The 239,819-nt window shown below is 57.7% G+C and overlaps 1 protein-coding gene across 5 annotated transcripts; it reads left to right on the top strand.

Annotated features, from left to right (window-relative positions):
- The first annotated feature begins 29,669 nt into the window (after window positions 1-29,669).
- On the top strand, window positions 29,670-239,028 carry ITPR1 (inositol 1,4,5-trisphosphate receptor type 1). Of its 5 annotated transcripts, XM_045199754.3 has the most exons (61): window positions 29,670-29,953; window positions 34,955-35,062; window positions 38,965-39,035; window positions 92,213-92,328; window positions 98,280-98,366; window positions 100,544-100,702; window positions 101,932-102,030; window positions 103,026-103,109; window positions 103,194-103,340; window positions 105,341-105,436; window positions 106,853-106,897; window positions 110,214-110,368; window positions 112,751-112,850; window positions 113,786-113,946; window positions 114,434-114,575; window positions 117,393-117,551; window positions 118,507-118,679; window positions 119,596-119,715; window positions 120,632-120,826; window positions 122,739-122,990; window positions 123,361-123,502; window positions 124,222-124,375; window positions 125,263-125,450; window positions 127,956-128,094; window positions 128,733-128,787; window positions 130,236-130,401; window positions 130,505-130,675; window positions 131,072-131,137; window positions 131,986-132,123; window positions 132,416-132,541; window positions 134,558-134,758; window positions 136,636-136,887; window positions 139,367-139,492; window positions 140,577-140,705; window positions 143,580-143,700; window positions 144,671-144,855; window positions 148,378-148,526; window positions 149,330-149,441; window positions 154,305-154,337; window positions 161,327-161,362; window positions 162,399-162,449; window positions 166,992-167,124; window positions 168,721-168,911; window positions 188,539-188,719; window positions 190,130-190,383; window positions 191,909-192,109; window positions 193,530-193,640; window positions 195,594-195,689; window positions 197,912-198,055; window positions 199,007-199,111; window positions 200,733-200,925; window positions 204,407-204,529; window positions 209,529-209,704; window positions 212,761-212,925; window positions 216,680-216,875; window positions 218,632-218,724; window positions 219,819-219,958; window positions 220,454-220,619; window positions 223,067-223,227; window positions 234,217-234,378; window positions 237,698-239,028. In XM_045199754.3, the coding sequence occupies exons 1-61, from the start codon at window positions 29,922-29,924 to the stop codon at window positions 237,782-237,784; spliced, it is 8,319 nt and encodes a 2,772-aa protein (XP_045055689.1). In that variant the 5' UTR covers window positions 29,670-29,921; the 3' UTR covers window positions 237,785-239,028. The 5 variants fall into 5 exon arrangements, with proteins under 5 accessions (XP_045055689.1, XP_053785749.1, XP_053785750.1 ...); XM_053929774.2 differs by lacking the exon at window positions 154,305-154,337 and having other exon boundaries at window positions 29,894-29,953; XM_053929775.2 differs by lacking the exon at window positions 154,305-154,337 and having other exon boundaries at window positions 29,895-29,953; window positions 162,402-162,449.
- Window positions 239,029-239,819: the final 791 nt, after the last annotated feature.

Raw genomic sequence — 239,819 nt, 5'->3', positions numbered from 1 at the left:
GAATCAGACACGTAGGTCAAGACCTGAAACGTAACCAACGCCCGGTGCATGGTGATTGAGTTAATGGATACATGAATGAATGGCAGTAATCATGATCTCTTTCTCATAAAAGGAAGCAAATTGTTGAGAAAATAATACAGAAAGAGCTGTGTTAAAATCCGGCCACATACAAGAGATATGACCCGGGCATATTACTTCACCTTCTGAGCCTCTATTTCTTCGTGTGTGAAACAGAGATAATGATAGCACCTTCCTAGAGATTTTATGAGGATTAAATGAGATGAAGTGTGTACAGGGCTGAGCATTCCACAATACCTCAAAAATGCCTGCCGTTATCAGCCATCGTTGTCAGTTCTCCAGGAAGCCTCCGCCTTCTCTCTCGGTCCGCTACATAGATTCTTATGGGTCACCAATCAGTGTGTACGTGGAAAAAATTGATGAGAAATTCCGAAGCGAGGAGGCCTGTGGTAGGAATTAAAGTTAAAGGTACAGCTCAGCACTCAACTCTACACAAATTAGGGCCCATTTAATGCAGAATTTTCCCCACCCTCCAGCTCCCATTTGAGGTCCCTGCACTGGTCTTCTTACCTCTCCTATCTAAGGAAAGCCAGAAGAAAGACCCTACGCCTGACGGTGACTTGTGTGTTCCCAAGACAACAGTGGCTACAGGAGAGTGAGCAGGGTGGGGAGAGAAAACGGAAGGAGGTGACACAGGGCCAGACAGTGACTTTCCTGTCACTGAAAGGCAGTGCCCTTACACCATTCTGAGAAGATGCCTCACACCTCACCCTTCTCCTGCTAATCAGGGTCAACTTCCCTGCCAAGGTGGAGGCTCCTCGTCTGCCTGCTGCACAACAGGAGTCCGAAGTGCCCTGGGGGCAGCCCTGGCTGGTAGTTCACGGGGACCCTTTCTGTGTCTGTAGAAAGAGTACCCTCCCTTGAGTCCAGGAAGGGGAAGAGCAAAGGCCCCAGCGGGCCATTAGGGGTGATAATAAGTGGGACACTTCTACCTCTGCCCCTTGATTCCTGAACCCATGTCTTCTTCCTTCGTGGGGACACAGTGCAGTATAGACATCTCTGCTTAGATAACGCTACCCCTGACCCAGTCCCCAGCCCCCATCTTGTCACAGGTTTGCTCAGACCACTTCCGGGACCCCTGTCAGGGTGGCTCCTCTCGGAGACGGAAGCCAGGTGTAATTAGAAATGAAAGAGTCCACAGTGGCAACACCTGTGAAAACTGCAGGGGCGGGGGACTGGGAGGCTATGGCAGCCGAAGCCTCCAGGCGGCCACGCAGGCCTGACGCCTGGGAAAGGAAGGTGCATCGGGCCGGAAATGCCTCGGAGACCAGTGCTTGTGATGGTTAATCTCACGGTCACTTGACAGGGCCATCAAGTGCCTGGGGACCTGGTTAAACATTTTGGGGGGAGGTGTAGGTGCTTTTAGAAGAGACTAGCATTCCTATTGTCGGACTGAGTAAAGCAGATGGCCCTCCCCCACGTGGCTGAGCCTCGTCCAGTTGTGGAGGGGCTGAATGGAATGGAAAGGTGGAGAAAGGCCTCCGGACCAGCCTAGACTCTACACCGCCAGCTTTGCTGGATCTCCAGCTTGCAGGTGGTGGGTAGGGCGCCATTTCAGACTCTGTAATCACAGGAGCCAGTGCCTTAGAACAAAGCTGCTTTATGTATTTACATATACCCGTCTGTCTGTAGGAATAGACACATAGATATACAGGTGTATAGATACACCTCCTACTATTGGTTCTGTCTCTCTGGAAAACCGATGCAGTGCTGTCTAGGCCAGTCCAATGGGGAGGCTCTACAGCAAAAATCACTCCTCAGCGGAGCTGTGCATTGAGCTGATTGGTCCAGCCTGAGCCTTCCCACCCTATTCAGTCATTGACTGGGGCTGCCTGGGAAGACAGTGTCCTCCCTTTGCACACTGGCTGATCCCCCCAGGAGCTCCTGCTAGAGGCCGTCCCCTAACCGTAGTTCTTATGGCAGGTTCACTTTTCAGGGGACATCTGGGCACACACCTCCTGGCTGCCACCATGACCGACAAGGCCCTCTGTGATCTAGCCCCTCACCTCTCATGTCGTCTCACATCATTGTCCTTGCTCCCCATGACCAGCCCCGGTATCCTTCTTGCTGTTCCTGGAACACAGAACGCACAGTCCCACCTCAGGACCTTGGCACTTGCTGCTCCTTTCACCTGCGACACTCCACCCTTCTCAGCACTGGCTTTCCTGTTGCTCAGGCCTTGGCACAAAGGTTACCCCCTCAGCCTCCCCTTCCCCCAAGCGTGAAGTGATGCACTTTCCCCCATTATGTTCTGTCACGTTGCCTCTGTTATAGTCTTCACGCACTTGTCTCTACCTGAAATGATGCTGTTTGTTTATCCCCCTCTGTGCGGGCAGGTACAGTATTTTTGCATTTGATTCTATATTCTCTGCGCCTAGAACAACGTGGCGTATCCTTCAGTGTTCAGTAAATATTTGTTGAATGAATGAATGACACATCATCAAAAGAATAAAAACCTTCAGACTGTGAGGAGAAGGTGCGATCTGAACTTCAACATTTCTCAAGTAACCGTGCTCCAAACATTTGTAGGACTACTACTGGAGGTCAAGGTCTTTGTCCCTGCAGAAGCTTGCCGCCTGACAGCGCGAGGCTCGAGAAGACATCAGGATGTGACGCCCCATCTCTGCCCCGGGAGGGCTGTGGGATGGATGGAATAGCACCTCCACACAAGGGCTTGTGAAGATCACTTGGATTCATCCATCCAGTATTGACTGAGTGCTGAGTAGTTGCCAAGCATGGTTCCCAGGTACAGCGGGGAACAGAGCAGCTGAAAATTCTAGCCCTTGTGGAACTGACATGAAATAATTTTTAAAATGTGAAATACTTTGAACACTGCTTGGGATATAGGAATAGCTCTAAATTATTAGTTATGATTATTACAATGATCACCTATTTAATACATAAAAAGAGCATTCCAAAGTTTGTTTGTTTGTTTGTTTTTTAATCACAGGATGCTTTCCCTTGTACATTTAGACAGGAGAAACGAGAAGTCCCAAGAGGCAGAACCATTTTGCTATGAGGTCCCCTGATTGGGAAGCCCAATAATTTAGGTATTTTAGTTTTGCTAATTTGTGCTGCAGCCAAGGAGGGAAACTTATAGAAAGAACTTTTCGTTTCATTTTCGTTCACCTTTTTCTTCTTTTCTTGTTCCAATGGTTTGGTCTTCTCTCCCTCCTTGAAAGTGCCAAGTAAAGGGACTGGAGGATCCTTGAAGGAAATGCAAAGAAGAGGCACGCATTAAGGACACACAGGCAGGCCGGGGGCTGCAGAAAAGGGACTGCTCCTGTTTCGGAAGGGACATGACCGCTGCCAAGAACAGGACAGCCTGAGAGTCTGCGGCAGCTCCGGGACCTCCGCAGCAGGTGCACTGGGCCTGCCCTGGGCTACGGGTTCGCCGCCACCTGCCACCTCCAGGGCCCTGCTGTTCTGCACGTGGTCCTTCCCTGCCCTCGGTTTCGCCCTCCCCTCGACGCCTTTTATTTTTTAGCTTCGCTTCACAGCTTCTGCGGAGTCACAGCCCGGCTCCTGTCGGCCGCCGCTCCTGACCCTTGGCGGCTCGCGCGCCACGCTGCCCAGCCTCCGTCCGCGCTGACTGTGCCGCGAATACTCAGATGCCACCGCGCCCCTTCCAAGTGTCCGGGAGAGGAAGCGCGGGTCTCACGCCCCGCCCCGCGGGGAGGCCGCGGGAAGGGCCCGCAGTCAGCTGGTGTCTCCCATCGCAACGGCTGTAACCAGAAGTTCAGGCCAGACTGTCGGTGCGGCTGCAATGATTGGTGGGCGCCCCCGCCAATCAGCGGGTGCGGGGCGGGCGGCTAATTTGCATTTCTGAGCGGCTCCCTGATGCTGCGCCTCTGGACCCTTTGTGAACGGCTGCGTTCAGACCTTTTGTAAACGGCTGCGTTCACAAAACAAGCGTCCTTGGGGGCGTTTGTCTCGCAGCAATGCTGGGGGCAAGACAGGCTCCCAGATCGACCCCTCCGGTCCAACCAATATTCTTCCTCCTCCCAGCTTTCCATCGGGTCTCTTCCTGGTGGCCCTGAACAGGGGCGCGGGGAGGGAAAGATGAGCAGAAGCAGCCAGAATGAATGAGAAACATAGAGCAAGTCAAAGACGCTCTGTGTGCCTCTGGAAAGCGAGGGGGGAACGCCACAGAAACTCGGTCGTGGTTCGCTAAGAATGATTCCCAACCTTTTCGAGAAGGAGCGCTCCATAGTGAAGGGGAGGATGTTATACCTACGCAACATACATTTCCCTCGCAGACGCTCATACAACCTAAGTTTTACTTTCAGCGCCCATGTATTTGGAAAATGAAACGTCAGGATGCCGCCTTAGAGGCGGTACAGGAGCAAAGGATTAAACACATCGGCACCTGGATGTATTTGAAAGGCACAAATATATATTACATTTTCAGGCTTAAAACAGTGCTTAGCATATAAATGGACTCCAGTAGATGTGTGATCCCTTGTTATGGCAGCAGTAGGGCTCCAGCACAAACACACACCTCAGTGCCAGCATCATCTCTAGATGCAGGCCGGAACCCACAGAGGCACGGGCTGCCTTTGGAGAGTCAGGCCGTGTGGTTTGGCTGGGACGCAGCTGGGCTCCAGTCTCTCACCCACGCTGCTCTCCCTCGTGGCCAGGAACGTGAGTGGCTTTGCACGGGGCAGGGGCAGGAATTGGAGGGTGAGCTCAGCTGCTCGCTGTTTAGAGGAACTCAGAGATATGCCAACTGCCAGCCCCTGGAGATCTTGAGGGCCTCCGGAAGCCTGGGACTTCTCAGCCCTCCTTCTGAGAGGCAGGAAGCCACAGGTCCCAGCCACGCAGCTCATAGTTTCTGGAGTCATTTCCCAGCTAGGCTTCCCAGTTCCCTAATCACAGCTAGGAAGACTTTGTGCCTACAAAGCCTATTCTCGAACTGCAGCACCCATCAGAACCTCCCAGAGCACAGGTGGCAAACACAAGGCCCGCGGGCCGAATCTGGCCCTATACCTAGTTTTATCCGGCCCAGCACCTTGTTTCTACCCAGTGGCAGTGCCAGGCTCTCACTTAACTGTTAAGGAGTAGTTATATTTATACAGTCCTAAAGTTACATTTGGCCCTTTGAAGGCAACTGCTTTGAAGGCTGATGTGGCCCCCGTGAAAATGAGTTTGACACCCCTGTCCCAGAGGGATGATTTAAAAAACAAAAACAAAAAGCACAAACTGCTGTGCTCCACTCCCTGACCTTCTGATTCTGGAGATCAGGGACAGCCCGAGAACTTGCCTTTCTAACAGTGTCCCAGACAATGCTGCTGCTGCTGGTGTGCGGACCACAGTGCGAGGAGCGTGGGCGCAGTGAGAGAGAGCTGAGGCTTCGGGCAGTCCCTGCTGTGCTTACAAGGTGAAAGATCTTGGGCAACTTAGTTAAATTTCAAATCCTTTACTTTCCTGATCTATCGCGTAGGGTTAATACGCGATAGATCAAGAAAGCCCTGTGTTCAGACCGTGATGAGGATTAAATAGAACGACCTACGTAAAGCCCTCAGCGCATCCTGAGATCTCCGTAAGCAATTTCTAGAATCACGTGTTTGCCACGATGAGGATGATGATCAAGGACATGTTACTAAGGGCAACATCCACAGAGAAGCCAATGGCCGGCAACAAATACCACCTCAGAAACCATCTCCCACAGCTGACAAAACTTCTTAGTCTCCCACCCGCAGACTATCACTTAACTTTGTAACTCAAGAGTCTCCCGGAGGAAAGAGTCTGAATAAATTGCTTCACCCACAAAGCAGAATACAAAGGAAGCAGAAAGTTTTTTAACCTTTTGAGAAAATTTGTCTAACAATAGAAAGAGGAAACTCATTTGGGTGTGAAGCCGTGGCTCCAGAAGTGAATAAGGGCGAACTGGGCCAGGAGCAAATTAATTGGAAGATAATTGCAGACAAGGAAAAGGAACTGTGCCGTGCTCACCCCTGTGGGAAATCTGACAAAAAAAAAGTCAGGGTTTTGAGGGGGTTTTTTCCCTCCCAGTTCTAGGGTAATTGGCCTTAACAATCATGTGAGAAAATGAAAGTCCCCCTGGAATGGCTGCATTGTCCTCTACGCGGAATGCTCTCTGGGGGTCACTGCAGAGGAAGAGTGGGCTGGGTCACTGGGAAACCGGGACATTCTTGTCGATTTCCCCATGAAAAAGTGTCTCGGGTGGAAGTTGGCCACATGGATGGAGGAGTGAAGAACGCAGTGGACTAACCCCACTGTCATCAATAGTGGATTTATTACCATTTATACGGTAACATGTCTACAATAAACTACGTCTAATACAGGACTTCAATGGTGCCTTCTGTTTTTAGAACAATCCCAATAATAGAGAGCTGGTGAAGAGAACAGCGAGAAAGCTGCTGGGTTCGTTTAGTGGCGTCAGTGCAGGCGACCAGAGGGGCCGTGATTGAGCACCAGCCAGAGGCGGGGAAGGCTGCCCCCGACCCGCAGAGCCTCCTGTGGCCATCAAAAGAAGGCACGCAGCAGATCCCTCGTTCCTGAAGTCTTCGCTCTGGATACCCTTTCCTCAATCTCCCTCTCAACGAAGGACTGCGTGTGGCAATGACTTCGTAGGGTCAGCTGCCGGAGGAAAGGAGTGCTACTGCCTGCAAGTAGTGCAGCTACATTAGCGATAAAAAGGCTGTAGCACTAGCCAGTGGCCTCTCACTGACTGAGCAGCTGCTTTGTGCTGAGCACTCGGATGCATTTTGTCGTGTCAACAACCCTGTGTGAGAAGCTCCGGTACCATCACCGAGTGGACACACACGGAGTTGCGGAGGGAGAGCTTGGGGAACTTAATGGATGGGACAAGGCCAGGAGGAGGTAGTGCCCCGCCAGTGCTCACAGGAATACTGGGCACCGGATTTGCTCCTCTGGGATGTGGTTGCATCACCGCTGTGGCTTAGCACTGGGTCACACTGACTCTCGGTGGTGGCGGCCCAGCGCGTGGTTACAAAAGGCTTAGGGTCAGACAGAGCAGTGTCAGGAATAGAGGCGGTTCTAGGTCCTGGCCCCCCTCCCCTTCACTCCTGGCATCTGTCCTTCTCCCCAGCATCTCTCCTGCACCCCCTCTGTCCCCTCGATGACGTCTGCTCCCTATCACTTTGAGTAGTGCAGGCTCACCCGACCCCTGTGACCTTGACATTTAGGCCGCACGGTCTGGTACCCTCATCTGTCTGTTTCAGAGCAGGGGTGGGACTGACCCAGGTCACCTCTTCCTGTGAGGCCGAGGCTGCAGGCTGCAGGGGTGGGGCCTGGGGTGCTCCCTAAATGGTACCAAATATAGCGGCTGGGGCTGTGGGTGGGCCACACCCTTTAATAATGAACAAGAGCCATCCCTTCTGTGCTTGTTGTGTTTGAAGCTTTCACCCAAATCTTCTCATTTGATCTTTATAGCAACAACCCCATTGGGTAGGCTAATTACATTGGTCCCTTTTCAGATAAGCAACTTACCTGAGCTAGTAAGTGACAGGTAACAGGATTCAAGTGCAGCACTTTTCCCCTTTAACAGCTTTACTGAGAAATAATTCATATAGCATAGAATTCACCCATTTCAAGGGTACAATCTCATGGATTTTTGCAATAATCAGAGATGTATGGTCATCACCAACTCAATTTGGGACATTTGCCTTACCTCAGCAGGAAACCCCAAACCCTTTAGTAGTTCCCCCCATTTCTCCCCAGCACCCCAGCCCCTGCTCGCCATAGGCCAACACCGATCGACTTTCTGTCTCCATAGCTGCGTCCATTCCAGACGTTTCATACAAATGGAATCATGAGTCAGTAGTTCAGGTCTTCTAATGGCCGGACAATATTCCATCGTGTGGGCAGTCCACATTTCGTTTACCTGCTCGCCAGTTGATGGACCTTTGGGTTTGGGTTGTTCCACTTCTGGCCTATCATGAAAAACGCTGCTACAAACATTTGTGCCCACGATTTTGTGTGGAGGCGTGTTTTTATTTCTCCTGAGCAGACGGACACCTCGGAGTGGAAACGTACGGGCATTCTGACTCCACGCCGTTTGCAGGCATGGCAGGCATCGAGGACTGGCCTGTCTAGGATACAGATCACTTACTAGTTAGCACTGGCTATATCTTGATTTAATAAAAGACTTTAATGAATACATTTCTCTTAATGTATAGAGTTCAGTGATAAATAATGAGGGCCATTTAGTTTGTATATAGGACATTAAGGGTCTCCATTATCTCCTTGACCCTTAGCGACCCGGCTATGCCATGTGTATGAAGATGCTAAGGAATATATTGACCACGGGGGTTGGGGGGGTCTAGGTCATACACCTGTAGTGAGTGCCCACCATGTGCCAGGCACTGTGGGAAGAGCTGGGGACCCACGGAATCAAAGAACACAGCACTGGAAGTTGTTCTGAAAGCTACCTGCAAATTCTAAGTTCTGACCGGCCAGCCCCCTGCTAACTGTGTGCCCCGCGGACGGCAACGTTGCCAAGCACTCGTCCTCAGCAGAACGCCCCACCCTCTGGGCAAAGTCTCCTTTGCTTCCTCAACGGGCTTCTTCTCTGCGGGGCAGTTATAGACATCCATCATGTCTTTTCCTCAAAAATAGACCTTGAAAGGCAAACTCTCCTGTTTTTCTCACTTCCCCAAGATTTTTCTGCTTCTACCACGTTTCCAATGAAACAGCGACACAAAATAAGATTCACAATTTAATGGCCGTGAGTATTCAAAATGTAAATTACCTGCTGGTTGAGTTATGCCATAAAACCCATGAAAGTGGTTTTCTCCTTCCTTTACTTTGTCTTATGGATTGACACGTCACCAACTGCCACACTGTTGCTTCAGGGCACTGTTCCAACGGAGATTAGCGTTACAAGAAGTCTTTTTTCCTGTTATTTTTAACATTGGTGCCTCTTCCCTTGTGATAATGCTCTGAAAATAAGTTAAGTGGGAGAGAAATGAAGGCTAATTTGATCTGAGAACCTACTTTCTCTTACCGATTTGGGGTCAGAATGTACATTTTTCTTCCTTTTTTTTCTCTTTAAAGCAAGGACAACAAACACAATATGAAGATTTTCTAATAGCAGCTTCCCACCCTACTTCCTGAACCAAGTGAACTTTTCCAAAACCAGATAAACAGTTTTGCTTGTCCTGAAGGCCGAATGATTATTCAATAATGCATAAGTTACAAATACTTAGCGAATACTTACCTGACCCATTTTGGGGGAAGATCAGACCTGCTTACCTCTCACTATATGGGAATCTTTTCGCCGAGCCTTGTTACAACATTTTCTCACTTGGGCACGAAACAGTATATTCAGAGACTTAGAATTACCTATGGGTGGGATTTTTTGGAAATAGTATTTCCCCTTTAAATATCCTTATTTATTTTTGATGGTAAGAGAACTACATGCTTGTTTAACTACTTTTTCCCCCTAAGGAACACTGATTTTTACAGAAGGGCTCGTTTGCTCCAGGGGGAGCCAATTTCATCTGTTCCTCAAGGTATTTCGGGTATTGAGTGAGGCTTAGACTGCCTAGAAAATGCTGGATACCTCGCCACCTCCTCCTTCTCCCCTAAGAGGTAACACAGTTACAGATGTAAATGCAAGGGCTTGCTTGAGGGAGACTCGAGGAGAGGAACTACTCAGAAGCAGCTATTTCCCTCCTTCACTTGCTTTATTATGTTCGGTTCACAAGTTTCAGTGACAAAGGAGCATCCCGGCAATGCAGGCCCTCGACAGGAAATAGTCCAGTGGGAAGTGTCAGGTGTCTGGAGGGTGGACAGAGACCTAAGGAAGACCAGAGGGCACCTAGCTGGTGACCTAGGTCACAGCTGCTAGGCCTGGAAACTATTACTGGGAAGAAGGGACCGTGAGGGGGGCGGGGTGGAAGACCAGCTGAGGACTACGACCCATGACTACAAAGCAGCCATCTTCCCCTTTGTTACCCTCCAAACCCCTCCACTGAAGTTCGCCTGGACGGGAGGTAACCACCAAGAAAGAGGCAGCAGCAAGAGCCTGCTGCATTCTGCACAGTCTTTGCCTCCCCCCACCCCCCATGCCCAGCACCTGGGACCGGGTGTAAATACCCAGTAGCCGTCAATTTGTACAACTAAGCCCTTAGGGGACCACTAACATGTTCCCCCATCATCCCTCTGCCCTGTCCCGCCCCCTCGTACCCCTCCTCCCGGAGGCTGACCCTACAAGTGTTCTGGTGAGTGAAGGATTGACCTCAAACTCTCCATCTGGGTTGGACTCACGATACAGGTTACCCATATCCTCAAACTACAGTTAAAGGGAAATATACTTTAAATCTGGAAACACAAGTACGTGGGAACAAAGGAAGCTGTTAAGTTGCTTGAGTCTGGACACGCTGATACGGCGCAGGAAGTGAAAAATCCACGCGTTCAGCTTCATTGCTCACTGAATTAAGTAGAAGTCGGTGCCTGCTTTAGTGACTAGGTCTAATGACCCTTAAATAACTTTCCCAGGAGAAGGGAAAATGAGGCCCGTGAAAATTCTCAAGTTCTCCACTTCCCTTTTCTCATGCATAATTCCCTCTGCTTTTCTGGTCCACCTGAAAAGACTCTCAGAAGGATATACTGCAACAATTAGATTTATTCATAACTTGGAGACCCTTGACACAAAAGTTGTCTAGTTATAGTAACTAGCTGGTTTTGCATTTCCCCTAAAAAGTTAAATTTAACCTGAGAAGCTAATTTCTCATACTGATTTGGGGTCAGAATGTACCCATTCTTTTTTTTTTTTTTTTTTGAAGTGAGAACAACAAACAGAATACAAAGATTTTCCAATAGCAGCTTCCCACCCTACTCCTCAAATTTTTCAGTTGCTGAAAAATGTCTTCCATCAATTTATTTTTTATTTCGTTGCGCCCAGGATCCAATAAAGGGCCACAAGTGGCATTTAGTAGTTATGCAGGTTTTAGTCTTTGTAAACCTACAGTCCTCCTGACTTCTTTTTTTATTTTGGTCATGACACCCTTTTATTGGAAGAGTCCAGGCCAATGATCTTGTGGTGTGCCCCCCACTCTGGGTGTCTTATGGTATCCTCCAACATTGCTGGCAAGAACACTTCCTGTGTGATGCCGTTACTTCTGATAGAATCACATCAGAGGGCAGACAGTGCCCGGCTGTTCCAGGATCCCTGGTGGCCAGCTTGGTCCCTTGGCGAACGTGGGAGGCTGCCATATTTCTTCATTGTAAAGGTCCATTTTCCACATCAGAACTAGCGGGTAGTGTGGGGGGGGGAAGCTTAGGATCACATGAGCATCCTGTTCGTATTAGCCTTTTGTCCAGGGAGTTTGGCATCTGCCGATATCTTTGTCTAAATCACTGCTTGCACTGGAAACTGCAAAATGGTGATTTTTTTACTATTCTTTCCACACCTATGAGCTAAATTCTTCTGTGAAGAAGAGCTTTCTGTTTTTCTTTTGATAAACGTATTTCTTTTCAGTTCAAACACTAAGACAAGAATAAGGCCTTTCCCAAGATTTTGGCTGCCAGACCAATTTAGGATGGTAGTCTTGCAGGCGTGAGGCTAGAGATGGGGGACATCTGAGTTGATGAAACCCCTGGCTCCTTGTGGCTAACGGGAAAAGAACGTGTACGAAAGTAATAGCGTCCTTTGTTTGCTCACGTGGTCCCAGAGCCAAAGTCGGCAGCAATCAGAGATGGAGTAGCTTTCCTTCCCTTATGGGATAAAGGGTTAGTAACTGCTTACTTTTTGTGTTCTTCTGTACCTATTATGCTGGCTTCCAGATCTTAAATCATTGACAACTTGTCCATGTCCCCTCCACGTGCAAAGTTACTAACCAGCAGTCTTTCCTAAACTCCAGGTGCAGGACAACAAATACTGGGCCTCTCCACGTGACTGCCTTCTCTCAGCCCCACAGGACACCTGGAGCCCAGACTCAGGGGAAGCATCGTACTTCCTTTGGTTCCACACCAAATTGGCCTCTTTCCTGCTCTTGTCCAAACGCACCAAAACCCTTCAGAATGGCTTGGGTTTAAGCCCTGGCTGGTGTGGCTCAGTGGATTGAGCGCAGGCCTGTAAACCAAAGGGTCTCCGGTTTGATTCCAGGTCAAGGCACATGCCTGGATTGCAGGCCAGGTTCCCAGTAGGGGGCTTGCGGGAGGCAACCACATATGGATGTTTCTCTCCCTCTTTCTGCTTCCCTCCCCCTCTCTCTAAAAATAAATAGAAGCTTTAAAAAAATAAAACGGGGAGGGGAAAGAGACGGCTTGTTTTCATGGGGGAAAGAAGAGACTGGACGAATGGGGAAGGCGTGAGCCCCTTTGTTGTGACCAGCTGGGGGAGTTTCTTGCTGCTGGGGGGGGGGTAGCTTGAGGCACGGGACAGAGGCTGCAGTGCCCAGTGACCAGGGCCAGTGCTGAAAGAGAGGAGGGGCGGAGTGAACCTAATAAACACGAACTTGTCGACTTCAGAGCTGTGCCCATTCCTGGACTGGTGTTGTATGTGCAGACACATACAAGGCAAATGTTTGCATCCGGGAGGCTGCGGAGGGCAGCAGTCGAGGTCCTGGATTTGGGAGTCAGACAGCCCACTGCCACCCGTGGGACTTGGGGGAAGTTATTTAACCTCTGCGTGCCTGTTTTCCCATAAATTAAAAAATGATTTGTTAATAGGATTTGATGAGATAATGTCCATAAAGAGCTCAGACTAATGCCTGGCACATGGCATGTACCTGAGAAAGGTAAGTTATCGTTATTAATGTTGGCATTATGTCTGTAACAGTTATTAGCTACAGCGCTCCCCTAATTTATTCCTAAAGTTTCACCAGATTGTCAACTCTACATCAAGCCAACCTGATAGAAAATAGGCAAATTCAAATGGTTTTCTCCTATGATGGCAAAACTGGGACAGAGAGATGAAAATGACTTGCCCAGGGGCTCAGAGGCGGCTCCTAAAAAGGGAGGCAGTGCTGCTGGAGTTCCCCAAAGACTAGGACTTAGTGCACATGGAGGCCAGAATTGGAATCCAGGCCGCCCTGCTTAGATCTCACGGTGTCACCTTGGGAAATTACCCGATTTCTCTGAGCCCCCCAGTGCGCGCCTACCGAATAGGGATAAAGAAGACGCCAAAGGTGGTTAAAACTCACTAACAGGGACGCATGAAAAGTGCATGTGGCCTGGGCTCAATAAAATCGGTCTCCCAATTATTATTATTATTATTGTTGTTGTTGTTATAGCAGATCCTGTGCGGCGCAGGCGGCGCCCGTCTGGGAGGCTGCGTTGTGTTTTGGCTCACCATCATGCCCCAGCGCCTGGCACACTGCCTGGCACCCAGTAGACACAAAGGAAACGTTTGTGGAATGAACGCACGTCGTCTGAGGAAGGGAGGGCAGCCGGCTGACTGTCTCCGAGCTTAGCCCTGTGCTTCCCGAAGGTGGAGCCTGAAGCGGCCCGCAGCTGGGGAGCCCAGGCCCTCCTCCACAGGGGTCGGAAAACCACCGCGTCCCTGACGCCGCAGACGGAGCTGCGCGAGGGCGCCCCGCCTGGACGCTCCCCTCTATGCCAACTGCTCTCTTCCAAACCCTATTTCGTTTGGTGTTTTTTTTTTTTTCTTGTTTGCGGTTTATTTATTTAAGCATTTACAGCTGCCGGGAGCAGGGGGGCTGCTGGAAAGCAGGGTCAGGACCGAGGTCGCGGTCTGTATTTGTTTTCTGCCTCCCCATCTCAGCGCTGGCGAGTCACAACACGGCTCCTCTTTTAGTGCACCAGAGGGGCAGGCTCGCGGTCCCCACCTCCTGCAGGGGGAGGAAGGGCGCACGCAGTTCGGTTCAGTAAAATGCCCTCCAGCCACTGGCGTGTCCCCGCTAGCGGGGACCATCGTTCCCGGGCTTAGTTTTCTGTGCAAACCCGAGCCGATTAAGTAAAGACAACCTCGCGCCTTCAATCCCTGACCGCAAACACTGGCGTTTCTCTGCCCTGGATTTCTGAAATTCTTGGCTCGCGACGCCAGGCGCGCGAAGGGAGGGAGGGAGGGAGGGTTCCAGCTGGTAAAAACTTCCCAAAGCAGAAATCCGAGCGGCTCCCTGTCCCCCGCTCCCGGCTACACCTGCATTCAAGGGAAAGAGGCCAGCCGGATGAGGAGGGTCCCCAAGGGTTGGGGGCGCCCTCCAGGGACGGTTCTGCGTGGCGGGCCCCCAAGCCTGGCCAGGTCCGAGCGGTGACCCAGGTTCAGAGTCAGGACACCCGGCAGGACGCCCCGCCCCACCCCGCCCGCGCATCTATTTAGAGCCCCGCCCACAACCCAGGGGATTCTGGGACTGGAAGTCCGTCCCGTCGCCCCGGGGCGGCTGCATCGCGGCCTCGGACTACATTGCCCAGGGAGCTCCCCGGCCTATATAAGGCTCCCAGAGCCGCTTCCAAGTGCAGTAACCATGTGGCTGTGCTGCTGAAGCGCTCCCTCAGGCTCGCAGGGGTGGGAGGAGGTGCAGGAGGCGGAGGAGGCAGAGGGTGGAGAGCGAAAGCCGCGCGGAGAGGCGGTGTGGGTGTTCCGCTTCCATCCTAACGGAACGAGCTCCCTCTTCGCGAGCATGGGATTACCCGGCGGCTGCTGACCCTTCTCCTCGCCCTGCACCCCCAAACCGGCGTGGCTCCCCGGGTACCAAGGTAGAGAGAGGCTGGGGACGGGCAGAGGGCGCGGGGAGTTGCACTGTCCCCGCGACGCACAAGTTTGTGCCCCGCTCTGTGGGAGTTCTTGGCGGATTTGAAAGCACTTGCGGGCGTTTGTGGTTCTTTTACTGCGGGCCTTTTTTTGAGGGGGGCAGTTCATTTGAGGTTAAAAAAAAATTCTCGACTAGGGGCTGGCTTTGAGGGCTCCCCATTCTGGAATGGAATGGCACTCCCCCAAGTTGGAAACTGTTGCAGCGGATGCAGAAAATAGGTGTTTTTTGTTTTTTGTTTTGCGGGGGTGGGGGGCAGGTGGTGGTTGTGGGGGTGTCCTGTGTGAGTCCGCCTAAGGAAACTATCTTTCTCAAAATGTAACCCTCGCTCGAGCTGCACGGTGCTGAGAATCGTGCATGTGTGGGGGCCCCAGTGGGGAGGGTTTTAAAAAACGGAAGAACACCCGGGGAGCGTTGAGGGCTGAAGTGTGGACGAAGCTCGCGCCCAATGGGGATGAGGGCTTCCGACGCTCGGCCTGCGCTGCGGGAAACAAGTGCTTTGGTAGCCGCCAAATACTTCCCGTAGTTCCCGTCCCGTCCCCCACAGCCCCCTCCCCACGGGCCAAGCCCGAGTGTGCTGGCAGTGAGTACCCGAGTTACCTGGACTCGATCCCCACGTGATTCCACCAACCTATCACGGGGGAGGGGGTGGGGGGGCGCGTAGGGGGGGAGCAGGGTATCTCTCCGGGAAGGAGGCTAAAGGAGGTGGAAGGTGGGAGTTTGGAACATGTCTGTTGGGGGCCCGTCTTCGTGGTCTCACACGCAGTCTTCTTTCTACACCCTTAGGAGCTGACTCCAGAGCTGCAGGGTTCGCGCCCCTGGCTGGGCCCGTTTTGGCAACAGAGTGCCCTAGAGGGTCAGGTGAGTGCACCCTCCTGAGGCTGGAGGCAATAATGAGTTTTTGTCCTAAGCTTGTTTGAAGTCCTCTCTAACTCGAGCCAGGGAGATGGGGAATGGAGACAAAAAGGAAACTGCGAGGCTCAGTGTCCCAAACTTGCCACTGCCTCTGGCGAGGACTCCAGGCACCAAGGGGCAAGTCCCCAGCTCTTCCGGGGACAGGAGTGGGAAAGGCCACTACCTGGAGCAGTAAAAGGGGTGCCCGTTGGTGGGCTGAGCGCTGAACTTGCCCAGCAGTGTGCCGACGACTTAAATTCTGAAGGACGCAGTGGGTTTCCTCTGCCAAGATGTGGAAGCAAATGTTAACTGCTCCTCTCTCTCAAAAATAGTCACTTTCTTTTTTCTCACTGTGAATGTGTGCTTAATCAGAGTATGTTGGACTGCAAGAAATGAAAGTGGCTGCTGGCAAGTGGGAAGAATTAGAACTTTGAAAAGGGAAGTGAGTGCTTGAACCCTGAGATAGTAGCATCCAGCCCTTGCCCTGAAGCCTTCTGTCTGAATGTCCAGGGCTGCGGTGGGCCCCTGGGGTTGGGTGCCTTCGTGGGATATGAGCTGAGGGTCCGTATGTATCTGAACACAAGTAGCTCCTGTTTTCCCTCCCCAAACGGTCAGACTGCCCTTCAAGAAAGGGAGGTGCACGTGCGTCTCTTGCTGCAGGTTCAGCCATCAAAAGTCTTTTTCTTTGCAAATGGTCAGGAGCAGAGTAAACAACAGGGTAATGGGGCATGTGCGGGGGGGGGGGGGGGGTCTTAGTAACTTCTTTAATGTTCCAAATATTTAGCTGTTCCCTGGGCTACAATCTTGGGGCTTTTCTAATTAGAAAAGAAAAGCCAGACACCTCGTTATAGTAGTCCAGTGCTTTTGCTTCCTGTTGATAAGATCCTCCGGCAAGCTGGTGGATTGGGAAGCATGTGGACGTGTGAGGTCTGGCTCCTTCTGGGAGTTCCAGGGACTCGCCTGGCCACGTGGGCTCTCCAAAGGCCGAGGACTGGGCTCAGTTCTCCTGAGCGAACCGCATGCCGGGAAAGACAACAGGTCCGAGAGTCTGCTCCGACTGGTTGCTAAAAATCCTAATATTGACACATCAAGTCCTTGTAAGCCAGGTCCAGGGCTGTCTGTCACAGACACCCCGGGAGTCAGGTCCAGATGGAGAAACTGAGGTGCAGTTAGTGAGATCACCTGCCCAGCAGCTCGAACACATGGAAGCTGGAGTAACTGCAGGCGGGGCTGTGCTGTGCCCGAAAACACGCCTAAGCTGGGGGCGTGGCGAGGGAGACACTAGGAAAAATGATAAACTTCTTGCTGTTGATGAAACACGGCTTGCTTGTGTCCTGCCAATGGGGAATGATGCACAGTCCCTACCCTGAGGAAAGAAGGAACCGATGTAGCCACAGGTGTGGGGACAGCAGACTGTGGCTGGGTGAGGCTGTGTTTGTTTTAGCAGGCTGCAGCTGAGAGCCTGATTGAGAGTGAGAGAAACCAAACACGAGGAGCCTCAGTTCAGCTTCAGGTGCTTCTCGCACCTGAAATCCATCTTGCTCATCCTCACTGAGGCACCAAAGCAGGTTAAAGGAATCCAGCCTGTACCCCTCTGAGTAAAAAGCGAACGTTTAAATCCCTGATAATCTGAACTGTGGAATGCTGAAACCTTTTCCTGTACCGGTCCGTTTGCTTTGTGGGCAGTTGTGCAAAAGCCTCTCTCTTCCCTTTCTTGCTTCTGCACGTGTATTGAAAGGATGACCTGCTCTTTGAATACATAAAATCAGAACAGAATAGCCTGTCCGGCAGGGAAAGTTTGTCACATGCTGAAGGAGTCTCTGCTGGCCTCCACCGTGAGCCCCAGGGAAGCTGCTGAGGGGGAACGGGGTGTTGCCCATTTCAGCCAAGCGGTGCCTTCTGGAGGGGATTGGCATCTTTCCTGTTGGAACAAGACGAGATGGTGGCTTCGAGGAGAAGTAGATGACATAAGCCACATCTGTTGCCTTTTTCCTCAAAGTATTTTCAACTGAGGAAGACCAGCGTATTAGAGAGAGAGAGGAAAGAAACGGCTAACCCAATGGTATACAACCAGCCGACTTCCAGAGGAAAAAAGCGCTTGGTCTTTTTTTGCCCATTTATAATGATCTCATGGAAACTCTGCCTGATTTCTTTACAGGCAGCTCTTAAAAAACAAACCAATGTGAAACAAAAAATGCCTAATAGGAACAAGAAGCAAAACAAACAAAAAAAATAAAAGTAGGCCTGGAGTTAGGTTTCTAGGTCAGGCTGTCCTTGGGTCCATGTGATTAAGGAGTCCGCACAGGCCAGTGTCCCATCTTATTTGCTGTTGGTTTGATCTTTTAAAACAAAACACATTGCATTCCCAGACTCTCTAGTAACGAAGCCCACGCGCTTTTCTTTGTAAGCTTGGGCTGTTCTACGTTTGTGCACGGCTCTAGCGATGATGTCCATTAAAGCTTGAAGTCAGTGACATGACCAACCTAATTTCTGTTACTCCTACCGATTGTCATAGTGTCTCTGGTTCTGAACTGGAGGAGGATGAGCTGAAAGATCCCGCCTGACCCCTCCCCCCCAATCACCCATGGGGATACGCCTCAGGGGGAGGCGTAAGCTGGGCGTGGTCTAAGGCATTCGGTGTGATAAGTCTATTCCGGAAGGTCTGATACCTGTTGAAGTTGTTACAGTCCCGATGTTTATTCCTTCCTTTCTTCAGACCGGCTGGGTTCTCAGCACTGGGGCTGCAGCTGGGCGGAGGCGCCCAGTGTAAAGAAGCGGGTGTTGTAGTGTAACAGGTGGTCAGTGCCGTGGAGAAGACACGGCAGAGGGAAAGGAGCAGAAGGTACGGGCTGGGGAGGACGGGGGGAACTCGGCACCCTGTGCTGTTGGTGGGGACGGAGAAGGGCGCAGCTGCTGTGGACACCAGTGTGGGGAGGACAGTTTCCTCCAAAGATTAGCCCTCGGGTCACCAGATGGTCCAGCACTTCCACTCCTGGGTGTCCACCCCAAAGAACCGACAGCAAGGATTTGCACGGATGTTTGCACACTCACATTCACAGCAGCATGCATTCATGGTAGCCAAGACATGGAAACAACCCACGTTACCACTGACGGGGGGGCGGGCAAAAGAAATGCAGCGTGCACACACGATGGGGTGTCACTCAGCCTTGAAAAGGAGGGAAGTTCTGACCCGTGCCACCACGCGGGTGAGTCTTGAGGACGTCGGCTAAACAAAATGAGCCAGTCACCGGAGGACAGGTAGCGTGTAATGTCCTGTGAGGTACTTAGCACAGCGAGGCCCACAGAGACAGTACAGTAGTGGGGGGGGGGGGGCAGGGAGGGGACGGGAAATTTGTTTCATGGGTAGAGAGTTTCATTTTGGGGCGATGAAAAGGTTCTGGAAACAGACGGAGTGATGGTCATACAGCAACATGCGTGGACTTAAGGCCCCTGAGTCGCAAACTTAAGGGTGGTTAAAATGGTAACTTTCGTGTGTACGTTACCACTAAAAGCAATGACACGCAACACAGAAGGGGGTAAAGCAGGTTCGAGTGGGGATTGGGGGCCAGGGGGGGCTTTTTATTGTTTTAAATTTTATTTTTAATCCTTGCCCGAGGAGACATGTGTGGATTTTTAGAGAGGAAGGGAGCGAGCAAGAGCTAGAGAGGAACATCGATGCCAGAGAAACCTCAATCGGTAGCCTCCTGTACACGCCCTGACTGGGAATCGAACCGGTGACCTTTGGGTGCACAGGACGGTGCTCCAGCCCATCAAGCCACCTGGGCCAGGAAAGGCTCTTAAACATGGTGTATTTAAGCAGAGAGCGGAAGGAGTGAGCAGTTAGTCCTGTAGATACCAGGTAAAGGGGCCTTCCAAAGGGAGCAGATGTGACCCCTTGGGGGGCGTCTAGGAGGCCAGGGTGGCTGCTGCTGAGGAAGAGTACTGTCATTCAGACAGGAGAGGGGTCAAGGTCAAACTGTGCAGGTTTCCCCAGGAAAGCAGTGATTTGTTTCCCCGAGGATTTCTAAACGCTCACGGGTTCTCAGTGTCGCCCGCACCACCACCGAGCTGCGTACGCCGTCCTTCCCGAAGAGACTGGTGAGGGTGTCAGCGTCACACTCCAGATTTCTAGACTCTCTGGGACTGCCTGGGATTGCGATGGCTGCCGCTGGAAGGGAGTCCTCTTTGGTAGAGAGGTTAGCCTACCGCTGGTTTGGACAACACGCAGTAAGCGCCTGGTGGTGTTCTCACGGCTTTACCCTCGCAGACCTTCTGCAGCCCGTCTAGTCTTCAAGGAGCTCCCGAAGGAGGACTCAGGTGGTGCTACCTGGCATCCCCCTTGAGGGCTTGAGGGGTGTGAAGTTCAAGTTAAGGGATTCTTTCTGATCCTCAAAGTGGACGCCCTCCTGTGTGCACACTTACAGCAGACACGCGCTCCGTTACTTACTGCGTGAGATGTACACGTTCAGTTACAGGAAAACATGAGGAAGTAAAGGTACACAACACAGCAGAACCGCCCCCCCAACCCCAGCACTCACCGCGAGGGCTTCAGACCTTCTCCCTCCGTGCGCACGTGGAAAAGCGCTGTGTGTGCGCGCAGTGCATAGAAAGGGACTCCTACGGCACTTCCTGTTTGGTGCCTTGCCTTTTACTCGACCACTTTTCTTGTTAATAAGTAGATCTCTGCATCTTCGTTTTTCCAAAGGGGGCGCTGTGCCTTTGATGGGGTTGCGTGTCTTTGCACGGCGACACGCATGGAGTCACGAGGGTTAAACAAGTATGTCAGGCCCAGCCTCCAGGCCGCCTCATTCCGTTTATACGTTCTTTGTTTTTTTAAAGAAAACTAAATGGAAGATAAAGCACTATTCAGATGTCAGCTATCTTATTACAGGGATAAGGCCTAGTAATCACTCCTTGAAATATAGAATTTCTCATTTGTTCTTCAGAGTAACCGAATGCCGTGTGGTGCGTTGGGTCAGGTCCACTGTCTGCTTGTTTTTGCACTTGAACAAGCAGACACACTAGTGCGTCTGTGTTTGAGTATGTATCTGTCATATTGGGATTCTTTTCTAAAAAACATAATACTATTATCCATCTCAAGAAAAAACCAAAACTTCAGTTGGAAAGGAGTCAAGTCTGTTCTCACTTCCTCGATATATGTATATTTAAAAATACGTGTAACATTTATACACATTAACAGTTTGAATTAGGATCCAAATAAGGTCGATGCATGACAAGTGATTAATGGCTTTTAGTGAATACATTTCCTGGTACACCTCTTTTTGCCCATGCGCTTTCTCGTTGCTGCTGTCTTGTTGAAGAAACTGGGTGATGTGTTTCCCCAGTTTGGGTTTTGCCGACTGCATCAGTGTGGTGTCGCTGAGCGTGGCCCCCTGGCCCTGTATTTACTGTAGTTTGCTACTTGGGTGTGGAGGTGGAGGCTTGATCAGGGTCTGGTTTCTTTTTGGTGGGGGTGGAGGGGGGCCAGGTCTGTTTTGTAACTTCACTGGGGGGGGAGTGATTCTTGATATGTCTGGGTGTGTCTTCTTGTGAATCTAGTAACCATTGGTCTCACGGCCTCAATCCATCAGTCCACTCGAACTTGTAAAACTTCTGTTTTTTCCTTCTTCATGTATTAGCTCACAGGTGGCAGAAACAAGGCCCGTGGGCCGAATCCGGCCTCCACCTTGTTTTATCTGGCCCAGCATCTTGTTTCTACCTGGTGGCAGCACCCAACTCCTTGCCCCTACTTAAGAAGTAGTTACATTTACACAGTCCTAAAGTTACATTCGGCCCTTTGAAGGCAGCCGCGAGGCTGATGTGGCCCCCGGTGACAATGAGTTTGACACCCCATGTATTAGTTGGAGTAGTTCATGTAAATACGTTTTCACCCCTTAGTTTTTAGTTCACTGGGATGTAGTTCATATGCGACAGACAGGGTCCGTACTCGAATTTCTCTCTGTACTTTACGATGTTTCAAAAACAAGGAGTCGATTCTCTACCATGAGCTCTGTCTGTGAAGGTTCTCAACTGGGGGCTATCGGGCAATATCTGGGGACATTTTTGGTTGTCACATCTGGAGACTGGGTGCTAATGGCATCCAGTGGTTAGAGGCCAGGTCTGCTGCTAACCAGCCAGCAGTTCACTGCACAGCCCACCCCCAGCCCCCAAATTATCCAAAATGCCATCATGCCAGTTGTTGAGGAACCCAATGGATACTTTTTTTTGTTAGTATCATCAGGAAGTCATGCATTTAAACATTTTATATACTTTGTATCCTTTGTGTAATGATCTCTATTGATGTTCCAATTGTCCATCTTTGTTCAACGAGAGAGACTAAGCTGGTTCAAAGGACACCACCCTAGTAGTCTGCAGTAGCTTCCTTGCTCTTGGTGTGACAAAACATTCTGGGTTCATCTGTACTTCGTGTCCCAGACCTGTAACCAGCCTCTTCTCCAGGACCCCTAGTTCTTTTCAGTGTGAACTGCTTGTTAGAGACCCCGCTCAGGGCCAGATGGTTCTCGTGTAGGTCAGAAGACAGAGATTAGAGTGAAGAACGCTTACCACCTGAACGTTTTTAATGAGAGCTTTTCCAAAAGGCAATCGGCACAGCCTTGCTCCTTGCAGAGGATTTCTGAATGCACCCTTGAACCCTTCAATGTGGTCTCAGTTTCAGCCACAGTTTGCTGGGGTGCAGACACAGCACTCCCAGGTCTGCAGGAAGCTACTCGAGTTCCACATCCAGGTTTTTCAAACTGTGTAGCAACCCAGTAAGAGGTTGTGACATCCGCTGAGTGGGCCTTGGTCAGTGGATTTGTTTAATGGGCTAGACTAGAATAGGCCGCGTTAAAGTATATTGCTCCCGTACTTAAAAAGAACTGTGTAGGTTGCAACAAACTTCCTCATTCATTCTCTGTGCTCTGGGCCCGCACACAGTGAACTTTGGGTTATACTTTTCTTCCTGGGGGGTTGCAGTCCAATGTTAAAGAAACATTGTCCTCCAGCTTTGTTACTCCGTCTGTGGTCACTAGACGAGCATCACTGATTGCAGCTGGGAGCCTGTTGGCTATGCAGATGGTCAGGCCCGCCCCAGACCCACTGTGTCAGAAGCCCCAGTTTTAGCGTGATCGCCGTCGGGGTGGGGGTGGGGAGATCATACACCTGTGGGCGTCTGAGAAGGCCTGTGCTGGAGGGTGCAGCCTCTGTGCCTTTTCACTGTTTATTTCTGTGGTTACTTTGTTTTCCGTGGCTGGCTCTCACCTGTGCAGCCTGACCTTTGGCTCCCCCAGCAGCCCTCTCATTTCCAGTTCAGTGCGAAGGTTCGATCACCAGCCTGGGGTGGCAGGGGGCGGGCGTGGCAGGATGCTCTCTGACGTGAATGCTTCAGAGACGATTTTACTGGCTGTTCAGGCAGAGGCAGAGAGGGACCGAAAGCTACAACACGTGGGGTTGTGAAGTCACAGGAGTAAACCTGCCGGCAGACACTGGGAGGAAGTTGCGTTTATACTGCCTCAGGACCTGCTGAGTCAGCGGAACTTCTGGGCTGCTTTGTAAGACATTCCTCGTCAGAAAGTAGTGAATGGGAGAAAAAAGTCCCACTGGCGTTTGTTTGCATTTCAGGAGGAGCTTTATCTGGGAAGTGATTGTGTTTTGCAAGAACAGCTTAAAAGCATCCTGTGCACATGTTTTCAGCAGAAAAAGCTGATCAACACCTAGACTTGAGGCCCTTCACGTACCTGCCTTGGAGGAGGCGTGTGCGTTTGCATTCTGCGTCTACGGCTTTCCACGGTTCTCCTTTCTGCCCGCTGTGCCGCTCCCACCCCCTCTCTACTCACTTTGCCCAATCCTTCCATCCCCAGCCCAAATGCGTCCTCTTCTGGGAAGCTTTTCCTGGTACTTGCAAATCTTTGGTCGTTTGAAACTCCATGGCACTTTGTATCTGTTTTCCTCGTGGGCCTTTTTGATCTTTAATTGGCAAGAGTGCCTGGCACGTTGTAAGTGCTCACAAAACATTTGTCAACTCAAGTTATTTATCTACATGTTTCATCGGCCTTCGAAGGCTGGAGGCTCTTCTTGGAAGAATCTAATCTTTTGTATCCATCCCCTGATTAGCCCCTTCTTGAATTGGCATTTTGCTTTGAAAAGCCCCTTTTGCTGGGGGGAGCCCCACGTAGACGTGCCTGAAACGGTCCCTTTTCAGAGCTTTCGAGATGTTGCCCTCTGAGGGCGATGGGCTCGGCAGACTGGGTGTTCACAGCGGGAGTGGGCATGGGAATTTGGTAGTGAAACGAGCTGCTCTCGGGTTGTCACTGTCCGGCCCGCCTGCCTGCAGGATGGTAGTTCGAGGACAGCGTCACCTGCCTCTTTGGTGCAGGCAAAGCTGGTGACATCTGCGTGTCTGCGTCCTCTTCTGTAGAGGGGGTGTCGAAATGCTGGCTTCGGGTCACCGCTGCCGAGTTGTACAGTAAGTGCTCGCAGAGGGTTAGCAAGGGAAACAGCCATATGCGGGTCTTGGGTTGGTGGTTCTCACCCTGTGGGGTGAGATGCTCCCCGGGGGGGGCACTCGGCTGTGTCTGGAGACATGTCTATTGTCACAAGTGAGGGGAGAGGGTGCTGCTGGCATCCCGTGGGTAGAGGCCAGGGGTGCTGCTACACCTCCTACAGCACCCAGGACGTGACCCCACAACCAAGGACGACGCACCCCAAAATGTCAATAGCCCTGGGGCTGAGAAACCCTGACCTAGAGGGATTTCTCCCGGGCTTAGTGAGACTTCCTCTCTCCCCGAGGATGTTAACCTGGCCTGCTTTGCTGCGGTCTGTTGTATTTTGTTAGTTTTTGTGGTTCGGGCTGTGGGCCGAGGGGGCATCTCCTCGGGCTGGGCTGACTTTCGCCTTTGAACGAACGCCCTGCCTGCCGCTGGGCCCTCCAGCACCGGCGCGGCGTCTGGAGCCCTGCAGCCTTACCCATGGCCATGGCCACTCATCGGGGGTGGGACCGCCAAGAAATCACTCAGCGTCTGTTTGTTTGCTTTTCTACCCATAAAATGGGGAATTCAGGCTCAGCGAGCCCGGCCCACGCAATGTCACGCTTCCTGGCTGCCGGCTCTGAGCTCTGGGCTAGCAGGCGCTCCCGTCGGCCTTGAGGGGCAGGGGACATGGGAGCGCACGGCAGTGCCGGCAGCTTTTCTGAGAAGCGACTGTGTGGATACGTGCGTGCTGCTTCGGGACAGCGTGTGTAGCGGTGGGTTTCTCTCTCTGTGTTTATTTCTGGGTCTCCAGCGAGCCACGGTGCAGCCAGAGAGCGGCACAGGGACAACCACTGTTTCTGAGGCTGTCTGCGAGGGCCCTGCTTCAGGTTGAGCCTTCTGCGTGGGTGACGTCCTTTGGGACTGGCTGAAAACGAAAGCAGAATGTGACTTTCTAGGCTCCAAGAGAAGTGCCTTTTGCCCTAGATAGAATAAATTAGCCCTCGATGGGGACATGCTGCATTTCTGAGGTCTGCGGGATTGACCAGCCCTTGAGGGGGCACGCAGGCTGGTGTGTGTGGTAGGGGTGCCGGGGGGGGGGAGGCAGCTCATAAAGGGGTGCTGCTTACCCCCCCTTTCACTGTGCAGATGACATCGTCAAGTCTTTGCTCAAGGGGAGTTCCAGAATTAACCGTGTGAGCGCCCGCAGCCGAAGCGGAGACCTTGGTGAAGGGAACTTCTCCCTTCTCTTGGGAAGCTCCGCCGGGAAGGCAGTGGGCTTTCTCTGCCGGATTTCCAGCCATGTTACCATATATGTACCTGGGCCAGGGCATCTTAGGGAGGCTTGTGCTTCTCTGGAGGGAGTGGCCTTGGCCTCCAGCCAGGACATCAATCCAGTGCCAGCAGCTCTTCCTTCTTCTGGGCATTCTCTTGTTTTCCCTCTGAAAGGCCTTCTGGTTTGCCGGGCTCTGCCTGCGGGGGGGCTGCTGGACCTCAAAGGGAAGTGGTGCCTTTGGTGTTGGCCAGGGCTCTGGCCCTCAAGGCCTTACTGGGTTTCTGGGGACCAGGGCCTCTTGGAGCTCCAGGTGCTTTTACATTTTTGCCCATTAGCCCTTCTCTTGCCTGCCTCACTTTAAAGGAAGCCTTTTGATTTTATTCTTTTAAAAATCCTTTTTAAGGCAAGCAACAGTACAACCAGCACTAAAAGGCTTGGGCAAAGGCCCTCCGTTTTTTTTAGGAGGTGGAGGTGATGTGGTCGTGCCAGGGAAGAACAGAGGAGGCCTGTGGGTTTCTGAGGGCAACATTTTCCAGAAGAATGACTTCCGGTGCTTTGGGGCCAAGCGGCGAAGCTTGGTGGCCGAAGGGTCCACACAGTGGGGGCTTTGTGGGGGTGAGGTGGTCAGCCCTCCTCACTGGGCAGTGCTTTGAGTTTGGCCAGGAGCAGTGGTGAGAGCGTTCTGCTGGGGTTGGCAGTGGCCTGTTCAGGTAGATGCATCCCACGAGGTGTCCCTCGTGTGCGTCCACTTGTCACATGGACCTGCGGGTCGGTGGCGCTGACCTTCCGTGGACTGGGAGAGGTTCGGGAGAGCAGCCGAGGAGAGGAGGAAATACAGCAGACTAGAGGAGTGGGGAGGGGGGAGGAGAATGCTTCCTGTCTGCTTCCCACGTGCTAAGTACGCCCATTATTTCCGTTTTCCCGTTTAATCCTCAGCGCAGTTTGATGAGGGCAGATGAGGAAACTGAAGCCCAGAAAGAGGACATGTCTTGGTCAAGGTTACGAACTTCCCATCCCACCTGGGCCACAGGCAGACTGCTGACCCTGGCTGCTCTCTTCCCCGACCTGATCCCATTCGCTCTTCTTTTCCCACTGCGGCTCCAGCCCAGGCCTGCTTTCCGTTTCCTGAACTCTCGGGGCTTTGCTGCCTGAGGGCCTTTGTACCAGCTGCCTGCACTGCCAAAGATGGTCTTCCACGTGACCGTTCTGCATGCCGCCCCTGTCTTGACTTTCAGGTCTTAGCTGGGATGTCCCAACTCGTCACCTCTGACCAGCCACCTTCCAGTCACTAACCCTGTTGCCCAGTTTTAATCCTCTTCATGGTGGTTATCACTCTCTGGTTCTTCCTGCCCCTTAGACCTTTCTGGTTTGGTTTCTGTCTCTCTGCCTTCACTAAGTTACAAGTACTGTGAGAATAGGAGCTTTCATTGTCTTCTGTGGACCCACAACCCCCCACTGGGCACCCGTGAGACCCAGTGGAGAGGCAAAGGTGCCTCGGCATCGCTGTGAAAATGGTTTCGACTTTGCAGACCCTCTGCAGGGGGCCCCCTTGAGAGCCAGGGGCTTATGGGTAATTTGAAAGCATGGGGGGCAGCTGCGACGTCTGAGCGAGGGGGACAAGCAGGAGGCTGATGTGGCAGAATGCAGCTGTATGTCTCCCAACCTGGGTGTTGTGTCAGACCTTTGTGCTCAGAAATATCTGCACGGGGGTTCATTTAAGCTGTTCTTGCAAAGAAGATTGCCTCCCAGCGAGAGCTCCTCCTCAATTGCAGAGGAACCCCAAGAACCTGGAAGCCATGGTGCTTGTCTTGCGTTCTTTTTTTCCTTTTTAATCTTTTTATCCTCCCCTGGGGACATTTTTTTTTCCATTGCTTCTAGAGACAGGGAGAGAGGAAGGAAAGGAGAGAGGGCAGGGGCTGCGGGGAGAGAGAGAGAACGAGAGAGAGAGAGAGAGAGAACATCAATTGGTTGCCTTATATGTGCTCCAACCAGGATCGAACTTGCAACCTGGTTCCGTGTGTGCCAAGACTAGGAATCAACCCTCAGCCTTTCGGTGTATGGGACGGCGCTCCGACCGAGCCAAGCCAGCCAGGGCACGTTCGTCCTGTTCAGACCAGCAGGGTTCCACCTAGCAGGCCAGACGTCCCGCGCTGGGAGGACCGCAGAAACCTAGAACGTGTGGGTTCCTCTCCGTGTCTGAGAACAGCAGCTTCAAGTACAAGTTCTTTTCTAGCTTTCACTCTGCAGCCCTTACTTGGTTCTCCTTGTAGCTTTTGGTCTCAGGTGGTGCCCTGCAGTAGAAACGGGCGGCCCCGAAGCTGTTGAAAGCAGATGAGTCCCCGGTAGCCTACTTACCCGTGTAAGAAAGGAGAACAGTTGCTGATCCAGGCCTCTGCGAGTATTTTGCGTGTGTCTTGGGTGATGTATACGAAACAGTCAAAGTTACGGTAATCAGACGCCAGCACAGGAGCGGGGCGGGGGAGCCCCCCCCTCGCCCCCGCCGCATGGCTGGGTGCTTGGCTCCCGGCCCCAGCGCTTGGCAATATTTGTGCCCCCCAGACCCCCCATTGCTGAAAGTCAGACTCTGTAGCGCCCCAGGGCCCGGCAGCTTCATCTGAATTAAAAAGGGAGGCTGGCTTGCGCGTGTCCTGTGCGGTTCCGGCCCACCGACTGGCGACTGGCAGCAAGTCGGACTCCTGGTGTCCTGCCTGCCCGCCACCCACCTTGAGGAGTGAGTGGTACCTCAGGTGACTTCGTGGTTAGTGAGGTGTTCTAATTTAGTATCACTTCAGGAGCTGCTAACTTTTAAATACCGAATTGTGTGTAGGCGAAAGTTGAGATTTTTCTCTTTTTTGAAAAATGAATATAATGCAATTAGTTAAGTGTGTGCGGGAGACAGAGATGGAAAAAATTACAAGTGAGTTTTCTGCCACAAAGCTTTTAGAACAGAAAAAAATATTCCAAGGCTTATCTTGAGCTGCTTAAAATGAAGTGAACATATTTCTTTTTTCAGTGAGGCTGTGCTTTCGCCTGTCTTAACACCAAAGTGGAAGAGGTTCTGAATATTGAATTACCATCCCTTTGAAGAGGCTCCCGCCCCCAGCAGGGGCCTGGCTTGATGGGGGAAGGGGGAGCGGAGCTGGCTGTGGGGTCTTGTGAGCCTGGGGGCTGACAGGCAGGAAGTAGCAGCCACCTCATCAGCTGGAGGAGGATGAAGCGTTTCTGGGACCTTGTGCGTTCGGGTGAGTCCCCACGGCACTAAGGAGATAGGACGCATGTGTCAGAGGAATCACAAGTTACGAGCAGAAGCGAAAGCACACTTTGAAAGGAGAAAAGTGAAATTTCACTTTCATTTGAAAATACAGAAACGGGCACTCCATAAGGGCCAGATGTGCTGCTGGTGAGCACCTTGGGTAGATTGTGTGGTTCACCCCCCCAAATGCCCCGATAGATAGGGAGGGTTGCCCCCCTTCGTAACCACTCGCCCCCCATTTTGAAGGGATGAGGGAGCTGAATGGAGTTCAGAGAGGTTATGCAGTTTGCTTCAGGACACACAGCTGAAGAACCCGGCATGGCCGACTTGGACACACAGAGGGGGTGGGGGTGTGGGGGACTTCCCAGGGACAGAAGTTAGGAATTGTTTTGGGGTCCAAAATTTCTCATAGAAATCTGTTTGAGAAGGGCCAACGGCTCTCTTCTCTGCCTTTCATCCAACAGGGAAGCTGGGCTTCACTTCCCTGTAGGAAAACAACCTCCCACAAAGCAGTTCAGGTTCAAGTTCTTTTAGGCAATAGAGGAGAGGGTGCTGTAGTCGCGCTGAACGCAGATGGGGCTGCTTGTCCAGACTAGGGGCTGGGGGCCCTGGAAGAGCTGTGCCGCCTGCCCTCAGGGGCTCACAGTCTTGGGGTGCAGACAGGTAACTGAGCAGCTTCAGGATGGGGCGGTGGGGCACTGTGGAGAGAAGTGCCCGGGACATGGCTGCCAGATCTGGGGAGTCCGGGAGGGCTCCCCCGAGGCTGTGTCATCAACACGGGGACTCTAGAGGTGTCTGGAGTTACCCCCAGTGGTGGTGGGGGGAGTGGAGCAGGGTCGGGCAGCTGGCACAGTGCGTGGAAGGCCCGTGGGACAGAGGCACACAGGCTGGTGGGGCATCAGGAGAAAGTTTGTTGAGGCGAGAGTGTGGAAGGTGGGAGAGAGGGAGGGGGCAGGGGCCAGATCATGGAGAGCCTCGGAAAGATTTGGGGAGCTCTTAAGAGGAGGGGCGCAGTCTGGCTCCCAGGAGGCCTTGCAGGCTGCCTGTGTGAACAGGCCGGGGGAGGGATGGAGGCGGCAGGGCAGCTCGGGAGGCTTGCTGCGGCCCAGCCGAGAGAGGGCGCTGGCCGAGATCCGGCTGGAGGCAGAGCAGTTAAAAGATTTGGAGGAGTCGAGTATAACCGAACATGGAATTTTACTGATTAGACTTCCTCATTTACGTCTCTCCTGAATGATTACCGAGCACCTACCATGGACCAGGCATTGGCGATGGGACTACAATGGTATGCGAGACAGATTCCACGACGGGCCGGCCTTAGGTCGGGGAGGGTGGGCCTGGGCTGGCAGGGCAACGGCGCTGTGGCTGGGGTGAAGGGAGTGGGGTGAGGGGAGTGAGGCCTAGAGGTGCCCCGGGGGCTGCGGGGGTACAGGGAGTGGGCATGGAGGAGCAGGCTGGGCAGGCAGGGGAGTTCTTTCTGGTGCGTGGAGGCGCCGTGGGCATCCAGGGGCTGCACCCCATCGGCTGTTGGCCACGAGATGCAGATTTGGGAATCTTTGTCGCATAGAAGGCTCTGGAGCCAGCAGAGAGGAGGTGGTGAGCGGGAGGGTGTAGCAAGGCACAGAGCATCACAGAATCTGAAACCGCAGAGTCGGGGCCGCCGCGTCTGGTTCCGTTCTGCCAGGAGATCTCGGAGTCTGTGTTTTTATTTCCGCCTTCCTTAAGAATAGAAGCACGTCTCTCGGGGAGCAGGGACAGAGACCTGCCGCTGAGCCAGCGGTGGCGCGAGGCTCAGCCAGGCCACCGCAGCCTATGCCCTGCCCACTTCTCTGTCCCGTCAAGCCACCTAGAGAATCCTGCTGTAAGAGGCACCTCAGCCCCGCAGAGCGGGCGGTGGCGGTGGCGGTGGCAGGGGCGGGTGGCAGGGGGCGGGTCTGGTAATGGCCTCTGTAGGTTGCACTCTCACTTTGGCAGGTACGTGGCTGCGTGCTTCATCAGCATAATGGGCGGAACCTCCTGCCCACCGCCTGAGCGGGCTCCTCGCATCCCCGCATTTGATGGGTGCAGCAGGTACGGCGTAGGGCCCTTACAGACCTGGCCTGCAGCCCTTCAGGGTCGAGGTGACCGGGCTGGCTTGTAGCCCTGGCGCTCTGGCCCCGGGGTGGGAGAGCTGGGGGGATGAGGCTCCCGAGGCCAGGCCGGGTCAGGAAAAGAGAAGGTGGTGATGCTTTGCAAACAAGCCACATCGTCTGGAGAAATCAGAGAGCCGTCCAGTGTTCGGAGGCGTTTGAGCACCAGAGAAGCAGAAATTCTGGGGAGCTGCGGTCCTTGTGGGGCAGGGGGTGTCCGGGGAGACCACAGTGTCCCCTCACCCAGCTCCCTGAACCCCGAGCAGGCCCCAGTGCCCGGGGCTCACCCTGAAGCTGAGACCAGCTGTAGGAGAAGGGGGGGTCCCCCTCACTGGGCGAGTGGTGTGGTTACACACAGTACCCGGCTCCAGCCCTCTGTGTGTGGCTGCAAGTTGGGAGAGGCCCGCGAGCCCTGCCGTTGGGGGTGTGGCTTCTCAATAGGTGAGGTAGGAAGGGTAATTACTCTCCCTGAAGCAAATGCGCCATCGCAGGTCACGGGGGTCCTTTATCCGTTATAGTGCTTAGCTGGTGTTTTACCAGGGGAGGCTTTGCTGTGCGGAGTTTAAATTGTGAAGCCCTAGAACCTTCTGGAATTCCACTTCAAGTCCTTAAAGACACACTAAAGAAATTAGCAGCACGGAGCAGGGAGCCTGCCAGCCCTGTCCCAGCCCCTTTCTCTGCGCGGCTCCACCTGTTTGTCACAGCAGCGCCTTGAAGAAGGGGGTTTGGTCCTCATCCTGCAGATGAGGAAGTGGAAGCGGAGAGGTTGGGGGGCTGGGGGCCATGGGGGCTCATGGTCATAGCTGTGCAGAGATGGGGGATGGGGCCTGCGAGCTGGCGGGCGGCGGCCAGCTTGGGGCGTTAGCAAAGAGGCCTGGGTGCCCTGTCCTGTGGTGTTTGCCGCCCAGGGCCATGCAGCTCCAGGGCAGGGTGGCCCCAGCTTTGCTTTTCTCTTAGATGTCCCCCTACCCCCCCCCCCCCCCGTTGTGTGAGCGACAGGGGGGCCCTGGGTACCGCTGGTCCCACCCCAGATCCAGAGGCAGGTTCTCCTGCCTGCCTTGCCCCGCAGGGGCTTCCGGACGCTGCTCTAGGCCCCGAACTCACCGCCATCCCTCCTCCTCTCCAGGCATCTGTGCACCTTCCTGGCCTTTGTCCTTCCTTCCAGGACAGCCCTGATGACCGCCCCAGGTCCCCCTCCCTCGGTCCTCCTCCGCCTCCCCCTCTGCCTCCCACTCCTCCCCTCCCCTTTCTCCTCTCCCCGCCCTCCTCCACTCACCACCAGTAGGTGGGGAGAGACCTCCAAGGTTTCCAGCCAGACCAGGAAGCCTTCTCCCTGGTCCTTTGTGAGGGGACTTGGGTTGAGACCCCCAGGGGAGCATCTGTGTCCCTTCACTGCCAGCCCCTGGCCCTCCCTCACAGTTTTTGTTGTGTTTTTAAATGACCCCTGCAGACTGCCCAGCTGAGGATCATTAACTGGTGGGAGGACTGGTCTGTTTTGGGAGGGGGTGGGGGGACGTAAAATCCAGCGAAAGGTTACTCGCTCAGTTGTCTAAGCTTGTTGGTCGGGAAGAAGTACTTACATAATTTCTTCTCGCTTACCAAAGTGCTGTGCCACGGTAGAAAAATTAAGAAATACTGAAGTAGACCAATTAAGAAATAGAGCTGTGGCCCTGGCTGGGCAGCCCAGTTGATGTGAGGGTCACCCTGATAGGCCAGGGTCACGGGTGCGATCCCTGGGTAGGGCGCAGACAAGAATCAACCAGCGAGTGCATCAGTAAGCAGAACGACACATCGACGTTTCTCTCTCTCTGCCCCTCCCTCCCTCCCTCTCAAATCAATAAAAAATACTAAAAGAAAAAAATCAGCCCTCCATAGTCTCACCCCCCCGCCCCCCCCCCCCCCGAGAAGGAGGGTGGACATTTTCCTCCAGGTCTGGGGGCTCCTCGCAGGTGCAGCGCTCTGCTGCAGGGCCTCGCGATGGCCGAGGTCATGCCCTGGCCTTCCTGCTTGCAGGTGCACACACCCCGGGCATCCTACCCCCTCTGTATCTGGGCTTCCCAACAGTGACCCAGGAGGGACGGCAGAGCCGGCCTCGTGCTGGGGTCGTGGGGGTTCAGTACGGGAGGGCTCACCTCCGCCTGATGGTGCGTGCCGCCCTGCTGGAGGAGTGCGACCCTTTCTCGTCAGGAACGGGAATAGCGCAGACTCAGACAGCTGGGGCCACGACCCACACCGAGAGCTCCCACCCTGTCCTCCAGGACACCGAATCCTGGCCACCTCTCTGCATTTGGGGCCTGGTGCCTCCCGGTCAGGTAGCCAGGAGGTGAGGGGAGTTCCGAGAGCGGGTCCCTCTGCTGTTTCCTGGCCTGGGCTCCGTGGGGGCAAAGGCTCCCTGGAGGGGCACGCCCAGAAGAAGAGAGGTGGGCACCCTGGACGAGGCCCGGGTGTGCAGACGGGAATTTCGTCAGCCTCCAAATTCACGCAGAACTGCTTCCCAACAGTCAGTGCCAGAAGCACGCCGGCTCCCTGGCCCGTTCTGATCCGGCTTTTAAATGTGCGCACACAGGAGGTAGGACTGCGCCTTCACACCTGCAGTCTGTGCGGCCTTTTGGATGCTGCTGTGGAACCATTGGTTTGACTTTGGGGATAAAATGTCCGGTTCGGAGGAAGTGGCCTGATGGTCAGCGGACTTGGATCTGGAGACGGGGACCGGGCAGTGGCCCCGTGCACATTGTGTGTGTCCATGTCCGAGTGTGTCCGTGTGTGTCCCCGCGGTCACGAGGGGCTGGCTCAGTGCTGCTGCTCTGCACGCAGGAGGGCACCTGCAGTGAAATGCTCTCTGTCCCTCTGGGGGTTGTTGCTGGGGATGAATTAGTCGTCCTTTGCCGCTTCTCAGATACGGGAAACTGTGGTTCTGGAACATTCGGCGTCCAGTCCCGGCGCTCCTGCTGAGGTAGGAGGGGCGCTTCCCGAGCCTTCCTGCTGCAGGATCCTTCCAGGGAGACAGCTTGGCCCCCACAAGGACCCGGAAGGCGCTGTCTGGAGAGAACACCTTTGTGCCATCCCAGCTCCTGCAGCTTTGCAGGGGACCTGGAGGGAAGACGTGGAAACACGGCTCTGGGGGTCTGGGTTTGCAGGAAAGGTCAGGGGAAGACCCGCTCACCTGTGTGTCTACCCGGCAGGTGCCTGCAGGGGCACTGGGGGGTCACTAGCAGTCCACACCAGCACACTGCCTTCCCACGCAAGGGACTCGGGTCTGCAGGTCAGCTTAGCTTTCCACCGTTGGCTCCCACTCCTCAGTGCTGATGGCCCTGGCGAGGGCTGTTTCCATGAGCCTGGTCAATGTTTTTACTGGGGGGGGCGGGGTGCGTGTGTGATGATTTGTGCACTGTGTAGAGATCTCCTGGGATTGATGAGCCGTTTCTCGGACTGCTCCTCACTAGCCACGTGCACTCCCAACCAGGGTTCCCAATGGACCTGGGCCGTCTTATCCTCACCTAGGCCAGGAAGGGTTTGGACGAGGGGCTGAGGCCCTTCCTCCCTGCACGCGTGTTTCTGGGGAAGGATGAGAAGGAAAGACGTTGTTGAAACAGCACTTGGGAGAAGCGCATCCCGTTTTGGCGTCCTGAGAAGGCTTCCTGGTGTTTGTTATGAGGTTTCCTTTTTTGAGGCTCCCTTTGCTGCTTCAGGACCTCAGCCCCGGGCACCTCCAGGCCTGAGTTTTCTTCCAGGTGCTTCCTTCTGACTTCACATTCCCCGAGGCCACTGGCCTATGCCAGTGTTTCCTGGGTCAGACGTGCCAGTGCCTTTCTTGCAGCCAAGTTCTTGGCCGACTTCCCTGCCGTCTGTATAGTCCCTGTTTTCATACCGAGGGCCCTCAACATGCCGCATCGGATTCTGGCGTGGTTGTGTTAGAAACAAGCGTCGCTGTGCTTGGAACATCCTGAAATCTGGTAATTTATGGGGGAGAACATGGCCACACACGTGCTTACTTGGCTCGCCTCGTGGCCTGCCTGTCGGGCTCTCGTTTCAATTTGATTGCAAGTAGGGCGCTTTGGAAGCCTGCGCCAGGCCCAGCCAACGCTCAGTGACATTCCCCCTCTTGCAAGTGTGTCTTTTGTTCTAACGGCGCTGCATGTTTGCTGTGCTTTCTCTAGGATTTTCGGGACAGACATGTCTGACAAGATGTCCAGTTTCCTGCACATCGGAGACATCTGCTCTCTGTACGCGGAGGGGTCCACAAATGGATTTATCAGCACCTTGGGGTAAGAGCGCTCACTTCTCGTGGGGCAGAACTTGTTTGACCTGATGACGTCGGCTTCAAAGCTGTGATCTTTCTAGGAAAAGAATGCTACCATTTTGACTCAGGCCTTTCCGGGGGAAGTTGGAATTGTGAATGAAAATCCCATGTTCATTCGGAACTTATTATCATTTCCCCTCCTTCCTGTGGAAGGGGGGGGCGTGCTAAGCATGGAATACACGGGATAAAATTTAAGGTTAATGGTACAGACCCAAAGAAGGGCTTTTCAGCCTCACAGAAGCTGTCCTGTCAGGTGGTGACTGTCTGTCACAGGAGCCAGGCCCTGGGCTGCTTGGAAGCCGACCTTCCCCCGCAGCAGAGCCTTCCCCACTCTGGGTCGCCGAATGTGCTCAAAAGTTACAAATTGCACCGTCCTGTAAATCAAAGTTTTGTCCTTTTGTGCTTTCTTCCATTTTTTTAAATATATTTTATTGATTATGTTTTTACCGTTGTCCCAGTTTTCCCCCTTTGTCCCCCCTCTGGGTGGTACCCCCCTTCCCTCCAGCAATCCCCTCTCTTTAGTTCATGTCCATGGGTCGTACATAAAAGTTCTTTGGCCTCTCCATTTCCCATGCTGTTCTTAACCTCCCCCTGTCTATTTTGTACCTACCATTTGTGCTTCTTATTCCCTGTACCTTTTCCCTCATTCTCCCCCTTCTCTCTCCCTGCTGATAATCTCCATATTGATGATTCGGTTCCTGTTCCGGTTGTTTGCTTAGTTTGTTTTTTTTTAGGTTCAGTTGATATTTGTGAGTTTATTGTCATTTTAATGTTCATCGTTTTGAACTTCTTCTTTTTCTTAGATAAGTCCCTTTACCATTTCATATAATAAGGGCTGGGTGATGATGAACTCCTTTAACTTGACCTTATCTGGGAAGCACTTCATCTGCCCTTCCATTCTAAGTGAGAGCTTTGCTGCACAGAGTGATCTGGGTTGTAGGTCCTTGCTTTTCATCACTTTGAATACTTCTTTCCCCAATCCCTTCTAGCCTGTGAGGTTTCTTTTGAGACGCCTTTCCCCAACTTTGAACAGGACAAACCTATTCCACAGCATCCTCATTTGTCTTGTCCCGCCCTCCTGTCATCTAGCAGAGGGAAGGGGAAGGGGAAGGGACACAGCCCCAGAGGCAGGGGAAGCAGGGCGGCCCACTCCAGAAGGGGCAGGGCGGGGCCATGTGGTCTTTGTGTAGGGAGGTTAGGGAGGGTCCTGGGGTGGCCGTGTTGAATCTGGCAAGAGCTCCCTTCAATTAGATGGGGGAGGAAGGCCAACGGCGCCCCCAGGAGCCTCGTTCTTACTGCAGCCAGAAACCGCACCTCCCTTTAAACCACGGCTGCGGGCTCACGTCGGGCCTCAGGGAGCACGATTTCTCAGATGCAGCCCTGAGGGACCCCCTGCACAAAAACTTCATCTCCCAAAGTCGTCGGATGAAGCGTTTTCTGTGGCTCTTGGCAGAGAGGCCTTTCTGTCGCCCGGGCCTCTCTGGTGGTCCCTTCCTCCTTGTCGGCCCAGTCCGTCCTTCTGTTCCTCATGGTGGAGTCCCGCACCCTCCTTACGGTCCAGCAATAACAGCGACGAGACCCGTCTGTGGGTCCTGCGGGTGTCCCTGCACTTCTGCACCTATGTCAGCCCTTCGGTCCCCAAGCACTCTGACAGTGAGCTCTGTGGCTACTGATGGGGGCGAGGCCTCCGAGGGACAGAGAGGCCTGGGGTTTCTGCTGCAAAGACTCGGCCTCCAAGGCCGCTCTCCCATCGGGGCCCTGGGCGGGGCCGGCCTTCCCTGCCTGGCTCTCCCAGCCGCCTCCCTCGCTGCCCACAGCTCTGACCCGGATGCCCTGTCCACCCTCAACCCTGTCTTTCCTCGGTGACCCCGATTTGTTCGGTGCCACCCCCTGCCAGTCACTTAGGCTCACTTTCCAGGGTGCTGCCTGGCCCCCAGCCTGCCCTGAAATCGGGGCCTCCTCTCCCCCGCCTCTTCTTCCACAGCATCTGCTCTTAGAATCCCGAGGCGGTACACATTCTGAGCTTGGGAGCGTTTTCCTCACACATTACAGACGAATGGATGAGGAGGGTCCTCTTTCCCCTCTGTGGCGAGGGCAGCCTGCCTCTTTCCGAGGAGTGTTTGCTTCCCTTCGACCCCCGCACATAAAGTTTGAGGATAACTGGTATAAAAATGGACTCAGAAAACTAAGTTGGGCCTTTTTTTCCTTTTGATACTTCTGACCCCCATGGAGCACCCGTGATGGATGACAGTGAGGGGCCGCCCCTTCTGTGGAGCTCGGTGGCCACGCTCCAGCCCGGTCCCATTTCTGTACATGGCGGTCACCGCCCTCCGAGCCACAGGACCGAGTACGTGCCCGTACGCATCGGAGATGGGCTGCTGAGTCCCCCGAGGCCCTCCCTAGAAATGCCGGCCCTTGGGTCATGTCCCCAACAGAACACAGCCGTGGTAGGCCTGGCCGCCAGGCGCCCGGGGTCGAGCTAGTTCCGACACGGAGTCCGGGAGCCTCTCCCTCCCCGGGGAACCTAGGGACCAGGACAGTAGAGTGCTGTCATCCCGTCTTACTGCTAGGAGGTGGCAGAGTGCCACTGACCATTCACTTGCCCTCTAGCCCCAGCGGGGCCTTGCGCCTGCCCTTCCCCCCTTGTTTGAGAGCTCGATGGGACGGGTGACTAGCCCAGTCCCGCATCACCCTTCACAGGGTATGTCAGGTCCGGTGGCCCTGCTGTATTGACATTCACAGGGACTCGGAGTGGCCTTTTGTGTGTCACATTGTGCTCCTGATGTTTGCGTACAAACTCAGGCCAGGGACTGCTCTGCCCAGATGCAGAGGCGGGATGCAGAGGCGGCTGTGTCTTGGAGCCGGAGGACGCAAACTGCTGCTGGGCTGCTCTGGACACTTGGGCTCCCCCACCCGTCGGTGCTGAGCCCCGGGCCTGGGTGGGAAACGGAGTTCGCCCTGGGCATCTTCTGGGCCACGGCACAGGCGCTCGCTGCCCTCATGGGCTTCAGCCCAGGGAGGCTGGGAGGATGGGGAGGAGGGCAGAGCGAGCTTGGGACAGGGAGGCTTGGGGGCCTCGTGGGGGGGATGGGCCTTGGGAGGCAGGCAGGGCTTCAGGAGGTGAGAGGGAATTTTGGAGGAAGCAGCCATCAGGGAGAGGCCGAGGTGTACCGGCAGTAGGGACTTGGACAAGTCCTTGACGCTCCTCCCAGCCTCGTACTCTCTCCCTGCTCAGCACAGATTCTTCAATTGGCTCTTCTAGAAGTGAGTTAGAGGGTCAGTCAGGACCTGGTTCCCTGGCCGGAAGTGCCCCCGTCTTCTCCTCCCACCTCTCTGAAACCCCCATAGTTCCTAGAGGGCGGAGGACCTCTCTCTTCTGCCCCTTCAGCCTAGGGTGCAGGGAGTTCCTAGGTGTATTTTCTCCCTCCTCTTGCAGCCCAAGGTTATATTCTCCTGGTCAGTTTGCTTTTGTGGCCCCTGCACTAACCTTGAGCTGCCTCATGGTGGGGACCGGCTCTTACTGGCCTCACATCCGGGGCCCAGCCAGCCTGCACAAAGCTGTCCCTCTGCGGCCTCTGGTCGCTGTGCCCCCCACCCTGGGTGTGATGGCTGCGGGCTCAGAGCCGTCCTGGAGGTGGTTAGGAGAAGGGAACCGCAGCGGGCAGCAGGAAACCCTGGATGTCGGGGTCAGGTTTGGGCACCTGAGGAGGGAAAAGCTCCAGTGTGAACCCCCTCCCCCGTGGGGGGGGGTAGGGAGGTCTAAGCTCGGCCCAGGAACAGCCTGGCCACTTGATTTCTGCATGGTGCTTAGGGTTTTATTTCCTTGAACTTGACTTGAGGTAGCGTTTGTCTTTGTCTGTTTTGCAGGCTGGTCGATGACCGCTGTGTCGTGCAGCCGGAGACCGGGGACCTCAACAATCCACCCAAGAAATTCCGAGGTGAGTCGCGACCATCTGCCGCGGGCAGCTTGCCTCACTTGAAATCTCATGAAGTGTGTGGCCGTGTGTGGGGTTTTTTTTTTGTTTTCTTTACTGATGTATTTTTTTTTGAAGTGTGATTTCAATTCAGAGCTTGATGACCTCTTGAAAATGCCTGAGTTCAGTGTCAGAGTTGGGACGGCTTTATGAGGGCCTCATTGGTCTGTTGCGTGCCCTTGGTTCCCGGCCGACTCGCTTTATTTTGGCGGATCTCCTGCCCCACGAGCTGCAGGCTCTGGCGCTCCGGGTTCCTCACCTGCAGCGGGAAGTTCTCCCAGGACAGGCGGGGCAGCCTTCCGCCAGCGCTGGCTTCCTTTCAGGCCTCTTGCCTTTGGTGTCTTCCTCGGAAGGTGCTTAGTTTATTCCAGGAGGTGTTTCACAGGTAGTCGGTGTCTTAAGATGATAGAAAACATTTTGTCTTCCCTGTTGTGATGGTTAGTGAGTCCCCACTTGAGCTGTGGAGTCCTGATCCTGGAGAGATTTTGCTGGTGACTGGGGGTGGGGTGGGTGGTGCCCAAGCACTGGCATTTTCAAGGCTCCCCAAGTGACTCAGAAGCCAGGGTTAGAGGTAAGTGCCTTGCTCAGGTGTTTGACTCCTGGCCTCAGCCCCCAAGGGCTCAAACTTTGTCATATGCAAATTATATCATTTGAGTTAGAAGTCCATATTGTTAGGCAGCTTAGAAATTGCTGTTTTGGATAATAGCTAAAGAAATTCTGATAAACTAGGAAGCAGACATTCCAGTGGAGAGAGGCTACCTGGCAGAGTTGGTGCTGAGCTGAGGCCATCAGAAAGGTTTTGGGGGTTGGGAGGGGCTGGTTAGGAAAACAACTGTTGGCCAGCCCTGTGGGTAGGGGGTGGCATCGAAACTGGGGGAGGAGCCTGGCAAAGAAGTAACTGCGCTGTGCAAAGTTGGACCGTTAAATGGGCTCACTGCTGGTGGAGCTGGGCGGTGGGTTTTGCTGGCCTTGGGGGCCGAGTGCCTGTTCGCAGGTGTGTGTCTGGTGGCTGATGTGAGGAGACCCTTTCGGGATAAAAGCCAGTCTGATTGAGGGCGTTTGGGAAGAGCCGAGCTCTGTGTGTGGCCTGGCGGGAGCTCCGTGTGTGGCCTGGCCGGGTCTGCAGGTGGTCAGGTGGCTGTCTTGGAGTGCTGAATGGCTTTCTCCTTAAAGTAACAACATAGCCTCCTTAGGCTGTGTGGCTGGTTCGGAATCGGCTTTGCTGTGAAGGTCAGGCAGCACGGCTACACCGGTGAAGGGCCAGCGCCCTGCCCTCTGAGGGCGGCTGCCCAGGCCCACAAGCCCCCCGCTGCCTCGGCGCCCGGGCAGCAAGGAGGATGTGGTCCTTCAGTTATGTAGCTTGCTTGAAACCTTTTTTTTCTAAAATGAAGAAAAAGATCTCTCTCGGAAGGGATTACTGCCTTTCCAAACAGAAGTGCATTCTGAAGCCCTTCCGGTGTTTAGCAATGGGGCTGGGGTGGCCGGGCGGCAAGGAGGCATTTCTGACCCACGTGCTCGCCTTGCGGGGAGGCGAACCACCACTGACACAAAAGCAGCTGGACGGGATGACGGCGTCTTTATCTGAGCGATTGGCAGAGCTGCGTTTAGCCGTTCGCGTTCGCTGTAGCTTCCTGGGCTTTCTTGCCAAGTTACTTCCTAAATGGCACTGAGGGCCATCAGTCATCACCTGTTATTAAGCAGCTGGAAACCAGAGGCCTGCGTCGTGTACGCAGTCCTCCCGTGGCCTCCGACTCCCCCGTGCAGCTGTGTGGGCTCCTCCCCAAACCTGCCCGCACGTGGTTAGTGATACAGGCCCGGGGAGCTGGGTGCCGGGTTCCAAGCGAAGGTCCCCTAGTCCTGAGCTGTGTGACATGTGACTAATTGCGTGACCTCCGCCGTGAACCTTGGTTTTCTCATCTGTGAGGTGGGAGCCGATAATAGCTCTACTTCGTACAGTTACTGTGAAGACTAAACGTGTTTGGAACTTAGCGCCGAGGAAGCCTGGTCCCCAGTTAAGGGCTCAGGGTGCCTCGTACTTTGTCAAGTGCAAAGTACAAAGTGCAAAGGCCTTGTCGCCTCCAGTCTCCACACAAGCATGGGCCCAGTTATCACTTCCTGTCCATGTTCTTCCTAGCTTTCATTTGGTCCCATTTACACGAGGAGGAAAGCCGCGTGGGAGGGTAGAAGCCCTGGATGCAGGGCTGACTTCTGACTTCGTGTGTGGGACACGCAGCGGGTCCCCGAGATGTGGCGTGGGCTGCGTGTGGTGCGGGCAAGGGTCTGGTCTGGTCTGGTCGCAGGCCCCCCAGCTGGCTCCAGCGTGAGTTGTTGGCTGAAGTTTCCTGGTTCCTCAGCATGTGTGTGGCTTCACACAATGACAGCCTGGAGCCATGGTCTCTCGGGATGACACTGGCTGTGACAGGCCACTCTCAGATCAAAGGCAGGGCCTGAATGGGAGGCTTGGGGCTTTTGTGTTTACTGGGGGCTCTTTCCCCAGCCCCAGGGCGCTTGTTCTGTGCCAGCCTATCTGTCCGGGAGCTCAGGGACTTAGGGACAGCTTGTCTGATAGGGAAAAGGGTCGCACCCCAGATGAACTCCTTGTGAATTGGCCTGGAACCTCCCAGAAGCCCTGCAGGGGCTGCAGGAAGAACGGCATTTTTTTTTGTGATCGAGTGATAAGTATGTGAGTGCCAGCAGCCTGCTTATCTGGCCACCGTCCTGCCTGCAAGCGAGGTGGAGCTTGGGCATGGTGCTCGGGGCTGCAGGAGCCCTGAGACCGGAGGAAGGGCACGTCTGACGTGAGAGCCAGTGTCCAGCGTCCAGCCAGCGTCCAGCCGGGGGGCTGCCACCTACTGCCTGGGGCTGTGGAGGAGGGGGGTCATTTCATCTCTCTAGGACTCAGTTTCCCCATGTGACAAATGGAGTTCAGGTGACATGACTTCAGGATCCCTTCCAGTGTGAAACTTTGGGGTCAGTGCTGGAAATAGCCCCTGGACGTTTCACCAGAAAGCCTTGGCGTTCAGGAGCCTGGTGCTTCCCGAGGCAGCCTCTGTTTCTTTGGGATTGCCGGTCGTCCTTGTCAAGACAAGACTAATGGGTGGAAACAGCCAGGCCTCCTGCTGAGGCCAGATGGGGACACAGCCAGGATACTGGGTCACAGAGGTCGTGAGGACTGGGGTGGCTGTGCCTGGGTCCCTGACTCAGCTCTCTCCTACCCCCCTCCTTCGCTGCATGTCATCCTCATTGTTGCTAAGCAATATTAGTTCTTTTTTTTTTTTTTTTAGGCAAAGCATGCAAGGAATGAACTCATATCTCATTTAGTTTTAAGTGCCCAACGCAAAGGAGAGGGCCTAACGTAACTTAGTTTGTCCTTGGAATCTAAGCCGCGATCGGGTGCCTGTCGAGCGCGAGCCTCCAGGGTGCTGGAGGGTTTGTGTGCGCTCAGCTGCTTGGGGGGAAGTCTCTTGTCACTTGGACTGTACTCACATAATCAATCCAAATTTAATAAAAAGATTAGTAGGTGCTTAAAATAATCCTCATTTCAGACTTACCAGCTTATCGCAATCTTGCACCAAGGCGCTGCACTTGAGGGAACGACAACACTGTAATTTACATCAGTCTCCCGGGCGCCGCACAGCCGGGGGTGGGGCCTGCTGCCCGACGACACGGGAGGCCCACATGCTCCGCGTGCCCCTCCCTGGGTCTCTGCCCGTGCGCTCAGGGCTTCCAGACACGTGTCTGCGGGCGCTGGGCACCTGTGCAGGGGCCTGGGAGCTGATGCCCCTGGACACACAGGTCGGCTTCCTTTTTAGATACCGGTGTTGCCCGCGGGATGGAGACCCCAGCCCCGGTTTTTTGCCCTTTTCCCCGGAACAGCTCGCTTACTAACGCAGAACATGTTTCAGCTGTGCGTGCACGAAATGCTTTGGGCGCCACAGACGGATGCACGCTGTCATCTCACTGAATCTCAGATGGCCCTCGTGGCTCCCTCCCCGGAGGGCACCATTGACGGGGACGGGATGTGGAGCAAGGGGGCTGGGGTCACGTTGTCACGCGGGGTTGCAGGGTGCTCCCAGCAGCAGGAGGCAAAGGCTTGGCTAATCCTGCCTTCCGAGCTCAGATGAAGACATGGCGGGGGCGGCCACTGCAGCTTGTGGTGACTGGTTCCCTTCCTTTCCTCACCGACGAGGAAATTAGACAGGTACAAGAGGTCTCCTGGGGTCAAAGAGCAATTCCACGTCAAAATTGGGGCTGGGACACACCCCGATTTAGGTCAGCTGGTGGCTGATACTTTCACACAGGTGCCCTATGCTGTCCTATGACCTCTCTCCTAACTACCCGTGTCTGGTGCCCCTGGACCGATTTCTTACGGTTGATCTGCCTTCTGCCTGGGGTGGGGATGGGCCCCACCTTCCTCAGGCGTCTCTCCCACGTCCCCGGCATTTGCTCTTTTTCCTTCTTATGCCTGTGGATTCGAGATTCCTCAGCTTCATTCAAAACATGGTCATGAAAAACACATAGTTACTTGTCTTAATTCGGCTTCTGGTAGGGTCACGGCCTGCTCCTGACCTTGATCTCTGACTGACCTCTGCACTGGGGATGGCACTGTCCCTTACAGCTGGGCGTCCTGACCCTGCAGAGGGCCAGTAACCAGGCTGAACCCGGATTTGAACCCCCGTCTGGAGGGCTGCACCGTCTGCACTCAGCTGCTCCAGGGAACGAGTGAAGCTCTGAGTAGGGAACATCTGGGGCCTGGGCCGCGTTTCCACGTGCCAGAGGCATGCTGCCTGGTGGGAGCACGGCTGAGGGAGGATGGGACTAAAAATGGTGGCGTTCATGCCGAACAAGGAGTCCTCAAGAGAGCTTCACATGCTTCAGACACGTTCCAGCAACAGCGTGTCTCTCCTAAGCGGCGGCAGCGACCTCCTCGCCAGCTTCTGCCTTGTCCCCATTGCCTCCTTGGTCCAGGAATCAGCCAGGATCTGAAGATGTCAGGGTGCTGTTTGGAGCCCCCTGTGGTTCCCCAGCCGAGCACAGGATAAAGGACACCCTTCCAGGGTTCGCAGGGCCCTGCCTGCCTGTCAGCCACGTTGCCGTCCCGCCGGCTCTGGGCTCCAGCCAGACCAACGCATTGCCTCCTGGCAGCAGCGGCCTCACCCTGTGCCCCGGGTCTTGCGTATCCCTTTTCTTCTCCGAAATGACCTTACTCCGCCCTTCCCCCTGGGACTCCGTCTTTCTGAGACGCGCACTCACCTGCCAGGCCTCAGGCGCCCGCCCTGGGGTCTCCGCGCCGACCCCAGGATGCAGGTGCAGACGTGGCAAGTGTCTCCTTCGCACGGACCCTGAGGCCAGACTGACGGGTTTGACCCCAGCTCTGCCTTTTGCTGCCCCGCCCCCAGGACACGTCCTATCACCGTCCAGTGCCTCGGTTTCCTCATCTCGAAGACGGGGAGTGCACACGGTGGGCCTCGCAGCGTGCCTGTGGGGTTCGGAAGAGCCAGTCCACGTCAGGCACTTAAAGAGCGCCTGGCCCGCGTTAAATGCCACAGCACTGTTGGCCAGTCTCGCAGGTCTGTGGCTCTGCCCTGACCCCGCCCCCCTAACTGTGGGCTCAGATGCATGTGTCCCAGGGGCGGCCAAGCTGTCTGCAGGGTGAAGGAAGTGCGTGACGCGGAGCCCCTGCAGGTCCTGGGCACGTGCAGGTGGGGCCTCATCGTGGGGACCGAGAGCCCGCACTGCTGACCAGCCACTGAGCCCGGGCTCCCTGGAGCAGTGACACATGCCCTCTCCCTGCCCTGCCCCCCATTTTCAGGCTTTCTGTGGACAGGGGGCGTTCTGGGCCCAGAGAAAGGGAGACTTGGGGCCCGGGGAGGATCGTGAGTGGGAGCGGTGTCTTCTGTCCCAGGAGTGGGCTCGTGACCCCATGTACCAAGGGAGGACCAGGGGACAGGCCTGCTTCCAGCAACAAGAGACCGCCCACTCGCCAGGGGCATCGGGGAGGGGAAGGACGCTCTGGGATAGAGCGTAGGTGGCTGATGCCACGTTGCTTGCCGTGGCCACGTTTTCCTGTGAGGGACCCAGTCGCTCCGCGCATCCTTGCCACAGACACACACGGCCCCACTGTGTCCAGTGCCCGTTGGGAGAGCGCGTGCCGGAGTAATGCAGAGATGCATTACTGAGTACTTGGAAAGGCGAGAGAAGATAAAAGAGCAAACCCCCTTTGCTTTCCTCCTTCGGAACATTTGAAAGGAGACGCGTGAAAAAAAAAAAAAAGTCCGCTGGGTCTGGTTTCAGGGGCTGAGGCTGTGGAGCATTGTGGTCGGCAGCGCGGGCTCTGGAGGCGTCTGGTTCAGGTCCCTGCCCCACCTCTTACTAGCTGTGTGACCGAGTGACCTCACCTCTCAACCTTCGTTTTCTCCTCCTGGTAACTAGCTGATCGTAATAACATGGGCCGGACGATCGCTCCCAGATGAGCCAGTCCATGTAGTGATGCCGCCTGCCTGGCACAGCCCTATTCCTCGGTGCGTGGTGACTAGATTTGCCATTGGCATCTTTCAGGACGTCTCTTAGGAAGATCGAACGTGGCCCTTGCCGTCTTGTAAACCCTGATGTGCTGGTATGAAGCTTCAGTGCGTGCTCTGTGCAGAGATAACCGCGTCCAGATGCGCTTCCATCCTTCTGGATTTCTTAGATCTTATTGCGTGTGGTCCGTAAGTGAGAGGGAGCTCTAGGCTCTGTGCCCTTTGAAGAGAGGCCACCAGATCTCCCCTGGGCTCCGCGAGCTCTGACCGCTCCTGGTGGGGCGTTTGCTCCGGATGGCAGTCCTGCCTCGTGGGCAGCATTGTAAGCCTCGCCGAGAGGAAGCTGTGCTTATCTGAACCCAAGCAGCAGGCACCCCAGCCGCTCTTGACAGACAGGAGGAAGATCCTGCCAATGGCTGCTTTCCGGAAAGCCCCGGCCCCCGCCCCTCCTGCGGTGGGTTTTTGGCGAGTTGCAGGGGGGTGGGGGGCTCTGCCAGGCGGCCTGCTGTGACGTCCTCTACCTGGCTCTGAGGACAGTTGAGCTGCCAGAAGGGGTTTCCGGTGGCTACTTCCTTGGTAGCAGTGGCTGGGGTGAGGGGTAAGCCCCTCTCTCCAAGGCAAAGACACTGAGGGTTCCCTGGCAGTGGTTTGGGGGGGGTGCAGCGTGCTGCGGGTGTGGAGAGAAGACCACGTCTCCTCCGAGGGTCCGTCTTTTCTCCTTACGAGGGAGTAACTGACGCAGCGCAGAAAAACTCCAATTTGAGCAGCTGCTGTAACTGAGAAAAGCAAGGTGGGCGGTTCGTGTATCTTGCCGTGCATGGTGTGCACACGTGTTTTCGTGCACGTTACACACGGGATTGTTAGACCCATCACCACACCCGTGGTAGGTAATCATTTCACCCGTGTGTAACGTGCGTCCTTATTTTTCCCACAAAAATTTGGGCCAGTTGTGCGCACTGAACACGACAAAATGCGGTAGTCCCCTCAGGGAGGTGTGACAGTCGCTCCTTTTCCATCTGGCGCGTGTCCGGGCGCACCTGAGCTCGGTGGGAGCGCTTCTGAGGTGTTAGGATGTGCTGGGCCCACATCACACGTGTCTGACCGTGTTGTCAGGGAGGGCGCCTCATCCGTGAGTTGCTGGGACTTCTGCCGCACATTTCTGTGACCGAGGTCCCCTCCCCTGTAATCATTCCCAGGAACACGGTACTTCAGGTACAGGCGGGACATGGAGGCGTCCAGCACAGGGTCAGCCCTCCCGTGGCGGCCTCTCTCTCTCTCGAGAACTTTGCCTTGTCAACAAAGAATGCTGGGGTTTTGTTGCCATAGTTTCAGCGAAAAATTTGACCTTAGCTACAATAACATCCAGTTAGCAAGAACTAGCTAATCGGTTTTCTAAAATTAGAGTTCTGTAGTACACCCACCGGTAGGAACAGGGTGTTTAATTAAGTACCACACAAGGACACAGAAGCCCACGGGAGTGCGGTCCTCGGGCAGAGTCCGGGGGCGGAAGGGGCCCTCAGTGGTCCTGCACCCGCCTCTCATGAGCTGGGAGAGCTGCCCCTCCTCCCATTTGTGGCAGTATTGGCGTTTTCGGACGGCGGGAACAAACGTGGGGGGCTGAGTGAGAGAGCAGGACAGGGCAGTCGGCCCTGTTTCCTGGTGTCCCCTGCAGGGCACAGACCCTCCAGGCAGGACGCAGAGAGGACGCCAGGCTGTGAGCATTCTGACGGGGATGCTCTCGGCGGCTAGGTGGGAAGGACAGGTGTGTGAGAAGTTACTTCCTGTCTGAAATCTGGTGTTTTTGAGCAACTGGGTTCTAAATGCTTGTCCCTCAGAAGCCTGAATGTGTGATCGAGGGGCCGGCACCTCCTCATTGGTCCTCATCCTTACCTTGGAGCGCCGCTGGGCCCTCCTTCCCGCCCCCTCGTGCGTCAGTCCCCGAGCGCCGAGGGGACCCCAGGCCTCATCTGTCCGTAGGTTGTGTCACTTTCCCACCAAGAACCTGCGCAATAGCTTGTCTTTGTGGCGATGGCTGTGGTGCCATTTCGAGAGCGGGGCAGGCTCCAGGGCAGGCTCCAGGACATGCAGGCGCGTCCCCGAGTGGATATCCTGTCTGCTCGGTCACACCTGCCGGGGATGCGGCCCCTTGTGGGTGGACTGCTGACCGTACACGTGGCTCGGGGCCTGGGGCCTCCACGTCGGTTATGTTTCAATGAGTCTTCTCTCTCAATTTCCCTTTTGCGATTTTAGCTTTTTTTTCTTTTACCTTCAAACAGTTCTTTAATACAGTTTGAGCTGTGGGCTCTATTTAAGGGGATATAGCCTTTTCCGTGTGACTTTTCCCCCACCATTATGCGCGTTTCTGGGTTCCCATTCCGTTACTGCAATGGAAAGGCCGTCCTCGGTAAGACTCTTGGGAACGTGGTCCCGGACGTCACCGGGTTGCGCCAGCTCCTGACTGTTCACAAGGCCACACAGCCGAGCGAAGAGAAGCGGTCCCACCCCTGAGAGACCTGCCGTCTGGTGAGGGTGGGTGAGTGGGGCCCTGCAGGGTTGGCCTTGGAGAGCGTGGAATCCCAGACGCACTCTTCTTGAAGGGCACGCGGCCATCTCTTCTGCGGGTCGCTGTGCCCGAAGCCTGCTGTGGTCACTCCCAGGAGCACGGCACAGGTGGCTCGACTTCGTCTCACTGATCGCCTGAGAGAGACGCAGTTTGGCAGCTGCTGGAGAAGCAGCCGCGGGAACCTCAGAGTTCTCTGAGTGACCGGCTGCGGCCACCCGGATGGGTCTTAGGACGTGTCCCGGGCACCGCCATCAGTGTGGAGGTCGGCTGTGTCAGGCTGGGGGGTGACAGGGTGCACTCGTCACGACTGGACTCTGGGGACAGCCTGCGGGAGCCGGCTTCCACAGCAGGGGGGTTTCGTGGGCTCGAACGGTCCTGGCTGAACAGCTGAGCGTCACGAAGGGCCGCTTTGCGGGGCCGAGCCCTGGGGACCCTCAGTGGCCACCTCTTCCTCTCTCTGCTTGCCGGCATCCGTGTGTTCTCGTCCTGCTCCCTCGGGGTCGGGGTTCTTCTGGACCCTTGTGGTGGGTCGTGCAGTGCGCCCTGGGAGAGTGGGGGCGGCACTGGTACTGTGTCTGCCCCTTCACTGCTTGGTGGCCCAGGGAGGAAAGCCGTCTGGTCGTTTGCGTTCTTGGTGGCAAGATGAACGACTGATGGACCTTTTTTGAGGGGTCAGTTTTGTAAGGTGCATTTTTCTAGAAGTTCACCTGCGTCGTCTAAGTTTTCAAACCTAATATCCTCTTACTCTCTGTCAATCCCTGAAGTGGCTGGTTTGGTCCCTGTGGTTGGTTTAAGGATGCCCCCCCCCCAAACTCCGCCCCTGATGATGTCCACTTGGTAATCCCAGGAACCTGTGCCAGTGCTGCCTCACTGGGTAAAAGGGACCTCACAGGTGTGACTAAGTTAAGGACCTTGGGGAGGGAAGGTTGTCTCGGATTTCCAGGTATGGCAGGTGAGGCACTGGCAGGATGGTAGCATTCTTAGGAGGCAGAGGGAGGACAGCGGCATCAGGTTGGAGCCACGGGCCTCGAGCAAGCCCAGGAGAGTGGGGAGCTGGCAAAGGCAGGGGCGGGCCTTCCTGTGTGCCCCCCCATTCCCTCCCCCACCCCGCCCCTGGCGTCAGAAGGAATGCGGCCCTGCCTTGGTTTTCGACTTTGTGACCTTAAGAGACTAGATCTGTGTTGCTTTCAGCCAATACATTTCTGTTAATTTGTTGCAGTGTCTGCAGGCCTACCATGTTAACGTTCATTCGTAATGTTATTTATTTGTGCATTAAATAAGTCATATCTATCTATGTGACATATTTCCTGTGTTATTAGTCTTCAAAGAAACAAAGTTTGGCTTTATGGATTCTCTCGTAGGTTGGTTTTGAAGTTCATCATTTCTGCCTTTGTTATTCTCCCTCGGGTCTGCTCTGCTTTCCTTCAGTCCTCACCGAAGCTGGGGGCCGAGCGTGGCCCCTCTCCAGCTGTGACGTGAGCATCCACGTCAGTCAGCTCCCTCTACACGGCGCTTTGGTTGGGTCCTGCGAGTTCTGAGGTTGAGTATTTCTCGTTCCTCCTGAGGTCCAGGTGTTTTCTTACATCCGGGATCGTTTCTAGCGCCTGTGAGTTACTTCGACCTGTTCTGTTTTCCGTTGCGTGCGGGAGCTCTGGTTCTCTCTTCTTAAAGAATGTTGTATGACTGAGTTTGATGTTGGTCAGATAATATGACCTGTGTTACATCAGTTCTTTCAAACTGGAAAGTCTTGTTTGGTGGCTTTTAGCACTCCACCAGTTTTTACGCTTGACCTTCTGGGTTTGGCAGACTATGCATTTCCGGCCTGGTGCAGAGTCCTTTGTGAGCTCATCAGGTTCGGGCCTTTTCGGGGGATGGGGGTTTGGTTGACTTATCCGTTGTTGAAAGACATGTTTGGGGGCTGGGACACTGTTCTGAGTCCCGGTGACGGTGGCGGTGATGTGATCTATGGCCCGTAGGACTGCGTGCCACAGAAAAATGCATCTTACCGAATCTAAAACCTTTTTAAGGTTAAAAAATTTTCAACTACCACGGTGGATTTGCAATTTCGTTTTGTAATTTTTAAGTTGTTTTCTCTCTTTCTTATTTTTTAAGTTTTTAGTTGACTGAGGGTGTTAGTAAAGACTAACACTTGTAAAACTTTTTAACTTCCGGGTGCACCAAACATTTTATCGCTACCTAGGGAACATTTTTATGTTTTGTGTCTTTTGTGACTAATGTGCCCACACCGGAAATGTTTTATTTTGTATTTATTTGATGTGATTTTTTTTCTTTACTTTAACTTTCAGATTATCTGTCATTATCTTTTAGGGATGTGTCTTCTAAACCGCGCAGGGGCAGACTTTCAGAACTTTCAACCATCTTGGTCTATTAATTGGCACGTTCAGTCCACATACATCTGTGGTAATTACTGATGGTTTGGGAAACGTACAATCTTAGTTTGTGTTTTTCTTTTTATCTCCATGTTTTGTATTCTTTTCATTTCTTCTTTAAGTTTTATTGAAGTTTTTTGTTACTCTCTAGTCCACTCCTTTTTCTACTAGCTTGAGAGCCGTACTCGGTCTGTTTATTGTAGCAGTCGCCCTGGACACTTCGGTGTGTGTGCTGTGAACCCTAATTCTGGCAACTGTCATTCTTCTCGGCCATGACACACGGACCTCAGAATGTTTCAGTCCCTGTGTTCATACTGCTAACAGTGCTTTTTAAAGCGTTTGTCTAAACTTGCATGTTAGATATGGTTTTGTTTTGTATTGTCCTTCTTTTTATGCACTTACATATTAATAAATATTTACTGGACCTTCTGTCTGGGGTAATTATCTTCCTGCTACAAGTATATCCTACAGAATTTAGTGGGTCTGTCAGTGGGAAATTCCCTGGGGGAGGTATAGTAAAGACTCCAAAGGCCAAGTTTTTGCTCCACATCCTCAGTGTGTAGACTTTTCTTTTCCTGGTCTGGTCACCTCATGGTAACAGAATGGCTGCTGTGGCACCAGACATCCTGTCTGCATTCGTAGCAAGAATAAAGCAGGGAGGGTAACATAGCAAGCTCGCCTCTAGTTGCTGTCTCTTTTATAAGACGACAAAAGCACATCATCTTGTGCCCCAGGGGTCTACTTTCATGTCATTGTTGATATTGGCTTCTGTGCTTACTCCCAGCTGCAAGGAATTTGGGAGAAGTGATGCTCTGTCCTTCAGCCTCTGTCTTAGGAAGCAGCCAGGGAGAGGGGTGTTAGGAATGGTTCTGGGAGACAGAAGGGTGTGTGTCTGGTGGTACATTGAATGCACACAGAGGCTCCGTGTGATTTTGGTGTTTTGGTGATCGAATCACCAAGTGGCTTGCTGGCTTGTATCGGCAGTAAATGATGGATATTTATTATTTGTAAATACAGAACAGACTTTTCCCAGTTGAAGTGAGCCACGAAAAGGCACCGCCAACGGATGCAAGCCACCGTGAGTGCTGCCCGGGTGCCCGTGTGACTGTTAGTGAGAGCAGGCAACTCGAGGGGCGAGAGCCGCTCGATGCGTTTGGTTGGCTTGCACGGGAGAAGTAGCGGATGCTCGCTTGCTGTCCGGCGTGCCTCTGTCGGGCCAGGTAAGTGGGGCCGGGGCAAGGAAAACGTTTCCTCCATGCTGGGTTCGCTGGCCAGCCTGGGAGCCACCCGTCTCATCCGTTCTGGAAGGCCACTGCCCAGCGGCAGAGGGAAGTGACAGTCCTAGGCTTTGTCATCTGCCATCCCTCTTGTGTGACAGCCACAGTGGAGAGTCATCCTGTGAGCTTGCCCTGAGGTTTGCTTTCCTTGGACCAGCTTCTGAACAGCCAAGCTCCCCGGCAGTAAGCAGGACAGGTTGGTTAATAAACTTCCTCCTCAACAAGGTTAAGGCTGAGCGCGGAAATCTGAATAAATCAGATTATCTACTTTAAATTTCCTCATTTCCCCTGTTCTCGGAAGGGGGAAGCTGTTCTTCCTGGAGAGTGGCAGGGATACCCATTCGTCCTTATTCCCGTGCTTGTGTGTGGGCCGCCTGAAGGATGGGACAGACTTTGGCTCCGCAGGTGTCTTCCCGGGGATCACGTCCTGGCTAGCGAGTGATGTCGGGCATTTAAATTTCCTGGGTCTGGCTTTGCTTGTGTCTAAAATGGGACAACAGCCTCAGAGGGTCTGGAGGACTTCCGGGTTTAAGGAATCATCTTGGAGCCAAGTGTATCGCAGACACAGGGTCCGTAGACACGTGGTCGTGCTGAGTGTGGTTACTGTCACCGAGATGGCGCGAGGCAAAAGTCCCCTCTCCGTGGGAGGGAGGACTTCTCTGTCTCTTCAGAAGGACAGAGCTGGGGAGCAGAGTCGTCCCAAGTCACGCAGACCTCCACTAAGTTTCTGTCGCTGGGCCCTCTTCTCGACCCTGCGGAGCCGGTGGGCTGCAGTCGTGTTCTGGCTGAGGCAGGATGGGTGGGCTTCTAGGTGGAGGCACCAGCCCCAGCTCGCAGCCCCAGTGCCAGGCCAAGCGCGGGCTTGGGGCCCGGGAGTAGCTCCCTCGGCGGTGGCATGCAGGGCCCCCGTGTGCTCTGCTTTCAGCCCCCACCATCGGAACGCAGACGCCACTTTTGGTTGTTTCTTCTTCAACGCCATCCGCTCACGAAGGCCGTGTGTCTGTCTGCAGTGTGGGCAGGTAGTTCTGCGGCAGAGGGGAGGGCGGTGCCTAAAGTCGGTGAGAGAACCAGCAGTGAGAGTGTGGGCCGTTCCTCCGTGCACAAGGCATGCTGCGCTCTGTAGCAGACCGTGTGGGGCCCTCCAGACTGGGCGGCCTGGGAGGAGGTGTGGGCAGGTGAGGCGGGTCAGGGGACCAGGAGGTGCGTCCGAGGCTCCAGCAAGCAGCCCAGGGTTGGAAGACCCCGTGTCCCTGCCTCTCCATTGTCCCCGAGCAGCAGTGTGACCGCAGGCAATGCACTGGACGTGTTGGGGACTTCCCTTCTCCGGCTGTGGGGTGTCTGTCCCACGCAAGGCCTGGGGATGCACAGTTTTGTGTCACAGTTATATTCACAGTCTCTTACATCCCTTGGGTCCCCTGTGCGTCTCTGACGACGTTTAATCTCTGTCTCATGAAAGGTGACGTCTAACATTTTGTTCTTGCCTCTTAGTTGCCAGAAACATGACGATCCCTCTAATTTATCTCCCACACTTACTCCTGTGAATAAACACCACGTACGCATCAACTTAAACCACTTGGCTAGGCAGTTGTCACAGGATCTAAACAGCTGTCACTTGCATTATTGCTTCCCTGCCTCTTTCCCCACAGAGGACACGGGCAGGTGTCTCTGAATGGCACCTCGGCCCAATGTGGCATCAAAGGGCTTTTGCATGTCGGGGAGAGGGTGGCGTGGCTGTGATGTCAAGACTGTGACTTGGGCTCAAGTACCAGCTTTGCCGTTTACTGCACGTGAGTGTCTCTGAAGCCCGGCCGTGGGAGCTGCAGGACGGCACCTCCAGTGGGAAAGCCCGTCTGCAGCGCAGCCGTCGGCCCACCGTGGCGTCCACTCTCCACTCCCGCCTGCTGGCTACACTTGGGTGTCAGTCACTGCCCAAACCCCCGGGGTGCGGCCTTGAGTGCACCGGAGGGGCAGGAGGCCAGCCCGTTTCTTGGCAAGAAGGCCTTAGGTGTCATTTAGAGTTTAAATTTTAGGTTATTTTATCTGACTTAAATGCACATTTTCTCCTGGCCCCCAGCCACAGGCCCGGCTCCGGGGGGCACCTGATGGTGGCGGGCCGCCTGCTTCCTCGTCTCTCACGTGGGATCCGTCACCAGGCCCTGGCTGAGCTCCAGCACCGGTAGGGCTTGTGGAGGCCGCCGAGGCAGCGCTGGCCGAGGGGTGTTAGGAAACACCCTTTTTCTGTCCTTCCAAACATCTGTCCCTGCAGCCGCTCAGGTCTGCCTTTGGCCGTGGACGAAGTGAAGAAGGCCTCAACCAGACTGTGAATAGAAAGACCTCGCCAAGATTAAACTGGGGCGAATTAAAGCCAGCGCCACCGAATGGGGTTAATTAATTGAGAATTCTGTCTCGGGCAGTGTCTGTCTGCGGCCATCCACGTGCGCCTGGCTGCTGGCGGACGCCCAGTGTGGCTGGGTCCACAGAGGCGGGGGTGGGGGGCAGGGGGGCGCATCTCCTCTCCCATGGCCCTTCCTGGCCACATTACCGAGAGCTTGTGAGGGAAAGGGGGCCCGCACCAGTGTGAGCCTGGTATAGGCTTGTCTCTCGAGCAGGTGGGCCTTTGCCTCTCACGTCCCCGTGGCAGGTACTGTGACACGTTCCTGTGTGTGGCTGCTGGGCAGCATCCCTCATGCGGAAAAGGACCCTCGGCACCTCCCGGAAGCCTGTGTGCCTGCGCAGGAATGTTCTGGTGGTGCAGAATGAACCCTTTGTCCTGGGGGGTGGCGTGGTGCCAGCGGCCCCTCTGCGGGTCACTTCAGCTCTCTGAAGGTGACAGGAAGGGCGGGTCATTGCGGGGAGGAGGGGTGGGGAGGGTCTCCTGTTTAGGCTGAATTTTGGGAGGAGGGCTAAGAGATCTTTCAATCTAGAAGCACTTCTTAGCACCCTGCCTTCTCTCCAAGTCCGGGAAGCCGTTTCCAGGACGCATCTGCACGTCACAGCTGGAGCGAGGCCCTTCCGAGTCTCGTGCGCCCCGTCAGCCTCCTGCAGAAAGCTCGGGCGGGTGGCTCGCCCTTCTCAGGAGAAAGCCGCTTCTGAAACCGGCCTGCAGTGTGTTCTCAGGTTACGGAGGAGTCACTTTTCAGGAGAACAGAGCTCGCTTCTGCCCTTGGTCACAAGGGCGGGTCACGCCCAGCACTCTGGGTTGTCAGGCCTCCCTGTGGATTTCCTGATTCTCGGAGGTCAGGGTCAATGATGGAATGGTGACATGCACGTTAAAAGCCTCTGACTATGAAGTGACGCTGTAGTAAGTCATTTAAATAGATGGGACGCATTGCTCTCTCGTGATGGACAAACGGACTAACAGGGCGATCAGTGATCAGTCACCCTTCCCACTGTGTCGCAGGAGTGTTTGAGCTGAAGTCCTAGATAACTTCCGGGCTCGCCAGGTGCCAAGGCAGAGGGGCTCCAAGTCATGTTATGTTGCAAAAAAACCCAAAAAACAAAGGACGTCCCAGCTGCTGAGCCCCGGCCGGCTTCCCCGTGAAAGAAGCGGTGAGGTGCTGTGTTCACTTCTCACACACGTGTCTTGGAAGCCTGAGGTGGTCTCTTTTCCCCCCACCACGGGGGCCCTTTGGCGGCAGCGGTGGCCAGATTGCCCCCACACGTATTTGGTGCGTGTGCCGTGGAAGCGTGGGGAGCAGGGAGCTCTTCTGGGAGCAGACAGGGACCTGCAGCCTTCCTGGGGTCCCCAATCTCATGCTGAGTCTTCCCCCCCCAAAACACGGATTGCTGGGAAGGAGTGCAGTGTCAGTGCTGACTGCCCTTCCTTGCTCTCTGCCCTTTCTTCACCTTTTCTCCTGGCGGGGGGGTGTGGTTCCAGGCCGTGGCCCACACCGTGCGAGCACTTGGAGAAGGGTCGGGAGGAAGAAGGGACTGCGTTTTCCTGCTAACTGCAAAGCTGGGGATGCAGTTTTTCCCTGCCCCCGAGGAAGCAAGACAGGCAGGACTCTTAGACGACCCCTCAGTGCCCCTGTTTGCTTTGGAGGACTGTTGCTGCCAGTGACGTCAGTGTCTGCAGCATTTCCCGTGCCTCCCGCGCGCTGCGGTGACAGCATTCACCTGTCGCTGCGTCTGCTGGCCGTGGGAGAGCCATCCTAGGGGCTTGATTTCTTGCTTAGCAACTCCCCGAGACCCTAGACCCCCGAGCAGAGGGCCCTGTGGGAGATTGCCGGTCTCCCCAAGACCCTGGACCCCCCGAGCAGAGGGCCCTGTGGGAGATTGCCGGTCTCCCCAAGACCCTGGACCCCCGAGCAGAGGGCCCTGTGGGAGATTGCCGGTCTCCCCAAGACCCTGAACCCCTGAGCAGAGGGCCCTGTGGGAGATTGCCGATACCTGTGCCGCACAGACCTGCTCCAAGGCCACAGCATCCTTCCTCCGAGCAGCTGGGGCACGCTGTGCAAATGTCCCTGGGACAGCGGAGGGTCACCAACATGTGCCGCCAGAGTGCCCGGCAACCGGCTGGCCCAGCACCACGCCTGCACCTGCCCAGTGGGGTTGTGGTGGTGGTTTTATTGGCTGCGTCACGGAAATCACTCAGTGCCTGGTAGATAAAAAGTGACTGAAAATGACTGTTCCCCTGGTGCCTGGCACATAGTAAGTGTTCCTTCCTAACCTGGCTTTAAAAACCCCCCTGAACACCCAGCTCCCTGCATGCGTGATTGGACCCACTTCCTTCAAGCTGCCTTTCATCTGTGACACAAGCAGCGTGCTTGCTCCCACGGGCTGATGGGAGAGGAGGGTGACTCCGCTGGGGACCAGAGTGGCTGGAGAAAAGGACGAGGCCTGGGGAAGCCCAGGGCTGCAGGGGAGTGGGTGCGGGTGGCCACTTGGAGGAGGCGGTCCCAGCTGTGGCTTCTCATAGCCGAGGTTTGGAGGTCACGGGCAGCGGCAGGGCGAACCGCTCCTGCAGCGGGGTGTGTTGGATGCGTGCTGGTCGTGGTCGCCACATGACAACCACAGCGAGAAGGAAGGGCGGGAGGGGTAAAAGAGCAGCTGGATGCTAGGCCTCACTGTTTCTGTGGGGGAGCTCTCTTACCTGCGCCCCCTGCCCCCCCCCCCCCCAGTGATGGGTGCCGAGATGGAGATGAGAACCATGCAGCGATGCAGGCGTGTCCTCGGAAAGCGCCATCTCCGGTAGCGTCAGCCTGCTTTTGACGAGGGGGGAGCCTTCCAGTCCCGCGTTGTTGCCAGGAACCGGCCTGCACGCATCTGGGGAGTTGGTTCCCCGTGTCCACGACGAGGGCTCGAGTAGGTGTTTCAGGGCTGTGCTGGTCCCTGCTGGCGACACAGGGTCAGACCTGAGCTAGCGCCTGACTCGGGCCAGCGGCTTAGCTCTGGTCCCAGGAGTGAAGGATCTGCCCCTGTGCGGGTTGGATCGGGGTGGGGCAGAGAGGAGGGTCCCTGTGCGGTGCTCTGCGGTGCTCCTAGAGGCTGAGGACGGAGCTCCTAGAGGCAGAGGACGTTTTTGTGGCAGGAGGGTGGTGACTCGATGTTTGCGGTGCCTGCTGTGAGCTGGGCCCTGTCGTAGACACCTACGGTGGCTGGCTGGCTGGCCTGGGGGACGCGTCCAGAGGCTGGAAGGAGGTGGGGGAGGAGGTCAGTCTCATGGTGGACTGAGAGAGGGAGGGCAGAGCAGGGGCAGGAGAGGAGCGGGAAGCCTGGGGTGCCGGGTCACTCATCAGCGACTGTGAATCCTAGCGGGTGTCAGCGACAGAGGGTCTCTCTCAGGGGTCGTGGGGCGGGTGGTGCAAACGCGGCCCCAGTTTTAAAACTGGGTTTTTTGTCTTCAGCGTGTGGGTGGATTAATCGGGCTACATGAATGCCTGTCTGCGGGTGATGGTACAAATACATTTCTTATGACAATCCGGGGAAAAGGCAGAAGTGGCGACAGAGAAGCTGTTGCTCACCTACCAATCGATAAGGCCAGTCTCTGCTGTGAGCACGCAGGCCGCCTGGGTTGGGGCCGGGCGTGAGGACGATGCCGCTGAGAGCAGGGTCCGGGTGGGAAGCTGAGCCTTGCCGGGCGTCTCCATCCGGCTCTGGCCGTGCTTCCAAAACTATGCACCTTGTTCTGTGCGGTGTCTGGTGAATACAGAGCGGGAGGCATGCTTGGAACACAGGCTCTTTACAGATCACCCGCCTCTCATAACCAAGTCAGGGCATTCGGGGGGTCACAGTAACTGGGAGGGATCACTAGATCCAGTCGTCCCTGACTCCCTGCCCGGTTGAGATGAGGGCATTGTGGCCCAGGGACCCAGGACCTGGGTGCCGTGGCCGAGACGGCACAGTCGGTTGTGGGGGAGACGGGACCAGACCTGGGGTCCGCAGAGGAGGCTGAGCATTCTCAGCTCCTGGCTGTGTGTCTTTCCAGAATGTTTCCTTTTCATAGGAAGGCATATAGGTGTATATAAAAGTGTACATTTTTGTGAGTTTTCTTAAACCTGTAATTTTTCTGCAACTCGGTTTTTTTATTCTGCAGTACTTACTTAAGCCATTTTAGATAAAAGTGAGTCTCTGGTTCTTTTCAGCTGTGGAGGATTATGGCACAGTATAGCATCCAGAGTGTAAGTAGCTGTTCTCTGAGGGATAAACATGAGTCATTCATTTTTTAAAAACTGTTGTGAGCAGTACTGCAATTTATTGACCCCAATTCATGCAGCCCCTTCCTCGTACCAGGTGCCATGCAGACGATAACGAGTTTAGTCCTGATAACTGCAGAACGAGGCTCACCTGTCTTCCAGGCGAAGACCCTGAGGCAGGACAGAGGTTAAACGATTAGCTTAGCGCCACAGGTCCGGAAGCCAGGATGGGGACGCAGGTGTCCCCCAGAGCCTGTGCCCCGCACCCTGGCCCTGGTGCTGCTCCCTCGGGGACCCCTTACCGCTGCCTCTCCACCTCAGGCGTCCTGTCTGGTGGGTAGTGCAGAAAGGGAATGACCAGGGAAACTTGTTTCTGGGGAAGTGGGGAAGCACGCAGACACAAGACGGCTTCTGAACGTCGGTGACGTGTCAGGGACCAGCTGCTCCTTAGCCCCGTGCTCAGCGCTGTCTGCCGCACTGCATACCCTGCTCGCAGCGCCCGGGCAGGCAGAGTCCCTTGCTTCAAGGTCAGGGTTCCATGGCCCCCGATTGCTCACCCCGTCTGTCTGTCTTCACTGAGCTTCCCTGAGACACGGCTGTTGTGTGACACTGGGGGTTTAGGTGCGGAACGTGTTGATCTGGCATTTGTGTATTGTAGCGTGACGGCCACTGCGAGCCTTAGCTAACTCCTGCACCCGTTACAGGACGACCACTTTTTTGTGGGGGAGGACCTGAAGAGTCACGCGCTTAGCAGCTTCCCAGCGTATGACCCAGCGTGGTCACCATGCTATGCATTCTATCCACGGAACTTACGACTAGAAGTTTGTGTTCTTCGAACATCTCCCTACCGCCCCCCCGCCCCGCCCTCCGTAGGCCCTGGTAGCCGCCATTCTCTTCCCTGTTTCCATGGGTTAGGGTTTTTCGATCCTACATGTAAGTGATACCACACGGCATTTGCCTTTCCACATCTGTCTTTTTTCACGCGGCAGTGTGCCTCCCGGGTTCATGCATGCTGTCCCAAACGCTTGTCCTTCTCCCTCCCGGCTGACTAGTACTCCATGGTGCGCACGGCCTCTGTGTGTGTGTGTGTGTGAGTGAGAGAGTGTGTGTGAGAGAGAGAGAGAGAGAGAGTGTGTGTGTGTGAGAGAGAGAGAGAGAGAGAGAGAGTGTGTGTGAGAGAGAGAGAGCGCGTGCGCAACTCGATCCATTCATCCGTCGGTGGGCACTGAGTTTGCTTCCGTATCTTGGCTAAAGCTTTGATTGGCCTTCTGAATAGTCATCTGTGGCTTTAACTTAAACATTGTGCTTCTGTTGCATTTGGACTTAAATTTACAAAGTAGAGAAGTTCTGTTCGAGGGTTCTTTTTCCTTCGGATTCGGATTTTGGACAGCGTTGCCTTTGCCTAGGGACTTCTTTGTGGGGTTTTACGTGTGTTTGTTTTTATTCACGGCTTTGGCTTGTGATATTTGTAGTTTAGTTTGAATGACTTCAGGATTTTTTATTTTTTCTTGTGAGATAAAAGAACATGAGCGATAGACCTGCCAATAATTGCTTTAAAATATAAACAGATAACTGTTTTCAGGGTGCACAGCTTGTGGCTCTCAAGTGGCTGTTCTGCTTGAGGGGACGGTTTAGAGAGTGGAACTGAATAGCTCCTCGGTTGTTGACAGTATTCAATTTTGTTTTTAATGCTCGTTTATTTTCCAAACATGTAAAAGGCTGGAATTTAGAGCCATCTGGTCAAAATATTTTGATATTGCAAAGAAGTTTCATGATTTCTATTTTTTCCTATACCAAACATAGTTAGAAATGTTAAGTTGCAATAAGTAGCTTTGCATTTGGGATCACAACAGTCCCCGATTTTATTAAAAGCTTGTGGTGCGGTAACCGGAGGGATTTTGACTGCCCGTGTGTGGAGAAAGCACAGCTGAGTGGGTGAAGTGGGCGGCCTAGTTGTTAAGCTGGGATTACTTGGGAACGGTTGTCTGACGCGCGCACCCCACACTGAGCAAATTGTTTAGGGTCGGGGTCGTTAAACACGCTTCACCGACATCTCCAGTTTTACGGTTGCCAGCTCTGTGCACCGAGGCTTTCCAGAACCACGTAATTGTACCAGCTAGGGGCTCTCCCTTGAATAAATGGCCAGGCTTTGCACCTGGCTGAAAACAGCATGCCTGTGAAGGTGGGGCTTGAATATTCATTCATTCCAAACAAATAAAAATAAATAATAACGCAGGGCTGCAGGGCACTCTGCGTCCCAGTGGCCAAGATGACACCGAGCAGGCACATGGCGAGTGCTGGACAGGGCGCATCCAAGTGAATAAGTGCTGGGCGGAGTGGAAAATACGGAGAGAGGATACAGTAGGACTGGGTGGAGCAGGGTGGCGAGGGACTCCTCCAGGGAAGGGACGTCTGTGTCGGTACAAGTGTGTAAGGAGCCCGCCTCCCGGGGGTGGTGCGCTAGGCAGGAACCCTGAGGGTCGAGGCCATGGCGTGTTGGAGAATAAGGAGGACAGCGGGTGGCAGGGGCCATCCCGGACCCTGGGGCCCCCACACGGCACCTGTGGTTCCGTGTGTGGCCAGTGAGGGTGTCCCAGGCACGTGACGGAGGTGTTGCGAAGGGGAGTGGCTGTTTAGTATTGAGGGACTAGGTCTTTGGGGGAGGCGTGGGAGGGAGTCGTGTAGTCTGGAAACAAGTTTTTAACCTTAAATGCTGTCCACGCTGAGCTCTGAAATAACTGGTGTCGGGACACCCGCTGTTGGCTGCACTTCTGCGAATGGAATTCCGTTCCTTTGAATGGCTGTTAGGGATCCGAAACAATTCCATTCGGGTCCCAGGAAAGAGCTTCCTGTGGGAGTTTAGTGTTTTTGAACTGCTGGCCGACTCAGGACTGGAATTTACGGACACTCTCGACTGCAGGAGCCCCAGGGGGGTGGGGTTATGCAACAGCGAAGGGCTCCTGTCGCTGCTCATTTCCTCTCTCTTCCCACCTGGACGGCTGCGCTGCCCCTCCGTTGGGAGCAGCCCCGAGGCTTCCCGTGTGAACGTCGGGGACACTCGCAGCAGCTGAGAGAAAATGGCGGGATTTGACACTTGATCAGAGGAGAATGTGGGATTGTTGGTGGGGCTTCTGTCCTGAGTGAGCCTCACAATTTTTATCCAGTTCCGTGCGCGGGCTGCTGAAATGCCGATGTCGGGGTCTGAGAGCCGCTGGCAGTGCTCATAAAACAGCTCCGTGCTCGCAGTTTCTTACGCTCTGTGAGAGCTCCGTGAGGACTCTGCAGACCGCATTCAGGTAGCGGCCACCTCTGGGCTCTGCTGGGGGAATCGGTGCGCACACTGACCTGGCGGGACCCACGGACCCGGGACCGCTCCCTGGAGGTGAGTGATGTTACTGTGCTGGAAGAACAGGAGGCCCATCGCCTGAGAGAGGAGAGGCGGCTGCTTGGGTGTTTACCTACCTGCATGGCGGCTGGGGCCAGGAGAGTCTGAATGCGTGACAGCCATCCCAGTATCTTATCGTTGGTCCACTTTGTTTATTTTACAACGCCTTAAAATTGCAGCTGATTCTGCAGTGGTTGAGTTAGCCAGATCTTGTATCATCGAGATGTTTTTGAAACTCCCTTTTTTGCTTCTGCCAATTACTTTTGGTCCATATTTGGCTGTTTTGTGGGGGGGGTCCACTTTGCCCCCAGTTTGTGGTGGGGTTGACTGTGAATGGGAAACACATTGATCACATCCAGTCAGCGTTTTTATACACGATGTATTGATACCTCTGCCGCACAGAAGTTTTTATACACGTGTATCATTACCTCTGCCGCACAGAAGTTACAACCCCCAGAGGCACAGCACAGTGGGTGTGTACTGCTCCCGCTGGGGGTCCCTGATGTCTGCTGTCTGGGGTAAGCTGGCTGCAGTGGGGTGCCTGGGCCGGGTGAGGGGGCTCTGCTGTGCATCCCTGGCTCCCCAGCAGTCACAGCAGCTGAGGCTCCAGAGAGCCGGCCCCAGGGCACAAGCCCAGGAGGTCTCGCTTGGCATGGTGCCTGCTGACCAAGCATGGCGCTCGGGGCCCAAGGTCAGGAGGCAGAGCAGGCTGCCCGGGCACGGCAGGCAGGCACTGCACAGCTGCAGGGTGCGGGGCCGGGAGTGGAGACCTGCTGGGGTTGGCATGCAGGGCGCTGTTGCCACAGTGGGCGAGCTTGCAGGTGCATTAGAGAACCCAGCACAGACAGGTCTCCCTAGGATGGCTGGGCTGAGGCTTCGAAGCCATTCCCTTGTCCGTGAGAGCCCACGCGTCTGCTCTCCTTTCTGTTCCTCTCCCTTTCTCCCCTCTTGCTCGTGAGCGGACGCAGCACCTCAGTCCCCCGTCTGTGTGGCCTTCCGGCACGAGCACCCGCCCTACCTCTGTCTGAGTCTGCCCACCTCAGATTCGTGTCCCAGGACCCGCGCTCAGGGATTTGGGCCTCTTGGTCTCCTCTTCGCGTCTCCAGGGCTGAGTCCTCAGACTTCCTCCCCCTCCTGTCTGCTGTCCCCTCCTGATGGGGCCCAGGCCCACGACTAACTGCTGCCACGCTGCCGACGCGTGGGTTCCTCGCTGCAGCCCTGGAAGTCTGGGCTCCTGTCACCGCATCCTCGTCCCCGTGTCCTCCTGGGTGTGTCTCATGGGCACCTCTGCCCTGGGTCCACTCAGGCTGCGTCCCTTCCTACTCCCGCACCTCCCAGGCTTTCCCCAGCACGTGGCAGTTCCCGTTTCCTGTTTGCTGAGCCCGGCGGAGGTCGGAGGAAGGTCGCCACTGATCTGAGAGATTCAAACTCTGTCCTGAAGCCGCAGGGTCTTCATGTTAGCGTATACGTTTTAAATCATGTGCGCACCCTGCGGTTCTGATAGAGTCCGTCCCTTGTGAAAGCAAGCACGCCTGCAAACTTAGAGAAGATGAAGCAAAACGGGCCTTGAAAGTCTTGCTAGTGAGGAGGCTCATGTACGAATACCTTAAACATAATAGATACTTACGTTTGCCCTAAATGTAACTTTTATCCTTCCTTGTGGTAAAAAAACAAAACAAAACAAAACCAACACTCAGCATAAAATGGACTAAGAATATTCGCGTTGTGGTGACAGATCTTTAGGACTTTTTCACTTTGCAAATCTGAAACTTTATACCCACGGGACGGTAACTCCCCTTTGCCTAAAAAGGCACCCACTGCCCACCTGCCTGGGTCACTCACCACCCTGACACCACCCTGCGTTCCCTTGTGACTTCGTCATTGGCCTTCTCCTGCAAGGGGATGGAAGGCCCAGGAACTCTAGCTCGGCACCTGGAGGCGCGTTTGGCACCTGGAAGATGCTCAGTAGATACTTGTTGACTGAGTGCACCTTGCGGGTGTCCAACCTGCGGCCTGCGGGCCGCCTGTGGCTCAGGATGGCTATGAATGTGGCCCAACACCAAATTGTAAATTTACTTAAAACATCATGGGATTTTTTTTTTGGTGATTATGTGTTGTAATGTGTTTAATATGTGGCCCGAGTCAACTCCTATTCTTCCAGTGTGGCCCAGAGACGCCAAAAGGTTGGACACCCCTGGCGGGATACTTGTACCCTTGTGTCTAAACAGCGTTGGCCACGCGATGGAGACACCTAGGGCACACCCGGCGTCCTCGGTGTGGGCGACTTCACGGCAAGCGCCTCCAGCGGGTCTCACCCCCCCCCCAAGCCCATTTTTCTGTGGGCTGTTGATCAGGAGATCCGAGGGGGTGGGGCGTCTGGATGCGTCATCCAGCCCCGTACTGACGACAACAGCCCGGAGGTTGATGGGAGTTGCTGGCCTCTGCCCTCCAGGCCCCAGATCGCCCTTCCGAAACCTGGCTGCTCTGTGTTACCTGCGATCAAGTTTCCTGCGTGACGTGAGGGCACCCCTCCTGTGCACAGCGCATGTGGGAAGTGGGGTTTCGAGCATAACGCAGAGCCTGAGGTTTCTCCTGCAGTGGAAATGTACCTTGATGCGTCAGTGAATTACATAATGGAGTCTCCGCTTACCCACCTTACAGAAAACTGCCAGAACACCAGAAACAATGGGCTTTTCTTCCCGGTTTGTTTGGGATATTCTTGGCACTCTCCTACCTGCTGCCCTGTCCCCTCGGGGCTCTGGGATTAGAATTACGTGTAACAGCTTTGTTTTCCCCCAGCTGGGCTTGTGATGAAGTGAGTTGTTCTGATGGAGACATTCAGTCAGTTCTGAAGGATCTGCGCACGTTTGCTGGGCAGCGTACTTCTGCCTTAAATGGTCTCTGGTGCCGCGAAAGAGGCCGTGACAGGGTCACCGGACTGGGACATTGTCTTTGCCTGTTCATGCCTCCTCACGGTCTACGAAGTCTGTTTCAGCTTGTGTGTTGGGAACAGTGCTGTTTCGAACAGGCCTGTGGAGCCCGGCGGTCTTTAGACAGGTAACCAGGTGTATCAGCTGCAGGAGACTCGGAGATGATCGCGCACGCAGTTTACTTCTCGATTTGGGTGCTGCGTACTCAAGCGTGCTTGCTTTGTGAAAACCCAGCCTCTCTGCGGAGGATTTGTACGCTTTTCTGTATGTGTGGTGGCCTTCTGTAAACAGGCCTCCTTAAGAAAACAAACCAAGCCCTGGCTGGTGTGGCTCAGTGGATTGAGTGCCAGCCTGCAAACCTAAGGGTCGCCGGTTCGATTCCCAGTCAGGACACATGCCTGGGTTGAGGACCAGGTCCCCGGTATAGGGGGTGTGAGAGGCAACCACACATTGATGTTTCTCTCCCTCTCTTTCTCCCTCACTTCCCCTCTCTCTAAAAATAAATAAATAAACTTAAAAAAACCCCCAAACCAATCATAATTCCTACCTCCTGGTGGACGTGTTCAAGTAGGAGATCACACCCTCAGGTTGTGCTGGCATTAGGGGAGGCACCTGCAAGGAGCTCAGATAAACGGGTCAGACCCATCTTCTGGGGGAGGGGGGGTGAGGGAAACCAGAGAGAAGATTTAAATGGAGTTTCTCCATCACTGCTTCCTGGCTGCCTCCATACGTGACAAGGATCTGTCCAGAGGAGACCAGGACGAGTAGGCTAGACTCCAGCTCTGTGATTGCATTCTTGCTGGATAAAATACCATTGCTTAAAAAAGCAAAAAATGCATTGAGAAGCTCCCTGCCCTCCAGCAGCTTGTTGCTGGTCGTCCCCCCTGACCGGCCTCACCAGGGGCCCTGCTGCCTCAAGGGATGAGTGAGTGCGAGCTGAGATGCACGACTCTGCCGTCCACTGCTGTGTGGTGTCGAGTGGACTGGCTCACCGCTAACAGTGGCCCTGTGCTGGAGGGAGGAGCGCTGTGTGTGTGGGGGGGGGGGAGCAGCGGCTCAGAGCAGCTGGCGTTACTATGTTGCTGACCACTGAAGAGTCTAATGCGCACAGGAGGGTTTCGTGGTTTCTTCTCACCGTCACGATTGGGCAGAATTGTGATAGGCAGTCATCATCAGGCCCTGCAAGGCGGTTTAAAGTGAATGTCTCCAGTGCACTGAACTCAAAGAGCAGGTGGGCCGGGACGGGCGCTGCTGGGCGGCGCCGTCATTAAGTAGGTAGAACCCCCAACGGGTCTTCGAAGAGTGGGTCCCAGAGTTGCAGGTGCCCAAGAAATACCCTGGTCATGAATTGAAAATGTAGCCTCCCAGGTCCCGCCCCCAGGCCCCGTGGGTCCAGGGGCCCCGTGGGTCCAGGGGCGGCCCAGCACTGGGCGGGTGTAGGTGGTTCCCAGACGATCTGTGCGAAGTGTGAGGGCTGGAAGCGATGGCGAGGAGAGAGGCGGGCTGGTGGAAGGCGAATGCTTGGAAGGGAAAAATGATCAGCAAGGAGGCAGGCTCGCGCCCAAGATAGAAACGGAACATTTATCTGCGAGCAGAGGTGGCAGGCAGGCTGTCGCCAGGCTTGGGGGGGCCTGATGTGGGGACAGACAGCCGCAGTCGAGCCTGTCAGCCTTAGGAGGCTGTGGTGCTCACCGCTTTTGCCGGAAGGTGACCTAAGAATGAGGTCAGGGTTAAGTGAATTTGTGTCCGGACACGGCAGAGCTGGCACCGACCTCACGGAGTAGCTTCCTGCTTTGGCCTGTCCCGGAGCCCCAGAGCCAGGGCAGCGGCGTGGGGGAGGGAGGGGTCTGCAGACCTGGGGCTTAGAGACAGCTCCCACCACTGGTCGCCCTGCCTGTTCTAACGACTCGTCCGTCCACCAGACCTTTCCTGAGCACCTGCTGGGCACTGCGTGCTGGGCGAGGGCCCTGAGGTTCTGCCGGGAAAACCGTGTTGCGGCTCTTGTCTTCAGGGAGCCCTGAGTCTGGTGTAGGTGCAGGGGGAGGCCCAGAGGGGTGTGACGCAGGTCCCCACCGATGACGTGGTTGGCACAGGGACCTGGGTGCGAGGTGAGCCCCGCAGCTCCCTACTCGGCTTCACTGCTTGAGTGGCAGGTGGCTGTGTGGCCCTCAGCTCCCACGCTGAACGCAAGCTGCGGAGACGCACGGGGGTGCGCCGGCGGTGCTCCTCGCCCTTCGCCGTGCCAGGCTGTCACCCAGGCACCTTCTCAAACATGCGGATTCCGTGGGTCTAGAGTGAGGGCTCAGGCCCTGTGTGTTCAGCAGACTCCCGGGGATGCTGACGTGGCCCGTGGTGGACCACGGTGAGGAGCGAGTCTCGGAGGCCGCAGACACCCAGGGGCTTCGGGCCCCCTGGAGAGCGCCTCCGTCACCTGCACTAACAAGGTACAGAGTGACTGCAGCAGACGGGCTGTCATCACAAGCGTGAGGAAGGCGGCGGCCAGGACAGAGGGTGCCTGCCTGCGCCGGGCTGTTCTAGCTGCGCTCCCCTGGACAGAAGCCGTCTGGGCTCTGTTCTCCCACCCACGCGTGTACCGGGGACCAAGACGGCACATCCTGCACAGAGAATCCTGAAGGCCAAGGGCGTCGCTACCTGCAGCTCGCCCAACAACAGCACCAGGGAAACGGCCCACTCCACACGCATCTTGAAACACGAGCCCTCTTACTTCCGGTTCCAGTTTGCAGAAGCAGGAGGAGGGAATCACTACTTCAGATTGCCATCGCGCTCGGCACACTGGGCTGCTTAAAGGTCATAAGTGAATAAATTGAGCTGCTTGTGTAGGCGTGCTTCCTTTTTAAAATTGTTTGATTGGAAGTTTAAAACTTGATTATATAAGATTCTATAGAAAGCAGATCTGCTCTGTCACCTTTTTTTAAAGGGCTTTTCTCCCCATCGTTTGAGTGACAGTATCAGAGAATACAAAAAAAAAACCCAAAACAAGAAACCACAGGAGGGGCAAGTTCAGTCCGACGCTCTTTATTAATTTCCTCCCATTGTGTGCTGGTTCCCATGTTCAAGCTGGAAACTTCCATGGCCGGCCACAGGGCGTTAACCCCGTTGTTCTTCCAGGTTCCTTCCCCACTCAGGACTGTGCAGTGTGTGGCTGGGGTGGAGAGGAAGGGGCCTTGCCAGCCCGATAGCTCGGTGTCCAGGTTACATGGCTCCCATGTCCCTCCCCCCAGGGCCCTGTGGTCACGGATCTCCCAGAGGATGCTGGTGCGGGAGACTCGGTCGGGGGCCTCTCTCGATGGCCTCCACGAAACAACAAAACAGTTATGTCCAAACCTCCAGAAGTTGGTCTTGCTGTAGATTTTCAAACCATGCCCTTCCCATTCCACCCGCGCAGAGACAGAGCCAGTGAAATCGTTCACAGAGAGCCTGGCGGGCTCGGGAGGGTGGGGCTCAGGGGTCCAGGCATCCTTGGGTTTTTACCCTGTGACTTGGGGGCTCTATAGTGCTGACTAGAATAAACCCTGGGCTGACCTTTGTCACGCTGCTGACTTCGACCTGTTCATGGTGTTTCGTGTGGTTCCGCCCAGCCCATTTGGTGAGCGAGTCCCCCGCAGTCGTGACCCCAACGTTCTGATACAAAGACACTCCACGTGTGTGGTGACGTCATGGCCGACTCGGGTCGGCTCACCCAGCAGCGGTGGCGGCTCTGTACTGAGGGCGCAGACGGGACGCTGTGAGCCGAAAGACCAGTGAACAGCCAAACATCGATTGAGCTTCAGAAATACCAGTGATGTGTCGGTGATCATAATATGGCACTAATATCAGCAAGTGTTTCTGAACATTCGCTGTATATGCGACAGGTGTGATGTAGAACCTGTGTGACGTGTGACAGGTATGACGTAGAACCTGTGTGATGTGTGACAGGTGTGACGTAGAACCTGTGTGACGTGTGACAGGTGTGACGTAGAACCTGTGTGATAGCTTAAAGGGTTAGAGTAATAGGTTAGCAGAAGCATTGTGCCCACGCTGTCAGGAGACCCATCCTCATGGATCTGCTCTCTCCCTGCAGGGTGAGTGGTCGTGGGGGGTGGGGTGCTATTGGGGACGCGCTCAGAGGAAGGACCTGCTGGTCAGTCGCTGACCGGGCGCGCCCCTTGCTGTGCTTTCCCTTGGGCCAGCGCACCTATTCCCGATGTAGCTTCTTTCTGTCGGGGCGTTTGCGGGAGGGGCCCCGAGCTGCAGCTCTGGTTCCGACGACGGGGACTTGAACGTGGCGTGCTCAGACGGTGTGAGATGAAGCTGCACACAGACTTCACGTGGAACGCACTTCTTCACTGCTTTTTCTTTAAAGCCCATCCTGCCCTCTGCAAATGACTGCTTGTTTTATCTGGAACTGGGTAGTTGATATGGCTGCATTTTGAATGTGAAATCAAATCAAACCTTTTTAAAACAAAAACACGTGACATGTTGCCAGCCCCCATGATGGAGAATCTTAACATTGTTGTGTACGCAGGCGTGAGGAGGAAGGTTGGGGTTCAGGGTAAGTAGATAAGGACTTGGTGGTTTGTGCTGCGGTTATGCCCACTCGGCTCTTTCTTTCAAAGGGGAGACGGCAAGAGAACTCCACAGATCCTGCACAGTTTGCCGTATACAACCACCAAGCCAGTTACTCCACTCGGTGATCTACTGCCATCCTGTCCCTGGCAGCGAGCTCGGGGTCACGGGATGCTCCAGACAGAAGCGGGGCACTTGCTGGGCCTGGGTTCCCCCACTCGCGATGGAACACGGGGAGATGAGGCTTGGCCCTGCGGTGCCTCACAGCTGCTCTCGTCCCCCACCTGCACAGAGACCGTTTCCCTTGGCTGAGCTGACCAGAGTGGACCCCCTCTGTGGGCACAGTGCCAGGGGTGAACTGAGCATGCCCAGCCAATCACCGGATGGGGGGAGAGTTTGGGGGGCTGGAGAGTGGCTCGGAGTGTCGCCCATGGGAAGATTCCCCCACCAGGGGAAACATCAGGCAAGAGAATGAAGGTTCCCACCATGTCCTGTTTGTGTAAACAGTGAGCAGTGTGCTGGGGGCCAGAGCATCTGTTCGCTCTGTACCTCTGGGCTCCATCACCCTTAGGACCTCACTGGGTGGGCTAGGGTGGCATAAACTAATCCCACTTCCCACCCCCAGACACAAACAGGGCGGAAACCAGACGACGGCCTGTTTAGAAGGAGTTCCCCTAATCACCACTTCGAAGGGACCCAACACTATCCCGAGAGCCCTGTCTCGGAGAGCGTTTTGCTGAGGCAGCAAGAGCAGGGAGGAGTGCTGCCCGGTGGCCCTCTGGTCCCTCCAGTCCCTCCAGGAGCCTCTGGTCCAGGGTGCTGTCGGTGTGGGCGGGACACACCTCCCGTAAGGCTGTGGGGTCACACCCGGAGGTCAGGTCCAGGGTAGGGTTCAGAATTCTCAGAACGGCCTCTGCGTTGTTCCCAGACTGGGGTTGCCTGTGTCGGCCACTTTTAGGTAAGTTGGGGTTGTTTGCCCCATTCTGTCTGTATAAGCTGTTTCTAGGAAAACGTGGCGTGGGGTGGTGGCCTGTACTGGGAACCGCCCCTTCCCAGTGCTCAGTGGCAGCAAGCACCGCCCACCCCTTTGCAAGTTTCATGAGAAGCAAACATCTATTTTTTGCTGTGTTCAGACTCCACTGTATGAAGTGCTAAAAATAACCAAAGGCTCAGAAAATGACTTGCGGGGGGGGGGGGGGGGGCCTTGTTTTCGGCTCTGGTCTGGACTAAGCAGAACCTGCCAGAAACTGCCCTGGAACCAGTTTTGCGAGGTCAGCCCGAGGCTTTCCCGGTGCCGCACAGAAAGCAGTTTTCCCTGCGGACTTGAAATGTCGTCTTGCCCACACAAACTGTTAAAAACTTCAACTAACTTGCACAGGCTTATTATTATGGTGATTGCCTAAAAGGATCGGTCTAGTTGGGTCTTGAAGACTTTGTGAGTATATTTTAGGGCTTTAATAATGAAAAAAAACCAAAAGGGAGAGAAATGGAGATGGCAGGCCCCAGGTTAGAGTGACCAGAACACAGGGCTGTCCTGCCTTTCTGTCCATCTTCCTGTTTCCTAAAGCTGACGTTGGTTCGGAGGCTCCGCTGCCCTCGCCACTCGAGAGCTCCACCCTGCTACCAAGAGGTAGACTTGCCAGGGGTCAGACCAGCTTCAGAAACCCAGCCCTGCAGTCAGAGGCGGGATGCCTCCTTTCTCTACCATCAGGCCCCCTCCCCCCAGCGTGGAAACCAGCCTTCAGCTCGGGAACCTGCTGCCGCCCAGGGGCAGCTGGTTGTTTTAGTGCCTGAGGGCTGCACCCCTGCTGTGTCCACAGGAAAGGCCCCCCCATCTTACTACGTCCAGGATGCGCCCTGCTGACCCACTTCTGGGGTGCTGTGCCCTGCCCCCCGCCCCAGCCAGCATAGCCGTGTTCCCAGAAGGACTTGGTTTCGGTCGCCCCTCTGTCCCACTGCGACTCCTGTTACCGTCTGCAAACCTCACGGGAGGGTCGGGGGAGGGAAGGGGCCCAAGGCCGTAAGTGACTGACCACGCTGCACGAACAGGAAGTGGACAGAGAGGGCCCACGTTCTGGGTTTCCAGGGACTCCCCGTTGACCGGACAGCGGGTTTTCTCTGAGGCCCGTACCCTTCGAAGGCCGCCTCCGTGGCCGTGAAGGGGTCTTACCATCGGCACGGTGTCCTGTGCGGCGAGTAGCTTCCAGAAACCCCCAGGACTGGAGGAAAGTGCAGCAGTGCCGGACTCGGGGGAAGCGTGCGGGATGTGCTGCCCTTCTGCCAGCCACGGAGTGCCGGAGGGCCACTCGGTCCCTGCCGCCCAGGAGCCACGTGCCTCCGCGTGTGACGTGTCCAGAGGCCCGCAGAGGACGGTGACAGTCTCAGGCCCTACAGAGAGATTTTCTTTACCCTCAGCCTTTGTTGTAGCAAAATTTATTGAAATTCATCTTTGGCATAAGAAAGACTCATGGCATAAAGGGGGAAGGAAGCGATTTAAGAAAAATCCAAGCCATTTCTCCTAGATGGGAGGTTTGCTAAAACCGGAAATTGGGTTTGGAGCTTCTTTGGAAGCCAAAAAAATAATTAAATGTTTAAAGGCAAGTGGTCTCATAAATATTTTCATGTAAAAAATGAAAACGTGTTGAGTCGCCTCATCTCTAACTGTCTGTCTGTGTGGCATCTGAACTTCACACCGGAGGCTGTGCAGAGATGCTGATGCTGGAAGTCAGTGGGGGCTCGTTCGCATTCGTGTTTCACGGGAGAACCGGCAGCCTCGGAGCATGTCTGATTGTGCGGGGGGGGTTCCCGGGCTAAGATCCTCCTTCCAGCCTGTTCGGGGGCTGGGTGGGCGAAGAAGGGTCCTCCCCCTTGTCCTGCCTTGGCTCTCGAATTTCTGTCACCCAGCTGGCCGGCTTTGGGAAAGACACAGCTGGAGCTCCTCTGGGCTCCTAGCTGTCACTTGCCTTATTTGGTAAAGCTGTGGGCTTCATTGGTTGCTCCTGGAAAGGGCTCTTTCACCAGTTTTAGGGATTCTTTCCCACTTTCAAGTAGTTCTGAGCTGGGAACCAGGCCCCGCTGGCAGCTCTGCAGCATCTGTTTGGACCTGGGGCGCTGGCAGGGTGTCCAGGGCTCACGGCCTTGTGTCCCTTGCCCTGCGTGCGACGTCAGCGTGGAGCATATGGAACGCAGGGGCCAGGGGCCTGTGAGCAGTGCCTGCCGCTCTGTCCCGTCCAGTCCAGGGGTGGGTCCCCCTCACCAGCCCTCCCTGCCATTCCCAGTACCTCGCCCTCCTGATGGCCTGCCCCCCCCCCACCCCCACCCCTTCATTTACCAATTCCCGTTCTGCCTTCTCTACCTCTGGCGGGCTTTTTCCTCTCCCTTTTAAGGACTGGTTCCTGTCGCCCACAGGGGAGCCCCACATCACAAGGTACAAAGGGGCTCGTGGCTCACTGTTCCCCAAGCACCTCTGCGGGTGTTATTCGGAGGAAAGCGTGCCCTGTCCATTTTGTGTGGAGTCACATTCTTACCGCCTGCCATCCCCGCCCCCGCCTCCAGTGGGTCCCTCCACCAGTGGGATCTAGCATCTGACAACGCACCCCAGTTTGTAAGTGGTGTCGCTTCACAAATAATCAGTGTGCGTCTTAGGTGAGGTGTGGCCCATTTCTTGGAGCTTCTGTTTGTGTTGTGTTTTAGCCTAAAAAGGAAGTGTGTGGACCCCGTTCTCGGAGGTTCATTCTTTCTGATAAGAGATGGAGAAGGGGGGAGAGGAAGTGAGGTCAATGGAAGCTAATCCCCCGTTCTTTGCCAAAGAAGCCTTTTTTTTGGTTTTGATTTGGTTTGTTTTCTTTAAGGAGAAGGAAGTTGAACTCATCAAGGGTTCAGAGGGAGGAGCCCAAAGGAAATGTTTTCACCTCTCAGAACGTGGAGGCGGACCCCACCCCACCCCGTGGGACAGTGTGCAGGGCTCCCAGAAGTCACTTTCGTTTTCAGGGACCTGCGGGGGCGGGGGGTGCGTTTTCTGTCTTTGCTGCGCCTTGCTCCTGGCTCTGCCTGTCACAGAGCGGCTGCTGTTCTGCTTCCTCACCTGACCGTTCATTTTTGGTGGGTGTGGAGTGAGGCCAGCTGGCCCCTGAGGCGTCCCGCAGATTAAGGAGGCAGAGGAGGTGGGAGACTTTAGAAAGTTATTGGGACGGAAGGTCACCCCGAGTGTAAAGCACCCCTTCCCCAACTCACCCACCCAGCCCAGGGGGAGCCCTCTGGGTCCCTGCCCCCAGGGGACTCAGCTGCCCACGCCTTGTCCCCTTGGGCCCGCGGGTGCTCCGCCCAGCCTTGCCAGGTCCGGGTGTCCTGCTTCGTCTTTCGGAAGTAACCTGCAAGTGTGAGGAGACTCAAAGCGACACGCTAAGTGTGTTACGGACCAGCTGGCCTAGTGCTGGCTCAAACCTGCAAACCCAGCCAGTCCCGCATCTGTGCAGGGTGCTCGGGAGTGTTTTGGTTTAACTGCTCTGGGTCCTTCTGCCCTGGGGTCTGATGTCTCCCGGCTGGACTTAGTTCCTGGACCCTGCCTCTCACCCCCTCCTCCGGCCTGGGGCCCATGGGAAGCTCACAGGGCACGTTCTCCCAGTTCGCCCTCCCTGGGAGGCTGCGCTGGTTCTGTCTGTTTTACCGCTGGGGAAACGGAGGCTGAGAGAGCTACCAGAGCGCCGCAGCTGGTAGGACACTGCCTGGCCAACTGTGGTGAGGCGCGGCGCGGCATCCTGACATCTGCTGAGCCGTGCTCTCTGTTGAAGCGGCTCCTGGGATTCGGTGCGGGGACCACCGTGACCTGGGATGCGGTGCGGGGACCGCCAGGACATACATACACTCGTGGCTGTGACTATGTTTCTTGGTGAGGTCGCCCCTCTGCGTGGCTTTGCGGTGATGCTCGAGTTTAGGCCTTGTTTCCCTGCGACCTGCCTGGGCGTTCCCTGACTCAGGGTCACCTGCTTCCTGGGTGGCTCTCTGCCTGTGGGTCAGCTGAGGCTTCGGTCCAACCTTGTTGGCCGCAGAAACACCTGGGAAAGTCCAAAGATGAGAGTGCCGGCCACGTCGCTGCAGCTGGGCCGGGGTGTGGGAATACATGCCTTTATATTTCCCTGGAGGCCATGCCGGCCAGAGGGCTCCGAGACTGTCAGATGTCACCGTGCAGGCGAGGTGGGCGGTGGTCACGGGAGAAGGCCGATTGTGACGGCTGTCTGTCTGCCCAGGGTCCTGCCTGCGTAACAGGCCCCCTGGTGACACTGAAGCACCGGCTCTCAGCCTTCACTTGGACTGATGCCTGGACTGCGCCCCCACCCCTCACGTCCACATGGTGCGTCGCATCTCGTGGTGGCTGGAGTGGGGTGGCTGCCTCTGCGGCAAAGTGACAAAAAGGAACCACGTGGAAGGTTGAAGGAGAAACTGTTTCAGCGTGGAGAGGGCTTGTTGGAAGGCAGGCGCTCCTGCCAAGTAGCTTGGGGTCATGTCTTCCTGACCGCAGCCGCCCATGCAGAGGCCTTGCACCCCTCCCGTCCGACTCTGGGAATGGCCTGCTGGACCCCCAAACAGGCACTGTGCAGGGAGCGCTCCCCGGGCACGGCTCGGCCACAGGCACGGCTGCCTCGGGTTGCACTGAGATTCCCCTCCGTCTGATGTCAGGCCCGCACAGGCTCAGCCCCGAGCGAGCGGGTTCAGTCCGACGCTGGGTGCTGGAGCGCACCCCGAACACCCCCACCCGGTGACCCTGCCCCAGCGGCCTACCCAACCACGGAGGAGCTGTAGCCCGCAACCCCCGCCCCCGTTACCTGAGACATAGATAAAACCAGTCTCATCATAAAACAGTGAGGTACCCACGTGAGGCCTGCCTTCTCTTGTTCCCGTCCTGACCCCGTTAGGCCCTATGACCATGTTGTTGTGGAGCCTTTACACACACCCGTGCATGCATGTTTCATGTATGTGCATGACGAGATCTCACCCCATGTCCGGAGGGCCCGGCTCCCCGGATCCTGCCTGGGCTCTGGGACGACATCCAACACCAACTGCTGTCCTTGCTGACCATGGCAGCTCCCACGTGGGGCGTCCACCTGCAGGTTTGGTGGGCTCACACACACGCATCGCATCCCGTCCCTGAGTGGATTTGTGAACGGGAGGCCTAGACAGGCCTCTCTCAGCTCCGACTAGATGACGTCATGTAGGCCATTTCCCCACCTTTGGAGAAGGCAGGCAATGCCCCAGTCAGGTGAGCCACCCGAGCCGGTGGCAGAGGCTGGGCCGAGTTTTATACTTTATCCAGGAGCTGAGATTAGAAAGAGGTGAACACGAGAGCGGGGACTGGCGGTGGGTTTTCTTTGCTCAGAGCCGTGCGTTTGGTTCCCCCGTGGAGACGGAATACTTGCGCGTCAGGTTCTGACGCTCGCTCCTTGGGAGAACACCAAGGGGATCGGACGGCCCTGCTTCCCTTGGGGCGCAGAAGAGAGAGGGCCGCTCTCCTCTGTTTCAGCTCTGCTGTGAGGCCCGAAGGATGAATGCCCAGTGGACTGTGCAGCGCGCCGGGAGAGCTCAGAGCGACGGGAAGTGTGAGGCATGCTGCTAAAGGCGGAGGTGGGGGGCGATGGAACTGCAGGTGGGCCTTGTGGCCCCCTCCCCTGGGAGCAGTTCCGGGAACTCAGCCCTCTCTGTTCTTGGCAGTGGGAGTTGGAAGCGTCCTGGGAGGGGGGACGTGGTCAGCGCTTTGCCCGGAGTCACCCTGACAGGCTTCTCTCTCTTCCCTGTCCTGTTTCCCCCACCTCCTGACAGGCTTACCCTGGAAGCACTTCCTTCCTAAATTATTGGACGTGAATCCATGTCCCAGTGACCCCTTCTGGGGGACCCAACCCAGGAAAGGGGTTCATCTTTATCTCAGGTGAATGATGTCCAGAGATAGGTGTTCCAGGTCTGCATGGCAGCTGCATGGTTAACGAGAGCTCCTTACCTCTTTCTGCTCCTGCACCCTTACCATGTGCCTATCCTCAGGAGTTCTCTTTATTGTAACATGGCTGCTCTAGCTCCAGCCATCAACTTCACATTCCAGGAAGCAGGAAAGAGGGAAGGGCAAAGATGCAGCTATCCGCTGACGGAGCCTCTTTTGAAGTCATTGGCCAGAAGCCCTTCCCCATGGTCATCTCACTGGGAGGCTGGGGAATGTCTGCCTGGCTCTGAGTGTGTGTTTTGCCGCTGGGGCCACTGCCACCCTAGTGGTGAAGAGTCGTGAGTGAGGATGAGGAGGGGCCAGGGGACTGGGTGAGCCGCAGGCACCCTCGGCCACAGAGGTTAAGATCAAAGTGGGCTAGGAACACGGTTGTCACTCACACTGAAGCAAGCTGACTTCCTTCTGTTTCCTCTGGGTCAGTCAAAGCACACGGCTCCCTAGAGGCTGCTGCACGCCATGTGCTGATGCGCCAGTGGGCTGGGGCCGCTTCCTTCCCTCGCGTGTGAGCGAGGGCCGTGGAGCCTCGAGCCCCTCATCTCCGTGTGGACGGGAGGAGGGCTGCCGAGGGGCTATGAGTCCCCTCGGAGGGGCCCTCCTCGTGGCCTCCAGCGCCTGCCTGCCATGCACAACGGTGAGCCCAGAGTTGCCAGTTCCTGTTTGTGCTTGTTTATCGGTTAATAAAGAGCTGGAGAGGTGGATTTTAATGTGAGATGGCTTCTTTATTATAAACAGTGGTAATTACTACCGTTCTGTCCAAAATACCACGTAGGCCGGGGAGAACGCTGTCCGTGAGTGGGCTTGGCCCGAAGCCCACCAGCCGGCAGCTTTTGCTTACGATAATGACTTAAGTGAGGCTGCTTCTCGTTTGATGAACGAGCAGTGAGCTAGGCTTTCCAGGGCTGGGGGTCCACGGTGGGGTGGGGTGGGGGGGTGTGGCATCACTCCAGCCCCCGTGGACCCCACAGCGCAGGAGGCTCATGGGCAGCGCTGCACCAGAGGGAGGGCGGAAGCGGTGGGGGAATTCCAGCTTGGCTCGGTGGCCCCTGGCTGGTGTCACTGAGGTTTACTGTGCAGGGGTTGGAGCCAGGGCGAGCTGCAGCCAGGTCGGGGACCCGCCTGTCTGCAGGTACAGAACCGGTTGATTTTATCTGGAGCTTTGACCTGAGGTGACGTGTGATTCCATGTAGCTGTGGCTCATCGCAGGCTGCCCCTCCTGGTCGTTCCTGGCTGGGTGGCCGGACCCCAAAGTGCCCAGGACTCAGACCGAGAGCTGGCTGCGGAGCGCGCCCACCCTGCCAGGCTGGCCTGCTGTGGAGCCTGTGGCTGCTCCCTGTGGAGCCCTCTTTGTGGGACCCGGGCGGGGGGCAGGGTGGCGGATGCCATCTGTGCTGTCTGGTGCCCACACGGCCTCCGCGGCTCTGGGCAGCAGGCAGGCTGAGCTTCAGTTCTCCTCCCAGGTGAGGCGAGCCCTGCCCTTCTCACCTGGCCAGTGGCAGGGAAGCAAGCCCCCTTGGTGACCCGCTGTCGCCCCTTGTCCACATGGCAGTCAGTTCTCTTCAGTTGGTGTGGGTGATGCTTGCAGGCAGCTGGGGGCTCTCCTCCCTCCGGCTTCCCTGGGGTGGGAGGGGGGCTGTTCAGGAACCCTGGTTAGCCCAGAGGATTGAAAAATCAAGGCGGAAAAGGTTGAGGAAACGCAGGTGTTACATCCACCTTCAAGACGCTCGCCAAGCATGGGGGTTCCCCGAAAGGCTCTGTGGCACCTCGCGGTAGAGAAGCCCTTTTGACTTGACCCACTCGAAGTCTCTACCAGCAGGTCTAAAGGTCGGGGCCAGGTGTGACGCAGAGAGTCACTGCACCTCCTAGATCCTCACGCTCCCCTGAGAGCCCAGGCAGGCCCGCTGGGCGCCCTGGCTCCGCTCCGTCTGTCTCTGTGTCCCGCAGCAGGGCTGCCAGAGTGCGGGGTCCTGGGCCAGGCGTGGTCTCGCTGGTGCCCGGGGTTGTTCCGGGAGACTTTCTGTACAGCCGTCATGCTTCGGTGCCATGTGATCCTGGAGGTCCCTCAGCTCCTCCCCACACCCCTCCCTGAGGCTCGTGTCCTGACTACGTTGGGAATTAGGGTGTATGCTCCGCACCCACTTCACACTTGAACTCTGGGTGTGATGAGGCTTGTTTTGTCCCCTTCCTCTGGCCCGTGGAAGCCGTTTGCTTTTATCCAGGGTTTTTACGATCCCTCTAAGCTTCACGCCATCTGCAGCTTCAGTAAGAAAGGGAGACCTATTTTTGGAAACCGTCTTTTGGAACGAGGCAGGCTCTCATTGAAGAACACCGACACTGTTTACCAAGCGTCGGTTCTGTGTGTGAAACATCTTTGCCGAGCCCTCAGGTGTGGGTCCTTCCTGTTAGCCGCCTGCCACCGGTGAGGACGTGGGACCCTAGAAAAGTGCTGTTACCGGCAGTCCCGGAGCACAGAGGGACGGAGCTGGCCTTGACCGCAAGGCTGCGCCCGGGCCGCCCTGTCCACAGGGAGAAGCGGCATCCTGAGGTCGGCTGCTCCCCACGCCTGTTTTTGATCTAACCTGCGCGGTGTTTTAAAAATTGAGTTAGCTGGTGCATCATTCAGAATTTCAGATTTTACACAAAACCGTAAATTCTTTTTTTTTTCCTTGAAAAGTCAGATCGAGCCACGTTGGGTCCGCATTCCCGGGGGGGCGACGGTTGTTGGGACTGAGCCGTGGCTGCCACCACAGGGCTGGCACGTCGTTGAGACTCACACCTGCCAGCCCCCGCCGCAGCCTCACCTTCTCACGCTCTTCAGCAGCGGCTGCTGGCAGGCGGGCTGGGTGCTGTCCTTGCTTCATGAGTACTGGGGACGACAGAGGTCATGGACACGGGAGGAGAAAATGGTTGGACTCAGGCAGCCGGCCGAGGCCTTCATGCACCAGACAGCGGCGCGCTCTTCTCGGGGTGTCCCCTGGGGTCTTGCTTTGACGACCTGCACCCAGAGGATCGGGTCTGCCCTGCTCCGCATCGGCCTCGGAGCAGACACAGTTGCGTCGGCGTGCCAGTGCACACGGATATACGGCGTGGACGTGGCGGTGGCGTTAAGTAGCTGTACGGAGGTATAATGGGCATACGGCGAACTGCACATTGAAAAATGTACAGTCTGGTGAGTTTGGCACATGTATGCACCGTGAAACCACCCCAAACATAACGCGAAGACAGTGGTCTTAAGGGAAATGACCTCCTAAGGGACGGAAGCCGTCAAGCTAGGATAATGAGGCTCTTTGCCACCCCTAAAAGTCTCGCCCTGCCCCTTGGGGACCCCCGTTCCCTTTCCTTGCACCCACACCCCAGGAGCCCCCGGCGGCTTCACCGCTGTGGCCGAGTTGGCGTCTCCCGGAACTGGGTATTGAAATGGGGTTGGATGGTGTGTGCCGTTTTGCTGGACTCTTCCACGCGGCAGACTTCTGTCAGGAGGCACCCGGCTGCTGGTTCCACTGAGAGTTGGGCTGTTCGGCTGCCGAGCACCATCCCGTCGCACCTTGGTGTACCCATGAGGACAGGTTTGTGGGGGCCGTGGTCCCCATCCCTGGCCATTCGTCATCTCCCTCAAGCTCGCCCAGGGGTTAGACTGGGCGTCCGGGATTTCTGGGGTCTCAATGGACTGCGTGGCTCCCCGGAGGGAGCAGCCCTGGGTTGTGCTGCGGCAGCCTGCAGGGGTCGTGCACGTGGGCTCTTTGACAGTCCGCAGGCCGGGTCTCAGGAAGCGCTCCCTCCCTGTGGCCTTCCCCTTGTTTGGTGTCTTTCGAGGAGAGTTGAAACAGCTTCAGCATTTAGCTTCTAAAGGGAGAGCGCTGACCTGGCACCTGCCAAGTACACGTCGGTGCACGTATGTGTCTTCTGTGCGAAGCGGTCGTCCTTGGCGGTGTAGAAATTGTGGCACGGAGAGGGCGGCATGAAGGGCGGCGTTCTGGGAGCATAAAGGGAGCGACATTGAACACATTCTTGGAAGAGGGTCGACAGGGTTGCTCCCAAGCTGATTTCTGTGGCTGTCCCTCTGAGACCGATTTGCTCCCCAAAGGCCGGTTCCATGTGGGACACCAACCATCACAACACAGGAGTGGAGACGTGAATGATGGGAGCGTCACTGGCTGTCTGGTCTGGGTGGCACAGCGCATGAAACCGTGTGGCAATTCCATGGTCGTCAGAGAATTCGCTCAGTGTTCCAAGTTGCCCTTATTCCTGGAAGAGAACGCTGTCAAAGTTGACTTCACCCAACGCAGCGTCTCAGTCCTTGTCTCAGAAGTCACGGGCCAGCAGGAAAGTGGTCAGGGGTGTCCCCTCGCACTGCGTCCAGGTCAGGGCGTCGTGCCTCTTCCTGTGTTGGAAAGCTGGGCTCTCAGACCCAGGGGTGTCCCCCCCATTCCCACGCACCTGGCCCGCAACCCAGTCATGTGCCCTGACTGGGAATCGAACCGGCGACCCTTTGGTTTGCAGGTCAGTGCTCAATCCACTGAGCTACACCAGCCAGGGCGTAGAACAATTTTTTAAAATAAATAATTGAGAAGTTCTCTTTATTTCTTTTGTTGATAAGGAGAGTTGGGTGGATGTTAATCACCTGTTAAAAGGAGAAGGGAACCCATACTTCATAGTTCATGGATTGTTAACATGGGTTCCAAGACAATTAAATAGGGAAAATCATTTTTTTTAACAAATGGTTCTGGGACAACTGGATTTCCATGCACAAAGGAATGGAGTGGAACCCTCCCTCACACCACAGGTAAAAATTAATACAAAATGGGTTGAAGATCTAAATACAAGAGCTAAAACTGTAGACCTCCCAGAAGAAAACATGGAGGTAAATTTTCATGACCTTGGATTACACCATAGTTTCTTGGTGAATGAGACTTCATCAAACTTAAAACCTTTTTTGTGCTTCAAAGAACATGGTCAAGAAAATGCAGAGACAGCTCACAGAAAGGGAGAAAATCTACGGGACCAGGATCTAGGGTCTGTGAAGAACTCCTACACCCCCCGCCCCACAGAACCAATTTAAAAGTAAGCAAAGGATTTAACAGACATTTCTCCAGAGAAACTATGTAAACAGCCAGTGAGCCCGTGAGAAGGTGCTCAGTGCCATCAGTGAGAGGGACATGCAAATGGAACCCAGAGGGGACGCCGCAAGGACGGCTGCAGCCAGAGGTGCACCATAATTGGTGAGGATGCAGGGGCACGGGGACCCTCCGGCTGACCAAGCCGGGCCTGCCGTGGCCCCTGGGAACATAGCCGGCAGCCCGTTGGCAGCTGAGCGTAGGTACCAGTGACCCTGCAGTCCCACTCCGAGCATCCGCCCAGGAGAAAGGAGAGCCTGTCCGCATAGCAGCTGCGTGCAGACGCTCACAGCAGCAGCGTCTGTCAAAGCCAAGCAGTGGGCACAGCTCAGCTGTTCACCAGCCGAGGGATGGATACACAGAACGTGGTCTGTCCGCACCACGGAATGTTACTGAGCAACAAAAACGAAGGACGTGCCGACACACCGCAACGTGGGTGACCCTTCCAGGTGTGACACCGTGCAGAAGGCGGCCCACACAGAAGGCCGTGGGGTTCACACTTCCATGCTGGGGAATGGCCAGAGTCCAGAGACAGGCCCTAGATCAGTAGTTGCTGGGGTGCAGGTGAGAGTGGGGCAAGGAGGGGGAGTGGCTGCTGACGGGTGTGTGGGGGGTGTCTGCCAGGGTGGTGTCGATATTCTGAATCCGATAGTGCTGACAGTTACACCCCCTCTGAATTGTCTAAAAGAATTTCTGAATTGTGTACTTGGAAGTGTGAATTATGTTGGCTGTGAATTCTGTCTCAATTAAAAAATGGCTACATATAAAAAATGTCCAAGTTCTCTGGTAACAAATAAGACAAGCATTAAAAACATTGTATCAACTTCTGACTGAAAAGTGGGGGGAAAGGAAGTAAAGGGGAGGAAATGAGACAGGACCTCCTTGGATGACTGGTTATGAATGAGTGAGAGGACCCCTTCCAGTGGGAGGGGCTTCCCAATCCACTGGGCACAGCGGACTGAGGGCCTGCGCCGGCTGGCCCTTTGGAATGTTGTGATGAATGCGCCCCAGGACCTGCGTTTGGGGCATTCTCGGAGTTAGGGAGGTGGCTGGAGGTCACCAGGACACAACGGATGGCCGGAGTGGGACTGGGTTGTCTCTCGGGGTGAGTGTTCTGGGGCAGAGGGACAACCCGACCAGCCTCGCTCTGGAGAGAGGGTTGACCTGAAAGAAAGGCTGTGTGGGGCCTGGGCGGGTGGCTCAGGTGGCTGGAGCGACATCCTGATGCACCTCGGTTTGGGGCTCGATCCCCGGTCAGGGCACGTACAAGAATCAGCCAGTGAGTGTGTCCATAAGTGGAACAACAAGTTGATGTTTCCTTCTGTCTCTCTCCCCTCTCCTCTCTCTTCCTTAAAAAAAAAAAAAAAAAAAATCAACAAATAAAAACCTTTAAAAATGGCTGTCTGGTGAGGCTGTGTTTTTAGGAAGAAAGTGAAGTGTAAGTAAAGGAAACGTAGGTCACAAAATAAACTAAGAAAGGGATTTTCTCCTGATTCAGGGTAAATATACAGCATGCTTGAGTGGCCCCTGCTCTGTTTGGTCACTTCCTTTTTGTGACTGGGGGTGTGTGTGTCTTGGAAAGGACCCTGTTCACTGAGGGTTTACTTCCTGGGTAGAGAGTCGAAAATCCGTTGAAGGGATGGCTGGCCCTTGGGTAAGGGAAGCCCAGGACGGGATGCGGGAGGTGGAGAGCCCTGAGGGGCTCACTGGGGCCTCCAGGGGTGACCAGGAAAGGGAGGACCAGAGCAAGACAAGGGGTCGTTGGGACCACACGGCCCTCCATGGGGAAATGGGTCCCCGGCAGCAAGGACAGCTTTGCTGTGTCGGCCTCGGCTGCTGTGGACTCCACGTGGACACCGTGTTGGGTTGGGATGGTGGCCCTCCCGCCCCGGCAGGTTCCCTGGTGTCTCAGGCTCCAGCCTCCCTCCCCGTGGGGTTCAGGCCCTGGGCCCCTGCCACCCTCTGCTCTGAGGACAGCCAGCCAGGAACCGGGTTTCACTGACCCCTTTTTAATCTCTAGGACACAGGTGCTTGATAAGTGTTTGTGGAATGAAGGAGAATCCAAGTCACTTTGCGAGAAGTAGCCTGCATTTCCTTCATGGAGTGGAGTTTCTGGTGGGAAAGAGGTTGGTCTGGGAGGGCCTGGATGACCAGCTGAGGCAGCTCCTTTCCTGCCAGACCTTCCGCAGAAGGTGTGACATGGCTCCAGCAGTTCACCAGGGCTGCAGTTGCTGAGATGGCGGGGGCTCTGCACGGTGTAAGGCCCCCTGCCCGCCTGAAGCACCGAGCAGCACCAAGGAGGCAGCACGGCTCTGTACGCGCAGCCCAGGTGGTGGTTGCTGGTCGCAGGTGTCACTGAGAGCCGGGCGTCCTTGCTCCTTCTGTGCGCACCTGCCTGTCGTGGTTTTAATCTGACAAGTGCATCCAGCTGTTTCCTCCTTGGTTTTCAGGTAGGTGGGCACATTGGACCAGGCACCTGTACAGTGGGCCCGCCTGCGTTTCTTCCTTCCTCTTTCCTTTTGTCTGTTTTTCTAATTAGAACTTAAAGAAAAATAACATTGTTTAAATTTGATGAATACTTGTCTGATTTTTTAAAAGAAATTTATACATGAAAAGAAATACCATAGGCAGCTTTAAAGACTTTTTCTTATATAAAAATTTAAACCCACATACAAGTCAAGAGAATAGTAAATCGAATGAAGAACCTCCGTGTGCCCCGCACACACCTCCGCCAGCTCTTGGCCGCTCTCACCTCACCTGTAATCCGCGCCCCGCGCCCCCTACCCCCGCTGATGATTTGGAAGCTAGTATCAGACCTCATAGCGTTTCGTTACAGGTTACATTTTAAACCGCTGCCTGTGAATGACGTGACGCTACTTGGATAGGGCAGGGACTCCGGGCCTTAGGTCTCAGGCCGCGACGTGCTTGCTGCCCAGGGTGTCGAGGGGCCACGCACACTGTGACCTCATCTCTGTCCCACCTCCCCTCGTCTCCGCCGCCGGCCCGCCCGCCCCTGACAGAACAAAGCTCGCTCTCCCTGCGATGGACTCCGACACTACCATTCACCTTCCACGTGAAGGGACATGTGCTTCATCCTCGTTTTCGGAAGAAAGCTCTTGTGGAGTTACCACTCACACACGTGTGTAACACTGCTTGTGAGTGTGTGATATTGCAGTAAAATGTGTGTACACATGCACCTTAACTGCCCAGCTCAGTGACATTTCCCGTATACTTACACCTGCACCTCCCTCCCCGCAGACTGAGGACATTTCCAGCACCCCAGACAGTGCCCCTCCCGGGACCCCCGCCCCACCGAAGTCTCCCCACCGTCTCACTGTCTGTAGCTCAGCTGTGCCGGTCCCAGGGTCGCCCAGGGGGACGCACTCAGTAGAAGCGGACTCCTTTCTTGCTCAGTGTCAGTCCCTCACGTTGCTGGCTGGGGGAGCGGCGGGGCCAGCTGGCATGGCCGCGCAGCACGGGTGCCTCGTTTGTTTGCCCAGCTGGCCGGTGTGGCTTGTGTGCGCCGAGGGCTCGCTCTGCTCCGGCGTCTGTACGAAGTGCTTCCGGTCGAGCACTTAATTCAGCCTTGTAGTTAGTGAGTGAGTGAGCCATCGTGGTTACTGCCGTTTTGTAGGCAAGAAAGGAAAACGTGGTGGTGGTTATTTTCCCCAGGGGCACATGACTGGCATGGGCCAGGCCGGGCTGGACGCCCAGTCGGCCAGGTTGCAGGCCAGCCCGCAGGCCAGTGCGTGCCCGTCTATAACCTATAACATGTCACCAACACTGCAGTGTGACCCCTGGGAGGCGCCTGTCGTGGAGGTCTGCTCCCACACTCCCCACCCCGTCTCAGGCCTCATGTGCCCGAGGGGAGGTCCAGTTTCTGGAGGAAGGTGAGTGAACACAGCTTTGGGAACCTTTGCAGGGCCGCTCAGCTAGCAAGTGGCAGTGCCAGGCGGAAACCGTGTCCCCAGACTGCCCGTCGGCTGGGTTTCAGGCGTTCTCTCTGGTGCCAGGGAAGCCTTTGTTCATGCCCATGGCCGGCAGAGTGCAGTCTGTCTGTCACACTCCGTGTCAGCTGGGACTCTGGGTTGAAAGCCACAGAAGCAGACTTGTGAGCTGGAGAGGAAGCCGCCAGGAGGACATGTGACCGCCAGGTTCTCACTCAGAGCCCTCTGGAAGGGCGCCGTCCCTGTCCAGTGACCGCCCCCTCTTGTGGCCACACTGTCCATGTTGCCCCTGGACCTTGGTCTGTCTCGGGCAGCGCCTGCCACTGTCCCCACTGGTGGAGCGAGGGTGGGTGCCGGTGCTCCGGCTGCCCAGGGAGGTACTTGGGGCCCCTGTTCTCAGCCACAGTGGGAAAGGCCACACTGCTGGCCTTTCCCACTGTTTTTTGCAGTCTGTCTCTGGGGTAAAGCTGATCCATATTCAATAGCCTTTGCAAAGAGGTAAATAAACATTTAACTGCCTGAGCCAAAGTAGATGAAAAAGGACATTTCTCCCAGCACTTCCCGCTCATTCGTGGGTTTGGGAAGGATGATCCTACAACCAGGACAGGCAGAGCGGCCTGGGCGTCGTCCGTGGGGTCTCTTCTTTTTAATGTGTTCTAATCGACACACATTTGCCCCCTAACGTTGTTTAAACTCAGGGTGGCCACTTACGGTGGCCATCGTCATCGCCCATTAACACCTCGGCCGAGTTCCGCAGAACCCTCGCTGCGGAGGTCGGAGTCACCAGGTTCCCGTCTCAGCGGGTCTGGCGACCACCCTGGGCACCAAACCTCCACTTCCACTCATCGCGAGTTCACTCCCTAAACAGCCTCTGTCCCGACTTTCCAGTCACTCCTCACACTTGGTCTCTCGGCCCCAGCGTCTGTGTCTCTGAGCACACCGGGCACGGAAGGGTTGTCTGTGGCCCCAGTTGGGAAATGTCACCGAACCTCACAGGGCTCCTGTCCTGGCCTGGGAAAGGAGGTCCCGTTGTTGTTCTCGGAAGGCCTAGGTTGGCAGTGGGGCGGGAGTTCCCCTGGTGAGCTGCCACCTTCACGGTGGTCCCGCCCCCGCCCCGTACCCATCCCCTCCCTCGCTGGCCCGTCCCTGCTGACCCACCTCCATGGGGATGGAGCTCGGAACAGAGGCCACCGGCCCGAGTGAAGCTTCCAGTGTAGTGAGTTTGAGTTGGGAGGGGCCTTTCAATGTGGAGAGTGTCGCGGTCCTGTTTCATTACTTCTGTTAAGCCTTGGCTTCTTGGTGAGGAATTAAGTCCCCCTTCTCCTTGTTAATTATGTTGTCTGTCTTTTCTGAAACTTTGATTCCATTGCCCCTTATCCTTCTCCAAACAAGGCAAGATACAAATAATTAACACTTGATTTTTCCGTAACTGTAGCTCACACGGCTCTGCCCCTGACTTACCTCTGTGCGACGCTGCGTTTATTACACTGGTGAGTGTGGGGCTAAAAACCCCACACCCTGTCCATTGTCTCTTCGGTAACCATCTCTTTGGCCACAGGGCTGGTTTGGAGAGCTCAGATTCTGTGAGTGCTGGGCCTGTGTTTGTCTGATTGTCGGCCACACCACCTGGCAGTGGGTGGGGTGAGAGACAGTGAGAGGGATGCTTGGCACCCCGAGAGCAGACCGCAGCTGGCGGGGCTGGGTCCTCATGATCAGCTCCTCCTGCCCTGCCCAGGCTCTCAGCTCGTCACTCTCTGAGCTCTGTGGCTTCCAGGTGGGTGTGTGATTGGCTGTCACAGATGGCAGTCCTATGTTAGGAGCTGGTGTCCTCCTCGTGGCCCTCCTCTCTCGCACCTCTTCCTACCTGGGCAGGTGAGCCCCGAGGACCTGGGAGGGATTTCTTCGCAACACACGCCCACTGGCAGAGCGGCTGGGTCACGCGCCACGGCCACGTGCACGTGCTTGCTCACCGTGACCTGCGCCCGGGCGCAGTGCCCTGCAGCCACACCAGTCTGCGAGCCGTCCATGCTGCTAGCACGGTTTCCGCCCCAGGGACCCCGGGCACATCCAGCTGGTTGCCCTCGTCTCTCTGGGGTTGTAAAGTGACAGCTCAGGGAAAATGGGAAGGTGATTTGAGTACAAAAGGGTCCTTGTAAGAAGTTAAATATTTTCACTGCTAGAAGCACAACCTTTAAACATGAAACATTGGGGGCTGTGGGGTGAACTGCCTAGGCACAGAGCTTCCTTCGGGGGTGATGGGTGTGTTGGGGCACCCACAGACCTAGGGGCTGTGCGACACTGGGGATGGGCCAAGTGCCGCTCAGGGGCTCGCTTTGGAATGGTTAATTTCATAAGAATTAAACCTCCGTAACAAAGGTCAGCTATTGATAACATGGGCCCTGACTGCTCACGCCTTCTCCCTTTCCAGCGGCACCAGTTTGAAATACTTGACATTCCCTTCTGGTATTTACCACTGCCTTCCCAGCTGCGGGAGCCCCTGGGTGCCTGCAGATTAGTCTATTTAAATATCACCCCGACTTCCTGTTGTTTTAGCTGAGCTTGAGTTGCGGACACGCACCCTTGGTTCTCCCCCAGCCTCCCGTCAGGGCCCCACCGCTTTTCTCTTTCGGCTGAAGTAATACTCAGTCTGAGACTCTCTGGCTGTGTAAATGTTGTTCACCGTGGAGCTACAGACACACTGGATTTTAATATTCAGCTCCCCCCGCAGTCAGTGGTGTCCTGGTTTTCTTTATTTGCTTGGCTCTTTGGTAGCATTTGCTGAGTCTCTTTCCCTCCCAAAGCCAGTCTGTTTCCGTGGGGGGAGGGCCGGGGAGAGCCGTCTGTCCCTCCTGCTCCGCAGCCCCGGAGCTCTTTGTCCCCCCTCCGCCTCGGGTGGTGACATGCCCTGCACAGTGCCCCGTGGGTCCCTCAGCCTTTCCGGGGTCCACGGGTGAGTCAGGTTGCCCCTGGTGCCCTCCCCCGCAGACACGTTGAGTCCCTTCCGCAGATCTGTTAAGGTCCCACCAGCCCCATCCTCTCCCCAGCCTCACTTACGGCAACTCGGGACCATAGAGTTGAGTTTCATAGAAGGTGGTGTTGGGTTTTTGCGTTTTAGTTTTTCTTGTGTTGTTTCTTTTTGGGGAGGGTAATGGGGGTGCGGAAAGGCCTTTATTCCGCCCTGTGAAACTTTGAGTCAGGTTCCAGGCTGGTTAACTTGTTCTCTGGGTTTGGACTGATCCCCCAGCGGCAGATGGAGCGGCACTGTACCCGCGATGCTGACTTCTCCTGCTCCTCCTCCCAGCGGCCCCACGCTGCCTGCTCCCGGCTCCCCCTCACCTCCCGAAATAACTGGCTGCTCTGCTGTTCCAACCCTCCCGTCCACGGGCGGCCTACTCAGCGCTTCAGCTGGGCTGGTTCACAGGCGTCTGAAACGAAGTGTCCCTGAGATGGAATCTTCGTTTGTGCTGTGGTCCCCCGATCGGCCCTCCCCTCCTTCCTGTCCTTCCCTGGGACCGTCACCCACAAGAAGGCGCCTTAGACGCCTGAGTCGCACTGGGTTTTTGGGGCTGAAGATCTTTGGGGGATGGCACTGCCCGCTGCATGTGGCCCGCCCAACCTTCTCCAATCCCCGCCCCCTTCTCAGACCCTGCCCCCTCCCCTCACTGGGCTCGCCTGGCCCACAACTGCTGGCCTGTCTCCAGGCTTTGCATGGGGTGTGTGGGGTGTGTCCACTCTGGCACCACCTCTCTTTTCCCCTCCCCCCCCCTCCTCCTCCAGCTTGGCACCAGCCACTCCGTGCCTCTGTGGACTTCTCAGCCCCCCAGTACTCCTACTTGGCTGTGATTCCTCTTGTGTCCGTGACTAGATTTCCACTGTCGCCAGGATTGTATTCAGAAGCGTGTGTACCTGGTTCATTGCTATACCTTTCTCAGCGCCCAGTACTGTCCCAGGCACACAGTAGGCACTTTAATACATAGTTGAATATGCGAATCGGCTCCTGGGGGGCGGCCTTCTCATCTGACCCTGGCTGTGGAGGGGGCCCACACAGCTGCAGCCCCCTCTCAATGCTAGGTTCTCTTGCCTGTGCACCGCCATGCTCATTTCTCCTAAGTGGCTGGGGGTCCTCTCTGCAGCCACGTTCCGGAGTGCCGTCCAAACTGTGGGAGCTCACCCATCCACGGCCCTTTACCGAGGAACCCAAACCCTCTCTGCAGCCGACTGGTCCTGTGCCAGTCCAGTGTGGCATCTGCAAAAGCTTCGGGATGTTGCAAAGTAATTTTCTGAAAGCTGAGTGTGGTTTGTTTTTCAAAGGTCTGAAATAACACTCGTCCTCAGCCTGTGGCGTTCCTTCGGAGTCAGATCAAACCACAGTGTGCGTGCACACCCAGACGTGTGTGTGCACACGCGCACCCTCCCCCAGACGGGCAGTACGCCTGTCTTCTCTCGGATCTCCTGCGTTTGTCTGTTTCCGTGCCGGGCACAGGGTGCGGATCCAGCAGAACTTGGTGTCGCCCTGCTGCACCACTCAAGCAGCAAAGGGCGACTGGAGGTGCTGAGATGCAGAATTTCAGAAGGTGACTTTACATCGCATTTGAATTGCTTAATTTAATTTTCGCTTTGCATCCGTCGCTAAGCAACGGGGAAGACAGGCGGAGATGCACAAGGCCGATGCGGTGCTGGTACGCATGTGCCGGCCCCTCGCACGTTTTCGTAGACGGCTGGGTGTAAACGCGCCTTGTCCAGGCAGCACTCCGTGTTGTCCACAGACGCAGTTGGCATGGAGGTCGGAGTGAGGCCGTGGTTGCCTCAGTTCACTCTCTCCCCCCCGGGGAATGTCAGGTTACCTGAAGTCAAGGCCTAGGCCCATGGTGGGGCCCCTTTGTTTGTTAGGTGGGTGCTGGGCCGTGCTGGGCTGTGAGCTGTGGCAGGGTGGTGCCCTCCGTGGCCTGGCGGTTCGGGTCCAGCCTCGTGGTCCCCAGGGCCCACTTCAATCCAGTTCCATTTCGGAATGGACACCATTTCGCTGTCATCTGTGAAGTGTGTGGAGGAAAAGGAGAAACCGTTTTACTTGCGACACCTTGTTATTGATCAAATGTAACCTTGTTGTTCCATCCAGTCCACAAAGTCCGTCCGTCTGTCCATGTCCCACAGGAGTCCTGGCGACCTAAATGTCAGGAATGCAGTCATAAGTCATGTAACTATCATGGAACCCCCTCGCCTGGCCCAGAGGCCACCCTCTCTCTTGCGTCAAAGGTCAGACGTGTGACTCTGGCCCGTCGCACTGCAGCCGGGATGGTTCACGGGGTGATGGTGGAAAAACTGTGTGTCTTGGTGTCGGCATGAAGTTGCCCCAATACAGTAAGTGGCAGTGACCTGTGGCTTCGGTCGGCCTGTTTTTTAAGAGGTGTCCCACTCTGTCCTTGTTGCCTGGAGACCTAGACGGGTCTTCTGTGGACACGAGCATACTGTCAGCCGATGGATTCTCGCTGGAGGTGGACGTCGGCGGTCATGTGACCACCGCTGGTGACCAGGGAGCAGTATTTAGGGAAGAAGGAGATCACAGAAAGTAGAACGTACCTCCAGGTCTACAGTTTTTTCCTGAACAGTATCGAGTACTTGTGGGGGTGCCGTACGTGGTGAAAATGCACCCCCAACGAGAAGCGAGGGCGAGTGGATGCGGAGGAAGCCCGGGGTCCGCGTGCTAGGCAGCAGGCAAGCTTCGATCACTTCGAGGTGGTTGGCTAAGGCAGGACTGGGTGTCGACCAGGTCAGGGTCCTGGAGGAGCTCCTGTGTTAATAATGGACAGAGAGACGTTGATGGAAATAGTTACGAGGAGATGGTAATGTGGCGTCCTGACGGTCCTCGGAAGTGTTTTTGTTTGTTACTTAATAGCAGGGGGACTTCGAAGCCCTCGTCCATTTTGCTAGGCTCACTTGTACGTATGGCCGTGGGTCGGGTCGCACGCGTCCCGGCACTCCTAAAGGGAAGGACGTCACTATGCGCTGAGCCCGAGGGGCCAGGATGTGACTGGTCAAGCCCAGTCCGGGGGTTGCACCCTGCTCCCAGAGCAGCGTCTCGGGCACAGCCCTCATGAGGCCCCCGCCCTGGCAGCTCCCTCCGAAGAAGCCTGTCTGGCATTTTGTTACATGTAGCGGGACCGCGGAGTCGGGTTCCCATATGAAAATGCTCGCGTGTGTTGACGCACAGTGGGGATGTTGGTCCTTACATCGGCCCATCGGGACAGAGGACACAGCAGTGGGGCCCCGATTTGGACTCTGGGTCCCAGCCCTGCCACCAGCCGCCTAGGTGACAATCGACTTACCGTATTTTGCTGTGTATAATGCACACCCACGTTTTTGGCACAAACTTTCAGGGAAAAAATCTTTCGATTTTTTAATTCAGTTTTTTATTTATTTACTTATATTTAGAAACAAAACCGATGATCATATTCCAGTGTATTATTTTGCGTAGATAAGGTTATTGCCTTCTAGAGTTACTTTTAACGCATAAGCATAAATAAAAGAATCAAAAACATTTATATAGATGTGGAATTAGTCCCACTCATTGTGTAATGCGCATCCTTCCTTTTCCCCCAAAAACTTGGGCTGCAGAGTACATGTTACACATGGCAAAAATGGGAGTTTCTGAAAGCCTGTTTCCTCCTCTGTAACCTGGCGTGCTGAGAATTGCAGGCCAGAGGGGAGGGCGGGGAAGGGCCCCGTGCTGGGTGGTTTGTACGCACGCGCCATGAATGGCGAGGCCGGCTGGGAGTCCCGGGGGAGCGCCTGCCCTCCTCAGTGACGCGGCCTGTCTGCTTGTGTCCCTCCTAGACTGCCTCTTCAAACTCTGCCCCATGAACCGCTACTCCGCCCAGAAGCAGTTCTGGAAGGCGGCGAAGCCGGGCGCCAACAGCACCACCGACGCCGTGCTGCTCAACAAACTGCACGTACGTACCAGGCGGGCGGCCGGGCGGCTGGGTCCGCGGGCGGGGGTTCATCGTGCAGCCCTCCTGCTTGGGCAGGGGCGCCCCGTGTTCTTCAGTGCAGGGGTGGAAGGAGCTGACCCTGGGGAGAGATGGGTCGCGGACCCCAGCGCCGTCACATGCTGCAGGTGTGATGGAAGGACGGGGCTGCTACCCTCAGGGTGTGTGGGGTCCAGTGTGAGCGCTCAGCATAGCCGCCTCCTCGGGCCCCACCCCCCCGGGGGTTCTCTCATGGGCTCCGTGCCCAGCCCCGACACCAGCGTTCGCAGGTTGCTCAGCAGCACAGATGCTCAGGTCTCTCTGCTGTTGCACTTTCAGTCTCTTCTGCTGTGAAATTACCTCTCCCGGCTCCTTAGCTACACGGAGACCTTTGCCTCTTGAGTCGCTCTGTGAAAGTCTCTAACCTGAGGACTTGCCCCACCTCCTTGCCTAATTGACGTCCCGTGTGCTCCCTGCCATCTCCGCGCCCTGCTGACGTCGTTCTCAGCACAGATCGAGTCAGAGTGACATTCAGTGGTTCCCTTCGTTACTGTTTGTCACCTGCTCAGATGACGGCGCCATGAGAGCAGGAGCGGTGTCTCTGTCCACACTGTGTCCCCAGTGCCTGTAATAGAGTCTGGCACATAGTAGGTGCTCAGGAAACATCTTCTGACTGACTGAGCACTGTGCCGGGTGCTGCAGGTGGAGCTGTGACAATGTCTTCGCCCTCGGGGAGCTTCATGTAGCAAATAAGGAACAGAGAGGGCGTGAGGGCGTGCTCAGGTGCTGTCCCAGGGCAGATCCCCAGGCTGTGGGAGCACCTGTGTGGCCCCCAAATCCATCCCTGTGAATGCAGGTGGGTGATGTGGTCAGGGAGGGCTTCCTGGAGGAAGAGAAAGTGACACGCAAGCCTCGGTCTGAGGCCTCTGTGGGAGTCAGAGGGTAAGAGAGGAAGAAACAGTGAATAAAAGAGATTGGTGTGAAGACTGGAGGAATTGGGTCAGTATTTTAATGGTTTTAGGGCAAGCTTTCTCAACCTCCGCAGACGCACTGCCCCCTCTTACTAGTAGCAAGTATGTAACTGTACAAATAGGAAATCGATTCACCAGTGGTATGAATTCCAGAGAAACAGACAACGAGGAAACCCGATCACTGCACTCTAGTGAGTTAGTGCGCCAGCATGCCACCGTGGAGGACGCAGGAAGCCGCGAAGGAGGCGGAGGCGGTGGCGGTGGCGGATGGAGGCGTGTGGGACAGTGACCCAAAGCTGTAGTTTCCAAAATGCTCAGCAGCTCGAGGCAGTGTCACCCAGGAAGCAAAGTACACTCTTTGCTTTACTGGGTAGCACTTGCGTTTTGGGAAAGTGCACTGATCTGTTAACTAAGCCGTGTGGAACCCTGCTGTGTGACCACAGGTAGAGTGATGTCAGGGGCGGGGCTCAGAATGGCAGGCAGCTCCTCCGCCCGTGCACGTCCGAGCAGACGTGCCATCACACAAGTAGGCGGTGCGTCCCCCTTGTGCGGGACTGTGCTGTGAGCTTCGGGGCCTCGGTGTCCCGGGCTCCCATCCGCCCCAGCCACTTCAGGGGCAGACCCCCCTGGAGTCTGTGTGGGCAGGGGTGAGGGGGTCTGGCCGAGGGGCCAGGGTGGGCACTAGAACCGCGGGTCTCAGGGGATCTGTGAGGTGCAGGGCTGTGGGCCACTTTGGTGGAAGGTGTCAGGAGAGGCCTTGCCTCCCCTTTTCTGTAAGAAAACCATTTGGTTCAATGAGACCCTATTAGTACATGTCCAGCCCCCTCTCTTCCTATGATTTTTACAGCAGGGGCTGCAAATTCAGATTCACAAGCAGGAAGCCAATGGGGATAAAGGGAACTTGGGGGGCCGGGTGGCTAACTGGAGTGTGCCAGAGTGCGGGCTGCGGGGGACAGGCCACCTCCCCGCTGTCGCTGTGTGGGTGGGGGGCCGAGAGCTGCCACCAGGTCCTCTCCTTTGTCCAGGAAGCGAAAAACGCATGCTGCCGTGTCACTTCTCAATTCTTAGACACTGTGGGCAACTAATTCAGTTAGAGTTTAGAACACACACTCAGCGCGAATGCAATCACAGCTCCCACGGGGCGGCGCTCTCCAGCCACCTGCTGGCCCCGCTGCGCCTGTTGGGTTTCACAGCAGCCCCCTTCCGTGCTCCTTCCTCCTACGAGCGGGCCGTGAAAAGCGCTGCACGGTGGTAAGCGAGTCCCGGAGGTGAGCAAGAACTGTGCCCTCCTTATTGGTACGAAAAGAAAAGAAAAAGCGCTCTCTTTTATGGCGTTTGGGCTTGGGAGGAAAGCTAACAGGGAGCCAGCCCCAATCTGGGACGATGGGCCGCTCTCGGGCCCTGCTGCTGGGCCCTGCGGCTCCGACCTTGCTGCTGGCTTGGACCTGTTTCCTCCTGTGTCCGTTTTAGTGCAGGTCACTGATGTCGTATTTATACAGGCAGCCGCTTGCCTTTGGAGCTGATGGCCAGTCTCCTGCGGGTTTTCGTTTTTATTTTTGTCAACTACTGTGCAGCACCCCAGTCAAAGGTCAGATTATTTTAAATTAATGCCATTTAAGGAATTAGTTGTCTAGACCACTTGACTTCCTTCTGCCTGGACGTGCGAGCACTCGGCTGTCTGCAGGAGGGCGACCTCTAGTGGCTGCTGGTGGCCTCGCAGGAGTGTCCTGTTCTCCCCGGCGTCTGAGGCCTGGGTCCTGCCCTGTGCTGGTGGGCCTGCGTACCTTTTTGGGAGAAACTCCCGAAAATGGAATTGCTACATCAGAGTCAGGTCCATTGAAAAACGTTCTGGCGGACTTGGCCAATGACCCTGCAGAAAGATAGTGCCGGGGTACAGTCTTGCAGTGGGGGACCCCCTTAGAAAATACAGGTGGGGGTTGCTGAGCCAGGTCTGATCCTTGCCGGGGTGGAAGCTGCCTTGACCGGTGGGCCCAGGTACAGTTCAGACCTGATTTCCCATCTACCCTTTGCCTCCCCTGTGGAACCTAAAAATCAGGATGGACGGTGTGGTTGGAGAGCCGGATCTGACGGTGCTGCATGCCGATTGGACCCCCTACAGCTGCGGGAAAGGCTGGGGTTTGGTTGTGTGGAGGGAGTTTCCTGAGGATCGAATGGGACTGCAGATGGGAGATGGTGTCTGTGTAAAAGGGGGGTGGGTTAGAGAGTCCTCTCCGTAAACCAGGGGAGCGTGTAGGCAAAGAGAGCTCCCAGAGGGTCGGGAGCTTCACGAGAGGGTGATCTGGGCTCCGTGTGGGGGCTTGGCCAGCATCCAGCCTTGTCCCAGTTTGCGTGTGGCACTTGGTGTTCAAAGAGAAGTTCGCAGACATTTATCCTGTAGTTGGTTGTGGTTTCTGTTCTGATTTTACCTTTTGTATGTTTTTAGACTTGGGACCTGCCATTTAATTAGCCTTTAATGTAGAGAATGGGCCTTCGGGGTGGCTAAAGTGACTTCTTTTCGGCTGCACCAGTGCCCGTGGAGTTGACACTTTGATACTTAGTGTCAGAGTAGCTCAACCTCGTATCTTAGATTCGCGATTCTTTTTCTTAAATATATTTTATTGATTGTGCTAATCCAATTGTCCCACTTTTTTTCTCCCCTTTCTCCCCCTCCCCCTCCCCTCCCTCCCGAATTAGATTAGCATTTCTCCAGCCCAGAGTAGGTCAGTGAGGACTTCCCCTGTCAGGTCCTTATCTCACTTAAGTCCAGAAACGGTGTTTTATGGCTCTCTGAAGTGTAATATTTGGAGCAGAGAAAGACTATATTGCTTGTTGGGAAATGTTTTATTTTTCCGACTCTATTGATTCTTCTGCCTGTTGACATGTCTCCTTGAACTTCCTGCCTGCGTTGGCTGAGAACTGCTTCGCAGAAGAACAAACGACTTTCTACAAAGTATAAGCCCCCTCCTCTGGATTCTGTCCATGCTTTTGTTTGCAAAGCTCCATGCAGAGCCCATGGGTACTGCAGGGTCTCTGCTGGCGGTGGGGGTGGGGGTGGGTAGGGAGGTGGCAAGCACAGCGGGAATTGGGGGAGGGGACACTGAGGGATGGCGTTCGTGGAGGGGGAGCTGCAGTGACTGTGCCCAGGGCCCCGGGGACACCAGGGCTTGCGGTGTCTGCACCGTAATTAGTCCTGGATGAGCCCTGAACCCCATGGGTGTCACCCTTTTTAACTGAGGAGAGCAGACTGGCAGCTGCTTCCAAATGGGGGGGCTGGGGGGGCTCTGACTCCACCCCGGAGGGGGGGTGAATCTACATGGATCTATAAGCACAGAGGTGGGTCCTCTGCCTCCTGCGGTACGATTCTTTTTGGTCTGGGATGGCTTCCTGCTGCTTATTTATTATTTTCTCAAGTGACCTGCCTTCCTCAGAATGCCTGCGTCCAGGTATAGGTGGAGCAGATGCTGCCTGAGTCTGAAGCAGCTGGAAGGCTCCTCACCCAGCCAGCTTGGCCCACCTTTGGGAGGCTCATCATTGGAGCACTTCTGAGAGTTAGACGCCTGTATGATAATAACAATAATAATAATGGTCACAATGTATCAAGTGCCTAGTGTGTGTGTGCCAAGCTTCTTCTCTAATCTTCACAGCAGCCCCGACCAGCTTGCGTGGTCCCCACTTAGGGACAAGGATGCCGAATGGGGATTGTGAGATTGAGTGGCTGGCCAAGGTGACGTGGTGGTACCCAGAGCAAGTCCATATGGGCCTGGTCTGGTGCCGGCCCACTGTCCCTTCTGCACCTGGCACATGTCACCTCTCAGAGAGGCCACCCTGGAGGAGGAGCACACTGGGAACCGGGCCGGAGTACAAGAGTGGGCGTCAGGGTTGACCCCCCACCAGATTAGCTGCTGAGTCTCGTCTCTGACTTGTGTTTCCCTCGGTTTCGGTTTGGGGGATGGGTCGGGACAACAGTCCCCGCATGGCCCAGGGGGAGCCCGGTTCCGGCCTACTCCCAGGACCGCCAGCACTGAACAGGTGCACGGTGAAAAATGGCTGTTCAGGTCGGTCGGTGGCCCCAGGAGACTCTGCCGGAGGCGCTGTTCAGCTTTACCATTTCCCTAGCCTGCCGAATGCGGGCTAGTAACATCTCCCAGCCTTATTTGTAACTGTGTAAATCTGGAGTTGACCCAAATGTGGCTTCGAGGATTATTTCTGCTACTTCATAGATGTGTGGCTTTTGAGAAAAGAGCTTCTTAAGCAAAATTTCAAATATACACAGAAGTGGAGAAAATAGTATAACAAAGCCCTTTCATACCCATCATCCACTTAGCTATGCAGCGTCGACCAAATGTTTAAATCTCTCCGTGTCTGTTTCTTCTTTTATAAAATTGGGATAATGACCTTCCCCTCGAGGGAGCACTGTGGAAATGAAATAAATGATAATTGATGTCCATAATAAGAACTGACACCCCATGAATGCTACTGTGGCAGGCTCTGATTCCCATGAGGCACTGTTTTTGTCCCTGTCTTATAGAAGGGGAAACTGAGGCACACACCTGCTCAGTAACTCACTCCAGGTCACAGAACCAGAAATGGCCCCACACCAGCATTTAAGTTCGGTTTGATTTCACTCCAGAGCTTTGAAGGAGGACTTCTGCAAGTATCAAAAGGGCTGTAAAAATTCCCTTCCACCCCTACCCTGCTTTCTTTAAAAATACATAAGCTTATGCCTTAATCTTACCCTAAGCTGATAAGTCCATAAATTCCTTAAAAAAAACAACAACAACACAGTTTTGAAAAGCCAAAAAGGCCAAGAACGCAGAGGCGAAGAAGGGTTGGATTCATGGGTCCTGCTGGTTCGCTTAGCCTCAGGGGTACGTGTACGGACCGGCGAGCTCAGGTCCGCGTCACGGCGGAGAGCTGCAGCCCGTGGTCACCTCGTGGTGACCTGTCTTCCTTCTCCACGCGCAGCATGCTGCAGACTTGGAGAAGAAGCAGAACGAGACAGAAAACAGGAAGTTGCTGGGGACTGTGATCCAGTACGGCAATGTGATCCAGGTAAGCCGGGTGCCCTCCTCTTCCTGAGCTGGACAGCGCGGGGTGGGGCCGGGCCACCTTTCCAGGGGACTCACTGGACGGACAGGGCCCTGCGGAAGGTCTGGCGTTGCTTCCTCCGTGGGCCGGACCCTTGGGCTTTGTGGCGCCCCCTCAGTGCGAGAACCTGTTCCTCCCGCCATGGCTGATAGTTGGAGATCCGTCCAAACGTTCTGGCAGGAAGCTTCCCCCCGGAAAAGGAGCCTGGCTGTCACAGTTATGTAACTCGCGCCCCCTGGAAGTTCCTATTTGGTGAACAGTGGCCTCCTGTGGCTTTCACCTCTGGGTTCGACAGCTGTTGCCAGAGGTGGTAGGACTACTCCTGTACCTTCAGGTAGAGCACTCGTAGAGGACAGGCCTCACGTCTTGCCTCAGGAGAGGTGAGGTGTACCTGTTGGTCTCCGGTGCCTTTAAATTTGACATGGGGACCAAACACCACCCAGGACACGGCAGCTGGGGTTCGCTAAGGAAACACGTGGGGGGCTGTCCAGAGCCAGATGTGGCCCTTTCCCACATCTTTGTCCAGTTCCCACCTCATTTTGCCCAGGCACGAAGGGTCAAAGTCATACCCATTCATGAGAACTGGACCCCTTCGGTTATCTTCGTTTTTCTCTTTGGAAGGGTATGTTTACTTCAGTTCTCTGACTGCAGACTGGACCGATGACAAAGGAGCCCCTTCCCGTCTGTGCCCGTCGGGGGCAGAGCTGTGCCGGTCAGGGACTTGGGGAAACTAGAATTGTGCATTGGTGACAGCGACCCTCTGGGCTGTTCCTCTTAGGCCTTTTCACGTAGTGCAAGTAGCTTCCCAGTCTGTTTGAAGAGTAGGTCCGGCCAGTCCCACCCCACCTCCCCTTCAGGTTTTATCTCCTTGAGTGAACAGGACATGGGACAAGTGGGCTCAGGCTCGGCTTTGTCACAGGCCAGGCCAGTGCCTCGGACCTTGGAGAGCTGACTCCCGAGTCAGACGGGAGGGTGCGGCCCGAAACAAAGACAAGAGAGGGCCTGGGGGGGCTATGAGCAGACACCCTCTGGTGTGTTCCCAATCATGCCACTTCCCAACCTGAGACTCGGGGCGAGAGGCCTTGTGGGGCATCTTGTTTGCTCAGGAGCGAATGGGGAATGAGAGTTCCTGCCGCCCAGGGCCATCGGAAGTACCAGTTGCAGGGTGACCTCTGAGTTGGCATCAGCTAGCGTTACTTGTGGCACTTCCCAGGCCTGGACCTTGGGGCCTACCTCTCAGTAACGTCAGTTTACAAACCACCTGAGTTCAGCACCTGGGCAGGTGTGTGGAGGGTCAGGGGCCATGGCCCTCAGGTGGGGGGCATGGCCTTCCCCTTTCCCTGGTGGCAGGGATGGCAGGCTCACCCGTGAGACATGTTGCTTCTCTGCCCCCACAACCCTGGCAGAGATCTGTGGCCCAACTCGAGTGTTCTAGGAACCACAGATCACGCAGGAACAGGGGTGCCGGCAGCGGGCAGTGGAGGCCGAGGATGCTGTCCCCCTCTCTCCAGAGCTGGGCAGTCTTCACCTTCCCCACTGTCTCCTCTCAGAGCCTGTTGCGTCGGGAAGCCTCAGCCACCGCCTCCCGGTCCAGACCTATTCCGAGACAAGTCCTTTCCCATCTGGCCCTCCGGTTTTTCTGTCCCTTTCCTGTGACCAGTACCTAAGAAGCAGAATAAAATGCTCAGAAATTCAAGGTGGAAGTCCCTAGCAGTCACGTTCCTTCAAATGAAAGGACTGTCCCCCGTGGGGTCACCCCGTAATTGCACTGTTTCTTGGGCTCAGCAATGCCCTTCCCTAGCTGTCCCCCCATGTCAGGGTATTCAGACAGCTGCTCCTCAGCTCCCGGGCCCGGGGTGAGGCCCTTCTCCCAGCCCACATGGTGCCTGCCGGCAGCCGGTGGTGCCCTCGGCCAAGGCTGTGCTGGGAAAACGAAAACAACTCTTCCTCGACTTCTGCACCTTTGCTCATTCTCCCTTCTTTTCCTTACATCACTGCCCACCTCAGGCACTCCTGTGGTTCTCCAACGTCACAACTAGCTCAGGGGTGGGAGGGAGGTTTGATCCATATTTTATGTGACTGGGAGGAACGGGAGATTCAAAGGCTCGCTGAATCCCAGCATGCTCTCCTGGGGTTCTCAGCTCCTGCATCTGAAAAGCAACAAATACCTGACGGTGAACAAGAGGCTGCCGGCGCTGCTGGAGAAGAACGCCATGCGGGTGACGCTGGACGAGGCAGGGAACGAGGGGTCCTGGTTTTACATCCAGCCCTTCTACAAGCTGCGCTCCATCGGGGACAGTGTAAGTGCCCAGTGTGGCCAGGGAGCTGTGGCCCCCTGGGCCTCCATCCATCCGTACCACAGTCGACCCGGAGAGCTTTAAAGGCAGAACCACAGGCTTCTCCTGTATGACCAGAGGCAGGCAGTCACCATGGAAACCAGTGTTTGGGAAACAGAGATGTGTGACCTAAACACAGTGGCTGTCTCTCCCTCCTGGGCGTCTGTAAACAGCGTTTGAGCGGCCGTTACCTCAGTACCTTCCAGGAGGGCAGGGACCGTGGGCAGGTGTCCGGGGCACACCGGCCTGTCTAGATGGCTAGTGGATGGGAAACGCCTCTCTGGTTTGGAAATAACCTTTATTAAGAAGGATGGAGAAAGGGGGGGGGGGGGAGAGAAGGTTGTGGGATTATCTCCACCTCGTTTGAAATTAGAGACGATCCAGTCTGTGTGAGCTCCCCCAAGGCATCAAGCTGAAAATCGGTGAGCCTCACCCTTAGGGACCCGTGAGGTCCAGTCTTCCCCTTCCCTGAAATAACACAAGACCAGGCGCTTGGCTCTGAATTTCATTTTCAGCGAGGTCTTAGCTTTCCTGTCCCGCAGGCCTGCCTGCTGGGCTGAGCCATCCTGGGGAAGGGGAGGCGGGCTCGGAGTGTCGTCCTTGTGGGTAGTTGTGTCTTTCCACTCGCAGGCCCCGAGATCAGCGTAGCGGCATGCGGCTGTCATTTTAGAAAGTGGGGTAGAATGGAGAGTACGGGCTGTGTCCCACATGGGGAGGATAAGCATCAATTGGGGGGGCTCTTGTTTGTCCTAAGTGCGGGTGTCAGTAGCTGCGGAAGTGCACGCAGACACACACAATGCACACACACACGTGTCCGTGTGACGGGCCCTCGAGGAAATGTGCTTCTCAGTGTGGCTTGTACTGAAAGGAGTGTGAACACCTTCACACCACACCTAAAATACACCTTTGTTTTTTCAAAGTCCAAGATTCCCCTTGGGGGCAGCCTTCTCCTGAGACCTTGCTGGCACTGTTGATGCATGTCTGTGACCACGTGAAAGGGGGCCTTGGCAGCTGACATCCATGCTGGTCTTGCCATCACTCAGGCTGGGCAGGGAATGTAAGGTCACAGGGCGGCCTGCCCTGCTGGCCCAGACGCGCCACAGCCAGGGGGCATTCTGAGGACACCCTGCTGCCCTCTACCCAGGACTCCTGACCTGCCTTGTGACAAGCTGTTCTGGCCCTTTCCTTTCCAGGTGGTCATAGGTGACAAGGTGGTCCTGAACCCCGTCAACGCTGGCCAGCCGCTGCATGCCAGCAGCCATCAGCTGGTGGATAACCCCGGCTGCAACGAGGTGAGTCTGGAGGCCCGGGCACGGCCGGAGGGGCAAGGGGCACGAGCAGGCCCTGGGGCCACAGCCTGTCCCTGCTGATAGTGGCTTCAGCAGTGACGTGGGCCAGTGTGCCTGCTCTGCACGCAGGGAAGCCGAGGCCTGTGTCAGGGCCGCCCAGGAGGCTGTGCAGGGCTGTACAGCGGGTGGGGGGTGCGGCTGATTGTCACTCCAGGGCGCAGTTTTCGGTGACTTAATGTCACTGGGGGATCCTTTTGCAGTTGAAGCCGTTGGAGGGAGCCTCTCACCAAACTTCCCGGCCCAGGGGCTCCTTGGTCTCTGACTCGTCCTCTCAGAGAGAGTGCCTGTAGCTCATTTCCAAGAAGGACATGCTGCCAGCTAGAGGGAGCCCCGCTTTTGTCAATACATCTCCTTAGCGTCTCATTTGTCGAGGATGGGACACAGGACAGTGACGATGGGGACAAGTAATTGGTGGTTGAGGGAGGAAGGGCACAAGCTCTTGAGCCCAATAGGTGCAGGTTCCAGTCCCAAATGTGACCCGCAGCTCTGGACCGTAGATTTGTCGCCCCGGCTGCCCGGGCATCAGTGTTCTGTCTCTGCCATGGGCGTGGAGACCCCCCTGCCTTCCTGACGAGGCTGAGGATGGGGCTGCAGCGGGCAGTGAGGAGGGTCCCTGACCTCGCAGGGCGGAGGCACTGGGCGCGCTCTGCCTTTGTAGCCCGTCCCATTTCACAAGCACACGTTTTCTCTGGGCCTTGGCTCGCTGGCGGCAGAAGCAGCGACCTGGGGAAAGGGCGGCTGTCCTGGAAGGAGGCGTGGCTCCCGTGGTGCTTCCAAGCTCACGCCGAGACAGGGCGCCCTTTCCTGCCCAACGCTTCCGGTGGGTCAGTGGCACCCATGGGGCCCAGGACCGCAAGGGTGCCGGGCTGCAGGGTGTGGGGCGGGAGGACGGGATCGCGGCGAGGGGAGCGTGAAGAAACAAGTCTGGCTCTTTCCAGGTCAATTCTGTCAACTGCAACACCAGCTGGAAAATCGTCCTGTTCATGAAGTGGAGCGACAACAAGGAGGACATCCTGAAGGGGGTGAGTGCGGGCTGGGCAGCCGGCGGGGCAGCGGCCCCAGCCTGACTGAGACTCATTGTCCCTCCTCCCGCCGTGTGCGCCCAGGGGGACGTGGTGAGGCTGTTCCACGCCGAGCAGGAGAAGTTCCTCACCTGTGACGAGCACAGGAAGAAGCAGCATGTCTTCCTGCGAACCACCGGCCGGCAGTCAGCCACGTCCGCCACCAGCTCCAAAGCCCTGTGGGAGGTGGAGGTAAGGAGGGGTGGGGGGCTGGGGGGTCTGTGGCAGCAGCAGCAAACCACGGCCAGGTCCTTACACCCACCTCACTCCCTGGTAGCCCCCGCTCCGCAAACACACACACACCCCAGTGCTGCCGGGGGCTCCTGGGGCAGAAATAGCATCTCCTTCGGAACCAAGCTCAGCAGAAACTGGGGGTTTCTTCCTCTGGTCCATCATCTCTTCCTTCTCTTCTGTCCCTTGCCGTTTCTCTGTCTCAACCACACGCACTCACGTGCCCCCCCAGCCTGATACCTGGGCACTGGCACGTCAGGGATTGGATGGGAAAGTCAGCGCCGGATAACGGGGCGGTTAAGGTGGTAAGAGGCCCATTCCCCGTGCTCTGCAGGCTTAGATGATGGCGGGAGAACTTCGGGTGGAGGGGAGGGTTCGGGAAGACTTCCTGGAGGAGGCAGTGTCTGTGCTGGCGCTGATGGGATGATATGTGTTTCCGGAATAGGCTCCTCACGTGAGACAGTGGCGTGGAATTGGAAATGGGAGACAGCCTTGGGGTGAAATGCAGTAACTTGGGAGCTGGGGATACGTGCTGAAAGTAGAACTGCTTTCAGGGACCTGCGTCTGTGGGGTCTCCTGTCCAGGCTGCGGGGAGCTAGGCTGTCATTCACAGGGGGGAAGGAGCTTGGAGAGTTGCTTTCATCAGGGGAGGAGCATAACCCAGGTGCTGTTTGGGGACGATGGGTGACCTGCCCATCATGTGGCCACTGAGAGAGGACGGAGACCGGACCGTGGGACCAAGAAGCAACTGACCTGGTGGGTTTGCGGTAGAGGGACCGGGCCTGAGCTGCAGGGGACTCTGCCCCGCCCCTGACGTCCTCCTGCAGGTCCAGTTCTCTGCCTCAGCTGGCCACCTCACTTCCTCCCTCGCTTCAGCTGTTCTATGTCTCTATCGAGATCTAGCAGAGCAGAGATAGAGGGCCCAAAACTCGACGAGCTTTACGTACCAGCCACGTACCCAGAACAGGAAACAGGACTCGAGCAGCACCCACGGGGTTCCTGGGAGCCTGTGTCCAGGCAGCTGCCTGATTACCTCCCCACCCCCCATCCAGGGACTGGACTTGTCTGTTCTCGAACTTCTCGTGAATGGAAGCATGCAGTACTTAGTTTTTTTGTTTTTTGTTTTTTTCTTTGGTCTTTTCCCCCTTTACTCAGCGTAACGACTTGTGATTCATTCACGATGTTACATGTATCAACATTTCATTCCTTTACACTGCTGAGCACTGTTCTGCCCCCCACAAATTCCAGCCATCCCAGTCTCCCTAAAGTCTGATCTACCCCCTCAACTTGGTGGGACCCGTGTCCCCTGCTTGGGTTCTCCTTCGTAACGCTGCCAACCCATGAGGGCCTTCAGGAGGGAGCCGGACAGTCACAAGGCCGCCTGTGTCCCCTTTCTCGGCGGTCATGACTGCACGCCTGTTGCCCACCCCCTGAGCACACTCACTTCCCACGGTGCACCCAGCTGTCCAGTTGTCTGTGGCAGGTTCCCGTCAATCGTTCACGTCACCAGCCTCCAGTGATCCCTTTGTGACTGGCAGCGGGAGCTGGGGCTCCAGGCGTGTCGGGTTGTGCTCACAGGCTGGCGGGCGTGTGTCGCACACGAGCTCCACGCACAGGCGGCTCCCACAGCCTCGCAAAGCTCCTCCTTACCTGCCGCGCCCCCTGGGGCTGAGCTTCAGCATCTCAGCTGCTACTCCGTGAGGACTGGGGCAGATCAAATGAAAACCGTGGAACCGTTTACGACAGCCTCCTCCTGTCCCGAGAAGCACGACTTAGCAATTCCTCACGGTTGCATTCCCACATTACGTCCGGCACTTAGCAGGGGTTTGTTGGAAGGTGCTGGGTTTTCTCCACTAAAATGTCACTGCGGGACGATGACTTGTGTGCGACGTCTCTGCTGTGGTGGTGTCCTGGCACGGGCTGACCCTTCCTCCACCTGACCGTTCCTCCTCCGCTTACAGGTAGTCCAGCACGACCCGTGCAGGGGAGGAGCGGGCTATTGGAACAGCCTCTTCCGTTTCAAGCATCTGGCCACCGGGCATTACTTAGCTGCAGAGGTAAGTGGCACCTTGGGATTTTTCTCTGTCAAGCTGACGTGTCCCCTTTCCTCCCTTCCCTGCAGGCGCTGGGTAGTTGGGGGCTTAGGGTGATGCTCCGACATCTTGCTCCTCCTCCCGCTCTCCCGTTTCCTCTGCCTCCCTTCCCCACTCACAGACAGCAAAAGGTAACGAGGCCTAACTCGTCCAGTCCTTCAGGGGGTTCGCAGCAAGATGTGGGGAGAACGTGAGTCGGAAGACTGGGCTGTTCCGGGGATGTGAGCTGCAGCTCCTGGCGCGGCGCGGTGCTGCGCATCGAGAGTTGCCGAGAGATTAGGTTTATTTCAAGAACGAACGCTAATCCGGGCCGAAGGCTGCTGTTCTGCTCTGCTCATTAACAGTGCTCTCCCCACATCTTACTCCCAGCCCTGCTCCTGGCGGGAACGAGCGGGACGCGGCATGTCGAGCTGCGAGCGCTCAGACAGGAAGAATCAGGCAGCTTCGTGAGGCATGTGGTTCTCAGCATGCGTGGAACAGACGGGGCCTGACTAGTGTATCCAGGGGAGTGTCAAATTCAAAGAAATTCACTTCACCTTTAATGTCTGCTAGGGGGTTTTGAAGGAAGGCGAGACCCAGTGCTGAAGAACAGGAGGAATGAATTGGTATCTTTTACTTTTTGTGCCAAATGAAGGAGCCGTCCTCCTGTGTGACAGGTGTGGAGGTTTCCTCTGCTCTGCCGGCCGGAGGACGTGCGATGCACATTCCTCTCACGTTCCAGTCGCACATCCGGTGACACCCCCGTTGTCCCGGGCCAGCGTGGGGACCGCTCCCAGATTCCCAAGCTGGAGCGAGGCCGGCGGCGCTGCTCCTGCAGCTGACCCCGCGAGGCCTGAGTCTCAGGCACTGACCCCGGGATGCCGACACTCGTATGAACTGTCGACTTCGCCCCATTTCAGAACTGGCCATCGAGACCCAGTTGGCACTTGCCATGGAGCCCCAGGGCTCTCGGGACCCCACTCGCCCGCCGTGAGAAGGGCCGGCGACGGGGCCACCCACGGCTGGGGTGGCTGCTGCGTGCTGGGGCGAACGTAGCTCTGGAGGCCACGGATTGTTCCTGTCTCACTAAAAACAAGCAGCGTGGTTGGCGACTGGATACTGCTCTTTTTTTTATCTCTGGCTTTTCACTGTCGTGTAGCTCGTGACCTTGTGGCGTCCCGCTGTCCACCCCAAGTGCCTGTCCCTCAGGGACTGGGAGGCTGTCCGTGTGTGGTGCTCACGTGGTGTGTCTCGTGGTGGCATGCTGGTTTCGTGACCAGAGGGAAGGGACGAGGGCCCGGCTGCTGAAAGGTGCCCGCGGGCCTTGCCGTGTCCTGCAGGCGGGCCGAGTGCTTGAGAAGTCGTGGATGCCTTAATTTCCCGCTGATTCTTTTCCGTCAGGCAGACCCAGACTTTGAGGAGGAGTGCCTGGAGTTTCAGCCCTCAGTAAGTATGGACAAGAGCTCTTGTCTTCCTCCCGTAGGGTGAGGCCGACTTCCGCAGCCCCCCTGAGAAACTGTTGCCGCCTGCGGTCGCTGAGTGCTGGGGAAGGGGAGGCCTGGTCTGCTTTCCTTGAGGGCTTGTGTGTCTCCCGTGTCCTGATTGGTTCAAGAGCCCGTCCTTGGTTCAAGAGCCCGTCCGTCAGGACGCTCTGTGTGTGCTTAGTCAAGGGGCCGCCTCTAGGTTGCTGGCGGTCACCGTACCTCCTGGGAGACTCCTAGGTTGGTGACAGTGATGGCCCTGTAGGAGCCAGCCTTTTGCAAACAGAGGTCCTCTTGCTGTTGATCTTTTTCCGTGCCTCATTCGGGATTTTCCAGGAATGTGCGCGTGAGGTGGATAGTGTCATTTAGCCTGTGGAGGTGACACAGGCAGCCCGAGGCGCCTGACCTCCGAGCCACCCTGAATTGTCCAACGGTCCGTTCTTGCTTTCCGCAGGGTCAGAAGTAGACTTCTCGATGTGCATAGGAACTTTAATGTGGGTCAGATCCAGGCCCCCTGGATCCTTCTCTGGAGGCACCGGAGTGCCCACGGGGACGGGTTGCAGAGGGCCGTGGGCGTGCGGCACAGGAGAGGCGGGCGTGAATGAGGCCGTTTTCTGGGGTGCGCTCCCTGCTGGTCCAGGCCTCACAAAAGCTCACGCACTTGCTGCTCTGACGCTGCATGTCCACGTATCACGTCTGGGGTACGGCAGGTGGTATTGGGGGTATTTCCCCCTAAAACTGAACGAATTGGAGGCACATGGTTGGAGGGCGCTGGGCAGGGATCTCAGAGGAGCTGGGGCCTAGGTGTTGCATGGACCTGCCGGGGTGGGGGCTTCGCCTCCTGCCCTCTGTTCTTCCTCGGTCCTCGTCGCCCCACTCCTGGGCCCATCTGGAAGCTCCCCTCCCGTAGGGCGGGGGGCAGGAGCCCTCAGATTCCTGCCCGTGAGCAGGGCAACCTTCACACAGCTTCTCTGTGTGGTGTGAGGCTCCCTGGGGCGTGCATCTGGGCCAGGCCAGCGGTCCGTTTCCTCAGACACCTCGTCCTTGCACCGTCTTCTTCCTGAAAGGACGGTCTCTGTGACAAGCGCCCCAGGTTGTAGTGCTGCCGTGCGAGGGGACAGGAAGGGGCCCCGCGGCATCTTGCAGGGGGAGCTGATGTTCGGGGTCCGCTGCTCTGAGATGGCGTTTAGACGGCAGCCCCAGTGCCAGCGCTGTGTGGCTCGGATGGGCCGCCGTCTGCAGCTGTGGTGACTGTGCTCTTCGTGCCGGTCCAGTGACGGTCAGTCGTGCAGGTGACAGGGCCGCAGAGAGCTCAGTAATCAGCCTCTGGCGAGCCGCTCAGGGCGGTCGCAGGTCGGTGGCCTGCTCTGCAGCAGCTCTCTGGGTGCACGGCAGCAGTGCCGAGGAGTTGGGGCAGCCAGCACGGATGGCCTGCCTGTGACAGAGAGGAGGCAGGCCCGGCTTGTAGGTCCCGGTCCCTCGGGGTCTCTAGGAGGTCCTCTCGCCGGGCTCTCCCGGTGCCTGTGGGCTGGTGCAGACCTTGGGCTGCTCGGCTGGGCGCTGGTCCGCATGTGGTGGAGGGTGGGGCTTGCCCTGCACCCTGAGGCCAGCAGCACAGCCCTGCTTCTGTGGACGTGTTAGCGTGGGGAGGGCCCAGCCCCCTTCCCTCACCCCGGGCTTTGGGACCTGGGTACACGAGTCCCTGAGAGGAGGCCTCTCATTCCTCTCTGCTCTCCGGTCCTGTGTTTTCCTGGCACTGGTCTCAGGGCCAGGGGCCTCCCTCCACTTTGTTGCTGTCGTCCTTCTGCATTCAGGGGCACCTGGATCCTCCCCTGGATCAGGGGAGAGAGAGAAAGGCCACAGGAGCTGGCTGGCGGCCAAGGGCCTCCTGCAGTGTGGCTATCCCCCCACTAGGTGGCAGGCACCAGCCGCTCCCCGAGTACGAGACTGCACCGTGTCTCAGCTTCCTTCCCTGACTCAGGACTTGGGATGTGGTTTTCCCGGACTTCCGGCAGGTCCCAAAATTGAGCTGTCAGCCTGTGGTGCAGCCCCATGTCTTACACAGAATCAGGTCGGGATTTATCTAGAAAGTGGTGTGCGAACACCCTCCAGGCCACAGCAGGTGCGAGAGGACGGTCAAGTCGAAGTTCTTTCTCCTGGACGGAGCTTGTGGCCGTACCTGTGGCCCTCGATGATGCCCCTCCAGTGTCGATGGGACCATGAGGCGCCGGTTTGCTTGGGAGACCCACGCAGTTGTCAGAGGCAGGAGGTTGAGGAAGGGAGGACCAGGTTGGGGCATAAAGAGGCAGCGTTTTTTCCATTGCGTGTTTTCACAGAAGGCACTGGTGGAGCAGCCTCCGGTCCTCAGGGCAGGCCAGGGAACTCAGGTCTCCCGGGCTCTCTCCTTGGCCCCTTCGCTGTCCCCTCCCTCCCATGTCCTGCACTGGAGGCGAGGCAGTGCGTCCACCTGAGCCAAGCAAGGCAGGGACACCGCAAATGTGGTTTCCCAGGAGGTGCAGGGGGACGTTACATGTGACAGTCAAACCCTTGTAGCATCCCAGCGCTGAGAGCGACCTCGAGAAGCCTTGTGGAGCAGGTGCAGGGCTGGCCACCTGCTTAAACCCTCCCCATGGTTTTAGTTTCTTAGGGACACTTTCATCATCGTCCGTTGGCCTTCCCTGAAGGTGTTTTCAGTCCCGGCCAGACCCCGCGTAGCTGGGGCCCTGCCCTGTTTTGTCATGGGCTGCCCTTGGGATTAACGATGGACGTTTTTTCCAGGGCTGGTCTGACGTCTCACACACGTTTCTTGGCCACCCTGGGGCCCCTACTTACAAACACTTGGATCCAGGTTTCTCTACTTTATTTCTGCTCTTCGGAAGTAGCTGCATCCTCACTGCCGGGCGGTTTCACGCAGGTTCCCACAACAGCCCGTGCGCGAATCCACGGGAGGAGTTGCTCAGGCTGCTTCTCCTCAAACCCCCTCCGCTGCTGGACGAGCTCACGGCTGCCCTGTGTCACTCTGCCCCTGGCCAGCGGTGGGCAGGTGGGCTGGCCCCCACTGTTGACACATTTCTGTCGCCACCCGACAAGAAGGGAGAGCGTAGCTGTTCCCAGCATGGATGGCCGGCGCCCGTATCGTGTGACCGTGCTGAAATGCGGGCACTCCGCCCGCCAAAGCTCACACAGTGTCTCCGCCTCTTCCTGCTCCTGTGGCCCATGCAGGGTTCGGGGCGCAGTGGGACTAGCGCGCAGCCCCCTTGACTGGTCCTTTTCCTCCCCAGGTGGACCCCGACCAGGACGCCTCTCGAAGCAGGCTGCGGAACGCCCAGGAGAAGATGGTGTACTCCCTGGTCTCCGTGCCGGAAGGCAACGACATCTCCTCCATCTTTGAGTTAGACCCCACCACTCTGCGCGGAGGTGACAGCCTGGTCCCCAGGTACGGTGCTCGCGTGGCTCCTCCCACCTGAGCGGGGCTCCTGGAATCTTCCTTGGAGATTTTGTACAGAGGTTGGTGAAGGATTTGTCCTGACTGCCCATCGGAATGGCGTCTGAGTTTTTTGCTCACCGGTTGAGTTCTCAGTGGCGGGATAAGCCGCTAAATGTGCTCTATTTAGATCAACAAGCCAAACCTGAAGCTGAAGTAGCTCAGGGTTGTCTTTCCTTTACTGTCTTCCTCTGCCAAAGCTGAGAGACCGCTTGGTCAATTGAGTAAACAATTGCAAAGAAATTCAGGAAAGGGAATGCTTGGAACTCAGTGCAAAGTCAATTTTATTGTATTTAGAAGTCAGACTGGTCTTTTTGGTTACTTTATAAAATTTAACTCTTAGTTTTATAAGAGTGCATTTTGGGGTAATAACTGGACCGGAAGCAGACAGGACAAAAGCTCGTGCTTAACAAAGTCAGCAACAGTCAGCCCAATAACTGCTAACCCTTTCTGAGTGCTAACCTCACGCCATGCCCAGCACCGAGTGCTTCCCTGGGCTCTGGGATTCCATCTTCACAAAGGCCCCTGGGGGACGGGTATCACTATTCACCCCGTCGTATGAATAGGAAATCTGAGGCTCAGAGTTTGCACAGCTCTTCACAGGTCAGCGAGTTCCATCCCAGAGCCCCCAGACCTTACACGTTTAGGCCAAACAGGGTCGAGCGGGCAGTTCTGACGGTCAGCAAAGCGTGGGTGGGAATGGCTCTCCCAGGTCCCTGTCCGAGCAGTCCTTTGCGCTTCTGTTCCTTTGTCTCCTCGCCGCTTCCTGCTCAGCCCGAGCCCGGCTGTGAACCTGGTAGCTGCAGGTGGGCGCTGTCCGGGCTCCAGGAGAACCTTCTCGTGCCGGCTGCTATCTCTCTTCCTCGGCCTCACCGTGCAGGGCAGCGTCCACACCAAAGGGGACCTTACAGTGTGGAAGGGCTTCCCACCGTCATTCAGGAAATGATTGCTGGGTGGCAAGCCCCTTAAGAATCCGGGGAGAGCTGGAGACGTGTTCCCACAAAATCCCAAGTCTGTGCACAGCTCCGCGGACTCCAGGTTCGCCCTGAGCCTTTGCTGCTTTTAAATAACAGCATTTCACAGTGCTGAACTCACTGGTTTTCAGTGGAGGAGCGAGTGGAGCAAACATCACCATCGGTTTAGGACAGTTTCACCCCCCAGAGGGGCCCGTGCCCCGTAGCAGCCCCTCTCCCTTCCCCAGCGCCAGCCCAGCCGCCAACCCCCGCCCCCCCGCCCCCACCACTGTTGGTCTCTGTTGAGCTGCCGGTTCTGGGCAGGTCATGGACTTTTGTGACCAGCTTCTTTCAGCCAGTTGTAGCACGACTAGCCCTGTATTTCACTCTGTTGCCGAATGATGTTCCTTTACACGGTTACATACACCTCGGTGTGCCTATCTTACCCGCTTACTAGTTGAGGGTGGTTTGCCCCGTGGGCTGCTGGGCACGGTGCCGCTGTGCGCCCGCGCGTGCACGCTGCTGGGCACGGTGCCGCTGTGCACCCGCGCGTGCACGCTGCTGGGCAGACGTAGGTTCTCTTTCTCTCAGGTCCGTACCTAGGGGTGGAACAAGGGGGTCATCTGTAACTCTGGGTCCCAGCTTTTGAGGAACGGATGTGCCCTTTTACCTTCTTACGAGCCGTGGGTGGGGTCCCCGCTTCTCCAGCCCTTCTGTGGGGGGGGGGTTGTTTGTTTGTTTGTTTTTTAGCCATCCTAGTAGGCGGGACGTGGGATCTTGGTGATTTGCATCTCTGATGGCTCCTGATACTGCTGGTCATCTTGCTGAGCCTGTTGGCTGTATGTCTGTTGTCTTCGGGGAAATACCTATCCAGAGCCTTTGCTCCTTACTTTTTGCCCACCTTCTATTTTTAAAATGCAGAGATCTCGAATTTTGTTTTCATGCTTCAAAAAGGCTATTCCACATTCACTCATGTTTTCCCCAGGAGCGTTACACTTTCACGTTTTGCTTTACTGGTCCGTGCGGAAATGTCAGTCCTCTGTCATCCCTCACGGGGACTGGCGATGGGCCTCAGTCAACGCCCCTCACTCGCTCTCGTGCCCAGACCCCGGACGTTCCAAGACGCCCGTTCCCGGGACGTGCTCTCCGTTAGCGGTGCAGCCTCCACGATGCTGTGGGGCCGAGTGCCCGGCCTGCTGTGGTGAACGCACCAGGGTGTGTCCTGGACCGGCCCCCGGTGCTCTTCGGTTTGCATCATGCACTGCACGTGGCAGGAAGCCATTTTCACGTCCTTTCTGTTCCGATGGAACATAGTCCAGGCCGGCGGCGTTCGAAAACCGAAGTATTCCCATTGCTCAACCTTTTCTGCTTTCTCCCGTAGGAACTCCTACGTCCGGCTCAGACACCTATGCACCAACACCTGGGTCCACAGCACCAACATCCCCATCGACAAGGAGGAGGAGAAGCCGGTGATGCTGAAAGTGAGTGCGGGGCCGGACGGGGGTGGCGAGCGCAAAGTCCTGTGGCAAGAGCATGGTCACAGACAAACACGATCGTGCTGAAAGTGCTCTCTCCTGGGGACCTGGCCAAGCAAGCCAGCCCGGGGCTTTTGAAATAGCCAGAACCTTCTCTTTTCCTCCGTGACCTCTGCCCTGAAGGTCGAGCCGTTGTCTGGATTTCACGTCTGTCTGAACAGTCATTTGGGCCGCAGGGGGTCTGCTTGTGGCCTGAGGGACGTCAGACGCTGGTTGATTTTCCCCGGTCGTTGCTATTTCTGTATTTCTGTGCACTTGAATAAGCACGTTCACTTCTCGGCAGTTCTTCCAGCCCCTTCGGTTTCCCTCCCTGACGCTCACCTCCGCCTCCCCGCCGTCCCCGCCGTCCCCAGGGTCGTAGAGCGCAAATACGTGAACATAGGCGTTTTCTTTGGAAAAATGGCATGATGCTCTCGCTGTTGGGGTTTTTTTGGTTTTTTGGTGGGGGGTGATGGGGAAGTTATGGGATTTTTTTTCTTCTACTTTTACGAGCACTTTTGGGGGTACAGAAAAGTTGAGAGGCTGGTGCAGCATCCAGCCCCATAACGCTGTGACCTAGAGTCAAGAGTGGCTGTCTGGCTTGGGCACCTGGTGTGTTGGTGAGCGTGCGTGGGCTCACGAGGGGTGCATGCCCCTCTAACACACGAAGCTGTGGGTGACGGTGCTAACCCACCTCCCGCCTCACCGTTCCCTCAGCTCCGGTCTCCAGAGGTCACAGTTTTCACCATTCGGGGTGCTTGTTCCAGACGTTTTCCTGCTGAGTTGCTTTTATCTGCAGGGGAGCCCCCAGCCCTGCAGATTGCCCCGGGCCCTGCGCACACCAGGTTTGCTGTCCCCTCTCAGCCCACACGGCGGCCCTCAGAGACCATCCTGTGTTTCAGATTGGCACATCCCCCGTGAAGGAGGACAAGGAAGCGTTCGCCATCGTCCCAGTGTCCCCTGCCGAGGTCCGGGACCTGGACTTCGCCAACGACGCCAGCAAGGTGCTGGGCTCGATCGCGGGGAAGCTGGAGAAAGGCACCATCACCCAGAACGAGAGGAGGTGAGGGCCCCGCCCCCCGAAGGCTGGACAGCTCCTGCTGCCCTTGGGGACTTCTTGGGTCCCTTGCGGAGAGAGCGCTGAGCAGCTAAGTGTGGGGGCAGCGGGGCTTAGCGTGGGTGGCTGGACTGGCCTGTGGTGTTCAGGTAACAGTCTCCTTTGCGCTCCCTTTCTCGAACGTCCGTGAGGCTGCAAAGATGCTCTCTCTCTGTCTCCAGCGCGTCTCTGGAGTGAGCTTACTAAATACCAGGGGTTGAGGACCTTACGATAGAAACTTTGAAGGCCAACAGTTTCCAAAGGGGATAATCTCTCCACGGACACAAGCGTGTCATCTGTATTTCCCTCTGATTGGTCACTGGCCTGATGTCAGCTTTGAGGAACTTGGGCAGAACGGGTCTGCTTTCAGTGAAATGGTTCCTTCAGCCAGGGGGCAGCCCCCCAGCTGTGGGGCTGGGGCCCTGCCGTCTCTGACCGCATCTCTGCCCCCCAGGTCAGTGACCAAGCTGCTGGAAGACTTGGTTTACTTTGTCACCGGTGGGACGAACTCTGGCCAAGACGTGCTGGAAGTGGTTTTCTCCAAGCCCAACCGGGAGCGGCAGAAGCTGATGAGAGAGCAAAACATCCTCAAGCAGGTAGGTGAGACGGGACATCTCAGGGCTTTGTGAGAAGCCGGTGAGGCCGCAGGTCGGACCCAAGGACCTGGACGGTGCCACCTAGGTAGTCTGGGCGGCTGACTTGTGTGAAACACAGACTTTATTTTTCAGAGAAGTTTTAAGTTCACAGCAGGGTGGGTAGAAAGGAGAGTTTGCACTACCCGCACCCCACCCCGCAGAGCACCCCCCACTGTCAGCATCCCCCGCCAGCCCAGGGCCCGGCTGCAGTCGATGGGCCCTCGCTGAGGCAGCGTCCTCACCCCCAGTCCGTAGCTCACGTGCGGTCCACCCCTGGGGTTGTGCCTTGGGTGGGCCTGGACAAATACGTGATGACGTGGAGCTGCCGTTACACTGGATCGGCCCAGAAGTCCCTTAGCTTTTTCTGCACAGTGGATCTAGTAGTGCTTATGTGACTTTAACTTAATTCAGAACAGTTTTGTTAGATTGTATCACGGCAGCTATCCTATCAGCGTGCATTTACAACCGGGGCGTCAAACTCATTTTCACCCCGGGCCACACCAGCCTCGCAGTTGCCTTCAAAGGGCCGAATGTAACTTTAGGACTGTATCAATGTAACTACTCCTTAACTAGGGGCAAGGAGCTCAGTGTTGCTGCCAGATAAAACAAGGTAGAGGGCCGGATTCAGCCCACGGGCCTTGTGTTTGCCACTTGTGATTTACAAAAAAGGTATTGAAATTGGTGAAGTTTTGTACAGCTGTTTTATTTTGTATTTTTTAATGTTTTAAATATATTTTTTCAAAGATTTTACTTATTTTTACATGAAAAGAGAGGGAGAGAAGAATCAATGTGTGGTTGCCTCTCACACACCCCCTGGAGACCTGGCCAGCAACCCAGGCATGTGCCCTGACTGGGAATCGAACCGGCAGCCCTTTGGTTTACAGACCGGCACTCAGTCCACTGAACTACACCAGCCAGGGCTGTGCAGACATTTTAATACTGAGGATGGAAAAACATTCATAATGTTTTTGGCACATTATGCTTTATTATTTCAAGAGAGGCAAAAACATAACTAAAATGCAAAAAAGGTTTGTGCAGGGTTTGGACACAAGGCGCTGTGACTGATGAAACACGTCAGAAGTGATTTGCGAAGTTTCTTGGAACTGTTGACATTTTGGCCAGATAATCCTTTGCTGTGGGGTTGGCTTATATGTTGGAAGATGTTTAACAGCACCCCGGCCTCTACCCATGAGAAGCCAATAGCGGGGGAGAGCCGACATACTCAAAAAACCTAATGGACTTTTTGCCACCCCCCCATTCACCCCTCCCTTCCCCACCCCCGCGGTCACTGGTCTCATCGTTTGCCTTTGCCAGAATTCCGCAGAGTGGGCCTCGCGGAGCGTGTGGACTTTCCTGCACGTCCACGTCTGCCCCGTGTCTCTTCGTGGCTGGACAGCTCAGCGCCGCCGCAAACACACTGGTGGAGCGTTCCGCCTGAGGGTCCCCAAGGGCAGTTCAGCTGATGCCATTACTGTCCCCAGAAGCCAGTGCTCTGCGCTGTGTCGCTAAGCTTTTTCCTCCATCTGGCGGAGTGCAGGACAGATGAGCGCAGGCCACGGGGCCCCTGGCACCGGCCTCTGGGGGAGACAGGCCCGGAGATGGGAGAAAGAGGCCGACAACCCCCGAGTCGGACAGTTTCTGAATTTCTGGCCAGGAGGGTGGCTCTCTGCCTCTGGAAGGGGCTGGATGTACACAGCCCCCAGGACACAGGTGGCCTGCAGCCAGATGGCAGGTGCTTATTCAGAGCTGTGTGTCCCAAGGCAGTGAACCACATACCGGGCTCCTTATCTACTCGAGAACATTTTGTTCAGGCAATCCCATTCCAGCCCACCCCTCCCAGGTGAACTGGAGGTCACAGAGAGCAACTTGCTCCTAAAGATGGCACTAGTCACGTCAAGCGCTAGAAACCATTTGGCCTGAGAGGGCCCTGTAAGTCCCCACACGGCCTTGCTGTAAAGAATGAGTGACAGCTTACAGGAAGCACATAGCTGGCATTGTCTGGTGTAAGTAAACAAACCGGCGTGTAGTCACCTCTGGGGTGGCCAGGTGGGCAGGTATGCATGCCACGCAGCTCTCGAAAGCTGCGGGAGGCTGGCCGCAAGCTCAGCTGGGGGACTCCCGACCGCTGCCACCAGACGTTGGCCATAAATCCCCCAGCTCCCGCGGGAACGTGGGGTTTGAGCACCCCTTCTCCCGTCAGTCTGCGATGGGCCTGCCGTGTTAGCGCCCCATCGCCTTTCAACAGGGAGCTGCGGCCCATGGGTGAATGATGCACAGCTGGCCTGCACAGTGGCTCCCAGATCAGCCTCTGGTGCAGTGCCCGTTCCTCGCCGTGACAGCAGGTCCCCGAGCGGCCAGGATGCTCTGAGCCGCTGGCCGGAGCCCTCCCCGAACATGGTGCTTAGGCAGCCAACAACTATTACCTGCTTTTATCCTTACCCCACCCTGTGAGCCTGGTATCCTCCTTCTGTTATACTGGTGACAGAGCTGCAGGGTGCCTGGACCGCGGTCTGGGCTGCAGGGAGCCACACAGGCATATGGGTTCAGCCTAGAATTGCCTGGTTCCTAGGTCTGCACTTGTAGCCACCACTCGACACCCTGCGCCCACCTGTGCAGGACGACCCCCCGGCCCCCGGGGCCTGGACGCAGGGAGCACCAGTCCTAGCTGGCGAGTGGAGGCCGAGTTCATGGGGTGCTGTGCTGGGTCAGCACCCTCGGGGTTACGTCCAGCTCTCAGACACGAGGTGGTAAGTCTTCCCTCCTCCTCCTCTCGAACAGATCTTCAAGCTGCTGCAGGCACCCTTCACAGACTGCGGCGACGGCCCGATGCTGCGGCTGGAGGAGCTCGGGGACCAGCGGCACGCCCCCTTCCGGCACATCTGCCGGCTGTGCTACCGGGTGCTCCGGCACTCGCAGCAAGACTACAGGAAGAACCAGGTGCGCCCAGGCCCCCGATGTTCAGGCACTTTCCTTCCGAGTGCAACGTGTCACGAGCATGCTTAGGCGTGGCTAGGGAACCTCGTTCATTGTTCAGTTGCTCCTGGAGCGGGCGGAGAGTGTCTGCAGGCCGGGCAGGATGGTGCAGAGTCCTTCGCGAGGGGACCTGGGCACCCCTGTCCCGCCCACCCCCCACCTCCCACAGTCAGTCCCCACCCTGTTGCCCAAGTCCGTGGGTCCTTTATACATGTTCCTTGATGACCCTTCCCTTTCTTTTCCCCTGTTATCCCCTCTCCTCGCCTCTCTGGTCGCTGTCTGGTCTTTATGTCAATGTTTCTGGTTATATTTTGTTTGCTCGTTGGTTTTGTTGATTAGGTTCCTCTTATAGATGAGATCATATGGTGTTTGTCCCTCACCACCTGGCTTATTGCACTTAGCACAATGCTCTCCAGTTCTCTGCATGCTGTCGTGAAGGGTAGGAGCTCCTTCTTTCTGCTGCATAGTATTCCATCATGTAAATGAACCACAGTTTTTGATCCACTTGTTTACTGGTGGGCACTTAGGTTGCTTCCAGTGCTTGGCTATTGTAAATTGTGCTGCTATGAACATTGGGGTGCATAGGTTCTTTTGGGTTGGATTCTTTCATTTAAAACTATGAATTGTTTATTTCTGGAACGTTCCACGGAGTGTTCTGGGGCTGTGGTTGACGTTGGGCGACTGAAGGTGCAGGGCGAGGGGCTCTGCTGTACTTCGAACTCAGCTTTGATTGCTCCAGTCCCTGTGTTGTTGCCGAGGCCGCTGCTGCCCTGGCACAGGAGTGGGGGTGGTGCCCCCCCCCCCCCCCCCCCCGCCCCGTCCCCAGGCAGGCATTCCGTCGGGACACTCACTGCCGAGCTTCTGCTCCCGGCTTGCCTGGGCTCACCTGCGCCTGCCCGGGCCTCCCTTCTCCCACCAGGAGTACATTGCCAAGCAGTTCGGCTTCATGCAGAAGCAGATCGGCTACGACGTGCTGGCCGAGGACACCATCACCGCCCTGCTGCACAACAACCGGAAGCTGCTGGAGAAGCACATCACCGCCGCCGAGATCGACACCTTCGTCAGCCTGGTGCGCAAGAACAGGGAGCCCAGGTGAGGGGCGTGGGCTCGCCCCGCAGGCCTTGCGTCTGAGGTGCAGGTGCTGCGGTGATTGCAGTGCCTGTGCCCACGTTCTCTCGGTGGGGGCCCACCTGTGCCAACCAGCCAGGTGTGCCCAGGGCCCTGGACGTGTCACAGGAAGAAGGGGGTACTGGGACGGGACCAGGGGTGGGTCCCCACTCTACCACCTGCCCGCTGGTGACCTGGGCTTTCCCTGAGCGTGCATTTCCTCTTCCGCTAACTGGGCAGCTGGGAACATTGAAGGAGGGTAATGCGTGAAGGGCCGGCACTGCGGGCTGTGCAGTAGTGACCCCGACTGTGGCCTGCCGTCCACTTGTTACCCCCCGGCGACCAGTTAGAGTGCCCCCCCCCACCACCTCGCATCCGAGGGAGTCCAGCAAGCCTGGTTGTGGCAGGCGTGGCCAGTGTGCGTTGTTATGGACAGAGGACCCCATTCTCTCATCACACCGACCCCCTCGCTCTGCTCTTCTCCTTGCGGCCCTCCCCCTGCAGCGACACGGGCGAGGTGACAGTGTGGGTGTCCCCCTCAGGCACCGTTTCCCACAGCGCTGCTCGTGTTGCAGGGAAGCCAGCCGCTCCGGGCCACGACGGTAACATCTCAGGAGCGTCTCTCGCGCCAGGGAGGGAGCTGTGCGTGTTTTGCCTGAATTGTCTCCTTTAACCCTTGGAGCAGCCCTCTGAGGCTGCACATAACACCTTTCCGTAGATGAGGGAACCAAGGCACAGAGGGGCCATTCCCCCAGTAACGGTGCCCCTGAGGACGGGGCTCACGGTCTGCGTCGGGACTGCGGCCGGCCGTCGGCTCACTGCTTGCTGACAAGTCGGCTCCGAGGGCCAGACCTCGGCTCAGTCCACAGAGCACTTTTGTTTGGCTTCTCGTTCTCCACAGGTTCCTGGATTACCTGTCTGACCTTTGCGTGTCCATGAACAAGTCGATCCCGGTGACGCAGGAGCTGATATGCAAAGCTGTGCTGAACCCAGCCAACGCCGACATCCTCATCGAGACCAAGTGCGTGGCCCTGGGGTCCGATCAGGAGGAGAGGAGGGAGGGCCCTTGATGGGCATCCGTGCTTGTGAGGGACGAAACTGAACCCCCGGTGTCTCCACACTCGGGCCGAAGCCGAGCCAGCCGGCGCAAGAGCTTCCCTTAGCCACGGCCTTGGCCGGGGAATCAGAGCCACTTTGGGTGGCCGCCTCCACCATGGCGTCACTTTACCTGCTGGCTTCCAGGCAACACACGCTCTCCTGGGAGCATGTAACACACACTCAGTTTAACTTAAGAGGTTAGAGTTCTCCAAGTGTAGTCATCCCCTGAAACTTTAACGGAGGCACTAATTCAGTGTTGCCGTGCATCGTGTCAGTAAAACAGTTTCTGGGTTTTCACTGTTCACTAGTGCTCTCGGGGCCCCAGCAGCGGTGATCCATTTTTAGGACGGGGACAGCCGGCCTGAGGGGTGCGGGGCCAGCACTACACACACCGTGTTTAAAATAACCCAAAACTAAACCATGCCCTGAACTCATGATTTTGTTTGTTTCTTGTGCATAACTTGATTTGGGGTTTGGGCTGACAAAGGGTTTGTCAGCATTGGTGTTTTCACAGTTGGGGCTGAATGGCTGACACGGGGGCGGTCCTGTGCAGTGTGGGGTGTGTAGCCACATCCCCGGTGCTACCCACTGGAAGCCGGCGGTCCCTCCTCCCTCTCTGATAAGACACACAGATCCCCAGGCGTGGTGGGCACATCTCCTGGTGGAGAACCACAGGCTGGAAATTTAAAGTGACTCGGCCTGTGGGAGGAGCAAACACTTCCTGCGTGGGGACTCTGTACGTGGATTGGGACGCCAGGGCCTTGCTGCAGGGGGTCGGAGATCGGCGACGATGCCCATGCCAGACCTAACACGTCTTCCCACCTCGTTTCACTTCCCAGGTTGGTTCTTTCTCGTTTTGAGTTTGAAGGTGTTTCTTCCGGAGAGAACGCTCTGGAGGCCGGAGAGGACGAGGAGGAGGTGTGGCTGTTTTGGAGAGACAGCAACAAGGAGATCCGCAGCAAGAGCGTGCGGGAGCTGGCGCAGGATGCGAAGGAAGGGCAGAAGGAGGATCGCGATGTGCTCAGCTACTACCGGTGAGGGCACGGAGGCGATCGCTCCCGGGACTCGGTCGCAGCCTGTCCTCCGATGGTTGCCGCAAGGCGGATGCGTATGTGAGGAGTGGAGTGGAGGGCTTCCTCGGCGCCTAGGCGGTACCTGGGCCTCTGGGTGTGGCCGCGCCAGAGGGAGGCCCTGTGCTCGCTCACCCCGGGGCAGGTGCGTTTCACACAGAGGTTGGGAGCCTGCCTGCCTGGGCCCAGACCCTGACCTCATTCACGTGGCAGACCTCCCGCTCTGTGCCCCAGTGTCTGCAAAAGAGGCAGATAGCGCCACCCTCCTGGGACCTCAGCAGCCAGAGCCAGGGACTGTGGTGCGTGCGTGTGCGTACACGTTTTACCTGTCTGCGTGCGCACAGGTCTGCTTCTGTACCTGTCCACACAGACCTGCGATAACCCACGAGTTCACACCATTCTGTCAGTTCCTCGTCAGCACCAGGGGGTTTCTCCAGCCGCCCCCTTCCCTGAGTCGGAGCCCCCTTGTCCGACAGCGTGAGCCTGGCTGGTGTCGTCCGGTCCGTTTGTCTGTTTGCCTCTGTCTGTCCCTCCTCCATCCCAGCGTCTCCTTGGTCCCAGCTGTAAGGCCTGCTGGCCCTGCCGCCTCAAGTGAAGGGAATGGAGAGGGAGAAAAGGAAAAAAAAATGATACATCATTAAAAAAAGGGAAGGAAAGATGGGCAAGTGTTCACAGTCTTTTTCTAAGAAAAGAGGTGGAATTCCAGTGACAGTGCCTTTGCTGCGGCCGTAGTCTGCGTTCTCCCCGTGCAGGCGTGTGCCGTGTCCCTCCACACGCACTGTCCATCCTGAAACCTGCCTTCTTTCTTTGGTGTTGGGCCTGGAATGCATTCACGTTAAGGAGGTAGATCCGCCCCTTGAATGTGGACGCAGATGGAATTCCATTTTATTAACGTAGTGTGTTTTCACTGCTCTGACGTTCGGTGTCTGCCACCCTTTAGTTTCTCGTGTCGGGGGACGTCCTCGTTCAAAGTGGAAGAGGTCCAGCAAGACAGTGTGCATGTTTTAAACTCCGCTCAGTGGCCCTAAATTGGGTGTTTTGGTGCACACGCCCCTCAGCTGTGGATGCAAACATTTGTTTCTTCGTCTTTGCGATCTCTGGATACTGGGGTGCTTTTCAATTTCGTTAAACTTCGTGAGCATGAAACAGAATCGTTTAAATTTGCATTTCGCTGGTGCTTAGCGAGGTCGGGAGTGTCTTCGGTCCTGTAACTCGTGGGGATGGCGAATGAGTGCAGCTTTGAGGTCAGAAACCAGCGTTGGCCCCTGTGGAAGCTTCTGGCTTCCTTCTTCCACAAGTATGTTTACTCCTTTAATGCTTGGCGGATCTTCTCCCATGAATGGATGAGAAACAGTGTCTCCATGGTCGAGTTTGGATGTTACCAAAGGTCCTGTGAGATTGGAGGAGGAAGAAAGTGAGAGACTTACTGAGGGGCCCCTACTCCTCACACCTCATTTTCGACGTGTGTGTCAGAGAGGGGCATTCATGAGCTGAGATCCCACAGGCATCACAGAACTGCTAACGAGGCTAACGAGGCTCACGTGGGCTTTAACGTTTCCCACGTGGTCTTGGCTACCGAATGAAAACACAACCGAGGAAACCGGCAAGCTGGTTGGCTGACCGTGTTTTCCTCGTGTATCTTATAAAATAAACACGGCCACGCGGAATTGGGAGGCACCTCTCGACTCCGGCCGGGCAGGGCAGGCACACAGGCCTCCCCGCCTCACTCAACCCGGTCCTTTCTCCACTTGGGACGAAAGTGGACCCGGACGTACCCGCTGGCTAGGGGAGTTGGGTCCCTGCGGTGGAACCGAGGCCACCTGGGTGGCCCGCAGCGACTTCGGAGCTCGAGTCCGATGTCATTTCCCTCCTCCAGGTACCAGCTGAACCTCTTCGCCAGGATGTGCCTGGACCGCCAGTACCTGGCCATCAATGAGGTCTCCGGCCAGCTGGACGTGGACCTCATCCTGCGCTGCGTGTCTGACGAGAACCTGCCCTACGACCTCAGGGCCTCCTTCTGCCGCCTCATGCTGCACATGCACGTGGACCGCGACCCCCAGGAGCAGGTCACGCCCGTGAAGTACGCCCGCCTCTGGTCCGAGATCCCATCTGAGATCGCCATCGACGAGTGAGTCTCCAGGACCGTGGGCGTGGGCCGTGCTTTGCGACAAAGCGCCCGTGGTCAGGTCGGGCCCAGCTACACCACGGGCGGCAGGCGGAGCTGTGGGTCTTTTAAAGCTTAGCATACATTTTATGGCAAAGGTTTTTCTCAGGAGTGTAGACAATGGCGGGAGTGTATTTTTATTCAGCAAATATTTGTGTCCGCTGGCACCGGCGCGAACTGCAGCACCATCTGCGCGCCGGTGGGGACAGGCAGCTGGTACCGAGACCAGCGGCTGAGACGTGTATCTCGGGGGCGTGTGCGGAGCGGGGAGGGAAGTAGGGACCCAGCGGGAGGGGGGACCTCCCTGGAACCTTTCCTCCCCCCTCCCCTCCAGCTATGACAGCAGTGGGGCTTCCAAAGACGACATCAAGGAGCGGTTTGCGCAGACCATGGAGTTCGTGGAGGAGTACCTGCGGGACGTGGTCTGCCAGCGCTTCCCCTTCTCCGACAAGGAGAAGAACAAGCTGACGTTCGAGGTAACGTGCGGGGAGGTGACCCGTGCGGTGCGTGCTTTTCACTGGCCGCTTCTCCTGGGGGGTGGGCGGTGGGAGTATCTCAGTGCCTGGTGCTTTTTATCACGAGACTGGTTGTGTCATAAGAAGGGGCTCGACGCAGTTCTGTCCCAGGGTGAAAGAGGCCGGATGCCCGTACGCTGGCTTGATGGTAGCTCCGCTCTGAGGTGCGCGGGTGGATGGGGCCGAGTGAAACGGCGGAAGACGGTGTGTGCCCGGTACACCTCCCAGTAAGCGTGACGGCAGGCAGGCAGGCTGCACTGGGGAGCTGTGGCAGAGCATCACCTGCAGGACAGAAGTCCTCGTTCCCTTCGAGATGAAGTGTTTCCCTTTGCGACACTAATTCCTCTGAGGAGTTACGTCTTCGAGCACGACACTGTCTTTGTGTCCTTGCTGAGAGTCACTGGCTCGTCCTGCACTGTGTGGGGAACCCGCGCAGACCGCAGGGCCAGGTCAGTTTCTGTTACCTGGTCACCAGGCAGACCAGTAGCTTTGCAGGGTTTCATCTCTTGTCTTCCCCTTATGAACCAAAATGGATCAGAAACTGGAAGCAAAACACACGTCCTCTCTCGTCATAAGGAAGGTCGGGATCGGCCCTCCATGAACTGGTCGGTGGAAAGAGGGGCTGAAGGATACAGTGTATTTAATGCCATCTGCCCCCTCTGTCCACTTTAACACGCTAGGTTGTAAACTTAGCCAGGAACCTCATATACTTCGGTTTCTACAACTTCTCTGACCTCCTGCGATTAACCAAAATCCTGCTGGCCATCCTGGACTGCGTGCACGTGACCACCGTCTTCCCCATCAGCAAGATGGCGAAAGGGGACGAGAACAAAGGTGGGTGTGGGGCGGGGGGGGGGGCTGGCAGGTGCATGCCCCCGGGGGGTCCTGTCCTGTCTGCTCCACTTCCCGCTGCCGAGTGCCTCCTGCACAAACACAAGCTGGAAGCACAGCGTGTCGCACCCCCTTGCGCCCCCGACCGAGAGTCAGAGACCGGTAATGGGTTTTTTGTGCGTTTCCCGTGCATTTGTATGGGCTTCTGTGCGTTTTGCTGAACCATTTGAAAGTCACCTCACAACCTAAGTGTCTGCTTAGCTCTTAAAAAGGCATATCCACCTTTGACCTCGAGGTGTCCCGAGGCCCCACCCCAGGTGTGTGTCTGGGTGCCCTGTTCCGGTTGTGGACGGGAGCCCCGGCCTTTCTTGGCCCCTGTGCATGCGGGTCACCAGCTAGCCTGTCCCTCAGCCGCCTCGTCCCCACTGTACCGCCGAGGAGACGGAGCCTCCGAGCTAACACGGTGTGCTCGAGGCCAGGCGGCGGGGCTGCCTCCACGCCTGTGTCCCTGGTCTGTGCAGCAACAGGCACGTAGTGGGTGGCCGGGAAAAACTGGCAGGTGGATTAATACACAGAAGTGTTCCTTTGGGGATTTCAAAACTCGGGTCGTTGCCACTCCTCCCTGAGGACCCTTGTCTTCGGTTGGGCAGCGTTAACCCTTCAGGTCCCTGGGGTCCTGGGGCTGGTCGAGCAGAGACACCCTAACTAACCATCTCAAAGAGCTTGTGTCTCATGCCTGGTGCCCCAGAGAGGTCTGTGGGAACCTGGTCAGGACGGTGTCCGTCCCAGCCCCTCGGGGCACTGGCCAGCGTGGGTGCGGGCCATCCACGGGGCGACAGAGCTGGTGGCCCAGGACGGGGCCGTGACCGCGGTCTGCCCTGGCCCTCCAGGCAGTAACGTGATGCGCTCCATCCACGGCGTCGGGGAGCTGATGACGCAGGTGGTGCTCCGGGGTGGGGGCTTTCTGCCCGTGACCCCCATGGCTGCTGCCCCCGAAGGCAACGTGAAGCAGGCGGAGCCGGAGAAGGAGGACATCCTGGTCATGGACACCAAGCTGAAGATCATCGAGATTCTCCAGGTAACCCTCAGCCGGGGCAGTGGGGGCGAGAGCGCTTTGCGGGGCGCCGTGACCTCGCTGTGTGGTCCTGCTTTGATGGGGCCCGGGGCATGCTGGGAAGGGGAGGGAGGCGTGTGCTCAGCTCAGCCTCAGGGGCCACTTCGTCCCTCTCCAGGGGTCTCCTCCCCTTCTCCCCTCCCCCATGTGCCCTGGTCCCTCCAGCTGCGCCGAACTTTCCATACTGCCTTAGCTTTCCACAGCCATCGGCCTCCCCGTCTCTACCCTCGCTGTCCCGTGCCCCCCCCCCCCCCATCTGCTCCCCGGCGCTTCTGTGTGTGGCTGACGTCCCCGCTGGCTGCCCAGAGCTCCTCCCAAGGTCCCATTCGCTTCGCAGTGCCTGCCTGCCCCTCCCCCTCCCCTTCTTTATTCATTCATTCACCAGCTAGTCATTGAAACTGATTCTGGACCAAGTATTTTTAAGCTTTTGAGATTCAGCATGAATGAGACATTAAATCCATGCTTCTAAAGAGCTTACCCTTTGAGAGGAGGCGTAGAGACACTTGAACCCCATACACAGTGTGAAGGAGGGCCAGGTGGTCTGCAGCCATGGGGGCGGGGCTGGGGTGTCATTTCTGACCAGTCAGAGAGTGGGAGCCCTGTGCACACACGTAGGAAGAGAGTCTTGGAGACAGAAGTGAAAGGGCCCCGAAGGGGGCATGCCTGGCCGACTTGGGAACCAGTGGGGTTCAAGAGGGAATGGGAGAAGATTAATTGGGGGGGGGAGGGTAAACACAAACAGCTCATGTGAGCGGATTTGCTGTGAACTAGGGAGGGGCTAGAGAGGATTGCTGGGAACAGGCGGCTCTGCTGGAACATTTAGGTCTGGAGATTATGGGGGGTTTGTGTGCTGAGTGGAGCCGGTCACGGAGAGAGAGCAGTCAGGAGGAGCAGCGTCCTGAGTGGCAGGAGGGGTGGACGTCCGCCTGTGGCAGAGGACATGGTCGTGGGTGGCAAAACCTCCCGGCCCCCCTGCAACCCGGGTTTTCCTCTTCTTGCTCCTTGATGTTGTTGCCACCTTTCTCTTGCATCCCGTGCTGCCTGACCCCAGCCCTGGAACATGCGGCAGATCATTAGAAGTGTTTGCAGACGTAAGGATTTTGTTTTGAGCCGGAAATCCCATTTTACCAATGTCTCGAAAGCATCCGTGGGACTCCCCCAAATAATTACCTAGGGCGATAAAGACAGACTTAAGTAACGAGGAAACTGCCCTGAACTTGCACCTGACTGAAGGTAGAGAAGGTTCCTGAGCACACGGCCCATGTTCCCCGAGTCTGGGGGGCCGTTGACCTTGACAATGATGTGGGAAACGTGGTCCCAACGTGAGGTCTACTCAGCGAGCAGAGCAGCCTGAGACCCCTCGGCCAATGGCATCACCCTTTCAGCGGCCCCTGCGTGTGAGGGCCCGTGCCGGGCACAGGCGATGTGGCCGAGGGGCTGACATCCCTTAGGGAAACGAGTCTCGGTGAGGCGGTGTGTTTGTTCAGGGCTGTGTGTCCGTGAGAATAGTCGTCTTCTGAGCCCTACCTGAGGATAAGCCCTTGTGGGAGCTGGATCGGGTCAATGGCGCTCAGACCAGCTGAGGCAGGAAAGAGCACAGACGTGAGCAGGCGTGAATGACGGGGACCCGGAAGAAGTGGCAGAAGTCCAGCCAGCAGGACTCAGCCATGGATGTGACGTGTGTCATAGAAGGGGGTCGATGGCCCCGGGGGCAGGGGGGGCGGGGGGGGCGGGCTGACACTGTTAGTTCTGTGCAGTGCTGGTTTACACTGGAGACTGAGAAACCACCAAAGGGGGTGTCCTGCTGTCACCATGAAGCAGGGACCTAGAGCCTGGAGGGGAAGCCAACAGCCTCTCTCAGGCTGGGAGAGCTGGGGCGCTGGGACTGAGCAAGGCCACCAAGGGGGCGAGGAGGTATGGAAGGGAGGGCATTCGTGAGGTCCTCGAGTGACACTGGGTAGTCACCGTTCAGCGTGGCTCCAGTAGCTGACCTGGAGAAAGTGGCTTTGCTCTGGAGTTGAGGGCAGGGGGAGCCTAGGAAGTGGAAGCAGAAGGGCCTCGGGGTGCGAATCCACGTTGAAGGCTAAAGAGCGTGACCCAAGCTCATTTTCTGGAGTGGACGCATGTTTCTCCCTGTTAATTCTCTGAAATGAGAAGCAGCCATGTCCCCCTTCCCAAGGCCCCGTGCCGGCTTTCCCTGCGGTGGACCAGCGGTGTTGTAGCAGTCGGAGGGGAGGGTCCCTGATCCGTAGTTCCCGTCAGGCCGGTGATCAATTGCCGGGACACTGAAGCCTGCCCGAGTCCACCCTGGGAGCTGAGGCGCTGCGGGCGGGCTGGGTCGGGCCCCACAGAAGCCTGCAGCTAAAGGGACCTGAAATCGAAGCCAGATTCCTGGTTTGCTGGGGGCTGCTCCGGGGCTGGGTGGCCCACCCGGGTAGTCCACCGTCCCGTCTCCGCTTGCACCCTCAGTTCATCCTGAACGTGCGGCTGGACTACAGGATCTCCTGCCTCCTGTGCATATTCAAGCGGGAGTTCGACGAAAGCAACTCCCAAACCTCGGAAACGTCCTCTGGGAACAGCAGCCAGGAGGCTCCCAGCAGTGTCCCAGGTCGGTGTTTGTCCCAGGTGGCCGCTGGGTCTCTGAGAACGGGCCGAGCGGTGCGCTTTAGAATGAGGAGGGCAAAACAGGCCTGTTTTTGGAGACGATTGTATTTTGGGACGAGATTCTGGGGGTTCTTCTTGTGGGTCGGGAATAATCGGAACGGCCCAGAGCCTCCTGGGATAGGAGTATTTCCTTCCGGCCTGGAGTTTCTCTGTGCTGGGACAGCTGAGGGTTCTAGTGCAGGGTTACGTGAAATGCCAAAAGAATAAAAAATGAAACTGTCCTAGAAAACGCTGTCTGCCGGCAGCTTTTACTCCCAGTGGACGGTCTTCCCTGCTCAGGAAGTAGTAGTGAGGGAGAAGGGGCAGGTGGTGGCAGCAACACCCCCCAGCCCCCGGTCAGGGGCAGCCCTGGCCGTCGCAGGGGTCACACAGGGAGTGGTGAAGCGGCAGCAGTGGGGGCCCGGCACGCCAGAGCCACGGAATGGTGTGGCCCGGGCTGGCCTGGCTCTGCAGCGCAGTGTGGGGTGTGAGAAGACTCGAGGCTAACCCACGGGCAGGGAGGGGCGAGGCTGTCTGGGGGAGCTCAGGGGCAGCGCAGGGTCAGACCGGCCGCGTCTGAGGTCACCTTCTCTGACGTTGCAGGCGCTCTTGACTTTGAACACATCGAAGAGCAGGCAGAGGGCATCTTTGGAGGAAGGAAAGTATATTTTCAGTTCCCGTTTCATGGGTGGTTCTGAGACGGGGAGACTGCACGCCTCTCACCTGGCTCTCAGAGGCGCTTCCTCCACCGTGTCCCCAGACGGCCGCAGCCCGCGGGTTCAGGTTGCTGTGCTGCTCTCGTTGAAATGCTCGGTTCTCGGGTCGGAAGGCTCGCAGCCGGCCTGGGGTGTGGATGGGTGGGTGTCCTGCCTACAGCAGGAAGGCTTCCAGGAGCTTGCCCCAAGTGCACACACGGCTTTTTAAATGGTGGGAAATAGGGTGGGAAGAAAAAGGGGGCTGAACCCAGAGTGAGGTTCCCAGAATCCCGTACTTCTACGCCACTGGGCTGCGGTTTTTCCCCGAACTCTGTAAGGCCCACGCAGCGAAACACGCACCGCCCTTTCATCATCCCTGACTGTAATGGACGAACCCCCCGATAAACGTTCACGCTGCTCGGTGTTGACGTGACACGTGACTGAGACTGAATACCTACGGGACTCCCGTGCCTCCAGGTCTGGAATGACCCCCAGCACACCCAGCTGTCACAGCGTAGGCGCTTACCTGTTGCTGTGTGACAGGCACCCCCTGGGGAAATGTGGTGGACTGAAACAGCGGTCCCTCTTACTGCCTCCCACCATTCTGTGGGCTGACGGGGCCTAAGCGGATGGGCCTCATGCGGGTCACTGGTGGGGGAGCTGTGTGACTGGGGTGGCAGTTCCCACGCGTGTCACTCTCATTTCCGGCTCTCCGGTGGGGACATCTGTGAGGCTTGGGTGCCTCCCTCTCCCTCCCTTTCCCCCCCTTTCCCCCCAGTCTCTCCACCCTCCTCTCCCTCTCCCCCCATGTCCATGAATACGCTGGGCTCAGGGTCTCCACTCCATGCTAAATGTAAAGCCCACGGAGTTTGGATCAGCAGCGTTTCCTACTGTGTGGAAGGTGTCGTCTCTGAAACACGGGGTGTTCGGGGTTCAGCCTGACGACACCGCGCGCTCTGTGGTGTCTCGGCTTTCCCGCCGGCTTTCCCGCCGGTCTTCCGGTCCCGAGCAGCAGGCCCCTTCCGTGCACCTCCTAGTGTACGCAGCTCGAACTGCGCACGTGTGTGACTCGTGCCCGCACCCGCGGCGGCTCACCCCTTGGCCCTCACTTGATAGTAGACGCACCTGGGCGCTGACGCAGTCATCAGGGCGTGCTTCCTCACGTTTATTTACTTAAATGACAGTAAAGTGGCCTCCGACGCCATGCCCCGCTGACGAGCACGGGTGGGTTGTATTGGCTCACGGCCACACCCCTTCCTCACAGCGGGCTCAGGAGCAAGTCTCTGGGCACTGTAATGCCGCGGGCTGTTGCCCTGGCGTCCAGGTGCGTGATGGGCGGGCCACAGCGCTGGCAGTCCAGGCCCACGGGGCACTTGGGGTTCACTGGCCGTTCCCTCCACCTCCCCCGCAGTGAGGAGAACACGCCGCTGGACTTGGACGACCACGGCGGCAGGACCTTCCTCCGAGTGCTGCTGCACCTGACCATGCACGACTACCCGCCCCTGGTGTCGGGGGCCCTGCAGCTGCTCTTCCGCCACTTCAGCCAGAGGCAGGAGGTCCTGCAGGCCTTCAAGCAGGTGGGGCGGGGCGCTCTGCGTGTGCGTGGGTGTGCAGGTGCGTGCGTGTGCACACACGTGTGCGTGGGTTGTTGTGTGCCGCTCACGGGCCGCACTCCTTCAGGTTCAGCTGCTCGTTACCAGCCAAGATGTGGACAACTACAAGCAGATCAAACAGGACTTGGACCAGCTGAGGTCCATCGTGGAGAAGTCGGAGCTCTGGGTGTACAAGGGGCAGGGCCCCGACGAGGCCCTGGACGGCGTGTCTGGGGAGAACGAACATAAGAAGGCAGAGGTGGGCGAGGCTCGGGTAGCACCCCAGGGAGATGGACGGGCCCCTGGAAACCACTTACCCTCCTTTGTTGGCTTTAGGTCAAAATGCCGGCTGTGGGCTGGGCTGTGTTCTCGCAGGAGCAGCTCCTTAAGTAGCCACAGGAACAGCCGTTTTCCCAGGAAATGAGCTGCAGTCTTGCTACCTCCCACTGGCTGCCTGGGACCATGTGGCATAGACTTCACGGTGGGGTGGGCTAGACCAGGTTTACCAGACACACCCACTTGAGACAGAGCCTGATCTGCAGCTGGGCCTGGCCCGACAACCCTCCCATTCTCTCACGAAGGGCGGTGTGGACCCTGCAAATGGACAGATGTCCACAAGTTGTGCAAACCCTGCTCACACTCACTCTTACCCTAGGAGGGGAGTAGCCAGGCACAGAAGCACGAGAGCACGAGCAGCTACAACTACAGGGTGGTCAGAGAGGTGAGTCCCGGCACTTGTTGCCCTCAGTTCCCCGAGGGGCCGTAGTTCGTGGAAGCCATGCTGACGGTGTGCGTTAGCTTCTCTATTCGTGAGAAGTGTGACAGGGACGAAGTAGACCTCACAGTTCAAGTGCGTGGATTGTGGCGTTGGATCTGGGTTCAAGTCCAGCTCTGCCCCTTCCTATTTGCACGTCGTCCGTCTCCTCGCCTATCACAGGTGCACCCAGCAGGAGTACAGGGAAAGGTGGGCTCGGGGTCGAGCTCAGGGGTCTGCTCGGCACTCGGCACCCAGTGTCCACTGCCGAGAGCTGTGGCTCGTCGGAAACCGCCATATGGGGGGGCGGTCAGTGCTGCAGAGCACGGTGTCCCTCGTCCTCGGCAGGAACCCAAGCGCGTACACATTAAAAGAGCTCCCTGAAACCTTCCCACGTGCCGTGAGAGCCACCATTCTCAGCAGATACAGATTCGCTCTGATGCCCCCGGCCAGGGTTCTGCCTGTGGGAGGATTTCCCTCATTTTAGGGGTGTTTGGCAATCCCTTTGGCCTCCCTGCCCACCACTCCCTGTAGTTTGTCTCCTGAGGTTTACTAGTTTTTGAAATTTTATTAGCCTCACTGAGGTCTGAAAGGCCCAATTGTAACGTCCTTGAACACTTGGGGCAACGGTGGGATAGACGGGAAGTGCTGCCCGCCCCACAGCACTCCACGGTCAGCTGGTTCGGGGTGCAAGAATGCTGAGGACCTTCTGTCCCAGCAAACTGCAGGCCACAGCACAGTGGCGTCCACGTGGCGTCCGGGTGGCATGCGGGTCCTCAGAACTGAGGCACAGCCGGCCGGCTCTGTCTCCCCAGATCTTGATCCGGCTGAGCAAGCTGTGCGTGCAGGAGAGCGCGTCGGGGCGCAAGAGCCGGAAGCAGCAGCAGCGGCTGCTCAGGAACATGAGCGCCCATGCCGTGGTGCTGGAGCTGCTGCAGATCCCCTACGAGAAGGTCGGGCCCGGGCCCCGCCCCGTCCACTGTCTCAGGGTCCAGCCTTGGCTGCATATGCGGTTCCGGACGCCTGCTCTCAGCGTCCACTCTGGGTGGGCTGTTTGCGGAGTACAATCTTTGCTTGTGCCCGAGGCTGGTGGGGGAGGATGTGGGCAGCGGCTGGGCTAGTCTGGCTGGGCGTGGCCTTGACCCTGGCCGCCTGGCCCGGAGACAAGTGCGCTCTCCTGGTGACCGCCCTTGTCCACCACACAGCCTGATTTCAACCTGCTTTCACCTGTCCCCTCCCACACAGGCCGAGGACACCAAGATGCAGGAGATCATGAGGCTGGCCCACGAGTTTCTGCAGAACTTCTGTGCAGGGAACCAGCAGAACCAGGCGCTGCTGCACAAGCACATCAACCTGTTTCTCAACCCCGGGGTGAGACGCGGGCCCGGCTGTGCATCTGCGGGGCGGGGCGGGGCCGGAGGCCACTGCGCTTTGCTTGGAGGCTGCTGGGACTCACCGCGCTTCCACGCTCGTTCCAGGGGACACATTTGATCCGCTCTCATGAGGACGTTAATCTCCCGTCGTTTGGGGGCAGAAGGACGGGCAGGAGGGGGAGGTTGGTAAGGACACAGTGAGGCGTAGTCCTGCATTTTGGACGACACTTCTCATTTTACATCACGCTTCAGCGACAGACAGGAGCCAGTTCTCAGTCTCCAGCCCCACCGCCGAGTCAGGCACACACTCTCCGTGGTGATGCGGGTACAGGCTCATCCACCTGCAGCACAGCTACGTAACAGTCTGGTTGGTTCAATATATGCTTTTAAATTACATTTAACATGCATCTGGCAGTTTTTAAAGAAAAACAGGGCACACTCCCCACATTTTGCAGTTTGCTTTTTCAAAATACGTCGTGGCTCTTGGCAAGTCAGAGAGATTCGCATTTTCCCCGTTCGGTTTGACGGGTGTGTGGCATTCCACAGCACGGCTGTGAGGTTTCTGAACAGCCGTTCTCGTATTCCTGGACAACTGGGACGTCTGATTTTTGGTTTTGTGAACAGCACTGCCGAGGGCACCCTTACACATGGGCACACACTCACAAGTGCGCGAGGGCTTTGCAGGACAGTGACTGCTGGACGGAAGGGCAATAGTCCCTCGTCGTCACATGCAGAGAAAGAGGCCAAAGATGAAGAGTTTAAAGCCCCCTGCCTCACACCAAACAAAAAACTCAGTAACTCAAGTACCCTGGGTGAAAGTAGAAAATGAAGCTTCTAGAAGGTCACGTGAAAAGACTTTCATGACCTTGTGGAGAGTGATGTTTTTTACACAGTCTGCTACAAGCCCCAGGCAGAAAATACCGATAAACTGGACTTCTTTAAAAGTGTCTGTTTATCAAATGACAGTGAAGACGTCCAAAGGCGAGCCAGGGCGGGAGGAGACGCTGGCCGTGCTCCTGCCCAATACAGGACTTCCATCTGGTGTTTAACAAACTCGGCAACGTCAGGAAGGAGATATCTGACAACCTGCCTCTTAAAATGAGCAAGAACCTTTGAAATGAGTGCCCCGCACCGCAGACGCCGTCCCCGTGGCCAGTGGCCGTAGTGGGTGCTCCACGTGGTCGGTCAGCAGAGAGGGGCACACGCAGCAAGGGTGACTGGGATTGCAGAGACGGACGGTGCCGGGTCTGCAGTGCGACGTGGAGCAGCCACGGGGCAGAGAGTGAAGTGCTGACGTCTCCCGAAAGCTGTGTCTTCCAAAGCCAGCGTGCTCACACTCGGCCCCCCGGCAGCTCTGCTCTCGGGGGCACACCCGACAGACGTGGGTGTGAGGTTCACCGGAAGACCCGCGCGAGACTGTCTGGGGCAGCAGTGTCTGTAATGTTCGCGGTGAGACCAGTGTCTCCGCGGTACCGAAACCGGGGGCTTCCCCAGACGCCCGTCAGCAGTAGGAGAGAGAAATCCACTGTGGCGTCTCCACACAACGACACGGCCACAGTGGTGACACAGGACAGGCCACAACACGTGCAGGAGCACAGAGGACACATCGCAAAGGAAATTTGGAATGAGAGCGGCCCAAGGGAAAAGCAGGAGCGAGGGTCAGGGACAGGCAGCACGAGTGTGTGGCTGCAGAAGCCAGGAGACTGGGGAAGTGGCGGGTGGGTGTCCCCCAGGGGCTGCTTCTGGGCACGGGGTTCCCTCGGCGGGAACCCAGTCCACCGACACCCATGGTTTGTCTAGTTCTTGCTGCGCGACTTTACTGATCACAATTGGGAAGGTTACTGGGAAGGGAGGCGGTGCGGAAGCGGGAATGGAGAGAGGGATGGGCCCTCAGGGTGCAGAGGCGAGTCTCCGCGTCTCTGGCGGGCTCTTCTTTCTCCCCCGTGCACCCCGCCCTGCCTGACCCGCCCCGCCCTGCCTGACCCGCCCTGCCTGACCCGCCCCGCCCCCGCAGATCCTGGAGGCCGTGACCATGCAGCACATCTTCATGAACAGCTTCCAGCTCTGCAGCGAGATCAACGAGCGGGTGGTGCAGCACTTCGTGCACTGCATCGAGACGCACGGACGCAACGTGCAGTACATCAAGTTCCTGCAGACCATCGTCAAGGCCGAGGGGAAGTTCATTAAGAAGTGCCAGGACATGGTCATGGCCGAGGTGACCGCTCTCTGTGTCTGCACGCCCCCCTCTGCTGTTCCCTAGAAAGTTCAAAGCCGCTCGATGGTGCCCGCGTGGACTGGCACGCTGCCCTGGGGCCATGCAGAGAGACAGGAGCGAGCGAGAGAGAGAGAGAGAGAGAGAGAGAGAGAGAGAGGGAGAGAGAGAGTGTGTGTGTGTGTGTGTGTGTGTGTGTGTGTGTGAGAGTGTGTGAGACAGAGGGGGGGGTCTCATTTATGAACTTCAACTGCGGGTATAGGCAAGAGTCTAATCTGATTTTCTACAGCAACGAGTACATTCATTTTAAGGATCTTGGCTCAGATTCCTCTGAGAGAGGAACAACGCCCAGGTGTAATGAGCCAGAGTATAGTGGATGCAGATTAAATGTGGACGGAACCCCATGAGTCAGAACAGACTCCTTTCTTGTGGATTATACAATGTTTTCTTTAGTCCCCTAATTGATTCGCTAGAAAACGCCTTGCTTGAGGATTCCTGGGAAGGAGGAGGTCTGGGGAACCGGCTTCTCCATGGGTGGCAGCACCCTCGCCCACACCTGTGCCCTGGCCTTCTGGGCTCCGCCTCATCTTTCCCCCTCTTTAAAAATGAGAACTTAAGTAAATCTCCCCACCACTTGGCTTTATAGTCCCGTCTGTGTTCGTGATTCCAGTGGAAGGTGGTGCCGTGTCATGCAGCTCGGCTGGACCATTTGGTGGCCGTGCGACTTGGTTTCCCAAGCCCTCAGCAGGCACTTCTGTGAAGTGAAGGACGCGGGGCTCCCTGAGGAGCCAGCCCTCCACTGCAGGGAGCATTTGTCGCGGCCTCGCGTGCTCTGCTCGCTACTCCGGGCATTTCCGTGTGCTCATTCACTCACTGGGCACCGCAGCCCCATGGTTAGGGGTCAGCCATCCTGGGTTACACAGACAACACCGAGGCTGTGAGGTTGGGGGACCCAGGGGAAGTGTGTTGGTCACGGTTGTGGTAGCTGGCACGTGGCTGGAGCTCACAAAGCTGAGTTGTTGTGTAAACAATAGTGACTGTGTTTGCGTTGGCTTCTGGGCCCACCTGTTAGGACCTGGGGCCTTTCACAAGGTGCCCAAGTCGACTTGTCCTTACGGAGATTTATAAAAAGCTGCAGTGCTAGGGAATCCATTAGGAGTAGAAATCCCTGACCTTTTTTTTAATGATTTCTTTTTAAGATTTTATTCATTTTTAAAGAGAGGGGAACAGAAGGAGAAAGAGATGGAGGGAAACATCAATGTGTGGTTGCCTCTTGCATGCCCCCTACTGGGGTGGGGGCACCACTCAGGCATGTGCCCTGGCTGGGAATAGAACCGGCGACCCTTTGGTTCACAGGCCAGCATTCAATCCGCTGAGCCACACCATCCGGGACAGAGTACCTGACTTTCTGATGAGTGTTTTAAGAAGGAGTGTCTGCATTAGAAGCGGGTAATTTTTGAGGAGGTGGGGCAGTGTGTGACAGGGTCCTTACGAGGGATATTTTGAAAGTAGAAGAAGAAAATGGAAACTTTGTAAAAAGAGAAAGCACAGCCTGACTCTTAGGTTTGGAAATACAAGCAGAAGTCGGCAATCTCTCTCTCCATGGACCTGATAGTGCCAGCCCCCCTGCTTTCTCTTCCCCGGGTCGTGTCTTAGGACCACGGATACTTGTGCGCCTGCGGATGAGAAAGCTGCTGCTGTGGCTGTCCAGTCGTTGAGTGACACGTGTGAATGAAGCCGAGAGGCGGGTAGTCTCGCAGGCGAGGCTGGTTTGGGAGGGAGGTGCCAGCACGTCATTGTCCGTCTGTCTGTTAATAGAGAGGTTTTGGGGCCGCCCCGGCCGAGCAGCGCGTGGTCTGAACGGGGCTCGCTCTCCGCAGCTGGTGAACTCGGGAGAGGACGTCCTGGTGTTCTACAACGACAGAGCCTCCTTCCAGACCCTGATCCAGATGATGAGGTCGGAGCGGGACCGGATGGACGAGAACAGCCCGCTCATGTACCACATCCACCTGGTCGAGCTCCTGGCCGTGTGCACCGAGGGCAAGAACGTCTACACCGAGATCAAGTGCAACTCCCTGCTCCCGCTGGACGACATCGTCCGAGTGGTCACCCACGAGGACTGCATCCCCGAGGTAAGGCAGCCTCCGGGGGGTGCCCTTCCCGAGTCTGGCCACGTGGTGTGGAGGGCTGGCCCGAGGGCACCTCGCCGTTTGGGGGCCTGCAGCTCATTCTGTTGTGCGGTTTCAGTCGGCTGAAACTTTTTCTCGAGTGGTGGTTTTGTGCAGAAGGAACATGGTGGAGGTTTGTTTTTCCTTCTGTGTTCTCGAGAAGAGGGGTAGTGGCAGCAAAGGGGCCGCGACTTCAGCCTGCTGAGTAGACAGGGTTTGATCCGAATGTATTTCCCGGAAGCGAGCCGAGAGCGGGCTGAGCTGCGGTTGGCAGGGATGTGCGCCCTGCCGGCTTGCTCTCAGCACTCGTATCGCAAACATGAGCGTATTGTAAAGCATTTAGGAACTACAGGTAGCCGGTAAGAACATGAAAATAATCTGTAATTCGGTTACCCATCCCTGACGCGGGCAGGTTTGGGACGTGATTCCCTCGGGCCGCCTTTTTCCCTGTTCCGACATTTCGATTAGTAACGGCAGCAACAAAGTGGCTCGTACAGCAACATTCCATCCATGTGCACTTCACATATGCCTGTTAGTTTGTAGTCTGACTGAATATACATGTGCTTACGTGTAGCACTTGCAGCATAAGTTACCTGTGTGCTACTGGTGGTGTTACATCTTACAGTTAACCGTTTGTAGCGGTTCAAGTAACAAAGCCTGTCGGGGAGTAACCTATGGCAAATCTCCCAACCTGTTCCAGAAAATCATTTACTATGTTTTTGTACGTCCTTCCAGAGTTCTGCTCATAAACAAATGCAAGTGGTGCAGACTTTATCCTTCCGGTCCCTCTCTTTATAAGCACAGAGACGACTTCCTGGGTGTCCTACTCTTTCTTCATACTGTCCGTGAAGAGACCCCACACTCCCTTTTTACAGTTACACATCCCCCGTGCAGGTGTATCACACACGCCCTGCGTGGGTGTTGAGCCAGTGTGTAGAATACAGTGAGAAAATAATTACAGAAAGGAGATGTGAGGAGGGTGTGTTTTTCTCACAGCCTTGTCCACGTATAATATTCAGTCAAGCCTTTCGAGTCTCATAGTGAATAGATGGAAATAGCATTTTGACGTGGTTTTAGTTATGGGTGATCAGCGTTTGTCAAACCTATTTTTGCTTGAGAAACAGCAGAAGGACGGAAAGGACGTAAGTCTCAGGGTGTAGTCTAAGACTGATGACAATGAAGACCGCTGTGTATCCACCACCCCGGTCAGGAAATGGGCCGTCTGGTCCCTGTCCCCAACCTCCCCAGAGGGCTCCCCCTGGTGGCAGCCCTGACCCCCGTCCATGTGTCTCATAGTTGCTTTTCCTTATGCAGCCCCCACAGCATCACGTAGCTTTGCCTGTCTTTGAACTTCCCTCCTGGGTTATTCTTGCCTTTGCAAGTTCAGCTTTGTGGGGGTGAGCCCCTGTCACCCCGATGCGTGTAGCCACTCTCATTGCCTTTGCTCGGAGCGTCCCTCTCTGCCCACGACCCCGGTTGCTGCTCTGCAGGTGCCACCTCAGCGTGTCCAGGGTCCGGCTCCCAGGGCCAGTGCATAGCTCGTGACAACGCAGTGATGCTGAGGGACGGTGCTCTGGCACCATGCACGTGTCCAACCTCAGGTGTGCACTTGGAGGGCAGTGCTGGGTCAGGGCCTGCCTTTCTCCCCTGGGACTCGGCTGGGCCAAGTGGTTTTCCCGTGTCTGCAGCATCTGCCCTGGAGCCCCTTCCCACAGCCAGTGCGGTGTTGTCAGGCCCTCCCTTTTGTCCCGTTTTCTCAGTCTGGTGGGACTGACATCTCGTAGCAGTTCTACCTTCCACGTCTCCCACTACTCAGGGAGCCGGAGCCCCTTTCCACGTGTGTTCTCCACATTCTCTGTTGCTTTCGGGAAGTGCTGGCTCAAACACTGAGCTGTCTTTCCCTCGGAGGGTCCGTTTCACATGCACTCGTCTGTGGGGGTTGGTCCTTCATTGGGAAACACATGGCAAACTGTGTCCCGGCTCATGCTGTTGAACTCTTCATGGTGTCTTGGCGTGAATAGAAATCGTAATCTTTTTTGAAATTTGCATTTATTGATTTTTAGAGAAAGAAACATAGATTTGCTGTTCTACTTCTTGATGCACTCATTGGTTGATTCCTGTCTGTGCCCTGACTGGGGATCGAACCCACAAACTTCGTGAATCAGACGACACCCGGAGCTAATGGCCAGGACAAAATCCTCGACCTTAATGTAGTCAGACTTGTCCCTCGTCTCTTCTGTGGTCAGGGTTCTTCTATGCCGTTCTTTGCCTTGCGGCCTAGAAATTATTCTCTTCCAAAAAGCTTTAAATTTCATAACTGTGACTTTTCCACCCAACACATCAAGGAACTGAAACCCGGTGGGGGAGGGGGGATGACCACCTCGGCCCGCCCTCACCACCAAGGGAGGCAGCCGGTGGCTCACCCTTGCCCGTGTCTGCCCAGGTCAAGGTCGCGTACATCAACTTCCTGAACCACTGCTACGTGGACACGGAGGTGGAGATGAAGGAGATCTACACCAGCAACCACATGTGGAAGCTGTTCGAGAACTTCCTCGTGGACATCTGCAGGGTACGGCGCTGCGTGCGCACGCGTCTGTCCGTCCGTCTGTCCGTCTGTGGGTGGGCACCCTGTGGAGACACGGGGGAACATCGCAGAATTTCAGCCCACTCTTCCGTGGCACAGGGGAGCCAGCGGGGCTCTCAGTTTTCCTGCGTCTTGTTTCTGCCCTTTACTCTTAGCTGAGAACAGATTCCATTTGCAGAGCGTCAGGGAAGGGGGGAGGGGTTTCTGGTTTTCTTTTCACGCTTTACCGGTTGATTCGTGAACGATAACCAGGGACGTGGGACAGTCGAATTTGCAAGGTTTTCTCTTCCTTGGCAATGTGTCTGTTCTCGAAGAGCCCCTTCCTGACCTGAGCATGTACGTTGGGGATTCGGCAAAGCCTTCGCATTCTGTCGGTTGCTTTCCTGCCCAAGAGCTGAGGGGGGGCGTCCCTTCCCTCGGTTTGGTTTGGCACTGAATGTAATGTACCTTCTGAAGCCACAAGACTGCTGACTAGCAAGACCCGATGCGGATTTAATGTGCCCATCTGGTGGCGGAGTCTCGGGGGTGGGGAATGAGCTGGCGGGGGGAGCAGAGAACGCTGGGGAGGTGGGTCCCTGAATGCTTCCTGTCGGTCAGGCAGCTGGGACCACAGGATGTGTGGGTTTGGAGAGACCGTGCACTGTGGCCTGGGGACACATTCGAGTCCTGTGATTGTGTGGAATAGGAGACCATGGTCTGTAGGGAGTGTGGGCCTTAAACCCGGGGACAGTGTTCTTTCAGGGGAGACCCTAGGCAAGGGCAGTGGCGCCGCCTCCCCCTGCCTTTGGGGGTTCAGATCTGCCACACGTGGGCAGGCGTTTGGAGAGGCGGCCGTGTAGGCCCCACGCCAGTTTGATGAGTCCCTTCGTGATGTCCGAGCTGACCTGGTTCTCTTGTTCTGTGATCATCTCTTTTTCTTTTTATAATCTCTGGTCCCTCTTGCGGGGAGGCTTCCTGGCCGTGGGCTTTATTGTCGTTTAAGGCGGGTACGGGAATGGCTGCGGGTCCCTCGGCGGCCCGGCCGCCCTGTGGGCTGGGCGCCTGTGCGAGGCCTGCTCTTGCCCCGCAGGCCTGCAACAACACCAGCGACCGGAAGCACGCGGACTCGGTGCTGGAGAAGTACGTCACCGAGATCGTCATGAGCATCGTGACCACGTTCTTCAGCTCCCCGTTCTCGGACCAGAGCACCACGCTGCAGGTGAGGGCCCGGGCGGGCGGTGCCGAGGGCCGTGTCAGCGCCATAGTGGGGGGCAGCTGCCACGGACCGTGGGACTAAGAAGCACCAGAGAGCATTTTCCCACACTGGACGGTTCCATCGATGGTTGTTTTCCTCCCTCTGACCTTGTCCCTCCCTCCAACGTTGGAAACAGAAGCAGCTCTCCATTAGGAACTAGCACCTTACCCACAGTTGTTAAAAGCCCTAGAAATCTCCGCCTGAGCTCTGAGCGTGAGCCTTGGGCCCACCTGCAGTGGCACTGGCTGGGGGGGCAGGCACAGCGGTGACCGTGAGGCCCTGTGCTGCATGGCTCCAGGGCCACCTTCTGTGGGGCCCGTGTGGGGACGCAGGGGGTGCGTGGGGCAGCTCTGCATGACGGTGCTTGGGGCCGGGCAGCTGGCAGTGGATCTGGTGCTCGGGAAGTCACTCTTGGTTTTGACCGTGTCTTGGTTGGTCTGTGCGTAGCCTGTGGGGTGAGGGGTACACATGCTCTCCAGCGGCCGGAAGAGGAACACGCGCTGTCCTTGTTGTGGAAGGAGATGGGGCTGCCCGGGGCTGATGGGAGTGTGGGAGGGGCGTGGAATGGCAGGAAAAGTCTCTGAGACAGGCTCTGAGCAGCCACAGCTCCTCAGTATGATTTCAGCCCAGTTCTGGGTGACTTGAACTTGAATTGCAGAGTTTTCCCCATGACTAGCTTTCCTAGAGGCTGCGGGGAACCTTGGGTTGTGTTCAGAAGTAACTAGAAACACCAGCTGCGAGGCCAAAGGTCACACCATGAGACACTGCCCCTCGAGTGTCTGTCCCAGTGGTGGGAGTCCCTGGGAAGCGGGACCCAGGGAGACACCAAGCCCACCAGTTCCCGGAGGCCAGCACGTGTCCCTGCCCAAGGACTGCCTGGAAAGCAGCCATGGTGCATAAGGTTGGATGTACCTCCTGTAATTTAAAGTGACCGTCTCCATGGCAACGCCCAGGCTCCCGTAGACTGTGAAATGGGATTGCAAAACTGAAACGTTGAACCAGCTCAGCTGGAATTGTCAGAGGAGAATCTTCAACCTAAGTGGTCGCAGCCCCCAGTGAGGCCCAGATGGACAACACAGATTTGGAACATGAAGTTCAAGTTGGGTTTTAGGTTGTTTTTTTTTTTTTTAAAGGGACTGCTTATGGATTCCTGGCATGTTTTTCATCCCCACGGGTCCTATCTGCTGAAAAGTGGATGTCTGAGTTTCCCAGCCGCGTTTTTACCCCTTCCTTGCTTCCTTCCTTTCCACCCACATTTGCGAGGGAGAAAAATGAGCTTGCATTTGGCTGTATCGTGTTCAAGTGCAAGTGGAGTATCCCGGGAGGCCGTTGGAAATGTGGGATCCAGGGAGGAAGAACAGAATTTTGGAGAGTTCAGAGCACGAGAGGCTGGATTCAAATCCTCATCGGCCCCTGGCCAGTTCTGTGAGCTTGAGCAGGTCACAGAAGCTCAGAACCTCTTCCTTGTTAAACAGGGGTGGGTGTCAGCCTTGCAGGTGACTGTGAGAGTCAGAGGTCAAGTTTACGAAATAGCCAGCATAGCGCCCGACACCCAGTAGGTGCGTGAGGCGCGACTGTGAGCCGCAGCGAGGCGGGCAAAGCCAAGTCGCACACGCTCGGCCCGTCTGTCCCCCACGTCCCGCTGCCACCCAGCAGGTGTGAGTCTGTCGGGTGGGTCAGCGAGCGGGTCAGGGAGATGCCGGAGAGTAAAGCAGTGAAGTCCAAATGCGAACACCCACTGGTTCCCAGGAGAACATGCCGGAAAGAGCCTGATGTCGCCACCCTGCTCTGTCCTCACTTCTTGGTGCTTTCGGGCACTTTTTTCTAGCCTGGTTGGGCCTGGGTATGTCCCTGGTGGCATGACGGCGACTCCTACGTCAGAGGACTGTCATCCAGGTCCCCTGAGGTCTCGTGGGAAGAGTGCGGCTCGCACTGGATGGAAGCTACCACAAGGGTGTTCTCAGAAGAGTTTCCGCATTTTTATTAACTGTTTCTTTTTCTCGTAACGGACTTCCTTTTTCCTGAGCACTTCCAGTTTTTCTTTTACTTCAGGATCCTCTGTAGAGTTTCTGTCCTTTTTTCTTCACTCTGTGAGTCCCTCCCCAGAGCCAAGGACCCGTGCGGTAGGCACCCCACGCAGGGATATTTGCCTGCCGGTCCAAAGGGACCGCGATCCCGGGAGCTTTGGGTGGGGCCCAAAGTTGCACCTCTTACCTGCATCAGAAAGTCGCTGTCACACTGATGTCATGGCTGTTTGAGTGCTCTTACTCCAAACTGGGTATAGACTCACACCGACAGAGACAGGAGTAAGTCCCGCCGTGCAGGTAACATCTAAGGCCTCGTCTGCAGTGAGTGCGTGCGTTTAACGAGAGCCCCGCGGAATTGTTCTCCCCTGAGGTCATTGAAGACCTGCCGGAAATCGGGAAGTACGGGCACCCTAGGGAGACCCACTCATCCGGCCGGGTTTGCTGGGGAAAAGTGTAGGTTCCACTCAGGGCGTGATGTCTGGAGAGAACTCCGGGGTGATCTGGACAAAGCCAAGGCCCAGAGAGGTGCAGCAGTTCGCTTCTGCCCTCACAGCCGGTCTGTCACCCGACGAGAACACCCGTTCCCATCTTTGATCCCGCCGCTCCTCCTTGTTCGGGGGTGTTGGGTGTGCACGTCGCCCTCAGAGACCTGCGGCTCTAACTCCCTTGGCTCCAGCCCACTGCTGTCACCCTTCCTGCCCTCGCAGGTGGGCGGGTGAACCCAGGGTACAGGCCTGAGCCAGGATGGCCCACCGCAGCTCAGGTAAGCCTTCAGGCCCTCACGGCGCCTCCCTGGCCGCCTCTCTTTCAGACGCGCCAGCCTGTCTTTGTGCAGCTGCTGCAGGGCGTGTTCCGGGTTTACCACTGCAACTGGCTGGCGCCCAGCCAGAAGGCCTCGGTGGAGAGCTGTATCCGGGTGCTGTCGGACGTAGGTGAGGACAGCTGATGTGCCGGGAGCTGCCACTGTCTGAGCACTCCTGGAGGGCAGGGCCTTGCCAGTGCCCAGGTGTCCCTTCCCAAACCGCTGTTGTCTCCCCAACCTAGAAGCCAGTCAGTCCCCCTCCAAAAAATAGACTTTGAAAACGAGATTCTGGGGTCCAATGTTGTTAGGTGGCTCTTGGCCAGTCCCAGAGCATGAGAGCTTAGTCAAGGCCCCACGAAACCCCTCATTCAAGGAGCTCATCGGTGTCACCTAGTGAACACACTTAGGCGCATGGAAACCTGACGTCCAGTCCCAAGGAGCCCCTTCTGGGCAAAGGGGCACCTCTCCCTTTAGCCTCTCAGGGGTAAGTAGGCCCCCGTTCCCCCAACCCCTCTTGTAGGGGCAGCTTTGAAAGGAGGCTGTGAAAGCGACTGCCCTCCCCCCGACTGTGTCAGACTCTGTCGCTGGCCCCTCCCCATGAACGCTGTGCAAGCAGATGGTTGTCCCCCCTCAATCTGAGAAGAGCTCCATGCCTGTAGCAGCCCTTCGGACCCCTGCAGGAGTCACCAGGCCACAGGCAGCTTCCTGAGCACTGGGGGCCACCCATGGGTCCAGCTTGTATTTACTGGGGCTTGCTGCCTCGTTTCTGTCACCCTTGCCTGCTTTCCTTCACTCCTGTGCAGTGGGCAGTGGGTCCTTTTCTTACCGGTGCGGCACCATCTCTCAAGAAGAGAGTAGGCTTTTGAAGGTGCATGCGTGGCAGGGGCGTGGTGTCAGCCCGCTGTGGCTCAGGAACGGCCCTGAGACAGGATCCCCACACAAGCCCCCACCCTGCCCACCTGCGATTGTGCGTCACAAAGCTGTTGGTTACAATTCAGGCAAGTTGCCTCAGCGCCTGTTAGAGAAAGGGTTTAACGAAGGTCTCGGCAGTGCCGAGAAAAGACCAGCTGTAAACTCACGAGTCGTCTTCTCGCTCGCAGCCAAGAGCCGGGCCATCGCCATTCCCGTGGACCTGGACAGCCAGGTGAACAACCTCTTCCTGAAGTCCCACAACATCGTGCAGAAGACCGCCATGAACTGGCGGCTGTCGGCCCGCAACGCGGCTCGCCGGGACTCTGTTCTGGCAGCTTCCAGAGACTACCGGAACATCATCGAGAGGCTGCAGGTAATGCCTGGGGCTGAGAGAGGGGAGCCTCACCTGGCCTGAGGCGGCTCCCACACTGAGCAGTGCCTCCTGAGCCAGAGATAACCAGGGTGGGCCACAGGGTCAGCGGGGGGAGTGGACAGTCAGGTGCCGTCATGGACGGAGGACCCGGAGGGCGAGCCTACCTAGGAAGAGAGTGGCTCCTGACGAAGTCATGGTCCCCGAAGGCCGTGCGCACGCAGATTTGCAGGTTCCTACCACACGCGGGGCTGCGCTCTCATCAGGAAGGGATGTTCGAGGGTCACGGAGGAGGACTCCTCGAATGTGGGCATCGGCGTCCCATTGCCCATCGCCCTGGAGGCGGCAGGACCAGCGTGGGAATCCTGAGGGGGGGTTTTACATCGGAATGAGCCAAACGGAAGTCAGGTGGACTGCACTTGGGCTCGAACTCTCTGTGCTTCACATGGCGGGGGAGGAGCGAGTGTTGGGTGGATGGTAAACACTGGAACATACATGTTAACGTCTGTGACAAGCCCTGCAAGTGCCCGTCCCACAGAGTCACAGATGCTGGCGATCCGGGTGCAGGGCGGGACCTCAGGCCTGTGTGCCACTGCTGGCTGCACGGCTGACAGACGACGCACCCTTGGGGAAGTCACTCCTCCACCCCTGTGCCCAGCGTCCCAGTCTGCGGGGCAGGTCGCAGCAGCAGCCACCTCACCCTCACTGCGCTGGAGGGCGGCTGCGTGCAGGCTGCTGCCCGGGGTCTGCCTGTGGCCGCAGTCGGGTGCGGGCCGTGGCTGGACTCATCTTGGAGTCTCGCTCACTCCCGTGCTCAGCAGTCACTGCGCTGAATGCCAGCGGGGTCCTCCGCTGGAGGTGGTGACAGACACGTCTCCGCGTCGCCTCCCCATGCGCCCTGGGCTTCCTCACAACGTGGCAGCCGGGTCCCAAGGGGAGCGTCTCAGAGAGACACGTGAGAGAGCCGTATTGCCTTTAGGATTTTAGCCTCTGAAGTCACATAACGTCACTTCTGTCACACGCGGCTAGTCGCGGCAGTCACAGAAGTGCACTCAGGGTCCAGGGGAGGGATGTGGGCCACCATTTTATGGAGCCGATGTCCGTGACACATTGTGAGGGGAATGCCAGGCAGGATATACCGTGGTGGCTGTCCCCGGCTGTCTGTGAAGCGGAACACAGAGCGGCGCTGGCCAGCATGGGCAGCGATCGTCCCAGCTGCCATTGCAGTTGTTGTCACTGCTGTTGTGACTCTGAGGTTACATAACATGCTAAGAGACAGTTTCTGGATTCGTTCCTCAGCCCCTCCCCGGGCACTGGGGGCACAGTGGAGGCCAAACCCAGGCCCGATCTCCGTGCTCGAGGAGCCTCAGCTCTGGAAGGGAGACAGACATCTGTCAGCCAAGCGCACAGATGAAAGTAAATGACGAGAGGGACGCAGGCGGCAGAGAGGGGATTCCTGTCCCAGAAGACCCTGATGAGGCCCCTGGTTGGTCACCTGGGATGGGTGGGGATGCCAATCATGGAAGGCTTGGCCGAGGAGTGACATTTGAGCCAAAATCAGGGAAGCACAGGACTGACTGAAGGAAGAAAGATCGAAGGGGGAGAAGCGGAAATGTGAAGCCCATGATGTAGGAGTGCATGGGGCGCATCCAGAGATCGAAGGAGCGTCAGTGGCCGGGGGCCCAGAGCTGGGAAGGCGGGGCTCTGGGGGTCCAGCAAAAGACCTCAGCCCCCAGAACAGCCCCGGGTGTTAAAGGGGACGGGGTCCCAGGGAGGGCTTCCTGACCCCATCCAGAACGAGGCGGGGTCACGTGGACATATAACGGTGGAGGTGCTTTGTACTTTCTCGTCTGCAGCCAGACGCCCGGCATCCTGTGCTCCTCTTCGATTTATCACGCGTTTCTCGGAGCGTAACGGGAGATGCACAAGGACCGAAAGTGCTTGTTACAAAGACCTGGCCGGTGGCCAGGGGGCCCTCTTGTCTGAGCCCCCGGAGAGATGAGACTGCCCAGGACGACGCGAGAGCATTCACTTGCGGACTGAACACTTGTGATTAATCCCCATTCAGACAGCCTCTCGCCCCGGTTCCTCTCCCGGCCCATCACTTTGCTGTCTTTGCCTGGTGGTCTCTCTTGTGGTCGAATGTTTTACGTCTGACAAAACAGTGCAGATCGGCTGCCGTGTCAAGTTCGAACCTTGCAAAGGATGCAGGACTTCACGAGCATGATGCTAAGAAGTGCTTCAAGCCCATCGAATGCTGTGGACAGATGAAGATCCGTGAGTTAAGACCAGTACCTGCCAAAGAAGAGAAAATGAGGTGCTTTCAGGGAGGAACCTGGTGGGGAAGCGGATGAAACCCAGAGAATTGTGCAGTGGGCCCTTCTTTTGGCTCTGAGAGTCAGTATGAATGAAGGGGTGTTGAGATGTGCTCTTACAATCTTGCTGGGAAAATCTCTCGCCCCCCCTCAGACAAAATAGTTTGATTCATTCATGCATTCTAAATACTGTCGCATGCTTGTAAGTTTTGTTAAGAACACAGTGAAGTAAACTATATTCGCATGTTTTAGATTTAGTTTCTGGAGGGGGGTTCAGTCAAGTCTCCCTTGGCCACTGCCCAGGGAATGTGGGCCCCCAGGCGGGGCGAATGCAGTTTCAGGGGGCTTTTCTGCTCACACCTCTTTGTCTAGCCTGTCCCTCCTGTGTGATCCGACGTGCTGTGTCCTGCCGTCGGGGCCAGGGTATCTCTGAGTGACGTGCTCGATGACCGAGCCGTCTGGCCCACGGGAGCCTCTTTTGGAGACGGTTTCCACAATTTGTTGCTGTTCGCCGTCCCACGGGGTGCGCTGCGTCGTCATTGCCGCCCTTGCCACTTCTACCTGCTCTCCTTCCCTGCAGCTGTGTGTTGGGCATTCGAAGACCACCATGCACTCAGGGTACATGCACTTAGCATGTTGACACGGCCTGTTCATTCACTGGTGCTCTCCCCTTCGTGTGACTTTATTCCACGACGAACTCATGCCCCCGAAGGTCACTGGGCCGTTCTTCCAGCACCACCGCGCGGAAGGAGATCCGCATACCCCATCGCCCACCAGCAGGCCACCAGCGGTGTCGGAGCAGTAGTTGGTGCCTATCCGTTAGGTGCCGGTGCTGCTTGTAAAAGTTGGGTCCTGGCGTCCACGCCATTGTTCGACCGTTTTTGCACCCGTACCGTAGACATCTCTGCACGTGGTCGCATGTATCTTCTGCGTCGTATTTTCAAACCCACAGAATGATCCTGAGTAGCACAAAGACCGTCCTGACAGAAGGGCCGGTGGGGGCGTCGACCTGCCTCGACTTGGTTTTCTGCACTGGGGCAGGTGCTTCAGGGAACCCCCCACCCCACCCCAGGCCACGTCTGACAATCAAAGCTAAGCATGCACCGGCCCTCCAGCCCCTTTGGCCTGGCCTGGGGTTGCTTTAGGTGAGAATGGAGTGGCTGCCCACCCCACGCCGGCCGGCTGCTCAGGAGGCTGCGCTTCCTTGCAGGACATTGTCTCGGCCCTAGAGGACCGGCTGCGGCCCCTGGTGCAGGCCGAGCTGTCCGTGCTGGTGGACGTGCTGCACAGGCCTGAGCTGCTCTTCCCCGAGAACACCGACGCCCGGAGGAAGTGCGAGAGCGGCGGCTTCATCTGCAAGTGAGTGGCCTCTTTCTCTGGGAGGGGGGCGGGGGTCAGACAGTGCACTGCTTCCCGGGAAGGAGGTGCCGGGCCTGCATTCTACTTGGACGAGTACAAGGTGGTGGCCCCGGTATGCCTTTCCCAGGTGGCAGACACATGTGGAGTGGGTGAGAACGTCGGCTAGCTGCCTGCCCGGCAGGCGTGTTCCACTGTCAGGTCCTGACTGTGGCCGGGGTGGGGCAGGGGGGGCCGCCCTTCGGCCCTTGGCGCAGTCTTCCCGAGACTTAATTGCTCCATTCCTGCCTTGGCGCACGACCTAAGAAAAAGAACTGTCCCCGCAAAAACCTCTACTTGGCTCCCACCCCAAGGCTGCCTATCAGCTGACCTTGACCGCGGGCTGTGCCCCCGAGTTTCCCTTTCTGGGCCCTCAGAGGGCAGGACTGGGCGGGGGAGCAGTGTTGGCCCAGCCTTATGGTCGTGAGGGTGGGGACGCGGCTGGCGCACTTTCACCACGTTACCGGCAGCCCCCAGCGGATTCGTAAATGGCAGGTGTGCGGATTCGTAAATGGCAGGTGTGCGTGGGCCTACCTCTGCGCCTCTGTCCCCTCTCGCTGCGTGGCCCTCTGCTGCCCAGCGAGCGTGTTTGCTGTCACCGACCAGCAGGTGTCGCCATTGAGACGCCGTGGCTAAGTGGGTTCTCAGGGCTGGGAGCGGCCCCAGGAGTCCGTGACACGTGCTTGTTCGTTCACTGTCAGCGGCTGGTGCAGTGACTTTAACCTAGGGACGGTTGCAGGGCTGTGACGTGTGGCTCCCCCGCTCAGGTTGATAAAGCACACGAAGCAGCTGCTGGAGGAGAACGAGGAGAAGCTCTGTATCAAGGTGCTGCAGACGCTCAGGGAAATGATGACCAAGGACAGAGGCTACGGGGAAAAGGTGAGGTGCCCCGTTTCCACGGGAAACCGGGCCGTGCCGTGACACTGACACAGGCTGATGTGGCCACAGAGATCCACCCGAGGGCAGGCACACTGACAGAGGTCACCGTTTTTAAAGCTGTTTTTCCTGTCCCCCCAAACCTGTCACTGTCTCCTTTGAAAGTCAAGTATGTTCACTTGTCTCTTTGAGGCCCCTTGTCACATAACCTACTGTCAGAGGACTGCGGTGGCGAGATGTTCCATCCACTTAGGTTCCTGCTGAGAGGCCAGCGCCTCTTCTGCGTGAAGGCTCGCGTCGCTGGTGCGGGTTCAGCGGAGCTCACCGGAGGGCTCGCTTGCCGCCTCCTGCTGAGACGTCACCCAGCGCTTCCCTCGCGCTGAGAAACTCCCTCCAGTTCTAACTGGAATTCAGGCAGGCAGACGTGTCACCATTTCCGCTGTAGGTTGTGAAATGGACGGTCCCAGGGTCGTGCCACTGCTGAGCAGGGCGCACAGGGAACGTCCCCAGCGCCCCCTGGAGGCCTGGGCCCCAGCTGGGTCTCCACAGTTTTCGTCGGAGGGTAATGGCGTCCACTGTTGTGTCCTGGCCACCTGCAGTGGCATCGTCCTCGGCGGGCAAGCACATGGGTCTCATTGACAGGCCCAGAGGCCCCGTAGCCCATTTACTCAGCTCTGTGAGGGAGGCCCGGTCATGAGCCTGCACTGTCAGCCCGGATGGGCCGGCCACACTAGGGCAGGCAGGAGGGCCTGTGGGAGGCTCCCGTCCCCTCAGTGGTCATCTGTCGCTGCTGTGAGAGCCGTTCCCCTGTGCGTTACAGGAGGGGTGCCTGTTGGCCGATCAGAAAGCGGGTGTCTAGAGCTCAGTGGGGATTTTGTGGGGAAGCCTGCCACAAAAGAGCTAATAAACATAAATAAAAAAAGCAAAGAGCCTTGGCACCGGGGCAGAAATGGCGAGGCAGCCTGTGCACACAGATGCCCGTAGGAAGGGAGAGCTAGGGATAGCAGAGAATGCACCAGGCAGATGAACAGTAACCATTTATTCCACAAGAGCTTCATTTTTCTTCAAGAGGGCTTTGAAAACGTTTTTAAAATGTGATTCTAGTTACAGACACTCACTCTCCATAACAGAATCCACAAAAGCGGCTTTAATGAGCTGTGGACGTAGCTGCACCTTTGGGATGTAAAACTGGATTTCCAGATATGGAGGCCACAGTTTTCTCTTCCTAGAACGTCTGCTCCTTTTAGATCGGAGGTTCTAACGTAAACTGGGTGCCCCGACACCAGGGGCTGTTTCCATCAGGATGGTGCTTTCGTCTCCCCAAAGTTTCCTTTTGATGCCGTGGAAGGGGGACGCCTTGGGTGCTGGGTGGGTCAGTGCACCAGGTGCTCTGGGGCCAGGGGGAAGGTTGGCCTCCTCGCTGTCCTTCCTGCCCATTGGTGCCTGTGGGAGAACATCGTCACGGAGCCCTGAGACGTGACAAAGCTCACGGAGGGGAGGACAGAGCCCGGGGCTGTGAGCAGGCAGTAGGCGGAGGTCCCCGTGGGAGAGTGAGCGGCCAGAATGCAGAGGAGGTTCGAGGACTCCAGCCCAGGTCCCAGCTCAGCTGGCGAAGGAGCCGCACGCCCAGGCGGGGGGTGCTCGGCGGCAAGATGAGCTTTCCTTCCAGTCCAGCTGGGGCTGCTGTCCCTTCCCCTTCCCCAAAGCGGAAATGTCACTAGAGGAGTACGGGAATTGCCACCGAAGACGCCCTCAGAACCTGTCAGTCGGGGACATTCTGGAATCCCTCGCTGGTTGAAGACATTCTAGAATCTTCTAGAATCCCATGGTGGTCGGCAGCTCCGGTTCCAACAGCACGTTCAGGCAGTGCCCCTGCCCCTGTGCTCGGGCTGCTGGAAAACGCTGTTTCCCACTCGCATGAATTGAACTTCAGGAGAAGGGCGGGGGAGGGGGCGCTGCCTCCTCCTGTTTCTCCCCATCTGGTAGCGGGCACTCCCTTGGCCTTGGCTCACTGAGGTTTTTAGAAAACGCCTTAGATGGTTTGCTGGCGTCCCTGTCTCACTAAAGAAGCATGGCATTCGGGGCAGGCCAGCTCACTCGGGTGGGCGGGCCCAGAGCCACAGAGACCCCTTTCTCGGGCAAACCCGCTGGCAGCCTTCCGTACGGGAGAGGACTTGGATGGGTGCTGAGGACGCAGGGCAAATGCTGGGGCTGTGTCCACCTCCTTGGCCCAGTTCTCCTGCAGTCGCCTCCTCCCCGATGCAACTTGTCCTGTGACCCGGCCTTCTAGGTGGGCCCCGGCAGCCAGGCCTCGTCCAGCTGTCCTCCCTCTCTGCACACGGGCCCGTGGCCAGGAGCCGAAGGGGCTTCCCAGGGTCACGGGGAAGTGGCAGGGGCAAGGCTAGCACACAGCGTTCCTGCCTCCCAGGTGGTGTCCCCATGCCCGCGGACGGAGCTGCAGCCCTTAAAGACGAGGAGACTTAGGTCCCTTGCCCACCCCCACTTCTTCAACAGTTAGGGTTTAGTCACAGTTGTAGATGAAGGAGTCCCAGTCGTTCCTTACTCTGTTCAAAGACACGGGTGTGCTTCTGTTTGAGAAAAGTCTCGTGAGAACTGCCACCCGTGTTACCAGACAGATTAAGAAAGAGCAGAGTCACTTCCACGTTTTGGAGGCTGCACGCGGCCTGCAGTGCCCTCAAGCGCTCAGGTTCACCGGCCTTGTTCCCTGCCAGCCCCCACCCCAAGCACAGGGGCCTCCTGGAGTCAGGTCAGCCTCAGAGACAGAGGTTGCCTTGTTACTATTTTATACAGCAGGGCAGGCGGAGGGGAAAACAGGCTCAGAGAGGGTCTGGAACTTGCCTGGAGTCACACAGCTAACAGCGAGAAGCCAGGAGTCCAAACCCACACAGACAGCCTGGCTCCAGAGTCCTCGCTCTTCCCCTGGCCCAGGGGACACACCGATGCCAGTGTGGTGTGTTGCAGTCCATCCTCAAGTTCAGCATTTCAGTTTCGATTGTGTGACATGAATACATAGTGACAAGATGGCCCTGAACGTAGCAGAACTTAAACGTCTTATCGTCGGCTCAGTCTGATTCCTCACCCAGTTGAAGACAGTCTCCAGTCGATGTCAGGTGACGTTCCAAACGGTGGCTGTCCCAGAGTCATCAGAACCTGTGGTTTCAGTCGGGTCCCGGAGGGGAGAGTCGGGTCGGCGAATAGCCAGGGGTCAGCCCACTTGTCTCAGGCCACTCCCCCGAGAAGTGCCCATCCACCGATGTCACATAGCAGGATGGCAAGCTAGTGGCTGGTCAGAGCAGATTGTCCCCAAAACGCAGTCGTGACCACTCAGGGATTAAAGAAATCATCTTTATTATGTCTCTAAAATGCTAAAGACCAGCAACGCATGCTCTTTTCAGAGGAGAAGATAAAGAGACGTTAAAGACCGTCCCCCAAACGGCAGTGAAGGACATCTCCACGTGACCCTGTTAGCATCTTTCTTTCTTGCATATTCAGTGTTAGTAAACCCTAAGCTTTTATGCAGACATTACAGCCTCTGTGTGTGTGGAATGCCTACTAACCTGCACTTTTAAGCTACAGGTTAAACCATGTCCAAGTTTTAAAAAAAACAACCAAAACCTTCCATAGCTACACATCTCTAAACTGAATCTGAATCTGTCTCTAACTCGAGAGGCTTCAGGCTCTCGAAACCCCACTGGAAATGGGGACACAAGTTATTTTGTGAGCTGGCTTACTCTGCAGCCTACTGTAGGTTTTTACTAAGCTGCTATTAAGTCATTAGAGTTTTGGAAAGAAACCCAGAGGCCCGGAATTCATGTAAAAGGACGTCTCAGAATTCACTTGCACTCCATGTTCCCTTCTGAACAGACGCTGTGTTATTACTAGAGCGGTGCTGGCCGCCAGTGACGCCAGGGCTGTTGTGCCGCATGTGTCTGCAGCCCCCTGGTTGTGGCCAGCGCTGGCTTCTCTCTGTGAATAGAGTGTGTGTTAATGCCGTTCCAGGTGCCAGTGTTTCGAACAGCAACCTAAATTCCCAGACGTACTAAATACTAACGAATCGTGATAAAAGTCGGCCGGGACCGTCCATCCAGCCTTAAATAAGCATCACTGCGATGGATGCTCGTGCCCTTGACCTCAGGGCTAACACGTTGCCACTGACACCCGCTGAGTGGTCCCTACCACCTCATTCGGGGAGGGTGTTGTCTTCCTTCATCACAGGACCAGGGTTTGGAGCGTGAGAACGCGGGGTGCACAGCTGGTCCTGGAACAACGCAGGTTTGGACCGCGAGGAGCTGCGTGCGGGCAGGTTTTTTTCCGTTGACCTGCTCAGGTCAGCGGATCGGTGCTGTTCAAACCCTCGTTGTTCGAGGCTCCTCGGTGTTGATCTGTCGCTTCCGAAGCCGATTCTGCTTTATCCCAACTGCAGTGTGGGCCCAGACACCCGCTGAGTGGTAAAGGGAGTCTGAGAGGGAGTCTGTTCCTTGCTGGGTTGTTCTGACCCCCCGCCTTCTGAAGGACGAGGTTCTCGACGGGGGTTGGGCCCTGGCCCACGATGCTGTTCAGAGCCGTGGGCACGCAGAAGGGAAGGTACGGTTCCGGGCTCTCGGTTAAGTTATGTACGAGGTTTGACAGCGGCCAGGGGAACAGACTGCGGCAGCCTCCTGCCCATTCCCGAGCAGATCATTTCGGGACAGATGGCCCTGTGAGCCCCTGTGGTGTCCAGACTGCCATCGAATGAGGCTTCCACCCCACGCATCAGCGATGGGACACATTGACAGCGATCTAACACCCAGCTCGCTTCCATGTCCTTTTCTAACCTTTCCTCTTTCTCTCCCTTTTCTTTTCCAGCTCATTTCCATTGATGAACTGGATAACGCTGAGGTCCTACTTTCCTTTCTTTTCAATGTCCTGTGCTGCTGTTTCCATGCCCCGTTCACAGTGCACCCGTGGTCTGTCCCCACCCCACCCCCCGTGTCCCTGGTGAATGCGCCCCCCCCTCCGTGTCTGTGTCTGAGCGTTTCCCATCAGTGTTTCCCACCTGTGCCCGGAGATCCCCTCTGAGTCTAGAGCAGATTCCTAAGCTGAGACAGGATTCCCCTCACTGTCTGGAATCTCCACGGAAGTTGTGGCTGGTGTCGGCCTTTCACCTGCCTGGAACCCAACGTGGACGTCATCCCAAAGAGCTTTCCTTCTTCCTGTAAAGCATCAGGTGCAAAAAGAAGTAACTGCCTTGGTACAGCCCAAAAGAATTTGTAAGAGCCACTGACTGCTCTGTGGTCTGTCTGTGGGGAAAGCTGAGCGAGAGGGAGGAGTCCCCTTCAGTTGTGCCGGGGACGTGAATTCCAAGTACTCGTGGGGCCGTGGGCGGGGAATGTGCGGCCCCCGGGGCTTCTCCCCGGGAACTCTGCCCAGAGACGGGGGAAATGGGCGAGTCACCCGAGTTCTCCTCCACACGTAGTCCATACTTGGGTGTGAAAGGAGCCTCGCTCGCCGGACGCACCAGGGACTCACCCAGGAGACGGGTGGATGAGCGCTCATTTGTTTGGGCTTCTCAGGCCTCTGCAGTACTTGGTTTCGTGAATGTTTTTCAAGGTTTCTTACTGTGTTTTTAGGCTGCAGTACGTGCTTGGTGTATGGTACTAGAAAAGATTAATTTGGGGAATTCATGCATATAATTGGGAAAGTTTCATTGCTTGGCGAATCAAGCACACTGGAAGACAGCTTTGGCTTTCAAGAAATAACTTTTTTTGGTCTACTTCTTTAGGTGTCCGTGTCTTGTGTTGGTAGACCGGTAATACTTGGGGGGGGGATAGAGCTACCAGAGAGAATGCCGTCTGCTCTAATGCCTGCCATCCCTTTCAGAAATACTAAGGGATGGTTCACATGTACCAATGGAGGGGTTGCATCCCAGACTGAAACTGGAAAGGGACGTGAGTGGCTATGAATTTGGTCCAGTTCCCTTGGGAACAGAGCTCAGAGAGGTCGAGTGATTCGCCTCAGCTCACACAGCTGGGTGCTGGCTGCACTGGGACCAGCACACGGCCGGCTTCTCAATAGCCTTCTCCTTCTGTGCCTCCAACGTGAACAAGTGAGGAGGCCGACCCGCTGGGACGGGTAGCAGCTGAGAAAAGCAGAGGGTAGTGCAGCGGCTTCATTAACCGCTCAAACCACGGGGCTGGACACTTCTGCACCGTGTTCTCCCAGGTGTGCGCAGGAGAAACACCTGCTGCTGCGTGTGCCCAAGGGCACACTCTTTCCACGTGCCTGTTCCTCCCTCCCACTGCACGAGGCTTGCTGAGGGAGTTTTCTTCTGATATGGGGAGGTTGAGATTCTATTAAGTACCAATTAAGTCAGCCAAGGCAAGCCTCCCCTCACCGGAGTCGGCGGTGTTATTAATACACTGTTTTGCACCGTAGTAACCGGTTGGTGCAAATGGTGTGCTTGCTCGCCCAAGATGGAACCTGGTCTCCTGGCTGGGAGTGTACCGCTTGCTTGTGGAAGGTCCCACAGGTGGAGCAGGTGTGTTTGTAATTACACTGTAGGAAACAGAATACTGTCTGTTTATGAAGGAAGAATGTTCTGGCAGCTACTCGGGTTCTTTGAAAATTCCCAGAGGAGGCAACTGTGGATCCCTTCTCCCTCGTTACCCCTGGCAACCACCAGAGCCCTGGGACGCACCGGCTGTCCCCAGGCCCCTAGGCTGCCTGATTGGCCTTTACCATCAGTGGCTGTTCTGGAAACTCCTGCAGCTCCTGCAGTGCCTCCCCACCGCGCCTTTGTCACTGGGCGTGGTGCAGACCTGCAGCCCGCAGCCGGAGCCTAGGGGAGCTTAATGAGCCTTCTCACTGGCTCAGGGGCACAAGGCCTCACGCTGAAGTCGCAGCCCCGCGTGCCCACTTCTAAAGGTGCCGGGGAACAGCCCCTGAGAGACGGCGCAGGGCTCACCCTGTGACCTCGCTGTCCCCTCAGCGGGGACCGCCACTGCCCCTGCATGCTGAGGGCCAGTGGCACCTCAGGAGAGATGTGCCGTGAACGACTCCGAGAGAAGCACAGTGCCTCTGAGTCACATTCTGTGCTCCGAGCCCTCAGGGTGACGTGGGGGTCGGCTCACAGGGTCCCCGCGGGGGAAGAGCCCAGGGTGGGGCCTTTACCGTTGTCATCCAGCCAAGGAAGACCTCCGGGAAAGCCAGGAGGAGGAGGAGGAGGCGGCCTGCCTGCCTTCCTTTGGCAGAGAGAGGCGGGGTCCCCATTCTCAACCCCCGGGCTTTGCCTTCTCCTCGGGGGCCGGGGCGGGCACCGGTGGGGGAAGAGAAAGGGGCACCACTTGCATTCGTGACCCTGCTCACTCCGAAGTGCCCGGCTGGACGAGTCGGGACATCTGCATCCACACAAGTCAAGGCATGTCCCCGTCAGCCCCACGACGGTCCCTTGTCTTCCTGTCAAGCTCTAAGTGGACAGCGGTGGGTGCCGAAGACCCTCACTGGTGTGACTGGCATCTGCGTGTCTGTGCCGTTGCAGACACAGCACTGGAGGCCGGGCAGGCGTAGTGCCCCGAATCCACGGTGTATGTCCTCCCAGGGCTCGTGGTCCTCTGGGGAGATAGACAGTAGTACAAACCAGTGCTGAAGGAGAGCCGTCAGCCAGGAGAGGAACCTGGGGTCCTGAGAACGTGTCACTGGGGACTTCTAAGCAGGGAGGTCAGGTGACCCTGCGAGCAGCTTTTCTACACAGTGAAGTGCCGCAGCGACCAAAGGGAAAGCCGATGACTTGTGCCACCCGCCACCCGAGGGGTCAGGTTGGAACACATGGGCTGCGGCTCCGTGGACAGGCTGCACGCGCACAGGTGTGAGATGGGCCCCCCAGTGAACCGCTGTCACCTGGACGCGTGAAATCGCCAGGGCCCCTGCAGCCAGCTGGCTGCACGCCTCTCACTCTCCACTCGCCCCCCGCTGCCCGGTTCCCCCACGTGTCGAGGGCAGCTGCAGCCGGCCTCTCCCACCGTGGGCTGCTGCCAGCCAGCTCAGGAGCCACTGACAAGGGAGCCTTGTAAAATTTGGGGAGGAGGGGGGAGCTGAAGAGAAGCACCAAATTGTTCAATCTCACCTTCAGGGGGCGCTCTTGTGGCATCCAAGCTGGGGCGGCAGTGTCCTATTTTTTCACAGGGCCGTGAACGGCTGGGTCGGACACCTGCCAACACTCGGGCGGCAGTTACATAAGCGTGTCTTTTTTTTTTTTTTTTTTTTTTTCCTGGAATTTGGGCTTTACTGCTGATTTGTGACCTTCAGCAGGAACCACCAGCGAGCGCAGCGGGGCTGTTTACTGTCGGGCACTGGTGCCCTGCTCAGGAGCAGCTGCAGCGTCTGGGGAGGCGCTTTCTCGCTGTCTTTCTCTCTGTCTCTCTCTGTCTCTTTAGTGCTGAGGCTATTCCATAATGACTGTAGTTGTATAATTCAGTCACGTGAGAACGCGTTTTTAAAAAATGAGTCTCGCTGTTGGGTGGTGATAGACTTGCTCTGGAAAAGACAGGGGAAACTAAGTAACTTTTGCCTCTTATTTGGTCTCTGAACACAAGCGTCCTTAGAAAAAGGCAGTCTGAAGGTGTGACATTGTCCTGCTACAATGCGGGACAACTTCTGTTTTAGCCCGATTTTCTTTAAAGTGCTCCGTGCTCCTGGCGTGGGCGGGCGTTCAAAGGCTGGCGGAGGCCAGGGCGCCTCTGGCGCGCCTGTCTGCAGCCCGTTCCGTGGGTCTGCCTCGCCGCTCTGAGGTTACGCGGGGGTGAGGTGGGCGAGGAGGAGCTGCAGGCTGACTCGGGGGGATCAGAGGTGAAACATCCCCTTCGATGTGCTGATAACTGGGTCTGTAAGATGGTTACGTTTCTTGAACTGCCTTCCGCTTCTCCTGGGGTGGTCCGTGGTAGGAGACATTCATTTTAAAGGAAGAATCTAGAAGCCCAGAGGTAGTAGAGGGACTCACGTTGAGGGCGGTAGAAAACTAGGGGCATTTACATGTCTCTGCGGGCCTGTACGTTTGGTGGATGCAGGGGTGGGTCGGAGGAGGGTGGATGGGTGGGTGGATGCGGGGCTGGAGGGACAGACGGGAGGATGGTTTAGGGGTGGGTGGATGCAGGGATGCATTAAGTTTGACTTTGCCGACCTTGTCGAAAGGCACTGGGGAGACGGAAGATCAAAGAAAAAGGCACCAGAGATCAATAGTTGTCTCTGGGTTCGAGACCCAGCGACCCTGCTGGGTGGAGAGGCGTCGGCCCCCTGTGGTGGCCTGAGGAGGGAGGGGCCGGGACTTGGGACATTCAGAAGGGCCCATTTTCTCTGCTCGTCCTCCCTTGCTGTGCTCATGGAGAAATGGCCCTTCGTGAAACAGGCATCAAGTTCGGTAATAAAAATGTGCTGAGAAAATCAATCCATCCATTTACTGAGCATTTTCTCCTCCTCTGGGTCGTACGTATTGTGTTTACGGAGCTGTTGTCTCGTTTGAACGTAGCTTGTCATTGACCACACGTCCGGAAACTGGGACTTGCTGCCATAAAACACCCTCAGCTGCAGGGAGGCGCGGCGGCAGCCCTCTAGGAGGACGCGCTTGTACGGCCCTGGGTGGTTTTTCTTGGTTCGTTTACATGATATCCCAGCTTTGTTTGCCCTTCTCGTGCCTGCAGCCCTAGGTCCGGGGGTCACAGCCAGAGAGCTTGCCTGGCGGGGATTGTGAAACGAGCTTTACTGAAAACACCAGGCATTACATAATGCCTTAGCCGGAAGGAATCCTGATGGATATCTGCTCTGTCCCCTTGAACTTCAGGTCAGGAGGTGACACCCAGAGCCAGGGCCTGCCTACGGCCCCTGTCTGGGGCTCCCGGCGTCTCCACTCTGTTCCGGGAGTGGACAGCATGAAACTCGGTCCTTGTGTCCAGTGATTCCCGAAGCTGCAGACAAATCGTCCGCTGTGGTCTCAGAGTCCTTCAAGAAATGTTCCAGGGAAGAAGTCAATTCATTTACATTTAGTTTTTTCAAGTGTTAAAGGAACGTAAACACAAGCCTGACAGCAGTTTAGGGAAGCACAGGAGTGTTGGCACCATCCGTACCAGAAGCCCCTGATGTCTGAGTGACTGAGAAACGGCTGTACTCGACCCAGGACCACCGTTCTAGAAGAAATAAGACACCCCTTCGGACAAACCGTCTCGGACGAGAGGGGGAAAGGAGATGCCGCAGTCCTGCCGTCACCTCCATTTCCTTGAGCTTCGGCTTTGACTGGCGTGTCCCTGGGGTGAGCCCGTGCCTGTGGCCCTCCCGTCCCGTCACCGGGGTCGGTGTGAAGGATAGCTGGTGGGCGTGTGGCCAGCACAAACAGTAGAAGGTGACACTTTTTCCCTCTCAGTGTCTCGCTGCCCTCCGAGGCCGAGGCAGCAGGGCAGCAGCTGTCAGTCCGTCTCTCACTAGGCGTCCCTCCACCCTGGGGGCTGATAGCACAGATGCTGGCGCATTCTTTAGCCTGAGGCGGGCAGAATGTAAGGGTAGAGGTCAAGGGCGTCCTCGGATTGTGGCGCTATTGATGTCGGTCTCCAGTTGTGTTGGCTGTGCTCCCATCCCTCCCGCCAGCCTGTGCCTCCCCACCCCACAGGAAGCTAAACTCTCCCTGAGGCCTGCAGGTCACACTCTCCACGCGTGCCTCCTCGTCCTCGGCGGCCCAGTTGAAACTTTGAGCTTGAAGAACTCCCCTGTCAAGTTACTTCATTTGACCTGCTGAGAACAGAAAAAAGACAAAGTCACTCGGTCACGTAACCGGCCTGTTAGGAGGAACGTTCTTCCCACCAGGGGATCAGACCCGAGGAGGGCGGTCAGTCGAGCTACACTGACAGCCCCGTGTCCCACAGCCCTGTCCCTCCTGCTTCCGGCCCCTGCCCTGGCTGGCCACCCACGCGCTTGGGCCGTGGGGTGTGCCCCATCACCAGAGCACCTCGAAGCGGGCCAAGGTCACTCAGCTCCAGTGTGAGCCTGGGCCTCTTTCCAGAGCCCCAGACTGTACCTCGAACCAGCCGGCCGTGCCTGGTGCGTGGCTTTGGCCCAGAGCCTCCCAGAAGGAACCAGGCACATCCATCTGACATCTGTCCCCGGCTCCGAGCACAGCCCTGGGGAGAATGGCCTCAGGTGCTGTCCTCCCAGGGAGCCCATGCTTTCCTCCGGCCACAGCTCCTTTAGCCGCCACTCCCCCTCCCGTTAGCCCTGGCTTCTCTCAGGAGCGCCCTCTTGTCTCTCTGGCATGGTTTGGAAATAATAAAATGGAGGGGTGTCGTCACAGTCTGTCAGGAGTGGGTTCTGGGAACCGACGGGCTCCTGAGGGAGGAGTCCCTCTTCTCCCAGGGGGCGGCTTCTTCAGCCCCTGCTCCAGAGCCTGGGGTCTCACCTTCTGAGACAGCTCGGGGTGTGGGAACAGGAGAAGCTTGTGTCGGGGGTGGTGGTCTCGGCTCTGCGCCCCCGAGGCCCCTCCGCCTGCCCACCCCTGCCTCGAACCTCCGTGGGCGTGTGCTGTCTCGCTTCTCCTCTCTGTGGACAAGCGAGGCACAGATGGTGGTGGCTTTTGGGACACATTTCCTTCTTATCGTGGTCGTCTGCTTTGCTCCTGATTCTGAACGTTTCCCCATCTCTGGCCGGTGGTGTCTCCCAGGACAGCCACACTCAGGCCCATGTAGCAGAGATAGTGCCCCCCTGGCATGACAGTTGACGCCCCTTCCATGTGCGTGCCAGGCCCCTCATCTGTGATGTGCCGTCTGTGTTCTGTCCCTGGTGCCAGGCCCCGGGCTTCCCTGGGTGTGGCTGCATGTGCTGTCACTAACCTGCTCTCTCTCACTCCCCACCAGCCACCGCCAGCCCCGGACCCAGAGAGCCCGGCAGAGGTGCGTGCCGCCCCCCCGCAGCTGCGGGCTGGCCAGTGGGGCCGCGTCCCGATCGTCCGGGTCGAGTGTCTGAGCTGTCGTGGAGTCGTGTCTGTCCCAACAGCCGGTGCAGGGGCCAGTCTGAGGCCTGGCCGGGGACCGAGGTGGCTCTCGGGGTGGGGAAAAAGGTCCTGAGGAGTGGGAGCTAAATGTGGGGGCCCCCCCAGGTGATGGAGGTGCTGGCTCCTCTGGGAAGTGTTCAGTTGAGACGTGCTGGCATGGAGGGCCCTGTCCTGTGCAGAAATGGCGCACGCTTGCCATTCTGGGCACGAAGGGACAGTTTTGGGGACAGCCGCTCAGAGAGGCACCGTTTCACGGTGCACTCGGTCGGTTCCTGCCTCCAAACAAGGAGCTCGAGTCAGTTAAGGCGTTGGGAGCCACAGAGAAGCTTGGGGGAGGCCAGTTGTCAAGGGTGAGAATTTACTTCCAGAAACCATTGGGGGACCCCCGGCAGGGAGAGTGAGAGTGGGGCACAGCCCGTGGAGGATCTTAACCACACACTGGACGGGCCACGTTGCGTCGTGCGGCCTCCTGGCACTCAGTGCCTCGTGCTCTCATCAGAGGCCCTTCCTGGTCCTTGGCAACCGACTGCCCTGCGGGAGCTGGGAGAGCCATGTTCTGTGTGTGTGCGTGCGTGTCCTGTGGGCGTCCTCATGCATGTGCCTCATATAGGATGCCTGTTGGAGCCGTGAGCACCGGCCCAGCTGAGTTTGCATTGTAACCCCTTTGGGCTTCATGCAAAAATCCATAATACAGAACTTCATTTCATCCGCTTTGCATAAACTAATGGCCCCAGATTCCTGTGTCTGCTTGTGTCCAGCAGCGCCCTGGGTCTGAGGGTGGGGCTGTGAACTGGGCAGTGTTCATACCCAGCTGGGGGCAGCAGACGCTGTCCCGTCCCCTTTCTGTGCCCGTCCTGGCTGTCTGTGAGTTCTCGGTGTCCGTGAGTGAGCGATGCTGCAGACACACACTTAAGACGGCATTTCTGCGTGTTTAGCAGGAGCTCGAACCGAGTCCACCCCTGAGGCAGCTGGAAGACCACAAACGGGTATGTAGTGTCGGGTGTCGGGGTGCCCTCAACCCCGCCCTGTGGCTGAAAGACCCCTTTTTTCGTCGGTCCTATTAAAGCCCACATGGGTCAGGACTGGCCACCGCACCAGTGACGTGAGTCCCGCTCACTGGCGAGGCACCTGCCCCCACCAGCTGAAAGCACCAGGACCCCTCCCTCGTTGGGGGCGCTCTCCTTAGGTGCAGCCTTGATGTTATTTCCTCTGTGAGTGACTGGTGATCGTTAGGGGCGATTGGTAGTGAAGCATAAAGACAAAAAGGTCTCTAATTACACCACTCAGCTCTGAAAGCGGCCAGCGATTTCGTTTTCTTCTTGCACACGTGAGGGTGTGTGCCTCCCCCCACACACACGGGCACACATTGCTCTTGTGAGGTTGAGTGCACAGCTTTTGGCTCCCGCTCTGGCCCGTGTAAGGCGATAGCTGGGCATGCTCTGTGAAAGTCTGAGAGTCAGCAGCTGCCCGCAGTTCCACCGACCAGCAGTGGTCTGTGACTCTTTTCCTTCCACCGGAAGTGAGCCGGCGAGCCTCTCTGGATGGGCTCCTGGGAGGGGAATTCCTAGGCCGTGGGGTCACTTCCCTTAGGTGTTGGCTGCGCCGCGCTGAGCTGCTGTCATCAGCGTGCTGGCCAAGACATCTACACGTGTCAGCTCCTCAATTGCGTTGCCACTGACCTTGACCCAGAGACCCAGCCTTTGGCCCCATTGCACAGAGGGCAGAGAGCGAGCAGCCATTGGGAAGACCTTGGAACGGTGTCCTCGGAGTCCTGGAGGGTTTGTGCCTGAGAGAAGTGGGTCGCGGTGTGCCTTGGTTCCGCTCTCACGGCCCGGCTGCTGCCCAGTCCCACCACGTCCCAAATCCTGTTCCTCCTCTTGCGGTTGTGACTTCTCAGGCCACAACCAGAGAGGGAACTGCTCCCCAGAACTTGCCAGCTTGCCCTTCCCTTCTGGCACCCTGGGTTCAGGGACCCAGGGCGCCTGGCATTTGAGTGTGTTCCCTCCCCACCTGTCCTGGGTCTCAGCACTAGCGGGTCCCTCACGCCCTGAGCTCCCAGAACACGTGGTGTGGGATGTGTGAGCTGTGGAATTAAAGCGGCTTCAGCCTCCCTTGGCCAGGCCCTGCCCGTGTGATGTGGGGCAAGCGATTTCACCTCCTGGGCCTCAGTTTCTCCTCCTGTGAAGTGGGGGTGATGACGGTCTCCCTCCCTTAGGACTGTTTCTGGGCAGAGCCCACGCAGCGCCCGGCACAGTGGCAGGACTGCGATAGGGATTCGAACGATTGTTAACTCTCATCACCTTGCACATGGAGACACTTCCGTGGGCTGGCAGACAACAGACAAGGGAATAGGAAAGCATCCTTCATCTGAGTGCCGACAAAGCTGGGACAGGCCCACTGCGTGCTTGCACGGCAGGTGCTGATCCTCGCCGACGCAGAATGTTTTAAGTGACTGAGCCCTGGGGGACAGGAGGTCACTTTTCTCCTCTGGTTCCTTAGCCACCAGTTTCCTTGACAGACGTGAAGCTTCTTGGAGCCCGTGCCGCGCAGCAGCTTGGTCTCGCGGCTCAGCATCACTGTTTTCCCATGACACAGGGTGCCAACGACACTCTCTCTGCCTCCGCTCGGTCTCCGGCAGCGATGTGTGTGGAATCTCCTATCGGGAGACCAGCATCTGATACTTGTTTGCACACGGGAGGTGTAAACTACTGGAGAAAACCAAGGGTGGCGTGGCTGAATGTGGCAGCTGGAGAGGCGATGTCGTTGGGGAAGTCGCCGTTTTCCTTCCCCGGGCGCTCAGGAGCCTTGGCCCGGCGTGGTGCTGACAGCTCCATGCTGCTGCGTGGTCTGTGGCCCCGGGGGGTGAGGAGGGCTCTTCTCTGCAGATTTCACTTTCCCCGATATACCTACCCCCCGGCTCAGAAAGGCAGAGTTCTCCCTGAACCCCAGCCGCCACACGAGCCATCCGCGTAACTTGTAATCATGCTTATTTTCCTGTCTGTTCCCTGGACCTAAAATTCTCAATTCTCTTTCTTTCGGAAAAGGAACAAGTCTCATTTTCCTTTTTGGGGGAAAAAAAATCCCACGTGCTGTTTTGTTGTTGTTGCAGTTTGTTTATTTATGGAGAGAAGGTGAGGGAAATATGTCCCAAACCTTATTAAGGTTGGGGGGATGCACATGTGTGGGTTTCCCCCCTCCCCCTGTGATGAGCACATTTCATTATGTTATGGGGAAAAGTGTCCCGATTGATGCGTCGGTTGTTATGGCAACTATGAAGCTGCCTCCTGCCCCCACCCGGAAGGAGAGGCAGCCGGGTGAGGAGAGACCCCTCTGTCACTTGGGTTTGGTGCGCTGGCTGCATAGTGGGAAGCAGCTGCTCCCAAGTCCATGGGTTCTTTCCCCACCTCCTGCTTCCCTCGTGGCAGACGCACCACGGTCTTGCCGGGGACCCTCAACACCATGCAGAGCAGAAAGTCTAACTGCGTGGCTGTGGCCCTCCAGGGAACTGAGGGGCTGAGGGTGGGGACGTCCGCCACTGTGGGGGCCGGGCAGTCACCCTGCCTTCCACCCTGCACCCTGCAGCCCTCTGACCTTCCCAGTTCTTGCCCCAAGGGCCGTCTTCTCCAGCTGCAGCCTCCAGGTCTCCACCCTCCCCCCCCACCTCTCTCTCCCTCTAGCAGGAGCTCAAAGGCTGAGGCTCAGTGAAAGGGTGAAAGGTGGTCCCAAGGATGTGCCTTCAGGTCGGAAAGGGGAAATTGCACCCCTGGTCTCCGTTAGAGACACTGTGAAGAGCCCTTTCTTTCCCCTTCCTGAGCCAGCTTTCCTGAACATCCCTTTGAAATTTGTGTTGCTCTACCAAGTCACCCTTTTGAATCGGCATGCTCTCCGGGACTGGGATGTCTGTGGGTTTGTGCTGGTGCCGGAGATTGGAGCTCCAGCAAAACTTCATACCGAAGTGTGGTCTGCTGAGGCATTAAAAACATACTGTCCTAAAAGCAGTTTGTTTAAAGAGTACTTGAAAGCATCGCAAGTAACCCCCTGAGGCAGCACTCTCAGAATTTTGGATTTGCGGCTGGTCGAGGCGGGAGATGAGTGTTGCGAGCTAACGGACGGGCCTCCTTAGCAGTGAGAGACTTTCGTGGGCGGAATGGAGAGAGGAAAGTTAGGATTTATTTTTTTTATTCCCTGAACCTTCATTTAAAAAGCCGTACTGTTCCCCTTTGCCGCCCCACCCCCTTTTTCCTCTCATGTCTGCCCCCTCCCAATGTGTCCAGGAGTTTCTGACCAGCATCGTGGGTGAACGATGGAGAAAACCCTTGTGGCCCTGGGTGCTGGGGTACCCCTGGGTACCCCTGGCCACCCGGCCTCCCTGCCTCCCGCAGGTGCCCCTCCCCCTCCTCCCTGCTCCCTCCCATCTCCTTTTACAAACACCCCGCTGAAGTCTCCAGACCTATTCTGGGAGCTTATTACGGAATCACTTTAAATTCTACCGACTCATGCTACAGTTGCAGGTCTCTTAGCAGAGCTCCTGAGTCTATTTCGGCATCTCTCCTCTGCTAGACTCCTCGCTTGCCTCTTGCTGACATCCCGGGAACGCCACACCTCACGAGTCCCGGGGACCCACACAGCCTTGGGCTTTTAGGCGCTTCCAGACTGGGAGGTGGGCTGGAGCCCCTTAGCGGGGACTCGAGCCCGCAGCTTTGTGCTGCTTTGCTGCGCCCCCAGAGTAGAAGGCCCATCGCCGCTTTGCGTTTTTCGGCAGGAGTTGTGGGAAAGAGTGACTGCAGCCCCTACCCAGAAGTCCTTCAGTGTTTATACTTCTAATGCTTTTTACTATGGAAATTTCAAATATATACAAAAGACATCATTTAAGAACGCTCTTGTGTGCCAGCTTCAACAGCTCTCGGGGCGAGCCCACTCTCTTACTCACACCCCTCCCTGCGCCCGCCCCCCGGTGGTTCGCTGGCTCCTCTTCCAGGAGTGTGCTTCCTGGTCCACCTCTGGCATTGGCCACTCAGTCGCTCTGTAGCCCAGTCGTCTTCGCCACTCGGTCCACCTACTACTCCGTGAGGAAGGCTTGCTTTCAGCTCCCTCTTGCATCCCTCTCTCTTACTGGGGTATCTCAGTGCTTCCTGGCATCTCGGGAATGAACCCAGGGCATGAGCAATGTTCCGCCACTCTGTGCAAGGTGCCCTGTAAACTTTTCACTGTGTCTGATTCTTATTGGCTTGCCCCACAGGGACTTTCTGGGTGGTTTTTGTTGTCGTTAGCTGCTCTTCAAAATAAATGTTCTGTCTTCATCACTGTGGGAGAGAGCACACCAGCTACTTAATATTCTAGATCGCTCCCTTCTTTATGACCTGGTTTCCTGAGAACACGTTGAGGGGGGCCAACTGTAGAGTTTCCCGTTGCCGTCATTAGTAGTGTGTCCCCACAAGGGAGTCCGATCCCCGTGCCCCCGAGTACCCCCGTGCAAGCCAGTCGTGCATTAACTCCGAACCTGATGTCCTTATCCTGTTTGAATTAAGGGTGAGGCGCTCAGGCAAATTTTGGTCAACCGTTACTATGGAAACGTCAGACCGGCAGGAAGAAGAGAGAGCCTCACCAGCTTTGGCAATGGCCCGCTGTCCCCGGGAGGACCCAGCAAGCCTGGGGGTGGAGGTAGGCCGTGTGTGTGGTGTGCTGGCAGGCTGCACGTGTGAGCTGAGTGTGCCGCCACGTGTCGCCAGGCGTGGTACAGCTGACCGTGAATGTGGGGTGCACGTGAATTCTCAGCAGCTTGTCTTGTCGTTGGTCCACCCTCACCTGCAGTGAGAGCTCAGCCAAGCCTTTGCCCCTCGTTCCCACGTAGGGACCCTCTCAGTGGCGTTTGCCCATGACTCAGGGGACTTGAATTTGTGGCAGGTTTTCCTGGGGTCATTGGGACTCCCATTTTCCCACACAGTGGTGATGACCTTGGCTGTGAGGACAGTGAAGCTTCCGTTTCTTGGACGGTCACTTGTGCCGAGGGCTCACCTAGCACTTTACACCCTTTGCCTGACCCTGTGGCAGGTGCTGTTGTGTCCCCGTGTAACGGAGGGAATGGAAGTCGTTAGGGACGGGCCTGTCATTTGAACCCGGAATATCTGATTCCAGTGCCTGTGCCATGTGCCATCCCAAGCCCTTAAGGGAGTTTACCCCCCAAAATAAAAACAACACCCCATGCAGACATCTTCAAAACCCCTCCTCAAAAGTGTTCCAAAACACCGTAAGCACAATTACAGGCAAAGGGAAGTTGCAGACACCCTGAACTCGCTGTGGGTGTTGGTTTGGGGTCTGTCCTAGCGACTTTGAAGAGGCATCTTGGGTTTCTCGGCAGGTGCAGCGGTCAGCTCGCTGCCTGGAGCGAGGAGCTCTAGGGAAGCTCCGTTTCCTGTACCCTTGCCAAGTGCCAGGGGCTCTCAGGCTGTCCCTGGGACAGGACCTCAGTGTCCCCCACAAAGCTCCCAGTGGCTCTCAAGCGTGGTGTCCTGACGTAATATCACAAAAGCGGTTTCTCCTTACTTTCCGCAGTGAGGTCATCCAGCAGGTCCCTGAGGCCCCGGGGAGGCACCAAGTGGGCAGCGGGGACGCATGGAGACGGACTCTGCTCCCAGAGGGAGCCATGGGGGAGAAGACACACCCACCTTGTGCTGCAGACACAGTGGGTCCGGGCAGTCGGGAGTGGGGGTTCAGGTGGCGTTTGGATGGAGCTCAGCAGATCAGCCCTGAGACGGTCTCCGCTTTTCGGGACCTGCCCCCCATTCGGTTGTGTCAGCGCTTGCCAGTAACCGTGCAAGGCGAGCTCTCAGACACGTTCCGAACACGGGCTCCACTCCCCGAGTGGCGCACGCCTCTCTCAAGCCTGTCTCTCCGCTCTGAAGACCGCCGAGAGAGGCCCCTTTGTTTGCTTGGCTCACGCGACAGTCTCGGCTGTCTGGGTGGCTTTAGGCCTCTCGCTGGAACAGTACTGTTCATCCTTCATTGTGTCTGCGTGTGTTCAAACACCATGTCTGCAGCTTCCATGGGGCGTGTCTCCGGACGGGGGGCTTCACCTCTGTGCAGGTAACTCAGTACCTGACTATTAGAGTCACTAAGGTTGAGAGAGGGAACACCACTGAACAGCCGAGTGCATGAAGTGTGGGTGCAGAGTAAGTGTGGCTGACACTTCCTTCCCAGCAGCAGGAAGTGTCAGCCGCTCCGACTGTGGTCCCTAAGCACGCTGCTCCGTCTTTCCAGGGGCAGGTTCCGGGCCCAGCTCCGTGAGCCGGGGTGAGATGAGCCTGGCCGAGGTTCAGTGCCACCTCGACAAGGAGGGCGCCTCCAACCTGGTCATCGACCTCATCATGAACGCCTCCAGCGACCGGGTGTTCCACGAGAGCATCCTGCTGGCCATCGCGCTTCTGGAGGGAGGCAACACCACCATACAGGTAGGAGGGGACGTGGCTGCCTGGGCGGCGCCCCTGCGAGCAGCAGTGGGGGGCCGGGCTGGGAGCCAGACGCCCAGGGGGCGCAGGACTCCCGTGTGAGTGCCAGGCCCTCCTTAGAGCGTGGCGCTCCGTCGTCCTGAGAAATGGACCCTGTGGATGTCTGGCTGTGGCCATTCTGTAGCAAGTCAGACTTGGCTTCAGATCGTGAGTTATGTTTGCGAACGGTTGCGGTGCTGGGATGTGCAAAGGGAGTGGCCGGGATCTGGGACACGCTGGGCGCTCGTGGGAGTGTGTGCCGTGAACGGTGGAGTGAAGTGGACGTACAGCTTTCATCCCGGGTGACCAAGAAGGACGTTCGACTGCAGGCTGTTCAGGGTTCGTCTTTACGTCCGTAGAAGCTGCAGCTGTTACTGACTGTGAACTTCCCTGCCTTTTAACCGAAACGTTCAACACAACCAAACCACTCTGAACTGACGGGGAAACGCCCAGCCAGGCTGGCCAAAGAGGAGCAGATGGCTTTTTGTGAGATAGGTGTGGTTATACGTTTGAAAGTAATAAAAACTAGAATTCTGAGAAGTCCTTGAAGGAGCGATTTCAATGACTTTTAATAACATATACATTAGGGAATCTTGTGTAAACACGGCTGTTAAACTCATCCCTTAAACGTTTGAATGCCCCTTCTTCCTGCAGCCTTCCGTCTTTGCTGGCTCGCTGCGCGGGGGTTGCCGAGCCGTGTGCACGCTGACATGCGTGGTGATAGGGGCTTTACGGAGATGGTGTGCGTGCCACGCAGCCATGTTTGTATACATGAGACTGGACGTGGTATTCTTGCTCTTGCTTTGGGTTCAGAGGCTGGACTGATGAAGTCTTGGTTGTTCCTGCAGCTTAGAGATGGGCAGGTCTTGCTGCGGGCAGGTGCGCCCCAGGCCAGGGCACCTGGCGGGGCACGGGGAGCGCAGGTGGGACGGCAGCCCCCGCCGGCTCTTCCTGCAGGGCACTCCGGGCCCGTGGGTTAACCACCTGCACAAGTGACTGCGCAGCCTCCTTGCCCTGCAGGCCCGCTGGCCCCAGCACGCACTCGGGAAGTTCGTTGCTGGGCACTGCGCTGAGGTGAGGTTCGTGCCGGGACGGGCCCACCGCAGGTCTAGTTGTCAGGCGGGCACCGGGGTCGTAACCTGTTGGGATGGCCGTTTGATTTGTCACGCGTGAGGCCAGCCAGGAGTGGGTGTGTCCTGTAGTCCTCGTCACCCACGCTGGCCCCTGTGAGGCAGTGCAGAAACACCCTCGTCTTTGCGCCGCGTGGTTCCCAGGAACAAGGCTGGTGAGCCGAATGTTTGCCGAGCGCTCGCCGTGTTCACGGTGCTCTGCGGGGAGCCACGGGGCCACCGGGCACCAGGCCTAGCTGGCCAGTGCCCGTGTCCTCCGGCCCCACGCTGAAGAAGACGAGGGCCGCAGCGAGTTCCTCGGGAGCCAGATGCACCGCGGTGCGAAGGACCGGCTGGCCGTTCTCTGGCATTACATCTGCTCCACGTTTTTTAGCTCCCGTGTCTTTAATGAAATGGTGTTGATAGTGGCTGACGGCTGTGATTCCTCGTGTCTTCTGTCGGCCAAACGAGGAGCTGGGAGCCCTGAGTTACGGCCTCCCTGCCTGCGGGCTTTTAAAGGGTTCCCGACTGGAGAAATGCCAGACGCTTGGTGTTCAGGGATTACAAATGTAGGCAGGCGACGAGAATGTGCACGGGCACACGGGCGCCGCGTCTCGAGAGCGGCGTGCAGGGCTTTCCGGAGGTAAGGGCGATGCCGCGGACTCGACGTCTGTGGAGGAGCCAGTGGAAGCTGTTTGGACGAGATGGGCTTTGAAGGTGGGTGAGGGTCTGAAGGAGGCGCAGGGCCGTGGGAGGCCCGGAGCAGACACTGGCCCTCTCGGTGAGTGGAGTGGCGGAGGGGGCTTGAAGGGGCGGGAGGGACCCGGGTGGCCTGGGGTTTGTGTGCAGCGCAGGGCAGCCGTCCGAGGGTCCTCAGAGCCGTACTTCAAGGGCCGTGGGTCTGGCGGTGCAGGACAGGTGAGCTGAGGGAAGGCAGGCTCCAGGGCAGGCGGTCGGTCGTTGGGAAGGTGATTGGCAGTAGCAGTTCAGAAGCGAACTGATGAGAGCCTGAACTCAAAACAGGTCCAGGGAGGACCTGGTCCTCACTGCGGAGAGCACGTTGGCTGGGAGGGCACAAGGAGCCTTTTGGGGTGCGGGGGACCCTCTGCATCTCGGTCTGTGTGGGTGAGCCATGCAGTCCATGCTGGCGTGCCTTACTGCACCTAAGTTATACCTCAGTAGGAAGAAAATGGGTGGGAAAAGAGAACAGAACTCAGCAGGGTCGGGGGTTAGGGACAGGATCTTGTGAGTGGAGACCCCAGCACGCCCTGCCGGAGGCTGGCGCCGGGGGCCTTGGATGGGCAGGAAGGGCTGGCCGGAAGGCACCCGAGGGAGCAGAGGAAGTTGGACGCCCCCGTGGGCTCCCAGGGCCGGGACGAGTCGGGATGGCGAGCGTGTGAAGACCCAGGAATCACGTCGTCAGGCGGCATGTGGAGGGCAGGCAGCACCCAGGGCTGGGCTGCTGGCGAGATGCCGCCGTGGTTTTCACAGCGTGCCCTGATGGGGGTGGCCGGGCACACAGAAGCTGTTTTTCCTTCAGTTCTTTATCTTGTAAAGTAATTATGAATATTAGTTTCATGTTTTCACACATTTGTTACTCATATGCTCAGACTGCAGATGAAATGCCACGGCTGAGCTCCAGCAGCTCAGCCTCCCGGAAAGGGGAGCTGTTTCCTCTCCAGGGCGCCGGGCTGCTCAGGAGTGGCTGGGCCTCAGCTCGGTGGCCCGGGCACCCTGCCAGGACAGGGACATGGCGCTGGGGGTGCTCTCTCCCTCCCCTCCCTGCCCCGTCTGTGATCTGCAGGGTTGGAGGGGAGAGTCTGACCCTCGCCCATCGCGTCATTGGAGACCCATGGTTCCAGGAAAATGTGTTCCAGCCTTGAGCTGACTGTGAGGCCCCCTTGGCTCCAAGCTCGCCTTCCTCGGGAGACAATGACGTGGACTCGGGTCGTCCGAGGCCAGTTAAGGACAGACGCCCTGACATTCCGGGGGCGGTTCAAAGTTTCATCTTGCTTTGGAGCTGCTGGTTGAAAGTCGTCAGTGACCCGCCAGGGAGTCAGTGCGCGTCGGGCGAAGGCTGCAGGGAAGCCGTGACCCATGACGGCGCAGGTTCCAGCTGGACCTCGGGGCCCCTGTCACTTCCTCCTGCTCCCCTGGTGGGCCACAGCCTCAGGAAGGGAGCCGGGTCTGAGGTCGGGTGGGCGTCCCCAGACCCATGTTTCTCAGTGACAGGGGGCAGGAAGGTACATCACTGGGGAGCTGCCGGCGGTGTGGTGCCCACTCTGCCCCACCTGCCGCCGATCTGGGAGCAGGGCTTGCCGGAGGGCCCTTGTTCTCGGCAGCTCCCCAGGGTGGCACACGGAGCCCGAGGGGAGCCCTCCCCACCACACATGCACACCTGCCAGTCCCGTTCATGTGGGATTGGGGACACTAGACCTGGGCTCCTGCCCCTGTGTCTTCCGAGTGTGGGGCAAGTGTGGCCTGCTGGGGCCCTGGCTGCCTTGGACTCGCAGCAACGGGCAGATGTTTTCCCACAAATTCTAGGACCCAGGAGCGATGGCTGGCTGGTTCTGCTGACGAGGTCATCCCTGGGTTGCGAGAATCGTTACTGGAACGGTGGCGAGCAGACAAGTGCTGATGCCTCCGCCCGGCAGGGTGCCGCTCGGGGGGCACAGGGCACGAGCTCTGGGTTTACCACCTTGGAGGCCTGGTGCAGGGGGAGAGAAACTGGTCTCGAAAGGGGGTTCGCGGCATGGTTCTGTCTTCGTGACATCCCGAAAAGGACAGGACCCCAGAGACCAGGCCAGCGTGTGCTGGTGTGAGGGCGGGGGGCTGGGGGGGGGGGCGCTGTTGTGTGCACCTGCTTCTGACCACACTGACCTCCGCCCGTGGGAGCACGCGCACCGTCAGACACCAAGAAAGTCAGCTCTACCGTACGGTGACTTAGAAAACTAAAGTGGAGGACGTCGTGATGGTGGTAACCAACAGTTACAAGGTGCTTCCTCTTCACGGTGCTCTCGTTCCGTCGGTGGATTCCTGGTTTTCACAGACAGGGAAACTGAAACACACGCTGGTGAAGGAACTCGCCCCGAGTCATACGCATGACCAGCAGCACAGCCAAGGTTCGAAACCCCGCTTGCCGTGGCTCCGTCCTTCAGGGCGAGGTGGAGGTCTGAGGAAGGTGGCAGGTGTTCTGTGATGCAGGACAGCTTCTCGTCCCTCACAGCCACCCCTTGTGGCCTCCGAAGATGGGGCTGAAGCGGGTCAGAGCTCCGTGGACAAGACAAAGCACCTCGACCACTGTCTGCAGCGTCCCCCCTCACGCTGTCTCACTGGGCCCCAGCTCTGGGGGAGCAGAGTGGCTCCTCCGCTCCACATAGTCGCGTCTGGGCTGCGGTCATCGGGCCATAGTGGAGCCCGCATGGCCAGGATGGCCCTTTGCAGGCCTGTGGCTCTCGGGGACGGCTCCTGGCTGAGGGCCGAGCAGGGGCAGCCACCCTGGCCCTCCTGCACGGCCCCTCCCTGTGGTGTGGGCGTCTCAGAGCAATGAGGCTCAGATCCAGGAAGTCGTGGTTCGAGAAGCAGGAAGTGGAAGCTACCAGCCCTTTCTGTCCAGGCTCCCAGCTCGAAGCACGACCCTCCTGCTGCATTCTGCTGTCAGAGCCAGGCCCACGGCCGCGCGGCTCTGGACGGGGGACACACAGTGGAGAGAGAGAGGGAGTTGTGGGGCCACCTTTGGAGACCGCTCTCCCACATCCCGCTTCAGAACTGATGGAGCACCTACTGTGGACCAGTCAGGCCCCAAGCTGGGTGCTGCCTGTGCAGGAAGGGAAACGCTGTGTCTCCACAGCGGGGGAGCGTGGCTCTCCGGGGAGTCCAGCCCCATCTCCGCAGAAGTGCCGGCTGCTGTCCTTCCCCTATTGGGCGGGGTGTGAAAATGCAACCCTGCCCTGGGGACGAGGTCGCTGGGAGCCTAGGCTCCTCACTCCAGAAGGTCTCTGCCCGGACCGTGGAGGGCGCAGCTGTCGGGGATCCGAAGCTACGACGCACAGTCGCACTGGGCACCCTTCCCTGTCATCCACCCATCCTCACCCGAAACCCAGGAATGCCTAGAAGCCGAGTCAGGGACACTTCCCCACCTGGCATAACAGACTCCTGGGGACAGTGTCCCCAAACCCTCCAGCGCCTTCTGTCCCTGCCCTGGCCTCTCGGAGCACAGGGACCCCCAAGGACGGCTGTCGTCCCCAGTGTCTCCCCCTGCATGCCCTCGGAACAGCTCAGGCTGAGTGATGAGCCCTCTGCTTCCAGAAACAAGGAGAAGGTCCCTGGGAGCAGGTGGCATCGGGCAGCCATGGAGTTTGAGTCACTCCTGGCGTGTCTCCCCCACTCTGGTGCCACCCACTTCCTACCAGCCCCCAGAAGGGCCTTTTCCTTTCTGCTCAGAGTTTGGCAGCAAGGGGGGGCTACCAAAGAAGCATCTGCTTCTAGATTAGTTTTTGCACACAGGGAGCTGTGAGCCTCAGCACCGGCGCCTCTGTCCCGAGCCCTTGCTGGGCTCTGTGTTTCCTCCCCGGGCCCTGTGTTCCCTCCCCCTGCACCGTCGCCCTGGCACCTGGAGGACGGCCCCTCGCTTCCCCTTCCCTGCAGAGGGCAGGGCTGTTCTCGCCTGGGGGAGCGGGGCCCAGGGCATCCTAGAGCACATTAGTGTCTGGGGGGCATGTGCCAAGGACCGTGGAGAGCCTCACCGCAAATCGGGGACTGGACTCGGAGTGTTTTGAACTAATTGCTTCCGGCGGCAGACGCACTCGCGGCGGACGTGTCAGCAGGCTGCCCACGGCCATCCCGCGCCAAGGCTGGCCTCCAGACACGCCCAGCCGGGCCACCTTCTCCGCACGTACGCAGCTCGGCCTGGCACACGTGGGAAGTGCGTGGTGAGGAAGCCGGCCTGCGGATTTGGCCCCAAGAGTGTGATTCCCGTCCACTGGCCCGGCCCTCACCACAAGCTCAGTCTGTGAGGTTGGCTCCCAACTTTAGCCCGAGGGCTGGCGTGCAGTCTGAACCTCCCACCCCTTCCAGAAGGTACCGCAGCATCGAGGGGCGGGGGCACGCTGCCCAGCTGCCTCTGACCCTGTCCGTGGGCGGAGAGGCCTTTGGTTTCCCTTCTCTGGAAAGGGAGGGCCAGTGAGTGAGGAAGATCAGCCTGCATCTGCTAGGCAGTCACCCTGAGGAGGAGGAGGGAAGGGCTGGTGTGTGAGCGAGTTACGTAAAAGGGTGTTGGTTTTGGCAGGGCAGCCAGGAATGAGTCACGCCTGCGTGGTGCTTTCTGACCTGGGCTTCTGTCCATGTGGGAGCCGTGTGTCCAGCCGTGCAGTCAGAAGACTGTGGAGGGGGGGTGGAGCCACCGGCGTGAGAAGAAGAGAGAAGCAGGTGGCTGGTGCCAGCAGGCCCCCCTGGGGACTTGGACCCTCAGCTGAGGCCCGAGGAGTTGGTGGTGCAGGGTCAGGAGCCCACCTAGAAGGGCGGGCGGCGGCCCTGGGAGGAGCACGGCCCCCGGGGTGGAAACACCTGCCTCGGACCCCAGCTCTGCCCCTGCCAGCTGGGTGACCTTGGGCTTCCGCGGGGCAGTCTGCAGCTCAGCTTTCTCACCTGGAAAATGAGGCCTAGGAAAGCGAGCCCCTCCCTGACTCAGTTGTCTGCAGGGAGAAAGGGTCACGTGGGGTGAAGTGCATGGCCTGCCGACACCCCGACACCAGTGCCAACCGTGTGGGGAGAGGTCAGGCCCTGCCTCCACCCGGCCCACCTCAGGGCTCGTCCTGGGCCTCCTGGCCTGGTACTGGCTGGGGGGCCCACCCCACAGCGTCCTGGGATGGTGGACACGGGGGTTCACAGAAGTGCCTCGGGGTCACGGAAAGGTCCTAACATGTGGTGGTGATTTGTATTAATAAAGTGTTTATTAGTTAAACGGGAATACATTTTATTAAATTTGCTTTCTGTCAGAAATAACAACTTCTGATACTGTGCTTTTGTGTGGTGGTTTGCGAGCCAGCGGGCTGGGTGCGGAGGGTGCTCAGTCCCGTGCCGTTTTCACGCACAGTCCATGTGACCCCTGAGGAGCCGCGGTTGGGAGGCCTCGGCTGTGGCCCAGGGTGCGCACACGGACCGGGGTTCTGGGGGGACACCGACATCACTGGGGTTTTCAGGGCTCCTGGACCTGGCCTTTTTCTTTCCTTCCCTTTTTTTTTTTTGGTCCAAACAACTCCGTGGATTTACGCACCGTGTCCTTCCTCTCCACCCCGGGAAACTGCCTGTCACTGGACAACGGGTCTTCACAGTCACCCGTCTGAGTCCAGATTTCGAGGTGGCGACTCAGCGTTCGGAGTGATCAGTTCCCGTGCGCCCTGAACAGGCTCCCCTGAGAAGCACGGCCGGCGGTCCGCCGCCCGCCCGGGGACAGCTGGCGCTGGGGAACGCGCGGGCCTGCTGGCACGTGGTTTTGCACGGCGGCGCAGGAGATCAGTGCAGGGTTGTCGGCGCAGGCCTTGTGGCTGCTTCCCTCTCGGCTCCTGAGAGGCACCGTCCAGTAGAGGTAGCCCGAGGAGAACGCGTGACCCCGGCTCACCTTTGGGAGGAGCTGGAAAACTGGTGCTAATTCTGCTTCCTTCCCGAGCGGCCGGGCCAGCAGTTCAGGCAGAGTGCACGGCTGCGTGTGTCTGCATCCCGTCCCTGCAGCAGGCCGCCGCGGTTGGGGGCCAGGGTCTTTGGAAGGGGTGGGGGGAGTGCCCCTCCTTCCTGCAGAGTCCACGAGCGGGAATCAGTGTGCAAAGGAGACGTCTTCAGAGGAAACCTGGGGTTTTCCTCGGTCTCCAAAGTCTGGCTGAGAAGCTGGAACAGAAGGTCAGAAAAGACTTGGATGAGTGGCCGGAGGAGCTGTCATCTTGCCGTGTCCCCTCAGGTCCACAGTCCAGACCGGCCTCCCTCCCTGCTCTTCCCTCCTGCCACAGGCCCAGGCTGCTGGCGAGAGGTCCAGGGCTGGGCACGCTCTGGCTGGCCTTTCAAACCCGGCCGCCACCTGCTTCTGTAAATGAAGTTGTGTTGGAGCACGGCCAGGCCTGTCCCTTCAGCACTGCCGCAGGGGCGGGCCCCGCCCCAGTCGCCGTGGCTGAACCCAGGTCCCGACGCCTCACGTGGTTTCGTAGCATTTGGCGCTTGGCAGGAAACCTTGCCGGCCCCTGTGCTTGCTGGAGCTCTGCTTCTAGGTGTTAAGCTGCTTGAGGCAAAGAACCATGGCTTTTCCGTCTGTGCTGTGTCCCTCACCCCTGGAAGGGCAGTGACAGGTCTAGGCAAACGTTCGCCAGGTGCCGAGTACCCTGAGTCCCACGACACATGGCCCCTCACTCAGCCCACAAATAGGAATTCGGGAAAGAGAGGGCTCTGCTCTCTCTTTCCTTTTTGGGGATGGGGCTGGTCTCCCCTTGCCTTCACTGCCCCAGCTGGGGTGTGTGCATCGACCGTTCACCAGCTGTCAGGACGGATTTGGAAGGCGCAAAGGCGGAGCTCCCCGGGGTGGCTGCGCATGAGGCTCCGGGCGTCCAGGCCACTGAGGCTGCAGAGTTTGTGAGTAGGCCCTGTGGGACCAGCTGGCCCCGAGCACATTCTCTGCATCACTTCCTCTGCCTCCTGCAGAGGCCTGGCCAGCGCCCAGCACCTCGCCCCCTGTGGCTCTCACCGTCAAATCCACGACGGCAGAGCTGCTGAAGCCTGCTCTGCAGCCTGTTTGTCTGCTTCTCCCCCAGACCCCTGGGCGAACTACTCCACCCCACGGCCCCAGCCTCCACTTACATCAGCAGCCCCCAGAGGTGCCGCTGCTGGCTCTGCCCCTGCCCATTTCCAGGCTGCTGTGCTGGTCCCTGCCGGTCTCCACCGGGCTGCTCTCGGTCAGCAGGACCCCAGGCTTGCCCAGTGGCTCCCCCGCCCCCACACACCCTGCTCTGTGCCACATCTTGTCCGTGGACTCAGCACCCACACTGAGTCTTCTTGCTTCCCCCGGGACCTCATCTTGTGCCCACTCTGCCTGCCGGAAGTGGGATCGTCTGCATCCACTTAGGATTTATAGTGAGCCAGGCAGGCCGCACCTGGAGGTTCCGTGACACACCCAAAGCGGCCCACCAGTCCAGACAGGCCTCCTTGCGGGGAGGGAGGAGCTGCGGTTTGGCTGCAGAACACTGAGCTGCCCTCCCTGCCCCCATGGGTCATCAGAGTGCTAAGACTGGCCGCCCCTGTCCCCCAACCCCCACATGACTGAAATAGCCCCCCCACCCCCGCCTCCAGGCAGTTCACACTGCCGTCTGCCATGTCCCTTCCATGGAGGAGTGTCGAGAGCCCTACTCTGCAGAGTTGTTCAGGGAGCTCGGTAAGACACGTGGGAACCTCCCAGCTCACCATGCTGCTTCACGCATGTCATTCCTCATGCTTACTCATGGGTCACGCGTCGTCCCCTCTCCACGCCCCCGCCCTCCCGTGCACAGGGGCCGTGGCTTCCAGGACCCGCCCCTGTGCTGTGGTGGGTGCTCGGCGAACGTTGCTGCGTGAACAGGAGCCCTGACCGTCTGTGGCCGCCGCCCTCCTTCAGCCTCTGCACCCTCCCCCGCATATGAACGTGGCGGTGTGATGTACGTAGGAAAATGTGTCATTGCTGGCGGTCACCGTTTCTAAGGTGACCTCTGTACATGCAGGGGTTCAGTTTATCTACACGCAGGGGAAATACGCATTGCGAGCCTGGAGAAGTACCCTTGATCCTGAAAGGGTCTGTGCCCTCGTCGCCTGTGGGCAATGACCACAGGTAATGGTGAGTAGTGCCAAAGTCTGCGTGCACAGCTGCCAGGAGCTGGGCCAGGTGCCGTCTCTGCGGGTCCCGTTGGCTGTCCCTGTGGTCCCGTGGGGGTGGGCACTGCAGAGGGTCCGAGAGGTCGGGTTCCTTGCTCAGGGTCACAGCGAGTGGGCAGTCGCATCCAGTTGGCTTCCTTCTGCAGCCCGAGTTCTTGGCTTCTCTGCGTATCCGCCTGCCTCCCTGTACCAGATGCTGCCGCCAATTTCCTGATGCTGGCCCACGCCAGGGGACAGGAAGTGACGTGACCTGTGTGTTCGTGGGTCAGTGTCGGGGGCACTGAGCATGCTGGAGAGAGAGTCTCTCTCGTCGTCGTTGTCACGTGGGGGTGGGAAGCCCTGGTCATTGGGTCCACCATGCAGGGAGTTTTAAAAGTAGACGTACGACCCGCACCGTGGAAGCCGGTTCAGTTTGACGCAGCGAGTGAGTTTCTCTTCGGTCTCCACTGGGGCCCTTGGCGTGAGCACTTCCCCCGGGCAGGGGCACGCGTGGCCCTGGCAGGAGAGAGCTGCGTGTCTCCGAGGTTCCCGACTTCGGTGCCAGGCTGGGGCCGAGCGCAGGGTGGCCGCCGCGGACCCGGTGCCGTTTCCAGTGAGTGGTGCGTGTGAGAGCCGTACGCCCGTCTCCTGTTTACAAGAGGAAGTGTCCCGTTTAATTTTATTTTCACACCCGAAGCCCGAGTGTGAAGAGAACATGGTGTTTTAACACTCCCTCGGTTATCAGCTGCAGAAGAGCGGAGGCTGTATATTGTCGCAGTTTTCTGAGTAGATTTCCACATTTGTTACCTGGCAACGTTGCCACTCGGGGACAGGACGCTGCATCGGTTGCTGCCGGATCCGCACTGTCCCCCGGAGCGGCACAGCCTGTGTTCCTCGCGGGAGTTTAGAAGAGGCCGGGGCACAGGCGGACCGGCTCAGTGGAGACACCCCCCTGGTGAGGAAGGGGTCCCACAGTCACAGCGTCGCGTGCTGGGGTCACCCCCTGGGCCGCTTTCAGCCCAGCAGAGTCTTCACTTCGGCTGCTGTGAGGCACCGAAACCACCACAGAGAGACCTGGGGTGCTGAGCGGGGTGCCTGGTCCCCTCAGGCCATGCAGCGCAGCACCCCTGCCCAGTGGGACGCCCCCGGCCCCAGGAGATGTTTGCATTCGAAACCCTTGCATCATAGTTGCGAAAGTCCTCTGGGTTTTAGCCACATGTTCTGAAATGCAAATAAACAAGTACACCTTCCCGAGGCTGAGGGCATTGAATTCTCCAGCACCTGGGACCTTTCTGGAAGGTTGCTTGGCAGGGAAGTTCCCCATGGTAACGATTTCTGAGAGCTCTCTGTGGCATCCACAGGGGAGACAGGGGAACGGAGAAACGGCCTCAGCAGCAAAGCCCTCCTCGCTGAGAAAGGAGCAGCAGACACGCACTCCTTGGAAACAGCCTCCTGGCGAAGATGCCCCAGGGAGGGCTCTCCTGGAGCCCCGGCTGGCACCGGGGTCCAGCCTGGTGGGCAGACAGCAGCACCGGGCCTGCGTCCCCTCCGTGCTGCTCGCCTAGGCCCTGTCGGCGTCTCCAAGGAGCAGGCCTTTGCTGCCCACTGGCCTCCTGGGGTCCTGCTTGTTGAGAAGGAAGAGAACAGCCGAGGATGTTGGAGGCATCTAGAAACCATCGGTTAGCTTGGTGCGCAGAGTGGAACTGCCCCGGCCTCCTTTACAGACCCGAGAAGCTATCTTATTGCTCTTGGGGGTTAGCTAATCCTGACATCTCGGGGAACGTGCTAAGGAAGCCATGAGATTTCTTACGATTCTGTTTTCTGGCGGGAGAGTAGGTGTTTCCTGCCTGAGGGGGCTTGGCCCTGAGGGTCCTGAACTTGGACAATCAGCCAGAGTCCTGAGCTCCCTTCGCTTAGAAATCCACACCCTGCAGTTTAAACTTTAAGATGATGCCCAACTAGATTGAAGTCCTCCACCAGCCGGCCCAGGAAAACGCTTCAGAAAAAACAAGGTCAGGCTGCATTTTTTGGGTACACACGGGAATCAACAAAGAGCTGTTACATAATTTCTATTTATATCGCCCTTGCTCAGGATCTGCAGGCAGACGGGAGTCGCTGGGAAGGGATTTAATGAGCTCTCTGCTTCGCTCACCTTCCCGAGCTGAGTCCTCCGAGCTCGTCCTCAAGTACGTCAGCAAGGAATCTGGCTGTGGGTGGGTGGCCGGGGGTGGTGCCGGCACGTTGCCATGGTGCCTCTTGGAGCTCTTGCTCCCCTCCCTTCCTCCTTCTCTTCTTTCTTTTTGGATCTGTAAGCGTCCTTGTTCCTCACACCTACTCATGGTCTTGGCACCTGCCACGGAAGCAGGATGTTCTTCCTTCCTCACGAAGGACGTCCCATTGTGTGGCTCCTGGGCCGTCAGGGGAGTCTTGGTGAAGGTGTGGTTTCCCGCCGTGCCCTCTCTCAGTCCATGCCGGCTCTTCACTACTGCACAGCCCCAGACCCGGGGCATCCCACAGCCCTGGGGCCAACCGTGGCCTTGGCCCAGGAAGATGCTGTTTGTGTCTCCCTGCATCCTCCTCGGTGCCTGTCCCCCAGGCGGGTGGTGGCCCATGTAGCACTTCATGAACCAGAACCCCATGAAAACGAGGGGACGTTTGTTCCCCACCATCGTTCTGGAGCTCGGGCAACACGTGTCACCTGACGGCTGGACGTCAAAATTGCTCAGCCTGGATTTTTTTTTTTTTTTTAAAGCAGTGGCTGCTCCCAGCCACTTCTCGGCAGGAAGTGGAGCTGCCTTTCTGAGAACCGAGGGTGGCAGCGCCGGGAGGGCCACCCTGCCGGCGGCCAGGGCCCTCCAAGCAGAGCTGTTCGAAAGACGCAAGTAGGGAGGTGATAATGACATGTTCTTAGAAAAGAAAACATAGTTCTTGTGAGGACAGGCTTTAAAAAAAACAAAAGTCCCCAAACCCACCCCTGCCTTGCCCAAGAGTTGCGCAATCCTTAATGGCAGAAGCCTGTTCGAACAATCAAAGTCGAGCTGACTTCCCCTTATTAACTTCTGTTAGACATGTGTGTGAAATGTCCCCGGATTCCAGACCAAGAAGGTAATTTTTTTCCCCTGTGAGTAACGGCAGGGACTTTCCCTTTGGAACACTTCCAGCTGAGCCAGCTTTGCGGTTGAGACTGTTTTCTCACTGGAAACTGTCCGCCACTCAAGTCCTGCCCTGGGGGTATTAAGGCACCTTGACACCAGCTCCAGTCCCAGCTGTGTGGGCACGTCTCCCTCCCAGAGAGGAAACCTGCCCGCCTTCCCTGAGGGCCCTGAGGGCCCCGAGGTCCGGGTGGGAGTGCCGCGGCTGTCCTGCCGTGTGTCCACGGCTCCTGTGTCTGGGTTTTACCCTCGAAGGGGCTGGCCCTGCCACCGTCGGGCACCCAGCCGCTCGTCTACCCTTAAATTCAGGACTTTAAAAGCAGCATCACTGCCAGAGGGGTGTTTGCGTTGCCGCTGCTGCACAGGGTTTGAGAAATGTGTTTTGGCGGCGTCCTCAGCCCAGAGCCTGCAATCAGCAGGCCAGCAGCGGGAGCCGGGTCCTGAGTTGACGTCCTTCCTGCCCCGTAGCCGATACTGCCAGTGTCAGCGGGCCAGCAGCTGCCTGTGCTGGTCTCCGGCAGGGCTGAGCATTCACGACAGGGACTCCTGGTTATTGGGTTAAAGTTCATTCGCCAAAGGTGCAAAGCCTGAGTTGGGTGAAGGTTTTTGGAATTCCCCCAGGGCTAGTGTGCACCCATTCAGGTAGCAGATATTTAGGGAACACCTGCCAGGTGCCTGGTGCCGTGTGACGGCCGAGATATGGTCAAGGATGAGTCCTACACAGGCCCTGCCCCCCAGGAGTTCACAGCCCGGCCAGCGAGGTGCATCCTCCACCAGCTAACGAGGAAACAAACAGGGGAGAAGCGTGAGGAAGAGCCCCCCCGCCCCCGCTCCCCCCCCCCGGGTGGTCAGGGTAGGCTTCCCTGGGGAGGCACCGTTTGCTCTGGGCCCTGACAGAGGGGAAGAGACCGCTGTGTGAAGGGCGTGCAGGCGCGGGGTTGGCCCAGCCTGCTCTACTGCCGGAGCTGGAAGAGGCCAATGTGGTTGGAGTGCAGCGGCTGGGGGGCAGGAAATGACCGCTGGACACGTGTCACTAGCTGGGAGGCTACCCTAGGTCACCTCCTTGCCGAGCTGGGGGGAAGGGGCTGCGGGGCCATGAGGCTGCAAGTCCCAGAGAGTATCCTTCGGGGTCCGGACGGACGTGACCGGGCAGTTGGCTGAGCAGAGGACTGAGGGGCGGCACTTGCTTTGCCTGACGGCCCGCTGCCCGTCAGCCGGCGCCCCCGCCCCCGCCCCAGGCAGGCCAGGGCATGTTTGTTTTCCTTCGGGTTTCATGGTCAAGTGGGTTTGTCACGGTTTGTTTGGCTCTGTTTTTCCCATTGAGGTATTTTGTTTGCGCGTAGGTATCACATCCCTGGAAACAGAACCCCAGGGCTTTCCCTCCTGCGTGTTTCCGCCCGGCCTCTTCATGGCCCACGACGCCCGCCGAGGCTGTCGGCGCGGCGGGACAGACCCGGCGTGGCCATTGTTCTAGATCTGCGTGCCGTTGCAGATCTCGGTGTCCAGCCTGCCCGCCAGGTTCGCAGTGGTCCCTCCGGCTTGGGGTCATCGGTGACGCCACGTTCGCCAGCGTCACCAGGCTTCGTGATCACAGTGAGACACTGGACAGTGGCTCGGGCACACGGCCTGCTCAGAAGCTGGCTTGGGCCCCTCTCTCCGGCATCGGCAGTGCTCTGGGGGCGTCAGCCAGGACCTCGTGTGCGCCGTCGGGGCACCATGGGAAGGTGGCGGGGAGAGCAGGGAGGGCAAGTGGCAGGGGTGACTCGCCCGCCAGACGCCACGCCCCAAGCCCTGCCACCGCCACCCTGCGGCCTCTGGGGTGGCGCTCGTCCTCCTCCCAGAGGGGGATGCTGAGGCTGCCCGGTCATCCGTGGCCTGGCCAGACCGCCTTGTCCCTCAGTCACCCCCGTTTGTCAGCCTGCCCGTGGTGTCGCATGATAGAGGGCCCTGTCTCTGACCTCACCACTCTGTACAGGCACAGAGAACAGGGTGCCAAGGCGTAGCCTCACGTCCAGGGAGCAGGGGCTGAACGCGCTGGGAGCCGTGGGCCTTTGGGGGCAAGAAACGTCCTCAGTGCTGGTGAATGTCCCTTGGGTACACAGGACGGAAGTCAGACCCATGACCAGAGTCCTTACCCTTTCCTTCCTGTGCCAGTCAGTCACTGGCCCCCCAGTCACGAGGGGAACCACAGCGAAGGCCCCGCTAGGCTCTCGGCAGGACCCAACTCTGCTGCCGAGGGCTCCACCCCCACACCTCTTACATCATCTGTCCCCGCAGGCCTCAAGGTGCAGGAGGAGCTGGCTGAGAAGGCCTCTGTGGCCCCTGTCACCGACACTAACGTGAGTCTGTGGGCAAGGTGACACGGGGCCTGAGTGTTTCTGCTGAATCGTACATCAGCCCTGGAGGGCACCCTCGGAGGCTGGCGGGTATCCTCGGTAGCCCTGGACGTGCTCCTGAGGCGTTCGTTCTTCTCCGGAGGAGGGCACGTTCATGGGCTGAGGTGTCTGCCTGCTGGGGCTCTAACCAGGCTCCTTTGCGGAGTCCTGCCTTTTTCTCCTGGGAGCCTCACGCGCACTTGGGCAGCTCGACCACCTGCCGGCACGTGAGCCAGCTTCCCGAGCAGGCCCCTCCCCTGGCCCCCTGCTGCCCGGGCCAGGGCTGGGCTGGCATCTGCTCACATCCCATGGCTCTCCTTGGCCTCTCGGAGGGCTCTTTTCTCTCCTGTCTGTGACTGGAACAGACATACAGCTGCCAGGGACCCTCTCGAGAGATACTGACCTCCGGCATCCATAAGCCAATTTGGGAATTGAACCCAGAGAATGTGGGGGGGGTCCTCTGCAGTGACGCCTACCTCCCTGATCTCTGCCTGGTTTTGCTGTTGAATGTTGCTAGAGCTGTTCCTGCCAACAGTTTACCTACACACTCAGGGACTTGGTAGGATAACACCCCTAGACACTGTTTTAGGAATTAGCGTCTGTGGGCTGAGGTGTTGATGAACACGAGGAACGGTGCTTTCTGATCCACACGGGGGACCCAGGCTGCTCGCCAGACTGGCAGGCTCTCCGCACCGGGGCTGAGCCGTGGGCCCCGGAGGCAGAGGGGGTGGGGGTAGTGGTTCCCATTAAACTGCTTGCATTTTGCTGCTTGCAAAAAACATTTCACCTTGGACAGTGTTGTAAAGATCCACTGCTTTGGCCTTGACCTTCCTGGGAGCCCAGTGACCAGATAAACCCGAGTGCGGCTGCCCTGGTCCTCTACCCTAGTTGCAGGCAAATGAAGTTGGGATGTGGGTGCCTCCCCATCCCAGACCAGGTCACATTGTCACTTCCCGGATCTCCCCTCCTGAAAGCAGGAAACAGGCTCGGAGAGGTGGGTGGGCGGAGCTCCAGTGTGTGCTGGTTAAAACCCGCCAAACCCTGCAAAATCGTCCTTACTGGAGGAAGTGACCATTTCTACCGGGAGTTTGACTCCTAATGCCCATTTTACTCATTATTAGACGCTTTTCATGCATCGTACTTCTGACGTCAGGGGTGGTTAAGAATGTTGGAAAAAACAGTTCATGTGAAAGGTTTGGGACAGTCCCTCCAGGAAAGAGCTTATGCCTGGCCTTCGGGGAGAGGACACTTGGACAGGTGGAAGGAAAACTGCTTTTCTCTGTGTCTGACGGAGCCTGGGGGACCCAGCGGGATTCGTGAAACCTCCGCCGTTGTGGCAGGTGTTAGGAACGGCTCCGCGGTGGGTTTTTGCTGGGAGCTCAGAGGCCACCTTGGCCTCTCAGCATCAGCTGGATTGTTTAGCGTTGGCTGTTTGGGGACAGGAACTAGACTCCGGTCATCACACGACACCCAGCACCTGAGTGGACCACCCGTCAGGCTCTGAGAGGGGTACTGAGACACAGCAGGGCACCCTGCATTTGCATTGTGCCCCTGACTACCCCCTTGATGGGTCCCCAGCTTCCCTGGGTTGCAGGCAGGGCCAGTGGGAGGAGTCTCGTTTCTCAGATAAGGAGCCCAGGGCACAAGCGCAGTTCACGGAACTGCCCAAGATCACGTGGCTGGTGAGTGAGGTGCCCAGGCTCCTGAGCCTCCCTGTGCACGCTGGCTCGCTCGGGTCACAGTTCGTGACCTTTGGGTCTTGATCGCTGTCACTGGTTTCTAGGTAAAGGACTCAACAAGACCTGCGGTGGCTGCTGTGTGACAGAGGCTTTGCTAACAGTGTGTGACCCCGGCCCTGGCAGGTGTTCGCGAGCGGGAAGGCTGTGGGGAGCCCATGTGAATGAGCCCGTCCAGCAGGCATCGTGGGGAGGCAAGGCCTGTGCGCACGTGCTCCCACTGCTGCGCGGCGCCGTGAGATGGGTCTGTGACTGTGCAGCCCAGAGGTGAGGGGCGGTGCCAGGGGAGGGGGCACGAAAGGCCGAATGGTGCTTGGAGCTCCACAGGCGCTCGCTCAGGTGAGAGGTGCTTGACAAAGTCGAGTGGCGGGGAGCCTGGGCGGAGGCTGAAGCCATGGGGACCGAGGAGCTGGGTCCTGGGTCCACCGCTCCCCAGCAGAATGACTCGTCCGTTACTGCGCCTCTCGGAGCCTCCGTTTGCTCATCTGTGATGCGGGGCCAATGACGGCACCTCCCCCGTGGGGTGGCTGCGAGGAGTAAAGGCGATAGGGTGTCTGAGGCATGTGGACCGTGCCTAGCGGGTCGGAAGTGTTCCGTGATCACTCGTAACTTACAAAGAGAGCGTCCCTGGGGAGCGCGAACTCTCTCTCAGTTCATCCCAGGCACAGGAAGAGAGCCCTCGGGGAGGGCCTGCACCTCGGCAGCCATTGCCGTCACCACAGAGCATCTGGTCTCCGAGACTCCCAGGGCCCAGGCTGAGGGTCTCGTGTGCCTGAGGCAGAGGGGAAAGACAAGCATCAGGCCCTTTTTGCTCACTGTTGTGTCTTCTGTGATGGGCAGAGTGCCCAGGTCATGACAGGTGCACAGCGAATGGTAGATGGGTGAATGGGTGCGTGGGTGGGTGGGTGGATAAGTGGGTGGATGGATGGATGGACGACGGGTAGATGGGTAAGAGGGTCGGTGGATGGATGGATGGGTGGGTAAGCAGGTGAGTGGGTGGGTGGATGAACTAGTAATAACCCTAAAGGAAAATAAAGGGCAGTGGAGGGCACGGAAGACTTGGGCTTGGAGGGCGCAGGGACACACAGAACGAGGAGACTGAACAGCAGACAGGGCTGACTTGTGCGGTGGCATTCGGGAGTGCTGGGGGGGAAGAGGCAGAGCCAGGGAGCCCGAGTAAGAGCGGGGGCAACCAGAGGTGAGGAGAGCGTGGAGAGGGAGCAGAGGTCAGCGGTGCTCTGTGGGTGGGGAGCGGGCACTCGCCAGAGGAGCACAGGCTGGGGGCCAGAAGAAGGGTCGGAGAGGACCTAAGTTGCCTGCTGGCCAGTGGAACCGTGGGGGCTCCGTGGGGGGTGCAGAGAGAGAGGGAGGAGGTGGGGGCCTCGAGAAGCTGGTGAGATTTCAGTTCTTTCTGGATCTCAAGCCAAGCGCTACCTCCTGTGGGGTAGCGCCCCCCTTCCGAGTGGGAGGGTCTGAAACCGGGAGAAGCGAGCACGTTGTTTGGAGTTTTGTTCCGTTCTTCTGGAAGCGACCGTCTTGTGTTTCTGTGTAAACAGCTCCCAACAGCGCGGCGTTTACAAAGGGGTGCAAAGCGAGCGCGTAGGTGCAGTCGAATCACCATACTGTGTTTTACACGAACAGTTGCACCGTTGCTTGCAGTGGGGCCAGAGACGAGCAAGAGGCAAACTACCCGTTAGTGCTGAGCTTCTGTGTCTGTGCCCCCTTCCCTGCCCCGCAGGGCCTGGTTTGAGATGCCCTTTTCCCTGAGGGGTTGGGACCCCTCCGGCCCCATGTCCTGCTTGCCAGTGCCGAGCTGCTCTGCTCGAACTGTCTCTGGCACTGGCGGGCACTTCCACTCGCACACTGTAGTCTCAGTCGCGGACATGGCCCCCTAACCTGGTCTGCAGGGAGCCTGTAGGGACAGGGCCCGGCTGACTCATCTGCGCATGTTCACAGGGCTTGGAAACAGGGCGGCTCTCCGAAGCCCTGAGACAAGTGGTGGCCGTGCAGTAACCCCCAAAACACCTTTTGTTCCCACTGTTAATGGAGTCATGTGTGTGTGTAGGGGGCTGCTTTTGCTCGGCCACAATCTGCCCACTGCCCTTCAGCCTGCTTCCCAGGCCTGTGTGACTCCGGTCTGGCAAAGACAGCCCGCCGTTTGCTTTGACGGCTCCGAGGAAAACCTCAGGGCCATGGGAGCCAGGGCACGACAGAGCGCAGAACGGTGCTTGGCCGCGTCCAAATGCAGGCCGTTGGGGAGGGCCTGTGGCCAGCGCCGGGCCCTGGGCAGCACTGGGGTCTCGGTGGGAGTCGGCAGCTGTCTGCCTCACGCTGAGAGTGTGCGGGTTCCCTCACAGCACTCCTTCTTCTGCCGGCTGACGGAGGACAAGAAGTCGGAGAAGTTCTTCAAGGTCTTCTATGACCGGATGAAGGTGGCCCAGCAAGAAATCAAGGCGACAGTGACTGTGAACACCAGTGACTTGGGGAATAAAAAGAAAGATGACGAGGCCGACAGGGATGCCCCATCCCGGAAGAAAGGTAAGCATCCCACCTGCTGCCCTCCCGGCGGCTGGTCTGCGCGACCGCAGGGGCGGCCCCTTGCTTCCTTCTGTCCTTCTGTCCTCCGGTGGCTTCTAGACTCCAAACCGTGCACGCACCTGGCTTTCAGGAGCAGAAGATGAAGCGCTCGTGATATAGTTCCTCCTACGTAACTCCCACTGCTTCGGAGGTTCTTCTTGTTTAACCAATTAATATGCAGTTTTGGTCAAACTCCAGGTTGCACTGGCAGGAAATCCATACGTAATCCTTTCCTGTAGTTTTCCACTCAACGTTAGAGGAGGCTGAGGAAGACGCACAGTTTAGAACAGGGCGCACCTGTCTCGTGGGCCAGTTCTCCCGTGTCCTCTACACTGTGTGTTTATGACGCTCTTCGTCTGTCGCTTCTGTCTAAGAGAAGGAGCACTTGTATGGGGGGGGGGGTAGGCCCGCCAGTGCCCAGGCGATGGCCTGAGCAGGCCAGTGGCCACTCTGAGGCGTGGTTCTAAGGTTGTCACTGGGTTTCGCAGCCTCGGCGCATCCAGCCTTGGCACACTGGAGGGTATTAGCAGCAGATGTGACCTCTGCACAGCAGGTGCCCGCAGCCCACCCCACCCAGAACGTCTCCGGATACTGCACACAGTCCCCCAGGTGGGGCGAGGGCGAGTGCAGGCCTCGTTGGTGACCACTGGTCTGGAACGGGGAGGGAGGGAGGGAGAAGGTGGCCTGTGTACCAGGTGCCTCCCAGGAGCCAGGCACTGTCTGCAGCGCTTTGTATGTGTCGCTGCACCTGGAACTCCAGTCGGCCCTGTAAAACAGACAGAATTGGCGTCCCATTCGACAGATTGGGAAAGGGAGGCTCAGAGCTGGTGACCGGTGACTTGTCCTGTTAAAGGCGCACAGCCAGTGGGCAGTCGAGCAAGCAGGTTCCACCTGGGCCTTCTGGCTGCAGAGGCCTGCAGCTGACCCCGTAATGTCAAGTTATCTGACAGGGCTCTCGGAGGGCACAGTAAGACCCCCCAGGGCTCAGTCAGAGCAAGGGACTCCGGCGGTTGTCACAACCCAACAACCGTTCCTGTTGTCGGCGTGCTGAGGACCCTCAGGAGCCTTCTCTGGGCGCAGTTCAGCTGTGCTTCCCCATTTGATGGATGAGATCACTGAGACCCAGAGCCACAGCTGCGTGGGGTATGCAGGGCTTCCCCCCCACCCCGGGCCCAGAGCAGGCCTGGATGGGGGGCAGAGGCACAAGCAGCCCGGCTGGGCCTGGCTCCGCTGTCACCCTGCCCAAGGCCTGAGAGCAGTTGGGAGGATCCCTGGCGGATGCAAGGGCCGTGTGTCTGCATGTCCTCTCGGCTCTGGCGAGCGGTGCCCCCGAGGACCTGCGGCACTGACGGCCTCTCGCTTGTGTTTCAGCCAAAGAGCCCTCGGCCCACATCACAGAGGAGGTCCGCGAGCAGCTCCTGGAGGCCTCCGCTGCCACCAAGAAAGCCTTCGCCACCTTCCGGAGGGAGGCCGACCCCGACGACCACTACCCGTCCGGCGAGGGCGCCCAGGCCACGGCGGATAAGCCCAAGGACGAGCTGGAGATGAGCGCGGTCGTCACCATCATGCAGCCCATCCTGCGCTTCCTGCAGCTGCTGTGCGAGAACCACAACCGGGACCTGCAGGTGAGGACCCAGCGGGGCCCTCTCCCTGCATCTCCCTCCGCAGGGACGGGGCGGGTCCCGTGCTGTCGCTCTCAGCGCCGTGCTGCTCCAGGTGCACTGAGGACAGTGTGTGTGTGTCTGTGAGCCGTGGACACAGGCAAAGCTTGGGGGCTGGGTGGGTAACACGGCAGACTTACAAACTCGGGTGCGTGCAAAGCGCTAAGTAGTGTCGGGTGCATGAGTGCGTGGCTTTCTAGGATTCGGCCCAAAGCAGTGCTCGACGGTGTTTGCTGAACTGATCACTCCCAACATCCTTGGCTCGCTTTGTTGTGCTGCTCCAGTGGTGGCAGTGGCCCAGGGTTCGCTGGGAACGTCCTGGGCATGACCTGCCCTCCGCGTTTCACAGAAGAGGGGCTGGAGTCCAGGGGCCACGCTCGGCCCTGCAGAGCCAGGACGTGCCCAGGCAGCCCAACAGCAGAGGGTGTGCCTGTCCCCATGGTGTCCCCACTGGCAGAGGTGCCGGGCAGCGCAGCCTAGAGAGCCCCCGCCTCAGCCCCCATAGTCCCCGTCTGTGTCTGTCACTTAGCGCCCAGTGACGTGGGTGCCCGGCAGCTGATTCACTCCCAGCTGCTGGGTGTCAGGGCTGTTTCTGGGTCTGCCCTGTAGCAAACAGAGCGTGGGGACCGCCCACCACGTCCTCAGTGGCTACGGGTCGGTGTCCTGGACGTGCCGTGACCAGCTCAGAGGCCACCTTCGGTCGGTCTTTTGAGAACGTCTTTCTGGACAGTGAACGCACGAGCCCTTGGTAACCACACACAAGACTGTTTACAGTTAACTCCTGCTTCTTTCTGAGAAGCGGCTAGTGGCGTCTCTGGCAAAGACCCCCCTCGTCACTGAAGTGGACTCTGCTGCCAAGGCAGTTGCAGGCAGCTCGCTGTGTTGTGTGAGACGTGCCTGCGCTCGAGTCCTTTGCTGGCCCTGCGAGTTCACCTGGGGATGTCCACCTGGGGATGCACACGCGGTTGCCTGCACACATGTACACCTGCGTGTACACACACACTCATGCACTCCCCCAGCCCCTTCCTTAATGACGGAAACGGCCACACTCGGTGACCCGGGTTCCTGCTGTGTGCTGGGCATCAGCCAGCCTGTCCGTCACAGCGTACTCTGTGATGGACTGTCCCCAGTCCTGGGCTCGGGGCACTCGGCCTTCAGACCACACCCTCATCTTTTCTGGAAATACCTGTGAGCGTCCCACCCGCCGAGAGGGCAGCGGGCTGGAGTGGGGAAGAGAAAACCGGGGACTCGAAAAGGCTGTAGGATTCGGAAGTAGGTGGTCCTGGAGGAGCTCGCCTCCTCTGCACCCATGTACATCACCCTGGGGACCCCGCCACAGTGCTGACGGGGGCCAACCCTCCCGCTCTGCCCACTGCTACGTCTCCGGGTACACCCGCCGCGCCCTCGGGGTACCTCCTGTCTGGAGCTGTCGGGACAGCAGGCCGTGACCACTCCCTCTTCTCTGCGCCCCTGCCCCGTCCGGTCGCAGAACTTCCTCCGGTGCCAGAACAACAAGACCAACTACAACCTGGTGTGTGAGACGCTGCAGTTCCTGGACTGCATCTGCGGCAGCACGACCGGCGGCCTGGGCCTGCTCGGGCTCTACATCAACGAGAAGAACGTGGCCCTCATCAACCAGACGCTGGAGAGCCTGACCGAGTACTGCCAGGGGCCATGCCACGAGAACCAGGTGGGCGCGGTCCTTCCCAGGCAGGGGGCGCCAGGGCGGGGAGGTGGGGCCAGGGTGTCGCTTCGGCAATGCTGTTACCAGGGCCCAGCTCGGAAGTCCCGGGGCACCTGCCGGTGGGCGTCGGAACTCGGGGGACGGAAGCCATTTCTCCAGTGGGAAGGAAGGCACTCCGGTGCTCTTTACGCCCCGGGACTCAACCTGGTCACTGGTGGTGGCGTCATCCTTTCTTGGCCTGGCGTGGTTTGGTTCGAGTGTCCAACTTGGACCTGACTGGGGAGAGATGTGGAAGCTGGGGTTAAATCCAGAAGCCCGGGCCCAATGTCAAATGCTGTGACGGACCCAAAGTGGCTGCTCAGTGGCAGGGGGTTTGAGCCCACGAAATAGAAGGCCCGCCGCACGTGAGACAGTGGACGGTCAGAGACGAGGAAGACCCATTGTCCTGGCCCTGGCCTCCCGAGCCGCGGGGTTCTGGGGCGACCCCTGGTTTCCCAAGTGGAGTCACTGCTTCTCCGTGGCCTCTTTTAGGTTCCGTGGCTTTTCAATTCGGTGCCACCGTGAGAATGATCTTTACCTCACATTCTAGCTCCCTCTTGGTGGGAGGGGGCCGGCCGGGGCTTCAGTGGCCGGTCCTAAACCCAGCAGCCGCGGGAGTAGGACGCACTAGGCTGCTTGGGGGACAAGCCCGGGACCCTCACTCTGGGCAGAGGATGACGTACGGGAGGGGCAGCCCCCTGGTCTCCGCTGACTGTGACGTGGGGCCGGGGTTTGGTGGGTCCACCTTCCTCTCCCGTCCCCCTGAGGAGACAGAGGGTGCCGTCCCAGTGAAGGTGCGGAGGAACCCCAAACTGCAGCAGGTTGTGGGGAAAGCCCCCCAGACGTCTGAGCAAGCTTCCCGGTAGCCCCCCGCTGGCTTCGCTGCCAGACAGGTCTGCTGAGAGGGCCGCGGGGACTGGACTCGACTGCACACGGGGTCGCCCCGGGGTTCACTAATGCTCACCTGTGCGAGCTGCACAGGAAGCTTGCTTCCCCAGAGTACGCCTCAAGTAAGAGCGTGCCATGCCGCCTGTACCCCGAGCAGCACGGGGCGGACGGAACACACCCTGGGAGGGGAAAACGGGGCTCAGAACCCAGAGTCGGTCACTCGCCGTATTTTCCCTTAAGAACAAAAAAGCCAGCTGCCCTGTTTGGATGAGACGTGACCAGTTTATCAGTTCCAGCACATGGGGACTTTCCTACTGTTCACTGTTAATTCTGAAACTAGAGATTTTCATCTGTTATTTATTTTTACCACTTTCTCACGGAAAATCTGCAGCTCTCCCCTAGAGACACTGCTGGGAGTGGCAGGCATTGTGTTGAAATAGCAGGTCAGCCCACTGGCCCCTGACATCTGGTGTGTGTGTGTGTGCGTGTGTCTCCCCAGAACTGCATAGCCACCCACGAGTCCAACGGCATCGACATCATCACGGCCCTGATCCTCAATGACATCAACCCCCTGGGGAAGAAGAGGATGGACCTCGTGTTGGAGCTGAAGGCAAGTAGGGACTGAGAGCGGCGCCGGGGCACTTGGGAACAGCCACTCCCGCGTCCTGCTTCAGCGTGTGACGTGCCCCGTGTTGTGAAACCGACATTAGAAGCAGTTCTTCCAAACGAAATGAAGGGTCCACGTTGCAAGTTCTGACTAAAATGCAGAACTTCAGTCTTTGTCTTCCAAGTAAGGGTCTTGTGACAGGAGGCAGCGTTTCACTCTCGGTCACAGGGATGAGCCCTCGTCACTCCCAGCCAAGGGGTAGACTCCAAGCTGAAGGCCGTGATTCCGACAGTCACAGGCCACAAGCGATGGCCACACCGTCCCCTCTGTGGCCTGGGACCCTCCCCAGTTGACAAGCAGCACAACCAAGCCCACATAGAACCCAAAGTGGCGATTTCCATGTTTTCAGAGAGCCCCTTGTCCTTTGCTGTTGCTGATGTAGCAGAGGTGGCCCATAAATGTCGGTTTAAAGTAGGGAAAGTGGCCTAGGCTGGCACTGCGCCTCAGGTCCTCTGGCAAAGCCCTCTTCTGAACCATATACATGTGGCAGACCACAGGGGGTGCCGGGACCCCACGGGCGTGCCAACTCCCCTTACACCCACAGAATTTCGGGGACTGACCGTTGGGCTTCAAGGGCTTAGCCGCTGGCTGTACAGGTAGCCTCCTGCATGTTTGAGAAGCTGACGTGCTGTTCCCGAGGTTGCGCTCTAGAGCAAACCCAAACAAGCACGGCCTCCCTGCTAGGCAGGGGACCCAGAGACCCTCCAAGAGCTCCAACACCCAGTTCCGAGACGAGCTCGCAAGCCGTGCCGGTGTCTAAAGTGAATTTTGAAACATGCCAGCCTCACCGAGCACATTTCCTTTGCAACTGTGCCCATGTTGGGGCGTGTGGAGACGTGTCCTTGGTTGTGCACCCACACGCAGCACTGAGCACTTCGTCACCGTCTCAGAGCAGCCGAGGAGCCCAGCCGAGCTCACTGCATGATGGTGTCATGGGAAAGAAAGGCCGCGGGGAGGCGTGAACACAGGAATCACAGCCCTTGCTTGCCCTTGGTGTTGAGGACTGAGAGCCCAAGCGAGCCGCCGATTTGGGTGAATGCAATGAGTGGGAATTTTTTTCCCCATTTTAGCCTGACAGCCTGTGTGGTGGGAGGGGCCTGACCTCCGCTCAGCAGCCTGTCGCCAGTCAGAGCCTGAGATAAACAGAATGGCGTGTGCTCCCTCCAGGCCAGCATCGCAGTGACTTTCCCAGCTAACCCAGTGACCTGTGGGTGATTACAGAAATGCTGCCCTTAGGAAAGCCACCCTTCGATGACACAGCAACCTGACTGAACCGCCGGGACCTGTGCTGGCGGGGGACAAATACTGCCCCTCCCTCCAACAAGAACTTCAAGTCCTGTGCCCAAGGAGCACACAGGCCGTGCCAGGCCCAGGGCCTCAAACCAGGGCGGGCCTGTGAGGCTGTACGGGAAGCCACGATGCACGTGCACACAGGTTCTGCTGTCCCTCTCGTGACAGAGTCGGGGTTAGAGAGCCATCGCACTGTTGGAAGACGGGGAGGAGTTACCTGCACTGCCCGCCTTCTCTGGCCTGTGAGGCTGAGCGACAGTGTTTTTAGCCACGCCCGCCCTGCAGGCATTGTGGGTGTGGACAGCGGGGGTCTCCCCTAGTGCTGTCACGCTGTCACCATGAGGGAGCCAGCGGCCCCGCGGCACCCACATTTAAATTTCCACCTTCTGCTAGAATTGCAGCAGCTACCGCCGGGAGAAGCGATGCCCAAACGGGTGTCTCTGATCTGCATCAGACCCCGCAGGCGTGGTTTGGGGAGTGAGGTTGTCCGTCTGGTGTAGGGGGTTTTGTGTGCAGGGCCCTGGCTCTCCCGGGGGTGCCATGTCTGTCCACCGGCCACCACCCCATGCAGCTCTCTACTCACCCCTGCCTCTGTTTCCCCACCAGAACAACGCTTCCAAGCTCCTGCTGGCCATCATGGAGAGCCGGCACGACAGTGAAAACGCCGAGCGGATCCTTTACAACATGCGGCCCAAGGAGCTGGTGAGTGGGGTGGCCAGCCTGCTGGGTTCCATGGTCGTGGGGCAGGGGCCAGCTTCCTGGGGCTTCAGGAGCGGTGCCGGAGGGAGATCAGGGGTAGAAAGAGATGTCGGCATCAGATTCAGGCCCCTGGCTGGGCCGAGATGAAGTGCTGCCTGGGAGTGGTGCCCGCCCTCACCCCGGTCACAGTCACACACAGACATGCTCCCTGCAGACAGTCAAGGGGATGGTCGGGGCCTCGTCCCTAAAAGGAAGAGGATGGTATCACCTAGTGGGGACAGCGACCAGCACGCCAGCAGCCCCTCTTGCACCACCGCCCTTCTCATCCTGCCTCCGTCCCCATCTCAGAATTCACGGCTCTTCTCGCTGCCAGCTGTCTGGGCAACAGAACAGTGTTCTGGGGGTGCCGCGTTCTGAGTGTTCTTCGAAAGGAAGCACAAGCCTGCTTTTCTCCGAGGGGCAGTGTTCACAGGGGGCTGGCACTACTGCCACTGGTCCAGCCGCCCTGGGATGGCGATGTGAGCTGAGGGCAGGACTGGTGTTTGGACTCTTCCCACACAGTGAACTGTGACCGGCAGGTGTGAACAAGGGCACTACGCTGCCCATGCCCTAGGGCACACTCTGGCCCAGGCCGAAGTTCCTCTCAGTAGCCCTTCAGATAAAGCTGCCAGCGAGCCCAGCTCTTTGATCTCAGGGTCGGGCGTATGTCCTCGGAGTGGACGGGACAGCCAATGTAACTGGGCGGGGGTGGGGAGGCCAGGGCTGGTCGCTCCTGATGGGAATGCTCGGCTTCAGAGACCCCATTTCCACTCCCATGGGCCAAGAACAGGCCCCGTTCTGGTGGAGACCCTCACAGCCCAGGGCCCTGGGGGCCCCCGGTGGGTGAGGGACGCCAGTTCTGGCGGGGGGCGGGGGTGGGATGGCAAAGGTGAGTGTTCTGGAGCAAACCCGGTTCTGAGACCCTGAATAGCAGGGGAGCTCTGGCATCTAGTATGTGTGCATGTGTGTTTGTATATATGCACATAACATGTGTACACATGTGCACATGTGTGTTCTGGCCCCCACATCCTCTGCACCGTGTTCAGTCACTATTAGAAGTGGCAGGAAGGCAAGGGTCCTGTCTCCAAACCCTTTTCCGGGGCCTGGCCTGGTGTCAGCACTGGGCCCGCCACGGGCTCGGCCTTGACCATGAGAAATAGTTTAGAGTCACGTCCTGTGTCCACGCCGCAGGCTCAGTGCCTCTCTGAGTCATCGGGGAAAATGGGGCTGAGGGCACTGTGTCCCTGTCCTTCGATGACCTCATCCCGAGTAATGTGTTCCCTTGATAGACACTGGCCGGGCCCTCCATTCCCCTGGCCTGTGCTGGGCACCAGGCAGGGCCTGCGAAGTGGGCAGACCCCGGTCTGCTGCCTGGAGCCGGGTGGAGGGCGGGGGGCAGGGGCAGAAACGCTCTGGGGAGCACACTTCCAGCACGAGGCAGGCTGCGTGGGTGGGGCCTGCGGTCCCAGGTCTGGGTCCGTCCGGGTCCGGTCCGGTCAGGCCCGTGTGGCCTTAGGACTGTACCTTCCTCTCCGTGTCTCTTTCCTCATTCGGAGTAAGTGCGTGTCTTTGACGCCTCCCCATACGGAAGCTTTCTGAAGGAACGTCAGGGTACTGAGGACAGAGCTTGGCAGATGCCAAGTGCTCGGTAGATGTCCCTTGTCGATGGTGTTCTTTTCACCTGGAGTAGGCCGTGGGGGGTGGGGAAGTCGGAGTCAAAGAAAAGAGTTTCTTCAGCTGCTCCTAAACGCCAGTGGGTTTCTTGTCTGTCTGTCCTGAAATGGCCCATGTGGGCAGTGGGAGAGGTGGCCGGAGGAAATGTAGAGATAAGAGAGGTCTGGCTTCTAGCTTCATCTGTGTCCTGTTTTATTGTTTGGAGTCACTTTTGTAGCCATTGTCCCCTTCGAAATTATAGGCGTGAACCAGCCAGGGGCTGTCCCCTGGTCTGGGAGGAGCGAACGCATCCACTCCTCAAGTCCGGGAGGCTGATGGGTGGCAGCTGCCTGTGGCCATGGCAACGATGGACAGTCCCGAGGCTCTGCCCGTGCTGATGGGAAGGGGCTGGGGCTGGGCGTGGCGAGCCGCATCTGCTCCGGGAGGGGAGGCCCACGGCAAGCGCGCTGCGGGTGCCAGCCCGTGCGGGTCTGCCCTGACGCCGGGCTTGGTGTGCGTGGCCCTCCCCACAGGTGGAGGTGATCAAGAAGGCCTACATGCAGGGGGAGGTGGAGGTCGAGGACAGCGAGAACGAGGAGGAGGACGGCGGGAACGGCGAGGATGGGGCCGCCTCCCCCAGGAACGTGGGGCACAACATCTACATCCTAGCTCACCAGGTACCGGCTCTGCTGGGGCTCCCGGCGGATATGCCCCCCACTCATTTCCCCTTTCCCACTATACCCGGGGCTGGTTGGTGTCCGCAATGGGGCTCCCGAGTGCCAGAGGCAGCCTGGCCTGTGTGCCGAGTTTGGGACACTTCCGTTTTCCCACTCCACTGGGGTCACGTCCCTGGAAATCCCCTGCCCCGAGAGCATCCCCACTGGGCAGGGGCACATGGGGTGAGGGGTGCGTCTGGAGACGGTGGAGGGAGCCCCGGGCATGCTGTGAATGTCAGTGAGTGGGCCCAGCCCACCTGAAGAGGTCCACCTGGCTGCCTGCCTCACCTCCCGTGTCCAGACGTCCGTGGGAACCGACTTGTCACTGTGACTGCTTTGGAGGGGGTGGTAACCTTTGAACCGTGGCACCAAAAGGCCCTGTGTTGCATAATACTTGCCCCAAGTCACTGGGCTCTGAAGTCACTTCCTCTTTCTGGAGGTCACTGTGCCTTCACCACAGGTCGGGGAGGGGGGAGGGGGGGCAGCCTGCAGCTCTGCAGTGGGCTTGTGTCTCCCATCCCCTTCAGGCCCAGGAGTTAGATCCAAAATGACGGCAGGTGGGCCGAGGTCGCTGGGCCCTGCCATCCCACCTCAGCCAAAGGATAGCTGTCTCCTGCCCTTGGCACCTTCATTGGCCACCAAGAGGACATCTGTGCCCTCTGAATGGAGGCCCAGGGCTGCACAGAGACCCCGTCCTCCTGCTGCTGGCTAACGGTGCCCAGGGCAGCGCGGCCTCACGTGGGCGTGAGCTCTGCATGCTGTTCTGCAGGCTCCCGGAATAGCTGCCGCGCAGAGCGCTCTGTGCAGGAGGCAGCAGGCCTCTGTCCCTGCACCCCGCAGCCCGCCACAGCGGCAGCGGGGGTGCGCCCAGGTGCGGGGGGACACGGCCCTGACTGGTGCACTGTGTTCTAGCTGGCGCGGCACAACAAGGAGCTGCAGAGCATGCTGAAGCCGGGAGGCCAGACGGACGGGGACGAGGCCCTGGAGTTCTACGCCAAGCACACGGCCCAGATCGAGGTAAAGCGGGGCTCGCCGGGCACAGCCAGGCATGTCTCCGTCTGCACCCTGCTGGATTTGAGGGAGCTGGGGCGGTCAGGAAGGAAGGACAGGAGCCAGCTCCCCCAGAGTCCTGTCTGCGTCCTGAGACATGTGGCCTGTCCCCTGGACACACTCCCCAAACCGCCCTGACCCTCTGTGACCTGAGCGGACTCTGGGCCACGGCACAGACAGGGAGACTTGGGAATATGGGCACAGCGGTTGTGTCACTTGGGTTATCAGAGGTGGGGCTGGAATTTTAACCCAGGAAGCTGACCCAAGGGCAATAGACCTCTGTCCCCGGGCTCTAGGCTAGAAGGGTTGACGAGCCTCGCTGGTTAGGAGGTGTGGGCAAGGTCACCTTGGGGGCGGGAGAAGGACTGGAGTATGTTCTCCTGACTCCTGATCGCAGGTCCTTCCCCCACCCCACCCCGACCCTCACCAAAAACAGGTGTGAGTAGATGTTAAATGCTGAAGAGACATGGCCAGGCATCGCGTCCCTAGATGTCCAGTCCTGCCCTCAGCCAGCCCCCCACCTCTTCCACTTCCTGAGGACGTTCTCTTTGACCTGGAGACCACTTTTACCCCAGGGGCTTTTGTCACAGACCTGGGGCTGGGCAGCCCTGGAAGGGGGACTCCATTCTTGCCGAGAGGCCTCCTGTCTCCGCCCCAGAACCTCCTGAGCCCAGAGGTGCTTGACTGGCTGTGGCAGGGAGAGCGGGACCCAGATCTTCTTGTGTGGGGGTGGCCCGGGTCCCCCAACCTCCCCAGGCTCCTTGGGGGACAAATGGAGACGGGCTGTGTTGTGCTGTGCCCTGCCCCCTTTTGAGATCCTGTCCCCCAGGACTGTGACTCAGCACAGTGTCCCAGAGTTTGAACAGGCTACACCATACTTCCTGCTCTATGGGGACTGAGCCAGTTTTGGGGCCATGTGAGGTGTCCCCCTGGGGCCCAGGCCAGCCAGTGCAAGGCATGGTGAGCACTGCCCCGGCATTTACCGGGCTTCCCGGTTCCTGCTTCGTACGTTTCAAATGCTGTGACAGGTGAGAGGCAGGACGTCCCTGCAGCTGTGTAAACCAAAGGCCACTTTGTACAGTTGCTATGTAGGGAAGATGACCCAGTGATGCAGCCTGCGAAAGGGTCCCAGGCGGGTGTGCACCACCAGCCAGCCCGGCGCTGTCCCACCTGACAGCCACCAGCCAGGTGAGGCTGTTCAAGTTCAAACACAGAAGAACTGAACACTCAGTCCCACAGGTGCTTGAGCCCCATGTGCCAGTGCCCAGGGGCCACATGGGACGAGGGGCCGTACCTATGGATGGACAGACACGCAGACACAGCCACGTCACCACTGCAGGGGCGGCCCCGGCCGAGGTCTCAATCACTCTGGTGGGTTAGTCACAGGTTCCCAACAGATGGGTCCCAGGTCAGAAATGCCGTTACTAAGCCGGTTTATAGGATCTATCAGGCCCAGCCTGGTCTGGGGGTTGTACCCTCAGAAGCCTCGGGAAACGTCTGTATCACACTCTGTCTTGGACACGGAGCCCGTGGCCAGGGCCCTGCGCAGGAGGGGCCGGAAGTGACGCGCACTCGCCCGCCCCCCCAGATTGTCCGGCTGGACCGCACCATGGAGCAGATCGTGTTCCCCGTGCCCAGCATCTGCGAGTTCCTGACACAGGAGTCCAAGCTGCGCATCTACTACACCACGGAGCGGGACGAGCAGGGCAGCAAGATCAACGACTTCTTCCTGCGCTCCGAGGACCTCTTCAACGAGATGAACTGGCAGAAGAAGCTCCGAGGTGGGTCTACAGCGCCGGCGCAGCCCCGCGGGGCCCCCCCAGGCCTGGGCAGGCAGTGGGGACGGGATCTCCAAGTGGGAGCAGAGCCGGTGTGATTGCAGTCACTGCCCTCCTGTGGGTGCCAGGCAGTCCCAGCTGCCGACAGGCCCCCTCCTGCAGCATCTGCCTGAGGCGGGGAGGCCCAACTGTGTCCGGGTGGGAAGCGGGGCCTTGAGCCTTGCCGGCCTCGGGCCAACACACCTGCTCAGAACCCGAGCTCTGCCCTGTCCGTGGGCAGCTCGGGCTTTGGGCAGCCCTCTTCCCGTGAGCCGCATCCCCGCTCACCAGCGGGTTGGACTCCCTCACCTGAAGCGCCATGGCTGGGCTGCTGGGGCCGCTGACTCCTGTTGTTCGTTGGCGGGTCTGTGTGGCCCTTCAGGACAGCCCTGCTATGGTGCCCAGCTAGGCAGGGCTCGTGCTCACTTCCGTCCATCTGTCCGTCTAGAGCTGGCTTCCTGTCTGAAGCCCCGGGTTGTAGCTGCAGGTGGGGCCTTTGGGACTCTTCCTGTGGCTGGGGCTGCAGGAGGGGACTGAGGGGGAGGTCAGCTCCTGGGAGCTTCTGTCCTCCCACTGCCCCCACCTGTCCCTCTCCCAGCCTGCGCTCGGCACCTGGCAGAGGGCTGTGTGCATGCCCGCCTCAGTTCCCACTTCAGGACCCTCAGGGTCTCTGCTCCCTGTGTCAGTGGGTCCTCGAGGCCGTCGAGGACGTCACCTAAGCTCCTCAGCCCATGGACAGGGTCCCAGCATGGTGTTGGGATGATAGAAAAAAGGTGACTTGAAAAGGCAGACATAGTCCCTGCCCCCTGAGCCTTGTCTATACCATTTTCAGGCTAAAGAGAACTTCCTCTTGGTAGTTGTTCTTGGCCTTCCCTGGGCTTTGTGTGACCCCAGCTTTAGGAGGTGAGCATGAGATCGAGTATCCAGACGAGCACAGGCCTCGTTAAAACAGCAGTTTCACCCTGATCTACGGAGGGTCCGCGGAGCCGGCCAGGCAGACGCGTCCTCAGCGCTGGGCTAGCAGACCCGTGTCTCCTCTAGGCCCGCCCAGAGGCAGGGACTGACCCTGACCGGAAGGCTGTCCCCACTTAGGGTGATGTGGGGGGTCTCGTCCCCTCCCTCAGGTGGTGTCTTCAGCCTGGCGTAGGATCAAGCCTCCACCCACAGGCTGTGTGGCCCCAGGCAGGTGACTTAACCTCCCACAGACCTCACCTACAAAGTGGGGGATGGAGACCACCTGACGGATGGATGGATGGATGTTACATGTAGCTAATACCTCGTTTAGTCTTTGTTTCAAAACAACATATGTTTCAGTGAGGTTCAAACGCAGTCGTAGTTGTCAATGGAATGATGTTAATCGGCTTCAGAGCTACCTGCTGGGAAGCCAAAAACCAAGGGTACCAATGGAATTGGACATGGTTTGCGTGTCGAGAGAAGGAGGGCAGGCACACGTTACAAGGGCAGCTTCGGCGAATCACGTTTCCCCACCGTCGCTTACTGCTCTTGTAGAAGGTCTGCAGAAGGTGTTTTCTGGCCTATCGTGAGGCCGCCGTACATCTTCCTGAGCACATCCCAGAGTGGCCGGGGCTCTGGTGGCCATGGCTGGGCGCAGACCCGCCGAGGCCCGAGGCCAAGGTGGTTTAGGGTTGTCTCCTGCAAGGGGTAAAAGGCACAAAAAGTAGGCTTTCCAGAGGCCAACTTCCTTGCTCTACTCACACACACACAGGGTGCCCGTGCATACTTACACGTGCACATACATGGGTACACACTGTCACACAACTACAGTGCACACACGTATGCACTCATGGTGCACACACGTGTGCCCTCACACACTTACGATGTACACCCCTCCCGCCCTGACACCTCCTGAAGACCCTCCCCCCAGGGAAGTGGAAACCACAGGGGGACAGCGGCCGAGTTGCACACGCCGACGACTTTGGCAGCCGGTTGCCCTCCCTCCTGTCCTCACGCCCTGGAGCAGACCTGGGAGGGCCTTTCTCCTGCCACGTGGCTCTCTGACACCCCTGCCCCCCTCCCACCCAAACAGCCAGGGGACCCTCCCCACCTCCACGTCCTTCTGGGCGTCCCATCTGCTAAGGTCCTTTTGCCGCTCAGGTGACATTGTCACAGGTTCTGGGGGTTGGGATGTGGTCACGTCAGGGCCATTTCTCCACCTACCACTAAATGTTACGTTCCGTTCTGTGGCTGCGTCCCCTAAAACTCAGTGCCTGAAACAGTTAACGCTCACACCGCCCAGTGTCGCAGGGCCAGGAGTCCGGGCGTCTCGGAGCTGGGCGGCTGTGCAGAGGGCCTCTCGGCAGCCAGGGCTCCCCCTTGAAGGTGAGCCTGGACCGGGAGGACCGCTGCTCTGCCCGTTCCCATGGCTGCGGGCACACGGGCCTCCGCGGGGCCGCTTGAGTCCACTCACAGTGTGGCAGCGGTGTCCTCCGAGGAAATGGCTGGTACAGGGGGTGCGCAGGGAACCAACGCCAGGCTGGGGTGTCAGGCAGAGTACGTGGGGGACGGATGCGGCAGGGTCAGGAAAGGCAGGCGAGGACGCGCTTCCCTGTGCCCTGGGAGGCAGCGGGCAGGGCACATGCCAGCTGCTCTCCAAGGGTCTCCCTGCCCCAGGATGGACACCCCGCGGATTCGGGGGATGGGGTGTCCACTCGTAGTTGAAGCGGCACTACCATCTAAGACGCATGAACCGTGTGCCCTAGTGGGAGGCCCTTTATCACTGTGGTGTCGAAGCAGCCCGCGGTGGCCGTCCCATGTCTGCCCACGAGGCTCCCCCGAAGGCGGCGCTGGGCCCCCAACCATCCCTGAGCTTTGCTGTCTCCTCTCTTTCAACGTCTTCCCACAAGCTGCTTGCACGTGCAAGTTGCTGCTCCCCACTCAGCCACTCCTGCCATCTTTCTCTTCTCTCCGGCGCCTTCCCGTTCGCAGCCAGGGGGCCGTGTGGAAGGGGCAGCTGTCCCTGTCTGTGGCCAGCTGGGCCAACTCTGAATGCCGCCTGGCCCCCCCGACCAGTGCCCACACTTCTCAAAGGCTCGTTGAACTCTCGGGTCTCTCTGGGCATCTCCTCTGGTCCCAGAGTCCCGGGGGGAACTCTGGACGCCCTCAGACTCCACACGCGAGGGCGCTGACCGGAGCAGGCAGGGTTTTCCATGCTCCCCCTTTTCTCCTCCTCTTCTCTGCCTTGTCCCCAAAGACACTGTCTGTCCCAGTAAGTTCTCTGAGCAGAAATAAGCCAGTCTGGTGTCCTGAGGAGCCTGGGAGTCACCTTCAAACGCATGGTGGTTCTCACCGTCGTGGTGGCAACTGGAACCAAGGTGCCCTGTCTGGCCGAGCGGGGACAGCAGAGGAGCTGGGGGCGTGGGCGGGGCTCGGGCTCTGCCTGGCAGGCGGGACTGGGACCCTCACACGCCCCTTCCTGCCCCCCCAGCCCAGCCCGTCCTGTACTGGTGCGCCCGCAACATGTCCTTCTGGAGCAGCATCTCGTTCAACCTGGCCGTCCTGATGAACCTGCTGGTGGCATTCTTCTACCCGTTCAGCGGAGTCCGCGGAGGTACCTGTCTGCAGTTCCGGGGGGCGCTGGCAGCGCCCTGGCTGTGACCCCGGGGCCCACTCGGATAAGATGAGGTGGTAGCTTTTCCCACAGGTTTAGCCTTCCATCGAGCTTAAAATAGTACACATTTTCTGTCTGTATTTACTGACCCAGAAAGGAGGGAGCTACACATTGTTAAACTCGGAAGAAATCTTAGCCACTTCCCTGCACACGCCGGGAAAGTGCCGCAGGGAAGCGGGGGCACTAACCATAGTTGCACAGCCAGTCGGGGGCAGAGCTGGGTGTGCAGATGCTTTGCCGCTCAGACCAGCAGGTTCTTCCCCACACCGCGCTTCTGGGGTTGGTTTCAGAGCAATAAGTTTGTAAGAAACTTCTGGACTTTTCCTGTTTGGGGGGTGGGGCTGGTTTGGAATGACTGGGCACTGTGCATCCATGGATGGTGGGTCTCAGAGCTGCGTACCGTGGCTCAGGTAACCGACACGTGGGTTCTGGGCGCAGCACCTCCTCGGGACGGTCCACGGTTTCCTCTCCGACGCCCACGGTCGCCTCTGGGGAGGCGGAGCCCACTTTTCAGCTCAGTGTTTCATCCGAGCTTCTTGCAGAGCAGCTCACATACCTGTGTGACAACCTCCAGGAGCCACCTTGTGTGAATGTGTGAGAAAGGGCCCCATGTGAGACACGCCGGTTCTCAGCAGGAAGGTTCCCGGCTGAGCGGCGGGGCCTGCTGGTGCAGGCACACCCACGTAACCGCAGAACATTTAAGGGCCGTTGGAGAGTGAGGACGAGTCATGTGATGCTTGGGCCTCTAACTTACCCACGTGCAGAGTTAACTTTCCCCTTTGGCCTTAAGTTACACAGAAAGCTCCGTTTGAGTGACTATTTCCCCCCAAAAGCACCACGTAAACCCAAGTCCAGGGAAAAGTTTCCTTTTAAATGCCGTGTCGGGAAGCCTTGACGCCGTGGCTGCAGCGCTCGGCAGGCCCTCGGGGCTGGGCTGCCAGGCTTTCTCCGAGGGGATTCTGTCTTCCCAAGCTCGGTACACAGTCATCAGGGACAAGAGGGACCCTGGTTGGAGGTGACAGAGTGCCGACCTCCATTCACCCCAGGGCATCTTCACGGGCCTCCCAGCGCCACCTTCAGCCATGACTTGGATGTGTTTGCATTTACCCCATTTTTTCAAATACACAGGGGTCCGGCACAAATAACGCCCATTTTTGTTACATAAAAATCTTTTTTTTTTTTTAATTCTATTTATTTTTAAAGAGGGGAAGATGGAGAGAAAGAGAAGCACAGAAGCATCAATGGGTGGTTGCTTCTTGCACAGTCCCTACCGGGGACCTGGCCCACCACCCAGGCATGTGCCCTGACTGAGAATCAAACCAGCGACTCTTTGATTCACATGCCGGTGCTCAATCCACTGAGCCGCACCAGCCAGGGCTTAAAAATCTTTTATTACAAAATGATAAGCACGTCCGAAGCACCCTGACGTTTGAGGTGAACGGTTCAAGTTGCTGTCCGTCTCAGGCGAGACGTTCACAGGCCCTGCCAACCGCACGCGATGGCCTTACTTCCGCCGGGCCCCGTACTGAGCGCCGGCTTTTCCTGGACATCTGACCGTTTTCTCCCCCGGTCCCTGGGCAACGCTGGGGCTCCTGTCCAGGGACAGGTTGACAGCTCCCCTCCCCCTCGGCGACAGGCCTGGTCCAGCAGACACCTGCACTCAGAGAGTCTGCACACGGTGCCCAGACCTGGCCCTGCTGCTCCTCCGCCCTCGTGCGGCGCAGTGACCGAGGTCGCCTCCAACACGGCAGGCAGCGCCCTCCTGGGGGTGGTTTGTTCCTCCAGTGAGGCGTTGTGGGGGCCTCTTCTGCACGCACCTCTAACCACCGTCGGGAGCGGGGTCGGGTCGCCCCTGCCCCCACACAGGGCTGGCTGCCAACCTGGAAGCATCTCTTTGAGGGCGGTGTTTGTTCTCGTCGGACCCTAAAGCCAGGGTTTCCAAAGTGCCCCTTCCGAACGCCTTCTTTCTGTGTGCTTGTCGCGCCCTGGGACTTGCCAGGCCTGCGGCTGCCAGCCACACCAGTGGCCTTGAAAGCCCTTCCAGAGGAGTTGGTGTCACCCCCCTGCGTTTCCAGGCTGACAGGTCAGGCTGCCTCCCAAAGTGCGAAGCTGGGGTGCTCCAGGCTTCTTCCCGACTTCGTGAGCGGATGCTCTGAGTAAAGCAAACACAGCGGCACTTCGCAGACGTCCTTGTCATTGAGATGTCCAGTGTCACTAGCTGCCGGCCGTAACAGTAACCGACGTTGTTCCGTCTGTTCGTCCATCCCCCCCTCCTGTGTTTTCGGAAACGGTTCAAAGCTTAGGCGTCTTGTTGTTTTTCCCGAGAATGTTTCGGCGTGCGTCTGTAACTGAGGAGGATGTTTACAACACGTGCCATCACCATGCCATCGTCATCCCTCACGAAACTCAGTAGACCACGTGCTAGCCGCTTCATTTCCGCGTTTCTCCAGCTGTCTCAAAGGTGTCTTTCTGCAGTGGGGTTTTGCAGCGTTAGTTTTTAACGCCGCTGCTGCAGGGGGCAGAGGCAGGTTTTCCTGCGGGCCCCTTCAGGCTTTGGGTGCATGCATTGTGCTGGTCACATTTATTATATCGGGCTCCTGAGAGTCCGTTTAAGGCGGCGATGAAGCACTTGAGAAAGTGAAAGGCACACGACAGGGAGAAAATACTTACGAAACCAGTGTCTGACAAGAGGCGTAAACCCAGACGAGAAAGAGAATTCTTACAACTTGGCAATGAAAAGGCGGCCCGATTAAAATGCTGGGCAGATGTGATCAGACACTTCACGAAAGACATACAAACGGCCAGCATGCATGTGACAAGATTGTCAACGTCACCGGTTATCGGGAAGGTGCAAGGGCGCACCACGGGGACGTGCCAACCCGCCAGCGGGGCAGCCGTTGGAGGGACCCACACGACCAAGTCCTGGTGGGGACAGGAAGGCGGGGGAGGGGCCCTCACCTTGCTGACGAGGAGCAGGGGTGCGGCAGTCACCGTGGGGGACAACAGGATGGTTCTGTGTCCTGTGAAACTGGACATGTGCTTAGGATTCAAAACCCAGCTTCCGTGCAGTTGCCAAGAAAACGCGCGTCCGCGCCGAGAGCGGCACCTGGATGTTCCCAGATGCCCGTTTCGTTAGGGCCCAAACTGGAAACAAGCCAACGTCCTCGTTCCCCGCTGAGCGGATAAGTGCATGCGGATTGTGCGTCCCATCGAACAGTCCTCAGCAGCGGAAGGAACAAAATGTTCACGCACACGATAGCCTGAAGGCACCTTGCAACAGCGCTAGGAGGTGGGTGAAGACTGCCCACTGGTTACTTGTTCCGTGCTTGTGGAATTCTGGGCCACGCACAGCTCCAGTGACAGGAAGCGGTCAGTGGCTGCCTGGTGGGGGGCGGAGTGGGCGAGTCACCAGCTGAGGGGGCAGCAGGCGGCCTTTTCGGTGACAAAGGCCTTCTGTGTCCTGCTTGTATGGGGGGGTCCGTGACCATAGAAACTGCCCAAATTCATAGAATTGCACCCGAATGGGTGGATTTTGCTTTTGCTTGTTCTTCCGCGGCGGTTAAGGGCCGCAGACTTCCGAGGCTGTGTCACCTCAGGCAAGATCCGCCACCCGAGACTCAGCTTTCCCCAGAGCAGCAATTTTCAACCTTTTTCATCTCGTGGCACGCATAAACTAATGACTACAATTCTGTGGCACAGCAAAAAAAAAATACATAACGCTGCCTCTCCAACCATCAAAAGCAGAAGTTTAATTCCTGCCTGTCAGCCCGGGGGATGTTGTGTTGGCTGGTGTCCTTTTTTGACCTTGGCCATCTACGATACGGGGGGGAAAAAAGGTCAGTGACCCCAACTTAACAGTCGGCTGTTGCATGGTTTACAAATTCTGGCGGCCCGCCGGTTGGAAATCTCTGTCCTTGAGTAAAATGGCAGTAATCAGACCGGCCGGCCGCACAGGGTGGCAGAGGGGGTCCGACGGGGGTCATCAACGCGAAGGGCCTGCACGCCGCCTCGCCATTGCTGGGATCCTGGGAGGGGGAGCGGCTGGGCTTGGGGGGCTGGGTGCAGGGCGAAAGCAGGTCCCGAGGGCATGCCTCCCTGGACCAGGCAGCCAGCCGGCTCGGGAGGAGCCGTCACCTGCGATGGGGCGTTGGGGGGAGAGACAGTCCTTTATGTAAGTGGCCTTAATCACCGCGCACTGCTTGTTTACATCCGAAGGAGACTCGAGAAGTGACGGCATCTGAAACAGGGGTGGTTTTTAATGAGCGTTTTACAGAACTGTATTTTTAGCCGCGTTGGCTCGTGTTATATAACCGAGCCGTCCCGTGGGGCACCCTAAATAGAATTTGCCACAGCGAGAGATGACAGAAGCTGGGACCGGCTCTGACTGCGAGGGCACCCTGACTGTAGGGTGGTGCGGGCGATGCGGAAGTTGTCTCCCACCCTACCCCGTCCCCCGCACCCCCGCAGGAACCTGATCCAGGCGGGGGCCTGCGCTTCTCCTTACACATTCTTAATAGACGTTAGAAGTTTAGGGCTCCTGTCCGCCTTCCCTGAGAGTGAAGTTGGGGGACTCGTCTGAGTTTCACCTGTGATGATGGGTGCCAGGTGAGCACTAGGAAACAGTGTCCTGTGTGGGTGAGCAGGGGACCCGGGGGCATGGAGGACTAAGTGAAGGAAGGAGCCCTGGGCACATAAGGGAGAGGGAAGGCTTCCTGGAAGAGGAGACAGCTGAGCTCATACTAAAGGTGACCAGGAAAAGGAGGAACAGGTGTGTGGGTTTGCAGGTGAATACACGGAGGTGGTTGGTTATGTCTGGGGCAGAGAACTGGGGACCAATAAGGCCGGAGAGGTGATTGAGAAAAACGTGGTTAAGCCACTGCTGGTCTGTCCCCCAGGCGCACTGGGAGCTCCACCCCCTGACCCCACCTTGTCTCTGCAGGGACCCTGGAGCCGTACTGGTCAGGGCTGCTGTGGACAGCCCTGCTCGTCTCCCTGGCCATCGTCATCGCACTGCCCAAGCCCCACGGCATCCGGGCCTTCATCGCGTCCACGATCCTCCGGCTGATCTTCTCCGTCGGGCTGCAGCCCACGCTGTTTCTCCTGGGAGCGTTCAATGTGAGCACGTCCCCCTCTGGCCCCCAGAACCTTGGCCTGGGCTTGCAGTGCAGAAGAGTCTGGCTTGGGCCGTCTTGGGCGGGCCTCGCAGGGCACTGTTCGGGGACGTGCCAGCCTCATCCTCACGGGACAGCCCTTTCAGATGTGCAGCGGGAAGAGCTGAGCAGCTGAGACGTAAATCAGTTTTGCCAGTCTGGTCACAGGTTTGCTGGGACCAGAGATTCTGGCCAGTAAGTGTAGTGACCGGGCAGGAACACAGCACCCCGTTCCGTGAGGCCACACAGAACAGGGGAGGCGTGAGGAGTGTGCACACACGGAGGGAGCGGGCAGCGAGCTTGGGAGAGACTCGGTGATTTCAGAGTTGGGGGACGCTGGGAGTTGCTGTTTCGGTACAGTTGAAGGACAGGAGCCAAGTGCATGATGGGAGAATCCTTAGGGAGTGGAGGCAGCTGATGCAAGACAGGAGCTGTACTTCGGAGGCTTCAGGTGAAAGGAAGGCCATGCGGCCTGTGAGGCCCCGCTGGCTAGGGGTTCCCGCCCTGAGCTGGGGTTCCCGCCTGGACACTGAGGCCACTTAAAAAACTGGGAGGGTGTTGCCACGTAAGGTCGGCTCAGCGCAGCAGCGAATGTCCTTGGAGGGTGTGCACATGGCAGAGGCAGTCAGGACCCTGGGGGAGAAGAGCCCCTGCAGCTGACGAGCTCGGGCCAGGAAGCAGGAGGTTGTGTCCTAAGGAGCAGAAGGGCGCGTGCACGAGCAGAATTCCTCAGACAGTAGCGTGCCAGCGTGAGTCACATGTCTTGGAGAAAGGGCAGCGGGCGTCTGTGTTTCCCGAACTGACTGGCCCACATTTCTTCTGAAGTGTCCCTTGGAGCCCGTGCTGCAGGCACTACAGGAAGGGACAGTGACTTCCCGGCAGAGGGAGGTGACTCGGGTCACTGTGAGCAAAGAAGTGGCACGTGTGGAGGGAGGAGCCCTCCTGAGAAAATTCCTCGGGGGTGGATTCAGTGGGAGGGGCTGGAGGCAGGGGACCAGGGGGCTCTGGTAGCCCGTTAGACAAGGTGTGACAAGGTGACAAGCCTACGTTTCGGGCACAGCGTGGAGCCTGTCAGACGGTGTGGGTCAGAGTGCAAAGGTGATGGTGACACGTGGCTGGCGTGCAGGCCGGGCCTCACACCCGAGGCACGTGGGGCCTGGCTGGGTCCTCTTCCCCGGGCACAGGAGGTGCCGCTGTCTTGACTGAGGGATGAAGGGGGCGTCTGCAAGCCCAGGTTCCCGTCACAGGTGACGACTGGGAGAGGAATACTCCAGCTGGAACAAAGTCACACAAAGACTTGGTGTTCAGGGTGGAAACACGCTTAGGTTGTTGGTTTGGGGGGTCGAGGTGACGAGACAAGCTGTCGTGTTGGCTGTGGCCTTTGGAAGCGCGTGAGCAGAGTGATAAGGACGCGCCAGAGCCGGAGGAGGGGATGGAGTATCCCTGGCAGTGAGGCGGACGACTGAAGGAAATGCAGTGCCTGGCAGGGCAGGGTGGGTGCTCGGAGCAGGCGTCCTCCAGAGACACGGGGCCCCTGGGAAGCAGGGACAGATGGGGTCAGGAACGGGGGTCGGGAGCTACTGGTGGTGGTGCCCCGAGGCGAGGGGTCCGGGAGGTGGCTGCTCTGTTCTGGAGGCAGCGGGCGCCTGGTCCTGGGACGTTCGAGGTCCTGCGAGGTCAGCCAGAGCATGGCCATTCCGTGCTCTTCCCTGAACCGCGTCAGCGCAGTTTGTCCGGAGCTAGTGGCACCCCCTCCCCGTGGGAGACCCTACTTGTGTGAGTGTCAGAGGGGACACCGCTGGCAGGCTGAACGCGCACCTGCCGGCACGAGCCAGGCGTGCCCTGGGAGCTTGGCTTCCTCGCAGCTCTGACGGCAAGCTGCTCGCCTACCCGACCCCAGGTCAGCCCGCAGCTGCTCTGGGGCCCAGCGGCCGGGGTGGCCCAGGGCATCGCACCAAGGGCCGCCCGAGAGAGACCTTTGTCTCCGGCCTTCTCCCGAGTCCAGTGTTCCTGTCAGCACGTAGCTAGAGGGCGACTTCGAGGCGTGGGGTTTCTACCCAAGGTGGGACTGTGTCACACGGTGGGCCAGCCTTCAGCAGCCGGGGTCAGACCTGACCCACCCAGTTTAGGCAAAGGACAAAAGACAGAGTTGAGAGCCCACCTCAGGTGTCGCTGCAGACTGAGGCCCGGGCAGCAGCAGGGCCGGCTCTCCAGGCCCCTCCAGGTCGGCGCTGGTGGCTCTGGGAGGCTCCATGCTGGGCCAGGACAGACGGGCAGCTTCAGGCTCGCCTTCTCTCGGGTTCAAGGTCAGAGGAAGGAACAGAATTGTTTCTTGCTACAGTCCCAGGAAAGACTTCAGGGGGTTTCGTTTGGTCCTGCCTCCCTCCCTGAACCAGTCCTCCCTGCCAGCGAGCCTTACACTCCAGTTGGCTGGGTTGGAGCCCCCCACACACCCCGCACCTCGGGACTGACAGAGGGAAAGGAGGACTCGTTCCTGGGAGAGGAGGCGGGGAAGAGAACTCACACTGAAGTCCCTTCCTTTTTCTCCCCAAGGAGATTCTCATTTTCCTGGTGAAGTGAGGAGCTGGGGGGCGTGGCAGGACTGCCCGCTCCTCGTCAGGTTCAGCCCTGCGGGCCCCCAGCACAGCAGAGACTCAGCAAGCACGCTCAGCCATGCTGATTGTTGGGGGGGCGGGGGGGCAGGCAGGTGGCCCCTGTGTTTGACTAACTCACCCGAGAAGGTTAGAAATGATTCACGTCTTGTTCTGAACATCGTCATTTCGGTATGTGCCGATTGCGTGTTTGTCGTGTACAAGTGCCGCATGATCGCTGTGGCACGTGAAGCCATTTGACTACCTGAAAAGCAAAGTAATGAAATGACTGAGGTCTGCAGTGTGGTTTGGGTGGGTTTGGGGGGCCCTTGGCACGGAAGGGAGGGTGCCCTGCACCCGCCTGCGTCCATGGGAGACACCCTGCGCCCGCCTGGAGGCGTCCTGATGTGACTATCCCTCTCGTTCCCAGGTCTGCAACAAAATCATCTTCCTCATGAGCTTCGTGGGCAACTGCGGGACCTTCACCAGGGGCTACCGGGCCATGATCCTGGACGTCGAGTTCCTGTACCACCTGCTGTACCTGCTGATCTGCGCGATGGGGCTGTTCGTGCACGAGTTCTTCTACAGCCTGCTGGTGAGTGGGGCAGCTGACGCGGGACGGCTAGGACAGGCTCCGCATCCCCCCTGTCACAGACCCCTCCTGGTAGTGGCGATGGCTGTGCCAGCCTAACGGGGCAGGTGTCCCCGTCCTCGGCGTTTGCAGGGCCCATAGGAAGCCACCCAGGGTGCAGGCCAGCTGCCAGGAGCCCTGCAAGTGGGGCCACGCAGCGCGAAAGCAGATGAGATCTTTGACTTTTCCTCGCAGGCGGCCCCCACGGTCCGGAGCAGGATATGTGTACCTCGTTTTTCCTTACTTCTTACACTGGGCCAGTGCCTGCCAAGGGGGTGTTTTTGAGACGATCACTTGTTACAGCTCCCAGTGAAAGTGTGTGGGGACAGTAGGAGCAGGAGCAGTGGCCACAGACCCTGGGCGCTGACAAGGAGCTGACAGGTGTGCGGGCCGGGAGACCTCCCGGTAGAGGTGGCTCCATTCCCACCCGAGCAGCAGGGTCTCCTGTGTTGACAGTCTGTCCGGTGAGCCGTCCCACCGCTTTCCTCCTGAGCAGGGCTCTCAGTCCCGCCCTGAGTGTGTGGTCCTCTCCTGTCACTCGTTTCATGTGGCTCTGGCTAGACTGGGGGGGGGGGGGGGTTGGGCAGAGGGGTCTCCGGGTACTGCAGCTGGCGCCTCTGCATACTGGGTGTCCCAAGTCTTCTGGGCTCTGTGCATGTCACTCCACCTCCTGTGTCCTGCAGCACTGTCCCTGGGTGGGGCTCCAGCTGGCGAGTCAGGGACACCGCCGTCTACTGTCCAGCCAAGTTTTGTCCCCCCGGTAGGAGCCAGAGCCTGGTGAGCAGTCTGTCCCATCCCTGCTGAGGGGCCTCGGGGGCCAGGAGGGCCCTTGCAGACGATACCATCTCCCCCTGGGGATACTCAGCTTGTCCTGTGGTCTGCATCCAGCCGGCTTTGTTTCCTTTTCTGTCACGGTGCCTGTCCTCCCCTGGGCCAGTCGCAATGCCGACAGTGCCAGCGCCAGGTGTGGGGGACGTCACAGGGAGACCAGCCAGCACTGTCCCTGCCCTTGCGGGCCTCGCCGTCCTGTGCTGAGGGCCTGCCCGCTGCTCGCTGTTCACCCGGAGCTCCTTGGAAAACCCTCTCCCCAGTTGCCTTAGGTGACATCTGCGTGGCATGGGTGGTGACCCAGGGGCACAGCCCTGGCTGTCCTTCCTGACCCTGGCCTTCCCGCCACAGCCCTCAGGCCCGGCCATCACCAGGGAGTGGCTCACCCTCAGAAAGCGCTTTAGAACAAAGTCAAACCCAACTGGGGCCGGCGCCTCTCAGGAGCGCCCGGGGCTTTCTCTGCTGTCTGGGTCTCCACGAGTCTGTGACCCTGGCTGCTGCGCTCCTGTTGGAGGCAAGGGCAGCATTCCGTGTGTCTGTTGAGAACCACCGACAGAATGCCGCACCATTCAGATTATCCCGCCAATGAGGAAAGTCAGATCAGAGCCAGAGTGAGACCCCCAGGGCAAACCCGCATGTCCCCGGGCGTGGAGGCTCGGCGCCAGCAGCCCAGGAGGGAGAGTGAGAGGGAGTGGCCAGAGCCCCATGCAAGGACTGGCTGAGCCTTGCTCTCCAGCCCGCATTCCCCTGGAGTCCTTAAAGAAAAATGGTAGCAGCCCGGGATGAAAAGGGGCAGCACTCACAGGCAGGCAGGCAGCGGAGGGAGGAATCCAGACTGACAGGAAACCCAGGAAAATGTTCGTCCTGAATGCAAAGCCGGGACACAGTCACTGAAACCTGCGTGACCTGTGCTACACCTGTGAGGTTAGGCAGGGCCGGGAGTGGGGTCGCGCAGGTCACAGGTTGAGAGTGCAGTGGAAAGGGGTGCCCGCCCATCGCCCGTCGCAGTGAGGGGTGCACTGTACAACCTCCTGGAAGGCGGCGGGGCAGTCTTTGTCCCTGCAGCATTTGAGCCAACGACTCCACTTCCGGAAATGCGCCAGGAGCTACCCGGGCGAGCAAGGAGGGGTCTGCACGCCACTGTTGTTAGTGACGGACAACTGAAAATACTCGACTGTTTGGGACAAGCAGACACTGCCTAAGTCAACCCTGGTTTCTCCGTGCAGTTCGCCGAGTTCAGTACAGGCAGTCGTGGAAAGGCCCAGGATTGCCCACGTTTGCTGGTGCAAGGTTTTCGTGAACACACGTGTGCACGGGTGACTTTTCTCCAAGTATAGTCAGACCCAAAGGGAATAACTTGCCGGGTAGCTGTCCACGCACAGTGAGGTTACTAGCGATTTTTGTTTTTCTCCGTGCTTTTCTGTGATTTCCAAGTTGTCTCCCTGGGGCACGTACGATTGTCTAATTAGAAGAACGCTTTTCCTCCGTGAAGCCGTGCGTGTCTGCTGCGTTAACGTCAGAAAATGTGGTGAGAGGAGAGGACAACCATCCGTCGCTTGCATGGCTCGGGGGCTGCATGCCCTCCACATTCCCAGCCATGGACAGTGTGTCCTTTGTCATCCGGAGTCGCTCCCCCTTGCTGGGTGATGTGTAACCCGCATCTCCGTGAGCCTCACGCGGGCCCTTCCCTCTGGTCTCAGGGCTCAGGTGCCTCACGAGGCAGAGGGCTAAGGGGCCAGAAAATGAGCTCCAGAATTGGAGGCGACCGGGAGGTCAGCTGGCTCGGTCCACGATCTTGCAGAGGTGGAGACCACGGTTTAGAGAGGCAGCCCGCGGGGTTCCGTGGACCTCCTACAACAGGGGAAAAGCAGAGGCAGGATTCAGACCTTCATCCTGACTCGCTTATCTGTGCCTAAAGCCACAGTGGGGGCAGGTGGCACCTTCAGGATCAAGTGGTGGCACAGAGGCCAAGTCAAAACGAGCCACCCCACTCTGAGAACTGCCCCGTAGCGCCCTCCTCCGGTCCCTCTCCATCACCCCACCAGCCAGACGTCAGAGAGTTCATGGAAGCCAGCCTTCGGTTCCCTTACCTGGAAGGATCTACGGTGATCCTCCATCTCTCGTGAAGTCATCTCCTTGCACAGAGCAGGCCCCCAGGCAGAGGGCAAGCCCAGGTGTGAGCACGCTGTGACCTCAGGGCGGCTGTCCCCACCAGGGCGTAGGAAGGCTTAGGCTTCCTGGAGTCCCTGCCACGAACTATCTGTGGCCTTGGCCCAGTGTCTTTATCGGGACATTAGTGGTGATTACCATTTATCATGTGCTTACTCAGCTCAAGTGTGGCCGTGTGCTGGGTACTGCCTGTGTTGTTCACTAGCCTCCACGGTAACTCGCTGCCCTAATTCTGCAGACGGGGGCGCTTGGGCCCAGAGGGCACGGGCCCTGGCAGCAGCGGGTGGTAGGGCTGGGACAGGCGCCTCTGTCTCACTCCAGAGTCCTCGCCACCTGCCCTGCCCTTCCCCCCACAGGACTCAGAGCTCTGGGAGAGCGAGGACAGGGCTTCCTGGCCCCGACCTGCAGAGCGGCCCGTGGGTGCTCAGTAAATACCCCACAGTGAACGCACTCCCGGACCTCCTCCCTCCCCCTCGTTCCCCGGACTCACTGGGCCCGGCCTGTGTCTGCCCCTGCAGCTGCTCCTATTTCCCTTGCCTCTCTAGTCGCTTGTCCTCACTTTCACCGTCTCATTTTCCACCGTGAAGCCAGGCGCGAGGGATGTGGCAGGGCATGGGACGAGGCTTCTGAGTCCCGGTGTTCGTGACGGGGTGTCGGTGCACCTCTGGTGGAGGGGCCCCGTCAGGTCGCCGCACCGTCGCCTTTCCATTTGCTTTGCAAGCTCTTCGATCTGGTGTACCGAGAAGAGACGCTGCTGAACGTCATCAAGAGCGTCACCCGCAATGGCCGGTCCATCATCCTGACAGCAGTGCTGGCCCTCATCCTGGTGTACCTGTTCTCCATCGTGGGCTACCTCTTCTTCAAGGACGACTTCATCCTGGAGGTCGACCGGCTGCCCAATGAAACCGCTCTGCCAGGTGAGTTGGGCCTCCCCTGCCGGGAGGCAGCTTCCTCATGAACGGAACGGAAGGGGATGCTGACTGCGAGCGGTGTGGGCGGACCCCAGAGTGTGCGCTTGGAATGCAGGCTCAGTTCTCACTGTAGTCCAGGGTGGTGCGGTGTCGGGCCGGCCCAAAAGTCCGTGTCGTCGTTGCCTGTAAATCAAAAGACACGCCTTTCATTTTCACCAATGGCTTCGTTGATTTGGGTGTTTTGCGTGTGTCGGCGATCTCCCATGCGATAGAATGTGGGTTGTTCTCGGTGCATGTCTCGATTTGACCTCTGTCAACTGCAACCGCTGGAGCCGACCGCGGAACGTCACCTAGTGGGAAATCTCCAGCATGGAACTTCGCAACCCACGTGTGACACGTTCAGTCAGTCACAGCACCTTCTCCACACACTGCACACACCTTATACTGCGTAGCAAGCAGTTTTGCATTTTTACCTTTCTCGAAATAATAAGGTGTAATATGCTGAACATGTTGCTTATGTTCTTCCATCTTCAATATTAAAATGGCTACACAAAAATCACCAATTTTGATAGGTCTTTTGTTCGTGCACACTGGCACGCTATGACAGCTGTAGTGATACAATCTGACAAAATTGTTTCGAATGAAGTTAAACATAATTAAGCGCTACGAGAGCCGTTGTACGGGAAAGCGAACAGACTTCTTGGCCAACCCAATACATCGGGCGCTGAGTGTGAGCGTCCAGCTCCTGCACCGCATGTCTTTGCTGGGGTCGTGTTTTAAAATACCGCGACTTTCTCATGAAACAGTCCGACCACATATATAGTGAAAACAGGGGCATAGGCATCCCTTTGGCCTAGGAAATCTGCGTCTGGGGATTTCCCCTGGAAGGAAAGCAGGCGTGGATGGAAGAGCCGAGGGAAACTGGGCGCGTGCAAAGGCCAGGGTGTGTTTCGTTAGTGAGGGGCCACCCCCGGGGCCCCGCAGGCGGGAGGCAGCTTCACAAACCTTCCCGGAACAGCGCCCACAGCTGTGGTGGGAAACTGCAGAATAGCTACAGTGGCGTCATGTTTTGTTTTGTTTTCTAAACTAGAAAGTTGACATCTCTTAATACATGGGGGAATATACCTCCAGCTGCCAGCGGTGGCCCTCCCTGGGCTTGCCCACTCTGCGTGCGGCTCACAGCCAGCGCCTGTTCCTGGTGTTTACCCGGAGATTTCCGGTTCTGCGAGTGAAGAAAGAGTGATCGCCTCCTTGAGTGGCACCCAAGGGCTCTTTTCCCTCAGTTACAACACTCGACACCACTAAGTGAAGTGTTACCGGTTTTTCATCGGGTAGCCAGGCGCCTGCACCCAAGGAACTGGCTGGAATGGTTGAGGCCAAGCCAGGCGGCCTTTGCAGCCTCCACGTTGACACGAAATGGCATTTACCGCAACCACCTCGGTCTGAACCACACCGGCCCGACCTTGCCTGGCTCCTGCTGGTCCCCGCCGGCGGTTCTGGTGCAGGCCGGCGTGAGCTGGGCAGGCATCTGCATGCCGGGCCGTACCTGTCAGTTTTGGCTGTTTGTCTTTAAGGATGGAGAGGCGCTGTTCAAGTGCGAGGTCCCTAGTCAGCCTCCTGGAACTGACGCTCCCGGCTCCTCTCCCATCCAGATCACCGAACGGAAGTGAAAATTGCATCTCTGCTTGGAGTTTATGTGCAGGATGGTAGGGCCACCATCTGCTACGAGTCTGTGCCTCATAAAATGTCCTTCTCCCCGCAGAGGGCCCCGAGAGCTTGGCGAGCGAGCTCCTGTACTCCGACGTGTGTCGGGTGGGGACCGGGGAGAACTGCTCCTCTGCTGCCCCCAAAGAAGGTAGGACCGCACAGCCGTGAGCCCCACGTCAGGGGCACAGGGGGTGCTGTGACCTGGGAGTCCGATGACGCAGAGTCTCTTGTCCAGCAGGGAGGCCAGGGGCAGAGGGGAAAGGCTGGGGGAGCGGAGGGAGACGGAGGGAAACGAAGTCTCCACAGGAAGGGAAGGTGGGCTTCATTGATTCAGCCAGGATCTCCTGAGAGCCCACTGCCTGCCAGGGGCTGGGCTGTCCTCTCAGACAGTAGTAGTAGAGTGGGGGAGGCAGGGAGGAGGGGGATTGCTTGAGTGCTAAATGCTGGGAATAAGAACAGAAGACAGTGCAGTAAGAGTGTCCCCAAGGAAGCGATAACTAAGCCAAACCAGCCCGATCGTGGGTGTAGGCGTGGGGGCGGCGGACAGGCATCACACGGGGCAGAAACAGCCTGTTTGAAGGCTTGGAAATAGGCTACAGCAGGTTTGGGGAGATACGGCTTCTGAGGAGGAAGAATAGCAAGAAGTGAATGAAGCCCGAGAGGCCAAGAAAAGGGCAGATCATGAAGGGTCTTACATGTCAGGCTAAGGAGGTTAACTTTCATCCAAAGGATGACTGGAGGTTGTTTGAAGGGCAGTGAGTGGATGAGATAATGTGTTTTAGCAAGGCCACTCTCCCTGCAGCTGGAGAAGAGGTGGGGAGGCGCGGGAGGAAAGAAACCAGGGAGAGTGGGCAGACTCCGATGTAAGGTGGTCTACCCAGAAAACCTGTATGCCATGCCGGGTTTAGCCCTCACGACGCCCCCAATGGGGAGCCTGGGTCCGGTGGTCTTACCCTCAGCAGGGAAGGGGAGGCCTGAGGCTGAGTATTAGCAGCTTCTCTGAGGTCAGACGCCTATTTAGAGCTGGGGCGAAGTTTAAAATTTGGAAAGGACAGGGCTTGTGGAAGATTTAATGGTGGCAAGGGCTGTTCAGATATGGCTCCAGAAATGAGCAGAGTATAGCGATAGAAATAGAATCGCCCCAGACGACTTGGGCTTTTCAAAAGGCAGAGTGTGACATCTGAGGTGTCTGTCCTGTTCTTTTTCGCCCCTTCTCACCCCTGCCTGCGACTGGTGCCACAGAGCTGCTCTCCACTGAGGAGACAGAGCCAGACCAGGAGCACACGTGTGAGACGCTGCTGATGTGCATCGTCACCGTGCTGAGCCACGGGCTGCGGAGCGGGGGCGGCGTGGGCGACGTGCTCAGGAAGCCGTCCAAAGAGGTGACTGAGGCCCCGGGGAGGGCGCAGAAGGCTGGGGTGCAGACACAGAAGCCACGTGCAGCCCGAGAAGCTCCCTGGGGCTCTTTCCCTCTCTGTGGACCATGCGGACGCTGTGCGAGGGGACCAGTCCCCCAGTCACACCTCAGTGACTGTTTCCCGGGGGGCGCATCTGGCCCACCCACACGTGCTTCCACACCCCTTAGCTCCCAGGAGGCTCCCCGTGCCCACAGACGGGTCACCCAGCACGGGGGCGGCGGGGGGGTCGTCACAGTTAGATGCAGGGCACAGAAATGGCAGTGGTGGCCGTTGAAGTTCGACGCCCTGTTTAAGTTCTGCCAGGAAAGGCTGATGGGTGATGGTGGGCGTTGGGGTGCCCCTGGGTGCCAAAACGGGACATCTGCCTTGAATGTGGGGAACCCTCCCTGCTGCCCCAACCCTGAAGAGCAGGGCGGCGGGTGGGGGGGCAGCCCTGCTGACCGAGACGCCCCGTTCCAGGAGCCCCTCTTTGCCGCGCGGGTCGTCTACGACCTGCTGTTCTTCTTCATGGTCATCATCATCGTGCTGAACCTCATCTTCGGGGTCATCATCGACACCTTCGCGGACCTGAGGAGCGAGAAGCAGAAGAAGGAAGAGATCTTGAAGACCACGTGCTTCATCTGTGGTGAGTGCCTGGGGGCTCCCGTGGGGGCCCCCAGCCTCCCCGCTGCTGGGGAGCAGTCGGAGCGCCGATGCGTCCGGGGCAGCGGGGGCCAGTGTGCAGTGTGGTACGGTGCAGTGCAGGGCGGGACTTGGGGAGCAGGCGTGTGATCGCGTATCACTTGAAGGCACCTCGGGGTCTTTTTGTCATTGGGGCACCTGAGCATCCCTTGGCCCGAAGTGACTAGAAAGGAGCCCTTCCACCCAGCTCCGTCCCACGATGTCCTCACTGCTGAAGATGCAGGTGTCAGGTGTCAGGGGTGAAGAGTCCTGTTGGCCGGGGCCTGTCGGGGAGTTCGGAGCCGGGCTCTGCCTGAGCTTTGGCCCCTGACCAGCCTGCTGACTGGCGTCAGTCCCTTCCCGTCTCTGAGCTGTGCTGCCCGTCTCTGATGGCACGAAGATGTGAGCTTGTCTGCCTGCCAGTGGACTTGGGGGAGCTGGGCTGGGCACCCTCCTAGGCTGGGACCCACACAGAGTAGGTGACAGGCAGTGAGTGTCCCCGGAGGAGAGGTGCACGGGCGCCAGTTCGGGGCCGGCAGGTAAGTGGGAGCTGGTCGTGCTGGAACCTGGGAGCTGAGGAGCCGTTTCTGCGTTACTCATAACGTGCTTGCTAGGTCTGTACGTTTTCTACCGGTCCGTGTGCTCAGAAGTGCGTGTTTCCCATTAAAAAAACTTAAACGTTTTGTTCCCTTTAAAAATCTTCCCAGGCATTTTTATTTGACGTAGTTTCCCAAGTTACAGAAAAATCACAAGAATAGTACAAAGAATTTTCTATATACTGTTCACCCAGATTCCCCAAATACTACTATTTTGCCTCATTTGCTGTATTCTCCCTCTCTCTCTCTCTCTCTCTCTCTCTCTCTCTCTCTCTCTCTCTCTCTCTCTCTCTCTCTCACACACACACACACACACACACACACACACACAGTTCTCCTTCGGCCCCAAATGTTTTGCTATGTGCTAAAGATAAGAACCTCGTCTTCTATACCTCCCCTCCCATCCAGTTACGGGACTGGGAACAAAGATACAGCCCCGTTACCCTCTGACCTAATTCTGACCTCACCCTGCACCCCAGCAAGGCCGTCACCGAATGCGAGTCCCCCGGTCGTGGGCTGCACCCAGTCCCCTGCCTCTGGGGCCTCCGCAGACGTTCCTCAAGAATGTAGGTCGGTTGTCTTGTAGACTGTCCCTCGTCAGGGTGTCTGACGTGTCCCCTTGCTGAGACTGAGGCTCTGCATTTCTACGGGGACTTCGCAGAAACGTGTGTTCTCCTCGGGCATCGCATTGGGGGCACAGGGGCCAGCTCCTAACTGGGCGCATGGACTCGGCCCCCTTGGTTGGGCGTAGCTGAGGTTTCTTCCCCGCTGCAGTTACTTCCCCCCCTTTGCGATTAAGGGCCACGTTGAGACAATGTAAATATCTTACTTCTCAAAGGAAGCATGAACCCCCAGCTCTGGCACCCACGGCCGAGTCTTGCCCAAATCGAGGACCATAGTGATCCCCAAAGTCCTTATTTTATCGTTCTCGTACATTTCTCTGGCTTTTTATTTTACACAGTAACATTCTCTTCCGCTCACTTGCGCGCGCCTGTGCGTTAGCATTCGTGACCACACAGGTCCCTGGTTTCCCCGATGCAGTGGATCACAGTCCTTTCCTGCCAGCACCTGTGTTACACTCAGACTGCCCAGCTTTGTGTGGCGCTGGGTTGTGACATCACCGTCATCTTGCACGCGCCTCTTCCCTTTTTTGTCACTGTGAGAGACTCGACAATCCAGGCTCAAGCTCCCGTGTGCCTTCTGGAACCTGCCTGCTGTCAACCAGGCAGGCCAGGGAGCCCTGGGCCTCTGCAGTGGAGAACGGCCTGTGGCAGCTGAGCTCTGGGGACGAGGCATGCTCGTTCCTGTGGGCTTACGGGGGTGCCAGTGTGGCGGGTTCATGTGCATGTGTGTGCGAGTACATGTGTACACACGTGTGCACACGTCTATCCATGTCTCTGAGCGGGATGGGTTCACACCGGAACCTCCCACTCCAGCATCACGGCGTTCGCTCTGTCCTGCCCCCTTTACGTGCCGGTGCCCCCTCCCCGGCTGCGGGGACTCTGGCTCTGTGACGCACCTCACGTTCACTTACACCCCTGTCAGTCTGAGACGTCACAGAAACTGGTTTCAGAACTGCTCGCCGAGACCTCTGCCAAGTACGAACTCACCGGCTAGCATTCTAGCTGTGCCTGAAGTCCTTTTGGCCCTTACTGTCCCCTCCAAAGCCCCCCAACCTACCTGGCTGCTGCGCCGCCGCCGCCCCGTGACCGCACACACCAGCCCACAGAGCTGCGTCTTGCACAGACGGGCGCGGAGCCGCAGCCGCGTCCGCTCAGGGCTGCTCACCGGGGCCGGGGCCGTCCTCTCTTTTCAGGCTTAGAACGAGACAAGTTTGACAACAAGACAGTCACCTTTGAAGAGCACATCAAGGAAGAACACAACATGTGGCACTACCTGTGCTTCATCGTCCTGGTGAAGGTCAAGGACTCCACGGAGTACACCGGGCCCGAGAGCTACGTGGCGGAGATGATCAAGGTGAGCGCGCCCACTGGGAGCGGGGGCGGGCACATGGGGGACAGCAGCCTCTGCTGTGTGCTGAGCCCTGCGGGGAGGAGGCTCGGCACCCCCGGCCTGTGCACCCTCTCGAGGGACCTTCAGAAGCAGCAGACCTGCGGTCCCATCCTCGTTTTAGAGGAGGGAACCACAGAGGCTCGGAGAGGTCGGCACGCGTTGTATCGCTGGGTCTGGGGCTGTAGCGAGCTCACCCTCCATAGCCTGGCGTCACCCCAGGTTTGGCCTCTTCCTGATGATGGACGGTTTTGGTTGGTTGGTGGGTTGGTTTTTGCCTTGAGTAAGACCTGGTTTCTAAGTGGTGGTGTTAGGAAATGACCACCCAGCACAGTCCAGCACGATCCGTTCATGCGCTTGGCCGTGCAGGGACGCTGTGCTGGCCGTCCAGAGTGGCTCACACGATGGAGGAACTCGTGTCCCAGAGTGGGTGCGGGTCTCAGGCAGGGCTCCGGGAGGCAGCACACCTGCACTGCGGGCCCCGGGCCAGCTGTCCCTTCAAACCTGTGGTATCTGAATGCTGTTGCACGGGTCATCAGAGTGGGGGTAGGGATGAAGCTGAGCACCGGGGCCACGCTGGTGCCTACACGGAGCTGTCAGCACCTGAGAACTGTGTCTGGGGGCAGAAGCCCGGAGTCTGGGCTCCGGCTCTGCCCCTCCCAGGATGTGTGCCCCTGGGCACGTCACGGGCTTTCCGACCTGAGTCACCGTCTGTCCCCAGGTTAGCACCACCTCACACATGCACTGGGTGGCGGGGAAGAGAGGGGGGCGGCAGGGCCAGGTGGACAGACAGACGGAGCAGCCAGCTGGGACGCGCGCGGACAGCTGGCACCGTGCCCTTTCCCGCACTTCCGGCTGTGCGAGGCGTCCTGGCTGTTGGCACGCTGCCACCGCGGAAAGTCAGGACGGGCACGGTGGCTCCGCAGATCTCGCCGTGGAAAGTCCCTGCCTCCCTCACTCGCAAACGTCACAGTTGGACGCGTCCTTCGGTGCTGAGGCAGGACAGGGCTGGCCCTTTCTGCACGGAACCAGTCACACAGAGCGACTCCCATCTGTGTGTTCAGTGGCACCTTCCCCTCACGTTCCCTGCCCAGGGCCAGGGCTTCCGGCGAGGGAGGGGGCCCCGAGTTCTCTCAGGATTGCATTGGGGTCACTGGCCAATCTGTCCCTCGGCTGCAGGCAGCGCCAAGCTGAGGCCCAGACAGGGCTGTCCTTTCAGAGATATGAGACTACAGAAGGGCTTCACTTCCCCCTGGCAGCTCAGGGAGACGCCCTGGGCATCCTATCCCCGTGGGAACTTGGGTTTCGGGGCTCCCCGTCGAGCTTTGGTGGTAGGCAGCCTGTTTCATCAGCAGACCTTTGTGAACCCTGGACCACAGTGAGACGGTGCCCCACACCCTGGGTGAGTCAGGTCAGCCCCGCCCGGCCCCGCCCCAGTGCCGTCTGCAGGTGACTAGCCGGGCCTGTGGGAAACCGGTGCCTGCAGGACTGAAGCACCGCACAGCGGTCAAGTGGCAGGAAGGCCAAGACCTCGATCGAGCCCCAGGTCTGCGGCAGACAGGCGGGCCCAGGAGAGAAGCCAGCCCTTTGCTGGACGAGCAGGCTCAGTGACTCTGGACAGTTAGAAATCCAAGAAGTGTCGGCGGGGAAGGCTGGGAAAGAAGGCCGGACAAGAACCTAAACGCAAGGCACCTGTGTCACTAGGGACACACCTCTCCCCTCTGTGCCTGGTTGGCGTGGGCCACGTGGGCTGGGTGTTTGGGTGACTCGTATGGGAAGGCAGGCGGCTGGACAGAAGGCTCCTTGCCAGGTGGCAGGTCACCCCGTGTTTTGGGTGCTCTGGCTCCTCCTCCAGGACGGCAGGCGAGCTGACCCGGGAGGACCTGCTCCCACGGCAGCCCAAGGGTCCTGGACGGGGCGCCGCTTCCCCGGGGCGCTCTGGTGATGAGTGACGCAGGTGGTGATTGACGGGCACACTGATGCAGACGCCAGGCTGCGTGGTCCCCCGAACCCCGTCAGGGACTAGAGGCTCTACTGCTATCGTACAGATGAGACCCCACAGCCCGGCGCGGTCACCCATGGGGACTTGCTCGGAGCTCAGCTCCAAACCCAGCTCTGCCGAGCCCCCCCTGGTGTGTGTGTGCGTGCGTGCCAGCCTCGCCGTCACGGCTGCCCTGCTCCTCTCTGCCCTGCCCCATGGTGCTGACGACGGCCTGTGGTGCTGATGATGGGAGGGCCCCTCGGGGGCTGGGAGGAGCGTGGGAACTGCAAGGCTCTCCTCAGGAACTCGAGTCCCATGGGTGTGGTCCTCCCAGCTACCGCCAGCACCACTGCTCAGCACCCACCTCGAGAGCCTCTGTCCTCACTTAGGGTTGGAACAGGGTGACAACTCCCTGGTGGCCACGTCTGGGGAAGGTGGGGTGTCCAAGGCAAAGGGGAAAGGCAGTTCACAAAAACGACAGCCAGACCTGGGCATCATCATCCTGGAGAGCTGCTGGTCCCCCGTCCTCAAGCCCAGGGCTGGCTTCCTCACAGTTGAGGTGGGCAGCCCGTGTTCTCTTCCCCTGCCCCCATACTTTCTCTCTCTCACACACAGCCCCCCCACACCCCCCCACACATACCCCCATACGCACACACACCTCACACACCCACCAACACACCCCCCCACACACACAGACACACACCCCCACACACAGACACACACACACACAATTCCACCACAGGTTTCCCAGTTCAGGCCGTCCCGTCTCACATCAGCTCTCTCACCTCTTCGTGAACTAGTTGTCCAGGGACACGAAAGCAAAGAGGCGATTTCCACGTCGCAGTTGGTCGTGGTGGCCCACGGGGTGCTCTCAGAAGACAGTGGGGTGCTTCCTTTCCCGAGGGAGGGGGGTCCAGGAGGCTGCGTTCCTGGAAAATGCTTTGCTGAGACCTCCGGTCAGTTGGCATCAGAAAAGCTTTTTGCCCAAAAGCAGCTTCTGGACAAACCATCCGAGCAGATGAAGTCCCTCCGCAGACGAGACGGCACTCAGCGGCCACTCCGAGGGAGGTGGGTGGGAGGATTCAGAAGCAGTGGGCATCGGCCTCCCGCCCCGTCCCTCTGCGTTCGGTGAGACAGACGCACAGTCATGTGTTCATGGGGGCCGTGGGCACCGTGGGCACTGAAAGCCTGCGTGTCCAACCTTCTGGTTAAAGGGGGAGCTGGCCCAGGCCTGGCACCTTCCCCAACCCAAGCAAGGGCTGGGGGCTGCCCGTCTGCAGACAGCACTTTCCAAAGCAAGGGCAGCGTTTCTGCTGGGGGGGGGGCAGTGAAGGGGCCAGAGGGGCAACCCAGACACCATGGGGGTCATAGCCGAGAGCAGTGAGGCCCTGGATGTGTGCGGGGTGGGGAGGACAGTGGCAGAGGTGACGTGACCGTGAGCATAAGCACTGGTACAGCTACCTTGGGGTCTCGGGGTCTCAGGGTAGGACGCAAGAAGTTGGAAGGCCCTGGCAGAGAAGACTTCGGAGTGCAGGAGAATGGGGGGGCGGTTGAGGTCCACAGGACGTCCACCTAGCTCCCCATGCCCTCTCCTCTGCTCCCGTCACCTGTCTGCTTCCTCCCTGCCGGGCAAGCGGGGCCTGGCTGGGAGGCAGCGATGTGGAAACCCTCTGCTTCCCGGCAGGTGTGCGGCGATGGGCCGGGCTCTGTTCTGCAGCTCCCATGAGGACGCCTCACTGTGTTCCTGGGAAAGGGGGTCGAGCCTTCCTCGGCTTTCCTGCCCACCCTGGGAGGCCACAGCCGTGGTCACAGTGACCCTGGGGCTCCTGAAGCCCTTTGCTTTGGTGAGGGCACAGCCTGGGCTGCCCTCAGACATGACGCTCAGAATGCTTCTGAAGTGGGCCGGCGCCGGGGCAGAGTTCAAGATCCTGGGCACGAGGGAGCATGGGGGGGGGGGGCGGGGGGGGCAGGAGGTTGGCTGGAAACAGCACGTCGGAGTCATTGGACTTGCCCCCCAGCCATCCAGGCAGCTCCCGCCCCACCCTGTGCACTTGAGCTCGTGTCCGTGTTAGCAACAGCTGCACAGAGCGGCGCCCTCAGCCACCTGCCCCGCCCCCGCCCCCACCCCCAGTTCTCCCCTGGAGTAGGCCGTCTGACCTGGGTGGAGGAGGGGCTAGGCGCTGTCTGTCACTGTGAGCGCCCCGAGCCGTGATCTGCCGGAAAGGAACAGACAGTAAAGTAGGGCCAGGGTACCAGCCGCCCCGTGTGGGGGCCCCGAACCTGTGGGCGATAATTGTGCCGGTAGTGGTTAGGACAGTTAGTGAAGATGGGGTTCACACCCACCAGCCCCCCACCAAGTCAGCCCCAGGGTGTATTCGGGGATGAGGTTTGCACTAGCTTCTGTGTGTACGGGAGACGTCTGCTCACCACCCGTCTTGCCCGCCATCCCTCGGCCCGCCTCCTGCCTCTGCCCCGACCGACCCCAGGCCTGGAGCCCACCGTGGCCCCTCAACCTCGGCACCATCAGCTCCTCTTCACTGTCCACAGGGGCTGTGTCTCACAGAGCCAGGCCGTGGCGCCCTGTGCCTCTGAGTGGTGTGGGACCCGCCCGCCTGGACAGTGGCGCCGTCAGCTGGCCGGTGTTGGGCCTCGTCGGTGCCCACGGCCAGGACTCTGTCAGGCGCATCTCTTCACAATGGAGCCCACTAGCGTCTCTGGGGAACATGAGCATGAGGGAAAAGTGCCCATTTCAGGCGGAGCCGTTGGTACTAGAGGTCACACAGCCAAACAGGGCCCTTGGGTCCTCCTTCCAGAACCTCAGCACTTCCCCTAGAATGTGAGGAAGCCGGAACGTGAGGGGCCTCTCACTCCACCCCGGGCTCCCCGGTCCACAGAGCCCCTTCCCCGTGCCGGCAGGAGCTCGTGGCTCGAGAGGACCCGTGTCAGGGGCAGGCATGGGGGTGTTGGAGGAAGACCCGCAGGAACGGGCTGGGACCCCTCCAGGGTCAGAGTGAGGGCAGTGAGTCACATGGGGGTTGGGGAGGGATTGAGGGATCTGAACAGGAGGTCAGGCCGTGGGCCTCTCTTCCACCCCTGTGTCACATCGGTGTGGTGCTGGGGACCACCCCGCCATTCTTGCTGAAGGGACAGGGACAGGGACAGGGACGGCATCGTCCTGCCACTCAGGCGTGCCTGGGCAGGGCTGACCGGCCAGGAGGCGTTTTCCAACACGCAAACCCACGAGTGACGGACACTGTCTGACAGGACACGGTGTGCAGAGTGCTTGGTAGGGAGGCAGACGTGTGTGCGCGTGTGTACACGTGTGTTCAGCAGTGAACGCCGAGGCTGTTCCCCTGAACCAACAGTGAAGAACTTCGGAAAGCTGTGTAAGCAGCTTCCGCGAGCAAACCAAGAAACCATTGTTGCATAAAGGTAATAAGAGCCCAAAGCTTAAAACCCATGGGGTCAAGAAAAGCATAGAACAAAACCAGTGAAAATGGCTGGAATGCCATAAACAACCTTTGGGGACCTCTGGTAGGCAGGTGTCCTGCTCAAGCGGCAGTGCAGGGAAGTTGCCCGACTGTGGCCCTGAGCCAGCAGGGAAGTTGTCCTACGTGGCCCTGAGCCAGCTGAGCGAAGGGCAGGTCGGCCTGACTGGTCTTTATCAGGCATCTCCAGGGACCGGCCCCACCCTTCCCCACTTAAGTCACCAGCCCCACCTTCCTCTCCTCCATGACCTCTGTGACCTCCCCCTGCAGCCTTGGGTGCCCAGGACCCAGCTGTGGGGCTGTAAGTGCCACCTTCTCAGGGCCCCAGAGGGACCAGCAGTCCCTCCCCTGGGCCCGCAGGGACTTCAGCAGTGGCTCTGCTGCCGGCTCCTCCGAGGGGTTTCATCAGAACTGGGCGTGGCCCTCCCTGCTGGCACAGGCGGCCTTGGGACTCGACATCTGCCCTGAGCGACTGACTGCTCGTGGAGTCTGGGGAGGGTGCGAGTCTGGGGAGGGAGCGTGGCTGCCCGAGCACAGCTGCAGGTTACGTAACCTGGCCTGTCTGGGCCGGGGCCTTCCGAGCTCACGGAGGTGGATGCCCCGATGCCTCAACTCGGGGGCAGCTGTGCTGCAGGTGGAATAGTCTAGAATTGCACCCTGGAGGAAGAAGAGGCTGGCCACCTGGGGCTCGGTGCCCGGTGGCAGGCTGCCTCCAGACCAGCTCTGTCACCGAGCCAGGGGCGCCGATCGGGGCTTTGGCACAATGCTTGCAGTTCAGGGACCTTCTCTCAGCCGTTTGACCCCAAAGGAGACAGAGACTCAGGCCAGTGGCTGTCCTGTCCCCTCATGGCCGTCCTGCACATGCGCTGGGTGCCAGGCTCAGGCCCTCGGCTCCCGAGGCCGGTCCCTGGTCCCTCTTGCTGACCTGCACGCTGCGGGCATGTTGGGTCACCGGACTTTGAGAACAGAAGAAACTAGGCCCTAGAATTGGGGGCTGGCCAGTTAGTTCCAGGTGTGGGGTCCAGTTTTTTGTTTTAATTACTGGACTTTTGTACAGCAGTTTTAGCTTTACAGACAAACTGAGCAGAAAATACGGAGTTCCCATGTCCCCACCCCATCCCCTTTCTGTCTTATTAACATTCTGTGTTAGTGTCGCTGCCTGTATATGTTACCACTGACGAGGAAGCGTAGATACATAATTACTAACTGAAGGCCACAGTTTCCCTTTCGATTTGCTCTGGGCGTTGTAATGACACGGGTCAGCATTACCGCCACTAACGGAACAGTCCCACTGCCCTGGGACCCCTCGGTTCCTAGCCCCATCGCCGCTGCCCCCCACCCCCAATCGGTGGGCCAGGACCATCCCTGTGGCTGGGCTTTCTGTAACAGATGAAGGAGGCTCTGGAGCTGGCAAGGCGCAGCCCCGAGCTGGTGACCAGCCGCTGTCGCCGCCTCTCACCCAGAACAGCAGGTGCCGGGTTGGGTTCTGCTCTTTGCTACAATGTCAAGAAAGGGGGCTTCAAGGTTATTCTTCCTCTTCCGTGGAAACAGTCACCCTAAGTCACAACAGGGGCAAACGATGGACAGTTTGAGCTTCTCCCCCAGCCTTTGAAATGTTAAGGGTGACTTCAGTCCTTCCCCCACCCCTTCCATGCGTTTTCTGGGGGTTTGGACCCGCAGGACGGCCAAGAATCTGTTTCCAGGCCTCCCCCTCACCCCCCACCGCCCTCTCAACACTCCTGCCACCTAAGTGTCACCCAGGCATTCCAGAAAGATCCACTGTGTCATCTTGGTTGGTGAGCTAAGGAGACACTCAGTTGCCGTTTGAGTTGGAATGACAGGCTTTGCCTTGTGGAACCTTCCGGGGGGATTCTGAAGGGCAGAGAAGCGGAAGGTCCAGTCTTCCTGGTTCCATCCTCTCTCCGTGATACTCCTACCCTCCCTTCCCCCCCCCCCCCCGCCCCCGTCACCACAGGAACTCCGGTCTGGCCTGGGGGGTGCAGGATTCAGCAGTGTGTGTCGTTGACACGGTCAAGGAACGCTCCACCTGAGACCTGAGTCGGGGACAGGTCACCTCCATCCTCTTTCTCAGAACAGCCTCTGCACTTGAACCTGGGAAGAAAAAACGCTTCTCAGAATGATTAGCATTTGCATCATACAGTCCAACTTCCTCTCCTCCTCCTCCTCCTCCTCCTGTGTCTCAGTCTCTCTCACAATCACACGCACTCACACACACACGCACGCTCCCTCTTTCCAGTCAAGGGCATTTGAAGAGGTCACTCCCACCCCCGGGGTCTAAGACTTCAGTGTTTGCCCTGCAGGGGCTTTTCCAGCTCTACCCAGAAAAGAACCAAGCAGAACCCAGGGCTGTGGTCAGCCACTTCCGCCTGTGGCTGCAGGCGCCGCGCATTCTGACGAGGAAGCCGGCCGTGCCGGAACGGCTGGGGGGCGGTAGCCGGGCAGACGGTGCCTAATGTCATCGGTATGCGAGCTGCCAGTGGCCAGGGCGGCGGGGACCCACGGGGGGCAGCAGATGTGGCCCACAGATGCTCAGTGACCCCAGAAGCTGCCCACCCCCATCCTCCCGACCACACACACCGCCCCGCACCAGCTGAGTTCACATGTCAATAGACCGTCTCCCTCGAACATGACTTTCTCAACGAGGCAGTGGGAGCCGAGACTAGACGGTTTTGATCTTGAAGAGACACGCAGGCGGGATCGTGCGAACACGCACCCCAGGGGGGCCGGGACTTCAGGCGTCCTGGGTCATTGAGCCTGAAACGGGCTGGGTCTGTGTGAGTCTGAGCTGAGCGACTGATCGTGGTGGTCTCTTGTCTGCCCCACACTTGGCTCCAGGGTGGTCTCCCCGTGGTCACCCCGAGACACGGACTCCGTGCAGCGCCACGTGGAGACACAGAGGACAGTTTGGCGAGAACTGCACATTGATTCTACCTACCAGGTGTTCCTTAGGAATTTGAGATCTGACTTCACAGCCCAGGATGACTAATTAAAATACGGGCAACACCCAGGGCCCCAGGTGTGGGGCCCAACCCGCTCAGAGGCCACGCTGACAGTGCCTCCTGCAGCTGGGTTGGTTTGTGTGGTTTGCGGTGAGTGGACCCCCCTGGCTCTTCATTGTTCGGTGTTCAGGTTGGAGGAAGGCAAGGAGAGGGACCGCTCGGGCAGCCCCCAGACTAGGGAGCCTGCTGCTGCCCCGGCGCTGGAGGACTGGAGGGGGCGGTCTGCCCAGAGGATCGGGCGCACGCAGCCCAAAATGGCCTCAGCGGCAAGCACGACATTTCTTTAGAAGCTTGTGTTTTGTCTTTAAAATGTGATGCTGGGAAGGGTCCTGCGAGTGGAAGCCCAGGTGGAAATAAACAGGGGCAGCCTGTGTCTCCTGAGCCACCTAGGCAAGGCGCACGTGGGCCCGGAGCAGCCCCCTCAGGCTGGCGGGCTCCCCCAGCCCCATCCAGCAGACTCGTGAGCCCCCAGCTTGGAGCCAGACCTGCAGGGTGAGCGAGGGGCTGGGGACCTGGGCCTGCCCTGCCTTCGACCCTCAGCGCAGAGCCCTGAGCCAGGCACAGGGACCGTCAGTGCCCCGTCGACGGGGGACGGGGTCTGCGCGTTTGTTCAGAGGCCTCTCTGAGGTGTCTGCCTGGGAGTCCAGAACCCATGTGCCGCTGAAGGAGGCGCCCCCGCTACAGAAAAGCTGCCTCTGACTCTGCGGCCCAGGCTCCCTCGGAGGGAGGGAAAGAAACTGCCCCAACTGCGCGCTCAGGGCTGACCCTCCGCCGACACCCCGCTAGTGTGCACTGCGCACATGACCTCCGAGAGCCAGGTTTCAGGTGACTTCTGTAGCCATTTGTAGGCAGCTGGCATTCATTTGCGTGTCGGTGGCAGTTGGCCTCAGGCGAGTCCTAGGAGGGTCCCCCTTTCCACATATCATTTCCTTCTCTCTTCCTCTGCCACCCCCCACATCCCTGCCATCCACTCAGGCCACAACTGTCCCATCTGTGCACCGTGCCCTCCAGCCCTTGTCTCTGGAATCTTCGCCTGAGCTGCCCCTCCCTGTCGGCCCTCGTCTCCAGCTGCAGCCGAGCTGGTTTCCTCCCGGAGCCAGGCTCCGCTCTGTGCAGATGGTCTGGTCCTGCCCCTGGTGTGGCCCGGGCTGACCGTCCCTCAGGCGCGTGCCTCCAGGAAGGGGGCCCCCAGCCAGGCCATCCCTGGCATCGCTGCTCATGGCGACCCTCCTGTCCACCCCCCACGCTGGACGGTGTATCAGGCCTCGTTCCACCCTTAGCCTGCTCTCCCAGGCGGAAGTGCAGGCGCTTCGATGGCGGGGGCCCTCTCGTGCTGAGGACTCGTGAGGCCCAGGAGGCAGTGGCTGCTGTGAGCGGCCCCAGCTGTGTCCTCGGCCCCAAGCACACAGTGTGCCTGAAGTGTTTGTGGAGCGTGGTATATTTTTTATGTATTTCCTTCCAAGAAAGCTAATAGTGCTTATCCTTTGATTTAAATATAAAGAACCATCAAATATGTCCTGCCTCTCAGAATAGAACTTAACTGGGGAAAGGCTGCATGGACAGAGGGGGCACGCAGCTGTGAGCCCACTGGTACCCGGCAGCAAGCCCGCTGGCAGGTGTAGGCCTTACCACCAGGAGGGGAGGACCTGCCGGGCCTTTCTTGCCCCAACTGGTGGCCCCCAGCAGCTCTTCAGGAAGGAAGGAGGCAGCGAGGAGAGGGCGGGGGCCCAACCGGGGAGGCCAGGCCCCGTGCTCAGCCTCTCCACCCCCCCACCCCCACCCCCGCCATCTCTCTCTCTCTCTCTCTCTCTCTCTCACACACACACACACACACACACACACACACACAGACACACACACCCTCCTTGGGAGATCCGGAACGTTCGGGACCTCGACATCCCTCTCACTTCTGGAACGCGTCCAAACGCTTGTCCGAGTATAGCGCTTTGAAAGACACGCAGCCCAGGAGGTGGCAGCGCGAGCCGTCAGGGTCAGAGGCACAAGCGGAAGGCAGTGGCTGGGCAGAGGCTATGTTGGTGGCAGCAAGTGTCATTTGGGGGCAAAGAGGACGTTCCGGTGGGTGGTGGTGAGGCCGCACACAGTGTGACTGCACTGCTGCCACTGAGCTGTGCGCCTGGAAGTGATGAAAATGGGGGATTTTGTTCTGTGTATTTCACCACAATTTAAAAACCCCGAACTCGTCAGCCTTGTCATTCGCAAAGATCAGATTTGCAGGGGGCAGTGTTCAGATTTGCAGATCAGAAATGTTTAAAATTAGCCCGCTTTTCCCCTGTATTTAACTTTAAAGTGACTTCTAAGGATTCGGAGAGTTTAGTTATGTTCCATGGAAGAGACAGTTGCCAGGTGGTTTTAAACAAACCACCGCCCACGGGGCTGTGCCGGGCAGAGCGAACGAGGCGGGGCCGGACCGCAGAGTGACCCCCTTTCCTTTCCCATGCGGTTCCAGGAGAGAAACCTTGACTGGTTCCCCCGGATGAGAGCCATGTCCCTGGTCAGCAGCGACTCGGAGGGCGAGCAGAACGAGCTGCGGAACCTGCAGGAGAAGCTGGAGTCCACCATGAAGCTGGTCACCAACCTGTCTGGCCAGCTGTCGGAGCTGAAGGACCAGGTAAAGGACAAAATGCCGTCTGCCATTTGCATACACCTCACACAACGCCGCACACGCCACACACACCACACCCCCACATGCACACCACGCACACACGCCCTTACTGCAGTGAGGAAAAGAAACCCGTCACGCTCGAGATGAAATGCTGGCATGTCCGCCCCTGGAGAGAAAAGGGACCGAACAAGAGGACACAGGCAGGCAGCGCACCAGCTCCCCTCGCCGCCCTCTACAGGGGTGCCTGTGGCACCCTGCTGGGTGCCGCCGAGGACAGGCCCCTGATGTGAGAAACGAGTCCCGGTGGGCCCAAGGGCCCTGCAGTGTCCGCCATAGAGGACTCACGTGTGAGCCCCTCTTGCCGCCCCCCCGGGCCGAGCAAAGCCATTTCCAGGGTTGTTCCTGGCCCCAGATCCGTCCACTCTTCACCCAGGACACTTCGGCCCAGACTCAGGGGTAAGCCATAGCCATGGTCCATTCACAAGAGTGGCCACATGGTCCAGGCTTGCTGCCCAGGCCGGGAAGGATGGTGGGGTTATACGCGCTTGACCCGGCTGTCACGGAGCTCGAGGGCGCCCAGCGGCTGCCTGTCCCCGAGATCAATGCTTTGCCCTGGCAGTGGGGGAGGGCTGGTTTGCACCAAATCCTGGGTCCTCCTGTCCCCGTTCTGGCCTCCGGCCATGAACAGGTGTCTGGTGGCAACACCAGGCGGCTCCCTCCGCCGGCCCAGCCTGTCCTCTCCATGCTGAGGACCCGCGTCTCGCATCGCTCACGGCGGGTAGTTCTGAAGCCGCGTGATGTGCACTTTGCAAGCTGGCGAGCCCAGGGACAGGGCTGAGCTGAGCTCAGGAGTTAGCAGAAAGCCTCACGAGTGCAGGAGGGTCCCGCGACCGCAGGTGCATCTCACCTGAGCCCCTCAGTGCACAGGCGGGGACACCCAGTACACCGGGGCGCCAGGCGAGAGAGAGTGCTGGGCCTGGGGCCCCGGGGCCTCCCGCCTTGGCTGGGTTCTTTGCTTTGTGCGTATTTTTATTTTCGCTTGTTTTGCTTTTCGTGGTTGAAAGAGAGTTGTACCCTGTTTGCCTTTTGCGGTTGACTATTTAAATTCTTAGTCATTTTTCTAAAAGAGCCTTAAAGTTTCAGAACTCCCATGATGCACTTAAACGTTAGGGAAGAACCCCATCTCTGTTTCCACAGCTGAGCATAGCACGGGGTTGGCGCTTTTGAAATCCAGGTGGGATCGTGTGTGGGGGCCTCCTCTCAGGAGGACAAACCTAGAAAACCAGAGTGGGAGGCCCGCCGGGCAGGAGGTGCACAGAGGCGGGAGGACACGGCCTTCGGGGGGAGATGTGTTTGCTGGAAGGGAGTACAGTCCTAGAGCTTTTGAGCTGCAGAGAGTGACCGAATAACCCCCTGAAAAGTGAGGAAAAGCCGCTACGACAAGCGAGCGTGCAGATGGGCAGATGCGAGTCCGTATAAACTAGGAGAACGCCGTGAGAGCACACCGGTGGTTGAACTCTCAGCGGTTTTACACGGAAGCTCTGATAGCAGTACCTTCAACTGGGGCAAAGCCCGCCCAGATCCCGCTAACCCGTCAGGACGCTTCAGGGTTTTTCATGAGTTTTGTGGGATCCCCTCCAGGTCGCTTGCTGAGCAAGGGACCGGCGGGGGGGGGGGGTACCCTCGGAGCCAAGTGCCGGGCGTGCTGGGCCATGAGTTGGGCTGCCAGCGGTTCTGCGCAGACGACCCCGACAAGCCAGCACCACGGCAAAGCGAGTGGGAACCCCGCCGCTGGTGACAGTTTCGCCTTCATTTTGTAAAAAAAACACCAGCACCTGCCAGGCACAGCGAAGCGAGGCACACGCGTGGCCCCATGGCGGTGGTCCCACGTGTCGCAGTAGGCTCTCCCTCCTCCGAGCCCGTGGCGAGTGCTGCCCTGGGGACCCCTCCATTAACCAGAGAAGGGGCCCTCACCTGAGGACGCGGGAGAGGCTGGCTACAGTGTCCTGACTTCGGCTCTCCATGGAAGAAGCCTGGTACAGCTGCCCTTTGGAAATATGGGCTCCTGGAAAATTTCAAAATAACAGGTGCCTTTTTCACAGGTGCCTAAAAACAGCAAGTTTCCTTTTGAATCAAAATGCCGTCTTTTAGATAGGGGGGAAAAATGCCCACTTTAAAATTGAACCTAGGTAAGTTCCTCTTGGTTTATGTTTTCTCAGGGTAGTTTGTACCAAACACTAGTCCAAGCAAAAACTAAGATTCGTCATCGACTGTGTGACGGACAGACAGACACCGCCCTGAGAAACTGGCACACACTTCCTCCTCGCCCACCTGACCGCGCAGAGGGAGAGGTGGGCTTTGAGACGTTAGGTAACATCAGACTGTGAGGAGACGGTCTGTCCAAGTTCACTCCTCCAGCCTCATTCCTCCCTGACTTCTGGGAGCCGAGGTCGGGGAGCGGGCCCCCAGGCTGCTGGTAGATGACCGACTCAACGCCCAGCAGCCAATCCAGGGCTAGGGTCGGTGGGATTAAGGAAACATTAATGCAGGGAATTAAGAATACTCGGACACTCGGGAGGGACCCAGGCCCCCCCACCCCCCGCCCCATCCACGGGAGAACTGGTTTCTCTCGGCAGGCGAGTGACAGGGCCGAGCTCTGGTTCTGTGTGTTGACGGCACTTTCGTTGCACGTTTTAGAAGTGTTCTTGCCTGACCTTCAGCGACCCTCAGTGTCCGTGGGGGCCAGAGCGGGACCCACGCATGACTCCTCAGTCTGGAGTCTCAGCGACAAGTGTGAGCCCCACCCCCCCACCCCCCACCCCCCCCCGTCTTCGTAGACGTGCTCGGGGATCGCTTTCTCTCAAACCTACTACCGGAGAGCCCTGACAGCAGGGAGCCGGGACCCCGGGGACACGTCCCTCCCTGACCTGGGGTGGCAGACACACAGCTCATCTGGCTAGTCTGTCGTCATTACAGTAACAGTAGAAAGCCACCAGGGCTTCCAGTGCGTCTCCTCATCATCTAGAAATGACTTTGGGCAACTATCGAGGTTCCTGTGCTTTTCCTGTGCTTTTGTTTCTTTATGAAACGAGTGGCAGGCGACCCTTCCGAAGGCCACGGTGCGTGACGCGGCCCCAGAATTCCCCACCCTGCCCAGGAAGATGTCCTCTCTGAGCTGAGCATGTGTGGTGGAGTGACGGCACGCTCTTGGTAGAAAGTGGGTTTCAGTACAAACCATAACCACAGAGGTAACTCCATGGGTCGGCATGTGCTGTGACGCACAGGAAGTGTCTGGGGCTAATGATGACACTTTTTAACTTTCCAGATGACAGAACAGAGGAAGCAGAAACAGAGAATCGGCCTCCTAGGACACCCTCCTCACATGAACGTCAACCCGCAGCAGCCGGCGTGAGCAGCGGGCGGAAGGGGCCCGCAGCGGCCTTTCCAATGACTATCCGTGTGGGTGGGTGTGGCTGGCGAGCTCCGACCCGCCCGTGACGGTTTCAGCTCCGCCTAGTACACGTGTAAATACTCGGTTTTCTACTGTGTGTATATGATCGCTACCCTAAAGGCCTGGGTGTATCATAACTAGAACTGCTGGCACTGACGAAGTTATGTTTGTGCCGAAGATGTTAAAAATGCCTTTTTTTGGAAGGACTACAGAAAGCACCTGATTTGCACTTGAACCAGATTATAGATTTAAAACTATATGACCTGTATTTTGTATTTAAAGCTAGAATAGCCAGTATTTATGTTTTTTATAAAACTGTGCAATACGGATGATGCACTCACAATGAATCTGTACCCCGGGGTGTCCTCGGGCGCACGCATCTCCGAAGCCGGTGTGTTAGTACTGGGTCATAAGGGGTTACAGAGCGGACGACGCTGCCGCCGGCAAGTGAGGCCCAGGCCTGCGGGCACCCGGCCGGGCAGCCCTGCGGTGACACCGCTGCTCATGGCCGGTGGCGTCCCTGCCTCTGTCTCTCCGTGACGGCACTCCGAGTCTCCCCAGTGTCCAGTGAGCATTCATTTTTAAGAAAAACAACTTTAGTTTCAAAGATAACTTTTAAGCTTCTGAATTGATCGTTTAAACTATCTCTGAGTAAGAGCTACATTAGAGGCTCAGGCTTTAGCTTGTGAAGTCGACGGATTTTTTTTTTTAAAGGGGACTCTTCACGCAGCACGTGGGGTGAAGGCGGCCTGCAGGCCGATCGGCGTCATCTCCTGGGTGGACTTCGGCGTCACGCTGTGAAGAAACTGCTGGTGGAGCTTATCTAGATTGTCTAATCCAAACAGTAGAGCTGGCTTTTCTCCTCGCAGGAACCACCGCGCTCCAGTAGCTGTGAAGTATAATTTGTAAGTTGCTGAGGAGGGGCCGTGTGGCCTGCCCCGTGAGAGTCCCCGTTCGGCACTAGGGTGTTACTCTCGTGAAGGAGCGCCTTTCGGTTGTCTCTGTCACATGACTTCTCTTGCTGATGGATGGAAAGTGGGAGAGGAAATTTTTATACCTGTTGCCTAGTTTTGTACATGGATCTCCTTTTCCAGGAGAAGCTCTCTGCCAAAAAAGTTTAAAAATGTATTGGAAGCAGAGTTCCAAAACGAGTCAAGTTTGTAAATGCCTATGTAAACATAAATATTTAATAAATGATGCAGAACCGCCCAGAGTGGCCGACTGGTAGCCTTTGTTCGGGCGTCGCGTGGTGCGGCAGCAGCCCCTTCCTCCCGCCACGTGGTTTCTCTGGGCCGCTGGAAAGCACGCCTGTTTGTGCCCAGGTGACTCCAGAGACGCTGACCTGGTTAGTGCCAGCCCCCGGGCAGACATGAACGGTGCCCGGCGTGTTCAGTACAGGGCTCCTTCACACTTAAGGGACCAGTGGCTGCCCCCAGGCATCACGGGTGCCACACGCAGCGTGGGAGGCTCCGGAGCTTCTGCTGCAGGAGCTTGAACTTGAGGTGGTTTGGGTCATGACCAGTGGCCAGGGTCCTCCTGCAAGGCATGGGAAGCTCTTACAAAGCTAACGCTTCCACCAAAGGTAGGAGGGCCTGTCCCTCCTGGCGGCCGGGGTGGCTCTGTTCGCACCGGTGTCCCTGGGCTTCAGGAAGAAGTAATTGCCGCCTGACACTGGGAACTAGGTCAGGATTAAACTCCAGTGCAATGACGAGTTTCATAACCAGTGCTTTGGCATAAATTTGATAACCTAAAAAACCCCGTGAGTGCTTTCCCCGCCAGGGCAGCATACCAACACAGAAGTTTCCACAGCCAGGCAGGCCCGGGGCAGAGCCGCCCTCGCAGCCATGCCACACGGCGGGTGGTCCTCACGGAACCACGGGACTCTCTCCCCGTGCCTCCCTTTGACCTTGTGCTGCCCAGCATGTCACGTGACTGCACTTTGCCCCCCAGGCCATCTGGTCCCCTCGGGCAGCTTTCCACATGGACACACTCAGGT

This window comes from Desmodus rotundus, chromosome 8, assembly GCF_022682495.2.
Source record: "Desmodus rotundus isolate HL8 chromosome 8, HLdesRot8A.1, whole genome shotgun sequence".
In the NCBI taxonomy this organism is placed as follows: Eukaryota; Metazoa; Chordata; class Mammalia; order Chiroptera; family Phyllostomidae; genus Desmodus; species Desmodus rotundus.
Note: the sequence above shows the minus strand (reverse complement) of the source record. Positions and strands in the feature narration are given on the sequence as shown.

Coding starts and splice junctions, on each gene's coding strand:
- ITPR1 (XM_045199754.3), top strand. CDS start 29,922: ATGGACCAGGCATTGGCGATGGGACTACAATG. Junction 128,095..128,732: donor GGCTCCCAGCAGTGTCCCAG/GTCGGTGTTTGT, acceptor CTGACGTTGCAG/GCGCTCTTGACTTTGAACAC. Junction 167,125..168,720: donor CAGCAAGCCTGGGGGTGGAG/GTAGGCCGTGTG, acceptor CCGTCTTTCCAG/GGGCAGGTTCCGGGCCCAGC.